General features: G+C 43.1%; 1 protein-coding gene across 3 annotated transcripts; it reads right to left on the minus strand.

Moving 5' to 3' along the window:
* Positions 1-11,142: 11,142 nt before the first annotated feature.
* On the minus strand, positions 11,143-164,303 carry PDS5A (PDS5 cohesin associated factor A). Of its 3 annotated transcripts, none has more exons than XM_075859335.1 (34): positions 163,990-164,303; positions 163,391-163,541; positions 89,424-89,627; positions 88,178-88,264; positions 82,603-82,700; positions 75,307-75,433; positions 73,267-73,347; positions 71,613-71,753; positions 70,386-70,501; positions 67,702-67,796; positions 65,438-65,583; positions 56,579-56,730; positions 56,309-56,422; positions 54,976-55,057; positions 54,719-54,767; positions 54,388-54,527; positions 53,767-53,882; positions 52,866-52,971; positions 52,453-52,613; positions 41,272-41,395; positions 39,410-39,568; positions 39,250-39,318; positions 22,446-22,582; positions 22,208-22,331; positions 20,636-20,840; positions 20,243-20,357; positions 19,940-20,072; positions 19,348-19,467; positions 18,176-18,238; positions 17,445-17,590; positions 16,117-16,222; positions 15,625-15,974; positions 12,787-12,931; positions 11,143-12,307 (listed from the first exon to the last, which is right to left on the minus strand). In XM_075859335.1, exons 2-34 carry the CDS (start codon positions 163,499-163,501, stop codon positions 12,272-12,274), a joined length of 4,158 nt encoding a protein of 1,385 aa, XP_075715450.1. In that variant the 5' UTR covers positions 163,502-163,541; positions 163,990-164,303; the 3' UTR covers positions 11,143-12,271. The 3 variants fall into 3 exon arrangements, with proteins under 3 accessions (XP_075715450.1, XP_075715443.1, XP_075715456.1); XM_075859328.1 differs by having other exon boundaries at positions 12,787-12,934; XM_075859341.1 differs by lacking the exon at positions 12,787-12,931.
* Positions 164,304-209,495: the final 45,192 nt, after the last annotated feature.

Consider the following 209,495-nt stretch of genomic DNA (forward strand, 5'->3'; position numbering starts at 1 on the left):
AAGTAGGGCCCTAGGCATCGGGACCATAACTGTCCTAAAAATATATAGTATCTTAGGCAAAATTAACATTTTATATAGGACCATACGGCCCATCCAGGAAGGCTCCGTATCTGATAGACGTTGCAGTTCCCCCTGCAATTTATAGTGTAAAGGAAGAATATTGATATGCGCCAGTCTAGAGGTTTTAGAACATAAGTTAATACCTAGATAAGGGATCGACTCCTCCTCCCACCCATACGAGAATTCTTTTTGGATGTCTTGGCGCAATCTCGTGGGTATTGACAAGCCCAATATCTGAGACTTGGACACGTTAAGTTTATAGTACGAGACCCTACTGAACCCATCCAAAATCTCCGTTACTCTTCTAAGAGAAGTCAATGGGTCTGTAAGGGTTAAAATGACATCATCTGCAAACAAGCCAATTTTATGTTGTCTATGACCCACCGAAATCCCCCGAACCTCCAGATCCATTCGAATCATCTCCGCTACAGGTTCCATAACCATCGTGAATAGTAAGGGCGAGAGGGGGCACCCCTGTCTGGTACCGTTAGTAATACCAAATGGTTTGGACATCATTCCATTAGCCAATACTCTAGCCGAGGGTGAGGAGTAGAGAGCTCCTATCGCTTTCAATATGGGGCCAGAGAAACCAAACCTCCGCATTGTTGCAAAAGCAAAGTCCCAATGAATCCTATCGAACGCCTTCTCCGCATCCAGTGTGAGGAGAAGAGATGGCGTCCGGCTAATCTCTGCCTTGGAGATCAGGTTGATTATGCGTCTGGTACCATCTGGGGCCTGCTGGCCTTGAGTAAAGCCCACCTGGTCATTGTGAATTATAGAAGGGAGGATAGTCAGCAAGCGCTGGGCCAAAATTTTTGCATAAAGTTTGGTGTCGCAGTTCAGTAGTGAGATGGGCCTAAAGTTTGCCGGCAGGGTAGGAGGCTTCCCCTGTTTGGGAATGGTCACTATTGTCGCCTGTAACATCTCCTCGGGAAGATTACCTCTATCCATTGCTGCGGTAAATACTCGCGCTAAATACGGGGCTAAGGTTCTTTCATTTATTTTATAATATTCGGATGAGAACCCATCCGGACCCGGGGCTTTATGTTGTTTACCCAACCTAATAACTTTGATCACCTCCTCTGTCAGAATAGGTGCATTCAGTTGCTCTAGCTGAGGGGGGGTTATCTTAGGCAGATGTATCTGGTCCAAGAATCTGTCTATGGTTTCCAAAGTAGGGTGAGGAGTGGCAGGGTCATCCCCTAAGTTATAAAGCTTAGAATAGAATAAGCTAAATCTGTCAGCAATGTCTTGAGGATTGGAAATCTTAGGATCCTTGTTTTCTGCCTCCAGGAATGGAATTCTGCTCTTCTGTTGTTTCAATTTAACCCTTGTCGCCATATATTTGCCCGCCTTATTATGGGAGGTGTAATATGTCATACGAAGCGAGGTTAAATGTTTATCAAAGTCCGCTATAAGCAGCCTTCTCAGTTCCTGCCTAAGTTTGGTCAGGGCTTCGTTTAGTGTGACCGAAGGGGAGGCTTTTTGCTGTGTCTCTAGAACTCTAATCTGGTCTAGGACCCTATCCGTATTGACCCGCTTTTGTTTATAATAATGCGAACTCTGTTGAATCAGGATTCCCCGCATCACTGCTTTATGAGCGTTCCACAGGGTAAAGGGGTCTACGTCTGGGGAGTCATTGAAATCAAAATACTCCTGTATCTGAGAGGAGATATGAGCTTTATATTTGGGAAGGGCCATCAGGAAGGTGTTGTTGCGCCAATTTCTGAAGGGACGAGACCAGGGAGCCAGCGCTATCTGCATGGAAATAGGGGCATGATCTGACCATGTGATCTCCCCTACCTCTGCCTTAATTACAGCCTGTAGCAACCATTTATCTACCATAAACATGTCGATCCGAGAAAAAGTGTGGTGGCAAGAAGAGTAGTAAGTAAATTCCCGGGACAACACATTATGGCATCTAAACACATCATAAAGGTCCTCTTTCTGAGCCCACGGTGAGAGTGTAGGGAGAGACCTCCTGCTCCTGCTAGTAGTGTCCATGACTCTGTCTGGAACCACATTAAAATCTCCACAAAGAATGAGCTGGCCCTTTTGAATCTTACGTATTTTCCGCATGGTTTTGTTCAGAAATCGGATCTGTGAAGTATTAGGGGCATATATATTGACTAATGTTATTAAAGAGTCATTGATAACACATACCAGAGCAAGAAATCTCCCTCCCACATCAATCAAGGAATCCACAAGCTTAAAATCCAGAGCGTCCCTGAACGCCACCAAAACCCCTGCTTTCTTCTTATCAGAATTAGCCATAAAAACATGAGGGAAATTGGTGTTAGCAAAAGGAGGGTGATGCGTCTTCTGGAAATGAGTTTCCTGTAAACACAGGATATCTGCTCTCGAGTTTCGAGCCTCTTTCCATGCGGAGGACCTCTTAAATGGGCTATTCAAGCCTTTTACATTCATCGAGACTATTTTAACCGCCATTATCACATTTCCAATTGAGCATTATACAATATGCAAAATACATTAATCTCTTTGTATCAACATCTGAAGGAGCACTGAAGAAAATATACCTGGTGAAAAAGGTGTGGAAGAAAAACAGGGGACAATTGAACCACATTAATAACCACATACGTCCGGGACGAAACAGTCCCTGTAGAAATGTAAAGACAACAGGATCTAGAAGACCTCAACGATCCTGTAAGGATTACTGGGGACGAGAGTTCGACTTGAAGAGCCTCAACCTCATGAACTCAAATCTAAGTATCTTCAGCGAGAATCAGCCTGACCCCGCCACTCCGGAGAAATTCTAGACGGGCCCCTGGGTGGGGGTTTCACAGGCAGGTCGGTCATCGGGACTCCCCATTCCTTCAGCCACTTAACTCCTTCTGCCGGTTTATGAAAAACATGTGTACGATCCTCCTTCCGAACCAAAAGCTTTGTAGGAAATCCCCATTTATACGGGATTTTGTTGTTTCGTAGCGACAGAGTAACCGGTAGGAAATTTCTTCTGGCTTGCAACGTGACTTGTGAAAGATCCGCATAGAGATGTACTCCTCCATATGGGTCTGGTAGCTTCTGCGCCCTTCGCGCCGCAAACATTAGGGCTTCCTTGACATGGAAAAAATGAATGCGGGAAAGTACGTCTCTTGGGACATCTGATGGCAGAGCTTTAGGCTTAGGTAAACGATGCGCACGATCTATGATCAGGTCCTGAGGCGTAGATTGTGGTAGGAGAGATTTAATCAGCTTTTGCAAGAACAGTGGGAGGTCAGATGGAGACACAGATTCCGGGATGCCCCGAAATTTAACGTTGTTCCTCCTATTCCTATCCTCCATATCCGCCATCTTAGATTTCATGACCTCTATCTCCTCTTCCAAAGCCTCGTGTGCGTCCACTAGGTCGTTGTGTGCCTGGGTAAAATCCCCCATTTTTGTTTCTACATGATCTACTCTGGAGCCTAGATCCTCTATATTAGAGTGTAGTGTAGCTGTGATCTTTGCCAAGTCCTTTTGCAGGGACCCTCTGAGGGCCATCACCAGTCCCTTAATAAAAGATTCCGATGCCACCTGATCTGTAGAAGGGAGGCTAGATATCGGATCACTATCAGCCAGCAAAATGTCTTCCGATATTACATTGCAGGAGGAAAGCTGGCCTCTCTGTAAATCCTGACTATCAGGGGGCAAGGTGTCCTCCTCTAGCTGACGTCTCACTGCCGCCCTATGTACATGTCCCCCTCCCTGTGACACCGGGGAGCTAGGGGAAAGTAGCAGCTGGTTGTCTCTGCACCTCGGGCCGGCCAACGTCTGACATTCAGGGGAGTTTGCGGGCTCACCGTTTGAAGCTGTCGGCGAATCCATTCCCGCCTCTGTGTCGCGCTCAGCCCCAGGGGAGCTGCTGCCGGCGCCATCTTGTGATTCGTCTTTCCTCATGCTGCGGGATGAGAAGAAGTCCGTCAGCCGCTTCGGGCCGGACTTATTCCCCCTCTTCCTCGTCATCATCCTGTACACCGGATCAGGAGCAGGAGACCAGACCAATTCCCAGCTTCAGGTATGCTTTAATGTCTCGTCGCTTGAGGTTGTTGGACGGAGCTCACCAAAAAGCGTCCGTCTCGGTCTGCATCCAAGCCACGCCCCCCTTTATTACATGTTTTTAATACACTTCTCTTTATTCACAGATCACGTATTTTCGTATCACATCACGGCATTGATCGACTCACCGATACTGGGACTGGCTCATTTATACTAATGAAATATGCTTATTGTATTTTCTGTTGAAAATCTTGACAACTATAATTAGTATTTTCAAATGCATTGAGACGCGCCAATATTTGACATGTGGTTTGAGTTAGACATGTACAACTATGCAATTATACACTATCAGGAGTTGATTTATCTTTTCAGAATACCCGTAATTTAGGGTTCTGTGTTTAATCCTCTACGTAGTAGACTGAGGTCTCTTTATATACACACATACATATTTGACATTCTAGTACATATTGTCTTCCTGTATCAAATAGGAGAGATAAAGGTTTTTTCCCCTTCACTCCTAAAATTCCATTTCTCATTGTGGATTTTCTTCGCATTTGTCTATGATTGGCATTTGCCCTCTTCGGGTATGGCTGATTGGCGTTCCCTTCGTGACTGCGCATGCGTGACATGCGCAGCACGAATACTAATGCTTCCAATGCTTCTGACAGCTCGACAATGGTGATTTCAGCACGTTTTGTGTTTACGTTGGAGCCGGATCCTTATTCTCGGTGAGTCCCTCAAGTGTAGTGATATCTACACATGTGCACGATCCTATCTAATTATATACAATTTAAAGATTGTTAGACTATATAACTTTCTGTAATGTATTATGTTATGTATTACAGTCCTGTTGTGATAGTATCTCTTTAACACATTCCTCACTCATTTAATGTTGCATATATGAATTCACTATGTACCTTTTGGCACCCTTATATATGTCTTGTTGCATTTTATTGGCACTACTTTTTTATAATATTGGTTCTCTTATAAATGTGTGGTCATGACATGAATCTGTTCACTTGAGAAAGGCTCCTGTGTGGAGCTGAAACGTCGTGTGTGTATATGGACCAATAAAGCACCTTTTTCTACCTTGCTTATACCTTGGAGTGCTGCCTGATTTTTGGATTATATATATATATATATATATATATATATATACACACACACACACACACACACACACAGTCGAGTCACATTATTATGACCACCAGCTAATATCCAGAGTAACCGCCGTGTGCAGCACGGACAGCGTAAATCCCACATTTGCTGGATGGTGCGTGGGGGAAGGATTTATAGAGCAAACAAGACAATCGAGGTGGTCCAACAGATGCTCAAATAGGTTCACGTCTGGTGAACAAGGGACCAGGGAAGCACTTGGAAGTCTCGGTCATGCTCTTCCAACCACTGTCGGACATTTCTAGCCGTGTGACATGTCGCATTGTCTTGCTGGAATATTCCATCTTCCCCAGGGAAGACAAACCGCATGTAATCTGGACGACTGATTCATACACAAAGCGATTCAGAGTGCCTTCCGCATGGATGAGTGGACACAGAGAATGCCATGAAAACATTCTCTAGACCATAACACTGCCACCACCAGATTGTGTTCTTCCAGCAATGGTTGCAGGGTGTTTGTTCCCAGATGTTTCTCACCTGACACGCCAATGTCCCTCCGTTCGATGAATCAGAAACCGTGACTCATCAGAGAAAGCAACCCTTTGCCAATCATCGGTGGTCCAATTCCGATACTGCTGTGCAAATTGAAGTTTTTTTTTGGATGCACCTTTGTTAGCATAGGAGCAGTGACCAGCGGTCTGCTTCGGAGCCCCATACGCAGAACTGTTCTAGACACTCCTCTGGTAGCCCCCCGGTTATTTTCACGGTGATCTGCTTCACTGTAGAGTGCCGTTTGGGCCTTGCACACCTTCATAGCCGACGTTCACCTCTCACATCAATGGCACGTGGTGCTCAGCAGTTTCCACGTCAGTTATTCCCAATGGTGCCATTTGTCCACTCACGATACACTTTCACCACAGCAGCACACAAACCGTTCACAAACTGCGCTGTTTGAGAAATACTGCCAGCCTCGGCCTGAAAGCCAATAATCATCCCTTTTTGCAACAGATACATAGCCCCTTTTACCCATGGCAACGAGTGATGTATTCAGACAGCCTATCACACACCTTATGGGCTAGTTATTTGACGGGGGAACCACATCGGAAACAGTGCCAAAAACAGTCAGACTTCGACTCCCATTGATATCAATGCGAGCGGAAAAAATAAATCATGCTCTTTCTTCCTGCGTTTCCATCTCTGACCTCCCATTGACATCAATGGGAGCCAGAGAAAACGGTTTTCACGACTTTTTGCCCGCAGCGCTCAATGGCCAAGGCCGAAAAACACGGCGAAGAAAGTGCAGGCAGGTCGAAACCTGCCTCAGAATTCCTGAAGGAATTTTGAGACAGATTTTTCTGACTGTAAAAAAAACAACAACAAACAACTGTGTGAACACACCCTTATATACCCACCAAGCCAGACCACAACACATCACATCCTTCATAGGCTACGCGCTTCCGACATCGAAAGTAGGAGGTTGGGAGAGTGAGTGTGTTACTCTGCTATGTTGGTGTACCTGCTGCTATATAACCATCCTTATGGCGCATTGAAAAATCTGCTGCATGTATGTTATTGAATTGTACCCATTTTTTTACTTTAGAATTGTTGCAGGATATGGAACAGTAATAGAAGTATATAAAATTAAGAGCTTTAGTGCAATGTCCTAAAAGAGATATAATAATCAGAATTCTGATGGGGTAACAGTCCCCTCCCTCTGAAACCACTCAGATGAAGTAGTCGTTATGAATACTGATAGTTGTGTGAAGTAAATACACACAACTCTTTCCAGGTGATTCTCGAGAAAAAGCAGTTTGTGAAAAATGTGAAACCCACCAGTAAGTCCAGAAAGCTTAAAATAATAATCCAAAATCAATGTTACGAAGAGAGCAGACTTTATTAAATAGCTGTATGTACACTTTGGAGGGAAAAGAGAAATGGCTATTTTCCCTGCAGGAACCTGGATTAATTAGGAAGTGTGTACGATGGCCAGAAAACAATAAATGAGAGAATATTAAGAGACAGATACAAAGTTTGACAGTGTAAATCGTATTCACTAAAGAGCAGTTAAAAATATTACTGTAAGTTTTAAAGAAGACAAATAAGAAATAAGAAACAGGGCACACATGGAGATGGTGCTGTACAGAGCCAAGTATACATGGGGCTATCTACAGTCATTTATAATCAGTTCACGTATTTTCTGCATGGTCCAATGTAAAATATGAAGATTCCCAAATATAATGTAAAAAATAAAAAACACACTGTAGACGCCAATTGACCTCATTGGTCGGACACTAGACAGGACTGCAAGAGAAAGGGTAAGATGGCAGAACAAAGGGGACAAGCAGATTCCTTTTTTTTTTGGTTGTGCATTTTGTGCTCTTTCAAGTAAATTGAATAAGAGCAAAGGTAGGAATTCCCTAAATACATTCCCCCACCACCATCAGGGACATTGCTTCAGAACATTTCATGAGATAAGGCACAAGGAAAAAAGGAAAAGCAACACACAAATGCAATGCACCATCCTATTCAGCTAGTGCAATTCCATTTAAGAAGATGAGCAGGAAACCGGACAACTCCTTATGCATCAAACAGGTGGAGTGGGATGGTAGCAAACGTCTATGCTAGCTATACATAATGGTAATGGTTCTGCAAACATAAGATGTCGTCCTAACATAAAGGATATTAATTCAAAACCAGAAATCTTGGCAAGCCAACACGGTTTCCTAGTCTGCTCACCATCACATCACCGACATAACTCGAGAGCATAAAAAGGTGCAATACCACAAGCATATAAGTGCTATTTTACGTTACACAGACGTAGCTTGATATCGACACTTCTAAAGGCCCTTTTACACCGGCCAATGATCGGGCAAACGAGAGTTCATATGAACACTTGTTCCTGATGGTTAGGCCTCATGCACACGACCGTAGCCGTGTGCACGGCCGTGATTTTCGGGTCGGCCGGCTGCGGACTGTCAGCCGCAGGCCACCCGCACATGCACATGGCCGCGGCCATTGCTTTCAATGAGCCCGGACCGCAGAACCGGGCCGTAATAAGACATGACCGTTCTTTCTGCGGTCCGGGCTCCCGGGCCGTGCACGGACCGCAAAAACTACGGTCGTGTGCACGGCCCCATAGAAAAGAAAGGGGCCGCAATTCTCCCGTGGATTTTCGGGGGAATTGCGGCCGCAAAAACACGGTCGTGTGCATGAGGCCTTACCCTGTTTACACAGGGCAATGATCAGCCAACGAACCAGCAAATGCTTGTAAATCGACTGATCGGATCGTTTATGCAGCACTAAATATGATCAAACGGGGAGATGTGCTGCCGACGTGATGGAAATGTATGGGAACTAACTATCATAGTAATGAGCGTTCGGCCCAATATATAGCGCTTTGTGAAAGGAGCAAACGAGCGGCGTTCAATGAGCTGTCTCGTTGATCAGCTCTAATTTCACAGTCCATATCGGGACGTATAAAAAGACCCTAACAGTGGAGGTGGGTGGAACGCGTGAAATAACAGAGGATTAGTTAGGGTTTTTGTGTGTGTGTGTGTTTTAAGAAAGTCAGGTTTTATTCATTTAAACCCACTAGATCGTATTACATATTTTATAGGTGCTGATTGAGATATCAGATATTTAATTTTTTTTACACCTAAATATAGATATTTGATAATCTCCTCGCAGTGGTGAGACCTTCATTTTTCTGATGGAGCTCTGTTTTCTCAGAGTTCCAGATCCTAGACACGGTTAAAAGGCCAGAATTGTACAGGAGATTTGGAGCTCTAAGGGAGGATATACACGAGCGTGTGCAAAAGACACTTAACAGCTCCGTGTGTCATCACATAGGATGCGCGGCTGCGTGATTTTCGCGCAGCCGCCATCATTATGACACGCTGTATGTTTGTAAACAGAAAAGCACATGGTGCTTTTCTGTTTTCATTCATACTTTTGACTGCTGGTGCGCGAATCACGCGCGTCCCACGGAAGTGCTTCCGTGTGCTGCGCGTGATTTTCACGCACCCATTGACTTCAATGGGTGCGTGATGTGCGAAAAGCGCACAAATATAGGACCTGTCGTGAGTTTTACGCAACGGACTCACGCTGAACAAAAATCACGGACTGTCTGCATGCCCCCATAGACTTATAGGTCCGTACGACACGCGTGAAAATCACGCGCGTTGCACGGACGTATATCACGTTCGTGTAAATAAGCCCTAACTCTTATAAAAGAAATAATCCGCACAGAATGAAGAACCTAAAAACGACACCGTGGTAAGAACAGGATATTCACTGAGTTTACAGGCGACTTTAGGGTTTCATCTCCCTGGGATCCCTTACCACTTCAAGGTTGGACGCACACAGCATTTTGCATTGTTACTTTAAAGTCTATAGTGAAATATAGAAAACACTACATACAAAGCGTTTTGATTTGTGTTGTTTTCACAGTCTTTTTTTTCCTTTTAACGCTGCATGCTCTGGGTATGGTGTTTTCTCTGGAGTTTTTCCTCTATACTTCTCTAGGGTTTTGAAAATACCTGCAAAAACGCATGTCGAAAATGTTACAAAATAAAAACGCCTCCAAAATAAACAAACAGAAACCCTGCAACGAAAACCATGGCGTTTTTTGTAAGTTGTGTGCATAAATAAGGCCTAAAAAAGGAAATAGTCAATTAACATCTGAAAATGTCAATAGTCCATTTCAGAAGAACAAACCTAAACCTAAGCAAGATTACAATGTTACAGTCTAAGGGTATGTTCACACTGCTTATTTTAGGCTGTTTTTCAGGCCGTAAACGGCCGAAAAATCAGAGGCAGAATGCCTCCAGAAATCTGCCCATTGATTTAAAATGGGAAAAACGGCGTTCTGTTCCGAGAGGGCGTTTTTTTTTACACGGCCGTTTTGAAAAAAGGAGTAAAAAAACGCCCGCGAAAAAGTATGTCACTTCTTGAGCCGTTTTTAGAGGCGTTTTTCATTGACTATTAGAAAAACAGCCGTAAAACACACCACGAAAAACGCAACTTGCTTAAAAAAAGTCTCACAATCATGAGCTGTTTTCCCTTGAAAACAGCTCCGTATTTTCAGACGTTTTTTAGTACCCTAAACGTTTACTCTACCTTCATAGCTTGCAATATACTGAATGGAAAGGTCAAGTTCTTTCATTGGTTTTCATACTTGTAACAAGCCACAATCATTTTGTGAATATGGGCTAAGATTATTATGAATATTTAAGTGAAACTTTGACAACTATTATATTTTTAAGATCCACACGAGAGCCATTTAACATATCACACCTCAATTACGTATTTGACTGTTCTTCTCCAAATGTATTTGCAAAGGTGTTTTCTTATATCTAAATAGCCATGACACTACAATTAATAACCAGTGCTGCCCAGGAATATGCGTATACTAGTGGTTGTTAAAACCACTCCCCCTTTGTTACATCACGAAGTGCTCTGCAGCTATTGGCTGAAACTGTAGAGCAGTGGCGACATCACTGACTGCCCCATTGCTGCACTAGCCAATTCTAATGTTAGTAATAGCGCTCAGTTCTCGGCTCGCGGATGGGCTCTTCCTAGCACTTGAAAAAGCAGGTGAAGCATATGTAAGTCAATGAACTGGAGAAGTGAGAAATAAAATGGTAACCATAGGAGTGGAGACTTCATATGGAAGGATACTACTGTCAGACTCCCTACAGAAGATAAGCAGCAGCCCATCAATCCCCCTCCCCTTCATAACTACGATCCTGCCGTATTCTTTCATAGCTCCTTTTGGCCAAAGGGCACAATATTTTTTGGGCTTGTTTGGGATAATAGGAGAATTAGTTTATGCTCATCCTATGCTGCCGTGTTAATATTCATTTCTACTAATAATGTTAGCAAATCTTTATAATGAATATAGACATGACTAGGATGAAAATGGAAAGTAAAAAAAATAAAAATAAATATATATAATCAATGGACACAAAGTGACACCTAGAAGCGTTTATTGTATGCAACAAAACTTAAATATGATCATGTGTACATACAAGGTGCACAGGCAGCATTAGGGAAGCACTTTTAAGTGTCCCCTAATTATTTGACAAAATGCAGAGTGCACACTTATGAGTCTAAAATAGAAACTTGGAAAAATTAATCTGAGACAAACAAGAAACATGGACTTAACAGCAAAACACCTAAAAATCAGAGCCATCACGTCCAAGTTTCCTGTAAGCGGCCTAATACCACAATTTTCTTAAAAACAAAACCGGGGAAACTTTTTTTTTTAAAAAGTTTTAAATTGTTATTAAAAATCTGGCAACCAACATTATAAAATCCAATGCCGGACTGTCTTGCTTATCCAGTACAGTATTCCAACATGAGCATCAAAACGGCTTTTACGAGAAGTGATATATGGTTTAAAAAAAGAAAACAAAAATATGTACATTTAGCTAAATCTTAACCCAGAACAGAGGGGTGAAAAATGGTGTTTAATGAAATGTCTGCTTTAAAAATAAATGGTGAATCCCTCTCCTACTTGGTGCAGAGAGATAAGCGGAGCAGAACAACTTATGGGGTGGGGTAGGGCGGGGGCTGTACATTTCATTCTATTTAAAAAGTAGATGCAGCACAAATTTATTTTTTTATACATAAAACCATTACTAATTGATTAATTCGACACGTTCCTTCAACAAGCATTTCCCTTGTCCCTGGTTGTGCCTTGCCTCTATGTACACCAGCAGAAAACAGTACAATTTGTTTACACAGCGAGTCCTATGTGCAGGGTCAAAACTCATGAGATTGATGCCTGTTCAAGAGTCAAATGGGCACCTTCTGGCTTTGTCTTGTAAAGCAGAATACGTCAGACACTTTGTGTCAAGGAGACCCAATACAACCATAACTTGATTTCAATGGATGAAACAAACAAACAAACAAAAAAAACAAAGTCTTAAAAATTCAGTGGGCTTGTTGAAGACTTTACATTTCAGAAATTTTCTCTCCATTTTTTTTTTTTGTATTTGTTAAAAGTAGAAAGCAGTTAACGTTTGAGCAAGTTTATCTTCTCAATAAAAAAATGGAATTCAATCTTGAAGTGTGGAACATGCCTGGTTATGGACAGTCACTTCTGCCTCGTTTTCAAGACCTTTCTTTTTACCTGTTCAGAAAGAAAAAAAATATACAAATAAATAAAAAGGACAACAAAAATCCCAATGCAATATAAATGCAAAATAGACCTGTATCATACTTACTATTTCCATTTCAAAACATATACATGTCTATTACTCCAAGCAATCTATACAAGACAGCGCCACACAAAATGTATTACATTTCCTAAAACAAACGTATACAAATATTTCAAGCACAGCCCTATTTCCTATTATTAAAATTGGTTTCCACTTTGAGATCTGATCGGTTTGCGATTAATGATCGTTAGCCGGACTTAAATGCATGCAGTATTACACGTAAATGTTGTACATTTATAATGGCGTGGTACATTTACAGAACAGTTTAAAAATACAAGCATAACAATCTTCGAATTCTAGCTACAGATATATTTTAATTGGTAATATCTGCAGTACATACTATATTTTTATAACTCAATACACTTCTAGTCTCTTCACTATTAAGCTGCACCTTCAAGAAACTGCTCTCTTCTATCTGCGTGTCTTCTGTTTCCTGGCTGTTTTCACAAGCACTAAACAGTTCTGTATCACTAGCTGTATATCCTGGACTGGATTCTATCTCCCATAGGAAATCTCCTTCACTGCCCAGACAAACGCTGCTGGAAGAATGGACAGGTTACTGGATTGTACAACGTGGCTTACATAGTGTACAGATGGAATAAGACACTCATACTCTATGGGAGACGTGCTTTTTATATAGTTTGCATAGATAATACTCAGTAATAGATCACCTTTATTTATGTTTCATACCTGTCTACATTTAGTGGAGTTATAAGAATGGTTAGAATATCATATTCTCTTTGCAACATTTTTCAGTAAATTATACTCTTAATGAATATGGGGGTTTACCTGCTCTCTAAATGGGCCTTAAAGGGAAGGTGTCACAAATGTTTTTTTTTTATATATAGGTTATTGCTTTTATTATGCCATTAAAGTAAAATTGATTTGAGTTTTTGTGTTGTACTTTTTTCTTTCTTTTACTTCACTGTGGGGGCTGCCATTTTTTTTTTCATCTCTGTATGTGTCGATTAACGACACATACAGAGATGGAATACGGCACATACATCCCCATAGAGAATGCGAACAGGAGTCGTTCCATTCACTATAGTGTACGCCGTCTGTGTGGGAACGGCGCATGCGCCGCTCCCACACAGACCAAAAGGAAGGTCTTTGGCAGAGCGACATCCGGCGCCATTTTCATGTGGTCCGGAAGCCGCTGCCGGACAGTAAGGTGACTACTTCCGGTCGCGGCTTCCGTCCATATATTCAGAAGCAAGGACTAGGAGCGGCGAGAGCGGCAGCAACAGGAGCAGGTAAGTTATATTTGTGTATGTGATGTGTGTGTGTATGTGATGTGTGTGTATATTCGTGTTATACTGTGTGATTACCACTGTATCTAATCCTCCTACACTGTGCATTTGCTCAAAAAATAGCAGCACACAGTGTAGGAGGTTTGAACATTCAACCCCCTCCTTTCTCCTGGCACTAGCTTTGTGTGAGGATTGTGTGAGGACACTAGAGCGTGTCTTCTCCAATTTTGCAGCATAAAGCAATGAGGTTGCTTTACCACATGCCAATGCTGCAATTTTGGGAACTGCTCCCTCTAGTGACCAGCACATGGAAATGTTATAAATTAGAATCTAATTTATAATATTTCCTGACTTGTGAAAAAAATGTAAAAATTAGAACAATGTGTAATCCTTTATATACTAACAGTTTAACAAAAAAAAAATTCCTGAAAATCGCCCAAAAAAAACAAAACTAAACACCTTCCCTGGTCCCATCTGCAGCATCTACTACAGATAACCAGGTTGTTTAACATAACATAGGCCGGGAAAAACTCCCAGTGTATACGTTAAACAGAGGTTGCGACGGATGCCTAACAGTGGCATCAGTCACCCATAGACTAATACTCTTAATTTAACGGCTGAGCTTTTTTATGACGTTACCGTACGCCTATGGGTGATGGATGACCCTATAAGGCATCCATTTACCATATCCGTTACCCACAGACTATCGAGGCATCCATTTAACAGATATATAGTGAAAAACGATTGAAAAGCCCATGACGTATATGTTAAACTAATGCCTGTGTCGGATGCCATACGTTGGCATCAGTCACACATAGGTTAATATGGTACCAGTTAAATCAATGCTTTGTTTTTTTTTTTTACAGGATACTATGGAGATGGAATAGCATAATCTACTATACTATTTCATACTTAATTTTTTTGGAGTATACGGACATATGCCGGCCAAAAGGACTCCTTTGGCCTCTAACTGATGGACACGTTTAGCAAGAATGTTAGTAAAATATTTTAACTCCTACTTTATTTGGCTGTCCAGGCATCTTGTGATTCTTAGACTGGACAACATGCCTGGAGGAAACCTTCACCAAAATGTTGTTCAAATAATAAATATGGAAACACCTCTGAAGTGAAGGCATGCCATAACCTTGAGCACATTGGGGAGCCAAAAAGATAGGGGAACAGTGGAAAAGATGTGTACCGACGGCAAATGAAATGGTGCGGGTACTGGACGATGGGAATGTGGAGCTAGACATTGCAAATGTCGATGGAGGACAAAAACTCTGCCTGCTCCCTTGAGGGGACCACTGACCGCAAGGATTAAATCAGAAACCAGCTAGTGCGCACTAAACGCTTCATCTTCATTTAGTTTCAGGATAGGCCTCGCAGAACAGTCATTTTTGGGGACTAAGAAGCAGTTTGAGTAAAACCCCTGGAAGTGTTCCACTCTTGGAATGGAATTGACCACTACCTGAAGGAGCAGTGAATTTATAGCTTGAAAGCATGCCGGAGCACATGGTGGGTGCAGAGTGATCTCAAGGTCAAGAATTCTATCTTGTACCTTAATGGTGGAAAGATTGCTGCTGAGTGGAGGAGGAGAGGAAAGAGGAGCATTTTTTCCTGGTTTTCCTATTAGAAATCTGGACATAGCTACATCACATGACTCCAATGTACAGACAAATACCAGTGGAACATGGGAGGACTACAGGGGGCATATTAAACACAAATATATCTTAAACTTATTATTATTTTTTTAAATCTTTTTTTTAAGGGGTTTATATAAGATTACAAAACATAGCAGCTTTCTCCTATAAACCACATCACTCTTGTTCATTGATGATATGTAGTAATGAATATCAGCCCCATTCACTTGAATGGGACTGATCTCATACAAGCTCTTTAACTGCAATCATTTGACTCAAAAGATAAGCCCCGTCATATTAAAATGTAAATATCCTACAGCTTATATATTTTTCTCTCACCTTTGTAAATCCATTTGTCTTTGTGCTGTTTTTTTGGCTGTTAGATCTTGTTTTGGTACCTTTGCATTGCCTGCCTCCATTCCTGCAGCACTTTCTTGACTAGCCGCTGCTCTCTTTCGTCCCCGTCCAGACGGCTTGCTTGAGTCATCATTTTTTGCTGCACTGCCCTGAGACTCTGACTTTGGCGGTCGTCCTCTCCTAGGCTTGGGTGGTGGTGTTGGCCCTACATCATCTGTCTTTTTTTCCTCAGTCTCTTTATGGATATTCTCTGTCCCTGGTGCAGCTGCTGGCCTTTTTTTTCCTCGTTCTGCACCAAGAATTGGAGTAGCTATCTGATCTGAAATTACCTCCTGCCAAACAGAATACATGTGTAAAACAAGACAGACCTTAACCAGATTTATGACAAATTGAAAAAAAATAAAACATTTAAAAAAATTCCTACTTTGTATTGCAGTTTAATATGAAAACAATACAAGTGGTAAGTTACTGTACCTTGATCTTAACAGCGTCACATTTTACTGGAGTGGCAGAGATTATTCTAACTGGATGCTCCTCATTTTCACTGACTCCAATTTCAGATACTTCGGAGATCTGATCCCTAAAGAGAAATAATTAAGTTATTTAGGAAACCGTAAGAGTAAACACATGTTGTTATGTGCAAATGCAAACTTACATGCAACCCCCTTACTTAAAGAGGCTCTGTCACCACATTATAAGTGCCCTATCTCCTACATAAGGAGATCGGCGCTATAATGTAGGTGACAGCAGTGCTTTTTATTTAGAAAAACAATCTATTTTTACCACTTTATTAGTGATTTTAGCTTTATGCTAATTAGTTTCTTAATGCCCGAGTGGGCGTGTTTTACTTTAGACCAAGTGGGCGTTGTACAGAGGAGTGTATGACGCTGACCAATCAGTGACCAATCAGCGTCATGCACTTCTCTCCATTCATTTAGTCAGCGCATAGTGACACTGGGTTATTCACTATGTGCTGTCTTATACTGACACATTAACGTTACTGAAGTGTTTAGACAGTGAATATATGTAGGCTTAGTCCCAGTTCTGGGTGTATGTGCAGTGTAGGTTCCCACCTTACAGAGGTCGCCTTGTCGTGGCAGGTGGGCTAACACTTTTTGATCAAAATGTGCACTAAGAACCTCCCTATTTGTAAGTAGATTTAGCTTTAGTGCATATTTATTTATATTTAGTGGTTTAGGTGGAATTAGTGTCGCAGGGGGCTGTCGCCATTTTTTGTCTGCTGTATATCTGCAGTCATAGGTGTTCTTGCACCTGCATACATTTTGTATCATTTAGTTGGAATGTGCTGTTCAATTTTTGTTGTGTTTATAGACAGTGAATAGACATTCCTTCCAGCCAGGACATTTTTCCAGCCAAACACTGCTGTCACCTACATTACAGCGCCGATCTCCTTATGTAGGAGATAGGACACTTATAATGTGGTGACAGAGTCTCTTTAAGACTTTATCGCACGCACGCTCAAAGGCAGAGGGCGAAAACGGAATTTTGAGGCAGATTTTGCTCCTGCAAAAAACTCTGTGTAAACTCCCCCTTAGGGACAATCACACACGACAGAAATTTCTACAACTGAAAATCAGTTACACTCATTTGAATGGTGTTGTTTCTGCAGCAGGTACATGGATTATCTGCAAGTTCCATTCAGATGAATGGAACAGATATTCAGTTTCAAAAATTTCTGCGACAAAATCTGCCGTGTGACTGCACCTTTATTAGGTACAATTTGGTTGTCTTTGCTAATAAGCATTAAATTGTGATTTACAAGTCAGTGATATTTGTTTTACCTTTGCCGTAAAAGAACAGTGGGGTCGGATTCTGAAATGACACTTGCATTGCTTACAGCGTCTGCACCAGAACTTCTATGATAAGGCCGCCTGCCAGTTGCAGAAAGAGGCTTATTTAGTGCACCAAGGACAGTGGTTGGCTTTGGCTAGGGATATAAAAATAAATAAATAAATATTTACAAAAATAATGTTGTGAAAAGCCATGAAATATTTTACATATTTGGTTGCCATTATATACCACATTCACATGCATTGCAAGCAAAATGGTGGTCAGGATTTAGGGGCAGAATGAATTTACATGTGACCCAAATGCTGTGGATTTTCCATCCGCGTTTGCACACAGAAAATCTAAAGCAAAACATAAGTAGACAAATCTCATTTACATGATGCGTAAATTACCCACTCAGAAAATAACCCATGGTACAGATTTTAAAATGAGCCGTAAGTCAGTATTTATTACTGAGCGCATGGATTTGTTGCCGCTCTCTATTTACCAGTGAGGACGTATCGAACTTGTGGTCACTGCAGCCAATCACAGGCTACAGCGGTCACATGTGTCGACACATCATTGCTGAAGCCGGGTGGGAGACAAAGGAACTGTCACATTTTAAGTAAATGGGCTGAGCTGCAATATCACACACATCCTGAGGACAGGTGTGGCGCTGTTTCTAGAAGAAACCAACCATGTTTTTATAATCCTAGCTAAGGTTCAGAAAAGGTTAAAACATTACCTTTCCTGTTAACAGATGTATCCGTGTCTCTTCAGATATGTAGCTCTTGTCATTGCAAAAATCCTGTGAGATAATCATTTGTTAGCCTCTCTCAAATGCGGAGAATGGAGATTAAAAAAATAAAAATGTAGCAAAAAAAACGAACAAGCAAAAAGTTACACAATGGAAAAACATCTGTAATTTTCAGCTCTATTTTGTATTAAAACGATAAACCCCGTAATAGCATGCGACTATTACAGCGCAGAATAGCGGCTGCCCAGCTGTTTCTGCAACAGAAAAGTGTTTGGCAGATGCTGGAAAAAAAATTGTAATAATGTTCCCCTGAAGTCTTTTTTGACCTTTTGACTGAAAAGTACAACTCCAAGAGTCGTTTAAGTACAGTAGACATTTTCAATCAAAACAAATATGGCAAGTGTGAAAACAAACAAACAGTCTGAGTCAATTCACACCGTGTTTCCTTGCACTGATTCGGACGCGGAAACCGCGTCGGAATGAGCGCTAAGGAACAGTCCAAATTGCCCCCATTAATTTCAATGGGAGGCAGAGACTTTATTTTATTTCTTATTCACCGACGGCTTTTGGCCGCTTGCGGTATACTCTAACTTCGAGCGGTTTCCGCCTCTGACCTCTCATTAAAATCAATGAAAGGCAGAAAAAACCTGCGGTGCTTGTTTGAAAAGTTTTAGGCGGCGGTTTTTGCATTCAACGGTCATGGGTAAAAAATGGCGGAAGCAAACGCTGGCAATTAAAAATCTGCCTCAAAATTCCTGAAGGAATTCGAGGAAGATTTTTTTTTGCCTGTCAAAAAACGCAGTGTGAACTAGGCCTTAACGTCAACTTTTAGAAGAACGCTTCAGCTGGGATAAACTTAATCATGATAACTTACCTAGATTTTGGAAGCTATGGTCTGTGCGGTTTTCAGGAGTACAATTATCACTCCTTTTTGTCATGTTACACCACATTTTATGTAGTTTGTTCTCCATAATCCTACACATGTGGTGATCTTTTTAGGTGCTATAAGAACAGCTACTGTTATCTGATACTTAATGTATAAAAAACTTGTTATGTCCATCTATTATTACATGCAAATGTTTTCAAATGACTTACTCCCATGTTCTAGTCAGAATTCTTTGAGGGGATAAATAAAAACTACAGGTATTAGCATCTATTACCTTGTCAGGCGGCGTAAAGAATCTACTAGGCAACATAGGTTCCTTGGGCGCTTCAGCAAGGGTGATGGCAATTTTGCTATTCATAACACAAAGAGCCACATCGCAGACAGTATACAATTTCTAAATAGAAATAAAGGTTATTGCATAGTACAACAAAATATATCTGATCACAAAACTACTTAGAATTAGAAGCACCAAGCCTCTTACATATGTGTTGAAAGTCATGTTGCCTATCCATTACAGGTCTTTCTAATGCAGATAGAAAATTTAAGGCAGGGACAATGTTTGCCATTAGCAATAGCTTCATCTTTTCGTCTACACAACTTCTAAAAAGTCCAGTAATCGTTTAAAAACATTTTATGCGCTATGATGTGCCTTAGATACCTGAGAATACCCACCTTCAAAGTGAAGACCTAGAAATACACAAGTATCTATCTATATATTGAGAGTCTGGGAGCATGCTAGTACTAAAACCAGAGGCATATGGAGATACGGTAGGGCCACATACATTTCCGAGTTGTGTAGCCGTAATACAGCTGTGTGCATGAGACCTAAGGCGGTTTTGTCCAGTGTCATATACTAGATTACTCACTTCGTTTGCTTTAGGATCATCAGGAGCTTGGGCATCTCGAGTCTGTTTGATGCTCTCACACATTTTCTTCATGAACATATGACTGTTATTTTCATTCTTGGCCATTAAAACTTCAAGCATGAACCAAAGGCACCTGCATTGGGAAAGATTCGTTTAGGATATGCAAAAAGCTCAATTACTCTTTTATATAATATTTTTTTCCTGGTCAATTATGTTGAAATGTTTAACATTTTAACAGATTCACAACTAAACTAAAAACGTAACCAAAAGCTGAGAAATTGTAAATGCTCCTTAATAACTTACTCTTTGACATCACGGAGTTGGTCAATATCCTGAGGTTTTGTAAAATCTGGATCATGAGCCAGAAGATGAATCATGTATGGTACAACATATTCCGGTAGTAAAGACAAAAGCTTTTCTGTGGAAAAACAAATCACTTCATTGTCATATTTTGGAGAGAACATCTAACGGCTTATTAAAAATAATTATCGGAGGATTAGACTGTAGTAGGATCAGCGCTGCAGAGAGCATTTCGTGGACTAGTGTGTAAATACTGGACAGCTGAGGTAGAACTAAATAACAGCCTGCATTTTCCGTCTATTACAACCTGTAGCTGTTGAACAGGTAATATAGACTGAGAATGCAGTACAGGTATACAATAAGAGGTGTAAGTAGCTTTATTATGTGCAAACTCACCATTTGCCATTGGGTTTTGTTTTATGTATTCCCTCCGTATACTTATGTTCTTCAGCAAGCATTGTCTGGCATGAGCTCGTCTTTCTTTCACTGGATCCTTGGCACAGAGGGCAAAGATTGCCATATATTCAAGTGGGAGCTGCAGCTTAACAAGTGCCTTGTGCAGCTTTTGTGCAAAAATCTGCCGCACCTGGTAGCATTCATCCTACAAGAAAAATACAAGTTAGCAACTGCCAACAGCACTGAACTTTCGGTAACATGGTGGTGGTGCTGCTGCTAAATGGTAGTAAAGATGTGTATAGGGAAATATACACCGATCAACCACAACAATAAAACCACCAACAGCGAATAACGTGATCTCCTGATCCCTGCCGAAAGCACGTACATTGGGCCCATGAGCATTAGAACTGGACCATGGAGCAATGGAAGGAAGTGGCCTGGTCTAATGAAGTTATCTCTTTTTTACATCATGTGGACGGCCAGGTGCGTCGCTTACCTAGGTAAGAAACAGCACCAGGATGCACTATGGGAAGACGACAATGTGATGCTCTGTGTAATGTTCTGCTTCACTGCAATGGTATTCCCGAATGGCAGTGGCCTCGTTTAGTAGAATAATGCACCCTGCCACATTGCAAATATTGTTCAGGAATGGTTTGAGGAAAAAGATATTGAGTTCAAGTTGATGACCTCGCCACCAAAAATTCACCAGATCTCATTTGGTAGGTTTAAAAGAGGCAGAGGTATTTGGCAGAGTGCTGTGCCCACTTTGGGCTGCACTCTGCATTTTTCAGTTTTACTTTACAGCCGTCTACAGGATATAGAATGAATATAGCCCATACACGGCTAACCCAGCCTTTCCCATGAGAGCCGTAAAATGTCAATGGGAGATGAAAGGAACGGCTTATGCAATTTTTTTAATTCTTTAAAAAAAAAAAAAGTTTTAATCCATCACTTACAGGAACTTTTGACATGTCTTGGAAATCTGAATGTTTTTTAATGAACGGTACATTCGAAGGTGGGCTAAGAGAATATATTGCATTTCATGCTTACTGTTCATAGTTGGAATGGTATAAACCCTTAAAGGGGAATTTCTAACCAAAAAGTAAAATTGCCTATTATATTACTAAATCAGAAGTTAAAGCAATAGTCAAAGTTTGGTAGCATTACTTCTATTTAGAAATATTGGAATTTTTCTATTCAGTTGGGAAGCCATAAGTGACAACCTGAAGTGCAGCATTATCAATTGTTATATTTGACTTGAAATTTATGGTAATGCAGTAATCCTTTGGTCACATAACCATTTTTATTCAATATCAATCTCCCAGAGACTACATGATCGCCAGGATCTATAAAGGCAGCACCATTGCAGCATTCTCCACTATATACACAGCACTAATGTAAGTGTTGTGTATTTAACAGTGAAGACAGAAATGGTAAAACCCAATATCCTTCTCTTCTAGGTTTCTGCAGCATCAGGTTTTTATGGCGCTCTAAAATAAGGCCCTTTAACAAGCGTCGTAAATCCGCATATCATCGGTTGTTATGGGGTTAACAAATTATTGACATACGTACATTAATAACCAGTGCACATAAGTGGAACTGCTCTGGTGTGATTATTTCATGGTAACAAGGCTCCTGTGCCAGCTTCATAATGGCACCACCAGCTGACAACCTCAGACGGGACATATCTGATTTACTGAAATAAAAAGACAACATTTTAATACTTGATCAGAATCGGATACATCGCTTTAAACCCGCTACATATTTTTCCTAACTCAGCCTTGGTAGGCTTCCAAACACAATATCTCACCTTATTTTTTTGTGTTCTGTCAGGTCTCCTTCGCTGACCAACATAGCAGAGAGCAATCGTAAAGTAGAGTTTGCAGACTTTGACTGATTGTTCTTCATACCCAGTAACCAACGCACGAGTAATTTTATTGCTTGCACCTAAAAAAGTAAAACCAAAACATTGTACTATCTGCAGTATCATATACTTAGATGCTCCTAAAAGCATGAAATAAAGTGATGAGCTGAGCAGCAACACCAGACACTTGTACATCTTAAAACTTCCCTGTAGCAGCTGCTTTACATTTAAAGGCTATGTACACCTTTGAAAGGCAATATTTTGATTTTTAACCCCTTAACGCTCCATGACCTACTATTAGGTCATGCTAACTGTAGCGTTCGCGCTCAGTGACCTAATAGTAGGTCATGGAGTAAACACGGCGCCGTTCGCGCGGGGCGCGTTCATGAGCTGTGATAGCTGCTGTTTCCGACAGCAGACTATCACTGCTCAATGTGCCGGGACCGATCGCGGAGCTCCCCCGCCGATTAACCCCTCAGAAGCCGCGTTCAATAGCGATCGCGGCTTCTTAGGGGTTAATCCGCCATCGCCGGCCTGCTACGCGATAGCGGCCGGCGATGGTGACTATGGCAACCGGACACCAAACAATGGCGTCCGGCTATGCCATAGACGGAAGCCTAGTGGGTCCTGACAACGTCAGGACCCACTATGCTTGCTGTCAGTGAGTAGCTGACAGTTCTAATACACTGCACTACGCATGTAGTGCAGTGTATTAGAATAGCGATCAGAGCCTCCTGCCCTCATGTCCCCTAGTGGGACAAAGTAATAAAGTTAAAAAAAAGTTGTGTAAAAATAAGAAAATAAGAGTTTTAAAAGTAATAAAAGTAAAAGTCCCCCTTTTTCCCTTATCAGTCCTTTATTATTAATAAAAATATATAAACAAACAAATAAACTATACATAATTGGTATCGCCGCGTCCGTAACGGCCTGAACTACAAAATTATTTTGTTATGTATCCCGCACGGTGAACGCCGTAAAAAAAAATATTAATAAACCGTACCACAATCACAATTGTTTGGTCACTTCACCTCCCAAAAAATGGAATAAAAAGAGATCAAAAAGTCGCATGTACTTAAAAATGGTACTGAACGAAACTACAGTTCGTTACGCAAAAAATAAGTCCTCGCACGGCTTTATTGATGGAAAAATAAAACAGTTCTGGCTCTTAGAATAAGGTAACACAAAAAGTGAATGATTGTTCACAAAACGTATTTTATTGTTTAAATGCCATAAGACATAAAAAAAAACTATAAAACATCTGGTATCGCCGTAATCGTATCGCCCCGCAGAATAAAGTGAATATTTTATTTATAGCGCACGGTGAACGCTGTAAAAAAAATAGAATAAAAAAACAATAGTAGAATTGCTGTTTTTTAGTCACCACGCCACCTAAAAATAGAATAAAAACTGATCAAAAAGCCGCATGCACCCCAAGAAAACTACAATGGATTCCTCAAGGGGTCTAGTTTCCAAAATGGGGTCACTTTTGGGGGGTTTCCAATGTTTTGGCACCACAAGACCTCTTCAAACCGGACATGGTGCCTAATAAAAAAGGAGGCCTCAAAATCCACTAGGTGCTCCTTTGCTTCGGAGGCCGGTGCTTCAGTCCATTACCGCCCGAGGGCCACATGTGGGATATTTCTCTAAACTGCAGTATCTGGGCAATACGTATTAAGTTGCGTTTCTCTGATAAATCCTTTTGTGTTATAGAAAAGAAATGGTATAAAGAGGATTTTCTGACAAAAAAAAAAAAGTAAATTTCACCTCTACTTTGCTCTAAATTTCTGTGAAACACCTAAAGGGTTCATAAACTTTCTAAATGCTGTTGTGAATACTTTGAGGGGTCTAGTTTCTAAAGTGGGGTGTTTGATAGGGGTTTATAATATATGGGCCCCTCAAAGCAACTTCAGAACTGAACTGGAACCTAAAAAAATAAATAAATGAGGCAATACTTCGCTTCTCACATTATACTGATAATGAGCTGTGCCCACCCCGAGATGACCCCAGTTTTGACAGTTTGTATAAACGGAGACCCCTATTAGACCGTTTCAGTGCCCGGTTTTCCCAAGCATACACCCCCGAGAAGTGTTTTTCTATTGATGAGTCCCTGGTACATTTTAAAGGGACTGTTCAATTCCGCCAGTACCTGCCGGGTAAGAGGGCAAGGTATGGCGTGAAGATGTATAAGCTGTGTGAGTGCATCAGGGTATACCTACAGATTTAGGATATATGAAGGAAAGGCCACCCCCAAACCAGACTGCATCCTGGACTACAATAGGTACATGGGAGGGATGGACTTGTCAAATCAAGTCCTGAAGCCCTACAGCGCCATGCGGTGTAGTATAAGAAGCTGGCCGGGCACATCATACAGATGGCTTTGTACAATGCGTACGTGCTACGTCGATGTGCAGGCCAGAGGGGAACTTTCCTGGAATTTCAAGATCTAATCTTTAGGGACCAGGAAGGGGGGGCACCCAGTACTTCTGGAAGCGAGGCCACACGCATCGTACCAGGGCAACACTTTCCAGGAGAAGTTCCCCAAACCGGTGGAAAGGGAAAGAGTCAAAAGAGGTGCAGAGTCTGCTATAAGAGGGGGATAAGGGAGGACACAATATACCAATGTGACACGTGTCCCGAAAAACCAGGGCTCTGTATAAAAGATTGTTTTAAAATGTATCATACATCCCTTGATTTTTAATTTACCCTGATGCACTCCGCACAGCTTACCCCCCTCATCTTTCCCTTCTGAGCCCTGCCGTATGCCCAGGCAGCTGATAACAGCCACATGTAGGGTATTGCCGTACCCAGGAGAACCCACATTACAATTTAAGGGGTGTATATCTCCGGTGGCGCATGCTGGGCACAATATATTGGACACTGAAATGGCATATATATATATAAAATTGCAAATCTCACACTGCACCATCTGCTGCGCATTATCTTTTACACAGTACCTGTGGGGTCAAATTGCTCACTACACCTCTAGATGAATGTCTTAAGGGGTGTAGTTTTTAAAATGGGGTCACTTCTCGGGGGTTTCAACTCTACTGGTACCTCAGGGGCTTCTGCATACATGACTTAGCACCAGAAAAGCTCCAGTAGGCCAAATGGTGGTCCTTTCCTTCTGAGCCCTCCCATGGGCCCAAACGGCAGTTTATCACCACAAATGGGGTATTGCCGCACTAAGGACAAATTGGGCAACAAAATTGGATATGTTGTTCCTTGTGAAAATAAGAAATTTTGATCAAAAATGACATCCTATTGGAAAAAATATCATTTTTTTCATTTCACAGCCCAATTCAAATAGGTGCTGTGAAAAAACTGTGCGGTCAAAATCATAACAAAAACCATAAATGAATTCCTTGAGGGGTGTAATTTCCAAAATGGGGTCACTTCAGGTGAGTTTCCATTGTTTTGATACCTCAACGCCTCTTCAAACCTGCCTAAAATATATTCTAATAAAAAAAGAGGACTCAAAATGCACTAGGTGCTTCTTTGCTGCTGGGGCTTGTGTTTTAGTCCACGAGCGCACTAGAGGCACATGTGGGACATTTCTAAAAACTGCAGAATCTGGAAAATACATATTTAGTAGTGTTTCTCTGGTAAAACCTTCAGTGTTACACGAAAAAAATTGAATAAAATTGAAATTCAGCCGAAAAAATGAAATTTGCAAATTTCATTTCCACTTTGCTTTAATTCCTGTGAAATGCCTGAAGGGTTAAAAAACTTTCTATATGCTGTTTTGAATACTTTGAGGGGTCTAGTTTTTAAAATGGGGTGTTTTATGGGGGTTTCTAATACATAGGCGCCTCAAATCCACTTCAGAACTGAACTGGTACCTTCAAAAAAAGGCTTTTGAAATTTTCTTAAAGAGGCTCTGTCACCAGATTTTGCAACCCCTATCTGCTATTGCAGCAGATCGGCGCTGCAATGTAGATTACAGTAACGTTTTTATTTTTAAAATACGAGCATTTTTGGCCAAGTTATGACCATTTTCGTATTTATGCAAATGAGGCTTGCAAAAGTCCAAGTGGGTGTGTTGAAAAGTAAAAGTCCAAGTGGGCGTGTATTATGTGCGTACATCGGGGCGTTTTTAATACTTTTACTAGCTGGGCGCTCTGATGAGAAGTATCATCCACTTCTCTTCAGAACGCAATAGCAGATAGGGGTTGCAAAATCTGGTGACAGAGCCTCTTTAAGAATATGAGAAATTGCTGTTTATGTTCTAAGCCTTGTAACGTCCAAGAAAAATAAAATAATGTTCAAAAAACGATGCCAATCTAAAGTAGACATATGGGAAATGTGAACTAGTAACTATTTTGGGTGGTATAACCGTCTGTTTTTCAAGCAGATGCATTTAAATTCTGAAAAATGCTATTTTTTGTAAATTTTCTCTAAATTTTGCAATTTTTCACAAATAAAGACTGAATATATCGACCAAATTTTACCACGAACATGAAGCCCAATGTGTCACGAGAAAACAATCTCAGAATCGCTTGGATAGGTTTAAGCATTCCGACGTTATTACCACATAAAGTGAAATATGTCAGATTTGAAAAATGGCCTCTGAGCCTTAAGGCCCAAACTAGGCTGCGTCCTTAAGGGGTTAAAGGGAATGTGTCGCTAGAAAATGATTATTTTCTTTTTTTACTTAAACAGTTAGTATATAAATGATTACACATTGTTCTAATTTTTTCACAAGTCAGGAAATATTATAACTTAGATTCTAATTTTTCCATATGTGGGTCACTAGGGGGAGCAATTCCCAAAATTGCAGCATTTGCATGTGGTAAAGCAACCTCATTGCTTTATGCTGCAAAATTGGAGAAGACACACTCGCTCTAGTGTCCTCACACAATCCCCCCTCCTTTATCCTGGCTAGTGCCAGGAGAAATGAGGGGGTTTAATGTTCAAACCTCCTACACTGTGTGCCGCCATTTTTTGAGCGAATGCACAGTGTAGGAGGATTAGATACAGTGGTAATCACAGTATAACACGAACATACACACACATCACCTACACAAACATAACTTACCTGCTCCTGCCGTCGCCGCTGCCTCCGCTCCTAGTCCTTGCTTCGGAACATATGGCCGGAAGCCGCGACCGGAAGTAGTCGTCTTACTGTCCGGCCGCGGCTTCCGGTCCACATGAAAATGGCGCCGGATGTCGCTCAGCCGAAGACCTTCCTTTTGGACTGTGTGGGAGCGTGCGCCGTTCCCACACAGACGGCGAGCACCATAGTGAATGGAACGGCTCCCATTCGCATTCTATATGGGGATGTATGTGCCATATTCCATCTCTGTATGTGTCGTTAATCGACACCTACAGGAGATGAAAAAAAAAATGGCAGCCCCCATAGAGAAGTAAAAGAAAGAAAAAATAAAAAAAGTACAATACAAAAACACAAATAAATAAAATAAAACTTTTTTTTTTCGTGACACCTTCCCTTTAATAAAAAAGGTCAGTCATTGTGATTGGTGCAACTTTTTAAATAGTTTAATAAAAATGTGTCTTACTTTTTGAGATACTGCTGATCTGTATACTCTATACAGAGCAGCTGTATAGTTCGCTATTACCTGAATCAGTCAATCCCCTGGACCTGACGGGTTTAGTGACAGCGGGTCCTGTGTGTCGCTGACACACAGGATTCACCTGTAAACTATCACATAAGTTCTGAACTGTGATGGATAACAGGTGGATCCTGCGTGTCAGAGACACAGGACCCGGTCACTGAACCCGTCAGGTACACGGAACTGACAGGAGCAGGATTTCGCGAAAGACACAGCTGCTCTGTATAGAGAATACAGAAGTAAAACTAATTTTTTATAAAAACTAATTAAAAAGTTGCACTAATCACACTGACTGACCTTTTTAAAAAATAAAAAAATTTCCTTTCAAAAGGTGTACATAGTCGTTAACTCAATTGGTGAGAAATGGCAGTCACATCTGGTGACATGAATATTAAAGCGGATCTGTCACTAGTTTATTAATTCCTTATCTCCAAGTTGGTCTAATAGGCGCTTTGCTGCTGGTAACTACGGTGTGATTTGTTTTAAATAACTTTTATTATTTGCAAAGTTATGTGTATTTTTCTAAATATGCTAATGTGGCTCTAATAGCCAAAAAGCAGATTACTCTTTCTTTTCACTCTGGGTGGTGTAATGTTTTCTGTATGACGCTGTCCAATCATCATACAGCTTTTCCCCCTTCCCTGCCCAGGAACACAGTGTGATCATATAGTATACAGCTTCCATTCCCGACTGTATTCTGATAGGACAGCCTGTGAAGTAGCTCCACCTCAGGAGAATTGCTGCGGTTACCTCCCATTTGTCTAATAAAGGCTCATTCACATATATAGAAAAAAAAGCTCATAACTTTTAGAATTTAAAATTTGGGTCACCAATCTTAACACTTGGTTGCATTTGCAACCAACTTACGGCCTGTTCACATCAGCGTTGGCTTTCCGTTCCGGGGTTCCGTCGGAGGTTTCCGTCGGGTGAACCCCGCAACGGAAAATCAAACTGAAACCACAGCTTCTGTTTCCGTCACCATTGATATCAATGGTGACGGAAAGATTGCTAATGTTTTCCGTTCGTCACCATTCCAGCAGGTTTCCGTTTTAACGACGGAATCAATAGCGGAGTCTAAATAGTGACGGAAACGGAAGCTGTGGTTTCAGTTTGACTTTCCGTTGCGGGGTTCACCCGACGGAAGCCTGGAACGGAAAGCCAACGCTGATGTGAACAGGCACTTAGTTGCGGTCTTGAGTGCCATAAAGGTTTTTATTATTCTCTGCACTAGTCAATGGTGTAGAGCAGGGGTCTCAAACTTGGCCGGGTAAGTGGGCCACATATAGAAAAAAAATGGCAAGTTGACGGGCCGCATTACTTTCAAATTTGATACAATACAAAATTATTAATAATCAATTAGTTATTTGAACTACAGGGTGGGCCATTTATATGGATACACCTAAATAAAATGGGAATGGTTGGTGATATTAACTTCCTGTTTGTGGCACATTAGTATATGGGAGGGGGGAAACTTTTCAAGCTGGGTGTTGACCATGGCAGCCATTTTGTATCCAACTTTAGTTTTTTTCAATGGGAAGAGGGTCATGTGACATCAAACTTATCGAGAATTTCACAAGAAAAACAATGGTGTGCTTGGTTTTAACGTTACTTTATTCTTTCTTGAGTTATTTACAAGTTTCTGACCACTTATAAAATGTGTTCAAAGTGCTGCCCATTGTGTTGGATTGTCAATGCAACCCTCTTCTCCCACTCTTCACACACTGATGGCAACACCGCAGAAGAAATGCCTCCCGATCTGACCCCCTTAGACTTTTATCTGGAAGCCTGTGCTAGCATTTCTTCTGCGGTGTTGCTATCAGTGTGAGAAGAGGGTTGCATTGACAGCTGGAGTCCCGGGGATGTCAGGAGCGCAGCTGGAGTCCCGGGGATGTCAGGAGCGCAGCTGGAGTCCCGGGGATGTCAGGAGCGCAGCTGGAGTCCCGGGGATGTCAGGAGCGCAGCTGGAGTCCCGGGGATGTCAGGAGCGCAGCTGGAGTCCCGGGGATGTCAGGAGCGCAGCTGGAGTCCCGGGGATGTCAGGAGCGCAGCTGGAGTAACGGGGATGTCAGGAGCGCAGCTGGAGTAACGGGGATGTCAGGAGCGCAGCTGGAGTAACGGGGATGTCAGGAGCGCAGCTGGAGTCCCGGGGATGTCAGGAGCGCAGCTGGAGTCCCCATATATGGACAGCTATGTCTGGGAATTCCACAGAGTCCCAGAGCAGAGCCTATACTAGCGCTCTGCACGGGACTCCGGCTCTGGGGAAGCCACAGACATTGCTGTCCACATATGGACAGCGATGTCAGGGAATCCCACAGAGTCCCAGAGCAGAGCCTGTACTAGCGGCTGTGTCCCCCGCAGGCCTCAAATGACAGCCCCACGGGACGCGTGTTTGAGACCCCTGGTGTAGAGCTTATAGACAGACTTGAGACTTTTAAAGGAACAGTGTCACCCCAAAATTTTTTTAAATATGTTAAAGATGTTTGTGCTTTATTAAAAACGTTTGGATTAATTCGTGTGTTTGTGTGTTACTTTTTTTTATTTTTACACTTTTTCTTCCCTATGGGGGCTGCCATTTTTTTTCCATTTCTGTATGTGTCGATTAACGACACATACAGACATGGAATACGGAAGCTCCAGTCCCATAGGGACTGCGAACGGGGTCCGTTCCATCCACTATCGTGTACGCCGCTGTGTGGGAACGGCGCATGCGCCGCTCCCACACAGTTCAATTTGAAATGCGCGCCGTCCGGCGCCATTTTCCTGTGGACCGGAAGTCACGGCCGGACAGTAAGATTACTACTTCCGGTCGCGGCTTCCGGACTTGTGCACATGGAGCAGCGGCAGCAGACTGAGCGGATGGACCGGAGGGAGCGGCGGCGACTGGAGCAGGTAAGTTATTTCTATGTATGTTCGTGTTTCAGTGTGTGTTTACTACTGTATGTAAACCTACTACACTGTGTGTTAGCTCAAAAAATGGCGACACACAGTGTAGGAGGTTAGACCGTTCAAACCCCTCGTTTCTCCCGGCACTAGCCAGGATAAAGGAGGGGGGGATTCTGAGAGCTCACTAGAGCGAGGGATTTTTTCCCAATTTTGCAGCATAAAGCAATGTGGTTGCTTTACCACATGCAATGCTGAAATTTTGGGAATGGCTCCATCTAGTGACCAGCAATGGGAAATATTATAAATTGAATCCAATTTATAATATTTCCTGACCCGTGAAAAAAAAATAAAATAATTAGAACAATGTTTAATCACCTACACACTAATTGTTTAACTAAAAAAAAAAAAAACATGTTTTGCTGGCAACACATTCCCTTTAAGCAGGGAGTCTCGTCCAATCCAGAAACCCACATTCAACGGTTTCTATTGTTCCTTAAATAATATATTAGAACTCATACATGCTCACCATTTAAGTATTCGCTCATCAGGAGGACTGCAGATCTGCGCGCGGGTTCAGGAACAGAGTAAGTGCAGAAAAAACCACACAGCCCTTCAATCCCCCTGATTAGCCGATACTTAAACGGGGGAAAAGAGTAGGACGACGAGACTTGTTGGGTGCGGTTTCAGCCTGTCAAATCAGTGGGATCCCGACTGTAGAAACCCCCTCAATCCCATAGAGCAGAAGTGTCTGACAGCGAAAGTCCAAAATATATAGTTCTAAAAGCATTTGTGCAAAGTTAGACACAAATAATATTTGGATAACAGACAACTTATCAACAGCTCATTTGTATTCTGATAGAAACAAGTAGCGATATAGAAATTTCTCCTTGACCAATTTAAATGAGAGATTTGTTAAAAATGCAAAATAAATTGATTATATAGTTCTCTAAATAGGTTCAAATTCAGGATTGATTAAAGAGGCTCTGTCACCACATTATAAGTGCCCTATCTCCTACATAATGTGATTGGCGCTGTAATGTAGATTACAGCAGTGTTTTTTATTTAGAAAAACGATCAATTTTAGATTGTGAATAGACATGTCCTAGCTGGAAGCGATGTCTACTCATGACACTTCAGTAACGTTAATGTGTGAGTAAGTGACAGCACGTCTAGCAAGATCACTATGTGCTGAATAAATGACTGGAGAGAAGTGTATGACGCTGATTGGTCACTGATTGATCAGCGTAATACACTTCTCTCCACAACGCCCACTTGGTCAAAAAGTAAAAACACGCCCAGTTGGGCATTAAGAAAGTCATTAGCATAAATCTAAAATAGGTCAAAATTGATAGTTTTTCTAAATAAAAAAACACTGCTGTAATCTACATTACAGCACCGATCACATTATGTACAAGATAGGCCACTTATAATGTGGTGACAGAGCCTCTTTAATTTCTTATATATCTTTATAGTGGTCAGAGCTCTGTTTTTCTGATTAAGAGATCAAAATCCCCAACATAGACAGATTAAAAACATAACATACTGGCTGCCTGCAGTCACCCCTAGAGGGAGCATGGGAGCTTACTGCAGACTTATTATTGTGTTAATTGAATAGCAGTATGCAATTAACGCCTAAGATCCATCTAGTGGTGGCTGCAGATAGTAAGGAGCTTTATATATGAAAAACTGAGCTCCAACCCCTATAAAGATAGATTTATAAATAAGAACCGAATTTTGGACCTGAAAACAATCTGATAAAAAGATAGATTTACTTTAATGCTGTGTTCACACTGAGTTTTTTTGCAGGAAGAAAATTCCTCCTGCAAAAACTGCTCCAGACGTTTTTTGCACAGTGGTTTGACAAAAACTCGTCAAGGTGTTTTTTTTTACCCTTTCTGACTGATTGAAATGGGGTTTTGGAGGCGGAAACCGCCTCAAGATGGGTCATGTCGCTTCTTTTTACCGCGACGCAGTTTTTTTTACTCGCAGTGAAAACAATGGGAGGCATTTTTGAGCGTTTTTTTACGAGTTTTTCAGAGCGGTTTCCGTGCCAAAAAACTCTGTGTGAACAGGGCCTAATATGGTCCAGCGTTCCAAACAAGTTATCTCAAAACCTATATAAAAATCAAACATCTGGTGGTGACATCATTTAGCTATTGGCACAATGACACATTTGGTTAAAAGGACAACTAACAAAAAACATTTTGAAGAAAGTCATCGTGATAACCCAAAATGCAATAACCAAGCCACTTCATGCAGAAAAATGCCCTAAGAAAATATTTATAATAAAAAGGTAGAATGACGACATCCCAAGAAGAGTCAACAAGTTTACAGAGACTCAAATCTCACTACTTCAGATGAAATTCACAAGCCAACAACTGTTAGTTATACAGGTAAATACAGCGATGGAGAAAATACGAGAGACATTGGATGACAGGACAGCTAGATCATCTTCAATGGCCCCTAATCATGGACATCAATAGAAAGCAATTGAAAAGGATAGGTGTCAGTGAATTTTCAAACACTTGCTACCTGGCTACTAGGATTTGGCCAGCGCTGAGATAAGACATAAACCTTACAAAAAAAGAAGTCAGTACCATCTAAAACTATCAACATGTTTTGAGTAAATTCGTCAATTGTGAAGCTATACAGGTTCAGAGAATATTATTTGGGGACTATTTTGTTGTCATTCTGTAAAGCATGTACACTTGAATAAGCCTGGGGCTGCATGCAACTGTTGGATACTCTTGCGGTGGCCATGGTCTCCCCTTCTTCCATCTATGTACAATAAACCAGCTGTGTACTAGAATATAACTTCACAAAACTCGGAAGGAAACTCAAATCATTATGCTCCGTTCACACAGTTTTCTATGCTCATTCTGACCGCGTGGAAACCGCTTTGGAATCAGCGGCAAAAATCGCCTCCCATTGATTTCAATCAGAGGCGTTTTTCCCAATGTGCCGGTTTTAGCCTCTCGCGGTAAAAATAAAATAAAAAGCGGCATGCTCTTTCTTGGCGCGGTTCCGCCTTCCATTGAAATCATTCAGAGGCAGTGAAAGCATTTTTCGTGACGTTTTTTCCCCGCGGCGCTCAATGGCCGTGAAAATTGGTGCAAGAATTCCTGAAGGAATTTCGAGGCAGATTTTTCTGCCTGCAAAAAAACTCAGTGTGAACAGGGCCTTAAACTCAGACCTAATTTTTCTTTTCTGGTGAACATCATTAGAAGTAGGGATGCACGATGCATCGAAACTTTGATACTGTGCATCCCCAAACGGTTTCGATACCGTTATTTCATGTATTTCGATACTTAGCTGTGCGTCCGCACAGCTCAGTATAGTAACACATGAATGTATGAGAGCGGGGCTGCAGCTGTGTGATAGTCATTGCCGCGCTCCTGAGTCCTGATAACAAGTGTGCGCGGCCAGGATGATGTGATGTGGTCGGCGCTGCACTAATGAGCGGCGGCACGGAAGACAGAACATGGCGGGCGCGTTACAAAACACCCCCATGTTCTGTCCTCAGTGCCAGAACCACCGCTCATTAGTGCAGCGCCGGCCGCATCACCTCATGCTGACCGCGCACGCACTTCCTGTCAGGAGTGGGGCAATGACTATTACACAGCCGCAGCCCCGCTGGCGGAGATCAGAGAAACCTCTCATCTCCTCTGTTATTCCCGTGAATGCTGCGATCAAAGCGGACTGCAGCATTCAGGAGAAAATGAGAAGGGGGGATGCCCCTTGGATTGCGTCACAGGGAATTCCTGTGACGCGATTGAGGGACATACCATATATGGGCAGACAGCACAGGGTCTATTGAAGGACCCCAGGGCTGTCTTACCATATTTCCGGTTAGGGCATACTTAGGTATGTCTTAACAACTGCCTGTGTACAATCCGTACATAGTCTAATGTACTGGAATATAGATATATACCAGTACATTAAAGTTTAAAAAATAAAGTAAAAACAAAAGTAATGTTAAATAAAAAAAAATACACACACCTTTTTTTACAATAAACATTAAAATAAGTCTCAATACATAAAATATGCACATTCAGTATTGGCGCGGCCGTAATAACCGTCACAACAATTTTTTTTGCATCATTTATGATGTGTACGCTGTAAAAAAATAAAATAAAAACTGCTTTCTATCACATATTGTGGGGCACGCGGTGTGATGAATTTAACCCCGATGTGCCTCACATTAATAGTAATTAACCCCATCATGTACCTCACACATCAACCCATTATGACTGAGAAACATGATGGGGTTAATTACTATTAATGTGAGAGGCACGTGGAGGTTAAATTCATCATCACACCACGCGCCTCACATGACAAAATGGAAGAACTTTTTTTATTACAGTTGGCAAAGTATTGAATTGGTATCGAAATCGCAATACTAAACGAAGTATCAGTTTCGAAGTCCAAATTCTGGTATCGTGACATCCCTATTAGAAGTACTAAAGGCAATTACAGACATTTTTGGCATATCGATAAAAACGGCAGAAAATATTTGATTGTTGGGAATCGGACAAATGGGCCCCCCATCGATACCAAGAACAAGGGTTCTGCACTCTGTTTGCAGGTGGGAAGGGGAACAGTCATTCACAATATTGATTCAGGTCATAATCACGTAGCCCTAGCCGGCACTTTACTACTGCTTCCTAACGCAGGCTTTTACTGCAGCCACCACTAGGGGAAGATCACTGCATAGAGATTTTTACAGCTCATTTATTTCAATAGTAGCTGTATAAATCTATAGGCACTAAGGTCCCCCTAGTGCTGGCTTTAGTTAGCCAGTGTTTTAAAATATTTATGCCACTTTTCTGACAAAAACACACTGAAAAATGTGTTTGGCTGAACATCATATTCAAGTCCCTGTGACACTTTTTCCAACAAGAGTCCCTGCCTCTCTGCAGGACAACTGTCCCGTACTGTAATCATGTTTTCAGTACGGGACAGTAGTTCCCCGGAGAGGCAGGGACTCCTAGCGTCGTACATAACTACGATGCTAGGAGCCCGGCTCCCTGCACAGAGTTCGGTCCGGGACTTCCGGCCGAAATACGTCCGTCCATTACGGACGTTAATGTGCTCGTGTGAACCCAGCCTTACAGAATAGTGCAGTTAGTTCAAAAACCTTCCAGGAAAGAAACCTGAGCGAATTGTCCCATAACTGAATGAAAAGACCTGAAGAGCCCCCAGTACCAAGTTAAAAGGGATGCCGAAAGGGAGTTCCGGTATCTTCAGCTGGGATCGTAGAGTCAGTTATTTGTTGAAAAAAGATTGAGGAGATCGAGAGAAAAGACATGGCCCTTTAGAGAAGCTAGGCTGAGGCCCTGGTCTAGATCAGACTGTTGAAAAGCCAGAACCCTAGGGGTGTAACACACCAATAGATGCAAACTAGGTTGCTCATTCCAGTGGAAATGGTACACCTTGGCAGAATGAGGCTTCCATGCCTTCAACATCTGCTTGAGAAAGGCCCTGTTGGGTTGAAACGTTGCATTTGTGGGTGAATAAATACCCTTTATTTTTGGCTGTGCGGTCTCGCTTCTTCTAGTTTTGGTGCCTTCAACATCATCTGGATGACAGGTTCTGAAAGAAAGTGAGATCTCCGAAACTCTGCTGCAACAGCCACGCTGCTATACGAAGATGAGGTTAAGTGCGGTGGAACAGCGGACCTTGGAATTGTAGTTGTGTTGCAGTAGAAAGCGCCATGGGGAGTCTGCGAGCAGCTTAAATAAGTTTCTGTAGCAGGCCCAGCAAAACTGGTCTGGGTTCACCAGGATACCTGGAATACCCTCTGCTTTGACAAGCTTGAGAGTTCTGGGTAGTAACAGAAGGGGCGGAAAGAGACACAGAAGAAAAACCTTCCCATGGTGTGACCAGGGCGTCGACAGCAAGAGCCTAAGGTTCCTAAGCTCTGGTCACTTAGGTTGGAACCTTGTGGTTGAGACGAGAAGCGAAGAGGACGACATATGAGATGCCCCAATTCCAGTAGATCTGGAGGAAAAATTTCCCAAAGAAGTGACCATTGCCCCGGATCCAAATTTTCCTGATAGAAAAAGTTTGCAGCCCAGTTCCCCACACCCAGCACGTAGACCACTGACCGCTGGATTCTCTGCCTAGTGGAGTATACGAGCGGACTTGGTCGCTCTGCTCCTGGAACCATCCCGAAAAGTTGGTCTAGACCCAGACCGGACGAACGTGTGAGGATTGCCATCTGGATAGGCTTCGTTTGAATTGGGCATAGGGGATGGCTACGAAGACTGACACCATCTTGCCCAGAACCCACATAAAAAAGCAAATGGGAACTGCAGCATCCTGGCAAAGGAGAGCCACCACGGCCTGGATGGCACTGATCTTGTCCTCCGGGAGAAGAACCCTGGCCGTTCTGGTATGGAATATCATACCCAGGAATTCCATGTACTCAGCTGGCAGCAGAGACAACTTCTTTCTGATGATGATCCATTTGAATCTCTTCTAGGTGTCCAGGGTCATTCCGAGACTGGAAAGATTGCACTCTCCAGAGGGAGCCTTCATCGAGAGGTTGTGCAGATAAGACATAACAGCAACTCTCCCGGCGCCGACAAGCGCCATGAGAGTCACCTGGACCTTGCTGGTGGGAAGTTATAAAGGGAACAAAACCAGAGAACAATGGGAAGGCTGCTGGAATCCAGGACAGTTCTGTACTAGGAGGAAACTCCAGTGGTCTCAGAGAGGAGTTCATCCAGACGCTTACCATGGAGCTTGCTCCAAGGAATGGGAAGACCGGCGAAAGGCTTCTTCGAAACAGGGTCGGCAACCAAGGATTTAAGCTAGACTGTATTTAGAGTATTACCACGGAATTAGCCATTGCAGTGAAACAGGCTGACTCAAGGGAGGCCTCGCATAAGAACATGGAAGCATGGACAAGCTGAGAGGCCAGGTCCTAAATGAAGCTTCTCCTGCAATGTCCTGGTGGACCTGTTTGGCCTAGGAGCAAGCAAAAGTAGATTCAGTTAGAGAATCGCTAAAAGATGCCGCAACCGACAGTGGTAACGAAGTGCCCTTAAAAAGTCTTAACACAGACGGATCCTCCAAAGGAGAGACAGCCCACTTGGAAATCACTTGTAGTCGGAGGATTTTCAAAGTGAGACAGACTAAACCTGTAGAGGCAGCTTCTACAGTGCTGGTCCTAATGGGACGCTGGCGAAATACCTGTAGAAGAGCTGGATCGTACCCGGACACTTCTGATAATGCTGCATGGCCCTACCTCGCAGAAAATGGTGCATCACCTATGAGGAAGATTCCAGCACTAATCTGGGCCTTTATCTGGGATGGCGGGCGTTCCAGAAACAAAAAGGCATGGTTTTGGAGAGTCTGGATAAGGTCACCTAAGTCCTGGGTGAAGGACAATGCTCAGTCACGGGTGGGGCTACATTCTGCTAGGGTGCATTATCCTGGGTGGTCTTGTACTGCAGTCACTGGGTGCATAGTGAGGTAGGCGGACTACAGAAAAAAACACTTATTACAGCGACCACAACTATAGTTAGTCACTAACGTCACAGGGGCTGGATGGAAATCTCCCAGGGTTCATCATACACCTCATACTCGCCCGCATGGTCACCACTTCCATAACCTCTTACATAGTGTGGATACTGCCATATCAGCTGCGGAAGCAGATGATTTAGGGTGTGGACTTGCTGGCAATAGAGGCTGAGAAACTCCCTGTAGCTGAAGGAAAAAGTGTAGCAAACCTGAGAAGCAGGCTACAAACAGATCAGATCAGTGTCTGGGAGTAGGGTATGGCTTGCCTGGGTGGAGCCAACACTTATTTCCTACCAATTTCGTCTCCTAGTGTCAAGGGTCTATACCCATAGTGCTGTGTACCCCCCCCCCCCCCCCCCAATGACATTAATGCAAACTTATCCACACACCTTATGCAGGCTAAAGATTTATTTGGACATTAGACACTTTTAAAAGTAAAACCACACATATATACACAGTATTAAATGCACATAAATTAATAGACTTTACAAAAAAAATGAATTTAATGGCTGCATTCAATATATACAAACCACAGAATATGGGAAATAATCTAATCTTACAGAAAAAGTCCATACTTACTGATACAATGGCAGGTTAATTTGTTACATTAAATTTTTTTGCATTCATTTATTAAATAAAAATAAATCTGTAAATGCAAATTACAGATCACCCTCTAAAATAACCAGAAATTAACACTTTACAAAATGACACACAAAGATTAACAGAAAACAAACAGTATAAACTGAGCACTACTACATATGTATTCTTACTTTAGCAAGAACTTCTGGTGAAACTTCTTCATCAGGTGACCAGAGTTTGCCAATCTTATCACCATTAGTCTATAGGTGGGGGGAAAAAAAATATATACAAAGATGAAGATATTTGTAAAGACAATACAAAAATAATCAAAAATGTTTTGAGGAATCTTACCCGGTCATTCATTAGCAGATCTTTGACAATAAAGTTTGCCACAACAGATTTCATAGGTGAGGCAAATTGATCAGGTGCCAACATGGAAATGTGACCCAGAGATACTAGAGGTGTTATTAATTGTTCTGGTACATCTGCATTGAGACTTCGACTGAGGGGCTGCAACAAAGCATAGATTTATTAATTTAAAGTTACTGAGAACATGAGTATTAGTACAGACAACAAATGTTTTAAACATGAAGGTGTATGAGATTTAAACATGACTTTCTGTAACGTGAATTTTAAAGACTTTGGAAAAAACAAACAAAACCCCCCCACCCCCCAAAAAAACTGTCCGGACATCACTTAAAGAGGCTCTGTCACCAGATTTTGCAACCCCTATCTGCTATTGCAGCAGACCAGCGCTGCAATGGAGATAAGAGTAACGTTTTTTTTTTAAAAAAAACGAGCATTTTTGGCCAAGTTATGACCATTTTTATATTTATGTAAATGAGGCTTTCTAAAGTCCAACTGGGCGTGTTTAAAGTAAAAGTCCAACTGGGCGTGTATTATGTGCGTACATCTGGGCGTGTATTATGTGTGTTACATCTGGGCGTGTATTATGTGTGTTACATCTGGGCGTGTATTATGTGTGTTACATCTGGGCGTGTATTATGTGTGTTACATCTGGGCGTGTATTATGTGTGTTACATCTGGGTGTGTTTACTTCTTTTACTAGCTGGGCGTTGAGAAGAGAAGTATCATCCACTTGTCTTCACAACGCCCAGCTTCTGGCAGTGCAGACACAGCGTGTTCGAGAGATCACGCTGTGACGTCACTCACTTCCTGCCCCAGGTCCTGCATCGTGTCGGACGAGGACACATCGGCACCAGAGGCTACAGTTGATTCTGCAGCAGCATCAGCGTTTGCAGGTAAGTCGATGTAGCTACTTACCTGCAAACGCCGATGCTGCTGCAGAATCAACTGTAGCCTCTGGTGCCGATGTGTCCTCGCTCGTCCGACACGATGCAGGACCTGGGGCAGGAAGTGAGTGACGTCACAGCGTGATCTCTCGAGAACCCGCTGTGTCTGCACTGCCAGAAGCTGGGCGTTGTGAAGACAAGTGGATGATACTTCTCGTCAGAACGCCCAGCTAGTAAAAGAAGTAAAAAACGCCCCGATGTACGCACATAATACACGCCCACTTGGACTTTTACTTTTAAACACACCCACTTGGACTTTTGCAAGCCTCATTTGCATAACTACAAAAATGGTCATAACTTGGCCAAAAATGCTCGTTTTTTAAAAATAAAACAGTTACTGTAATCTACATTGTAGCGCCGATCTGCTGCAATAGCAGATAGGGGTTGCAAAATCTGGTGACAGAGCCTCTTTAAATTAAAACTACATTGAATATAGAGGCGTACACCAAGAAATAATCCATGCAAAATAGACAATTTGTGTTGTAGGTTGAGTTGTTGAACAAACAAACCAAAATGATCAAGCTTTTCACTGTGTGGTCCTAGGAAGTAGTATGCAAGGTGGCGCAGAGAATGTGCTACAGCAGCTGGAAATGTGACAGAGGCAAGCACGAATAGCATTCACAGGTTACTACTACTTTACTTCCCAAAGACAACGCTAAAGCATTATGGTCATAAATTTTGGGGAATTTGTTTTAAAATTTGCCTTCAATACTACATAAATACATGTTTTCATGAGAATGAGTTATTAACATGCAGTTCAATGGCTTCTTACATGCAGATTATTATTGTTCATAATGCTGAATAAAAAAGGCATGACTATCACTAAAACCAGACAGCGGATTCTTGCACAGCTATCAGCAGTACTATTGTAAATAATTGCATAGAATAGAAATCTATTACCTCAAAGATCTGAGCCAGTTGCACTTCTTTATTAGAGAATATAGCATGGATGCAGTGTACAGCCTGCTTTGCTTGATGAGGTGTACCCCTCTTGGCCTTCTGATGCAAAACTGGAATAAGCGTCCTATTAAATTACACATTTTGCAAATATATTAAAATTTAAATATAAAAAAAACGGAAAGCACACAAATTATAGAACCATTTTTGGACATGTGTTATTGTACTTTAGACTACAATATGAGACTCCGCTATACAAATCAGTAAAGTCTACACTGCATTTTGCCATAACCCTATTGTGCAAAAGCAAATAGTGCATTTTTTTTTTTTTAAATAAACATTTGTTGACTTATTAACCCCTTAAGGACAGAACAATTTTATATTTCCCTCTTTGCATCCCGACGCTCATAACTCTTATTTTTTGTACGACCTAGTTGTATGAGACTTTGTTTTTTGCGGGACGAGTTGTACTTTATGTAGGCACCATTTTTTGGTACAAATACATTATCGTTTAATTTCTATAAATTTTTATTTTGGCGAAAATGCAGAAAAAAAACCATTCCGCAGCAGTTTTAATGGTTTTTTTTTACACCATACACCGATCATCATAAATAATGTTATGCATTTCTTGCACAGGTTGTTACGGTCGTGGCGATACCAAATATGTCTGTATTATTTCATGTTTTGGGACTTATATTTTAAAAAGTTTATTTATTATAAAAAATGTGTTTGTGTTTTTTTTACTTTTTATTTATTTATCATAAATTTTTTTTACATTCATTTAACTTTTTTTTTTTTTAATCCCATAAAGGGATTTATCATTTTGATTTTGTAACTGTAATGTACTGGCATAGATCTATATGCCAGTACATTAGCCTGTTACTGATTGTACACAGGCAGTTGTTAGGGCATACCTCAGTATGCCCTAACAGGAAATATGTTCAGACAGCCCTGGGGTCCTTCAATGGACCCTGGGCTGTCTCGCCATACGAGTTGTGGGCTTGGATCTAGTCAGTTATCTGTGAACGCCGCGATCAGCTTTCATTGCGGCGTTCAAAGGGTTAACGGCAGAGAGTAGATGTTTCTCTCCTCTCCGCTGTGAGAGCGGGGCCGTGGCTGTATATTACAGACGTTGCTCCGCTCTCGATTGCCGCACAGACCGCTGTCACACAGGACGAGAATGCTCGTCCTAATGCGCGAAGTACTCGCCGCTCAGGACGAGCATTCTCGTTCTGTGTCGGCAACCAGTTAATGTCCAGCCTATTTTAGATCTTAATGACCAGGCTATTTTTTACGTTTTTCCATCGTCTCATTCAAAGAGCTATACACTTTTTTTATTTTTGCATCGACATAGCTGTATAAGGTCTTGTTTTTTGCGGGACAAGTTGTAATTTTTAATGGCACAATTTTGGGGTACATAGAATTTATTGTGTAACTTTTTGGGGGGGGGGGGGGAATAGAAAAAAAACAACAATTTCGCCACACTTTTTTGCGTCCTAAATTTACGCCGTTTACCGTGTGGTATAAATAACACAATAACTTTATTCAGCGGGTTGTTGCGATTGCAACGATACCAAATTTATATTGATTTTTTAGGTTTTACTACGTTTACACAGTAAAAACACTTTTTTCAAAATTATTTGTTTTTGTTTCTCTATATATGAAGAGCCATAACTTTTATTTTTTCGCCGATGCAGTTTGTGGGCTTTTTTATTGTGGGACGACTTGTAGTTTTTATTGATACCATTTTAGAGTAGATGCGACTTTTTGATCACATTCTTTTTTAAGGCATGATTCAAAGAAAACTGCAATTTTTTGATTATTTTTTACGACTTTCACCGTGCGGGTTAAATGATGTAATAACTTTATAGTTGGGGTCGTTACGGACGTGGTGATATCAAATATGTGTAACTTTTTAACTTTATTTTTTAATAAAGAAGTTTGTAAGGGGAAAAAAAGTGTTTTTTTTGTTTTGTTTTTTTTACTAGTCTCACTAGGGACTTCTGTATTGCAGTGTATTACTGCCTGTCCGTGTAAAAACGGACAGGCATCTGCTAGGCCATGCCTCTGGCATGACCTTGCAGGCATTCACTACAGGCAGACCTGGGGGCCTTTATTAGGACCCCCGGCTGCCATAGAGGACACAGACACTCGGCGATCTTATCGCCGGGTGCCGGTGGGATGAGAGGGAGCTCCCTTCCTCTCTCCAAAACCACTCAGATGCGGCACTCGCTATTGAGCGCCGCATCTGAGGGGTTAAACGGGTGAGATCGATACGGATATCTATCTAACCCTTTCGAGCAGGGATAAACCCAGCAATCACTGGTAGCAGAGAGCAGGGAGATTTAACGGCTGCCTGCTCTATTTATTCCGATGCAGCGCCGCAAAAACAGAAATTACACACAGCATGACATTACGATCTGCTATATATATATATATATATATATATATATATATATACACACACACACACACACACACACAAAAGTAACAGATTATCAGCCATGTGGGGAACACATATCCAAGTAGTGCTTTACACTTCTCAGTAACGTGCGCCCTGTCGCAACAAGAACAAAATTGTGTTTTACATTAAACTTAAAGTAGACGTAACAAAAGTAAATATGAAAATAAGTCTGGCGCTCCGCTTGTATTATCTAGCCTCTCAGTTGCAACATCTCAGAGGGTGGGATATTGATGACTCAGTTGATTCCCATAGGCTGCTCTTACAGCATTTCCTGTGTTAAAGGCAATGTGTTGCCAGAAAAACATGTTTTTTTTTAAAAATTAAACATTTAGTGTGTGGGTGATTAAACATTGTTCAAATTTTTTTTATTTTTTTCACGAGTCAGGAAATATTATAAATTGGATTCAATTGGATTCAAATTTATAGTATTTACCATTTCTGGTCACTAGATGGAGCCATTCCCAAAAATATGTGGTAAAGCAACCACATAGCTTTTCTGCTGCAAAATTGGGTAAAAAGCCCTCGCTCTAGTGAGCTCTCAGCATCCCCCCCTCCTTTATCCTGGCTAGTGCCGGGATAAACGAGGGGTTTGAACGGTGTAACCTCCTACACTGTGTGTCGCCATTTTTTGAGCTAACACACAGTGTAGTAGGTTTACATACAGTAGTAAACACACACAAACACGAACATACATTGAAATCTCTTACCTGCTCCTGCCGCCGCGGCTCCCTCCGGCCCGTCCGCTCCGTTTGCTGCCGCTGGTCCAAGTGCACAAATCCGGAAGCCGCGACCGGAAGTAGTAATATTACTGTCCGGCCGCGACTTCCGGTCCACAGGAAAATGGCGCCGGACGGCGCCAATTTCGAATTGGACTGTGTGGGAGCGGCGCATGCGCAGTTCCCACACAGACGCCGTACACTGAAGTCAATGGGACGGGAGCCGTTCGCAGTCCCTATGGGACTGTGGCTGCCGTATTCCATGTCTGTATGTGTCGTTAATCGACACAGACAGAAATGGAACAAAAAATGGCAGCCCCCATAGGGAAGAAAAAGTGTAAAAATAAGAAAAAGTAAAACACAAACACACAAATGAATATAAACGTTTTTAATAAAGCACTAACAGCTTTAACATATAAAAAAATAATTGGTGATGACACTGTTCCTTTAAGACTCTTTATACGAGGCGCTAGAGGCACAGAAGTTTAAACAGCATACTAAACATTATCCAATGCTGTATTTGATACACAAGGTCTGGTGGAGTGTTCGAACTGTTCAGGGTATAACTGGTTGTACACAGTATACGGCTATTTGGGATACAGATTTTGCTCTATGGAAAGACCAAGGGGTTCGTAGAATGGGTCAGTTGTTGGATAATCAGGAATTGAAATTATTCTCATGTTTACAGACTGAGTTTGGTCTTCCTCATACCCAATTTTACAAATATCTGCAGGTTTGACTTGCGTACGGTGTGGAGCACAGGGGTAACGCTGTCACATTAATGGATAATGTCCTGATAGGCGTTATTAGTAAGACTAGTCACACTTCTGGCCTTATATCCCTTTTATACAAAAGTCTTCTGATAAGATTCCTTGATGACTCCCCTTCCATGCTGCGAAGTAAATGGGAAAGAGATCTTTGGCCCATAGAAGAGAGTCAGTTGGGAGATATATGGTCACGGATCCCTAAACTCTCTCTGAATGGGGGCGTGGCTTGGCGTGCAACGGGAGTTGTCGCATGACTTGAGAGCTCCGCTGTGGTCCCGTGCTATATTGATCCTGTGAATATCCTGATTGTTCCTTACCTTCATCATTACGTCCCGGAGATCCAGGCAGCAGTCGGGCGGTAAGAGTGGAGTTATGGGCCCCACGAGAGGTCAAATGGCCACGGAAAAGCTACAGAGCTATGCCCGGGAAGATACCAAAGATGGCGGCCGTGCTTCTCTGCAGCAGCGCTCAAAGGGCAGTGAGACGCCTGGCGGGACGACATCTTCTTCAGCGGTGGTGGAGGAGACAGAGCCGGAACCTACCCCGACGGAGGTGATGAATAAACTCCTGGCAGCCATATCAGCATGCAAGACCTGACCGGAAAGATGGAGGAGGTGAAAATTGATATAGGCCTCATCAGGCAGGATATGCAGGCCTTGAGAGAACGAGTGACGCATGTGGAGGATAGAGTGTCGGGAGTGGAAGACAGGACGGCGGCCATGCCACGTGCGATTACGGATCTGGAATCCATGACGGAGTTATTAAAACAAAAAAATGATGATTTGGAAAATAGGCTGCGCCGGAATAATATCCAGATAATAGGAATGCCTGAGAAGTCGGAGGGCCAAGATCCGGGCGAATTCATATCTAAGTGGTTGAAAGAGATACTGCCAGATGCACCTTATTCGCAGGCCTTTGTAACGACAGGGACATGATCCTACGCCAAGCCCGCCGACTGCAAGGAATTAAGTATAATGGCGTCGCTATATCCATATTCCCGGATTTCTCGGCGGATCTACAAAAGCGCAGAGCTACGTTCATGGCGGTGAAAAGGCGGCTGAGGGATCTCAATATCCCATATTCTATGGCGTATCCTGCAAGGCTGCGGGTAGTGGATAACGACCGTTCTATCTTTTTTAACTCTCCGTTGGAGGCCGACGATTGGGTGAGAGGGAAGAGATCGCCCCGCCGCGTGTGATTCCTTTGGAGGGTGAGGATGGAAAGTGCTGGAATTTAAAGATGGTGCTGGAGTTCCTCATGCGCCTGATGCAGGCTAAAAGGTTTTTTTTTGCTGGTTGGTCTCCTGTGTTTAAGGAGGGATTCCAATGTTACGGTACACCCAGCTTGAAGATTTATCCGGCGGGTGGATAGATCCGGAGGCCTTGAAAAGGGTCATTCTTATCCTCCCCATTTCATTTGGATGGGCTGCCGGGACTATCAATCCGTTACCATTCTGTTCACGGAGCTTGGCCTATACTGGGAAGGAGTGACCCGGCCGAAGTGAAGAAGGGGTCTCAGTTGAGAAATCGCAGGAGAGATCCTGGTATTTGCACAGGAAGCATATTGCGGTTAAATATTACTGATGTATTGTTTAAACTGATGATTGATTTATAGTTCTCCTGTACGAATTTATGGAAAGGGCTTAAGATGTAATGTGGTGCTTGAAGATGCAGATAGGGAAGGATACGTTAACACTGCCTAATAGCACGGGGCCTTCCCCGTTACTCTTTGGTGCCACGAGGAGGGCATGATTCGGCAATGGCCTATGTGTCATCTCGCATTGCCGATACAATTTACTGTTTATATGTTTGCTCTGTCGTTTATGTTTTCAACGCCGTATTTAGGCGAAATTATACTCATTTATGAATGCAAATGTCTAAAAAGTCATACAGTGCAAAGAAGGTGGGGAAAGGTCGCTAGGGAAAGTATATTGGTATTATGCAGGAGTCGGGAGCCATCTTCCCTCCGAGGCAGACAGTTTCCGGGCCCACTAATGGCGTCTATACCGATCGTGTCTTGGAATGTTCGGGGGCTGGGTACCCCGAGGAAAAGGGCGGCCATTTTTGCATGTATCCGTAAATTTAATCCCTCTATAATATGTCTGCAAGAGACGCATTTAATCCCAGACAAAGCGAGATTATTGCGTAGACCTTGGATCCAATGGTCTTCACACGCTTTTCATACGTCCGACTCCCGGGTGGTATCTGTATTAATCCACAAATCTCTGAGGTGGGAAGCGGTCAAAATTAAAGTGGATAAGGAAGGTAGATATGTGTTTATACATGCTTACATCGACACTATACCATTTGTATTACTGGGCCTATATGTTCCTCCTCCGGCGAATATACAGATTTTACATGAGGCTGCCGCATTTGCTGCCGTTTATCCACAAGCTACGGTACTGGGCATGGGGGACCTTAACATGGTCATGGATCCCAAATGTGATAGATTTAGAGGGGAAGTGGATTTTGGGGCTGCACCGGTGGCTCCAACAGAGTTTAATTTGCCATTTCAAGAAATGGGTTGGATAGATATATTTAGGTGCAAACATCCGAATGTAAAGGTATACTCATGTCATTCTATCGGTAGGAATTCCCTGTCCCGTATAGATGATGATATCTTTGGGAACGCTCTAATGGTTCCGATGGTAACGGATGTTTCTTATGAAGTCAGGGGAGTGTCAGATCACTCTCCGATGGTAGCGCGATTCAATCACCCAGGGCCTGTGAGGATTGGTAGCTGGAAAATTCATCCATTCTGGCTCACCCTGATAGGGCCACAAGATCGCATACCAGATCAATTGGAGGTTTTTCAAGATACCAATAACTCGTGTGATAATCTTAATATTTTATGGGATACCCTGAAGGCCTACTTGAGAGGCTGCTTGCGATCTACAATCTCCTACATAAAAAGGGAAGCGGCAAAGGAAGAGGGTCAGTTGGCACAGCAATGTGAAACATTGGAGGGCGAATATATAGAAAACCCATCGGAAGCAAATAAACATGCATGGCTGACGATGGGCCGTAAATACTTATTATTACTACAAGAAAAAGCTGATAGGAAACAGTTTTTTGCTCGGCAGACCTATTTTGAATTGGGAAACCAATCAAGTAAATTGCTGGCTCATTTAATTCACCACAGCTCTCAGAGCTCAGCAATACTAAAGATTAAGGACAGTCAGGTCCGTGAGTTGACTGATACCCCTAGTATAGCGGCCCGATTCACCCAATTCTATAGGGACTTATACTCCTCCCAGTCTACGTATGATTGGTCCGAGTGTGTATCATACTTGGAGGAATTGAAATTTCCACAGTTAGATGTGGCAGGCAGGGATATGTTAGAACTTGATATCACGGAAGACGAGGTTACACAGGCATTGAGGGATATGTCGAAGGGTAAGGCAGCGGGCCCGGACGGGGTACCATTGGAGGTATATCTTCGTTATTCTGACCAGCTCATTCCCCCATTATGCTCTATGTATTCGTATGCCCAGGGGGAGGGAAAATTTCCGGACAGTTTCCATGATGCCACAATTGTAGTGTTACTAAAACCTGACAAAGACCCTAGGGACTGTAGCTCTTACCGTCCTATTTCATTACTGAATCTAGACTACAAGATACTTGCAAAGGTACTGGCAAATAGACTGAATAAGGTGATATTACAACTCATCCACCCGGATCAGGCAGGCTTTATGCCGGGGAGGTCCACATCTGACAATATACGCAAGGTTCAAATTTTAGCTCAAATAGGAGAGGCACTGAAGGAGGACTGGGCAATGGCATCTCTTGATGCGGCCAAAGCCTTCGATTCCGTTGAGTGGGCATATTTGTTTGAAGCATTACAGAGGTTTGGTTTTGGCCCAATTTTCATTAAATGGATAAAAATCCTGTATAAGGATCCGAGGGCACAAATTTTGATTAATGGTATAATGCCCCCTTATTTTCAACTCCGTAGAGGTACTAGGCAGGGGTGCCCTCTCTCCCCGCTATTGTTTGCAATAGCTATTGAGCCTTTGGCGATACGTGTCAGAACGCACCCAGAATATCGGGGAATAGTGGTGGGAGGACGAGAGGATTAGTTTGTACGCGGATGACGTGATATTGTATATGTCATACCCGAAGGACAACTTGGGGCTAGCTATTGAAATCCTGAACCAATTCGGTAGATTTTCTGGCCTACATGTTAATTGGAACAAATCATTTTTCATGCCTTTGAAGGAAGTGGGGTGGGCGGATGCTGAGTACGGTCTGCAGGTGGTGTCGTCATTTAAATATCTGGGTATTATTATAAACCGAGACCATAGGCAGGATCGAATTACCAATATATTGCCTCTGTTCGATTATATCAAGCTCAAATTCAAGGTGTGGAGGGCACTTCCACTGGCGGGCCGCGTAAATTTAATTAAAATTGTTATTCTGCCAAAATGTCTGTATGTTCTGGAGCACGCAGCCATACCAGTATATAAGGCCTTTTTTAAATCCCTACATGCATTATTCCCGGCTTTTATATGGGGATCCAACAGATCCAAACTTAGCTTGGCTACTCTGCAGAGACCTAAACAGGAGGGAGGAATGGCACTGCCGGACTTGTTTATGTACTATCTAGCTGGGCAGTTGAGGTATCTACAGCTATGGACAGGGCCGGACCCGTTACCAATGAGGGAACAGCACCTCGCTACATATTTGCATCTAACACACCTTTGGCCAGTGCTAGAAAGCTCCCCGGGAACTTATAAAGAAATGCTCCCAATCCACAAGGTGGCAGTGCAGGCATGGACGGCTGCCAAACAAATTTATGCATATGCAGATATACAGGTGGACATGCCACTATGGGATAATCCCCTTCTTTCACATCTAATGGAGGGGCAGGCCCCCCCTTTCTGGGGTGGCTTTGAGGTATGTAGAGTCGGGGATGTGTATATGGATAATGTCATTAAATCCTTTGCGCAAATGAGGACTTCCAAATCCCTAGAAAAAGCTTCTATAGATATCTGCAGCTGCGACATGCTCTCGCAAGTCAATACCCTAGGTCAGACCACAAATTCTCACGATTCCCTCTGATTGGTGTTTTTAGATCACAGGGCCCCCGGGGGCTGATCTCGGCTGTCTACACGGCTCTTATACAAGCTAAACTGGCCAATGTCAAGTTACCAGTAAAAGATAAATGGGAGAGCCTGATACCAGATCTGACAGGGGAGGAATGGGAGGATGTACTTTCATCTCCTATGTCTGTATCGCCGGCGGCAAATAACAAAATGATTCAATTAGCTATAGTTCATCACAGTTACCTCACGCCGGTGAGACTGCATAGAATGGGCAGATATCCTAGCACTGAATGCCACAGGTGCAGTTTTCCCAGATCTGATTTCTGGCATATGATCTGGGATTGCCCAGTGGTGGCCTCCTTTTGGGGGGAGGTGTTGAAAGTGGTTGAGGAAGTGGTGAAGCAGCCGATCCCCTTTTCACCCAAGATCTGTCTATTTGGGGTGCTGCCTGAGGATCAGTGGCCATTCCACATACGTATTCTATTGCAAGAAGTATTGTTCATGGCGAGGAAAACCATCACACTTCGGTGGATGGATCAGAGACCTCCTAGGGTGACGAAATGGAAATCGTTGATCAATTCCATTATTCCATATGAGCGAGTATTATATAAGAAAAGAGAGTGTATTGGTAAATTTTATAAAATATGGCAGATTTGGTGCGATTCATCGTGTACCCTGTATACTCCGCATAGATTCACAGACCTGAGGGACCAGTTGCTGCAACCTTGAGGAGGGCGGATGTTGCACGATTGGTTACTTATAGGATTTCTATATTTTGTCTGAAATAATTCAAATTGGCCTGGAAAAGTATTTTGCCCGCTGAGATGTTATTACTGAGGGTTAACTATGTGATTTATTAAGTTATGACATGTTAAATACCACCATAGCCACTATGCCTCTGTGTTCAATATTTGTATGACTACATAAATGTGTTTATTTTCTGTTATGTACTATGGACATTTGTATTGTACAATTCTTTCAATAAAACGAGTTTAAAAAAAACCAAACTCTCTGAATGAGGCACACCGTATTTCTCATCTGTTTCTGATACATCGGGTGTACAGAACGCCGGAATTTCTGACTAAAATTTGGGGTCAGGAACTCCCCCGACTGTCCTAGGTGTGGTGGGGAACCTGGCACGTTGATACACATGATGTGGCAATATGTGCAGCTGCGACAGTTCTGGTCGGAGGTGGTGGACACTCTTCTGTATATCGGGTGTCAGTAGATTTCACTCCGTTTGTATGTGTCCCAGGGTATGTAGAGGATATTTCTATCTCTGAACATGTTAACCTGGCCGTTGCTCGTATGCTGTATGTGGCAAGGAAGCTTATTGCACAGCATTGGCTGGATGACAAACCGCCTACGTTATCGGAATTCTGTAACAAAGTCACGTGGTTAACACGCATGGAAAGATATATTTACACGGCTAGAAATGTTAAACATGCCTTCGATAAAATATGGTCTCCATGGGAGGAAAGTAGGGGCCTGAATTCATCATTGGGGGTTGCGGCTGAGTTGCAGTCTAGTGTGAGGTAGATGGGTGGATAATATACGCTGCTTAGAGGAATCTGGTCTGTCTTAGGGGGATTATGTTAAATCTTATCTGAATATGTCATAGATATATATAGATGGTATTTTGTATATTTGATACAGAGCTCGGTGCTGATTATTATGTATTCATGAGCATGCATACTTTGGAGGAAGGGGGCTGGGGGGTGATATCTGTGTCGCAAATGTCGTGTTTTTGTTGAAAAGAAAAAATTACTTGATTCAAAAAAATAAATAAATAGGAAAATAAGTTTACCTATGCCAAGATTTAATAGCTTGAAGTTACAACGCCCAAGCTCTATTACGGAGAGATTCTAAAGACATGTAAATTACTTGTTGACTCTCCATAGTAACAAGTCAGCAGTCATGATCGATCCGGATCCTGATAAACCCCCCACCATCAATCGCTGAAACAAATGGGCAGAAGCACTCGAGCAGAGTGGCACACAGAATCATATGCTTTCTAGCAGTGCGTACAACTCTCTGCTCCCATTTTCGAGAAGAGTCAAAGCTAATAATATTTTGAACAATTAATATTGATATATATATATACACACACACACACACACACACACACACACACACACACACACACACACACACACACACACACACTATATACAGTGATCACAAAATACTTACGATCGTATCTGTTGCAAATCGATTTCTATTCTATGCCCTGTGTTGCGAAATATCTGGATTGCTGCCTCCGCTACCTTGTCATCATCCATACGAAGGCACTGTAGGAAAGACTCATATGTCTCTGCCGAGTGGAATGCAGTTGGATGTGTAAAGGACAGGACCTTAAAATAAGGATACAAATGAATTTCTTTTCTTTTACAATTAAAAATAATTGCAGAAAGAATACTGCATGGAGAGAAGAAAAAAACAAAACTTAAGTTTACTATGAGTAACATGAGCTGCTTCACCTCCATCAGAAACACCTACAAAATTAGTACAAGCCCCAAAACTATCTACATAGCAAATGGCAAGTTAACGGGAGCAGCACCTGTAGTGATTATCCCCAATAGTTCCCAACTGGAGTAAAAAATTACCTTTAGAAGTTCCAACCCCGCTCTAATTGCAGAATCAGGACTGACACCTTCCTCTTCATCATCTGCGGTACCTTCAATGGATTTGTTCATCAGCTTTACTAATGCACTGGAACATAAAATAATGTTTAAAATAATAATATTCTAAATTACATACATACTTATTAACATCAAAGTTAAGCTTTATAAGAGGATCTGTGGATCATTTATATATTTAGAGATGAAGACTTTTTGATGGTCTCTAACTTATTTTCTGTCTTGGTTGGAGGTTTCCGATGACTAACTCCTGTTTTCTTATGTAGAGTAAGTCTCTTTTTTTCTGCCTGCAGTTTCTGGGATGGGAGGTACCTGTTCGACAGCGACCAATACCAGTCACATTCGATGGCCTCTGGCTAATTTCTTGATCACCTCCTGGTCCTCCCTCTCTCAGCTTCTGGTAGTCACATTCAGAAAATCTCTTCATTGTGCAGAGAAATGCTTGCTCAAATATATGTCACAGAGCTAAATCTGCAAGTCCCGCTGCATGCTACTTCAAGTGTCTTGCTAAATTGGTCTTCTAGGTGGTACAGCAGCCAGATAATCTTAAATTGATCAGCTTTATTAAGCCAGATTTTCTTTCAACAGTGCTGACTTCGGGGCAATTATGCAGCAAAAGCGTTACGCGATGTGTAAAAATAAATAATTGAAATGATAAAAAAAAAAAGGCATTTTGGGGGCTAAAACTCTGACCAACGCAGAACCGGAGATGCACAGCACCTCCTAAAAATACAGTGTTCACACTGTGCAGAGTTCAGCCATGATACTTATGTTCATGTCTTCATGTACAAATCTCCACATAATCATCAAAACTGAATAGACCAAGAGACCGTGAAGAGAAAGCACAATCACACCCACTACTACATACCTGATGGCTTCTGAATCTATATGTACAGGAGCTATTCTTTCCAGTAAGAATTTTACCATTTCCAAGAATGGATTTGTTGGTTGCTTAGGGTTAGCAAGTTTTCTGGCAATTTCTCTCTAAAAAAAATGAAAAAAAGTTTTACTTTTATGACAGGAATATAATTTTACAGAAATAAAGTTACCAATAAGGACAGACACACAGGAAAAAAAGGTAGTGGTGTGTCCAAGGAGACACGTTCACCGTGTGCAACTGATCAGTCTAGAAAATGTGGTCCTCAAGGGAATTTCCACTGCCCATTTTTACCCATGGCTAACGTTGAAAAACTAGGAACGAAAGCAAATTAAAATAATATTTAATGACTGTTCAGCTTGAATTAATTCACTCAAGTTAAGCGGCATACAGTGCTCCTTGTGAGAGGAGCCACTTCACCAGATTAGGACCGCTTTCCGAGGTTCCTAAAGTGAGGTTCTATGGTGGTCCAAACTATTATGCCATAACAGGAATAGTAAAATGCGCCCGTAATACAGCCATCTGAAGGTGGCCTTTATGTGAGTTACATATTTGTGCAAAACATTGGAAAAAAAAAATTTTTAAATAGATATATATCTAAGACATTCTTACCACACAGACATCTGCCTGTTTACAAGAGCATGTTGGGCTTATGAGCAACTCAAGCTGAGTCCGAAGCTTCTCGTCATCACCCAAAACCTGATTGAACTTTTTGACAAAATCTTGTGCTTTTCCAGGATCCGGTAAATTTTCTATGAAATGGAGGGAAATACAAGCAAGTAATCTAAATTTAGGATATTTTGATAGTACACACCCATACGGAGTGAACCACAATACTTCTAATTGAACAGCAAAACTGGAATAATAGCTGCAGCTTTAAAACCTTTCTAGACGTACCATCTGTAAATAAGAGGACACTATATTTAAGGTGGGAATTACTCACTTGCTATGGTCATTAACTTTCCAAACATGGCTGAATTGTTTGCTTCTGACTGTAAAATGAGAGAGAGAGAACACACATTAAATAATAACAAATCATTTAAAAAGTGGTTAAAACATATACTGGTCATATAAACTAGATAAGGCACCCGGATAAAACATTCAGAAGCCCCAAAAAGTAACGAAGCATTTTGTTTTTGGTGTGTGGGTGCAGCAGTTCTTTAGGATATGTATATGTAGGAAAGGATAAGACAAACTTACTGACTGCTGCTTGTGTAGATCTAGTAACTCCCGAACGTGACTTCTTAGCATATTCTGACATTTCCACATTTCATTTAGCGCCCTGTGTATAAAGGAAACCAGGAACAAAATAAGGAACAGAAATGCCGATATCAATTGGACAACAGCTGCAGCCTGGAGGAATACTGTGAGTTCAACAAGTGCAAATCTCTTGACTGCAGCAGTAGCTCGCTAGTTAAAATTAGTAAATTGCACAAAAGAAAAAAAAAAAAAGTCTAAGTATCCCCAGCCTAACATGCCACAAAATATTTGTTGATTTAAATGAGCTCTACTATCCTGATTTGCAGCTTCTTGTTTAGGCCCCCATGCACACCACAGTAAAAATTGTCCGTAATTGCGGACCCATTCAGTTCTATTGGTCGCGGACCCCTTTCCGTATCGCTACGGATGGGTGTCCGTGCCATAGAAATGTTCCAAAAATGATGGAACACGTCTGTTCTTTTGACTTTTACGGGCCATGCTCCCATACTTTGTGCAGGACCACAGCCCAAAAATGCTGGCGGCTGGCCGTGCCCGCAATCACAGGCCGCGATTACGGGTACGGCCGTGTGCATGGGGCCTTAGGCCTCATGCACACAAACATGTTTTTGCGGCTGCAATTCACCCGCAAATCTGCGGGTGAATTGCAGTCCCACTCATTTTTATGGGCCCATACACACGACCATAGTTTACATGGTCCATGCATTGCCCGGGAGCCTGGACCACAAAAAGATAAGACAAGTCTTTTTATGGCCGCATTTTGCGGTCCGGGCTCATTGAAATGAACGTTCACGCCCCGTGATTAGGGGACAGCCCGCGGAGGACACTACGCGGCCATCCGAGCCGCAAATCACGGGCCATGCACACCACAACGGTCGTGTGCATGGGCCCTTATAGAGTGCATAAACACATCTGCTATTTAACATGGGGTATCCAGGTTGGAGTCTGTTTTATCATACTGATGACCTATCCTGGAGACAGCCAGAAGCTATGCTATTGGTGACAGAAGAAGGTGGCTCTGACCGCTGTACATCGGCCATGCTGCAGTACAGCAGCTCTGCCCCTATTCAAGTGAATAGGAATGGAGCTGCAGTAACCCAGCACAGCCGCTATACAGTGTACGGAGCCTTCTGCTTCCGGCAGCGAAAAGCTATTGACAAATTCATCCTCATGTGAAACCATATCATGACTACATCACATGCTTTCTAGAGGACTTAACTGTGTGTTACTTTTTGGGTAGACACTAATAAGGCTAGACCCACAAGGTCTAATCTAAACTTCTGGTACAAACACCACTGTAACAGAATATACTTACTTCACAGCATTTGGATCCAGACTAGCATACAAATAATAGAGACATTTCATTCTTTCTTCTGTTTCAAGATTGTGAGGTACAAGAAACTGGGCAAAAATTTTCTCTACAAGTAACCTGGCAGAAAGAAAAAAGTTAAATATGACCGACCAGATATCTGGAAGAATGAATTACAAGATAGGGAAAAAGAAACACTATTCTTATAGCACAAGGACACACTCTATTTACTATGAGAACAGTTCAGTCAATGGAAAGTGGGAAAAAAATACTTACTTGTCATCAATGCTGTTTTGGTAATATATATGTAAAAGTTTATCCTTTATCCAGTTGACTTTGTCGGCAGCTTCCTTCCCAGCTTCAGCATGCAGACAATATTTTTTGTACAGCTGAGCGAGGCCCATCATAGCTTCTTTCCTGACTCTCCACTATAGGCACAGAAGGAGCAATGCACATTATTATAAATTATAGCCAAATATTGTACAGTGATCTGTAAATACTGAAATAGTCCAATAAAAATGTGTGGAGGCATGAAGGTACACAGACAATGTTTAGCATTGTGCTGGCATAACCAGTAGAAAGGGGGATATTTTGATCCCCATAAGCTCTTGTGAGACCACATTTGAAATACTGTATACAGTTCTGGAGACCTCATCTACTAAAAGATTAGCTACAAAAACAGTGGAGGTTCTTAAAGCGGTTATCCACCTTCAGGAGGAGAAAAAAAAAAAACAAAAAAAAAAAACTGTCATCATCATAATAATAAACCTCACTACACATCCCCAGTCTCGATCGATTTTTTTTTTGTCATTTCCCATGTGTTACTTCCGGTGGCCGCCTATTGATTTTGTCTAGCTCCTTGAAGACTATCCCTCCGGTCATGTCTCCACCCCGTTGCTCTAGGATTCCCTCCCACCGTAGCCCACCGGTCATCCCTCCCCTAGAAGACCAATAATTAGAAGCACTCCTTATTTGAGCAGTAGTAATAAGTAGGCAATAGTTTAAACACCGTTTAGACAACCAGATATGTAAATTGATATGTCTAAACAAAATATTGCTACCACAAATGCGTTATTGGTCTTAGAATGGTCCTGTTAACTCCTCCTGTGAAGTCACAATACGGGGGGAGTTCATTCGAGTTGCGAAAAACGTCACTTGACCGGTGACTCATCGATATGTGGAAGCGGAGAAGAAAGTGTCACATGATATGTGCCGCTTCATTATTGGGGCGTTTCAGACGGTGGATGAAAAGTCACGTCATTTGATGTTTGGTAAGGGGGCAAGTGGAATCTGGAGAATATCACCTGATGAGTGATCAATAGTTTCCTGGATGCTAGATATAAAGGGATAGTGGCACATGATTAGAATAGGATTCATCACTGAACAGCGTCGCCAAACCGAGCGATTTCGCACACATGATCATTGAGTAGATTAAGTTTGACAATGTCATTGACATATAATTTCTGTAAAGTGGATAACCCCTTTAAGAATAAGGCTGGTGATGTTAAATTAACCCCTTCCCGCTCCTTGACGTACTATTCCGTCATGCTGAGTGCGTCGTTCGCGCTCAGTGAGGTAATGGTACGTCATGGGGGAAAATACAGCTCTATTTTGCCTTGGCGTTTCCTTGAGCTGTGATCAGGGGCGTAACTAGGAAAGACTGGGCCCCATAGCAAACTTTTGACTGGGCCCCCCCCCTCCCCTGGGTGTCACACAACCCCCCCTTGTAGATAGTGCCTTTTTTACAGCCCCCCATGTAGATCACGCCATACAGCCCCCCCCCCCCCTGTAGGTCGCGCATACAGCCCCCCTGTAGATAACGCCATACAGCCCCCTTTGTACATATCTAGGGGGGGCTGTATGGCGTTATCCACAGGGGGGCTGTGTGGCGTTATCCACAGGGGGGCTGTGTGGCGTTATCCACAGGGGGGCTGTGTGGCGTTATCCACAGGGGGGCTGTGTGGCGTTATCCACAGGGGGGCTGTGTGGCGTTATCCACAGGGGGGCTGTGTGGCGTTATCCACAGGGGGGCTGTGTGGCGTTATCCACAGGGGGGCTGTGTGGCGTTATCCACGGGGGGGGGGGGTTGTATAGCGTTACATACAGGGGGGGGTTGTATAGCGTTACATACAGGGGGGGCTGTATAGCGTTACATACAGGGGGGGCTGTATAGCGTTACATACAGGGGGGCTGTATAGCGTTACATACAGGGGGGCTGTATAGCGTTACATACAGGGGGGGGCTGTATAGCGTTACATACAGGGGGGGGCTGTATAGCGTTACATACAGGGGGGGCTGTATAGCGTTACATACAGGGGGGGCTGTATAGCGTTACATACAGGGGGGGGCTGTATAGCGTTACATACAGGGGGGGCTGTATAGCGTTACATACAGGGGGGGCTGTATAGCGTTACATACAGGGGGGGCTGTATAGCGTTACATACAGGGGGGGCTGTATAGCGTTACATACAGGGGGGCTGTATAGCGTTACATACAGGGGGGGCTGTATAGCGTTACATACAGGGGGGGCTGTATAGAGTTACATACAGGGGGGGCTGTATAGCGTTACATACAGGGGGGGCTGTATAGCGTTACATACAGGGGGGACTGTATGGCGTTATCTAGAGGGGGCTGTATGGTGCTAACGCTATACAGCCCCCCTATGGGTAACGCTATACAGCCCCCCTGTAGGTAACGCTATACAGCCCCCCTGTAGGTAACGCTATACAGCCGCCCCTGTAGGTAACGCTATACAGCCCCCCCTGTAGATAACGCCATACAGCCCCCTGTAGGTAACGCTATACAGCCCCCCTGTAGGTAACGCTATACAGCCCCCCCCTGTAGGTAACGCTATACAGCCCGCCCCTGTAGGGAACGCTATACAGCCCGCCCCTGTAGGGAACGCTATACAGCCCGCCCCTGTAGGGAACGCTATACAGCCCGCCCCTGTAGGTAACGCTATACAGCCCGCCCCTGTAGGGAACGCTATACAGCCCCCTCCATTCATTTCTACGGAGCTGTTGACACAGACCCCGGAAGTCCGAGGTTTGTGATGGAGAACTTCAGGGGACTCTCGGTCCCCCGTTCTCCCCATCAATGCCAGCGATCACACATGTATCCCCTATCCTGTGGATAGGGGATACATGTCTTTTGTTTAATGGCAGAGCAGGGAGATACCGCCCTGCTCTGCCGTAGTGTTTAGTGGTGTCCCGCTGTAGCAGCCATAGCGGCTTCTAGCGGAGCCTCCCGCCATGGTGGGGGCCCGTGCCGGCGGGCGACACAGGCCCCCTCATGCTGCGGTAGTTATGCATCTGGCTGTGATAACTGACGCTTCTGATAGCAGGATAACACAGCTAAACGTGCAGGGACTGATAGTGGCTTCTAAGGGGTTAGAACGCATGTAGTGCAGAGTATAAGAATAGCATTCAGGGCTTCCGGCCTTCAAGTCCTCTATTGGGATAAAATAAAAAGTTTAAAAAAAGGTTGTTTAAAAATAAAAAAAGTTTTAAAGTAATAAAAAGTGTAAAAAATAAAAAAATAAAAAAATAGCCTTTTCCCGCAAAGTCTTTTATTATTAAAAACAATTCTAAACTATACATAATTAGCATCGCCACGTCCGTAACAGCCTGAACTATAAAAGTATTTTGTTATTTATCACGCGCGGTGAATGCCATAAAAATAATAAACCATAAATCGCTATTTTTTGGTCACCACCTCCCAAAAAAATGGAATAAAAAGAAATCAAAAAGTCGCATGCACCCCAAATTGGTACCAATGAAAACTAAAGATTGTCCCGCAAAAAAATAAATCTTCACACAGCTCGGGTGGAAAAAAATATGGCAACACAAAAGGTGCAGAATGTGTTCCAAAAGCGGATAAGATCTGGCACCATTTATCAGTGCGACACTGGCCACATATCTGCAGATTATTATTTATTTACCGCATTATTATACTCGCTAATTATACCCTGATGTACTACACACAGTTTAGATATGCCCCCACATTATAAGCGGAAACACCAGTAAAACCCCAAACGGAAATACTACCAAGCAAAATCCACGCTCCAAAAGCCAAGTTGGCACTCCCTCCCCTCTGAGCCCTACAGTGTGCCCAAACAGCAGTTTACGTCTTCATATATGGCATCGCCATACTCGGGAGAACCCGCTTAACAGCTTATGAGATATTTGTCTTCAGTGGCACGTGCATATTGTGCACTAAAATGTTATATCCGTAGAAAATCCACTGCACATTATTGTCAAGTAAAAAAACACCGTTTGGATCAAAATACTCACTGCACTGCAATGCCTTAAGGGGTGTACTTTCCAAAATGGGCCCAAAGCGCAGTTTATCACAACAAATGGGATATGGCCGCACCTCAGGAGAAATTAAAAAAAAAAAAAAGTGTGCAAAAATGCCACATTATTCAGTTTTTTTTCTTTAACAGCCCAATTCAAATACATTCTGTGAAAAAGCTGGGGGGGTCAAAATGGTCACAATAGCCACAAATTAATTCCTTGAAGGGTGCAGTTTCCAAAATTAGTTCTTTTTAGGGTTGTTTTCTACATTTTAGCACCACAGACCTTTTCAAACCTGCCATGGTGCCTAAAATATATTCTAAGAAAAAAAAAAAAAAAAAAGGGGGCCCCAAAATCCTCTAGGAGCTCCTTTGCTTGAGGCCTGTGCATCAGTCCATTATCACACTAGGGCCACATGTGGGACAATTCTAAAAACTGCAGAATCTGGGCAATAAATATGTTTAAATATTAGTTGCGTTTCTCTTTTAAAACCTTCTGTGTTGCTGAAAAAAAAATTGATTAAAATTGAATTTCTGCATGAAAAATGAAATTTGCAAATTTCACTTCTACTTTGCTTTAATTCCTGTGGAACGCCTAAAGGGTTAAGAAACATTCTAAATGCTATTTTGAATACTTTGATGGTTAGAGGTTATAAAAAGGGGTGTTTTATGGGGGTTTTATAGGCCCCTCAAAGCCACTTCAATACTGAACTGGTACCTAAAAAAAAAAAAAACTGCTTTGAAATTTTTCTTGAAAATAAGAGAAATTGCTGTGATATTGCAGTCTACGGTGTAATCGATCAAATGATCACAGGTTCAAGTCCCCTAGCGGGTCTAAATAAAAGTATATAAAAAAAAAAAATGTAAATACCCAAACTATAAAAATATTTATCCAACACGGTGAACGTCATAGCGGGAAAAAAAGTAAAAATGGCCGAAATCAGTTTTTTTTGCCACTTCAACCTCTCAAAAAAAAAAATTATAAAAAAAAGTGATCGAAATGCCACGTTCCTCAAAACGGTTAAGAAAAACTACATCTTTCCACGTACAAAGACGCCTTACACAGCAATATAAAAAAACAAGTTATGGGGGTCACTATATGGCGAGGCAAACATTGTCTAGTTTCTTTTAAACGTTTAATTATTTTTTTTTTTAAAAGGTACTAAAAACATAACACAAACTAGATAAATTTGGTATCACCATGATCGTACCGACCCGCAGTATAAAGGTAATGTGTCATTTTCACCGTAGAGTGAACACAGTAAAAACGAAACCCATAAGAAAATGGCGGAACTGCTGTTTTTTTCCAATTCCGCCCCATTCTGAATTTTTTTCCCAGCTTCCCAGTACATCACATATAGTATTAAATAATCAGAAAGTGCAATTTGTCCCGTAAAAATTAAGCCCTCATATGGCTGTGTCAAAGAAAGAGTTATGACCTTTTGAAGACGGGGAGGAAAAAACAAAAGCATAAAAATGAAAATTTGTCTGGTCCTGAAAGGGTTAAAATACCAGTAAAACTCTAAACAAAACTACTACCAAGCAAAATCCACACTCTAAAAGCCAAATGGCGCTCCCTCCCTTCTCAACCCTACAGCGTGCCCATACAGCAGTTTACTTCCACATATATGGCATCGCCATACCTGGGAGAACCCTTTTAACAATTTTTGGTGTGTCTCTCCAGTGGCATAAGCTGGGCACTACATATTTGCCACTGAATTGGCATATCTAGGGAAAAATTTTAATTTTTACTTTGCACCATCCACAGTGCATTCATTTATGGAAAAGACCTGCGGTGTGAAAATGCTCACTACACCCCTTAATACATGCCTTGAGGGGTGTGGTTTCAAAAAATGGGGTCACTTCTCAGGGGTTTCTTTTATTTCACATCAGAGACCTGCAATTGTGAACCAATACGGTGTCAGTCGCCAAATTAGGCCTCAACTTCGCATGGTACTCTTTCACTCCTGAGCCTGGTCGAATGTCCAGGCGAAAGATTATGGTCACATGTAGGGTGTTTCTAAAACCGGGACACACAGCATTATAATTAGAGAGCTGTTTTGTTATGGTGGCACAAACTGGGCACCACATATTGGCAGATCTATGGAAAAATTCACATTTTCACTCTGCAAGGCTCCAAAATGGGGTCACTTCTGGGGGATTTCCACTGTTCTGGTTCCACAGGGGCTTTACAAATGCGACATAGCGACCAGAACCCAATCTAGCAAAAATTTCCCTTCTGAGCCCTACTGTGTGCCCAAACAGCAGTTTATGACCACATATAGGGTATTTCCGTACTCGGGAGAAATTGCTTGACAAATGTTGGGATGCTTTTTCTCCTTTTATTGGTTTAGAAAATGAAAAATTTTGGAGCTAAAGCTACATCTTATTGAAGAATAAAGGATTTTATTTATTTTCACTGCCCAATTCTAATAAAATCTATGAAACACCTGTGGGGTCAAAATGCTCACTACACCCCTAGATTTATTCCTCAAGGGGGTGTAATTTAGTAAATGGAGTCGATTTTGGGTTGTTTCCACTATACTGGTACCTTAGGGGCTTTGCAAAAGCGACATGGTGCCAAGAAACCAATCTAGCAAAATCTGTCCTACAAAAGCCAAATGGCGCTCCTTCTCTTCTGATCCGCGCCATGTGCCCAAACAGCAGTTTATGACCACATATGCTTTACAAATGTTAGGGGGCTTTTTCTTTATTCCTTGGAAACATTGTTGTTTGTTTTTTATTAGCTAAAACTACATCCTTATTGGAAAAAAAAATGTAATTTTTCATTTTCACATCCAAATTCTAATAAAATCTATGAAACACCTGTGCGGTCATAATGCTCACTACACCCAGATTAATTCCTTGTGGGGTGTAGTTTCCAAAATTAGGTCTTTTTGGGGGTGTTTCCTTTGTTTTGGTATCACAAGACCCCTTCAAACCGGACATGGTGCCTAAAATATATTCTAATAAAAAGAAGGCCCCAAAATCCAGTAGGTGCTCCTTTGCTTCTGAGGCCTGTGTTTGAGTACATTAGAACACTAGGGCCACGTGGGATTAATCCGCGCAATAAATATGGAGTTGCATTTCTCTGGTAAAACCAGTGTTAGATTTTTTTTAAATTAAATATGAATTTCCTAAAGGGTTAATAAACTTTCTAAATGCTGTTTTGAATGCTTTGAGGGGTGCAGTTTATAAAATTGGGTGACTTATGGGGGTTTGTATTGTATAGGCCCCTCAAAGCCACTTCACAACTAAACTGGTCGCTGTAAAAATCGCCTTTTGAAATTTTCTTGAAAATGTGAGAAATTGCTGCTAAAGTTCTAAGTCTTGTAACGTCCTAGAAAAATAAAAAGGATGTTCAAAAAACGATGTCAATCTAAAGTAGACATACGGGGGATGTGAACTAGTCACTATTTTTGTGTGGTATTACTATCTGTCTTACAAGCAGATACATATAAAAAAAAATTGCTAATTTTTCATGTTTTTCACAATTAAATACGTCATGTATCGACCAAATTTTACCACTAATTTAACCCCTTCCCGCCACAGCCATGTTTTCAGATTTTCATTTTTGTTTTTTCCTCCCCACCTTCTAAAAGCCATAACACTTATTTTTCGGTCGATATTGTCCTATGAGGGCTTGATTTTTGCGGGACGAGTTGTAGTTTTTCGTAGGACCATTTATCGTGCCATATAATGCACTAGGAAACTGAGGAAAAATTATTTGTGCGGTAAAAATTTTTTTTAAAAAAAACAGCGATTCCTCCATTGTTTTTTGCACTTCGTTTTTACGGAATTCACTGTGCAATTAAAACAACATGTTAACTTTATTCTGTGGGTCAATACGATTACGACGATACCAAATCTATATAGTTTTTTCTATATTTTACCTATATAGTTTTTTCTATATTTTACTACTTTTACAAGTAAAAACTTAAGTGTAAAAAAGAAAATTTATTTTGTGTCGCCAAATTCTGAGAGCCATAAGTTTTTATTTTTCCGTCGATTAAGTGGTATGAGGGCTTATTTTTTGCGGGATAAGCTGTAGTTTTTAATGATACCATTTTGGGGTACATGCGACGTTATTATCCCTTTTTATGTGGGAGATGAGGTGACCAAAAAATAGATTCTAGCGTTTACAATTTATTCTTTACGGCGTGCACCGTGGGGGTTAAATAATGATATATTGTAATAGTTCAGACTTTTACGGATGTGGCGATACCAATTGTGTTTATTTTTTTATGCTCTAGGGGAAAAATGTTTTTATTTTTTTATTTTTACATAAAAAACAACTTTATTTTACTAACTTTTACTTTTTTTATTAGTCCCCCTAGGGGACTTCAACCAGCGATCGCTAGAACGCTTGCACTATATACTGCAATACTAATGTATTGCAGTATATCGTGATTCTGACAGGCAACTATTAAGCCCTGCTGGAGGCAGCACTTAATAGGAGCAGAAAGATGGCGGAACCTGGGGGCCTTCATTAGGCCCCCAGGCAGCCATAGCAACCATAGCCATCCCGCAATCTCAGAATCGCTTGGATAGGTAAAAGCATTCCAAAGTTATTACCACATAAAGTGACACGTCAGATTTGAAAAATTAGGCTGTCAGGAAGGTCAGAAGTGGCTGAAGCGGGAAGGGGTTAAAGAACCTAATTTGTAAAGCCCTGTGGAAACAAGCGAAATGGAGGACACGATCAAAACCTTTAAATATGTTGAAGGGTTAAATGTTCAGGAGGGAAGTATTTTTAATAAGAAAAGAACAAGGTGGCCAAATCTGGTATTCGTTTCTCTGCGGTCAATCTTCTAGGTTTCTACAACTGCTTTATTTCTTACCCTCTTGTCCAATGTTCTCTCACGTACAAAGCCGAGCAGCTGATCATTTACAAGACAGAGATCCTTCTTCCCAGCTGTAATAATGGTCACAATAACATCATGCCGTATTGCTTCTTCAGGATCATGTGACCTCACCTTCAGAAATTCTGCACAGAGATTTTTAACTTTGTGTCAATGTAGATAAAAGGAGGCAAAATATTATATACACACAATAAAGTTATTAACATTAATACAGGACACTTTTTTTTGAGTTTCCTCGCAGGTTAGATCATGCATATACCTGTACTAAAAAGTTAAGTTTGCAATTAGGCCATGAATTTTAATTCATATATATTCAAACACTAATTTTTGCATAAAATTGTAGGAAGCATCTTAAAAAAAACATTTCCTGTATATCATTTTAAAGGGAACGTGCCAACATAAAATTACCTATTGTTTATCCCTAGTGCACCACTACGTAACTGTACGTTGCAGTAAGGACTAACTTCCCACACCTCCAGTTATATCACAGTGATGGCACGGGCACAGAAGCTGTACTATACAGCTGACATCTCGCTGCAATGACCGGGTTCAGAGAATGCTGTTCCCAGCCGAAAACGCCTTAGATGCCACGGTCGCTATTGAAAGTAGCATCTAAGGGGATAAACAGGGAGAGTTCTCCCTCTCTGTTACACTTAATGGCATCACCAATAAGGTGACCAAGGGGTGCCAATGGTTGTCATGGCAGCCAGGTGCTTAACAGTCTATATGCCTATTAGGCTATGAAAAGGCACGGCCTAATATATTGCCTGTTAATTTTACACCAAAGCATTCTAGAAGCGATTAGAAGACTGCATTGTAAAGTCCATTAACCACTTAACGCCGAAGGACGGATATATCCGTCCTCTGCAGCTGCTAGTTCGCGCAGGAGGACGGATATATCCGTCCTGTGATGGCGCGGGTACTGACACTGTACCCACGCGATCAGCGGCAGGAGCACGGCTGTTATACACAGCCTGGCAACTGCCGGAATCGAAGCGCGCTCCGATTCCGGCAGTTTAACCCGTTAAATGCCGCTGTCAATAGTGACAGCGGCATCTAATGTGTTTGACGGAGGGAGCTTCCTCTGTCACCGCATCGGCGCCCCCGCAAAGAAATCGCGGGTCGCTGTCGGGTTTCCATGGCAGCCGGGGGTCTAACAAAGACCCCCAGGTCTGCCTTCAGCATCTGCCTTTTAGGCGATGCCGTAGGCATGACCTAATAGATTGCATGTCAGTTTTACACTGACAGGCAATAATGCTTTGGTATACTAAGTATACCATAGTATTATATATGCGATCAGCAGATCGCATAGTGAAGTCCCCTGGTGGGACGAAAAAAAAAAATGTAAATCAGTTAAATAAAGTTTGTGAAAAGAAAAAATCAAATAAAAATTACAGTGAAAAATCAAATAAAACTACTTTTTTTGCCCAAAAAGTGGTTTAATTTAGTAAAAGTGTCAAAACAAATAACACATACATGGTATCCCCGCGATCGTAACGACTTGAACAATAAAATTAACTCATTAATTAAACCGCCGGATGAACGGTGTCGAAAAAAAAACGGCAAAATTCTCTTTTCTCACATTCCCCCCATAAAAAAAATTAAATAAAAATTAATCTATAAGTCCTATGTACCCCAAAATAGTACTATTGAAAACTACACATTTCCCCGCAAAACTTCCCCATAATCATGCACAGAAAATAGAAGTTCAAAAAGCAAATTATGTTCACACACACACACACACACACCTCATCAATCCCATATGCCCTATTACGCATGGTCAGTTCTTCGGTATCTCACAACAGTGAGGTTATTGGCATGCCACCTGAGTAAGCAGAAAAGGGGTTAGGGCTGCCTGGTTTCCTAGCACCTTCAGGGGATGGACTAGATAGACTGGCAGTCCAGGATGACAACAACCCTGCTATAAAAAATTAAATAAATCGAAATAAAAAAAGAATTAAAAAAAAGAAGTGGAAGCAGACCTGAGAAGGTTCTGTCTGCTTCCTCCGGACACTGTACGATTTAGTTTTTAGCCTAGAGTCTGTGGGAAGTGAACGGCCTGCTTGGGCAGAGCCAACACTTTATTACTACCTAGCCTCAGCCTCCGAGTGTCAAGGGCCTGTACCCATTGTGCTGCATCCCTCAATGACATTAACGAGAAATTAAAATTAATGGCAGCTCACCTCCTGGCTAACAGGACATTCAAATAAGAATATAAACATATTAGCATAGTAGTGACCTACCTGTCAGATCTTTAGCCAGGTCAGGATGGTTCATTAAACAGTGACTAGCAAATTTGACACTTTCCAGTCTGACAGGAACATGAATATCATTAAAGCTAAGAAGAGAAGAAGTTATAGTTAAATCTCAGGGTTAATAGTGCTCACATTTAACAGAAATAAAGTTGAACAGATATGGTCTAAACGCAATGGAAAAAGTGAAAAGCTAAATGTATAACTAGTCGCATACAGTTAGATCCAGATTTATTTGGACAATGACAAGTTTTGGCATTTTAGATGTTTACCAAAACATTGAATATACAGTTATGTAAATCAACACGGGCTTAAAGTGCAGACTCAGCTTTAATTTGAGGGTATTCACATCCTAATTTGAGGAAGGGTTTAGGAATTACAGCTCTTTAATATGTAGCTGCCTCTTTTTCAGGGGACCAACGGTAATTGGACAATTATCTCAAAAACTATTTAATGAGCTGCATGGGCTATTCCCTCGTCAATCCATCATCAATTAAGCAGGTAAAAGGTCTGGAGTTGATTCCAGGTGTGGCATTTGCATTTGGAAGCTGTTGCTGTGAACCCAAAACATGAGGTTAAAGGAGCTCTCAATGCAAGTGAAACAGACCATCGTTAGGCTGAAAAAAAAAGAAAGAAATCCATCAAAGAGAGATAGCACAAATATTAGGAGAGGCCAAATCAACAGTTTGGCACATTCTTGAAAAAAGCGAGCGCACTGATGATCTCGTGAACTCCAAAAGGCCTGGACGTCCACGGAGGACAACAGTGGTGGATGATCGCAGAATCCTTTCCATGGTGAAGAAAAACCCCATCACAACATCTACCCAAGTGAAGAACACTCTCTTGGAAGTAGGTGTATCAGTATCTAAGGCCTGATTCACACGGGCGTTGCACATCTCGGACGTGAAAACCGTCAGTTTTTCATATCCGACGTGCCCTGCGCTGTGGGATGCCATATCACGCATCCCCCATAGACTAGTGTCCATGGAGTGATGCGTGAAAAAATAGGACATGTCCTATTTTCTCACCAACTCTTCACACGGTCCGTTGAAACAACGGCCGTGTAAACGGCCACATTGAATTATATAGTTCAGTATGACGGCCGTTGTTTCAACGGCCGTCACACAGGTGTATTACACGTTCATCTGAATAAGTCCTCAGTCTACCATAAAAAGAAGACTTCAGGAGAGCAAATACAGAGTGTTCACCACATGGTGCAAATAATTTATCAGCCTCAAAAATAGAAAGGCCAGATTAGACTTTGCCAAACATCTAAAGAAGCCGCTCAGTTCTGGAACAGCATTCTTTGGACAGATGAAACGAAGATCAACCTGTACCAGAATGATGGGATAGAGAAGGCTTGAAACAGCTCATGATCCAAAGAATACCACATCCTCTGTAAAACATGGTGGAGGCAGTCACTATTGTTTATTGATGACATGAATGAAGACAGAAGCAGCCGGATGAATTCTGAAGTGTTCAGGGATATACTTTGTGCTCAGATTCAACCAAGTGCAGCAATGTTGATTGGATGTCGCTTCGCAGTACAGATGGACAATGACCCAAAACATACTGCGAAAGCAACCCGATCGAGCATGCATTTCACTTGCTTAAAGAGGCTCTGTCACCACATTATAAGTGGCCTACACTCCTCTGTACAACGTCCACTTGGTCTAAAGTAAAAACACGCCCACTTGGGCATTAAGAAACTAATTAGCATAAAGCTAAAAATCGCTCCTAATGTGGTAAAAATAGATAATTTTTCTAAATAAAAAGCACTGCTGTCACCTACATTATAGCGCCGATCTCCTTATGTAGGAGATAGGGCACTTATAATGTGGTGACAGAGCCTTTTTAAGATAAAACTTAAGGCAGAAAAGACCCACAAACAAGCAACAACTGAAGACGCTGCAGTAAAGGCCGGGCAAAGAATCACATTTTGTGATTGCCTGAAGTCTGGAACCCATGGATGTCATTCTCTACAAAGAATTACAAAAAAAACATTTTAGTTATGGTAATGTTAATTTGTCCAATTACTTTTGAGCCCCTGAAATGAGGCGGCTGAGTAGAAAAATGCTTGCAATTCCTAAACGTTTCACAGGATATTTTTGTTCAACCCCTTGAATTAAACCTGAAAGTCTACACTTCAATTGCATTTCAGTTATTTAATTTCAAATTCAATGTGGTGGTGGCAGCGGAGCCCAAATCATGAAGATTCTGTCACTGTCCTAATAATTCTGGACCTAACTGTATGTGAAACATGAAAGTTTCTAGAAATCCATTTTATGAACTGTAGTAAGTTCAAAATCATTGAGGTTATACAATAAACCTCTCTAGGAATGTATATTTCACAGACCGCAAGGAACAATGACGTGAGCTGACTCACGACCAAGTTCATTGTAGCATGAAAGCTGTGCAGCTTGGATAGATGTCAACATTTCACAGCTCTCCTGCTGGGCACGGAGAAAATCAGACAGACACCACATGCAGTAGCAAAGCTGCCAAACTAAAATACAAAAGTAGTCTGTCATTTAGATAAATGCAATAGCAAAACTAAGGTACTAATGGCGTGGACTCCATAATTCTATATGAAATAGGACTTTACAAGATGCACATATCCTGTTCATATGGCTGCAGACAATGACCACATCTAAAAGTAGCTGACAAATGCTCACCGCCCAAGAAAGCACTGCCACAGCGGCCTGTTTTGATTTGCCAAGTCTGAATCTTTAGAACCAAATAGCTTTGCAAGGAGTCGTACAACAGCCAGTCGTTCCTCCCCATCGTTACTCTGGGAACAAAAAGTAATTACACAAAACGTTAAGTGTTTACATTCTAAATAAATACGGCTAATTAAATAAACAAAATCTGGAGATTGGGTCACCTTTTTTTTTTCCAGGTTAATATTGATGGCTTATTGTTCGGATAATGGGGGTCTGACTTTCAGTAGCCCCAATCATCAGCTGTTTGAAGAACTCGTACGAGTGAATGGCACAGTGTTACCATTCCTTGCACGGCAGCTACAAACGTTACAGCACGTGCAAGTACGGACAGAGAGGAGAACCATGTACACAAGTAAGAGGCTTGTGTACAAACAACTGATCAGCGGGGGGAGCCAACAGTCGTACTGCCATCGATCTAACATTGATGGCCTATCCGAACGATAGGTCATTCATTTCAATAACCCGGATAGCCCCTTTAAAGTAGCAGCTTATTCTAATACAGTATATGACATAAAAGGTATTAGCTAGTTTGGAAAAAACATTTTAAAATACTCCATTAAAGAATTTTGAGTCCGAGAAGGCCCCCCCATTCAGGACCCACATGTATAAGGGTTTGTTCACAAAGACGTCATTTTTTCAGTTTTTCTGTTCCGTCATAGGAACAGAAAAATTAAAATAACTTTTAAATCGGATAAAATAGTGCTGCATGCTGCACTATTTTGACCAGGATTTTTGCCCAAATCTGCGATGGAGCCTCCAACGCAGATGTACATATAGCCTTAGCCACAGTGGAGTACAGTTCAAAAGAGGAGCTCTCTCAACACGTGTGATCTACACTGACAGCCGATTGATTTAAATGGGCATTGTGTAATGCTTCAGTTCCCATGTGGTGACTCTGCAAGAAAATCGATCACATGCTGCCAGATTCCCTCACAGATTACAGATGAATGCTGGAGCTCTAAGCAGATATCTTTACTCTTTGGAGGACACTTTAAAGAGACTCTGTCACCACATTATAAGTGCCCTATCTCCTACATAAGGAGATGGGCGCTATAATGTAGGTGACAGCAGTGCTTTTTATTTAAAAAAACGATCTATTTTCACCACATTAGGAGCGATTTTAGCTTTATGCTAATTAGCTTCTTAATGCCCAACTGGGCGTGTTTTTACTTTACTTACCTTTAACTTAAATTCCAGCTGTGGCATTACAGAAACCAACAAATTTGGATCTATCGCAAACAGTTCTTGAATGAGATCAAATACATGCTCTGACAAATCACTCACAGATGACTTTCCTAATACCAAGACCTGGTTGAAAAACTATTGGGTAAAAAATAAAATATAAAAACAGAATTTCTCATTAAAAATAATGCAGCAAGTTTGTTTTTTTTAAAAATACATAAAACAAAAATAGTTGTGTGCAAAACCATGACAGGAGACAAGAATTTTTCAGATACATCAAGATCCTGAGCTAGAGATGGTTACTGCCTAAATCTACAAGTGTGAGGGGAAAGAAATCATGGTTATGTCATGCCTACATGGTGGGTACATTTTGGAAAAAAGCGTCCCTGACTGAGCTGTAGCACTCAGACTGGCCCTATAGTATATAGAGAAAGTCAGTTACACATACAACATTGTATCCACTTGTCAAAAATACTGTGTGTCTAAGAATATTATGCTGACCATCCAGAAACTCACCACTACTTCACACAGCCAATAGTATAAAAATATTGAAATTCTGTACCTAGTTAAAAATAGGATATGGTTAAAGAGAACCTTTCACCTCCCCATACAGGTGCAGCTGAGTGCAGCATGTAATGGGCAGGGCTGCACAAACCCTGGGGCACTTTACATTTTTTTTTCTACCTCCCACCGTTATTTAGATATCGGTGCCATTATATTTGACGCCCAATATTTAAATCACCCCCTGAACAGTCAACGGGCGTGTTACTATGGCTGTGACACTGTCCAATCAGATATGGACAGTGCCACAGCATGAGTGTGCGCGATTGCTGTCTTTTCATCCGAAAAGGCAAGGAGGCGTCAGTGCTACGGACAGAGCTATGGAGAAGAGAGCGAGCATACGCGCTCTTATCTCTTGAAAGAGATGAGTCTTGCATTTTGTCTGCCGAACTGGCGAGGGGGCGTGTCAGTGCTATGGACAGTATAAGCGCTCCCCAGCTCTTACTGTCCGTAGCAGTGACACGCCCCCTTGACAGTTCGTCAGACAAAGTACAAGACAGACGTCTCACAAGAGCTGAAGAGATGAGAGCGCGTATGCGCGCTCTCCTCTCCACAGCTCTGTCCGTAGCAGTGACACCCCCTTGCCAGTTCAGATGAAGACTGCAATCGCACACTCTCATGCTGTGGTACTGTCCATATCTGATTGGACAGTGTCACAGCGATAGTAACACGCCCCCTTGGCAGTACACTCCCCCTTGACTGTTCAGGGGGTTATTTAAATATCGGGCGCCAAATAGAGCAGCACCGATATCTAAATAACGGTGGGAGGTAGAAAAAAAAAAATGTAAAGAGCCCCAGGGTTTGTGCAGCCCTGCCCATTACATGCTACGCATGTATGGGGAGGTGAAAGGTTCTCTTTAAGGTCTAGGGTAAAATGTGCGTATGAATACAGGATCGCTCTGTTCAGATCTGCGTCAGAATGGGACCCCAACGCAGATGTGAACAGAGCCTTAGATACGAGAACAGTTATTCAGTAGTGAATAATAATTGTAATTATAACAAAAATAACAATATTGGCAAATATATAAACAAGACTAATAGTTATTATTAAGAAAGTGTATGTTTCAACCAACACTTAAAAAGTACCTACATTTGCAATGCAGGGCTCAATAGTTTGAACCGTCCTCTTTAAAAGCACTTTGGCCAGATCGTGTGCTTGCTTGTTTAAATTCTGGTGTAAAGACAGAGAGATTTTTTTTTGGTTAATCATTAAGGCTGGGTTCACATTTATCAGTAGTTTCATGCTGGAGCCGGACACAACTGAAGACATTTCTGCATCCATAGCGGGACAGAAAAATGCTGCATGCAACATTTTTCTGTCAAACTTCAAAGCTGATGCCACAGGACACAATACTATTCCTATAGGAAACTATGGGGTCATTTTTGTCATAAGTTTCCCTCTAGGCTTTGTTCACACAGTGCAGGTGTGCAGAAAATTTTGCATGTATTTTATTTTTTTAAGCTATAAACCAGGAACGGAACGTAAACAGAACAAATATATACAAAGGAATAAAGTGTCTTCTCTTCTGGATTCAATTCTGGCTTAAATAAAATGCATGCCAAATCTGCACTGTAAACAAGGCCTTCGTGTTTTTTATACTATGGCAGGTAGAATCATGACCGAAGGCCGGACATATGTAAAGAGGGCCTAATATGTTCACACAGAGTTTTTTGACAAGTTCTTGACGCGGAAACCGCGCCGCAAAATTCGTCAAAAATGGCCCTAAAATGCCTCCCACTGATTTCAATGGGAGGCGGGGCTGTTTTCTCCCGCGAGCGGTAAAACTGGCTCGCGGGAGAAAGAAGGGACATGCCCTATCTTCGGGCATTTACTCGAAATCAATGGGAGGCAGAGAAAGTGTATTTTGCGGCGTTTTATGCCCGCGGCCGCGGGCAAAAAACGCAGCGAAAGTCGGCGTGCAGGGAGAGGAAAATCTGCCTCAAACTTCCAAACGGAATTTTGAGGCAGAAATTCCGCCTGCAAAAAACTCTGTGTGAACATAGCCTAAGAGAGAAGAAAACATAAGGCAAAGTGAAATATGCAATGAGTGCAGGGATTTTGTTTATATATGGAGTCAACACCCATTAACTCTTTTGCTGCCTCAACAATTGAGACCTGACATACAAAAAATGAATTATATAGTAAAATTGTATTATACTGCCAAAGCCATATTCTTTATGTAAGTAGATTCCTTTACACAAAAAAACTAGCACCCAACACTTTACACTCAGGAACGTTTTGATTATGCGGTTTTGCATGAAAATGTAACAGCGTAAAAACAAAATGCATAAAAAGTCAAGAGCTTAAAGTCCTGAGGTATTACATAGTTCCTTGGCAGTGAACGTCTATGTGCACATTAGCAACACATTTTATTTTTGTTATTCCACTACATCTTGTAGGATGTAAAATAAACTTCATCTCCCAGAATGCCATGTATAATAGTGTATAAGGAGAGGTTCACATCAGGCATATAGTTGATAGGGATTACACACACACACACACACACACACGCCTATAAAGACACACACACACACACACACACACACACACACACACACACACACACACAATACAAAAATTAAATAAAGTGCAAGAGTTCCATAAGAGTCAAATAATGCATTACACCTCTACCTCTCATTGAAAACAACAGAGGGAGAATTGGTGCTTATTTAGGCACCGATTCTGAAGCGCTTTCGGAGTCAAAATCAGCACCAAAAACGGTCGTGTGAACCGGGCCATAGCTGCTATTAACTAAATGGCACAGTATTTTTTGCATCTTAACCAGGGCATCATGTTTTGCAAACTGATCCATTTAGAAGTGATGTTGTAATGCCTTCTAATATGATGAAACACAGTGGCAAAATAACAAATCTGGAGGTAGCACAATAACATTTGTCACTAATGAAAACATACATTGCCGACCCTTGTATGGGTCTGGAGAGAATAACTATTTTTTTTTGTCTATCACTTACAGAACATTATTTCACAGCAGCACGGTTTGCATTGGCTGTGCCATTTAGTTTAAATGAAAGTTGACTGACATGATGTCTAAATAAATGTTTCCAGCAAGCCATGAATGACATCATACTTTATTTTAAAATCAAACTATTTGTAGCGAGTAGAACTGACCTTATGTGCAGGGATGAGATTTATGAGGATGGAATCCAGCAATTCCTGTGTAACTCCATCGCCTTCCATAGTAATTGAACTCATTAGATCCAGCATGTGCATTTGAACCTTCTGGTTGTGGCTGTTACTGAATTTAAAAAAAAATAAAAGTTTTTGCAACACCCTAATTATGGTAGACAAATAAAAAACAAATAGAATAAATATAAAAATTATTGGGGGGGGGGCGTGGCTTGGCGCGCAACGGGAGCAGTCGCATGACTTGAGAGCTCCGCTGTGGTTCCGTGCTATATTGATCCTGTGAATATCCTGATCGTTCCTTACCTTCATCATTACGTCCCGGAGTTCCAGGCAGCAGTCGGGTGGTAAGAGTGGAGTTATGGGTCCCACGAGAGGTCAAACGGCCGCGGAAAAGCTACAGAGCTATGCCCGGGAAGATATCAAAGATGGCGGCCGTGCTTCCCTGCAGCAGCGCTCAAAGGGCAGTGAGACGCCTGGCGGGACGACATCTTCCTCAGCGGTGGTAGAGGAGACAGAGCCGGAACCTACCCCGACAGAGGTGATGAACAAACTCCTGGCAGCCATATCAGCATGCAAGACCTGACCGGTAAGATGGAGGAGGTGAAAATTGATATAGGCCTCATCAGGCAGGATATGCAGGCCTTGAGAGAGCGAGTGACACATGTGGAGGATAGAGTGTCTGGGGTGGAAGACAGGATGGCGGCCATGCCACGTGTGATTACGGATCTGGAATCCATAACGGAGTTATTAAAACAAAAAAATGATGATCTGGAAAATAGGCTGCGCCGGAATAATATTCGGATAATAGGAATGCCTGAGAAATCGGAGGGCCAAGATCCGGGCGAATTCATATCTAAGTGGTTGAAAGAGATACTGCCAGATGCACCTTATTCGCAGGCCTTTGCAGTAGAAAGGGCGCACAGAGTGCCGGCAAGACCACCTCCACCGGGGGCCCCTCCGAGGCCGATGCTGGCCCGGTTGCTTAATTGTAACGACAGGGACATGATCCTGCGTCAAGCCCGCCGACTGCAAGGAATTAAGTATAATGGCGTTGCTATATCCATATTCCCGGATTTCTCGGCTGATCTACAAAAGCGCAGAGCTACGTTTATGGCGGTGAAAAGAAGGCTGAGGGATCTCAATATCCCATATTCTATGGCGTATCCTGCAAGGCTGCGGGTAGTGGATAACGACCGTTCTATCTTTTTTAACTCTCCGCTGGAGGCCGATGATTGGGTGAGAGGGAGGAGATCGCCCCGCCGCGTGTGATCCCTTTGGAGGGTGAGGATGGAAAGTGCTGGAATTTAAGATGATGCTGCAGTTTCTCATGCGCCTGATGCAGGCTAAAAGGTTTCTTTTTACCGGTTGATCTCCTGTGTTTAAGGAGGGATTCCAATGTTATGGTACACCCAACTTGAAGTCTTATCCGGCGGGTGGATAGATCCGGAGGCCCTGAAAAGGGTCATTCTTCTCCTCCCCATTTCATTTGAATGGACTGTTGGGACTTTCAATCTGTTACCATTCTGTTCATGGAGCTTGGCCTATAGTGGGAAGGAGTGATCCGGCCGAAGTGAAGAAGGGGCCCCAGTTGAAAGACTGCAGGAGAGATCCGGGTATATGCGCAGGATGCATATTACGGTTAAATATTACTGATATATTGATTACACTGCTGATTGATTTATAGTCCTCCTGTACGAATTTATGGAAAGGGCTTAAGATGTAATATGGTGTTTGAAGATGTAGATAGGGAAGGATACGTTAATGCTGCCTAATAGCACGGGGCCTTCCCCGTTACTCTTTGGTGCCACGAGGAGGGCATGATTCGGCAATGGCCTATGTGTCATCTCGCATTGCCGATAGAACTAACATATAAACAGTAAATTGTGTCGTTTATGTTTTTAACGCCGCATTTAGGCGAAATTATACTCATTTATGAATACAAATGTCTAAAAAGTCATACAGTGCAAAGAAGGTGGGGAAAGGTCGCTAGGGAAAGTATATTGGTATTATGCAGGAGTCGGGAGCCATCTTCCCTCCGAGGCAGACATAGTTTCCGGCCTCACTAATGGCGTCTATACCGATCGTGTCTTGGAATGTACGGGGGCTGGGTACCCCGAGGAAAAGGGCAGCCATTTTTGCATGTATCCGTAAATTTAATCCCTCTATAATATGTCTGCAAGAGACGCATTTAATCCCAGACAAAGCGAGATTATTGCGTAGACCTTGGATCCAATGGTCTTCACACTCTTTCCATACGTCCGACTCCCGGGGGGTATCGGTATTAATCCACAAATCCCTGAGCTGGGAAGCGGTCAAAATTAAAGTGGATAAGGAAGGTAGATATGTGTTTATACATGCTTACATCGACACTATACCATTTGTATTACTGGGCCTATATGTTCCTCCTCCGGCGAATATACAAATTTTACATGAGGCTGCCGCATTTGCTGCCGCTTATCCACAAGCTACGGTACTGGGCATGCGGGACCTTAACATGGTCATGGATCCCAAATGTGATAGATTTAGAGGGGAAGTGGATTGTGGGGTTGCATCGGTGGCTCCAACAGAGTTGAATTTGCTATTTCAAGAAATGGGTTGGATAGATATATTTAGGTGCAAACATCCGAATGTAAAGGTATACTCATGTCATTCTATCGGTAGGAATTCCCTGTCCCGTATAGATTATATCTTTGGGAACGCTCTAATGGTTCCGATGGTAACGGATGTTTCTTATGAAGTAAGGGGAGTGTCAGACCACTCTCCGATGGTAGCACGTTTCAATCACCCAGGGCCTGTGCGGATTGGTAGCTGGAAAATTCATCCATTCTGGCTCACCCTGATAGGGCCGCAAGATCGCATACCAGATCAACTGGAGGTTTTTCAAGATACCAATAACTCGTGTGATAATCTTAATATTTTATGGGATACCCTGAAGGCATACCTTAGAGGCTGCTTGCGATCTACAATCTCCTACATAAAAAGGGAAGCGGCAAAGGAAGAGGGTCAGTTGGCACAGCAATGTAAAACATTGGAGGGCGAGTATATAGAAAATCCATCTGAAGCGAATAAACATGCATGGCTGACGATGGGCCGTAAATACTTATTATTATTACAAGAAAACGCTGATAGGAAACTGTTTTTTGCTCGGCAGACCTATTTTGAATTGGGAAACCAATCAAGTAAATTGCTGGCTCATTTAATTCACCACAGCTCTCAGAGCTCAGCAATACTAAAGATTAAGGACAGTCAGGGCCGTGAGTTGACTGATACCCCTAGTATAGCGGCCCGATTCACCCAATTCTATAGGGACTTCTACTCCTCCCAGTCTACGTATGATTGGTCCGAGTGTGTATCATACTTGGAGGACTTGAAATTTCCACAGTTAGATGTGGCAGGCAGGGATATGTTAGAACTTGATATCACGGAAGACGAGGTTACACAGGCATTGAGGGATATGTCGAAGGGTAAGGCAGTGGGCCCGGACGGGGTACCATTGGAGGTATATCTTCGTTATTCTGACCAGCTCATTCCCCCATTATGCTCTATGTATTCTTATGCCCGGAGGGAGGGGAAACTACCGGACAGTTTCTATGATGCCACAATTGTAGTGTTACTAAAACCGACAAAGACCCTAGGGACTGTAGTTCTTACCGCCCTATTTCATTACTGAATCTAGACTACAAGATACTTGCAAAGGTACTGGCAAATAGACTGAATAAGGTGATATTACAACTCATTCATCCGGATCAGGCAGGCTTTATGCCGGGGAGGTCCACATCTGACAATATACGCAAGGTTCAAATTTTGGCTCAAATAGGAGAGGCACTGAAGGAGGACTGGGCAATGGCATCTCTTGATGCGGCCAAGGCCTTCGATTCCGTTGAGTGGGCATATTTGTTTGAAGCATTACAGAGGTTTGGTTTTGGCCCGATTTTCATTAAATGGATAAAAATCTTGTATAAAGATCCGAGGGCACAAATTTTGATTAATGGTATAATGTCCCCTTATTTTCAACTCTGTAGAGGTACTAGGCAGGGGTGCCCTCTCTCCCCGCTATTGTTTGCAATAGCTATTGAGCCTTTGGCGATACGTGTAAGAACGCACTCAGAATATAGGGGAATAGTAGTGGGAGGACGAGAGGAGAGGATTAGTTTGTACGCCGATGATGTGATATTGTATATGTCATACCCGAAAGACAACTTGGGGCTAGCTATTGAAATCCTGAACCAATTCGGTAGATTTTCTGGCCTACATGTTAATTGGAACAAATCATTTTTCATGCCCTTGAAGGAAGTGGGGTGGGCGGAAGCTGAGCACGGCCTGCAGGTAGTGTCGTCCTTTAAATATCTGGGTATTATCATAAACAGAGACCATAGGCAGGATCAAATCACCAACATACTGCCTCTGTTAGACTATATTAAGCTCAAATTCAAGGTGTGGGGGGCACTTCCACTGGCAGTGACGGGTCGCGTAAATTTAATTAAAATGGTTATTCTGCCAAAATGTCTGTATGTTCTGGAGCATGCAGCCATACCAGTATATAAGGCCTTTTTTAAATCCCTACATGCATTATTCCCGGCTTTTATATGGGGATCCAACAGATCCAAACTTAGCTTGGCTACTCTGCAGAGACCTAAACAGGAGGGGGGAATGGCACTACCGGATTTGTTTATGTACTATCTAGCTGGGCAGTTGAGATATCTACAGCTATGGACAGGGTCGGACCCGTTACCGATGAGGGAACGGCACCTCGCTGCATATTTGCATCTAACACACCTTTGGCCAGTGCTAGAAAGCTCCCCGGGAACTTATAAAAGAATGCTCCCAATCCACAAGGTGGCAGTGCAGGCATGGACGGCGGCCAAACAAATTTATGCATATGCAGATATACAGGTGGACATGCCAATATGGGATAATCCCCTTCTTTCACATCTAATGGAGGGGCAGGCCCACTCTTTCTGGGATGGATTTGAGGTACGTAGAGTCGGGGATGTGTATACGGATAATGCCATTAAATCCTTTGCGCAAATGCAAGAGGACTTCCAAATTCCTAGGGAAAGTTTTTATAGATATCTGCAGCTGCGACATGCTCTCGCAAGTCAATACCCTAGGTCAGACCACGAATTCTCACGATTCCCTTTGATTGGAGTTTTTAAATCACAGGGCCCCCGGGGGCTGATCTCGGCTGTCTACACGGCCCTTATACATGCTAAATTGGCCAATGTCAAATTACCGGTAAAAGATAAATGGGAGAGCCTGATACCAGATCTGACAGGGGAGGAATGGGAGGATGTACTTTCATCTCCTGTGTCTGTGTCACCGGCGGCGAATAACAAAATGATTCAATTAGCTATAGTTCATCAGAGTTACCTCACGCCGGTGAGACTGCATAGAATGGGCAGATATCCTAGCACTGAATGCCACAGGTGCCGTTTTCCCAGATCTGATTTCTGGCATATGGTCTGGGATTGTCCAATGGTGGCCTCCTTTTGGGGGGAGGTGTTGAAAGTGGTTGAGGAAGTGGTGAAGCAGCCGATCCCCTTTTCACCCAAGATCTGTCTATTTGGGGTGCTGCCTGAAGATCAGTGGCCATTCCACATGCGTATTTTATTGCAAGAAGTATTGTTCATGGCAAGGAAAACCATCGCACTTCGGTGGATGGATCAGAGACCTCCTAGGGTGACGAAATGGAAATCGCTGATCAATTCCATTATTCCATATGAGCGAGTATTATACAAGAAAAGAGGGTGTGTTGGTAAATTTTATAAAATATGGCAGATTTGGTGTGATTCATCGTGTACCCTGTATACTCCGCATAGATTCACAGACCTGAGGGACCAGTTGCTGCAACCTTGAGGAGGACGGATGTTGCATGATTGGTTACTTATAGGATTTATATATTTTGTATGGAATAACTCAAATTGGCCTGGGAAAGTATTTTGCCCGCTGGGATGTTATTATGTTATTATTGAGGGTTAACTATGTGATCTATTAGGTTATGACATGTTAAATACCACCATAGCCACTATGCCTCTGTGTTCAAAATTTGTATGAATACATAAATGTGTTTATTTTCTGTTATGTACTAAGGACATTTGTATTGTACAATTCTTTCAATAAAACGAGTTTAAAAAAATATAAAAATTATTGGAAGATTTTATGGAGCTATAACATCCAGTAGGAACTGCCTTGATCTGCAAATTAAAGGGGTTTTCCAGTCCTTCAGGATAGGCCATCAATAGCTGATCGGTCGGGGTCCAACTCCCGGGACCCCTGCCAATCAGCTGTCTTGAAGGGGGTGCAGTCCACGTAAGAGTGTTGCTTCCCCATCATTTCTAGTTGCTCACTGTGAATCGTTGACACAGATGTAGCGGCGGATCACAGGCATTGCAGCCTTCTTCTCCCACTGAAGCGAGCCGGACCCCGACCAATCAGCTATTGATGGCCTATCCGGAGGGTAAAATCATCATCATATGCAGAAACAAATGCCAAAATAATCACTAAATTTGGAAAAAGTTTAATCTTCCCATTATCCTTTGTGTGCTATAGGTTACCAGCTGCTGTTCCTAAAGAGAGCGAAGGAATCACTGAAGTAAAACGTTTTCTGAAGCGGAGGGCAGGATATACTCCAAAACACACACTATACGCATAAAAGGCGCAGAACCATAACAATGCTTAAACAAAGTTAAATCCATTTAACCAATCTGTTAAAAATCATAATTAAAACCTGGGGTAAGAATGAGGGTTTGACTCTAACAGCCACTAGGTGGCAATCTCAGTCATTCTAGTGTCACAGGGAATTGCCTTTCATGAACTAAATTTTGAGAAGTCACAAAACATTTTAATGGGTAACTCAACTTTTGATAGGTCATAAGTTTTGATCGGTGGGGTTTCAAGCACTGAGACCCCCACCAATCGCTAAAGCAAAAGCATCAGAAGCGTTCGAGCGCTGTGCTGCTTAGTTTCCGATTGGCTTTCCTCTGAAAGCCAAGTGAGGACTGTACAGACTCAAACTTTCTATCGAGCCCGTACACCACTTGCTCAGCTTTCCGAGAAATGCTCATAAGAAACTAAGCAGCACAGCGCTCACCCGAAATGCTTCTGCCACTTCGTTTAAGCAATCGGTGGGGGTCTCAGTGCTCAGACCTCCGACGATCAAAACTTCTGACATGTTACTATGACGCGTCAAAAGTTTTTTGAAAGCTTAGTTACCCTTTCAATTTATCTATGCTTAAACAAACTGAACAAGAAAAAGCCAAAAATTGAAGTTTAACTTACTTTATAACAGAGAAGAGCGTCTTAAAGAGCTGAATAAAAATTTCATTGCAGTCTTCCAACTCAAAACAAATGTTGTAAGATTTGACCCATGCTAAATTCTGAAAATGAGAAGTGGAAAGCACAAATAAAAAACAGGAATGAGTCAGTGGTAAGAAAGGAATCCAAATACTCCGTTGCACACGACAGAGATTGGGCCGTGAAAAAACGGTCCGAGTGTCGGCTGGAATTCCCGGACCGACCATGGTAGAGGTGAACGGGACTCCTGGCATCATAGACATTTTATGATGCTAGGAGTCCCTGCCATCCCGCAGAACTGCTATTCTGTACTGTATCATTTTGTTTAGTACGGAACTGCAGTTCCATGGGGAGGCAGGGACTCCTAGCATCATAAAATGTCTATAATGCCAGGAGTCCCGTTCACCAACACTCGGACTGCTTTTAACGGCCCCGATCGTGTGAAACTGCACGAAGGCTCATTAAGACGAGCGTGTATCTCGTCCGTGTGATGGCTGTTAAAACAATGGCCGTCACTCGGACTCATGCATTGCAATGGGGCTGTTCACACGACCGTTGTTTCAACGGAGCGTGTAAAGGGTCCGTAAAAAATAGGACATGTCCTATTTTACTGTGTGTCACGCATCCCTCCATAGACTCTAGTCTATGGGGGATCTGCGACAATGCGCCACCCACGGGTGCACCTCGGACGTCAAAATCGGCAGTTTTTCACGTCCGAGGTTAGCTACGCTTGTCTGAATGTTGCCTCAGGCGGTGTTCACATCTGTGCTGGTAGCTTCTGTAGCAGACTCTACTTCCTGGACACAAATGCTGCACCATTGTGTCCAGGATTTTTACCAGACACCATGACAGATACCCAACAAAATTCATTGAAGTGAAGGAGTTCCATTGGTCGCGGTTGGTGCTTTCGGATCTGTTACGGACCGTTTTTTCATTCTTCTGCAACTTTGACAAGAGCAGAGAAAATGAAATGACAATCGTAGATTCCAGCAAGGCAAGCGTAATCTCGTTTGAAATGACAGGTTACATCGTAATCTCGCGAGATTACGCTTGCCTTGCTGGAATCTCACAGAAAAGACTCAGAAGTGTCAGGCTTCTGAATAAACATCACGTCCAGGCTGTTAGTGATGTATATTCATTATCAGGACACTGCAGTAATGTTCGTGTGTGTATGTGGCTGCACATAGTGATATAACTATATCGCTAGTGCAGTGTAAATGAATGGAGAGAAGTGCATGATGCTGATTGGTCAGCGTCATACACTCCTCTGTACAACGCCAACTTGGTCCAAAGTAAAACACGCCCACTTGGTTTAAAATAGATCTTTTTCTAAATAAAAAGCATCACTGTCACCTACATTATAGCGCCGATCTTCTTATATAGGAGACAGGGCACTTATGATGTGGTGACAGATTCTCTTTAAATAACGTGTTAACTATTGTTCAAGCAACTACAATCGCGGCAATACCATGTGTATTCATTTTTTCCCCTTACACTTTTACAAAATAAAACGACTTTTAACCCCTTAAGGATCAAGAATTCTTTTACGTTTTTTCCTCCCCGAAATTCCAAGAGTAATAACTTTTTTATTTTTAGGTTGATCTAGCCAAAGAAGAGCTTGTATTTTTGTGCGACGAGTTGTATTTTTCAACTGCACTATTTTTGGGTGTATATGTTATATTGCTTATCTTTTATTAAATTTTTTTAGGGAAGGAGTTGAAAAAAAAAACAGGGGGGGGGGAATGGAGAAGAAAAAAAACATTTTCGCCTTTTTGTGGTTTTTATGGACCGCGTTCACCGGGCAGTTTAATTTCTTAACACTATTACTTCGGTCGTTATGATCGCGGCGATACCATATATGCGGTTTTTTTTGCACTTCTAGTAAATAAAACCACTTTTTAACCCCTTAATCAGCAGCCTATTTTAAACCTTAATGACCAAGGTATTTTTTACGTTTTTCCATCGTCGCATTCCAAGTGCTATAACGTAATTTTTGCGTCAACATAGCTGTAGAAGGTCTTGTTTTTTGCGGGACAAGTTGTTTTTTTTAACCCCTTCCCTCTTTGGCCACTTTTGACCTTCCTGACAGAGCCTCATTTTTCAAATCTGACATGTCACGTTATGTGGTACTCCGGAATGCTTGTACCTATCCAAGCAATTCAGAGATGGTTTTTGGACTTTAGGTTACTGTTAAAATTTGCTCGGTACATTTAGTATTTAATTGTGGGAAAAAAAAATAAAAAATGTAGTGAAAAATGAGCATTTTTTCTAAAATTTAAATGTATCTGCTTGTAAGACAGGCAGTTATACCACACAAAATTGTTGCTAATAAACCTCCGCCATATGTCTACTTTAGATTGGCATAGTTTCTTGAACATCCTTTTATTTTTCTAGGACGCTACAAGGCTTAGAACTTTAGCAGAAATCACATTTTCAAGGAAATTTCAAAAGGCTATTTTTGCAGGGGCCAGTTCAGTTGTGAAGTGGCTTTGAGGGCCTTATATATTAGAAACCCCCAATAAGTCACCCCATTTTAAAAACATCACCCCTCAAAGTATTTAAACCAGCATTTAGAAAGTATCTTAACCCTTAAGGCCTCATTCACACGACAGGGTTTCTCGGCCGGGTGCCGGCCGTTCATAAATCGGCCGGCACCCGGCTGCATTAGGAATGATAGACCCCTAATGGGGCTATTCACACGACCGATTTTTTGACGGCCGGGAAAACCGGCCGTCAAAAAATAGGACATGCTCTATCTTCGCCCGGGTACCTGGCCGCCCGGCTCCCATAGAAGTCTATGGGGCCGGGTATTACACGGCCATCACCGGAATGTGTTCCGAGTGATGGCCGGGTTTCCCGGCGCTTGCGCTCTATCTCCTCCTCCTCACAGCGCAGAGTGCATGTGAGGAGGAGGAGTTGATGCCATTCGGACGAATGGCATCGCTGTACACTGTGTGGCAGGGCCGGGGTGTACAGCAGGTGGAGGGAGCGCTGCGCTGGCTCCCTTCCCCTGCTTGAAAAGCACCCTGGCCCGGCGACACCTTCGATGGCGCCGCTAGCAGCTGCAGCAGCAGCTGCGGCTGCTACTACTGTAGCGACGCCACTATAGCAGAGCGGGGAGGTATCTCCCCGCACTGCTATGTGCTAGCCGCACTTTAGCTCCTTGAAGGAGCGGAATCCCCGTGTTTTCGGGGATTCCGCTCCTGGACAGAGCGCTTGATGTCTCTGTCCATATCTGGGCATTGACATCAGGGGAAACTCCTGAAGCGGAATCCCCGAACACATGGGGATTCCCCTTCAGGAGTTGCCGCTGATGTCACTGTCCGGATCTGCCCGGCCCAGCACGGATGCAAAACTTAATGCAAACCGGCCGGGCAAAATGGCCGATTTTACCGGCCGACACTCGGGCTTGGGAACGACCCGGTCGTGTGAATCCCGCCTTAGACATTTCACAGGAATTAAACCAAAGTAGAGGAGAAATTTACAAATTATTAAATTTATTTATTTTTGCAGAAATTTATTTTTATCCATTTTTTTTGTAACAGAGCTTTGCCAGAGAAATGCAACTCAATATTTATTGTCCAGTTTCTGGAAATATCCCACATGTGGCCGTAGCGTGCTACTGGACTGAATCACCGGCCTCTGAAGCAAAAGGAGCACCTAGTGGATTTTATGTCACTTTATTAGAATATATTCCTGGCTCCCTAATTTTAGGACCCGATAAATCGCCGCTTGAAACAGAAGAAATGTTCCCCTCGAGCCTGCACAACCGCATATTTTTATTTCCTGACTTACTGGAGCCTTAACTAATTTTATTTTTTCATAGACATAGTGGCATGAAGGCTGTTTTTTTGTGGGACCAGCTGTAGTTATTATTGGTACCATTTTGGGGTACATGCGACTTTTTGATTACTTTTTATACTATTTTTTTGGGTGGCAAGATGACCAAAAAACAGCAATTCTGGCATCGTTTTTTTCTACAGCGTTCACCATGCGTTATAAGTTACATGTTAACTTTATTCTGCGGGTCAGTACGATTCCGGCGATACCTAATTTATAGCACTTTATGTTTTACAACTTTTTGCACAATAAAATTACTTTTGTAAAAAGAATGTATTTTTTCTGTCGCCAAGTTGTAAGAACCGTTACTTTTTAATTCTTTTGTCGATGGAGCTGTAGGAGGGCTTGTTTTTTTGAGAGGAGCTATAGTTTTTATAGGTACCATTTTTGGATACATGCGACTTTTTGATCACTTTTTATTTACATTTTTGTAGGGCAAAGTGACAAAAAAAACAGAAATTCTGGCATTGTTTTTTATGTTGTTTATTTTACGCCGCTTACAGCGTGGAATAAATAACAATATTTTTATCGTTTAGGTCGTTAGTTACGGTGATAGCAAATATGTATGGTTTATTTATTTTTTCAATAAAGGACTTTATAAGGGAAAAAGGGCGATTGGATTTTATTTTATTACTTGAAACTTCTATTATATTTTTTACAACAGTTTTTTCCCCACTTTCCTTTAGTCCCACTAGGGGACTTGAAGGCCTAACTGTCAGATTTTTTTTCTAATACATTACACTACCTATGTACTAGGCAGAACGGGAGGCCACTATTAGGCCTACGGTTGCCATTGCAGCCACCGACACCCCGGCGATTTCATTGCTGGGGCGTCGATGAGCTGCAAACCCCTTAAACGCAGCGATCGCTTTTGACCGCTGCATTTAAGGGGTTAATGTGGGAAATCGAAGCAAACTTCGGTCACCGCCATTACAGCAGGGTGTCAGCTGTAAGATACAGCGGACATCCGGGGATGATAGCGCCGACTCCGCTTCTGAGCCTTTGCCATCCATTTGTCGTAAGAATACGACATCTTGCTGGAAGTACTGGCTTTCCATGACGTATACTTACGACAAATGTCGGGAACGGGTTAAAGGCTTAGGAAACTAAACCTTTGCAGGTGTTTTGTGTTGATTCGCTGATTAAGAGTGTGACACCATGAGTCTACAATCTTGAACTTTTAACCAATATTAAAATTCTCTGAAAGACTACATTTTGGAATTTTATTAACGGTTAGCCATAATCACCAACAATAAAGAGGAAAAAAAATGCTGGAAATAGATAACTCTGTGTGTAATGAATCTATATAAATAGGAGTTTCACTTTTTGAGTTGATTTACGGAAATAAATTAACTTTTTGATGATATTCTAATATATTGAGAAGGACTAGTATGCACGTCGGAACGTGGGAAGGGGACCCTTCCTGTGACGTGCATGTACATGAAAATGCGTTAAGGGGTTAAATAACTATGATTCGCCTAATTACCTTGATTAGCTACTGCCATTTTCCAATAAGCAAAATACACACACAAAAAAAAACCCTGACTGATTATGGCATGTTGCTGATGAAATATTACTTTACTGAGCTAGTTCCTAACTCTGGACCAGCATTATAATATATAGTTTATACTTATTTTAAACGTATTGCAGCTTTTGTAGTAATAAAGAAACATTAGATAAGTGTCACAAAAAATAACAGAAAAGTGAAAGAATTAAATACCTCAAGTAGGTAAAAATATCTGTTGAATTGTGGGCTTTTAGTGTCTTCTAGACCTTTCAACTGTCTTGTTATAAACAAGAATATGTCCTGTAGAGAAAAAAAAACCACACTAAATAGTAAAGGCTTAGCAGATTTACAGAATAACTAAGGCCCTCCTAACATCACGTTCATTCACGAGGTTTAGAATGTACGTTGGGAAAGCGCAGGGCAAACATGCAAAAAGTGTACATAGGGCTCCATTAGCCCCAACAAAGGCAACAAGAGTCCGTCACCGTCTGTGCTTAACCTAGAAGTCAGAAGCTTTTCCCGGCATATACGTCAAATGAAGTGCAATAAACTTGAAGCAAAGAAGGCCTTAAAGGATATATTAAATGCAAAGCTACATTCAAGTCTTAACCGAAATGGTCAAGGAAATAGGTCCATTTATTTGATCAGTCACAAGAATATGTTGCTGTATTTATGGGCAGCATATTATGCCCGGTATACTGGGTTATCATACCGAATGGCAGAGGCAGAGCGCCGCTCAAATAACAGCCGCTAAGAAAGGATACAGCAAGCTCATAGTTAAAGGGATTTTCCGAGATAAAATGACTATGCGTTGACGCTTATAATTTATTAATGTAAATATAATTGTAATATGCTTACATTTCCCAAAGTGTCCCGGTTTCCAGATCCTGCCATGGGGTACTTGCCGGGTGACGTCACTCTCTGGCCGCTGTGTTGATCTTCAATTATTTTCTGGGTATACGAAACGTCACTTGTGACATGCCGTGTATGGGCTGTTCTGTTGTACCACCCGTAACGCGCATGCGCGGTTCCTTCTGTTATCTCGAAAACAGCAGGGACGAGAACAGCAGGGAACGCGCATGCGCGTCACGGGCTGTACAACAGAACAGCCCATACATGGCATGTCACAAGTGACGTGTCGTATACCCAGAAAAGGATTGAAAATCAACACAGCGGCCACAGCAGGATCTGAAACGGGGCCACTTTGGAAAAGTATATTACAAATGTATTTACATTAATAAATTACACAGTCATTTTATCTCGGACAACTCCTTTAAGATTCTGCTGTATGCATGTGCCTATGTCCCCACCCCCTCATTAGTGATTGACGGCTGCTGTGAATACAGACAGATTACCCAGCATGCTCGAAGTAAGGACCTGGTGCTTTTGACTAGTCTGAATTAAATAAAATATGAAAAATAAGTCTCCCTAACCAGCCAGTAGGTTTACTACACATTACCTTTAATTTATCATGTGAGGTGTATGGGGCCTCTGGTGCATATATTCTGAAGATGTCAGCCAAACAGCAGGCCACAAGTAGGCGGACATCTTTATTTGGATTCCTGAGGAAGAATTCACATGAAAGGTGCAAGGCTAAAGGGAGATATTGCTGTTTTTCATCTTCTGAATCCTGGTCCATATCCATAAACGTTTTAACCACCATCTGAGTAAAAAACAAAATTAAGTATTTTATGTCTGTAGTAATCATCAAGGACAACTTCTTGCAACCCATTGGACATATCTGAACTAGTAGTACCATCCCCAAATTAAGGAAAAATGTAGCTTGTTCCTTAACTAGAGCAAAAACCCACCTTCCAGCAACATTACACAGGTTACATTCAGGGTTAATAAAGATATAAAGCAGATTAACCCTGTAAATGCATCCCATTACTTATGTAGTACTGATCCAGAGTTGCAGCCTATATCTGCACATGGCTGACTGTGGTGATTTGCATTCTGGGAAGTTATTTTACCAGGCACTTTACAGTAATCTGATGTAGAAGAAACAATCTTTAACACTGCATTACACGAGCCAGGCTGAACGGTTTTCGCTGTTCAGTCGTTAATGCGATCATTGCTCATTCGCCCACAACTATTATCTGAAAGGACCAGTGTCACAAAAAAATTTTTTTTAGATCAATTTGACTTTAGTGTGTTATTAAACATTTTTTTATTTGTGTGTTTGTTTTTTTTATTTTTTCCACTTTTTCTTCCCTATGGGGGCTGCCATTTTTTTTCCCATTTCTGTATGTTTCGATTAACGACACATAGACATGGAATACGGCACATACAGACCCATAGTGAATGCGAACGGGGAACGTTCCATCCACTATGCTGTACGCCGTCTGTGTGGGAACGGCGCGACGTTCGGCGCCATTTTCCTGTGGACCGGAAGTCGCGGCCGGACAGTAAGATTACTACTTCCGGTCGCGGCTTCCGGACTTGTGCACTTGGAGCGGCGATAGCAGACGGAGCGGCGGCGGCAGGAGCAGGTAAGTGATTTCTATGTAGGTTCGTTATTCAGTGTGTTTACTAGTGTATGTTAACCTACTACACTGTGTGTTAGCTCAAAAAGTGGCGACACACAGTGTAGGAGGTTAGACCGTTCAATCCCCTCGTTTCTCCCGGCACTAGCCAGGATAAAGGAGGGGGGGTTCGGAGAGCTCACTAGAGCGAGTGAGTTTTCTCAAATTTTGCAGCATAAAGCAATGTGGTTGCTTTACCACATGCAATGCTGCAATTTTGGGAATTGCTCCATCTAGTGACCAGCGCTGGGAAATATTATAAATTAGAATCTTATTTATAATATTTCCTGACTCAAGAAAAAAATAAAAAAATTAGAACAATGTCTAATCACCTATACACTAATTGTTTAACTAAAAAAAAAAAAAATGTTTTTCTAGCGACACATTACCTTGAACTACGAACGATTGGAAGACTTCGGATTAGACGAGGGGATGTGGTGGCAATGAGCGCTAATTTTTTATTCAGGTAGATCGTGGAAACCGAACAATTTATCGTTCGTTGTTCAATTGCACACTATTACACGTAGTGTTTCTCTCTCACATTCTAACGATCATACAAAAATGCATATGATAACCGCCTCGTCTAAGAGAGCATTTAGCCATAGTCTTGTCATAATCCAATATATTCTGGTATCCAAAAGCAATCTGGACTAATACAGGCTATAATTCATTCAGTATCATAAGTTATATAACGAGAGAAAAGAGGATATAGTTAGAGAACGATAGATAGATATATTTGCCATGGTATAAGGGGCGATTTATCGGAGTTGCAAAAAGGGATGATTATTGTCTTTCGGGCCAAGGCTGGCAGTATTTCTCAAACAGTGCAGTTTGTGAACGGTTTGTGTGCTGCTGTGGTGAAAGTGTATCGTAGGGTGAACTAATGGCACCATTGGGAATAACCAACGTGGAGACTGCGGAGCGCCACGTGCCATTAATGTGAGGTGAACGTCGGCTACGAAGGTGAAATAGGGCCGAACGACACACTACAGTGGAGAAGCTCACCGTAAAAATCAACCAGGGGGCTACCAGACGTGTATCTGAAACAGTTTAGCAAACCCTACTGCGTATGTGGCTCAGAAGCAGATGGATGGTCACTGCTCCTATGCTAACAAAGGTGAATCGGGGAAAAAAGGCTTCAATTTGCACGGAAGCATTGGAATTGGACCACCGATGATTGGAAAATGGCTGCTTTCCTCGATGAGTCACTTTTTCTGCTCCCTCGAACTGATGGACGTTGGCGTGTCAGGCGAGAAACAGAGAACAAACACCCAGCAACTGTTGCTGGAAGAACACAAGCTGGTGGCAGCAGCGTTATGGTCTGAGGATTTTTTTTCATGGCATTCTCTGGGCCCACTTATCCATGTGGAAGGCTCTGAACTGAGTAGGGTATGAATCCTTCATTGCACATCACGTCCACCCATACATGCTGTTTGTCTTCCCTGGGGCAGATGGAATCTTCCAGCAAGACAATGAGACATGTCATACGGCTAGAAATGTCCGGCAGTGGTTGGAAGAGCACAACCAAGACTTCCAAGTACTTCCCTGACCCCCTAATTCACCAGACGTGAACCCAATTGAGCATCTGTGGGACCACCTCGATCTTGTTCGCACTATGGATCCTCCCCCACGCGCCCTCCAGCAAATGTGGGATGCACTGCAGTCAGCATTGCCCCAGATACCGGCGACAACCTACCAGCACCTTATTGAGTCACTCCCAGCCAGTCTAGTTGGTGGTCATAATAATGTGACTCGACTGTGTGTACACACACTTTTTATATTTATTGTACATTATTATTTTAAGTTGAATTACTGCTATATTTATTATACTTATAAATGTGAGGTTCTTAGCTCTGTTTGATCAAATTGTGCAATCCCACCTGCCACGAGATTATATATATATATATATATATATATATATATATATATACATATACATACATATACATATACATACATACATACACATACACACACACACACACACACACACATAGGAGACTTACGTCTATCAATAAATGGTGCCATGAAAAAGTACAACTTGTCGTGCAAAAAAAAAAGTCCTCATACGGCTATGTCGACGAAAAAATAAACAAGTCATGGCTTTTGGAAGGCGGAGGAGGGAAAAACTAAAATGCAAAAAAAAAAAAAAAAAAGAAGGAAGATTGTACGGGAATAGTGTCACAATTTTTTATTTTTTTTAACATCAGTTTGATTTTAGTCTTTTATTAAAAACTTTTATATTTATTTGTGTGTTTGTGTTTTACTTTTTTATTTTTACACTTTTTCTTCCCTATGGGGGCTGCCATTTTTTACTCCATTTCTGTATGTGTCGATTAACGACACATACAGACATGGAGTACGGCAGCCCCAGTGTGAATGCGAACGGGGCCCGTTCCATCCGCTATGGTGTACGCCGTCTGTGTGGGAACGGCGCATGCGCCGCTCCCACACAGTCCAAGTTGAACTGCGCGCCGTCCGGCGCCATTTTCCTGTGGACCGGAAGTCGCGGCCAGACAGTAAGATTACTACTCCCGGTCGCGGCTTCCGGACTTGTGTACTTGGAGCAGCGGCAGCAGACGGAGCGGCGGCGACAGGAGCAGGTAAGTGATTTCTATGTATGTTCGTGTTTCAGTGTGTTTACTACTGTATGTAAACCTTCTAGACTGTGTGTTAGCTCAAAAAATGGCGACACACAGTGTAGGAGGTTAGACCGTTCAAACCCCTAGTTTCTCCCGGCACTAGCCAGGATAAAGGAGGGGGGGATTCTGAGAGCTCACTAGAGCGAGGGATTTTTTCCCAATTTTGCAGCATAAAGCAATGTGGTTTTTTGCTAACACATTCCCTTTAAGGGGTTGTGATCGTTTTACACACTGAGAATCAGAATAGTTCCTGTCCACAGGGTAGGTCATCAGTATATGATCGGTAGGGTCCAACACCCGGACGCCACACCGATCACCTGTTTTAGCTACCTCCGGGCACCAAAAGTCAGTGGAAGCAGATGGCTCTAGTCACTGTATAGCGGCCAAACTGCAGTTCTGCTCCTATTCAAGTGAAGAGCAGCGTTGTAGTTCTGAAGCACAGCCGCTATACAATGTACGCAACCGTCTGCTTCCAGCATCCTCCTATGGATTGGTCATCAGTATGAAAAAACTGTCCATGCACAGACAACCCCTTTAATGTCAGCAATGTAACTCTAAACTGATACAATAGACTTATCAGGAAATGGCCGAGGCTCCCTGCCCACGGCCGCAGCCGTGTACACGGCCCGTGATTACAGGAACGGCCGGGGATAGTCGCCCGCGTTTGCGGGCTGTGGTCCCATTATAAAGTATGGGAGCACGGTCCGTAAAATCAAAAAACAGAACATCCTATTTTTTACGGATGCTTTCTAGGGCCCGGACACCTTCCCGTGAATATATGGAAAGGCGACTGTTGGCCATAGAAATTAGTGGATTAGTATTTTGATCCAAAATTACGGTTGTGTGCATGGAGCCTAAATGTTTACATGTGTATATGGTTTTGGAATGAATAATAAATTGGTGCCTTGCTATAACAACGCTATGTTCATGCTTTCATCCCTTTTATTCGGGGTTCCACGAAAATTTACTTCACTTTTGACAGCAAGAACAGTGCAGTATGCAGAGATATTCCAGTCTTCAAAATAACGAAGACCTCAACAGACATTACTAGTAGTCAGTAGGGTTTGGCGCTGACCAGATCTGTCGTTAAAAGCCATTGCACAGATGTGAACTAAGCCATAAAACAATACTTCTGAAACATTAGTTTTCGTCTAAATTTGGTCTAATTTATTATACAGAGATTAAGGCCACACGGAGCGGCTCAGACATGGTTGCGACCAACAACCGCGCCGGGACCATGCTTGACACGGCTGTCAAATAACCGATTAATGGCTGCGTGTTAATGCGGGTAAAACGTCCCTTTACCTGCAAAATCGTGCGAAGATTAATTAATACACTATTTATGGCCGCGCAATTGTGCAGGTAAAAGGGCCGTTGTACCGGCAATAACGCGTGGCCATTAACAGGGTATTTGATAGCCTCGCCAAACTAGACGCCGCTGCTGTTGTTGGCCGCATCGCAACCGTGTCAGGGCCGCTCCGTGTGGCCTTACCCTTAATTGCTGTAGGAGACTGATGTCGATGATGTCCATTACCTCTGCATTGAAAAACATGAGCATCATCTCCAAAAGGGGCATGGACTTAGTGAAGCCAAGAAACAAAATAAAGCTTTTCCTTTGATGCGAGTGATGAGTAAAGAAGCCAGGCACCAGTCTAATAAGCACACGGTTTACCCGGCTTCTGGGAATCAAGATGAAGTGACCCCAGTACCTCAACATTTACAGTTCGTGGTGGCAAGCTCTGTGTCACGGACCTCATGCTGTTTTCGGTAATTGTCTGAGCTGTTCAGAACTTTATTCATTTGTGATAAAAACTTTCCATTCTTTTCCTACAAATATTGAAACTTATAATACATTAGAGCAGATTTATTAATGTATTTAAAGAGGCTCTGTCACCACATTATAAGTGGCCTATCTTGTACATGATGTGATCGACGCTGTAATGTAGAAGTGTTTTTTATTTAGAATAACGACCATTATGACCTATATTAGCTTTATGCTAATGAGTTTCTCAATGTCCAAGTGGGCGTGTTTTACTTTTTGACCAAGTGGGCGTTGTACAGAGGAGTGTATGACGCTGACCAATCAGTGACCAATCAGCGTTATACACTTCTCTCCATTTATTGACACAACACATAGCGATACAGCTATATCGCTATGTGCAGCCAAATACACAAACACTAACATTACTGCAGTGTCCTGACAATGAATATGCATTACCTCCAGCCAGGACGTGAGGTCTATTCAGAATCCTGACCACTTCTGTAGCGTCTCTGATTACAGCGTAGCAAGCGTAGTCTCGCGAGATCATTCAAAGCGAGATCTCGGGGTGCTATGCTGTAAATCACAGAGACGCTACAGAAGTGGTCAGGATTCTGAATACACATCACGTCCTGGCTGGAGGTAATGTATATTCATTATCAGGACACTGCAGTAATGTTAGTGTTTGTGTATGCGGCTGCACATAACGATATAGCTATATCGCTATCTGCAGAGTAAATTAATGCAGGAGGAAATGAACACAGCCCAATACTACAATAAAATAATTTACCACAGAAGTGTAATCTTATTTTGTTAAACACAACCAGACAAATCACTACCATGTGTGCTATTTCTAGACGAACAACTATAAACAAATGATGGATATCTAGTAAAGTACAAGACACATGCGCTAGAGGTGTGGAGGGACAAGGACTGCAATTCAGGTCTTCAATTAAAATGCAAGGACGCATAATAGGGCAAATGGGGCAATTGCCCATGAGCCACCACCCCATAGTGACCTACACTACTTCGCAGATATGCAGCATTTTTTACATGCTATGCATCAGCACGGTGGCTCAGTGGTTAGCACTATTGCCTTGCAGCGCTTCAAATCCAACCAAGGACAACATCTGCATGGAGAACCCCTCCAGGTACTCTGGTTTCCTCCCACACCCCAAAAACATACGAAGAGGAAATTTAAACCGCCGGATGAACGGCGTCCAAAAAACAACGTCAAAATTCTCATTTCTCCCATTCCCCCCATAAAAATGAAATAAAAAAGTTAATCTTCAAGTCCTATAAAATAGTACTAATGAAAACGACACATTGGCCTGCAAAAATCAAGCCCACATACGGCCAGACTGAAAAATAAAAAAATTACGTCTCTTGGAATGCGGCGATTCAAAAACAAGTCATTTTTTTCTAAAAGGCTTTTTATTGTGCAAACGTAGGAAAACATAAAACCTTTACATATTTGATATCCCCGTAATCGTGCCGACCCATAGAATAAAGTGAACATGTTATTTACGCTGCATAGTAAACGGCGTAAATTTATAACGTGAAAATTAATGCTGGAATAGCTGCTTATTTACAATTCTCTCCTAAAATAAAGTTAACAAAAGTTAATCAATATATTATAAGCATCTAAAAATGGTACAAAATACAACTCGTTCCACAAAAAACAAGCCCTTATACGGCTATGTCGACGGAATAAAAAAAAAGTTACAGTTCTTGGAATGCGACCGTGAAAAAACAAAAAATAATCCTTGGTCATTAACGTGCACATCGATATCTTTCATTTTGCTACCGTGTTTTATCAAAACACTCAGAGCAGAAGTCTAGCATATTCACGAACTGCTGCTAGTTCCACCCACCTTCCGCTGATTTAATTTGCATAGGAAGACATTGGTCAATCAAAAAGGTATTCAATAACGGTGATATTTTAATATTGGCACTACTTATTTCCCCCCACCTTTTGTTGGAAGATAGGACAAGAAAAAGTTGTTTTGTTTGCTTATTTTTTACTTTGGAGTAAATTTATTTTACCCCCTTCCCGACATTTGTCGTATGAATACATCATGGAGAGCTAGTGCTTCCCGCATTTTGTCATATCCATAAGACAAATGGTGGACACAGGCTCAGAAGCTGAGTCGGTGCCACCATCCCCGGGTGTCGGCTGCATCTTATAGCTGACACCCTGGGGTAATGGCAAGGACCGAAGTTTGCTCCGATACCAGTCATTAACCCCTTAAATGCAGCGGTCAAAAGCGATCGCTGCATTTAAGTTGTTTGCAGCTCATCGGAACCCCTGCAATGAAATTGCAGGGGTTCCGGTGGCTGCAATGGCAACCGTAGGCATAATACTGGCCTCCCAGTATGCCTAGCACAGAAGCCTTCCAGGACCCGCCCGGCGGCTGAGCCTGAAAGGCTTCCATATCAGACGGCAAGATGGCGCCGGCTCAGGGGCGCAGCCACCGTCATCAGCTGACATCCACCTGTAACGGCAGGAACCGGAGCTAGCTCTGATCCCTGCCATTAGCGCTTTAGATGCAGCGATTGGAAGCGATAGTTGCATCTTAGAGGTTGCTTGAAGATCGCCAGCCCTGCCATCAGGGTTGGCGACTGCTGCTATGGCAACAGGAGACCTAACAATTACCTCCTGCTCTGCCATTACGGAAGCCGATTAGGCCCCGCCGGGAGGCGTAGCCTAATCGGCTTGCTGTCAGTGAATGACTGACAGATCTAGTACATTGCACTACATAGGTAGTGCAATGTATTATAAAAAAAATAATCTGACAGTTGGACCTTCAAGTCCCCTAGTGGGACTTGAAAAAAAGTGTAAGGAAAAAAAAAACCAAAAAGGATAAAAAAAAAAAAAAAAAAAGGTTGTAAAAACATAATAAAAGTTTCAAGGAATAAAATAAAAAACACATATCGCCCTGTTCACTTATCAAGTCCTTTATGATTGAAAAAAATAAATAAGCCATACATATTTGGTATCGCCGTGTCCGTAACGGCCTGAAGTTTAAAAATATTATAATATTTATTCCACGCGGTGAACGGCGTAAAAAAAAAAAAAACCTGTAAAAAACTATACCAGAATTTGTTTTTTGGTCACTTTGTCCTACAAATATTGGAATAAGAAGTGATCAAGTCGCATGTATCCAAAAATGGTACCTATATAAACAACTATAGCTCGTCTCACAGACAAGCCCTCATACAGCTCAGTTGACGAAAAAATGAAAACGTTATTGTTCTCAAAACTTGGCGACAGAAAAAAATACATTATTTTCACAAAAGTAATTTTATTGTCCAAAAAGTTGTAAAACATAAAAAAGTGCTATAAATTAGGTATCGCCGGAATCGTACTGACCCTCAGAATAAAGTTAACATATAATCATAAACTACAACGTGTGGTGGACGCTGTATAAAAAAAAAAAAAAACACCTTAAAAATGATGCCAGAGTTGCAGTTTTTGGGTTATCTTGCCTCCCACAAAATAGCATAAAAAGTGATCAAAAAGTCACATGTGGTACCAACAAAAACTACAGCTCGTACCGCAAAAAACAGCCCTTATACCACCACGTCTATGAAAAACATAAAATGAATTAGTTAAAGAGGCTCTGTCACCAGATTTTGCAACCCCTATCTCCTATTGCAGCAGATCGGCGCTGCAATGGAGATAAGAGTAACGTTTTTTTTTTTTTAAAAACAAGCATTTTTGGCCAAGTTATGACCATTTTTATATTTATGTAAATGAGGCTTTCTAAAGTACAACTGGGCGTGTATTGTGTTCGTTACATCGGGCGTTTTTACTTCTTTTACTAGCTGGGCGTTGTGTATAGAAGTATCATCCACTTCTCTTCACAACGCCCAGCTTCTGGCAGTGCAGACACCGTGTTCTCGAGAGATCACGCTGTGACGTCACTCACTTCCTGCCCCAGGTCCTGCATTGTGTCGGACGAGCGAGGAAACATCGGCACCAGAGGCTACAGTTGATTCTGCAGCAGCATCGGCGTTTGCAGGTAAGTCGATGTAGCTACTTACCTGCAAACGCTGATGCTGCTGCAGAATCAACTGTAGCCTCTGGTGCCGATGTGGCCGACACGATGCAGGACCTGGGGCAGGAAGTGAGTGACGTCACAGCGTGATCTCTCGAGAACACGCTGTGTCTGCACTGCCAGAAGCTTGGCGTTGTTTAGAGAAGTGGATGATACTTCTATACACAACGCCCAGCTAGTAAAAGAAGTAAAAACGCCCCGATGTGACTAACACAATACACGCCCAGTTGTACTTTTACTGTAAACACGCCCAGTTGTACTTTAGAAAGCCTCATTTACATAAATATAAAAATGGTCATAACTTGGCCAAAAATGCTCGTTTAAAAAAACAAAAAAAAACGTTACTCTTATCTACATTGCAGTGCCGATCTGCTGCAATAGGAGATAGGGGTTGCAAAATCTGGTGACAGAGCCTCTTTAAGGCTCCAACAAGGTCAGGAAAGAAAAATATGCAGTTGTGCCGGCCCGAGGGGAACATTTCTTCCGTTTCAAGAGACGAATTATCAAGGCACTAAAATTAGGGAACCAGGAAGGGGAGGGCCCAAACATATCTGCTGGAAGCGAGGGTGCCGGCATTATACCAGGACAACACTTCCCAGCAAAATTCCCCAAACTTCAAAGGTGCGAAGTGTGGACCAAAAGAGGAATAAGTAAGGACCATTTATTAGTGCGACACCGGCCTGTGCAGAAAGTATTGCTTCACAGCGAAATACACATCTATGGATCATTTTATTGTTTTTTTTTAACCCAGTTATTATACCACCTGGCTAAACTCCTGATTTACTCTGCCCAGCTTACATATGCCCCCACATTATAAACGGAAACACCAGCAATACTCAAACAAAACTACTACCAAGCAAATCCACACTCCAAAAGCAAAATGGCGCTCCCTCCCCTCTGAACCCTACAGCGTGCCCAAACAGTAGTTTACTTCCATAAATATGGCATCGGGAGAACCCTTTCAACAATTTTTGGGATGTGTGTCTCCAGTGGCATAAGCTGGGAACGACAAATTTGCCACTGAAATAGCATATCTATGGGAAAATTTACATTTTTACTTTTCCATAAATTATTGCGCTGCAGATTGTGCAAAGTCCTGTAGGGTGAAAATGCTCACTACACCCCTTAATAAATGCCTTGAGGAGAGTGATTTCCAAAATGGGGTCACTTCTCAAGGGTTTATTTTATTATTTCACATCAGAGCCTCTGCAATTGTGAACCAATACTTTGTAGATCGCAAAATTAGGCCTCAATTTCGCATGGTACTCTTTCACTCCTGAGCCCTGTCAAATGTCCAGGCAAAAGATTAGGGCCACACGTAGGGTGTTTCTAAAACCGAGAAACAGCATAATAATTAGAGCTGTTTTGTTATGGTGGCACAAGCTGGGCACCACATATTGGCATATCTATTGAAAAAATCCCATTTTCACCCTGCAACACCAAGTGCACACTAATTTCTGTAAAACACCCGCGGGGTTAACATGCCCACTACACCCCTAGGGGTCACTGCTGGGGGGTGTTTCCACTGTTTTGGTCCCACAGGGGCTTTGCAAATGCAACATAGCAACCAGAAACCAATCCAGCAAAATCTACACGCCAAATGCCGCTCCTTCCTTCTGAGTCCTGCCGTGTGCCCAAACAGCTGTTTATGACCACATATGAGGTATTGCTGTACTCAGGAGAAGTTGCTTTACAAATGCTGGAGTTCGTTTTTCCCTTTATTTGTTGAGAAAATGAGAAACGTTGAGCTGAATTTACGTCTTATTGAAGAAAAGAGATTGTTTTTATTTTCACTGCCCAATTCTAAGAAACACCTGTGGGATCAAAATGCTCATACACCCCTAGATGACTTCCTCAAGGGGTGTAGTTTCCTAAATGGAGTAACTTTTTTGGCGTTTGCAAATGCGACATGGCCTCCGCAAACCATTCCTGCTAAATGTGATCTCCAAAAGCCAAGTAGCGCTCTTTCCCTTGTGAGCCGTGTCGTTTGTCCAAACGGCCGTTTATGACCACATGTGGGAAATTGCTCTACAAATGTTGGTGGTTTTTCTCCTTTAGTCCTTGTGGAAATGAGAAAAATTAGCTAAACCTACATTTTCTTTGAAAAAAAAAAGTAGATTCTCACGGCCTGCTTCCAATAACTTCTGCAAACAGCCTGTGGGGTCAAAATGCTCTCTATACCCCTAGATAATTTCCTTGAGGTGTGTAGTTTCCTAAATGGGGTCACTTTTGGGGGATTTCCACTCTTTTGGCACCGCAAGAGCCCTTCAAACCGGACATGGTGCCTAAAATTTATTCTAATAAAAAGAAGGCCCCAAAATCCTTTACGTGCTCCTTTGCTTCTGAGGCCGGTGCTTCAGTACATTACCCAACTAGGGCCACATGTGGGATATTTTCTAAATCTGCAAAACCTGGGCAATATATATGGAGTTGCATTTCTCTGGTAAAACCTTCAGTGTTACAGAAAAAAAAATAGATAAATTAATTTCTGCTAAATAAATAAAAAAAAAAATAATTTGTAAATTTCACCTCTAATTTGCTTGAATTCCTGTGAAACATCTAAAGGGTTAAGAAACTTTCTAAATGCTGTCTTGAATACTTAGAGGGGTGAAGTTTTTTTAAATGGGGCAATTTATGGGGGGTTTCGAATATATAAGGCCCTCAAAGCCACTTCACAACTGAACTGGTCCTTTTGAAATTTTCTTTAATGTGAGAAATTGCTGCTCAAGTTCTAAGCCTTGTAACGTCATAGAAAAATAAAAGGATGTCAACTATGTCAATCTAAAGTAGACATATGGGGGATGTTAATTAGCAAAAGTTGTGTGTGGTATAACTGCCTGTCTTACAAGCAGATACATTTAAATTTAGAAAAAATGCAAATTTTCTTAATTTTTCGCTAAATTTTTGTGTTTTTCACAATTAAATTGTAACAGCGGAAGGAGGTGAAGGGAACAAGTGAGCCCTAATCTACCCACCGCCCTGTCCCTGCCTACTTGCAACGACCCGCTCTAGGCGACGGGGTACAACTTGGCGGCGGTCCCTACGCTGACTAAATGCAAGGGGATACAAACAGGGAACAAGCAAGGGAAGGGGCAGTAGCCCACGGAACACCGTGAGGGAACGGAGTGGTGAACGAGCAGTCAGGATCAGGATGTAATGAAGTATACAAACGCAGAGCACGGAGCAGGAAGCAAGCCGGGGGCAGAGCGAAGCAGGATAAGCGGGAACTGAAGCAAGGCTGAAGCACGGCAGAAGCAGGCTGGAGCAAGGCAGCAGTGGGGCCAGGAAACCAAGAAGAATCACAAGCAATGAGGAAGAGAAAACGGCAGGTATAAATGGACAGGGGGCGGAGCTAACTCCGAACTGACCAGGCCGCGGTAGGCTCTCCCACTCCTGAGCCTGCCACCCTGATTGGTGGGAGCAGGTGTCAGTCTAAGAGGTCTGGCCTCAGGTGTCGATTGATTAGTCCTGGGAGTATCCACAGACGTAGTGCCTGGCAGATCCTTTACATAAATACTGAATGTATTGAGCAAATTTTGCCAGTAACATAAGGTCCAATGTGTCACAAGAAAACTCCCTCAGAATCACTTGGATAGGTAAAAGCATTCCGAAGTAATTACCACATAAAGTGAAACATGTCAGATTTTAAAAATGAGGCTGTCGGGAAGGTCAAAAGTGGTCAAAGAGGGAAGGGGTTAAATCAATTTATTTAAAGTTACGGTGCAAACTACTGAAACCCCCCCACCACGAAAAAAATAAATACGGTAAACACTCCTGAGTAAGAAGATTACCCAGCTTATGTTGTAACATACTGACCAGACATTTAATGGTGCCCAGAACCAAAAAGCGGTAAATTTCTACTATCAAGTGGCATTTTTTCCATTAGATACCACCATGCTGGCCTACACAGCAAAATACATTTTAACCCCTTAATGACCAGCCTATTTTGGACCTTAATGACCAAGCTATTTTTTATGTTTTTCAATCGTTACATTCCAAGAGCTATAACCTTCTTATAGCTGTAGAACGTCTTGTTTTTTGCGGGACAAGTTGTATTTTTTAATAGCACCATTTTTAGGTACATATTATTTATTGATTAACTTTTATTAACTTTTTTTGGGGGGGGGGGGAATAGAAACAAATCTGAAATTTCGCCACTCTTTTTTGCGTCCTAAAGCTACGCCGTTTACCGTGTGGTATAAATAACACAATAACTTTCAGCGGGTTGTTACGATTGCAACGATACCAAATTTGTATAGTTTTTGTATGTTTTACTACTTTTACACAGTAAAAACGCTTTTTTTTCAAAATTATTTGTTTTTGTGTCTCCATATTTGAAGAGCCGTAATGTTTTTATTTTTTCGCCGATGCGGTTGTATGAGGGCTTTTTTTTTGCGGGACGACTTGTAGTTTTTATTGGTACCATTTTGGAGTAGATGCGACTTTTTGATCACTTTTTATTACATTATTTTAAAGTCAGTATTCACAGAAAACAGCAATTTTTCCATAGTTTTTTATTATTTTTTTTGACGGCGTTCACCGTGCGGGTTAAATAATGTAATAGATTTATAGTCGGGGTCGTTACGGACGCGGCGATACCAAATATGTGTAACTTTTTAACTTTATTTTGGTTTTTTTATGGTAAAGCATTTTGTAAGGGGAAGCGCTGGGTTTTTCATTTTTTTTCACATTTTTTTTTAAAATTAACTTTATTAAACTTTTTCTTCACTTTTTTTACTAGTCCCATTAGGGGACTATAATATGTGATTCTGTATTGCAGTGTATTACTGCCTGTCCGTTTAACACGGACAGGCATCTGCTAGGTCATGCCTGTGGCATGATCTAGCAGGCATTCACTCCAGGCAGCCTGGGGGCCTTTATTAGACCCCCGGCTGCCATTAGAGACACAGACACTCGGCGATCGTATCGCCGGGTGTCGGTGGGAGAGAGAGGGAGCTCCCTCCCTCTCTCCAAAACCACTCAGATGCGGTGCTCGCTATTGAGCACCGCATCTGAGGGGTTAAACGTGTGAGATCGATACTAATATCGATCTCACACGGCAGAGCAGGGACGCTCCCAGCCCTCAGCTGCCTCTAGCAGCTGAGAGCAGGGAGATCTGACAGCTCCCTGCTCAGTTTACTTATTCCGATGCCGCGACGTAAAAAGTCTATGGCATTGGAATAAGGCCCGTTAGTGACCGACGTAGAAACACGATGGGTCGGTCACTAACGGTTTAACCTGTTGAGGATGCGTGACGTCTATGTTCGCCGTGAGCAGCTGGACGAGCATAGACGTCATGCTGATTGCACGGGCACAAGTGTGGGCGTGCGATCAGGACGTAGGGGTGCCCTAACAACTGCCTGTGTACTATCAGTACAGACTACTGTACTGGAATATAGACATATACCAGTACATTAAAAAAAAAAATCCAAATAAAAAATCCCACTATAAGATAAAAAAAAAACAAAAAAAAAACAAAAAACACACAAATGCACATTTTTTACTATTAATAAACTTTACAAAATAGAGGTCCTGAAACCTAAAATTACATTTATTTAGTATCGCCACGACTAACAATCTGCACAACAAACGTATAGAATCATTTATGATTAGTGCATGCTGTGTAAAAAATAAAAAAAAATACTGCAGCGTAACCGCTTTTCTTACTGCATTTATGCAAAAATATAAATCTATAAATTAAACGATAATGTAAATGTAACCAAAAAATGCACCTAAATAAAGTACAACTCGTCCTGCAAAAAACAGTCTCATAAGCTACGTCCGGCCCTACTCGGGGAACGTCCGGCCCTACTTACTCAGACTGCGCTGCTGCCGCCGCGCCATTCGCTGCTTGGCTCCATTGGCCCTACTCACTCACATTTAGGAGCAGGAGTATGGCGGCGGCGGTCTGAGTGAGGTCAGTGCGTGCCAGTCCAAGAGTGGACCAGTCCAGTTACCTGACCTGAGTCCGTGACATGAAGTCAGGTGACCGGACTGGTCCACTCTCATGTCAGCACAGCTGCTACTAGCAGTGAATGACAGTACTTGGCTCCATCTGCCCTCCTCCTGACCTAAAATTTAGAAACTTAGCGGAGGCCTAAATGCAGAAATGTAACTAGTGTAGACATAGGATAGGACCTGTCCTAAAAGCACGAAGTGAGGTCAGGTGACTTAAAAGGTTTTTTTTTTCCCCATCAAGGACATTATGATATATTCATAGGATGTGTCAAATGTCAAATAGATGCGGGTCTCGCCTCTGGGTCCCAGATCTATCTCTAGAACGGGGCCCCCTAAACCCCCTTCTACCTCGTTGTGTTGTGGCTGACCCGTGTGATTTCCGACCATGAAGAACAAACCAGCGTAGCTCACTGAGCTATGCTGTTCCCGTAAGTCCCATAGAACTGAATAGTAGTTACGGAAACAGCATAGCTCGCGCGCTGCTTCTGTACCTGCCATTCACTACTATGGGAGTTACGGAAACAGCGCAGTTTAGCCATCTACGTGGGTTTTTTTCTTCATGGTCGGAAATCCGCAGGAATATTTTTTTTTTTAAATTCAATTTCAAGTCACTGAAATTTTTATATGCCACATAAGACAACCTATTATGGAAATGGGATTTTCCATCTGCTTCTTAACCTTAAAAATCAGACACCTCAGGGTATTCAATGAGGAGAATACTGTAACATTTTTGCTACATTTTTTAAAGCTTTTTGGAAAATGAGGGAAAAATAAGACTAGGAATTTGTCCGCTTATGTATTAACCCCTTCCTGCTTTTGGACGTGACTGTACGTCCGAAATCAAAGTGATTTCCCGCAATAGGGCGTAGTTACGTCCAAGCTTTAACCCCTTAATGACCAAACTATTTTAAACCTTAATGACCAAGGTATTTTTTACGTTTTTCCATCGTCGCATTCCAAGAGCCATGACTTTTTATTTTTGCATCGACATAGCTGTATAAGGTCTTGTTTTTTGCGGGACAAGTTGTATTTTTTAATAGCACCATTTTGAAGTACATATTTATTAACTTGGGGGGGGGGGGGGGGGAATAGAAAAAAAACCTGACATTTCGCCACACTTTTTAGCGTCCTAAATCTACGCCGTTTACCGTGTGGTATAAATAACACAATAACTTTATTCAGCGGGTTGTTACGATTGCAAATTTGTATAGATTTTGTATGTTTTACTACTTTTACACAGTGACAAAAACGCTTTTTGGCTGGGTTCACACGAGCATGTTGGGTCCGTAATGTACGGAACGTATTTCGGGCGGAAGACCCGGACCGAACACAGTGCAGGGGGCCGGGCTCCTAGCATCATAGTTATGTACGACGCTAGGAGTCCCTGCCTCTCCGTGGAACTACTGTCCCATACTGAAAACATGATTACAGTACGGGACAGTTGTCCTGCAGCGAGGCAGGGACTCCTAGCGTCGTACATCACTATGATGCTAGGAGCCCGGCTCCCTGCAGTGTGTTCGGTCCGGGTCTTCCGGCCGAAATACGTTCCGTACATTACGGACCGAACATGCTCGTGTGAACCCAGCCTTTTTTTTCAAAATGATATGTTTTTGTGTCTCCATATTTGAAGAGCCATAAGTTTTTTATTGTTCCGCCGATGCAGTTGTATGAGGGCTTTTTTTTTTTTGCGGAACGACTTGTAGTTTTTATTGGTACCATTTTGGAGTAGATGCGACTTTTTGATCACTTGTTATCACATTTTTTTTTAACCCCTTAATGACCGGGCATGTTTGTACCTTAATGACCAAGCCAGATTTGTCAAATCTGGTATGTCTGAATTTATCAGAGAATAACTCTGTGAAAGTTTTGAATATCCAAGTAATTCTGACATTGTTTTTTCGTCACATGTTGTACTTTATTTTAGTGGTAAAAGTAGACTGATACGATTTGCGGAAACTAATAAAAAAATAGAAAAATGGAAGAAATTTTGTAAAAATTACCATTTTCCCCTATTTTTAACTGCAATATGTCACATATGTACATACATACTGCACAATTTTTTAAATTAAATATAGATTTCTATCTCTTTACTCTATTTTGGCAGCACTTTTGAAAAAATAAAATAAATTTTCAGCAATTTAGAAGACTTACAAGTTGAATAATAATTTTATAAATTTTGAAGTACATTTTGTTTTCCTGCACCAAGCCAGGTTTTCAGAGGCTCATAGGTCTCAGAGTGATGGAAACCCCCACAAATGACCCCATTTAGAAAACTAGACCCCTTAAGGTATTTACCTAAGGGTATAGTAAGTATTTTGACGCCACAGTTTTTTGCTAAATTTAATACATAGCAGGTGAAAAAAATAAAAAGTTCATTTTTTTTCATAAAAGTATCAGTTTGAAGACCAATTTCTTTGTAAAGCGACCATGAGAATGAAGAAACACACCACAAAATCTATCACCCTGTTTCTCCTGTTTTCAAAAAATACCCACATTGTGGCCCTAATGCGCTGCCTGGACACATGGCAGGACCCAAAAGGAAGGGAGCACCCGGAGGCTTTCAGGACTCATATTTTGCTTGAAAATGTTTTAGGCCCCACTGTACATTTGGAGAGGCTTTGAGCTGCCAGAACGATAGAAACTCCCCATAAACTACCCCATTTCGAAAACTAGACCCCTTAAGGTATTTATCTAGGGGTATAGTTAGCATTTTGACCACACAGGTTTTTCGCTAAATATATTGGAATTAGTCTGTAAAAATTAAAATGTACTTTTTTTCTGAAACATAGAAATTTGTATTATTTACAAGGAATAACGAAGAAAATGCACCCCAACATTTGTAAAGCAATGTCTCCCGATTACGACAATACCCCATATGTGGTAATAAACTGCTGTTTGGACCCACAGCAGGGCTCAGAAGGGAAGGAGCACCATTTGGATTTATGATTTTGCTGGAATGGTTTTCGGTGCCATGTCGCATTTGCAATGCATTGGAGGGACCAAAACAGTGGAAACCCACCAAAAGTGACCCCATTTTGGAAAAACCAAGGAATTTTTCTAGGGGTATAGTGAGCATTTACACCCCACGGGTCTTTTGCAGAGTTTATTGGAATTAGGGAGCGAAAATTAATATCAAATTTATTCTTACAGGCTTCTGTAACAGAGCGATCGCTGTACCTGTCCGTTAGTACCGAGGGGGCCTGCTGTAATACACAGCTGACACCCGCAGCGTATGGAGCAGGCTCAGCACGTTAGCCGGCTCCATACATCAACCGCCGCACCATGACGGGCAATTAAGTCATAGTGCTCAAAGGGGTTAATGCACAGCGGATGGTTCAAAGTGAAAATTGCAATTTTCCACTGATACGCCATTTTAGTGCATAATATGTTGTGCCCAGTTTGTGCCACAGAAGACAAATACCTGATAAAACGTTAAGCAGGTTCTCTCGGGTATGGCGACGCCATATTTGTGGGCGCAAACTGCTGCTTGGGCACGCTGCAGGGCTCAGAAGGGAGAGAGCGCCATTTTGCTTTTGGAGCGCAGATTTTGCTTGGTAGGTTTCTGTTTTGGGTTTCGTTGGTATTTCAGTTTATAATGTGGGGGCATATGTAATCTGTGCGGAGAACATCAGGGCATAATAAGAGGGTATAATAATGGGGTAAATAAATAGTATTTCAGAGATATGTGGCCGGTGTCGCACTGATAAATGGTGCCCAATCTTATCCACTTTTGGACATTCTGCACATTTTGCATCGCCATATTCTGAGAGACAGAACTTTATTTTTTCACCACCGGAGCCGTGCGAGGGCTTATTTGTTGCGGGATAATCTGTAGTTTTCATTGGTACCATTTTGGGGTACATGTGATTTTTTTTGATCACTTTTTATTCAATTTTTTTGCAATCCTGAGCAAAAAACAGGAATTCTGACACCGTTTTTTAGGTTTTCTTTTTGCGGCGCTCACCGTACGCTATAAATTAAATTTTTACTTTATTCTGCGGGTCGGTACGATTACGGCGATACCATATGTATATAGGTTTGGTCCTTTTTTTTAGCGTTTGCACAATAAAATGACTTATAAAAAAAAAAAATCTGTGTCACCATATTCTGAGCGCCATAATTTTTAAATTTTTTAGTCAAAAAAGCTGTGTAAGGGCTTGTTTTTTGCGGGACGGATAGAAGTTTTTATTGGTACTATTTTTGGGAACATGCGACTTTTTGATCACTTTTTATTCTTTATTTAGGGAGCAGTGGTGACCAAAAAATTGCGATTCTGTCGTCGTTTTTCATTTATTTTTTTTGCGGTGTTCACCGTGCGGGAAAAACAACATTATAGTTTTATAGTTGGGGTCGTTACGAACGCGGTGATACCAAATATGTGTACTTTTTTTAACGTGTTCATTTTTTTTCTATAATAAAAGACTTATTATAGGGAAAAAAAGCATTTAGTGTTTATAGAACTTATAACTTTTATTTTTACACTTTTTTTAAAACATTTTTATTACTTTTTTCACTTGTCCCACTAGGGGACACTTAGTCTTGCAGCTTTGATCGCTGCTAGAGTACATTACACTACACACGTAGTGTAATGTACTCTGTCATTGTGACGTGACTGTCACACTGACAGGAAGCAGAGGAGGAACGGCCAGAGGCTGTTCCTCCGAGGCTTCCGTACATGGCAACCCGATGTCATTATCTGACCTCCGATTGCCGTGACAAGCATCGGTAGCCCCCACGATCACTTCGTGGGGGCTGCCGATGTGCTTCAAACCACTTAAATGCGGCGACGGCAATCAGTCGCCGCACTTAAGGGGTTAACTGCCGAAAGCAGCGGCGATGGTCCGCTGTCCGGCGAGACTGATATGTCAGCTGTCTAGGACAGCTGTCAGCGCGCGTCTGTCACACTGTGTTTACACAGAGTGACAGTTTGAAATGCGGACGAAAATGAACGTCATGGTGCGGGAACTAGCAGCCGACCAGGACGTTCATTTTCGTCCTTGGTCGTGAAAGGGTTAAGTCCGGATTCACAGAAAACATCAATTTTTCCAGTTTTTTTATTACATTTTTTACGGCGTTCACCGTGCGGGTTAAATAATGTAATAGCTTTATAGTCGGGGTCGTTATGGACGCGGAGATACCAAATATGAGTAACTATTTTGTTTTTTTAATCGTAAAGCAGTTTGTAAGGGGAAAAGGTGGGTTTTTCATATTTTTTTTTTTCATTTTTTTTATTAACTTTATTACACTTTTTTACTAGTCCCACTAGGGGACTTTAATATGCGATTCCCTGATCGCTATTATAATACACTGCAATACTTCTGTATTACAGTGTATTACTGCCTGTCCGTTTAAAACGGACAGGCATCTGCTAGGACATGCCTCCGGCATGATCTAGCAGGCATTTACTACGGGCAGACCTGGGGGCCTTTATTAGACCCCCGGCTGCCATTAGAGACACAGACACTCTGCGATCTTATCGCCGGGTGTCAGTGGGATGAGAGGGAGCTCCCTCCCTCACTCCAAAACTCAGATGCGGCGCACGCTATTGAGCACCGCATCTGAGGGGTTCAATGTGTGAGATCGATACTTATATCGATCTCAATCTCACACGTTCGAGCAGGGACGCCCCCAGCTCTCATCTACATCTGGCAGCTGAGAGTAGGGAGATTTGACAGCTCCCTGCTCTGTTTATTTATTCTAATGCAGTGCCGTAAAAAGGCTTATGCATCAGAATAAAGCCCATTAGTGGCCAACGTCAAAAGGCGTATTGGCGGTCACTAACGGGTTAAACTGTCACCATGTCAACAGACATGGTGACAGCATCCTGATCGCAACTGTCATAGACAGTTGACGAGCAGGACTCGCGGCACAGGACCAATGAGAGTGGTCCCGTGCCGGCATGAGCGGTGATTGGCCAGTCCGTACTGACAGGCAAGTCACAGCGCAGGAGACTTGTTTTGCCAGCATCTCCGGCTCTGATAAGGTCATTTCTGTCAGAGAACTTGTCAAAGTCGGAAGCCAGTGAAAGGAAAGTGAACAATTTAAAAAAAAAAAAAAGCAGCGATCTGCCCCTGTTGTGCCCACTGACCAGTGATCACCACTGTCTCTAATACTGGGCTTTTTTATGAGACCAAAACTTAAAAATAAGCCCCAAAACTTCCGCAACTCCACTGCCTTTGTGGGGGTCCAATTTTGGCCTCTCCCATAAAGAGTCGGGGTCCTGGGCGATAAACTGTTCCGCATGTATGTTGGTCTGCTGGACCATTAAATCTAACAGGGAGTCAATTTGAATGCCTGAGGGGGCTTTCATTTCAGGCACCACCACCATTATATTACATGTCAATGTCCATACTTTGTTCCGTGATACATTCTGATATGCTCACATCTATATGGTATATGCCTGACTAATACCTCTATATTTTCCGTCTAAAATGACGACCACATCCGTATTTATGCCTTAATCAGCGCCATAGATCATCATGGGATTCTACCGTGCCATTTGTTCACAAGACTATTCATACTGGCTAAATTATGAGAACATATACGAGTTCCCTAGACACAAGTTATCTCTCCATGGTCATCTGACGCTGTCCCTGATGTGGTGAATGTTCCTGGGATCCATGTGTCTGTTTCCTCCTTTTGTTTTTAACCCTCACGTCAATTTCATAGTCCTATTTGTAGGTTATACTATGTTTGAATTGACCCAGTTATATGCTCTATTTTTGCTTGTAGAAATAATATGACATATTTTATGATGTTATGATGTAAATTGTAATGACAGTTCTCCTAACCCATGCTATGACCTAACTATTTGTACATATTTCTCTAGTGCCCGACGAAGGTCTTATCGACCGAAACGTAGACGTCGCACATGTAGCCTCTGGCATCCATCCAATAAAGATATATATTTTTGTAACACAAGCAAGGTGTGCCGACTACAAATTCTTAACCTATACCCAGGTTGGGACCCTACCTCGAGCACCCAAAAGAAACCAGTGCCATCTGAACACAACCACATGGTATAAAAAGCTGTCTGTGCATCTTACAGATTGCTTTAAACAACGCCTTTGTCCTCTGCAGATATGCCGGCAGTGGGGATATGTTCCTGCAATTTCAGGAAAAGGTCATCAAGTCCCTGATATTTGATGCCCAGGTAGGAGAGGGCAGTTCATCTGGTTCTTCCATCTGCAGGATAACTCCCAGCCAGCATTTCTCCACAGAAATCCCCCCCACTGGAAAAAAAAAAAACAGAAGCCACCCCAAAAAATGCTGTGTGTGCACCACATACCATTGTGAGACGTGTCCTACAAATCCCGGCCTGTAATGTAACAATGTTTCAAAATATACCATACCTCCTTGGATTTTTACATTTATTCTTCATTCACATTTTGTGTCTCCCATATTGGCCATGACCAATTATTATTTTTTTTTACTAACCAGACCTATTTAAAATGTGATCATTTAAAATTTGTAAAAAAAAAACACCTAAAACAAAACTAAAAATTCTCATTATACCAAGGACCCGATTGAGTGTCTCTCACCTAGGTTGCAAATCTGGGTGAGAGGAATAAGTCCAGATGAGATTGGTGGTCTCAGCAAATCTTTTTTTGCTGAGGCCTTTGATTAATTTTTTGGGCTGGATATTATGGAATGGTGGGTAGGTTGGTAGTGGGACCTGCCATCCCCTCTCCCTCCATTGCGGGTTTTCCAGGTTGCCCTCCTTAGCTACTAAAATTAAAGTATTTCTTATTATACCCCTAGATGAATACCTTGAAAGGTGTTACATTACAATCTAAATCTTCTCACTATACTGCTAGATTAATTCTTTGAGGGGTTTAGTTTCCCAAATGAGGTCACTTTTCTGGGTTTCTAATGTGTTGACACCCCAAAGCCTCAGTTTTCATGACACAGGGCAGTAAATGCCTTCGTAGTAGGCCTCAGATGTTGCATGGTGCTCTTTACCTTCGGAGCCCTGCCATGTGCTCAAACAGTAGTTTATCTCCACAAATGGGGTATTGCTGTATTCAGGAGAAATTGCGTAACAAACTGTGGGTCCTTTTTCTCCTTTAACCCCTTGTGAAAATGATTAATTTGGGGCTAAAGCAACATTTCCTTTGAAAAAAACAAATAAATAAAAAAAAAACAAAAAAAAAAAACAACAAAACAACGAAATGTTATTTTTTTTACTGCCCAGTGTATGAAACACCTGTGGGGTCAAAATGCTCACTATACCACTTGAAAAATTCCTTGAGGGGTGTAGTTTCCCAAATGGAGTCCCTTTTGGGGGGTTTCCACTGCACTGGTACCTTTACAAATGCGACATGGTGCAGAGAAATCAATCCAGCACTCCAAAAGCTAAACGGCGCTCCTTCCTTTCAGAGTCCTGCCACTTGCCCAAACAGCAGTTTATGACCACATGTTTGGTATTTCCGTACTCTGGAGAAGTTGTTTTACAAATGTTAGGGTGCTTTTCCTCATTTATTTGAAAACAGACTAGCCACACAAACGAACATTGCAAATTTGCCGTAGAAAATTCTACGAACACGGCGACAAGAGCGGCCGCATGTTGGCCAGAGCAATGAGGCCTAGATTCGAAACTCATAAACCCTGCATTAAAACTACAGCAGGCCTTTTAGCCCACACTACACCTGATATTGCTAAAAATTTCCACACTTACTACTTCAGCTTTTATAATTTATGCCCATCTCCACCCCACCCCCACACTCGGGGCCCAGGACTCTCCCTCCTCCCCTTTTCCTCGTTTGTCCACAGAAGACATAATGGACATGGAGGTTGACTTCTCCGCTCCGTAAATCCTCGCTATCATATAAGATCTCCCGGGGGGAGGAAAAGAGTCCGGGACCGAGTGGATATACTGCCAAATTCTACAAACACCTAGCTGACCAACTCTCACATCTTACTCAACTCTTTTAACGCAATTTCCCCTGAAGCCCTATTTCCCCCTGGCGAATGTCGCGGTCTCCCCTAAGCAGGGTAAAGACTCCAAGTTATAGGTCCATCACTCTACTTAATGTGGATTTTAAAACTTATGCCAAGCCCCTTGCCAATAGACTAAAAAAAACATCTACCCACCTTGGTTAACCCGGATCAGGTGGGTTTCGTGCCTGGTAGGGAGGCCTGCGACAACACGCCCAAGACACTAGACATCATTCATCATGCCCAATCCCATCACACCCCCCTCATGATTTTTTTTCATTAGATGCCGAAAAGGCGTTTGACAGAATTTCCTGGCCCGCTCTACGTTCCACCCTTCAACATATAGGATTAGGCCCCTCTTTTATTGCTAGAGATTTTGCCCTTTATCAATGTCCCTCTGCGTGGCTCAAAATTAACAGCTCTCTGTCAGAACCCTTCACCATACACATTGGCACTAGGCAGGGCTGTCCCCTCCACCCTCTTCATGTGCTGGTCATGGAACATCTTATGACTTCTATTCGAGACAATCCGGACATACAGAGTATTTCTATAGGGGGAGTAGAATATTAATGCTCTGCATTTGCTGACGACCTCCTGGTCCACCTCACGAAGCCGCATATTTCCCTTCCCTCCTTGATGACATAATAGTCTCTATTTGGAACATGGTCTATCAGAGGCCCTAAATGTCACTACCAGACCATCTGGTTGCCACCCTTAAAACTAACTTTCCATTTGCATGGCCTTCTAAAGGCATAACCTGTCTGGGAATACATATGGCCGATCTTTCATAATTTTACTCGAATAATTTCATTTCCTAATTGGCCTCATTCCATAGTGATCTCACCAATTGGGATTAGCGGGACTTTTCCTGGTTTGAGAGAATTAACATTTTGAAAATGACCCTGCTCCCTAGACTGCTGTACCTCCTGTAGACCATCCCCATCCTCATCCCTTCATCCTTTTGGCTTAGCGTTCAAAGAGGTTTCGGATCCTTTAACTGGTCCTCCGGTCACCCCAGGATACATATTGTTCTTCTCACTCGCCCTAAAGATGCGGGTGGGGTGGGTCTGCCATATTTATTATCTAGCTACACCCCACACACGCATCCTTGACCTTTTTCACAACCAAGACTCTAAACTATGGGTATGCCTGGCCCAAGCCATTCGCCCTGACACTCTCTCCACCCTCCTCTAGACACAGCACTTATTTAAAAGAGGCACACTCCAGGCCATCTCACAAACCCTGAAGGCGGATTTATAAAAGCGTGTGCGTTTTGCGCACGCAAAAAACGCAGCGTTTTGCGTGCGCAAAAGGCACTTAACAGCACCGTGTGTCATGATCATATGGTGCGCAGCTGCGTGCTTTTCGCGCAGCCGCCATCATTATGACACTCTGTTTGGATGTTTGTAAACAGAAAAGCACGTGGTGCTTTCCTGTTTGCAATCAGTTTGCCTGCTGTTGTGCGAATCCCGCACGTCCCACGGAAGTGCCTCCGTGAGGCATGCGTGATTTTCACGCACCCATTGACTTCAATGGGTGCGTGATGCGAGAAAAACGCAGAAATATAGGACCTGTCGTGAGTTTTACGCAGCGGACTCACGCTGCGCAAAAATCACTGAAAGTCTGCACTGCCCCATAGACTAGCATTGGTCCGTGCGACGCGCGTGAAAAGCACGCGCGGTGCACGGACGTATTACATGGTCGTGTAAATCCGCCCTTATGACGCTACGCTTAACGAGATCAAGTGGCTCCCTCAGATACTTTAGGCCCACGGACCCCAATCACTGATAACCCAGATTCCCCCCCCCCCGTCGAGCCCACTGCTCATTCCTTGGTGGTTCCCTCCAACATCCTCCACTTTACGCATGTCTTGACTGACGCCTCTATACTCCTATTACGAATTATGCTCAGATGCCACGCCTTCTGCTAAACAGTTTTACTAATACAACCAGTGGAAACATTTCCATACTACCGCTAAAAAACATGCAACCCTCTACTGTACATTAACTGACTGTGGCCAATTATGCATATCCTCCACTCCCCCGTCGCACACCATCTCTACACTTTACCACTTGTTTCTCACCGAAGGTTCACATCAGCACCTCATGCTGCAAAGCCTGGGAACAAGAATCGAACAAACAATTCACTGAAGCACAGTGGAAGCGCTGCTTCTACCTTTCCCCATAAGGACTCTTTGGCCACCCGTGCCCAAGAGACCAGTTTTAAGATAGTCTCTCGATGGTACAGTATCCCTACCGCACTCCATAAATGGTACCCCCTGGTCCCTGATAACTGTTGGCAATGCATTGCACCGGGTGGCTATAGGACATACATTTGGCGGAGCTGCCCTCTGCTGATGTCTTGCTGGGAACCGGTAATTAAAGTTATCCACGAAAACACTGGAATCTTGGTTCCTGATTCTCCAGAGGCAACACTATTGTTAATGTTCCCCATGCCCATGTATGCATGGGCATCATCTCTCATTATACACTTATTACAGGTAGCCAAGTCAGTCATTCCACGCAAATGGAAATCAATAGAACCCCCTACTCTAGACTATTAGTTCCAGTTAGGGCAGGGCGATTAATCGAATTAATTCGTCCTGGAGGACGGACACGATTCTTTCTTAAACAAATCGTTTAATAGATTTCATACTGGCACCGCCGTATTGGTGTCACCTGTAAATAAAATGGATTCTCATATATCAGTGTTGCTCCCTTGCGCGGACGCTGGCTGCCATTCCATCCATTCAGTGAGGAGAGAGAAGACCGTGTACAGGACGCAACAATGCAGTCTCCTCCCACCACCTCCTGTGGCTGCCCGACGTAATGCTCCGTGGTACTGGCACGGCATGCCAGTACTGCATCTGTTAATCTTCTATTGGCAGTAAGCTTATGAGGTCATATACTGCCAGCCAATAGCAGGAGGGAATTCTGAAAAGGGATGGGGGATTAGAATACGCGACAGGTTACGATACTACATGGTCCACGCAGCTTCTATCAGCACTAACAGCTGATCCTATGGTGGATGTGGGGTTAGTGAAGCCAGACCTGCGGCAGTCATCTGATTGCAGCAAGGATGATACTTCTGCACTTTAGGCTTGGGCTTTACTATGACACACCTTTGCCCACGAGTAACAGTAAAATTGCAGGATTTCGGCAATTTGACCTCAATGTTCAAAATTTGAAAAAAAGGTGCAAGCGAACTTGTGACCATCGCATTTGATCCATCATGGCTGCATTGTTTGTGATGGTTGGAAGGTCGCTTGGCACTTTTTCCCCATATGCTGGGGAATGTAAACGGAGATTGGTGGGTAGGGTTGGAGAGGGGCTGGCTATTTGTACCTTAACCCCTTAACGCTCCATGACCTACTATTAGGTCATGCTAACTGTAGCGTTCGCGCTCAGTGACCTAATAGTAGGTCATGGAGTAAACACGGCGCCGTTCGCGCGGGGCGCGTTCATGAGCTGTGATAGCTGCTGTTTCCGACAGCAGACTATCACTGCTCAATGTGCCGGGACCGATCGCGGAGCTCCCCCGCCGATTAACCCCTCAGAAGCCGCGTTCAATAGCGATCGCGGCTTCTTAGGGGTTAATCCGCCATCGCCGGCCTGCTACACGATAGCGGCCGGCGATGGTGACTATGGCAACCGGACACCAAACAATGGCGTCCGGCTATGCCATAGACGGAAGCCTAGTGGGTCCTGACAACGTCAGGACCCACTATGCTTGCTGTCAGTGAGTAGCTGACAGTTCAAATACACTGCACTACGCATGTAGTGCAGTGTATTAGAATAGCGATCAGGGCCTCCTGCCCTCAAGTCCCCTAGTGGGATAAAGTAATACAGTAAAAAAAAAGTTAAAAAAAGATGTGTAAAAATAAGAAAATAAAAGTTTTAAAAGTAATAAAAGTAAAAGTCCCACTTTATCCCTTATCAGTCCTTTATTATTAATAAAAATATATAAACAAACAAATAAACTATACATAATAGGTATCGTCGCGTCCGTAACGGCCTGAACTACAAAATTATTTTGTTATTTATTCCGCACGGTGAACGCCGTAAAAAAAAATATGAATAAACCGTACCACAATCACAATTGTTTGGTCACTTCACCTCCCAAAAAATGGAATAAAAAGAGATCAAAAAGTCGCATGTACCGAAAAATGGTACTGATGGAAACTACAGTTCGTTACGCAAAAAATAAGTCCTCGCACGGCTTTATTGATTGAAAAATAAAAACGTTATGGCTCTTAGAATAAGGTGACACAAAAAGTGAATGATTGTTTACAAAACGTATTTTATTGTGCAAACGCCATAAGACATAAAAAAAAACTATAAACATCTGGTATCGACGTAATCGTATCGCCCCGCAGAATAAAGTGAATATGTCATTTATAGCGCACGGTGAACGCAGTAAAAAAAAAAGAATAAAAAAACAATAGTAGAATTGCTGTTTATTAGTCACCACGCCACCTAAAAATAGAATAAAAACTGATCAAAAAGCCGCATGCACCCCAAGAAAACTACAATGAATTCCTCAAGGGGTCTAGTTTCCAAAATGGGGTCACTTTTGGGGGGTTTCCAATGTTTTGGCACCACAAGACCTCTTCAAACCGGACATGGTACCTAATAAAAAAGAGGGCTCAAAATCCACTAGGTGCTCCTTTGCTTCGGAGGCCGGCGCTTCAGTCCATTACCGCACTAGGGCCACATGTGGGATATTTCTCTAAACTGCAGAATCTGGGCAATACGTATTAAGTTGCGTTTCTCTGATAAAACCTTCAGTGTTATAAAAAAAATGGTATAAAGAGGATTTTCTGACAAAAAAAAAAGTAAATTTCACCTCTACTTTGCTCTAAATTTCTGTGAAAAACCTAAAGGGTTCATAAACTTTCTAAATGCTGTTGTGAATACTTTGAGGGGTCTAGTTTCTTAAATGGGGTGTTTGATGGGGGTTTCTAATATATAGTCCCCTCAAAGCAACTTCAGAACTGAACTGGAACCTAAAAAAATAAATAAATGAGGCAATACTTCGCTTCTCACATTATACTGATAATGAGCCGTGCCCACCCCGAGATTACCCCAGTTTTGACCGTTTGTATAAACGGAGACCCCTATTAGACCGTTTCAGTGCCCGGTTTTCCCAAGCATACACCCCCGAGAAGTGTTTTTCTATTGATGAGTCCCTGGTACATTTTAAAGGGAGGGTTCAATTCCGCCAGTACCTGCCGGGTAAGAGGGCAAGGTATGGCGTGAAGATGTATAAGCTGTGCGAGAGTGCATCAGGGTATACCTACAGGTTTAGGCTATATGAAGGAAAGGCCACCCCCAAACCAGACTGCATCCTGGACTACAATAGGTACATGGGAGGGGTGGACTTGTCAAATCAAGTCCTGAAGCCCTACAGCGCCATGCGGTGTGGTATAAGAAGCTGGCCGGGCACATCATGCAGATGGCTTTGTACAATGCGTACGTGCTACGTCGATGTGCAGGCCAGACGGGAACTTTCCTGGAATTTCAAGATCTAATCTTTAGGGACCAGGAAGGGGGGGCACCCAGTACTTCTGGAAGCGAGGCCACACGCATCGTACCAGGGCAACACTTTCCAGGAGAAGTTCCCCAAACCGGTGGAAAGGGAAAGAGTCAAAAGAGGTGCAGAGTCTGCTATAAGAGGGGGATAAGGAAGAACACAATATACCAATGTGACACGTGTCCCGAAAAACCAGGGCTCTGTATAAAAGATTGTTTTAAAATGTATCATACATCCCTTGATTTTTAATTTACCCTGATGCACTCCGCACAGCTTACCCCCCTCATCTTTCCCTTCTGAGCCCTGCCGTATGCCCAGGCAGCTGATAACAGCCACATGTAGGGTATTGCCGTACCCAGGAGAACCCACATTACAATTTAAGGGGTGTATATCTCCGGTGGCGCATGCTGGGTACACTATATTGGACACTGAAATGGCATATATATATATAAAATTGCAAATCTCACACTGCACCATCTGCTGCGCATTATCTTTTACACAGTACCTGTGAGGTCAAAATGCTCACTACACCTCTAGATGAATGTCTTAAGGGGTGTAGTTTTTAAAATGAAGAGAAATGTGCCTAGGCACAAAGTCCCAATTTCCCAGCCACCAGTCAATTAGTCGAAATGTCAGTAAAGGCAGTTAAAACATAGCTTTTATTAATGTATCAAACAGACAAACGACACTGAAGGGTTAAAATTGTATCAGAAGACGGCCAGTGTGTAGCAAAGGGTCAATGTGCATGCATCCAGTACAACACTGGACGCAGTGAGAGAAACTGATTCGGCAGCTGCAGACTGCCGTGCATAGAAACAGTTCCCCCGGGTAAAGGCAATAACTGGACCGTCAGTGATATATTAAAATGGCGATCGCCATTTTAATATATCACTGACGGTCCAGTTATTGCCTTTACCCGGGGGAACTGTTTCTATGCACGGCAGTCTGCAGCTGCCGAATCAGTTTCTCTCACTGCGTCCAGTGTTGTACTGGATGCATGCACATTGACCCTTTGCTACACACTGGCCGTCTTCTGATACAATTTTAACCCTTCAGTGTCGTTTGTCTGTTTGATACATTAATAAAAGCTATGTTTTAACTGCCTTTACTGACATTTCGACTAATTGACTGGTGGCTGGGAAATTGGGACTTTGTGCCTAGGCACATTTCTCTTCATTGTTTAATTATCCCTGCCAGCCACTTGGGGGTCTCCTTTCTGCTTTTTCATATTGAATTGGGTTAATCACCCGTATTTGGACCCCGCTATGTTGTACTTCGGTACTTCAGTCTTCGTTATACATCATTAGTTCATTTTGACTATCTTCTAGTTATTTTCAGCATAATTAAAGGTTTTTCTTTCTTTATTATTTCTTGCTTGCTATGGCCGGTTTCCTGTCTAGAGACCTAAACCCTGATGTTCTATCATCAGATGCGGCATTTGTTTTCTCTACTGAAAATATTCCTCTGAATAAGTGTGACGTGCAGTCGGCTTTTAGAGATTTGCAGAAAACTTATAAACAATATGTCCGCTCCTGCTGGGAGATAACCAGCCTAGAAACATACATCCAGCAGAAAATTGTTTATAGGGGACTGCGCATAAATATCATTCCAAACTCATACCGTAATGATGACACCTTTAGGAAGGGATGGGAGCAGATTTTGAGTGACTGTTCATCCCGTATGTTACATTACTTGCTGGAGTTTGAAAGAAGAGACTTTAGCAAGATAGGTGCACAATTGGAGAAAGAGATTGTAGAAATACGCACATTCAGTTCTACTCCTGAATTTGCAGTGTGAGTCTAAATTACAAAAAAATATAGAATATCTACAAAAAGAGATAAAAGAAAGAAAACACCGAAAATATATACGTGATCGCAGGGATTTTGACACGGGGCAGGTGTATACCTATCGCTCTCGCATTCCAGCTGCTTCATTCCCTAACCGCACATATAGACCAGGGGATATTTCAGAGTCTGACGTATCTGGAACAGAAGATTCGAGACCATCTTCTGATGACAACAGGTTAGGAGCAAAACGTAAAACTAGAGGCAATAAATATAATCCGTCGAAGAGAGCACCTGCCACGTCTCAGAGATTCACTGCACCATGTTCTCCTCGCAGCGGACAATATCCAGTTTCTTCTTCCTCTACACCATCAGTCTCCACTCTGGCTCGTCCCTCCTTCACAACTATGACCACAAATATTCCATCAACCCCAAATATCATGGGGACGATTTCAAGTGTAGACGTTCTGGGGAGAAACCCTATATCTACATCGTCCACCAGCTCTTTGATGAGTGGCCCCCTGAATGCTTTTCCTTTTTTAGGGACACACCACACTCCATGGAACCAACCGAAATAACATCTGTCAGTGACACTTTAGATGATTTACAGATTTACAATCTTTCCTCTGTACAGTTAAGTCTCCATCAAGAGTCGCTCTTACGGAGGGGTCTCTCTTATACTCCTACATTTGCTTTTGACGAGTTCTCCTGGGTTAAGGATATTCATCTTTTCGCCAGGAAGCTGGCATTGCATAAATATTTTAAGACCAAAACCAGTGATGAACATCAAATGGACTTTAGTGAACGTAGGACTTTACAGGCCCTTGAGGATTTGTCTGATGAAAATGAACATCGTATCAGTTCAGCCACAGGCCCTTTTTCGTCTCTAAGACCTCGATCAAAGATGACCCCTCCCTTTGCACAATATGCACATATCGACGTTTTTGTCAAATTGGTGAGCTCCGAATTGGGGAAACTTAAAGCCAACAAACATGGCACCAATCATAATTTGAATAAAATGGAACAGGCTGCACTAGACACTGTGCAATAATGATGAAATTATTATAAAATCCTCAGACAAGGGTGGCAACATCGTGGTCATGGATCGTGTTTATTACACATCCATGGTCCACAAACTACTTGATGACAGATCCACATATGTCATCCTGGAGAGGAACCCTACTAATCTCTTTACATCAGAGCTTTGCTCTCTATTGGATGATGCTAAATCTAGACAACTTATTACTCCAGATGAATTTAAATTCCTGTACAATTCCACTCCGACTATTTCAACTTTCTATGCACTTCCAAAGATTCACAAGGACACAAGACCTGTTCCTGGGAGACCCATTGTCTCTGGAAACGACAATCTGACACAGGGCATCAGTACATATGTTGATGAAATGTTGGCGCCCTTTGTTAAAGCCCTACCTTCTTTTCTGAGGGACACCAAGGACACCCTCACCAGAATCCAGGGGATCAATGTCACTGACACTACTTTAATCGCCACTGTTGACGTAGAATCACTTTACACGAATATTGAACATGATTTGGGTTTAAAGGCGGTACAGTACTTTCTGAACACTAAGGGAACACAATTTCAGGCACACAACACTTTGATACTTTCACTTCTCAAATTTCTATTAACTCACAATTATTTTTTATTTGATGGTAAATTTTACCACCAGGTAAAAGGCACAGCAATGGGCACAGTTTGTGCACCCACTTATGCAAATTTATTTCTAGGGTGGTGGGAGGACACTTTAATTTTTAATGAAGACCTACTTTTTTTCACGTGTCATATACTATTCTGGGGGAGGTATATTGATGATATACTGATCTTCTGGGATGGTGACACTACACTTTTTCATGATTTCATAGATATACTTAATCACAATGACATTGGCATGAAATTCACTCACCACATACATAAAGACACTATTGATTTTCTTGATCTTCAGATTTCTCTGGATTCTGGTGGCGGTGTCCACACTAATGTCTTCAGAGAAAAGACTGCTACCAATAGTTTCTTACAATATGGTAGCTTTCATCCACCAGCACTCAAGAGGGGGATACCTATCGGTCAGTACCTTAGGGCCAGAAGGAACTGCTCCGATGAACACACTTTCAAATTAGAATGTGATGCCCTCTTCCATAAATTCTCGGCAAGAGGCTACCCCAAAAAAATACTACACCGAGCTTATGCCAGAGCTAGGGCCACTCCCAGAGAGGAACTGCTCTTTGGCAGAAATACTAATGTTGAGGAAAGATCTGGAGGTTCCAATATTAGGTGTATTGGCAATTTTGACACTTGTTCCACTCAGATCTCTAGGATTCTAAAGAAGCATTGGGCTATTTTGCGGTCTGACCCTGATTTAGTGGACGCCATTTCGGACATTCCTAGTGTGACCTTTCGACGCGGTAAGAACCTCCGTGAATTTCTTACGCGGAGTCATTATTCTAGACCACTCATCCCTCGCGATACATGGCTCTCAGCTCCTGCGGTGGGCTCCTTTCCTTGTGGAAGGTGCTCCTTCTGCACATATATGCCCAAGACCAAATGTTTTACCAACCCCCTAAATGGTTGTCAATTTACCATCAGACACTTTATTAACTGTCAAACTACTGGTGTTGTATATGTTGCCAGATGCCCCTGCCCCAAACTGTATGTTGGCAAGACCACTCAGCAACTCAGGAGACGAATCTCCAGACATGTCAGTAGTATCAATATGAAAGAGGATACTTCCATTTCTAGACATGTGAGATCTTTTCATGGGAGCGACTCCAAGGTCCTTCAATTTTGGGGCATTACGCAATTAAAACTCGGACCTAGGGCCGGCAACTTGGACAGAAGATTACTGCAGGAGGAGGCACGATGGATACATAGGCTCAGTTCTCTGAGTCCTAATGGCCTAAATGAGGGGTTCACCTTCATGGCTTTTTTGTAGTTGGCACTGTACCCTCTTTTCTTATTATCATTAACCTTTATTGCTGAATTAATTTTCTCTGCTGAATATACTTTCCCTTATTATACCTCTGTCGTTCTGACAGTTATGTGACACACTGATCATCATTGCTGTCTTGATGTGTACTTAGCTAACCTTATTTATGCTTGGTGAGCATGTATATTATTATTGATGTTGTTATCGATCCAACAGACGACTCGCTCTGATCCCTGCTCTCTCCTACTATTCGTTTTTGTCTATTAGATTTGACTAGAATGGATGTATTGTGTTAAATCAATATATTGTTATGCACTCGCGTATGCCGACTCTGCGTGTTGTGCTGTGTGGCTGCAATTTGTTCTCCCTGCGGCTAGCATGACACGTATATTGTGCTGTATGCATTTGCTGTCATCCTGTATTGAGGCTTTTTACGGTATCCACTTGTTTGGATTTTGTTATCCCAATTGGGTGCCGTTTTGCACTCCTTATTGGCTGCCCATGCTGTCAATCTCCCCGCATACAGAATTCTCTGAATGACTATCACCCACTGTGACTGATGTGCGCTTGCGCTCAGCCTCCGTGGTGACTGGATGCCTGATTCCGGTGTTCTATTGGCTTGTTGTCATGCCATTCTTTTTGGCGTGGGGGCTTGTCTTTTGTGGCCACCTGATTGGCTTTGAGGAGAATCGTTGCCGTCACACGTCATGCAGACGTAGGCATACGAGTCTATATAGGGAGCATTTTTCAAAACGCGCGCTCATTAGCCCCGTGTTATCCCCTGAGGACGCTGCTTCTGCAGCGAAACATGTCAGGGGGGGCTATCGCCATTTTAATATATCACTGACGGTCCAGTTATTGCCTTTACCCGGGGGAACTGTTTCTATGCACGGCAGTCTGCAGCTGCCGAATCAGTTTCTCTCACTGCGTCCAGTGTTGTACTGGATGCATGCACATTGACCCTTTGCTACACACTGGCCGTCTTCTGATACAATTTTAACCCTTCAGTGTCGTTTGTCTGTTTGATACATTAATAAAAGCTATGTTTTAACTGCCTTTACTGACATTTCGACTAATTGACTGGTGGCTGGGAAATTGGGACTTTGTGCCTAGGCACATTTCTCTTCATTGTTTAATTATCCCTGCCAGCCACTTGGGGGTCTCCTTTCTGCTTTTTCATAGTTTTTAAAATGGGGTCACTTCTCGAGGGTTTCAACTGTACTGGTACCTCAGGGGCTTCTGCATACATGACTTAGCACCAGAAAAGCTCCAGTAGGCCAAATGGTGGTCCTTTCCTTCTGAGCCCTCCCATGGGCCCAAACGGCAGTTTATCACCACAAATGGGGTATTGCCGCACTAAGGACAAATTGGGCAACAAAATGGGGTATGTTGTTCCCTGTGAAAATAAGAAATTTTGATCAAAAATGACATCTTATTGGAAAAAATATCATTTTTTTCATTTCACAGCCCAATTCAAATAGGTGCTGTGAAAAAACTGTGCGGTTAAAATGATAACAAAAACCATAAATGAATTCCTTGAGGGGTGTAGTTTCCAAAATGGGGTCACTTCTGGTGGGTTTCCATTGCTTTGATACCTCTGGGGCTCTGCAAATGCGACATGGCACCCGAAAACCAATCCAGCAAAATCTGGACTCCAACAAACACATAGCGCTCCTTTCCGTCTGAGCCCTCCCATGGGCCCAAACGGCAGTTTATCACCACAAATGGGGTATTGCCGCACTAAGGACAAATTGGGCAACAAAATGGGGTATGTTGTTCCCTGTGAAAATAAGAAATTTTGATCAAAAATGACATCTTATTGGAAAAAATATCATTTTTTTCATTTCACAGCCCAATTCAAATAGGTGCTGTGAAAAAACTGTGCAGTCAAAATGATAACAAAAACCATAAATGAATTCCTTGAGGGGTGTAGTTTCCAAAATGGGGTCACTTCTGGTGGGTTTCCATTGCTTTGATACCTCTGGGGCTCTGCAAATGCGACATGGCACCCGAAAACCAATCCAGCAAAATCTGGACTCCAACAAACACATAGCGCTCCTTTCCGTCTGAGCCCTCCCATGGGCCCAAACGGCAGTTTATCACCACAAATGGGGTATTGCCGCACGAAGGACAAATTGGGCAACAAAATGGGGTATGTTGTTCACTGTGAAAATAAGAAATTTTGATCAAAAATGACATCTTATTGGAAAAAATATCATTTTTTTCATTTCACAGCCCAATTCAAATAGGTGCTGTGAAAAAACTGTGCAGTCAAAATGATAACAAAAACCATAAATTAATTCCTTGAGGGGTGTAATTTCCAAAATGGGGTCAATTCTGGTGGGTTTCCATTGTTTTGATACCTCAACACCTCTTCAAACCTGGAATGCTGCCTAAAATATATTCTAATAAAAAAGAGGCCTCAAAATGCACTAGGTGCTTCTTTGCTTCTAGGGCTTGTGTTTTAGTCCACGAGCGCAGTAGGGCACATGTGGGACATTTCTAAAAACTGCAGAATATGGACAATGCATATTTAGTAGTGTTTCTCTGGTAAAACCTTCTCTGTTACAGAAAAAAATTGAATAAAATTGAAATTCAGCAGAAAAAATGAAATTTGCAAATTTCATTTCCACTTTGCTTTAATTCCTGTGAAATGCCTGAAGGGTTAAAAAAAACTTTCTATATGCTGTTTTGAATACTTTGAGGGGTCTAGTTTTTAAAATGGGGTGTTTTATGGGGGTTTCTAATACATAGGCCCCTCAAAGCCACTTCAGAACTCAAGAGGTACCTTAAAAAAAAGGCTTTTGAAATTTTCTTAAGAATATGAGAAATTGCTGTTTATGTTCTAAGCCTTGTAACGTCCAAGAAAAATAAAATAATGTTCAAAAAACAATGCCAATCTAAAGTAGACATATGGGAAATGTGAACTAGTAACTATTTTGGGTGGTATAAGCGTCTGTTTTTCAAGCAGATGCATTTAAATTCTGAAAAATGCTATTTTTTGTAAATTTTCTCTAAATTTTGCAATTTTTCACAAATAAAGACTGAATATATCGACCAGATTTTACCACGAACATGAAGCCCAAAGTGTCACGAGAAAACAATCTCAGAATCGCTTGGATAGGTTTAAGCATTCCGACGTTATTACCACATAAAGTGAAATATGTCAGATTTGAAAAATGGGCTCTGAGCCTTAAGGCCCAAACTAGGCTGCGTCCTTAAGGGGTTAAGGAATGGGAGGCAGGGCTAACTCTGCATTTTATAGGCTAGATGAGTGAGTAGCTATATGAGCTGTTCCTCAGAACACCAGGTGAGTTAAAATGGCAAAATAAACGGAAAACTGTCAGTATCGCTATTTTTTGGTCACCACCCCTCCCAAGATATAGAATAAAAAGTGATCAAAAAGTCGCATTTACCCCAAAATGGTACCAATAAAAACTACAACCCGTCCCGCAAAAAACAAGAACTCCCACAGCTTTTTTGACGAAAAAATAAAAGTTACGGCTCAGAATAGCGTGTCTCAGAAAATAAATAATTTTATAGAAACGTAATTTTATTGTACAAACGCTGCAAAACTTAAAAAAAAACACTATACACATATGGTATCGGCGTAATCGTACCGACCGGCAGAATAAATTAAAACATAATTTATTGCGCACGGTGAACGCTAAAGAATTTAAAGCGCCAAAATCGCTGTTTTTTGGTCACCTTAGCTCTAAAAAAGATCCTGAGGGGCCAAAATGCTCACTATACCCCTAGAAAAATTCCTTGAGGGGTGTAGATTCCAAAATAGGGTCACTTTTGGGGGATTTCCACTGTTTTGGTCCCTCCGGGGCGTTTCAAACCCGACATGGCACTGAAAACCAATCCAGCAAAATCTGCGCTCCAAAATCCCAAAGGCCCTCGTGCCCTCCTGAGTCCTGCTGTGGGTCCAAACATCAGTTTACGACCACATATGGGGTATTGCCGTAATCGGGAGAAATTGCTTTACAAATGTTGGGCGGCTTTTTCTCCTTTATTCCTTGTAGAAATGAAAAAATTCTATGCTTCCACAGAAAAATAGGTGATTTTCATCTTCACAGACTAATTCCACTAAATTCTGCAAAAAAATGGGGGGGTCAAAATGCGAAGTATACCCCTAGAAAAATGCCTTGAGGGGTGTAGTTTTCAAAATGGGGTCACTTTTTGGGGGTTTCGACTGTTTAGGTACCACAAGACCTCCTCAAACCTGACATGGTGCCAAAAATATATTCCTAAAAAAAGGAGACCCCAAAATCCACTAGGTGCTCCTTTGCTTCTGCGGCCTGTGTTTCAGTCCATTAGGACACTAGGGCCACATGTTGGATATTTCTAAAATCTGCAGAATCTGGGCAATAAATATTGAGTTGCGTTTCTCTGGTAAAACCTTCTGTGTTACAGATTTTTTTTTTTTATTACAAATGAATTTTGGCAAAAAAAAAATGAAATTTGTAAATTTCACCTCTACTTTGCCTTAATTCCTGTGAAACGCCTAAAGGGTTAAAATACTTTCTGAATGTGGTTTTGAATACCTTGAGGGGTGCAGTTTTCAAAATGGGGTGATTTATGGGGACTTTCTAATATATAAGGCCCTCAAAGCCACTTCAGAACTGAACTGGTCCGTGAAAAAATGGCCTATTGACATTTTATTGAAAACATGAGAAATTGCTGCTAAAGTTCTAAGCCTCGTAACGTCCTAGAAAAATAAAAGTACGTGAAAAAAAATGATGCAAACAAAGTAGACATATAGGGGATGTTAACTAGTAACTATTTTATGTGGTATTACTTACTATCTGTTTTACAAGCAAATACATTTAAATTTAGAAAAATGCTAATTTTTGCAAATTTTTCACAAATAAATATTGAATTTATCGACCAAATTTTTTCACTAACCTAAAGTACAATATGTCACGAGAAAACAATCTCAGAATCGCTTGGATAGGTAAAAGCGTTCCGGAGTTACCACATAAAGTGTCACGTCAGATTTGAAAAAATCATCTGTGTCCACAAGGACAAAACAGGCTGTGTCCTAAAGGGGTAAATGATCTCTTCAGATTTTTTTTCCATTTATTTAATGGTAATAAGAAAATAGAGATTCAAATCGAAAAATCACCTATAGTGTTGAAAAAAAAACAAATCTAGATTTTATTTTTTGGCAAAATCGCTCATCCCTAGTTCCAGGAGGTTGCGTTGGTGCAGAGGATGGAGGATCTCATCGTTTAACCCCTTCCCGCACCTTGGCGTAAATGCACGTCCAGGTGAGCAGTAACTTCGCACACCTGGGCGTGCAGTTAAGTCTGCGCTTTAACAGTTAAAGAGGCTCTGTCACCAGATTTTGCAACCCCTATCTGCTATTGCAGCAGATAGGCGCTGCAATGTAGATTACAGTAACGTTTTTATTTTTAAAAAACGAGCATTTTTGGCCAAGTTATGACCATTTTTGTAGTTATGCAAATGAGGCTTGCAAAAGTCCAAGTGGGTGTGTTTAAAAGTAAAAGTCCAAGTGGGCGTGTATTATGTGCGTACATCGGGGCGTTTTTAATACTTTCACTAGCTGGACGCTCTGATGAGAAGTAACATCCTCTTCTCTTCAGAACGCCCAGCTTGTGACAGTGCAGATCTGTGACGTCACTCACAGGTCCTGCATCGTGTCGGCACCAGAGGCTACAGTTGATTCTGCAGCAGCATCAGCGTTTGCAGGTAAGTCGATCTTACCTGCAAACGCTGATGCTGCTGCAGAATCAACTGTAGCCTCTGGTGCCGACACGATGCAGGACCTGTGAGTGACGTCACAGATCTGCACTGTCACAAGCTGGGCGTTCTGAAGAGAAGAGGATGTTACTTCTCATCAGAGCGCCCAGCTAGTGAAAGTATTAAAAACGCCCCGATGTACGCACATAATACACGCCCACTTGGACTTTTACTTTTAAACACACCCACTTGGACTTTTGCAAGCCTCATTTGCATAACTACAAAAATGGTCATAACTTGGCCAAAAATGCTCGTTTTTTTAAAATAAAAACGTTACTGTAATCTACATTGCAGCGCCTATCTGCTGCAATAGCAGATAGGGGTTGCAAAATCTGGTGACAGAGCCTCTTTAACCGCCGCGCGGCGCTACACCGCAGCGGCGGTTAACTGTGCAGGGCGTCTGCCCTGCTCTCCCCGTTGCCTGTCGCCGCTGAAATCTGCAATTAACCCCTTCGATGCGGTGGTCGATTGCCATCACCACATCGAAGAGGTTTACAGCGGATCAGCAGCCCCCCACATGCATTTGCGGGGGCTGGCGATCCTTATCATGGCAACCAGAGGCCAGACAATGACCTCCGGGTTGCCATGTACGGAAGCCTCGGAGGAGCAGTCTTCGGCCGGTCCTCCGATGCTTCCTGTCAGTGTGACAGTTACGTCACAATGACAGTTAGAACACATTACACTACGTGTGTGGTGTAATGTGTTCCAGCAGCGATCAGAGCTGCAAGTCTAAGTGTCCCCTAGTGGGACAAGTAAAAAAAGTAAAAAATAAATAAAAATGTTTTTAAAAAGTGTAAAAATAAAAGTTAGAAGTTACATAAACAAAGAATGCTTTTTTCCTATAATAAGTCTTTTATTTTAGGAAAAAAATGAACGTCTTAAAAAAAGTACACATATTTGGTATCGCCGCGTTCGTAACGACCCCAACTATAAAACTGTAATATTTTTCCCGCACGGTGAACACCGCAAAAAAAAATAAACTGAAAACAGTGCCCAAATCACAATTTTTTGGTTACCAACCCTCCCAAAATATACAATAAAAAGTGATCAAAAAGTCGCATGTACGCCAAAATTGTACCGATACAAACTACATCCCGTCCCGCAAAAAATAAGCCCTTACACCGCTTTTTTGACTGAAAAATAAAAAAAGTTATCGCTCTCAGAATATGGTGACACAAAAGATTATTTATTTTATAAATAAGTGATTTTATTGCACAAACGCTGCAAAACATAAAAAAATTATATACATATGGTATCGCCGTAATTGTATCGACGCGCAGTATAAAATATAATGGTAATTTATAGCCCAGGGTGAACGCCATAAAAAAAACGAATAAAAAACATTGTCAGAATTGATGGTTTTTGGTCACCTTGCATGCCAAAAAAATGGAATAAAACGTGATCAGAAAAATTTTTGGTACCCCAAAATGGTACCAATGAAAACCTACAGATTGTCCCACAAAGAATAAACCCTCACACAGCTCCGGTGGAGAAAAAAATAAAACAGTTCTGGCTCCCAGAATATGGCGATGCAAAATGTGCAGTGTCCAAAAGCAGATAAGATCGGGTGCCATTTATCAGTGCGACACTGGCCACATATCTGCGGATTATTAGTTATTTACTGCATTATTATACCCTCTTATTATACCCTGATGTACCCCGCACAGATAACATATGCCCCCACATTATAAACTGAAACACCAGTAAAACCCCAAACAGAACAACTACCAACCTACATCTGCGCCCCAAAAGCCAAATGGCGCTCCCTCCCTTCTGAGCCCTGCAGCGTGCCTAAACACCAGTTTACGTCCACAGATATGGCATCGCCATACCCGGGAGAACCCGGTTAATATTTTATGAGGTATTTGTCTTCAGTGGCACAAACTGGGCATAACATGTAGTGCACTAAAACGGCATGAGTGGAAAATTGTAATTTTCACTCCGCACCATGCGCTGCGTATTAACCCCTTCGCGCACCACAACATAGCATGTCTTAGTGTGGGGGGTGATGTATGGAGCTTCTCACGTGAAAAATAAAGAATTTAAAATGGCAAAATCGCTGTTTTCTTGGTCACCTTGGCTCTACCTAATAATGTAATAAAAAGTGCTCAAAAAGTTGTATGTACCAAAAAATGGTACCAATAAAAACGACCGCTCGACCCTCAATAAATAAGCCCTCATACCGCTCTATTGACTGAAAAATAAAAAAAGTTGTGGCTCTTGGAACGCGTGGAGGAAAAAAATAAAAAAGGAAAATAAAAAAATGGATCATTCCAGAAAGGGTTAATTACTTTCTAATAAAAAACCATTTATGACCACACGTGGGGTATTGCCGTACTCGGAAGAAATTGCTTTACAAATATTGGGGTGCTTTTACCCCCTTTATCCTTTGTGAAATTGAAAAATGCAACATTTTAGAGGAAGAAATGTTATTCATTTTCACGGCCTAATTCTAATAAATCCTGCAAAAGACTTGTGGGGTCTAAAGGCTCACTATATCCCTAGATAGATTCTTTAAGTGGTTCTAATTTCCACTTTTGGGGGGTTTCCACTGTTTTGGTCCCTCAGGGGCTTTGCAAATGTGACATGGCACCCAAAAACCATTTCAGCTAAATTTGAGCTCCAAAAGCCAAATAGTGCTCCTTCCCTTCTAAGCCTTGCTGTGGGTCCAGAAAGCAGTTTATTACCACATATGGCATATTTCCGTAATCGGGAGAAATTGTTTTACAAATGTTGGGGTGCTTTTTCTCCTTTATTCCTTGTAAAAATTAAAAATGGCTACCTTTTTTCAGAAAAAAAGTCGATCTTTACCTTTACAGAATAATTCCAATGAATTCAGCAAAAACAACCGTGGGGTCAAAATGCTAACTTTACCCCTAGAAAAATTCCTTGATGAGTGTAGTTTCCAAAATGGGGTCACTTTCCGGGGGTTTCCACTATTTTGTTCCCTCCAGTGCATTTCAAACGCGACACGGCACTGAAAACTATTCCAGCAAAATCAGAATTTCAAAATCCAAATGGTGCTCCTTCCCTTCTAAGTCCTGCTGTGGGTCCAAACAGCAGTTTATTACCACATATGGGGTATTGCTATAATCAGGAGAAATTGCTTTACATATGTTGGGGTGTTTTTTCTCTTTTATTCCTTGAAAAAATTTCTACGTTTTTTCAGAAAAAAAAGTAGATTTTCATCTTCAAACTAATTCAAATAAATTTAGCAAAAAAATCTGTCGGTTCAAAATGCTAACTATACCCCTAGATAAATTCCCTGAGGGGTGTAGTTTCCAAAATGAGGTCACTTTTGGGGGTCTTTATTGTTTTGGCCCCACAAGACCTCTTCAAATCTGACATGGTACCTAAAATATATGCTAAAAAAAAGGAGGCCCCAAAATCCACTAGATGCTCCTTTGCTTCGGAGGCCTGTATTTCAGTAAATTACTGCACTAGGGCCACATGTGGGGTATTTCTAAAAACTGCAGAATCTGGGCAATAAATAATAAGTTACATTTCTCGGGTAAAACCTTCTGTGGCATAGATTTTTTTTTTATTACAAATGAATTTTGTAAAAAAAAAAAAAAAAAAAGAAATGTTTAACTTTCACCTCTACTTTGCTTTAATTCCTGTGAAACGCCTAAAAGGGTTAATACACTTTCTGAATGCTGTTTTGAATACTTTGAGGGGTGCAGTTTCCAAAATGGGGTGATTTATGGGGACTTTCTAATATATAAGGCCCTCAAAGCCACTTCAGAACTGAACTGGTCCTTGTAAAAATCGCCTTTTGAAATTTTCTTGAAAATATGAGAAATTCCTGCTAAAGTTCTAAGTCTTGTAACGTCCTAGAAAAATAAAAGGATGTTCAAAAAACGATGCCAAACTAAAGTACACATATGGGAAATGTTAACTAGTAACTATTTTGTGTGGTATTACGATCTGTTTTACAAGCAGATACATTTAAATTTAGAAAAATGCTAATTTTTGCACATTTTCTCCAAATCTTGGTGTTTTTTACAAATAAATATTGAATTTATCAACCAAATTTTTTTACTATCATAAAGTACAATATGTCACGAGAAAACCATCTCAGAATCGCTTGGATAGGTAAAAGCATTCCAGAGTTATTACCACATAAAGTGACATGTCAGATTTGAAAAATCGGCTTCGCCCTGAAGGCCAAAACAGGCTCAGTCCTGAAGGGGTTAAACCCGAGACGACCACTCGCTACACAAACACCTGGCTCCAGTGGAACACTTTCCTTTGATCCTCTATGTACCATGCATTGGTTAGCTTACGTTGTCCATGCTGTACCAAACAGGAAGTGGAACCTTCCCCAGACCATTTCTCTCCTAATGTGCCTATCCCCTGGCAACCACACCCCCATCTCCTAAGGGCATTATAGCTACAAGATGACCTTCTGCATCTTTTCTGTATTATCATCACTACTCAGGATCCAAGTTAGTCATGCCCCCCACCTTCCTTCCTCTACACTGCAGTACTTCGTATTGGCTTCCCCTCCGTCTCTCCTCTGTCCTTCCTCTAAACAGGTATGGTCCGTCTCATTTGCCAGCGACCACCATATGCCTACGTTATAGGCACTTATTTTGTCTGGGTCGCATTGAACTAGCCCGCCTCTTGCACTTCTTTCCTGCTCCAAGTCATTTCCTTGACTGACATGTTGTATACGCTGTAACAGACATGGATCTCTGCCTGTTTGCTGGATTTTATGTTCCTCTTGTATGTTTTTTGAATCTTCTGTATTTGTATTTTATTTACTTTTTGATTATATAAAATAAAAAATTTAATTTAAAAAAAAGTTTTGATTTACTTTTTGAGATACAGGTGCTCTGTATCCTGTATACAGAGCAGCTGTATCATTCGCTATGACCTTACTCTGTCAGTCCTGCGGACCTGACGGGTTCAGTGTCAGCGGCCCCGCCTGTCTCTAACACACAGGATCCTCCTGTAAATATCACATCTAAGTTATGAGCTTAGGTCTTTGATTTTGTGTTAGGGGTATAGCTGCAATAATAGTGCGTTTCTATCAATCTTGCCTCGTCTTCTTCTAATGGAAATGTTGGGAGGCAACAGAGTACATTAATATCTCAAAGATTAATTATCTTAACCCCCTTAAGGACGCAGCCTAGTTTTGGCCTTAAGGCTCAGAGCCCATTTTTCAAATCTGACATATTTCACTTTATGTGGTAACGTCGGAATGCTTAAACCTATTCAAGCGATTCTGAGATTGTTTTCTCGTGACACATTGGGCTTCATGTTCGTGGTAAAATGTGGTCGATATATTCAGTGTTTATTGGTGAAAAATCGCAAAATGTATAGAAAATTTTGAAAAAATTAGCATTTTTCCGAATTTAAATGCATCTGCTTGTAAAATAGATGGTTATACCACCCAAAATAGTTACTAGCTCACATTTCCCATATGTCTACTTTAGATTTGCATTGTTTTTTGAACATTCTTTTATTTTTCTTGGACGTTACAAGGCTTAGAACATAAACAGCAATTTCTCATATTTTTAAGAAAATTTCAAAAGCCTTTTTTTTAAGGTACCTCTTGAGTTCTGAAGTGGCTTTGAGGGGCCTATGTATTAGAAACCCTGATAAAACAAACCCCATTTTAAAAACTAGACTCGTCAAAGTATTCAAAACAGCATTTAGAAAGTTGTTTTTTTTAACCCTTCAGGCATTTCACAAGAATTAAATCAAAGTGGAGGTGAAATTTGCAAATTTCATTTTTCCTGCTGAATTTAAATTTTGTTCAATTTTTTTTCTGTAACACAGAAGGTTTTACCAGAGAAACACTACTAAATATGTATTGTCCAGATTCTGCAGTTTTTAGAAATGTCCCACATGTGGCTCTACTGTGCTCGTGGAATAAAACAAGCCCTAGAAGCAAAGAAGCACCTAGTGCATTTTGAGTCCTCTTTTTTATTAGAATATATTTTAGGCAGCATGCCAGGTTTGAAAAGGTGTTGAGGTGCCAAAACAGTAGAAATCCCCCAATAGTGACCCCATCTTGGAAACTACACCCCTCAAGGAATTCATTTATGGTTGTTGTTACCATTTTGATCGCAGTTTTTTCACAGCACGTATTTGAATTGGGCTGTGAAATTAAAAAAAATTTCATTTTTTCCAATAAAATTTCATTTGTGATCAAAATTTCTTATTTTCACAGGGAACAAAATACCCCATTTTGTTGCCCAATTTGTCCTTAGTGCGGCAATACCCCATTTGTGGTGATAAACTGCCGTTTGGGCCCATGGGAGGGCTCAGAAGGAAAGGAGCGCTATGTGTTTGTTGGAGTCCAGATTAGCTGGATTGGTTTTCGGGTGCCATGTCGCATTTGCAGAGCCCCAGAGGTATCAAAGCAATGGAAACCCACCATAAGTGACCCCATTTTGGAAACCACACCCCTCAAGGAATTCAAATATGGTTGTTGTTACAATTTTGACTGCACAGTTTTTTCACAGAACTTATTTGAATTGGGCTGGGAATTAAAACAAAATAAATTTTTCCCAATAATATGTCGTTTTGGCTGAAAATGTCTTATTTTCACAAGAAACAAAATACCCCATTCTGTTGCGCAATTTTTTCAGAGTGCCGCAATACCCCATTTGTGGTGATAAACTGCCATTTGGGCCCATGGGAGGGCTCAGAAGGAAAGGACCACCATTTGGGCTACTGGGGATTTTCTGGTGCGAAGTCATATATGCAGAAGCCCCTGAGGTACCAGTACGGTTGAAACCCTCGAGAAGTGACCCCGTTTTAAAAACTACACCCTTAAGGCATTCATCTAGAGGTGTAGTGAGCATTTTGACCGGAGACATATACACCATAAACTGTAATGTGGGTTCTCCTCGGTATGGCAATACCCTACATGTGGCTGTTATCAGCTGCCTGGGCACACAGCAGGGCCCAGAAGGGAAAGACGAGGGGGGATAAGCTGTGCGGAGTACATCAGGGTAAGTAAAATTGGGGTAAATTATAAACCAAGGGATGATAAATTTTAAAACACTCTTTCATACAGAGCTCTGGTTTTTCAGGACACGTGTCACATTGATATATTGTGTCCTCCCTTACCCCCTCTTATAGCAGACTTTGGCAAGAAGTGAAAAAGTCAAAAGAAGTGCAGTTTGGGGAACTTCTTCTGGAAAGTGTTGCCCTGGTACGATGCATGCGGCCTCGCTTCCAGAAGTACTGGGTTCCCCCCTTCTTGGTCCCTAAAGATTAGGTTCTTGATAATCACCTTTTGAAATTCCAGGAAAGTTCCTGTCGGGCCTGTACATCGACGTAGCACGTACACATTGTACAATGCCATCTGTATCATGTGCACGGCCAGCTTCTTATACCACACCGCATGGCGCTGTAGGGCTTCAGGACTTGATCTGACAAGTCCACCCCTGCCATGTACCTATTGTAGTTCAGGATGCAGTCTGGTTTGGGGGTCTCTGTACTGGTACATGGGTACTGGTGTGGCCATGTATTGTTGTCAATACAAGGACGTCTCTCTTGTCCTTGTACTTGACACACAATATGTTGCTGCTAGAATGTGCCCTGCTCTCACCCCTTCTGAGTGTTTGCCCAAGCAGAGTCTTAGGGAGGCCTCTCAGATTTCTTCTAGCAGGGCCGCATGCCGCAGGACTGGAAGCGAGGCAGTTGAAGAGTGGGACGCTGGTATAAAAATTATCCAGGTAGAGGTGGTAACCCTGGTCCAGCAGTGGGTGCACCAAATCCCACACAATTTTTGCATTAACTCCCAGTAAGGGGGGGCATTCTGGGGGCTGAATACTGCTGTCCTTCCCTTCATATATCCTAAATCTGTAGGTATACCCTGATGCACTCTCGCACAGCTTATACATCTTCACGCCATACCTTGCCTTCTTACCCGGCAGGTACTCGCGGAATTGAACCCTCCCTTTAAAATGTACCAAGGAATCATCAATAGAAATACACTTCTCGGGGGTGTATGCTTGGGAAAACCGGGCACTGGAACGGTCTAATAGGGGTCTCCGTTTATACAAACGGTCAAAACTGGGGTCATCTCGGGGTGGGCACGGCTCATTATCAGTATAATGTAAGAAGCGAAGTATTGTCTAATTTATTTATTTTTTTTAGGTTACAGCTCAGTTCTGAAGTTGCTTTGAGGGGCCTATATATTAGAAACCCCTTCAAACACCCCATTTTAGAAACTAGACCCCTCAAAGTATTCACAACAGCATTTAGAAAGTTTATGAACCCTTTAGGTGTTTCACAGGAATTTAGAGCAAAGTAGAGGTGAAATTTACATTTTTTTTTGTCAGAAAATCCTCTTTATACCATTTTTTTTTTATAACACAAAAGGTTTTATCAGAGAAACGCAACTTAATACGTATTGCCCAGATTCTGCAGTTTTGAGAAATATCCCACATGTGGCCCTCGGGCGGTAATGGACTGAAGCACCGGCCTCCGAAGCAAAGGAGCACCTAGTGGATTTTGAACCCTCCTTTTTTATTACGCACCATGTCCGGTTTGAAGAGGTCTTGTGGTGCCAAAACAGTGGAAACCCCCCAAAAGTGACCCCATTTTGGAAACTCGACCCCTTGAGGAATTCATTGCCGTTTTCATGGGGTGCATGCGACTTTTTGATCAGTTTTTATTCTATTTTTAGGTGGCGTGGTGACTAAAAAACAGCAATTCTACTATTGTTTTTTTATTCTATTTTTTTTACGGCGTGCACGGTGCGCTATAAATGACATTCACTTTATTCTGCGTGGCGATACGATTACGGCGATACCAGATGTTTATAGGGTTTTTTTTTATGTCTTATGGCATTTGCACAATAAAATACGTTTTGTAAACAATCATTCACTTTTTGTGTTCCCTTATTCTAAGAGCCAGAACTTTTTTTTTTTCCCATTAATAAAGCCGTGCGAGGACTTATTTTTTGCGTAACGAACTGTAGTTTCGTTCAGTACCATTTTTAGGTACATGCGACTTTTTGATCTCTTTTTATTCAATTTTTTGGGAGGTGAAGTGACCAAACAATTGTGATTCTGGTACGGTTTATTATTATTTTCTTTTACGGCGTTCACCGTGCGCGATAAATAACGAAATAATTTTGTAGTTCAGGGCGTTACGGACGCGGCGATACCAATTATGTATAGTTTGTTTGTTTATATATTTTTATTAATAATAAATGACTGATAAGGGAAAAAAGGGGGATTTTTACTTTTAATACTTTTAAAACTTTTATTTTCTTATTTTTACACAACTTTTTCCCACTAGGGGACTTGAGGGCAGGAGGCCCTGATCGCTATTCTAATACACTGCACTACATGCGTAGTGCAGTGTATTAGAACTGTCAGCTACTCACTGACAGCAAGCATAGTGGGTCCTGACTTTGTCAGGACCCACTAGGCTTCCGTTGATGGCATAGCCGGACGCCATTGTTTGATGTCCGGTTGCCATAGTCACCATAGCCGGCCGCTATCGTGTAGCAGGCCGGCGATGGCAGCTTAAAGAGGCTCTGTCACCATATTTTCAAACCCCTATCTCGTATTGCAGAAGATCGGCGCTGCAATGTAGATTTGGCCAAGTTGTGACTATTTTTATATTTATGCAAATGAGGCTTTCTTAAGTACAACTGGGCGTGTTTAAACTGAAGTCCAAGTGGGCGTGTATTGTGTGTGTACATCTGGGCGTTTTTACTTGTTTTACTAGCTGGGCGTTGTGAATGGAAGTGTATGATGCTGACGAATCAGCATCATCCACTTCTCTTCGTTACCACCCAGCTTCTGGCAGTGCACAGACACACAGCGTGTTCGAGAGATCACGCTGTGACGTCACTTCCTGCCCCAGGTCCTGCATCGTGTTGGACGAGCGAGGACACATCGGCACCAGGCGACAGAGGCTACATCGACTTACCTGCAAACGCCGATGCTGCTGCAGAATCAACTGTAGCCTCTGTCGCCTGGTGCCGATGTGTCCTCGCTCGTCCGACACGATGCAGGACCTGGGGCAGGAAGTGACGTCACAGCGTGATCTCTCGAGAACACGCTGTGTGTCTGCACTGCCAGAAGCTGGGCGTTGTGAAGAGAAGTGGATGATGCTGATTCGTCAGCATCATACACTTCTATTCACAACGCCCAGCTAGTAAAACAAGTAAAAACGCCCAGATGTACACACACAATACACGCCCACTTGGACTTCACTTTAAACACGCCCAGTTGTACTTAAGAAAGCCTCATTTGCATAAATATAAAAATGCTCATAACTTGGCCAAAAATGCAAGTTTAAAAAAAAACAAAAAAAAAACGTTACTGTTATCTACATTGCAGCGCCGATCTGCTGCAATACGACATAGGGGTTTGAAAATCTGGTGACAGAGCCTCTTTAACCCCTAAAAAGCAGCGATCTTTATTGAACGCGGCTTTTAAGGGGTTAATCAGCGGGGACTCAGTGATCGGTCCCCGCTGTAGGAGCTGTGACAGCTGCTGTACGAGACAGCAGCTGTCACAGCTCCTGTATGTGTCGGGAGGACGGCCAAAACGGCCGTTACTCCCGAGACGTACTATTAGCTCATGGAGCGCGAACAATACAGCTGCCATGACCTAATAGTACGTCCAAGAGCGGGAAGGGGTTAACCCTTTCAAGACCGAGCTCATTTTGGCCTTCAGGACCAGCCCCATTTCTTCAAATCGGACATGTGTTACTTTATGTGGTAATAACTCCGGAATACTTTTGCCTATCCAAGCGATTCTGAGATTGTTTTCTCGTGGCATATTGTACTTTATATTAGTGGAAAAATTTGGTCATTAAATTCATTGCTTATTTGTGAAAAACACCAAAATGTTGAGAAAATTTGCAAAAATTATGATTTTTCTAATTTTAAATGTATCTGCTTGTAAAACAGATCGTAATACCACACAAAATAGTTACTATTTCACATATTCCATATGTCTACTTTATATTTGCATAGTTTTTTGAACATTATTTTATTTTTCTAGGACGTTACAAGGCTTAGTACTTTACCAGCAATTTCTCACATTTTCAAGAAAATTTCAAAAGGCGATTTTTACAGGGATCAGTTCAGTTCTAAAGCGGCTTTGAGGGCCTTATGTACTAGATAGACCCCATAAATCACCCCTTATTAAAAACTGCACCTCCCAAAGTATTCAAAACAGCATTCAGAAAGGTTATTAACCTTTTAGGCGTTTCACAGGAATTAAAGCAAAGTAGAGGGGAAATTTACAAATTTAATTTTTTTTGCTGCAATTCATTTGTAATACATTTTTTCTGTAACACAGAAGGTTTTACCAGAGAAACACAACACAAAATTTATTGCCCAGATTCTGCAGTTTTTAGAAATATCCCACATGTGGCCCTAGTGTGAAAATGGACTGAAATACCGGCCTCAGAAGCAAAGGAGCACCTAGTGGATTTTGTGGCCTCTTTTTTTTTAGAATATATTTTAGGCACCATGTCGGGTTTGAAGAGGTCTTGTAGTGCCAAAACAGTGGAAATCCCCCAAAAGTGACACGGTTTTGGAAACTGCACCCCTCAAGGAATTTTTCTAGGGGTATAGTTAGCATCTTGACCTCACAGTTCTTCTGCTATATTTATTGGAGTTTGCCTGTGAAAGTGAAAATCTACTTTCTTTCTGAAAAAATATAATAAAAAAAAAAAAAGATATTTGCAAGGAATAAAGAATAAAAAGCACCCCAAAACTTGTAAAGCTACTTCTCCCGATTACAGCAATACCCCATATGTGGTACTAAACTGCTGTTTGGACCCACGGCGGAGCTCAGAAGGGAGGGAGCGCCATTTGGATTTTGAAGCGCAGATTTTGCTGGATTGGTTTTCAGTGCCATGTCGCGTTTGCAACGCCCTGGAGGGAGCAAAACAGTGGAAACCCCCCAAAAGTGACCCCACTTTGTAGACTACACCCCTCAAGGAATGTTTCTAGGGGTATAGTTAGCATTTTGACCCCACAGTTTTTTTGCTGAATCTAGTGGAATTAGGCCGTGAAAATGAAAATCTACTTTTTTCTGAAAAAACAGAAATGTTTAATTTTTACAATGAATAAAAGAGAAAAATCACCCCAAAATTTGTAACGCAATGTGTCCTGATTACAGCAATACGCCATATGTAGTAATAAACTGCTGTTTGGACACACGGCAGGACTCAGAAGGGAAGGAACAATATTTGGCTTTTGGAGCTCAAATTTAGCTGGAATGGTTTTCAGGTGTCATGTCGCATTTGAAAAGCCCCTGAGGTACCAAAACAGTGGAAACCTCCCAAAAGTCCCTTTAGGGGACTGGAACGAGCGATCATTAGGTCGCTGGTACAATACACTGCAGTACTAATGTATTGCAGTATAATATAATTTTTACAGGCTCCTGTAACAGCGCGATCGCTGTTCCTGTCCATTAGTCCCCGGTGTCAGCTGTAATACCCAGCGGACACCTGCAGAATATGGAGCGGGCGCAGCGCGTGAGCCCGCTCCATATATAACCCCTCGCACCACGACATGCTATTAAGTCGTGGTGCGCGAAGGCGTTAATGCGCAGCAGATGGTGCAAAGTGAAAATTACAATTTTCCACTGATATTAACGCACAATATGTTGTGCCCAGTTTGTGCCACTGAAGACAAATACCTCATACAATGTTGAGCGGGTTCTCCCGGATATAAAATATATATGTGGATGTAAACTGGTGTTTGGGCACGCTGTGGGGCTCAGAAGGGAGGGAGTGCCATTTGGCTTTTGGAGCGTAGAGTTTGCTTGGTAACGGTTCTATTTGGGGTTTTGCTGGTATTTCAGTTTATGATGTGGGGGTATGTGTAAATTGGTCAGAGTACATCAGGACATAAGAGGGTATAATAATTCGGTAAATAAATAATAATCCGCAGATATGTGGCCGATGTCGCACTGATAAATGGCGCCCGATCTTATCAGCTTTTGGACACTGCACAATTTCTGTCGCTATATTCTGAGAGCCAGAACTTTTTTTATTTTTTCTTCACCGGAGCCGTGCAAGGACTTATTTGTTGCGGGACAATCTGTAGTTTTCATGTGATTTTACATGTGATTTTTTTTATCACTTTTTATTAGATTTTTTTTGGCAAGCAAAGTGACAAAAAAACAAATTCTGACAATGTTTTTTGTCTTTTTTTTTACACTTTTCACCGTGCGCTATAAATGACATTTTACGTTATTCTGCGGGTCGATACGATTACGGCGATAGCAGATGTATATCGTTTTTTTCATGTTTTGTGGCATTTGCGCAATAAAATCACTTTGATAAAATTATTTTGTTTTTGTGTCACCATATTCTGAGAGCCACAACTTTTTTATTTTTCAGTCAAAACAGCGGTGTAAGGGCTTGCTTTTTGCGGGACGGGATGTCGTTTTTATTGGTACTATTTTAGGGTACATGCGACTTTTTGATCACTTTTTATTCTATATTTTTGGAGGGTTGATTACCAAAAAAATAGTGATTCCGACATTGTTTTTTAATTATTTTTTTTGCGCTGTTGACCGTGCGGGGAAAATAACATTATAGTTTGGGTCGTTACGAACGCGGTGATACCAAATATGTGTACTTTTTTTTAACATTTTCATTTTTTTCCTATAATAAAAGACTTATTATAGGGAAAAAAAGCATTTTTTGTTTTTATAACTTGTTTTTACACTTTTATAAAACATTTTTATTACTTTATTTTTTTACTTTTTACTTGAAGACTGGCAGCACTGATCGCTGCTATAATACATTACACTACCTAGATAGTGTAACGTATTATAAACTGTCAGTGTGAAAATGAGTCACACTGACAGGAAGCTTATGAGGACCGGCCTCCGGCTGGTTCTCATAGGCTGCTGTGCATGGCAGGCCCGGGGGCCGTTGTGTGGCCCCCGGTTCTGCCTTATAACCGACTGCTTCACCCACAATCGGTCCCCGGGAAAGTTTGTTGTAGCAACAAACTTTCCAGTTTGTTGTAGTAACAAACTTTCCCGTTCGTTGCTACAACAAGCTTTCCCTGTGATCACATGACCGGGACCTGAACCAATTAGGTCCCGGTCATGTCTCCGGGACCAGAGACAGGGGTTAACAGCGCGATCCGGGTGTCCGCGCTACTCTGAGACACCCGGATCGCGCTTTTAACACCCACCGTGAATTCACGTCGGCACTGCACAGAGCCCAGCAAGTGCCGACGTGAATATACAGTGGGCGGTCGGGAAGCGGTTAAGGACACGGCCAATTTTGACCTTGAGGACAGAACAATTTTTTTAGATTTCCATCTTTGCATCCAGACGCTCATAACGCTTATTTTTTGTACGACATAGTTGTATGAGACTTTGTTTTTTGGGGAACAAGTTGTACTTTATGTAGGTACCATTTTTTGGTATAAATAAATTATCGTTTAATTTTTATTTTGGCGAAAATGCAGAACAAAAAGCAGTTCCGCAGCAGTTTTTTTTGTTTTTTTTTTTACACCAGACTCCGATCATAATGTTATACATTTGTTGTACAGGTTGTTACGGTCGTGGAGATACCAAATAGGTCTATATTATTTCATGTTTTGGGACTTACATTTTAAAAACTTTATTTATAAAAAAATGTGATTGTGTATTTTTTGTAACTTTTTATTTATTTATCATTAATTTTTTTTACATTCATTTAACTTTTTTTTTTAATCCCATAAAGGGATTTATCATTTCAATTTTGTAACTGTAATGTACTGGCATAGATCTATATGCCATTACATTAGCCTGTGTACTGATTGTACACAGGCAGTTGTTAGGGCATACCTCAGTATGCCCTAACAGGAAATAAGTTCAGATAGCCCTGGGGTCCTACACTGTGCAGTCGCTCAGAAAATGGCGGCACACAGTGTAGGAGGTTTGAAGGGAGGGGGGATTGTGTGAGGACACTAGAGGAGAGTGTGTCCACCCCAAATTTGCAGCATAAATCAATGAGGTTACTTTACCACAGTGCCGCAATTTTGGGAACTGCTCCCTCTAGTGACCAGCACATGGAAATGTTATAAATTAGAATCTAATTTATACTCTTTCCTGACTTGTGAAAAAATATTAAAACAATGTGTAATCACACAAATACTAATTGTTTAACTGAAAAAAAAAAAAAAAAAACAATTTCTAGCGACACATTCCCTTTAATGCCCAACTGGGCGTGTTTTTACTTTTGACCAAGTGGGCGTTGTGGAGAGAAGTGTATGACGCTGACCAATCAGCTGAAGAAAGGAAGATGATCACAGCACCGGAGATAACATTTGATGTAATATAATGGGTGCAAGACTTTACAGGAACCTGATCCAAGGTTCCACAGATGGAAACAACAATTTAAGGAACAAGGCAGCACAGAATTTTATTTACCCACAAATGCGACGTTTCAGTCCAGCAGGACTGAAAGGTCCTGCTGGACTGAAACGTCGCATTTGTGGGTAAATAAAATTCTTATTTTTGGATGTGCTGCCTTGTTCCTTGGAAATTGTTGCTGACCAATCAGCGTCATACACTTCTTTCCATTCATGTAATCAGCACATAATGATACTGTGTTATTCACTATGTGCTGTCACATACACACGCATTAACGTTACTGAAGTGTCTTGACAGTGAATAGACATCACCTCCAACCAGGACGGGATGTCTATTCACAATCCCTACATTTCGGTAAAGTTTGTGTGGGACTTACAGCACAGCAAGCGTAATCTCGCTGTAAACTGTAATTCACAGTGTGATCTCGCCCAACAATGGCCTCCTGGTCTACCACGTACGATAGCCTATTAGGCCCTGCCCAGAGACGGAACCTAATAGGCTTGCTGTCAGTGAATGACTGACAGACCTAATGCATACAAATTTTGAAAAGTGTAAAACTGAAAGTTTCCAAACAAACACTGCCTTTTTTTCTATAATAAGCCTTTTATTATAGGAAAAAAATGAAAGCGTTAAAAAAAAAAAAAAAAAAGTACACATATTTGGTATTGCTGCGTCCGTAGCGACCCAATCTACAAAACTATAATATTTTTCCCGCTCGGTGAACACCGCAAAAAGAAAATAAAACAAGGCCATAATCGCTATTTTATTCATCACCACCCCTGTGATCAAAAAGTCCCATGTACCCCAAATTAGTACCAATAAAAACGACAACCCGTACCGCAATAAACAAGCTTTTTGACTGAAAAATAAAGTTCTGGCTCTCAGAATATAGCGACAAAATGTGCAGAGCGTCCAAAAGCGGATAAGATCAGGCACCATTTATCTGTGCGACACTGGCCACATATCTATGAATTATTTATTTACTGCGTTATTATACCCTCTTATTATACCCTGATGTACTCCGCACAGATTACATATGCCCCCACATTATAAACTGACATACCAGTAAAACTCCAAATAGAAAAACTGCCAAGCTAAATCTGCGCTCCAAAGGCCAAATGGCGCTCCGTCTCTTCTGAACCCTACAGTGTGCCCAAACAGCAGTTTACGTCCACGTATAGGGCATCAGCATACCCGGGTGAACCAGCTTTGCAGTTTGCGAAGTGTGTCTTTGGTGGCACAAACTGGGCACAACATATTGTGCCCTAAAATGGCATATTAGCAGAAAATTGCAATTTTCACTTTGCACCATCTGCTGTGCATTAATTACTAATGAACACCTGTGGGGTCAAAATGCTCACTACACCCCTTAAAATGCCTAAAGGGATGTAGTTTCCAAAATAGTAAAACAAACCCCCAAGTAGTGACACCTATTTGACCTCAGAGCCCTGCAATTGTGGGCCAATGCTATGAAAATCACCAAAATAGACCTCAAATACGCATGGTGCTCTTCACTTCTGAGCCCAGTCATACGTCCAGGCAAACGATAAATGCCTTGAGGGGTGTAGTTTCTAAAACGGGGTAACTTCTTGGGGGCTTCCACTGTACTCTGGTACTTTAGGGTTTTGCAAAAGCAACATGGCGAGCAAAAACCAATCCAGCAAAATCTGCATGCCAAATAGCGCTCCTGCCGTGTGTCCATGTGTTGGATGGTTTTTCTCCTTTATACCTTGTGAAAATTAAAAAACTATTTTTTAGTGGAAAAATGTTGATATTCATTTTTACGGACTAATTCCAATAAATTATGCAAAAGACCAGTGGATTCCAAATTCTAACTATACCCCTAGATAGATTCTTTAACCCCTTAAGGACGCAGCCTAGTTTTGGCCTTAAGGCTCAGAGCCCATTTTTCAAATCTGACATATTTCACTTTATGTGGTAATAACGTCGGAATGCTTAAAACTACCCAAGCGATTCTGAGATTGTTTTCTCGTGACACATTGGGCTTCATGTTCGTGGTAAAATTTGGTCGATATATTCAGTGATTATTGGTGAAAAATTGCAAAATTTAGAGAAAATTTTTACAAAATTGCATTTTTCAGAATTGAAATGCATCTGCTTGTAAAACAGACGGTTATACCACCCAAAATAGTTACTAGTTCACATTTCCCATATGTCTACTTTAGATTGACATCGTTTTTTGAACATTATTTTATTTTTCTTGGACGTTACAAGGCTTAGAACATAAACAGCAATTTCTCATTTTTAAGAAAATTTCAAGCCTTTTTTTTAAGGTACCTCTTGAGATCTGAAGTGGCTTTGTGGGGCCTATGTATTAGAAACCCTGATAAAACACCCCACTTTAAAAACTTTTTAACCCTTCAGGCATTTCACAGGAATTAAAGCAAAGTGGAGGTGAAATTTGCAAATTTCATTTTTCTTGCTGAATTTCAATTTTATTCATTTTTTTTTCTGTAACACAGTAGGTTTTACCAGAGAAACACTACTAAATATGTATTGTCCAGATTCTGCAGTTTTTAGAAATGTCCCACATGTGGCTCTACTGCGCTCGTGGAATAAAACAAGCCCTAGAAGCAAAGAAGCACCTAGTGCATTTTGAGTCCTCTTTTTTATTAGAATATATTTTAGGCAGCATGCCAGGTTTGAAGAGGTGTTGAGGTGCCAAAACAGTAGGAATCCCCCAATAGTGACCCCATTTTGGAAACTACACCCCTCAAGGAATTCATTTATGGTTGTTGTTACCATTTTGACCGCAGTTTTTTCACAGCACGTATTTGAATTGGGCTGTGAAATGAAAAAAATTTTTCCCAATAAAATGTGATTTGTGATCAAAATTTCTTATTTTCACAGGGAACAAAATACCCCATTTTGTTGCCCAATTTGTCCTTAGTGTGGCAATACCCCATTTGTGGTGATAAACTGCCGTTTGGGCCCATGGGAGGGCTCAGAAGGAAAGGAGCACTATATGTTTGTTGGAGTCCAGATTTTGCTGGATTGGTTTTCGGGTGCCATGTCGCATTTGCAGAGCCCCAGAGGTATCAAAGCAATGGAAACCCACCATAAGTGACCCCATTTTGGAAACCACACCCCTCAAGGAATTCATTTATGGGTGTTGTGACCATTTTGACCCCATAGTTTTTTCACAGAACTTATTTGAATTGGGCTGGGAATGAAAACAAAATTATTTTTTTCAAATAATATGTCGTTTTGGCTGAATTTCTTATTTTCACAAGAAACAAAATACCCCATTCTGTTGAGCAATTTGTTCTGAGTGCCGCAATACCCCATTTGTTGCGATAAACTGCCGTTTGGGCCCATGGGAGGGCTCAGAAGGAAAGGACCACCATTTGGCCTACTGGGGATTTTCTAGTGCGAAGTCATGTATGCAGAAGCCCCTGAGGTACCAGTACAGTTGAAACCCGCAAGAAGTGACCCCGTTTTAATAACTACACCCTTAAGGCATTCATCTAGAGGTGTAGTGAGCATTTTGACCAGAGACCTACACCCCATAAACTGTAATGTGGGTTCTCCCGGGTATGGCAATACCCTACATGTGGCTGTTATCAGCTGCCTGGGCACACAGCAGGGCCCAGAAGGGAAAGACGAGGGGGGATAAGCTGTGCGGAGTACATCAGGGTAAGTAAAATTGGGGTAAATTATAAACCAAGGGATGATAAATTTTAAAACACTCTTTCATACAGAGCTCTGGTTTTTCAGGACACGTGTCACATTGATATATTGTGTCCTCCCTTACCCCCTCTTATAGCAGACTTTGGCAAGAAGTGAAAAAGTCAAAAGAAGTGCAGTTTGGGGAACTTCTTCTGGAAAGTGTTGCCCTGGTACGATGCATGCGGCCTCGCTTCCAGAAGTACTGGGTGCCCCCCTTCTTGGTCCCTAAAGATTAGGTTCTTGATAATCACCTCTTGAAATTCCAGGAAAGTTCCCGTCTGGCCTGCACATCGACGTAGCACATACACATTGTACAATGCCATCTGTATGATGTGCCCGGCCAGCTTCTTATACCACACCGCATGGCGCTGTAGGGCTTCAGGATTTGATCTTACAAGTCCATCCCTCCCATGTACCTATTGTAGTCCAGGATGCAGTCTGGTTTGGGGGTGGCCTTTCCTTCATATATCCTAAACCTGTAGGTATACCCTGATGCACTCTCGCAGCTTATACATCTTCACGCCATACCTTGCCCTCTTACCCGGCAGGTACTCGCAGAATTGAACCCTCCCTTTAAAATGTACCAGGGACTCCTCAATAGAAATACACTTCTCGGGGTGTATGCTTGGGAAAACCGGGCACTGGAACGGTCTAATAGGGGTCTCCGTTTATACAAACGGTCAAAACTGGGGTCACCTCGGGGTGGGCACGGCTCATTATCAGTATAATGTAAGAAGCGAAGTATTGCCTCATTTATTTATTTTTTTAGGTTCCAGTTCAGTTCTGAAGCTGCTTTGAGGGGCCCATATATTAGAAACCCCTATCAAATACCCCATTTTAGAAACTAGACCACTCAAAGTATTCACAACAGCATTTAGAAAGTTTATGAACCCTTTAGGTGTTTCACAGAAATTTAGAGCAAAGTAGAGGTGAAATTTACATATTTTTTTTTTTGTCAGAAAATCCTCTTTATACCATTTTTTTTTTATAACACAAAAGGATTTATCAGAGAAACGCAACTTAATACGTATTGCCCAGATTCTGCAGTTTTGAGAAATATCCCACATGTGGCCCTAGTGCGGTAATGGACTGAAGCACCGGCCTCCGAAGCAAAGGAGCACCTAGTGGATTTTGAGGCCTCTTTTTTATTAGGCACCATGTCCGGTTTGAAGAGGTCTTGTGGTGCCAAAACATTGGGAACCCCCCAAAAGTGACCCCAATTTGGAAACTAGACCCCTTGAGGAATTCATTGTAGTTTTCTTGGGGTGCATGCGGCTTTTTGATCAGTTTTTATTCTATTTTTAGGTGGCGTGGTGACTAATAAACAGCAATTCTACTATTGTTTTTTTATTCTTTTTTTTTTTTACGGCGTGCACCGTGCGCTATAAATGACATTCACTTTATTCTGCGGGGCGATACGATTACGGCGATACCAGATGTTTATAGTTTATTTTTATGTCTTATGGCGTTTGCACAATAAAATACGTTTTGTAAACAATCATTCACTTTTTGTGTTCCCTTATTCTAAGAGCCATAACGTTTTTATTTTTCAATCAATAAAGCCGTGCGAGGACTTATTTTTTGCGTAACGAACTGTAGTTTCGATCAGTACCATTTTTAGGTACATGCGACTTTTTGATCTCTTTTTATTCCATTTTTGGGAGGTGAAGTGACCAAACAATTGTGATTGTGGTTCGGTTTATTATTATTTTCTTTTACGGCGTTCACCATGCGGGATAAATAACGAAATAATTTTGTAGTTCAGGCCGTTACGGACGCGGCGATACCAATTATGTATAGTTTATTTGTTTGTTTATATATTTTTATTAATAATAAAGGACTGATAAGGGAAAAAGGGGGATTTTTACTTTTAACACCATTAAAACTTTTATTTTCTTATTTTTACACATCTTTTTTTAACTTTTTTTTTACTTTATTACTTTGTCCCACTAGGGGACTTGAGGGCAGGAGGCCCTGATCGCTATTCTAATACACTGCACTACATGCGTAGTGCAGTGTATTAGAACTGTCAGCTACTCCCTGACAGCAAGCATAGTGGGTCCTGACGTTGTCAGGACCCACTAGGCTTCCGTCTATGGCATAGCCGGACGCCATTGTTTGGTGTCCGGTTGCCATAGTCACCATCGCCGGCCGCTATCGCGTAGCAGGCCGGCGATGGCAGCTTAACCCCTAAAAAGCCGCGATCTCTATAGAACGCGGCTTTAAGGGGTTAATCAGCGGGGACACAGCGATCGGTCCCCGCTGTAGGAGCTGTGACAGCTGCTGTACGAGACAGCAGCTGTCACAGCTCCTGTATGTGTCCGGAGGACGGCCGAAACGGCCGTTACTCCCGAGACGTACTATTAGGTCATGGAGCGCGAACGATACAGCTGCCATGACCTAATAGTACGTCCAGGAGTGGGAAGGGGTTAAGGGATGTAGTTTCCCAAATAGTGTCACTTTAGGGGGTTCCTACCGTTTTGGCCCCGCAGGCACTTTGTACTTGTGACATGGCACCTGAAAACCATTCCCGCTAAATTTGATCTCCAAATGGTGAGCCTTCCCTTCTGAGCCCGGCCGTGTGTCCAAACAGCAGTTTATGAAACTATAGAGTATTGCTGTAATCGGGAGAAATTGCTTTTCAAATGTTGGGGTGCCTTTTCTCCTTTATTCCTTGTAAAAATTGAAAATTTCTACGTTTCATTTGAATTTTTTTTTTTCGATTTTCATTTTCACGGCTTCATTCCACTAAATTCAGCAAAAAAACTGTGGTGTCAAAATGCCCACTATACCCCTTGATAAATTCCTCGAGGGGTGTAGTTTGTCAAATTGTGTCTTTTCGGGGGTGTTTCAACTGTTTTGGCCCCACAAGACCACTTCAAACCTGACATGGTGCCTAAAATATATTCTTCTAAAAAAAAAAAAAAGGCCCCAAAATCCTCTAGGTGCTCCTCTGCTTCTGAAGAAAAAAGGATTACAAATGAGTTTCTGCAAGAAAATATTAAATTTGTACATAGCAGTTTTGAATACTTTGAGGGGTTCAGTTTTTCAAATGGGGCGATTTATGGGGGTTTGCATTGTATGGGCCCCTCAAAACCACTTCAGAACTGAACTGGCCCCTGTAAAAATAGCCTTTTGAAATTTTCTAGAAAATGTGAGAAATTGCTGCTAAAGTTCTAAGCCTTGTAACGTCCTAGAAAAATAAAACGATGCCAATCTAAAGTAGACATACGGGAAATGTTAATTAGCAACTATTTTGTGTGGTATAAACCACCTGTCGTACAAACAGATACATTTAAATTTAGAAAAATGCTCCATTTTCGCTACATTTGGGTGTTTTTCCATAATTTAATACTGAATGTATTGACCAAATTTTACCAGTAAGAAAGCTCAAGGTCTCATGAGAAAACAAACAAACTCAGAATCACTTGGATAGGTAAAAGAATTCAAAAGTTATTACCACAAAGTGACAGATTTGAAAAATGGGGCTGCGTCCTGAACGTGCCAACTAGTCCACGTCCTTAAAAGGTTAAAAAGGGAAGCACCAGTGAAACTAGAGTTTGCCAATATTTTACATTATGAAGTCCTTCCATTCACACAGATTATAAAAAGAAACAAAAAAACTGCTACTTAGAGACACTCCAGCGATTGCATGCAAAAAAACTCAGTGTTTGACTAGGCCTAAAGGGGGTTTTCCCCATCTTGGACATTTATGGTATATGCCATAATTGTCCAATAGATGTGGGTCCCACCTCTTGGTCTAGTACAGGGCCCCCTGTACCACATTCTGCCGCTGGACTCCGGCTACTGGGTAACAAGCTGGCCGGGATTTTCAGAAACAGACTAGCGAGTTTTGCTATTCTGTTTCTCAAACAAGTGAAACGGAGTTGCGAAAACAGCGTAGCTCACTGTGCTACATGGTTTGTTATTTCCATTCACTTCTATGGGAATTCCGGAAACAGCATAGGAAAACTCACTGTATACAGAAAAACTCAGGCACCTTGTCAGTCAGTAGGCAGAGCCCAGCGACAACAGCTGGTGCATCTATCGGACATTTATGTCATATCCTATGACTATGCTATAAATGTCTGAGATGGGAATACCTCTTTAAAAGAAATAAGACGATGACGAGAAAACAATTTTCATGCAATTGACACTACAATATGAGGTCTGGTTCAATGTGGTGGGATTTAAAGGATATCTGAATTTATCCCCAGAATCTGGTCTTAAAATTATCTTTAAGGGGTTTTCCCGCGAGGGACATCTATGACATATCCACAGGACATGTCAAACGTCAGATAGATGTTGGTCCCACCTAAATCCCGTTCTACCGGTGTGTTTCAGCTGATTTCAAACCATGAAGGTGAAAAAAGCGTAGCTCGCTGAGATACGTTGCTTCCGTAACAGCTATTCACTACTATAGAAGTTACGAAAACAGCATAGCTACACTGTTTTCATAACTCCCGACCATAAAGTCAGGAAGTAGCCGAAAGTCAGCGATAGTAGACAAAGCTTAAAGAGGCTCTGTCACCAGATTTTGCAACCCCTATCTGCTATTGTAGCAGATAGGCGCTGCAATGTAGATAAGAGTAACGTTTTTTGTTTTTAAAAAACGAGAATTTTTGGCCAAGTTATGACCATTTTTGTATTTATGCAAATGAGGCTTGCAAAAGTAAAACTGGGCGTGTTGAAAAGTAAAAGTACAACTGGGCGTGTATTATGTGTGTGTTACATCTGGGCGTGTTTACTACTTCTACTAGCTGGGCGTTCTGACGAGAAGTATCATCCACTTCTCTTCAGAACGCCCAGCTTCTGGCAGTGCAGACACAGCGTGTTCTCAAGAGATCACGCTGTGACGTCACTCACTTCCTGCCCCAGGTCCTGCATCGTGTCGGCCACATCGGCACCAGAGGCTACAGTTGATTCTGCAGCAGCATCAGCGTTTGCAGGTAAGTAGCTACATCGACTTACCTGCAAACGCCGATGCTGCTGCAGAATCAACTGTAGCCTCTGGTGCCAATGTGTCCTCGCTCGTCTGACACGATGCAGGACCTGTGAGTGACGTCACAGCGTGATCTGGCAGAAGCTGGGCGTTCTGAAGAGAAGTGGATGATACTTCTCATCAGAACGCCCAGCTAGTAAAAGTAGTAAACACGCCCCGATGTACGCACATAATACACGCCCAGTTGTACTTTTACTTTTCAACACGCCCAGTTGTACTTTTGCAAGCCTCATTTGCATAACTACAAAAATGGTCATAACTTGGCCAAAAATGCTCGTTTTTTAAAAACAAAAAACGTTACTGTAATCTACATTGCAGCGCCTATCTGCTGCAATAGCAGATAGGGGTTGCAAAATCTGGTGACAGAGCCTCTTTAACCCCTTCAGGACGCAGCCTGTTTTGGCCTCGTGGACACAGATAATTGTTTCAAATCTGACATGTGTCACTTTATATGGTAATAACTCTGGAATGCTTTTACCTATCCAAGTGATTCTGAGATTGTTTTCTCGAGACATATTATACTTTGTTAGTGAAAAAATTTGGTCGATAAATTCAATATTTATTTGTGAAAAACGTCAAATTTTAGCAAAAATTTGAATTTTTCTAAATTTAAATATATCTGCTTGTAAAACAGATAGTAATACCACACAAAAGAGTTACTAGTTAACATCCCCCATAATAGTATACCTACATGAAGAACACCACGGAAAAGTTCATTTGTTATAGTCATATATCGGACTTAGTACATAGTATCTATGGGGACTCAAGCATGGTAGTAACGGTGGAACCCGCTGATTAATAGCAAAACCTAAAGTTCGGAGTCTGACACACCAAAATAGTATTAAAACAAAGTAACTTTATTGAATTCATCTAAAAGAACACATATGTTAAAAACAGAGATGATTTCCACAGTGCGGAAAGACAACCAGATTGAATATACATAATACATCCAAATACATGAGTAATAGGCGACACCGTTTAATCACAGAAATAAATTAGCAGTATATTGCAATTGTATGATGTATGTATTCTGATACATTGACCGGCAAGAGAACCTGTTCAGCAACAGAAAAATTATTATTTCAATTTAAATATAAATGAGTGTAAATCAATGCCCCTGAGTAGAGCCAGATGAGAAAGGCAATAGTACTATACACGAGCAAGATGCATAGCTCAGTTTAACCAAGTAGAAAACGCATATCATAAGGCAAAATCAGGGCAATAGCTATGTTATCAGCCACGATTTAAACACTCAGTACACAGTAAGTTTAACATAATAAAGAAACCTTTTTGCTGAAAGAAAATACATATGCTGAAAGGACCAGTGTCACAGGGAAAAAATGTTTTAGATCAATTTGCTTTTAGTGTTTTATTAACCCCTTAGTGACCAGCCCATTTTAGGCCTTAATGACCAAGCTATTTTATTCGTTTTTCTATAGTCGCATTCAAAGAGCTATAACGTTTTTATTTTTTCGTCTACATAGCTGTATGAGGACTTGTTTTTTGCGGGATTAGTTGTGCTTTTTAATAGCACCATTTTTGGGTACATATAATTTTTATATTAACTTTTATTAACCTTTTGGGGGGGGGGGGGGATTATAACAAAAACCTGAAATTCTGCCATTGTTCTATGCGTTTTTAAATTGACGCCGTTCACTGTGCGACGTAATTAACATGTTACCTTTATTCTATGGGTCGGTACGATTACGACGATACCACATATGTAGGGGTTTTTTTTTTTATGTTTTACGACTTTTGCACAATAAAAACACTTTTGAACTAAAATTATTTGCTTTTGCATCGTCGCTTTCCAAGAGCCGTAATTTTTTTATTTTTCCATCAATGTAGTGATTTTTTGGGCTTGTTTTCTGCGGGACAAGACGTAGTTTTGAATGGTACTGTTTTGGGGTGCATGGGACTTGATTCATTTTTATTATGACTTCTTTGGTGGGCAATGGAAAAAAATTGCAATTTCGCCATGGTTTTTTGCGTGTTTTTTTTACGGTGTTCACCTTGCGGTTTAAAGGACATATTAACTTTATTAATGGAGTCATTACGGTCGCGGCGATACCACATATGTGTACTTTTTTTTTTTTACACTTTTACTAAATAAAACCACTTTTTATGGAAAAAAATGGATTTATTTTTTTACTGTACTTTTTATTAATAATCTTTATTTCACTTTGATGACTTATTTTATTAGTCCCACTAGGGGACTTTACTGTGCGATGTTCCAATCGCTGCTATAATGCTTTGCTATACTTCGTATACCAGAGCATTATTGCCTGTCAGTGTAAATCTGACAGGCAATCTGTTAGGACGTGCCTCCGGTGCGTCCTAACAGGCATATGTCCAGGGCAGACCTGGGGGCTTTTATCAAGCCCCCGGCTGCCATGACACCCCATCGGAGACCCGCGATTGCATTCGCGGGCCGCCAATGGGTGACAGAGGGAGCGCACTCCCTTTGTAAACAAAGTTAAATGCCGCGGTCGCTATTGACGGCGGCATTTAACGGGTTAAACGGCCGCGATCGAAGTAAACTTCGATCGCGGGCGTTGGAGCAGGAGCTCAGCTGTCATCAGACAGCAGAGCCCCGGCTCCTGCCTGCACGGGAGACCCGTGCAGGACTTAGACTAGGCTGACGTGAAAAGGCGTCAGCCTAGCCTAAAACCCATTAGTGACTCACGTGAAAAGGCGTATTGGTGGTCACTAAGGGGTTAAAAAAAAATATATTTATTTGTGTGTTACTTTTTTTTATTTTTTCACTTTTCCTTGTCTATGAGGGCTGCCATTTTTTTTTCTATCTCTATGTGTCGATTAACGACACATACAGACATGGAATACGGCACATACATCCCCATAGAGAATGCGAACGGGGCCCGTTCCATCCACTATGCTGTACGCCGTCTGTGTCCAAATTGAACTGTGCGACGTCCGGCGCCATTTTCTTGTGGACCGGAAGTCGCAGCCGGACAGTAAGATTACTACTTCCGGTCGCGGCTTCCGGACTTGTGCACTTGGAGCGGAGGTAGCAGACGGAGCGGACGGACCGGAGGGAGCGGCAGGAGCAGGTAAGTTAGGTCTGTGTATGTACGTGTTTTACTGTGTGTTTACTACTGTATGTAAACCTACTACACTGTGTTAGCTAAAAAAATGGCGACACACAGTGTAGGAGGTTTGACCGTTCAATCCCCTCGTTTCTCCTGGCACTAGCCAAGATAAAGGAGGGGGGGATTCTGAGAGCGAGTGAGTTTTCTCACATTTTGCAGCATAAAGCAATGTGGTTTTACCACATGCAATGCTGCAATTTTGGGAATTGCTCCATCTAGTGACCAGCACTGGGAAATGTTATAAATTAGAATCTAATTTATTATATTTCCTGACTCGTGAAAAAATTAGAACAATGTTTAATCACCTACACACTAAAAAAAAATTCTAGCGACACATTCCCTTGAAGAGGAACTCTTACCCATTGTGACAGTCACCGTCTCTGGTGTCAACCCCCATATGTATTTTCTTTCAGCAAAAAGGTTTCTTTATTATGTTAAACTTACTGTGTACTGAGTGTTTAAATCGTGGCTGATAACATAGCTATTGCCCCGATTTTGCCTTATGATATGCGTTTTCTACTTGGTTAAACTGAGCTATGCATCTTGCTCGTGTATAGTACCATTGCCTTTCTCATCTGGCTCTACTCAGGGGCATTGATTTACACTCATTTATATTTAAATTATATTTGAATTGAAATAATAATTTTTCTGTTGCTGAACAGGTTCTCTTGCCGGTCAATGTATCAGAATACATACATCATACAATTGCAATATACTGCTAATTTATTTCTGTGATTAAACGGTGTCGCCTATTACTCATGTATTTGGATGTATTATATATATTCAATCTGGTTGTCTTTCTGCACTGTGGAAATCATCTGTTTTTAACATGTGTTATTTTAGATGAATTCAATAAAGTTACTTTGTTTTAATACTATTTTGGTGTGTCAGACTTCGAACATCCCCCATATGTCTACTCTATGTTTGCATCAGTTTTTTGCTATGGACAGCGCTCGGACGCCGGCGGTGTCAGTGTCCGCGGCAACCTGTTCTCTGACAGCCGAACCGATTGGTTCGGCTACAGAGAATATGATCACCGTTATTGACCGCTTCCTGACCGCCCACAGCAAATTCACGTCGGCGCTTGCTGGGCTCTGTGCAGCGCCGACGTGAATATACAGTCGGTGTTAAAAGCGCGATCCGGTGTGTCTCAGAGTAGCGCTGACACCCGGATCGCGCTGTTATCCCCTGCCTCTGGTCCCAGAGACATGACCGGGACCTGATTGGTTCAGGTCCCGATCATGTAATCGCAGGGAACGTTTGTTGTAACAACAAACTGGAAAGTTTGTTGCTACAACAAACTTTCCCAATGACCGATTGCAGGTGCTGCCGTCGGTTGCATGGCAAAAGCGGAGGCCATACAACGGCCTCCGGTCTGCCATTCACAGAAGCCTATGAGGACCAGCTGGTCCTCATAGGTTTCCGGTCAGTGTGACTGTCAGCGTCACACTGACAGTTTATAATACATTACACTACCTAGGTAGTGTAATGTATTATAGCAGTCATCAGTGCTGCAGGTCTTAAAGTAAAACAAGTAAAAAAAAAAAAATACAAATGTTTTATGAAAGTGTAAAAACAAGTTATAAGTTACAAAACCATAAAATGCTTTTTTTCCTATAAGTCTTTTATTATAGGAAAAAAAATAAAACTTTAAAAAAAGTACACATATTTGGTATCACCGCGTTTGTAACGACCCAAACTACGGTGAACCCTGCAAAAAATAATTAAAAAACAATACTAGCATCACTATTTTTTTTGGTCATCACCCCTCCCAAAATATAGAATAAAAGAAATGAAAAAAAAAAAGTGATCAAAAATTTGCATGGACCCCAAAATAATACCAATAAAAACTACACCCCGTCCCGCAAAAAACAAGCCCTTCCACAGCTTTTTTGACTGAAAAATAAAAAAATTACGGCTCGGAGAATCATTTTATAGAAAACCGATTTTATTGCGCAAACGACACAAAACAAAAAAAATATATATACATATGGTATCGCCGTAATCGTACCGACCCGCAGAATAAAGTAAAATGCCATTTATAGCGCACAGTGATTACTGTAAAAAAAAAAAAAAAAAAAAGAAGGACAAAAAAACATTGTCAAGATGTATGTTTTCTTTGTCACTTTGCTTGCCCAAAAAAAAACCCCACGATGCCGAGAATCCCTTTTTCATTATTCACGCCGTAAAAGTTAGATTATATAACTTACACCGTGAATTTTTTCTACCCCCAAACTGCGCAACAACAATATATAAAAACTACAAGCCACGTCAATGCAAAAATAAAAAAAAGTTATGGCTTTTGAAAGGCAGAGGCAAAATTTAGCTGGTCACGAAGAGGAGAGATATATATATATATATATATATATACATACATATATACATATATATACATACATATATACACACACACACACATTATATATATATATATTTCTTTTTTTCATTCTTCACAGGTCACTAGATTTTAGAAAACATTGCAAAGACAAATAGTACAATAGAGATTTGATGCAGGCCCGATCAGTCATCCATGTATAGAAATAGACCTGACCAAGCGCATTTCTCCAAACCAATCAATAAGCTATGTGTTGGCGAGTAGTTTTCCAATTCACATGTTAAAAACAAAGCAAAAATGAACAGAAAATTATTTTGCCCTGTGGCAAGATGGGCTTCCTCTTTATAGGGAGGATGCCCTCAAAGGGCAACTGTAATGCTGCTAGATACAGTTACTCTGCTGCAACACCACCGTGAAAAAGTGAACCCACAATGCATGTCAAAAGAGCCTCAAGACGCAAATGCACCAGACTGGAGATATCTTTATCTCCTCGGCTGTTGCAGCAAGTCCGGGCAACTCCAGGCTTAACCATCTGTCATGACTATAAAGAAGGCAAATCACAAAATTAAGATCTCAGGAAACGGCTGGCAGATACAGACTGTGTGGGTGCACTGCTTTGAATAGTTAAAGAGTGACTGCACTTTCAAATTTTTGATATGTCAAAAGTTTGGATCAGTGGGGGTCTGGGTTCAGAGACCCCCACTGTTGCTGAAACTAAGGTGCATAAGTGCTCAGTGCTACTCTGATCAGCGCTCCCTGTCAGGCTAGAGACGGCTCAAATACATGTTCTATGTGAGCGGTCTCCAGGCTGATGAAGAGCACGGTTTAGAGCCGAAGATGCAGGGCACCCAGCTGAGCGCTTCTTCACCTACGTTTCAGTGACGGTGGGGGAGTCTCAGAACCCAGACCACACAGGTTCAAGCTTCTGATATGTCTCTATGACATCAAAAGTTTGATCATAGTGCAGTCACTCTTTATTCTAAAGTCGACCTTTACACTTGATCAGACAAACAGATAGTTTCCATTATGAGAAAATCCATTCAAAAAGAGGCATGTATCTCTAAACCCCTTCTAAAGTTGAATATTTGCAACGTCATACACTGGGAATTCAGATGTGACTGATATTAGTAAGGTATCTAAAAACTATAAACAAAATGTGGCTACAAAAAGCCTTAAAAATCAGACTGGGTGCAACTTTCTAAAATACACCAGTTTCGGTCTCTGAGCTGATGTTCCAGGGGGAGCAATGTAACAAGTGTTATACACTCCCCTTACATCATACCCAGAAAGCCTGATCTTGTGAATGCAGCAGCTCTATATCGTAGACACATACACAGGACATGAAGACTCTAGTACTGAATTTCTACAATATATCTTTGATTTCAAACAAGCTCAAGCTGTGTATCTACAGATACACTATATGGTGTAAAGTATGTGGACACCTGCTCATCACACGTACACTATATGAGCAAGAGCATTGGGATACACCTCTTAATCATTGAATTCAGGTGTGTAATTCTGTCCCATTACCACAGGTGTATAACATCCCGCACCTAGCCCTGCGGTCTGCCTATACAAACATTTGTGAAAGAACGGGTCGTACTAAAGAGATCATCGAGTTCCAGCGTGGTACTGCAATAGGATGCCACCACTGCAGCAAGTCAGTTTGTGAAACGTCTTCCCTCCTAAATATTCCATGATCAATTGTGAGTGTTATTACTGTAAAGTGTAAATGTTTAGGAACCACAGCAAGTAAGTGGCAGACCATGTCAATTTACAGAGCGGGGTCGCCAAGTGCTGTGGTGCATAAAAGTCACCAACACTCTGCTGACAATGCCAGGGGAAGTTTGAAGCTCTGCAGGTATTAATATCAATCAGCACAAAAACCGTGCCCTGGGATCTTCATGGCCGAGCAGCTGCATGCCAGCCTTACATCACCAACCACAATGCCAAGCGTCTGATGCAGTGGTGAACAGCTGCCACTGGAGTCTGGAGCAGTAGAAATGTGTTCTGTGAAGTGATGAATCACGCTTCTCTATCTGGCAGTCTGATAGACTAGTCTGGATTTGGTGAATGTCAGGAGAACGTTACCTGCCTGACTGCATTGTGCCAATAGTGAAGTTTGGTGGAGGAGGGATAATGCTATGGGGTTGTTTTTCAGCGGTTGGCCTATGCCCCTTGGTTTCAGTGAAGAAAAATGCTAACGCTTCACCATACTGATACATTTTGGACAATTGTATACTGCCAACTTTGTGGAAACCGTTTAGGGTTCAGCCCTTTTCTGTTCCATCATGACTGTGCCCAGTGCACAAAGTAAGGTCTATAAAGACAGTTGGGTGAGTTTGGCGTGGAAGAACTTGACTGGCATGCACAGACGTCTAACCTCAACCCCATCCAACACCTTCCCAGAAAATCTTCCCAGGAGAGTGGAAGCTGTTAACTGCAGATTGGGGAACCAATGATGTATGATGGGGTTGAGGCCAGGGCTCTGTGACACTCGAATTCTTCGCCACCAAACTCACCCAACCATGCATTTATGGACCTTGCTTTGTGCGCTGGTGCAGTCATGCTGGAACAGGAAAGGCCCAAACTGTTCACACAGTCGGAAGCAAACAACTCTCTAATATGCTTGATCATAGAATTACCCTTCACTGAAAATAAGCCAATCCCTGAAAAACAGCCCCATAACATTATCCCTCCTCCACCAAATGATACAGTAGGCACTATGCATCCCAGTAAGTAGCACTCTCCGGGCATCTGCCAATTCCCGATTCCCCCATCAGACTGCCAGGTAGTAAAACTGTGATCCATCACTCCAGGGAAACACATTTCCACTGCTCCAGTCCATTGGCGGCATGCTTTGTTCCACTCCGGCCAACTCTTGGCATTGTGCACGGAGATATTAGGCTATGTTAGATGCTGCCGTCTCAGACCTGGCAAGGATTACAGGAGACAATAGCGCAGCATGCCGCGGTGTTGTGTCCGGTTAAATCACTGATACCCCAACAGAAAGCCCACGGAACATATTGCCAATGGGCTCCGTAAGCAACGGCGGTGTCCGTTGTGCAACGGAACAGTTGCTTCAGTTATTCCCTTGTTCTGCTCCTCTGACGAGGCAGAACAATGGACTAGCACAATGCAGGTGTGAACCCAGCCTTAGTTTTGTGTACAGCTGCTTGACCATGGAAACCTATTTTATGATTCTCCCTACACAGTTCACAGCCATATCTTCCGGGGGTCAGTTTGAAGCTCTGTAGAGAATGATACAACAGAGAATAGGCGCTTCAGAACTCGGCAGCCCTGCTCTGAGTTTGCGTGGTCTACTGCTTCGTGGCTCAGCAGCTTGTTACTCCTAGACGTCTCCGATTCACTATATTATTTACAGGTGACCAGGGCAGATCTAGCAGATATTTTTTTCCCCAAACTTGATATCCTATGATAGTGCCACATTTAAAGTCACTGAGCTCTTCAGTACTACCCATACTATAAGCAAAGTATGTCTATGGCGATTGCATGGCTGTGCGCTTACTCCTGTTTGCAATGAGTGCGGCTAAAAGAATAAAACCACACAAAGTGGCATTGATGTGGTCGAAAACTGCTGGTTACAAACTCCTGCAGCCAAAATAAAATAAACCCTTACAGCCGCAAATTTTTGGCAGGTAACCAGCAGTTTTTCCCGGAACACCATCAAACGGTCATTAACAAGCAATTTAACAACCGAACCAAACAGGACGGCGGCATGGTTTTCAGCCACGTTACCGTATGGCCTTACCCAAACACCTGAACTCAATCAGTGCTTTGTTGGCTACAGCCAGGTATGGCATGCAAGAAACGAATCTATGACGATTGGATGTTTGACACGAGCGCCCTATCACCTGATCGGACGAGATGCAATTATTCTTTCGATTTGCATATTGTACCATAACTTTTGCTTTCTACAATCAGAGTTGAGAAGCACCAACCAAATTCTGTATACACCCATCTGTCCCACCATCTGGAATGCAGAGACTGCCACTTCTTATACCAAAGTGACCAAAACGACATTGGCAGCACTCACCTTGAGACGTTTGACCACCTCATCGTTGGTGATCTTATCTGTGATCTCCTTCACCCCGGGCGGGTATATGATTTTGCCATCATTGGGTTTCTGCTGGGTAGGGAACTCCATTATGCCTGACTTCACTTCTTGCACAGTCCTCTAGCGGCCTCTATAGGTCAGAAAACAAAACGTCACCTACATGTTCAGAACATGAGACAAAAACAGCCCAATAAAAGCCCCACTCACCCCGTGCCCGGTACTAACACAACATTTACGGGCGGGGACCGGGAGAGCCCTGCAGGGAGGAGAGCGGCGCAGTATGTGATCGGGACAGGTAGGGGAGACGGTGGGAAGTGGTAGTTACTTTTACCCGGCAAGGATTGAATGGAAGGCCGGAAAGAGTAAATGAGCACCTCAGGGGGTTTCCCGCACAAGTACAGCGCTCCGGGAGGTATACAGGCAGCGGACGGGACGGCTGCTCTAGAGAAGTGGACGAGGCCTGCAGTGCGGGCCTCACACTTTACACGAAACTGAAGCTCTGACTCCTGTCAGCAGTATAAACCTCAGGCCCCAGAGTGCCGTATATGTACACAGAATGGCTCCGCTCCGAGTCTTACCTCCAGAGGAGGGCGAGCTCCCCCCGCATGTATCCGGCGCCCGGTGTGTCGGGGCGGTTCTCTCAGAGAAGGAGGAGTGTATGAGGGGAAGGCCTCTCGGCGTGCACCTAGCTTCCTGTCCAGAGCGCCCCGTCTCTCGCAGGCACGGATCACCGGGCACCAATCAGCAGACGGACTCGTACCCCCGCACCGGGGTTCCAGAGCTTGAACGCCGTGCTCGGTTACGGCGGACACACGCTCAGGCTCGTCGCCGCCACACTCCCTCACACGCTGCTACCGCTGTTGAAACCGGGGCTCTCACTGGCGCACAGCGACCTCTTGCGGTTGGCGCCAAAACTCTGGAGACGAAGTAGGAAACTGAGCGAACGAAACAAAATCTTGTGTGACCTCTGACCTCCCAGCAGTAGTGACCCCGAGTTCAATGCAAAGCCGTCATGTCTCAGGGAGTCATTCACAAGATCACAACATTATATGTAGCTTGGAAAGGATTAGTATGTACGGCAGCCTGTAGTGCAGTGACCTACATACAACGAGTGGAACTACAACTCCCAGCACTTGATTTTTGCAATATTTATGCAATAACCATTAACCCCTTAGTGACCAGCCCATTTTAGGCCTTAATGACCAAGCTATTTTAGTCGTTTTTCTATAGTCGCATTCAAAGAGCTATAACTTTTTTATTTTTTCGTCTACATAGCTGTATGAGGACTTTTTTTTTTGCGGGATTAGTTGTGCTTTTAATAGCACCATTTTTGGGTACATATTTTTTTATTAACTTTTTTTGGGGGGATTATATTAAAAAACTGAAATTCTGGCATTGTTCTATGCGTTTTTAAATTGACGCCGTTCACTGTGCGGCGTAAATAACACATTACCTTTATTCTATGGGTCGGTACGATTACGGCGATACCACATATGTAGAGGTTTTTTATGTTTTACGACTTTTGCACAATAAAAACACTTTTGAACTAAAATTATTTGTTTTTGCATCGTTGCTTTTCAAGAGCTGTAACTTTTTTATTTTTCATCAATCTAGTGATTTTTTTGGGCCTGTTTTCTGCGGGACGAGACGTAGTTTTGAATGGTACTGTTTTGGGGTGCATTGGACTTATTGATTCATTTTTATTATGACTTTTTTGGGGGGCAATGGAAAAAAATTGCAATTTCGCCATTGTTTTTTGCGTTTTTTTTACGGTGTTCACCTTGCGGTTTAAATTACATATTGACTTTATTAATGGAGTCATTACGGTCGCGGCGATACCACATATGTGTACTTTTATTTATTTTTTATACTTTTACTAAATAAAACCACTTTTTATGGGAAAAAATGGTTTTATTTATTTTTTTACTGTAACTTTTATTATTAATCTTTATTTCACATTTATTATTTATTTCACTAGTCCCACTAGGGGACTTTACTGTGCGATCTTCCGATCGCTGCTATAATGCTTTCCTATACTTCGTATACCAGAGCATTATTGCCTGTCAGTGTAAATCTGACAGGCAATCTGTTAGGACGTGCCTCCGGCGCGTCCTAACAGGAATATGTCCAGGGCAGACCTGGGGGCTTTTATCAAGCCCCCGGCTGCCATGACACCCCATCGGAGACCCGAGATTGCATTCGCGGGCTGCCGATGGGTGACAGAGGGAGCTCTCTCCCTCTGTAAACAAAGTTAAATGCCGTGGTCGCTATTGACGGCGGCATTTAACGGGTTAAACGGCCGAGATCGAAGTAAACTTTGATCGCGGGCGTTGGAGCAGGAGCTCAGCTGTCATCAGACAGCAGAGCCCCGGCTCCTGCCTGCACGGGAGACCCGTGCAGGACTTAGACTCGGCACACGTGAAAAGGCGTCAGCCTAGCCTAAGGCCCCTTAGTGACCAACGTAAAAAGGCGTATTGGTGGTCACTAAGGGGTTAAGAACGAGGCCAGTTTTGGCCTTCAAGATGAGAGGATTATTTTCTTTATTTTTTTGCCTCCTTGCATGCCCCAACTACAAGACAGCCCTGAGGCCCTAGTCACCCTGGGGGTGAAACACAGCAAGACCTACTCCCTCTGGTCACACTTCATGGCATGGAGGATGTGAATTATGTACAGATTTATTCTCTAGAAGCAATGCTTTAGGGAGAATACCTCTGTATTATTTCAATGGCGTCCGTCAGAAAAAACCTACAGTAAAGGCCCCATACACTACATGAGGAGCCCTGAGGTTTCAGGGGTTAAACTATCACTTTTTGTCTGATCTTGGCAGTTATAGTGAAAGTGTGACTGTCGTAGCCGCCATGGTTGATCTGTGCCTATGTGATCGCCAGGATGTACCATTAGGGTTGCCACCATTCCCACCAAAACATTCTGGCCAGGTTAACACACGTAATTAAGTAGGTGTAGTTTTGGGGACGAGGCTTCACACGGACTGATTTTTCACATTTTCATTCGTAAATTGGTGTGTTTTCATGCTGCGGTTTTCTTTAAAACTAGACAAACAATTCGCAAGCGGAAACGCAAGATAAATTGACATTGCGGATTTTAAGATATGCACCGCAGGTCAATTTACGTGCAGAGATAAAACGCTGCGTGTACATGAGATTTCTTGAAATGTAATTTACTTTGCTGGTACGGTATTATGCTGTGGATTTGCCGCACGCAAATACGCCTGGCAAAACCGTATGTAATACGGACTATGTTCATTCAGCCTAAGGGTATGTTCACATGCACTGTTTTCGGGCGTTTTACGCCTCGAATTACGCCTGAAAAAACGGCTCCATTACGCCTGCAAACATCTGCCCATTGCTTTCAATGGGTTTTACGATGTTCTGTTCCCACAAGGTGTAATTTTACGCGTTGCTGTCAAAATACGACGCGTAAAAAGACGCCCGGGAAAAAGAAGTGCATGTCACTTCTTGGGACGTTTTTGGAGCCGTTTTTCATTGACTCCATTGCAAAACAGCTCCAATAACGTCTGTAAAATACGCAGCGAAAAACGCAAGTTCCTACAAATACGTCTGAAAATCAGGAGCTGTTTTCGCCTGAAAACAGCTCCGTATTTTCAGACGTTTTTGGTCACTGCGTGTGAACATACCCTTATTGTGGTCTCCAGTGGAGAGGAGCCGTATAATCCACGGGTCATATATGCTATGTCAATAGCTCCTTTGGGAATGCTCATAGAGAATTACTGTGCTCAGTACAGGCGGCTGCTACTGTAAGGCCTGTCCACTGTAATCAATTCTGACAATTGCAGAAGTTACTGCATGAAATTAACGGTTAAAGTGGTTTTCCCATTAGAGACATTTATGGCATATTCACAGGATATGTCATAAATGTCATATAGATGCGGGTCCCACCTCTGGGAGCTGCACCTATCTCTAGAACGGGGCCCCCTTAACCCCGTTCTACTGCTCTGTGTTGTGGCTGAAGCGTGTGATTCCAGACCATGAATTACAGAAACCATGTGGCTCGCTGAGCCCATTGGAAATAGGGCTAAACCTCGTGCGGATCCATGCCACATGAAGGGTACATCCACGACAGAAATCTGAGCGTCCGCCTCGGATTTCTGCTGCGGATTGCATTTGCCATAGGCAAATCCGTGATGTGTGAGCACAGGCCTAGAAGTATTGCTGCTAGGGGAGAATCCAGTGCCTCATAAAGGCATCATACAGTGGGACACTCAATGCATATGGGTCCATAATATCAAAATTAAAAATTGGTTTGACACTTTTCAAATTTAGTTTAATTTATAGAGCTGTATTACATCTCTGTACAAGTTCAGAGTTGTTTGGAGATGTAATACAGCACCTATAGAAGGCCCCATGCACAAGAACGTGTTTATGCTGGCACAATTCATTTCAATGGGCCCATGCACACGACCGTGGTTTCCACGGTCCGTGCACTGCCGGGAGAATGGACCGCAAAAAAGATAGGACATGTCTTATTACGGCCTCATTTGCGGTCCAGGCTCGTTGAAATGAATTCACACGGAAATTTGCATGGCCCGTGTTTTGTGGGCGGCCGCGTTTGACAGTCCGCAGCCGTCCGAGATGCAAATCAGGGACCGGTGCACACCACTACGGCCGTGTGCATGAGGCCGAAGTATGTGGGCCCATATTGTAGTTATTAAATCAGAGGAATTTTGAGTTGTTTTTTTTCTCTCAAATGCAAATGGAATCGAACAGAAAAATAAATAAAACCATGTAATAATATATTATTAAAAAAAATATTAAATAGTTTGATTTCTATATTATGAGCTTTTTATCATTATACACTATATACAATATACTTAGGATAACATGAAATTAATTATAGTTCCATCCAAACTAAACATCCTCCAAGAATACAGGGGTAGTATAAACTCTATCCGATGTTCTGGTGGGGAAGAACATTACTTCTAAAACAGTATAAGGGTATGTTCACACGGCAGCGTCCGTAACGGCCGAAATTACGGGGCTGTTTCCAGGAGAAAACAGCCCCGTCATTTCAGCCGTAACGGCATGTGCAGGCGCTTGAACGCCGCGTCCATTACGGACGTAACGAGCTGGTTTTCCATGGAGTCCATGGAAAACGGCTCCATTTACGTCTGAAGAAGTGACATGACACTTCTTTGGCGCGGGCGTCTATTTACGCGCCGTCTTTTGACAGCGACGCGTAAATAAACGCCTCGTGTGAACAGACAAACGTCAGCCCATTTTAAATATAAAGACTCAGCAGGTAAAGTTACAAGCTAGGTGCCACTGGCAAGTGTCTGAGCACCTCTAATATATAATTATACTGTAGCAAGCTTCATTGCATCATTGTCAGGCTGCAGTGTGGGGCTATCTTTACTTCTCATCTCCATGGGTAAGCCTGCTTCAATGCCTATTGTGCTCTAACAGTTTCCCTCTATTTTCATGAACGTTGTTCATGTTCTACTCCTTCGTTGCTGTGCCTGCCTAACTCTGACTTTCCTTCTTTAGACCAATTGTTCACGGCATATGTGTTAACTCAACCCCTTGTGGTTGGACTATTAGGAACACATGGTTATATGCTCTAACCTGTTGTTTCTTTCTACATTGCATTTTTCATCTTCACCAATAATTTGTGTATATGCTTATGCCACATTATCTCGACATCTATCGGTGGTCCTTGTAGGGCTTGCACAGCTGTCTGGGAACCTTTCATGTAGGAAACTCTGGATCTAACCTATGTATAGCCACCACACTGTTTCTTTTAGATCCCTTTAAATTTTATATATATATGTCATTTTATGTTGTATGTCCTAATAAAATTTGCAATTATATTCTAAACTTTTGTGTGGCGCAATGGCTTCCGTTTCTTAGAGTTTTTCAAACATCAGCCCATTGCTTGCAATGGGCAGATGTTTGCCAACGCTATCGAGGCGCATTTTCGGACGTAATTCGAGGCGTAAAACGCCCGAATTACGTCCGTAAATAAGCCGTGTGAACATACCCTAACAAGTAAACCTGGCAATACACGAGATAGCTGTCTGCCGAACAGACGGCTATTACTCCCAATGCCACCATAAACATGCACGCAGGGGCGTAACTAGGAAACGCTGGGCCCCATAGAAAACTTTTGACTGGGCCCCCCTCCCATGGATGCCACACACAGCCTGGCCTTGTAAATAGTGCCATACAACCCCCTCCTTTAGACAGTGCTATATAGTCCCCTCCTTTAGACAGTGCTATACAGCCCCCTCCTTTAGACAGTGCTATACAGCCCCCTCCTTTAGACAGTGCTATACAGCCCCCTCCTTTAGACAGTTCTATACAGCCCCCTCCTTTAGACAGTGCTATACAGCCCCCTCCTTTAGACAGTGCTATACAGCCCCCTCCTTTAGACAGGGCTATACAGCCCCCTCCTTTAGACAGGGCTATACAGCCCCCTCCTTTAGACAGGGCTATACAGCCCCCTCCTTTAGACAGGGCTATACAGCCCCCCCCCTGTAGACAGTGCTATACAGCCCCCCCGTAGACAGTGCTATACAGCCCCCCCCGTAGACAGTGCTATACAGCCCCCCCCGTAGACAGTGCTATACAGCCCCCCCGTAGACAGTGCTATACAGCCCTCCCTGTAGACAGTGCTATACAGCCCTCCCTGTAGACAGTGCTATACAGCCCTCCCTGTAGACAGTGCTATACAGCCCTCCCTGTAGACAGTGCTATACAGCCCTCCCTGTAGACAGTGCTATACAGCCCTCCCTGTAGACAGTGCTATACAGCCCTCCCTGTAGACAGTGCTATACAGCCCTCCCTGTAGACAGTGCTATACAGCCCTCCCTGTAGACAGTGCTATACAGCCCCCCCCCCCCGCCCTGTAGACAGTGCTATACAGCCTCCCTGTAGACAGTGCTATACAGCCCCCCCCCCTGCCCTGTAGACAGGGCTATACAGCCCCCCCCTGCCCTGTAGACAGGGCTATACAGCCCCCCCCCCCGCCCTGTAGACAGTGCTATACAGCCCCCCCCCCCGCCGCCCTGTAGACAGGGCTATACAGCCCCCCTGTAGACTGTGCTATACAGCCCGCCTGTAGACTGTGCTATACAGCCCCCCCTGTAGACTGTGCTATACAGCCCCCCCCTGTAGACTGTGCTATACAGCCCCCCCCTGTAGACAGTGCTATACAGCCCTCCATGTAGACAGTGCTATACAGCCCCCCCCCCCGCCCTGTAGACAGTGCTATACAGCCTCCCCATACAGTGCTATACAGCCCTCCCTGTAGACTGTGATATACTTTCAAGTATCACGAAGAGGGATAATTGATGTGGCGCACAGCGGCAATCTTTTTTTATTTCTTTTAAGCCACGCTTCTAATCCCACCCAATCCCCGCTCATACACACCCGGTTCAGCCCACACAGTATAATGCCCCCATAGCTGCCACCATACAATATAATGCCCCCATCCAGTATAATGCCCACACAGATGCTCCATCCAGTATAATGCCCACACAGATGCTCCATCTGTAAAGGATCTGCCAGGCACTGCTTCGGGGTTAACTCCCAGAACTAATCAGCATCTGAGAATACATCCCTGAGACTGACTCCTGCTTCCACCATTCAGGCTGGCAGGCTTAGGAGTGGGAGAGCCTATCGTAACCTGGCCAGACTCAGCTAGCTCCCGCCCTCGGTCTATTTAAGCCTGCACTTCCTGTCCCTCGGTGCTTGTGACTCTTTCCTTGTGGTTTCCTGGCCCAGCTACAGCTCCTGCTATTTTTGATCCTGCTCCATACAGACCCTGGCTTACCGACTACTCTTCTGCTTTTCGTTTTGTACCTCGCACACTCCTGGCTTGACTCGGCTCGTTCACCACTCTGGTTGCTCACGGTGTTGCCGTGGGCAACGGCCCCTTTTCCTTGCTTGTATTCCTTTGTATGTTTGTCGTGTTTGTCGTGCACTTACTGAGCGCAGGGACCGCCGCCCAGTTGTACCCCGTCGCCTAGGGCGGGTCGTTGCAAGTAGGCAGGGACAGAGTGGCGGGTAGATTAGGGCTCACTTGTCCGTCTCCCTACCCCCTGCCATTACACCATCCAGTATAATGCCCACACAGATGCCCCATGCAGTAAAATGCCCAAACAAATTCCCACATACAGCATAGTGCCCCATGCAGCAAAATACCACCATAGCTGCCCCCACAGTATAATGCCCCCACACAGTATAATTGTCTCCATAGCTGCCCCCACACAGTATAATGCCCCCATAGCTGCCCCTACACAGTATAATGCCCCCATAGCTGTCCCCACAGTATAATGCCCCCATAGCGGTCCCCACAGTATAATGCCCCCCATAGCTGTCCCCACAGTATAATGCCCCCATAAAATAATGCCCCCATACAGTATAATGCTGCCCCATATAGTAAAATGCTCCTATAGCAGCCCATATCAGCCCCCCTTCCCTTCCCAGTATAATGCCCCATAGTGCTTAATAGAAAAATAATAATTACTTATGTGGATATTTCTTAAGCTCTTCTCTTCCGCAGAACGCAACTACTCGATTGGAGATCAGGAGTTACTGGCCATCAAGTTGGCCCTGGAGGCGTGGAGACATCTACTAGAGGTCGCAGCTCATCCCATTCTGATTTTTACGGAGCACAAGAACCTCACCTATCTCCAGACGGTCCAATGGCTGAATCCTCGTCAGGCCAGGTGGTCGCTGTTCTTTACCAGGTTCCAGTTTGAGCTCCATTATCGCCCGGTCGACAAGAATGTGACGGCCGATGCCTTGTCCAGGACACCATGGCGATGCTACAGAACATTATTATTTTTTTTTTTAATCAGTTCAATTTTATTCAACAAACTTCACATCTTTACAGGTCATTGTACTTTCTCATACAGTGTATAAGCAAATTTCCACAGACCCAATTATTTATTTCCAACCAAACATTCCCTTCCCCCCAACTCCCCCTTGTATCCCCCCAGCCGGTCTTCTCGATACCACTTTTTCAATCCTATCTCCTTCTCTTCCCCTTTTCCATTCCCCATCCTTCGCCTGCTCTCCGTATGTACCCCACCGTCAGTAGCCCTATACCTGAACGTGTGACCGTAGTGTCATTAGCTCCGCAGAAGCATACCCAGATTGATCAATCCACCTAGCCCATTGTTTTTCAAACTTGACCTTGGACCCCCTCTTGGAGTATATCCTATATTCCATCATAACCTGTGAGTTAAGTGCCCCTATGATTTCTTGTTTTGAGGGAGGCTCCGCCTCCAGCCAGTGCTTTGCTATTCCTTTCCTAACTTGGTATAGTATTTTAGCGATTGCCAAACCTGACATCCTATCCCCCTCCAAATCCCCAACATATCCTAGCAGCATTACCATAGGATCCCATGGAATCTGTACCTCAAACACTCTCCCCACTAGCTCCGATATTTCCGTCCACAGAATCCCCAACCTCCCGCATGTCCAGAACATATGGAGGATGTCTGCTTTTTCCTCCGGGCACCTAGGGCACTTGGCATCTGCTCTTAATCCCATTTGTTTCACCACCCACGGGGTCCTATACACCCTATGTATCAGAAACAACTGCGATCTTCGTTGTGCTACATTAATGGACAAAGTACATGTTGCTGCCAATACCGCCTCCCAGTGGTCTGTCGGAATAGGACCCACATCCCTCTCCCATATAGCTTTCACTGGTGCCATAGGATCCCCCAGATGTTTCACCAATAACCTGCGATAAACCAATGAAATTAATCCTTTTGACGTTACTGCTTTTGCAATATGTTCCAACACTCCCGCGGCATGTATTGTCATGTCTACACTGGCCGCTTGTGTCTGCACAGCGTGCCGAATCTGCAGGTACTGATAAAACATGCGGGAGTCCAGCTGAAACCCCTCCCTTATTTGCTGAAAGGATTTGAGTATGTCTCCCTCGTACAACTGACTCAATCGTATTATGCCTTGCTGCTCCCACCCCTGCATCCCTTCCAATTTACCCAATTCCCCCAGATAAGCATTCCTCCAGAGTGGTGTATATTTAGTGCACTCTCCTATCCCCAGCAATTGCTTGCACTGCCACCACACCTTGTGTATGAGAAGCAGAGTGGGTCTGGTACTCGCCATCCGTTTATAGCTGTGCGCTTCCAGTCCTGCCAACGGGTTCTCCCCCCCCCCCCCCCAGATATGATATGATGCGCGCACTGGACCCCCATGTCTCTTCCTGCTCCCACCCCCAGAAATGCTGACATTGGGCAGCTAAATAATACACCCAAGCATTGGGCACAGCCAGGCCCCCCTCCTCTTTAGGCAATTGTAGTTTCTCCAGTTTAATCCTGGGTACCCCCTTCTTCCATACTAGGTCCCTAAAAAGGTTGTGCAACCTCCTAAACCAATATTTGGGGATCCATACCGGGGAGTTATGTAGGACATACAGCACCTGGGGCATAAGGATCATTTTAATCAGATTCATCCTACCCAGAGCCGATAGCGGTAACTTATTCCACGCCTCTACTTTGGCTTTTATCGTTGTTAACAGTGGCATTACATTAAGGGACATATAATCCTGTGCTTTCGCTGTCACCCTAACCCCCAAATACTTAAACTCCGTGACCACCGGTATCTCCACCTCCTCCTCCCCAGTCTGAATAACCCCCGGGTCCATGAGCATTAGAGCCGATTTTGACCAATTAATGAGCAATCCCGAATATTTCCCAAACCGCTTAATTAGGGCCATCACTAACGGTAGTGTGCGCTCGGTATCCGCCATGAATAGCAGCATATCATCTGCGTATAATGCAATTCGTTCCTCCACCCCCCCCATATCTCAACCCCTGAATATGTTCATGTTGTCTCACTGCGCACGCCAATGGTTCCACCGCCTACAGAACATTATTGATTCATCTTGCATTGTCTCTGTCAATCCACTGCAAGTTGTGGACATTCCTCCAGGGAGGACCTTTGTGCGCCTGGCTGACCGAGGGAGAATCCTCCGCTGGGGACACTCCTCTAGACTGGCAGGTCACGCGGAGACCCGTAAGACCCGAGATCTGATTGCCCGTCATTTCTGGTGACCCACGCTGCCCAAGGACATTTTGGACTTTGTTTCGTCCTGCTCAGTGTGTGCAGCTAACAAGGTCGCTCACTCCAGACCTGCTGGCCTGCTCCAGCCATTGCCTGTGCCCGATGCTCCCTTGCAGCATATAGCTATGGACTTTATTACTGACCTGCCCCTCTCTGCTGGATGCAGTGCTGTCTGGGTGGTGGTGGATCGATTTTCGAAGATGGCCCACTTCGTTCCTCTGTCCGGTCTCCCTTCTGCTCCTCTACTGGCCAAGCTGTTCATCCAACACATCTGCCTGCACGGCTTACCGCAGCATATTGTGTCTGATCGGGGGGTTCAGTTCACCTCGAAGTTCTGGAGAGCCCTCTTCGGACTCCTAGGTGTAAAGTTGGACTTTTCCTCGGCCTACCATCCTCAGTCCAATGGTCAGGTCGAGAGAATCAATCAGATTTTGGGAAACTACTTACGCCACTTCATCTCCAAGCAGCATGATGACTGGGTGCAGTTGCTTCCGTGGGCTGAATTCTCTTACAACAATCACACCAATGAGTCCACACAGAAGACACCGTTCTTCATCGTCTAGGCCAACACCCACGAATTCCTCTCCTGATGCCTGATATGTCTGAGGTACCAGCTGCTGACACGGCTTTTATGGACTTTCTGCAGATCTGGCAGCAGACTCGATCCTCCATCCTTCTGGCGGTTGACCGTATGAAACGGAAGGCGGACACAAGGAGAAGAGAACCTTCTCAGTTTCTTCGTGGCACGAAGGTCTGGCTGTCCTCCAGGAATACTCGACTGAGGGTGCCGTCGTACAAATTTGCTCCCAGGTTCCTCGGACCCTTCGTGATCCTACAGCAGATCAACCCTGTCGCCTACAAGCTTCGGCTGCCTCCTACCCTCAAGATCCCCAACTCCTTCCATGTCTCCCTCCTGAAGCTGGTGGTTCTGAACTGCTTTAGTAAGACTCCTATCCCTGCGGTTGCCTCCAGTGGTCCTTCAGACACCTTCGACGTTAAGGAGATCTTGGACATTAAAAAAGTAAGAGGAAGAACCTTTTATTTAGTAGACTTGGAAGGGGTTTGGTCCAGAAGAGAGGTCCTGGGATCCAAAAGAGAATCTCAATGCTCCTACCCTCATTAAGAGGTTTCTCGCTCGTTCTGGTCCCAAGAGGAGGGGGCATAAGTGGGGGGATGCTGTAACGGCCATGGTCACTGACCACGAACTCCTTCCATCCAGAGATGTTTGCACATACAGCAGTCCTGTTCCACAGTGACCACCAGGGTATGCTCACGAGCTCAGTCCAGACTCAAGAAGCCAGAGCGCACGCATGTGGGAGATTGTGCTGATTGCTCCCTGAGCACCCTGGGCTATAAAAAGGTCTCAGCCCCTTCCTCCCATGCCTGAGCGTTGTTGTCGTATCCTAAGTTTGTTTTGCAAATGGTTCCCTAGTGTTTCCTGCTCCCAGTGTTCCCTGTTCCTGTAACCCAGGGGTCTCAAGCACGCGGCCCCTGAGGCTGTCATCTGCGGCCCGCGAGACACAGAGCCGCTAGTATCGGCTCTGCTCTGGTACTCTGTGAAATCCCTGACATCGCTATCCATGAATGGACACGCGATGTCAGGGTCTTCCCCAGAGCGGAGTCCCGGGCAGAGCGCTAGTATCGGCTCTACTCTTGGACTCTGGGGAATTCCCTGGCATCGCTGTCGATATATGGACAGTTTTTGGCAGGGTCTTCCCCAGAGTGGAGTCCTGGACAGAGCGCTAGCATAGGCTCAGCTCCGGGACTCTGTGTAGTCCCCTGACATCGCTGTCCATGAATGGACACGCGATGTCTGAGGCTTCCCCAGAGCCTGAGTCCCGGGCAGAACGCTAGTATAGGTTCTGCTCCGGGACTCTGTGGAATTCCCTGACATCGCTGTCCATATATGGACCGTTTTGTCAGGGTCTTCCCCAGAGCGGAGTCTCGGGCAGAGCGCTAGCATAGGCTCTGTGACTCTGGAATGCCCTGACATCGCTGTCCACATATGGACAGCAATGTCTAGGGCTTCCCCAGAACTGGACAGTGATGTCAGGAGCAGAGCTGGAGTCCCAGTAGGAGTGCTAGTAGCGCTCTGCCCGGGACTCCAGCTCTGGGGTTGCCCCTGACATCTCTGTTCTGGAGCAGAGCCTATACTAGTGCTCCGTTCTGGGACACCGGCTCTGGGGCTATCCCTGACGTCACATTCCGCTCCAGGAGGATCCCCTGACGTCACTGTGTATGAACAGTGACATCAGAGGCTCCTCCAGCAGAGGAATCCCTGGCCAAAGCGTCGGCAAAACGCTCTGGCTGGGGATTCCACCCTATAGGGAGCCCCAATGGAGCTATCTACTGGGATGTCTGTGGTACTATCTACAGAGGGCACTGTGGCAGCATCTACAAAGGGCACTGTGGCAGCATTTACAGAGGGCGCTGTGGCAGCATCTACAGAGGGCGCTGTGGCAGCATCTACAGAGGGCGCTGTGGCAGCATCTACAGAGGGCGCTGTGGCAGCATCTACAGAGAGCGCTGTGGCAGCATTTACAGAGGGCGCTGTGGCAGCATTTACAGAGGGCGCTGTGGCAGCATCTACAGAGGGCACTGTGGCAGCATCTACAGAGGGCACTGTGGCAGCATCTACAACTAATTAATTAACAATAATTTTGTAATGTATCAAATTTGAAAGTAATGCGGTCCGTCAACTTCCCATTTTTTCTATATGTGGCCCACTTACCCGGCCGAGTTTGAGACTCCTGCTGTAACCTGTATCCTGATCTAGTGCCGTGTTGAGCTGTTGCCGTGCTCTGCTGTATTCCACGCCTGTCCTGCTACTCCACGCCTGACATCTACCTGCTGCCTAGTCCCAGCCAAGCCTGCTTGGCTACTCTCCGAGCTGCTACAGGTTCTGACCTACGCCCTGTTGGCCAGCTGCCATACCGCCAAGGCGGTACGGCCCTGTGGGTCCACGAAACCTATGTGACATGATGTATACTCACGAGCTGAGCTCGCTCCATACAACGTGTGTATCGGCTGCATGCTACAGCCGACACTTCACTGTAATGGGCGGGATTGCGCAATCGCGTTTGTTTAACCCCTTAGATGCTGTGGTCAATAGCGACCACGGCATCTAAAGCGTCAAAAAGAAGGGGTGGCCCCCTCTGACAGCCCATTGGCCCCTGCGCGACGCAATCGCAGGGTGCCGATGGTTGTTATGGAAGCCTGGGGGCCTAATGAAGGCCCCCAGGTCTGCAAGCTTTGTACTCCTATTAAGCCTTGCAGGCTTGATAGGTTTATGTCAGAAACCCGATATACTGCAATACAGTATATAGTGCAAGCGATCCAACAGTCGCTGGGTTAAGTCCCCTAGGGGGACTAATAAAAATTAGTTAAAGAGGATTTGTCGCCAGTTTATTATTTCCTAACAAATCTAGTAGGCGCTTTGCTGCTGATAACTACAATGTGATTTTAAAAAATATATATATATATTATTTGCATAGTTATGAGCATTTTTCTAAATATGCTTATGTGGCTCTAATAGCCAAATAGAAGGTGGCTGTTTCTTTTCACTCTGGGTGGTGTAATGTTTTCTGTATGATACTGTCCAATCCGCATACAGCTTCTCCCCCTTCCCTGCCCAGCAACAGTGTGAAAGTATAGTACACAGCTTCCATTCCCGACTGTGTATTCAACTGGTGATATCTACGGTTGTGTCACAGCTAGAACTGCGATCCTGGCGTCATATAAAAGATTTGAATCTCCTCTTGTATTTGCCACCACCACTGTTCTAGGTGGTCCACAGCTGGTGATATGACTGTTTCAAGTGATCCCTCTTCCCTCCAGCCTCAGTCTATCACTGTGTGTGAAGCAGCTTTATGCTGATTGGACAGCGTCAGAGGCTGTGAGGTAGCTCCACCTCAGGAGAATTGCTGCTGTTACCTCCAATTTGTCTATGGCTAATTTACATATTTAGAAAAAAGCTCATAACTTTTAAAATAATAAACGTTTTGGGACACAATTTTCACTAGCATTATCAGTGTCACAGCCCCTATTAGATTAACTAGGAGATAGGGCATTACTAAACTAGTGACAGAGCCTCTTTGAATAAAGTTTTTTTTTTTATGCACAAAAAAGTATTAGACACTTTGCGCACCCGGACGCGCTCCATAAGCTGCGGGTGCCGGCTGTATTTTACAGCGGACACCCGGGACTAACCGCACACGGAGTTCCTGGCTGTTTAACCCCCTCAAACGCTTCGGTCAATTGCGACCGCAGCATCTGCGGCGTTGAAAAGAGGGATCGGCCCTTTCCGACAGCTCATCGTGCCCCCCCGTAATGAGATCCGGGGATGACGACGATTGTTATGGCAGCCCAGGGGCCTAATGAAGGCCTCCAGAGCTGCCTTCACTCTGCCTTTGCTAAGCCCTGCCTGTGGCAGGGCTTAACAGATGCCTGTAAAAATGACGATATACTGCAATACGTTCGTATTGCAGTATATTGTCCCAGCGATCTAACGATCGCTGGTTCAAGTCCCCTAGGGGGGCTAATAAAGTGTGTGGGAAAAAAGTTTTTAGTAGTGAAAAAAAATTATACATTTAAAGTTCAAAAAAACCCCCCCCTTTTCCTATTTTCCCCCTAAAGTAATGTAAAAAATAAAAAATTTTAACAAAATTGGTATCTCTGCGTCCGTAAAATTCTGAAATATTACAATATAGCGTTAATGCGCACGGTGAATGCCATAAAAAATAAAAATATAAAACGCCAAAATCGCTGGTTTTTGGTCAACTTAGCTCTAAAAAAATTTTTAATAAAAAGTGATCATCAAAAAAATTGTACCGATTAAAAACTACAGCTCGTCCTGCAAAAATTAAGCCCTCACACCGCTCAATAAGTGAAAAAATAAAAAAGTTATGGCTCTCAGAATGTGGCGACACAAAATATATATATTTTTTTAACAAAGAGTTTATCAATAAAAATAGTAAAATATTAAAAAAAACTATATAAATTTGCTATCAGCGTGATCGTATTGAGCCACAAAATAAAGATAAATTGGCGTTTTTACCACACGGTGAAAGATGTAAAGACGTAACCCAAAAAACAATTCAGGAATCGCAGTTTTTTCCAACTTCAGACCGCAAATAATTTTTTTTCAGTTTCCCAGTACATTATATAGAACTATCAATAGTACCAAAAGAAACTACAACTCCTCCCGCAAAAAATAAGCCCTCACACAACTCTATTGACGGAGAAATAAAAAAGTTATGGCTCTTGGAATGCGGGGAGTGAAAAACGAAAATCAAAAAAGGGGTTAATAGTTAGAAAACATAACAAAAAAAAAAAACGTACAAATCCCCCCTAAAGCATTGTAAGAAAAAAAAACCATAATAAACATAAATGGTATTGCTGCATCCGTAATAGTCTGAACTATTACAATATATCGCTATTTAAAGAGGCTCTGTCACCACATTATAAGTGCCTTATCGCCTACATAATCTGATCGGTGCTGTAATGTAGATAACAACATTGGTTTTTATTTTGAAAAACGATCATTTTTGAGCGAGTTATGAGCAATTTTAGATTTATGCTAATTCATTTCTTAATAGAGAACTGGGCATTTTTTAACTTTTGACCAAGTGGGCGTTGTACAGAGAAGTGTATGACGCTGACCAATCAGTGACCAATCAGCGTCATACACTTCTCTCCATTCATATCCATTTGTACTCAGCACAGCGTGATCTTGCAAGATCACGCTGTGCTTTCACATACACCCACATTAACTTTACTGAAGTGTCTTGAGAGTGAATAGACATCACCTCCATCAAGGATGCGATGTCTATTCACACTCCCGACACTTCGGTAAAGTTTAAGTGGGACTTAAATCACAGCACAGCGTGATCTCGCAAGATCACGCTGTGAATGACAGCACAGCGAGATTACGCTGTGCTGTGTGAGTAAGTTCCACAAAAGCTTTACCGAAGTATCGGGAGTGTGAATAGACCTCGCGTCCTGGTTGGAGGCAATGTCTATTCACTCTCAAGACACTTCAGTAAAGTTAATGTGGGTGTATGTGACAGCACAGCGTGATCTCGCGAGATCACGCTGTGCGGAGTACAAATGGACATGAATGGAGAGAAGTGTACACCGTGTTCCAAATTATTATGCACATTGGATTAACGGTCATAAACATTTAACTATTAGTTTTTCAATTAAACTCATGGATGGTATTGTGTCTTAGGGCTCTTTGGATCATTGTAATCAATCTCAGAACACCTGTTATAATTAGTTTGCCAGGTGTGCCCAATCAATAGAAAACTACTTAAGAAGGACGTTCCACATTATTAAAGAGGCTCTGTCACCAGATTTTCAAACCCCTAACTCGTATTGCAGCAGATCGGCGCTGCAATGTAGATAACAGTAAAGTTTTAGTTTTTTTTAAAAACAAGCATTTTTGGCCAAGTCATGAGCATTTTTATATTTATGCAAATGAGCCTTTCTTAAGTACAACTGGGCGTGTTTAAAGTTATGTCCAAGTGGGCGTGTATTGTGTGTGTACATCTGGGCGTTTTTACTTGTTTTACTAGCTGGGCGTTGTGAATAGAAGTGTATGATGCTGACGAATCAGCATCATCCACTTCTCTTCGTTAACACCCAGCTTCTGGCAGTGCACAGACACACAGCGTGTCCTCGAGAGATCACGCTGTGACGTCACTTCCTGCCCCAGGTCCTGCATCGTGTCGGACGAGCGAGGACACATCGGCACCAGGCAACATTGAGCACCGTAAAGAAAAAATGTAAAACACCAGAATCGCTGTTTTTTTTGGTCACCTCATCTCCCACAGAAAATGGAATAAAAAGTGATCAAAAATGTATTGCATTTATCCCAAAATAACATTAAAAACTACATCTCGTCCCACAAAAAACGAGCCCTCATACCGCTCAATCAACGGAAAAATAACAAAGTTATGGCTCTCGAAATTTGGCAACAAAAATAAATTGTATTTTTTACAGTTAGTTTTTTCCTTGTAAAATATATATTTTTTAAAACTGTAGTAGAATGAAAGGAACCAAAAGGCTTTTTTTATTTATTTTGTTTAATCCGAACACACTGTAATCTTCCTGTTTATACAGTCTGGTTACTTTCCGAACACTGCTCCATACAGCCTTTATTTCCATATCTTGTGTAACGCTGGCAGCGGAGCCCGCCACCGGGTCTCGTATCTTGCTCGGTGTCCTCTGCCTCCACGAGGCCGCCGAGGTCCTCTGTGGCTCTTGGCCAACAGATACCTAGTGCGCGCGCTTCGGCCACCCACTAAAGGGCTAGTGCACGCAAAATTCACCCCTGCTGCTTCCCAGGATTACTTAAGACACCTTCACCATCTCCAAGTGCCTGAGCAATGTAGTTCCTACCCAGTGCTAGCCTGTGAAGGATCTGTGTCCGTTACCAGTCGGTATGCTGTGTCCGTTACCAGTCTGTATGCTGTGTCCGTTACCAGTCTGTATGCTGTGTCCGTTACCAATCGTTATGCTCTGTCCGTTACCAGTCGGTATGCTGTGTGTCACGGTCACAGGGTATGTGGACCCACTAGGCCGCTCCGCCGTAGCGGAGAGGCAGCTGACCAGGTCACAGTCTATATGAAAGTCAATAGTAGATAGTAATGCTTGGGTACCTGAACTAGTCCAGACGGTGGCTGTGGCTTCAGCGTGGATGGAGACCGGTGCAGCAGGTAGCGCCAGATGTGACGGGCATTATCCGATGTGGCAGAAGACACTGGACGTGGCAGAAGACACTGAACGTGGCGGAAGACACTGGAATGTGGCAGAAGACACTGGACGTGGCAGAAGACACTGGACATGGCAAACGACAGCAGGTGCAGTAGACACGACTCCAAAACTGGTAGGCACAGGAACAAGAACAGTACGGGACACAGGAACAGGTAATAGGGCATGGGTAACAACTGGCAGTGGCAGAAGACACTGGACGTGGCAGAAGACATTGGACGTGGCAAACTACATTGGACGTGGCAAACGACACTGGACGTGGCAGAAGACACTGGAATGTGGCAAACGACAGCAGGTGCAGTAGACACGACTCCAAAACTGGTAGGCACAGGAACAAGAACAGTACGGGACACAGGAACAGGTAATAGGGCATGGGTAACAACTGGCAGTGGCAGAAGACACTGGACGTGGCAGAAGACATTGGACGTGGCAAACTACATTGGACGTGGCAAACGACACTGGACGTGGCAGAAGACACTGGAATGTGGCAAACGACAGCAGGTGCAGTAGACACAACTCCAACACTGGTGTGCACAGGAACAAGAACAGTACGGGACAGAGGAACAGGTAACAGGGCACGGATAAAAACTGGAACGGGAAACACTAAGGGGCCATTTGCAAGACAGACTGGGGTAAACTAACAACGCTCAGGCCTGGGGCTTTCTTATAGACCAGGAAATCTTGGCAGTTGATGATTATTTCCTTTGTGCGCTGGCCCTTTAAGGCTGGGCACGAGTGTGCGCGCTCACCCTACGGGACACCGCAGAACGGAGCGGAAGTGAGCGCTGGCGTCTCCTAGGAAGGAGATGGGGACCAGCGCTCACGGATCCAAGGCTGCGGGCATCGGGAGGTGAGTAAACCCGACAGCCCGTGCCCATGGACGCTACAGTATCTCCCCTCTTACGCCCCCTCTTCTTGGGGCCAGAGCGAGTGAGGAACTTTTTAATAAGAGCAGGAGCAGAGGTTCTCTTTAGGCTCCCAGGACCTTTCCTCAGGACCAAACACGCTCCAGTCCACCAAATAGAAAGTCCTTCCTCCTACCCTTTTGCAGTCCAGGATCTCCCTTACCTCGAATACATCAGAAGGACTGCTGGGAGCAACTGTGGAACTAGAAGTCTTGCTGCAGCGGTACAGGACCAGTGGTTTCAGGAGGGACACATGGAAGGAGTTGGGGATTCTGAGGGTAGGAGGCAGCCGAAGCTTATAGGAGACAGCATTGATCTGTTGCAGAATCTCGAAAGGACCAAGAAACCTGGGAGCAAACTTGTATGAGGGTACCTTCAAGCGAATATTCCAAGAGGACAGCAAGACTTTGGTACCTGGAAGATACCGAGGCGGCTCTCTTCTTGTATCTGCCTTTCGCTTCATGCGATCGACTGCCAGCAAAATAGAGGACCGGGTCTGTTGCCAGATTTGCAGGAAGTCCCCATATGCAGAGTCAGCAGCGGGTACTTGAGATGTGGTTGACACCGGAAGAGGGACTCTAGGATGTTGACCGTATACAATGTGAGTGGAAGTGGTGGACTCACTTGTGTGGTTGTTGTATGAGAACTTTGCCCATGGAATAAGCTGTACCCAGTTATCGTGCTGTGTAGAGATGAAGTGGCGGAGATAATTCTCCTTAATCTGGTTGATCCTCTCAACTTGCCCATTGGACTGGGGGTGATAGGCTGAGGAAAAGTCCAAACTCACATCCAGGAGTTTACAGATGGCTCTTCAGAACTTTGAGGTAAACTGAACCCCCCCCCCCGGTCGGACACAATGTGAAGAGGCAAGCTATGCAAGCGAAATATGTGTTGAATGAAGAGACTCGCGAGCAGAAGGTAGGCTGGTCAGCGGGATAAAATGTGCCATCTTAGAGAACTGGTCCACCACCACCCAGACAGTGTTACATCCTGCTGAGGGGGGAAGGTCTATGACAAAGTCCATTTCAATGTGCTGCCAAGGGGCATTGGGTACAAGCAGAGGTTGAAGCAGGCCGGCCGGCTTGGAGTGAGTAACTTCGTTAGAAGCACACACCGTGCAAGAAGAGACAAAGTCCAAAACATCTTTAGGTAGCGTGGGCCACCAGAAGTGACGAGAAATCAGGTCTCGGGTTTTACGGACACCAGCGTGTCCAGCTAGTTTAGTACTGTGTCCCCAGCGGAGAATTCTTCTCCTGTCTGCCAACCGAACAAAAGTCCTCCCCGGAGGGATGTCTCTAATCTGCAGAGTATTAGCAGTGACCATGCAGGACGGGTCTATGATAGTCTGTAGGGACTCCACCGTGTCTTCTGTCTCAAACAATCTGGACGGGGCATCGGCCCTCTAATTCTTGTCAGCGGGACGGTAGTGGAGCAGAGATTGGAAACAGGTGAAAAACAGCGACCACCTGGCTTGACGAGGATTCAGTCTTTGAGCGGACTGAAGGTAGGTAAGGTTCTAGTGGTCAGTGTAGATCAAGATGGGGTGAGTTGCACCCTCTAGAAGATGTCTCCACTCCTCCAGAGCCAATTTGATGGCCAGTAGCTCCCGATCTCCAATAGAGTAATTGCGCTCAGCAGAAGAAAAAGTCTGCCTTTCCTTTGGAGCGCCTCTGGAACAGAAGTGCACCTGCACCAACAGAGGAAGCATCCACCTCCAATGGGAACTGTCGAGATACATCAGGGTGATGGAGGTTTGAAGCTGAAGTGAAGGCTTTCTTGAGGCTAATGAATGCGGACTCTGCCTCTGGAGTCCATACCTTGGCGTTCACACCCTTCTAGGTAAGGGTAGAGATGGGAGCAGTCAGAGATGAAGTGTTCGGCATAAACTGCCGGTAGAAATTGGCGAATCCCAAGAACCGTTGTATGGTTCTTAGGCCCTGAGGACGTGGCCACTCCAGGACAGAATTTCGTTTCTCAGGGTCCATCTTAAGACCTTGATCCGGGATGAAGTAGCCCAGGAAGGGCAAAGACTTCTTTTCAAAGACGCACTTCTCCAACTTGGCATATAAGCGATTTTCTCTTAGTCGTTGAAGAACTTGACGGACATGCCTCCGATGGGTCATCAGATCTGGGGAGAAAATCAAAATATCATCGAGATAAACTACAACACACATATAGAGGAGATCTCGGAAAATATCATTGATGAATTCCTGAAATACTGCGGGAGCGTTACACAGTCCGAAGGGCAGTGCCCTAGGTATTCGCTGTGCCCATCGCGGGTGTTAAATGCCGTCTTCCATTCGTCACCCCGGCGAATCCGGATTAGGTTATAAGCCCCCCGCAGATCTAGCTTAGAAAAAATGTTGGGTCCTCGTATGCAATCAAACAGCTCGGATATAAGTGGCAACGGGTATTTGTTCTTGACCGTGATCTGGTTGAGACCACGGTAGTCAATGCAGGGTCGAAGAGATCCATCTCTCTTCTTAACGAAGGGGAGGAAGATTTTCGAATAAAACCCCTCTCCAAATTCTCCTTGATATAGGCTGACATAGATAAAGTCTCTGGCAAGGAGAGAGGATATACTCGTCCACGGGGAAGAGAAGCATTAGGAACCAGTTCAATGGGACAGTCATAATTTCGATGTGGAGGCAACATCTCAGCCTCTCGTTTGCAGAAGACATCTGCAAAACTGGCATACTGAGATGGTAGACCGGAGAGTGACTGATGCAGAGGGGGCATGACAGGACGGACTTGTGACAGGCTATGGCATCTGGAACCCCATTGAAGAACTTCTCCGGAACTCCAGTCAAGAACCGGGGCGTGTAAGCGGAGCCATGGCAGACCCAGCAGGATAGGATTGATAGCCTTTGGTAATACGAGGAAGGTGATCTGTTCTGAGTGAAGAGCTCCGACCTGTAGTGTCAACGGCTCCATGATGAGCATAATCGGATCGGGCAATGGTAGGCCATTCACAGAGGCAAAAGCCAGGGGTCTCTCCAGACGGACTGTGGGTAGACGTAAACTATCCACTAGATCCTGCTGGATGAAATTAGCAGCCGCTCCAGTCAAGATAGGCGGAGGAAGGATGTGACGTCTCTCCGGAGACGATGGCCACAGGAATCGATAATTTGGGAGAGGTTTTAATGTTTGGAGACGTTCCACCTAGAGTTGCCTCTCCAACCAACCCTAGGTACTGGAGTTTCCCGGTTTCTGTGGGCATTGGCGCACAAAATGACCTTTACGGCCACAATACATACATAGTCCAGAGGAGCGTCTGCGCTGCTTCTCCTGTTCAGATAACCGGACTCTGTCTACCTGCATGGGTTCTTCAGGTAGCGCACTAGGGGAAGGCAATAGTGGTCTCTGGACCGAGGGTGCTGGTCTGTGGACCCGGCTCTCCTGTTGAAAGTCTTGAGTGCGCTCCCGGATTCTCATATCAACCCGGGTGGCTAACAGGATGAGGGCATCCAAGGTAGAAGGAAGGTCGCGTGCTGCCAGTTCGTCCTTGATGTGAGAGGACAGACTCTGCCAGAAGGTCGCCACCAGTGCCTCATTAATCCATGCCAGCTCGGCTGCTAGGGTACGGAAGGAGATAGCATACTCCCCTACTGTGGAGCCCTCTTGCTTGAGGGTCAACAGAGTGCCTGCGGCAGAGGATGTTCGACCCGGCTCCTCGAACACGGCACGAAAGGACTGCAGGAACAAGGCTAGGTCCGAGGATACAGGTCCTTGTTGCTCCAAGATTGGGTTCGCCTATGCGAGGGCCTTGCCAGCAAGGAGGGAGATAATAAATGCCACTTTGGCCTCCTCGGAGCCCGTAGCCTAAAATGAACCGTGCATTGGTTAATAAATCCTCTACAGAAAGAGGCAGAGGAACTGTGGATCCGGAACAAACAGGAGGAGCAATGGGCAGTGGCACAGCAACAGCTTCAGATGGAAGAACCGGAGGTGGAACAGTGAGTAGATCCAGACGGACCAGGATAGAATTCACAGCCTGACAGTTTTTCACGTCCGAGGTGCATCCGTGCTCAGCGCTGCGGGACGCGATTTTACGCATCCACCGTAGTTGAGAGTCTATGGAGGGATGAGTGATGCGTGAAAAGATAGGACATGTCCTATTTTCCCACAGACCCTTCACACGGTCCGTTGAAACAATGGCTGTGTGAATGGCCACATTGAATTACATAGGTCCGTGGGATGGCCGCTGTTTCAATCAGCCCTAATTATAAGACGCACCCAGATTTTAGACAACAGAAAGAAACTATTGGTTAAAAAAAAAAAAAATTGTTCAGTTTCACCACATTCTGTGAGCCATAACTTATATTTATCCATCGTTTGAGTGGTGTGAGGGCTTATTTTTTGCGGGACGAGCTGTAGTTTTTATTAGCACCATTTTTTTTATACATACAATTTTTTATCACTTTTTATTTCATGCCTTTTAGCGTTATGGTGACCAAAACACAACAGATCTGTGGTTTAAAAATTTTTTTATTTTTTTTTACGCCGTTCACTGTGAGTCAAATAATGCTATATTGTAATAGTTTTGGACTTTTACGGACACAGCGATACCAATTTTTTTATTATTTTTTTATTTTTACATTGTGCTTGGGGGAAAAATGGGAAAAGGGTTTTTTTTTTAATTAACTTTTAAAAAAAATTGACACCTGAAAATGTATGTAACTTTTCTTTACACATTTTATTAGTTCCCCTTGGAGACTTGAATCAGCGATCATTAGATCACTGGTACAATACACTGCAATACATGGTTGAGTTACGGAAACAGTGTAACTCGCTGAGCTGCGCTGTTTACGTCCACATATGTGGCATCGCCATACCCGGGAGAACCCGCTTAACAGTTTGAGGTATTTGTCTTCAGTGGCACAAGCCAAGCACCATATATTGGGCACTAAAATTACATATCTGTGGAAAAAATAGCATTTTCGCTTTGCACTATCCGCTGTGCATTAATTTCTAAAAAAAATATACAAAATGCCTGTGGTGTCAAAAAGCTCTCTACACCACTTAAAAAATGCCTTGAGGGGTGTAGTTTCCAAAGTGGCGTCACTTCTGTGGGTTGTTTCACTATTTGACCTCGGAACCCTGCAATTGTGGGCCAATGCTGTGAAAATCACCAAAATAGAACTAAAATGCGCATGCTGCTCTCCACTTCTAAGCCCTGTCAGATGTCCAGGCAAATGATAAATGCCTTGAGGGGTGCAGTTTCCAAAATGGGGTCACTTCTCGGGGGTTTCCACTGTACTCTGGTACCTCAGGGGCTTTGCAAGTGTGGCATGGTGCTCATACAGCAATCCAGTGAAATCTGAGCTCCAAATGGTGCTCTTTCCTTTCTGAGCCCTGCCATGTGCCCAAACAGCAGTTTACAAAAAATTGGGAGCTAAATCTAGATATTTTTGGAAAAAATTTTTTTTTTCATTTTCACTCCCTAATTCTAATAAAATATAGGAAACACCTGTGGGGTCAAATTGCTCACTACGCCCCTAGATAAATGCCCTGGGAGTGTAGTTTTCAAGATTGAGTCACTTTTGAGGGGTTGCTACTGTACTCGTACCTCAGGGGTTCTGTAAATGCGACATGGCGCCTAAAAACCAATCCTACAAAATCTGTGTGTCCAAACAGCAGTTTAAAACCACATATGGGGTATTGCCGTACTCAGGAGAGATTGCTTTACAAACATTGTGGTTCTTTTTCTCCTTTATCCCTTGTAAAAATGAAAAAAAATGAAAAAATTCTACAAATTTAGTAAAAAAAAAAAAGTAGATTTTTATTCTCACGGCCTAATTCCAATAAATTATGCCAAAGACCTGTGGGGTCTAAATGCTCACTGTACCCCTAGATAGATTCCTTGAGGAGTGTAGTTTCCCAAATGGCGTCACTTTTGGGGGAGTTTTACTGTTTTGGTCCCTCAGGGGCCTATGCAAATTGACATGGCACCCAAAAACTACTACAGCAAAATTTGAGCTCCAAAAGCCAAATGGTGCTCCTTCCTTTCTGAGCTCTACCATGTGTCCAAGGAGCAGATAATGAAAACATATGGGGTATTTCCGTACTCGGGAGAAATTTCGTTACAAATGTTGGGGTGCTTTTTCTCCTTTTTACCTTATTTAAATGAAGAAATCTGAGCTAAAACAACATTTTATGAGAAAATAATTAATTTTGATTTTCACTGCCTAATTTCAATATATTTAGCAAAAAACTTGTAGGGTAAAATTGCTCACTATACCCATAGATAAACTCCTTTGGGGTGTAGTTTCCAAAATGATCTCTTTTTGGGGGTGTTTCCTATGTTTGGGCACTACAAGACCTCTTCAAACCTGACATGGTGCCTAAAATATAGTCTAATACAAAGGAGGCCCCAAAATCCACAGGGTGCTCCTTTGCGGAGGCCAGTATTCCAGTCATGTAGCACACTAGGGCCACATGTGGAATATTTCTAAAACCTACAGAATCTGTGCAATAAATATTGAGTTGCGTTTCTCTGGTAAAACCTTCTGTGTTACAGAAAAAATTGGATTAAAATGGATTTTCTATAAAAAAAAAAAAAATTAGTAAATTTCACCTCCACTATGCTGTAATTCCTGCGAAACACTTAAGGGGTTAAGAAACTTTCTAAATGCTGTTTTGAATACTTTGAGGGTACTGTTTTTAAAATGGGGTGACTTAGGGGGGGGGGTTCTAATATATAGGCCCCTCAAAGCCACTTCACAACTGAACTGGTCCCTAAGAAAATAGGTTTTGGACATTTTCTTAAAAATGTGAGAAATTGCTGCTAATGTTATAAGCCTTGTAACGTCCTAGAAAAATAAAAGTATGTTCAAAAAACAATGCAAACAAAGTAGACATATTGGAAATGTTAACTATTTTGTGTGGTATTACTATCTGTCTTACAAGCAGATACATTTATATTTATAAAAATTCAAATTTTTGCAAATTTCCCTAAAATGTTGGTGTTTTTTTTTGTTTTTTTTTACAAATACTATATTTATCAACCAAATTTTTCCTCTGACATAAAGTACAATGTGTCATGAGAAAACAAGCTCAGAATCGCTTGTATAAGTAAAACCATTGCAAAGCTATTACCACATAAAGTGACACCACAGATTAAAAAAAAATGGGCTGTGTCATTTCTACTTGCTCTCTGAGAATCGTCGACACAGATGTAGTGCAATTCAGAGTATTGCAGCCTCCTCACATTCACTTCATTGTGAGAAGGCTGCAATACTGTGAATCGGCGCTACATCCGTGACGACGATTCACAGTGAGCAAGTAGAAATGAAGAGGAAGCAGCGCTCGGACCGACCCATCAGCTATTGATGGCCTATCGTGAGGATGTAACTACATTGTGCTGCGCCACACTAACTTATTTCGGCCGCAAGTCCCGGACCGAACACAGTGCAGTGAGCCGGGCTCCTAGCATCATAGTTATGTACGACGCTAGGAGTCCCTGCCTCGCTGCAGGACAACTGTCCCGTACTGTAATCATGTTTTCAGTATGGGACAGTAGTTCCACGGAGAGGCAGGGACTCCTAGCGTCGTACATAACTATGATACTAGGAGCCCTGCTCCCTGCAGTGTGTTCGGTCCAGGACTGGCGGCCGAAATATGTTCCGTCCTTTACGGACCGAACATGCTCGTGTGAATCCAGCAGCCTCAAGTTTTGTATTTTTTTAAGCTGGTTCACATAAAAAAATAATTACAAATTCTACTGAACCAACTGCCTATTTAGAGACCGGCAGCAGCTCCAGGAGCGACATCATAAGGAACACACTAGGCGGATATGCTGAGTAAAACTACACAGCTTATCCGCCCCGGTAGCCGCAGGGAATTCCGCCAGCAAAACCGCACCAAATAGTGGCGCAGGTTTCGTGAGGCATGTCCGCTGCGGGAATCCTGCAGGGAAAAAAAAAGTTTAGACTTGCCCCGGCCATAGTTTAGGCGACGCGTCTCTCTCTTCTGAACGAAGCCCTGCCTCCTGGAATGACGCTGTAGACCATGTGACCGCTGCAGCAGTCACATGGGATGAAACGTCATGACAGGAGGCCGGGCTGCGCTAAGAACAGAGGATCGCGTCACCTAAACTACGGCCGGGGCAAGTCTAAACTTTTTTATATATTAAAAAAAATACCTTTTTTTTTTCTCATTTGTGATTTTTGCGGCAGAACCGCAGCATTTCCGCAACAGAGGAGCAGTGATTCTGCAGCATAAATTGACATGCTGCGGCTTAAAAAAACACACTGCAGGTCAACTTTTTTTGCAGCGTGTGTATGAGATGTGTTGCATAAAATCCGCAGTGTTCATGCCTAGTGTGTTCCTACCCTAACAATAAGGCCCAGTTCACAGAGTTTTTGGGCCTTGATATTGACTCGGACACTGCGTCGGAATCAGGGCCAAAAAACATCCAAAACCGCCTCCCATTGATTTAATCTGAAATCAATGGGAGCCAGTCGCGGAAAAAATAAAAAGCAGCACGTCCTTTCTTGCCGCGGTTCCGCCTCTGACCTCCCATCGAAATCAATGGGAGGCAGAAAATGCATTTTTCGCTGCGTTTTTTGTCTGCTGTACTCAATCGCCGCAGGCAAAAAACACAGCAAAAAACGCAGCAAGATAGTGTGGGCAGGTCAAAATCTGCCTCAAAATTCTTTAAGGAATTTGCAGGCAGATTTTTTCTGCCTGCAAAATACACTCTGTGAACAGGGCCATACATGATCAGCACTTTGAGACACTTTACTCACTGTGTCAGAAGAGCTGCTGGCTCCCACTCCAGTCCTCGTTGTCAGGCGATGTCTTCCAGGCGATGTCTTCGGTCCAGACGTCCAGTCCTTCACTGCCAGCGAGGCTCCAGAAAATGGCGTGGATTGTAGAATGCCTGCCGCCGCGCTACATTTGGACTCCTCCCCCTCGCCTTACGCAGCTACGCGGAGGAGGACGACGAGGCGGAGGAGGACGAGGCGGAGGAGGACGAGGCGGAGGAGGACGAGGCGGAGGCGGACGAGGAGGACAAGGCGGCGGAGAAGGCTTAGGAGGACGAGGCGGAGGAGGACGAGGACGAGGCTTAGGAGGTGGAGGAGGACGAGGCTTAGTAGGAGGACGAGGCTTAGGAGGAGGCCTAGGCGGACGAGGCGGCGGCGGAGGAGGAGGCGGAGGAGGACGAGGCTTAGGAGGCGGAGGAGGCTTAGGAGGACGAGGCGGAGGAGGACGAGGCTTAGGAGGCGGACGAGGCTTAGGAGGCGGAAGAGGACGAGGCGGCGGAGGAGGCCGAGGAGGCCGAGGAGGACAAGGCGGCGGAGGAGGCTTAGGAGGACGAGGCGGAGGAGGACGAGGCTTAGGAGGAGGACGAGGCTTAGGAGGCGGAGGAGGAGGACGAGGCGGAGGAGGACGACGAGGCGGAGGCGGCTTAGGAGGAGGACGATGCGGAGGAGGACGAGGCGGAGGCGGCTTAGGAGGCGGAGGAGGACGAGGCGGAGGAGGACGGGGAGGACAAGGCGGCGGAGGAGGCTTAGGAGGACGAGGTGGACGAGAAGGACAAAGCGGCGGAGAAGGCTTAGGAGGACGAGGCTGAGGAGGACGAGGCTTAGGAGGCGGACGAGGACAAGGCGGCGGAGGAGGACGAGGCGGAGGAGGACGACGAGGCGGAGCAGGACGAGGCTTAGGAGGAGGACGAGGCTTAGGAGGAGGAGGCGGAGGAGGACGAGGCTTAGGAGGCGGAGGAGGAGGCTTAGGAGGACGAGGCGGATGAGGACGAGGCTTAGGAGGATGAGGCTTAGGAGGCTTAGGAGGACGAGGCGGAGGAGGACGAGGCTTAGGAGGACGAGGCTTAGGAGGCGGAGGAGGACGAGGCTTAGGACGAGGCTTAGGAGGACGACTCCGAGGCTTAGGAGGCGGAGGACGAGGCTTAGGAGGACGAGGCTTAGGAGGCGGTGGAGGACGAGGCTTAGGAGGCGGAGGAGGAGGAGGCGGTGGAGGACGAGGCTTAGGAGGCGGAGGAGGACGAGGCGGCGGAGGAGGCCTAGGCGGAGGAGGCAGAGGCGGCGGAGGACGAGGCTTAGGAGAAGTAGGAGGCGGAGGAGGACGAGGCTTAGGAGGTGGACGAGGAGGAGGCTTAGGATGCGGAGGAGGCAAAGGAGGAGGAGGCTTAGGAGGCAGAGGAGGAGGAGGACGAGGCTTAGGAGGAGGACGAGGCAGAGGAGGAGGAGGACGAGGCTTAGGAGGAGGAAGAGGAGGACGACGAGGCTTAGGAGGCGGAGGATGAGTCGGCCCAGGTAAGCTGTTTCTGCGTCGCTGTCCTTATATGCCCGTCGGTGTCTCGTTCGCGGGCGTGCGCTCCGACGCTCGCGGTTACGCGAGCGGGCGGGCGCACGTGCAAGCGGGCGGTGTTTGACGGCCCCCACGACGAGAGGGGGGCCCGCAGCTCACGACATTACTTTGGTGAAAAGAACAGACCCCATTGCAGGGGCCTGTTTTTTCTACCAAATGCAAGTCGTGGCAGTGGCCGGGCCCCCCTTTCAATTAGGGTTGGCCGGGCCCCTTACAGAAGTACCCCTAATACCCCCCTGATGGCGGCCCTGTTCGTAGGCATTGGTGTCGTTATGTAGGTTGACTGTTATGTAGGGACTGTGTTGTGGCTAACATTATGGGGCAGTGTGGTGGTTGTTACAGGGTCACTATGGACATATGCCTTTAGTTGTTCAAACATTTGTTGTCGGGGACCCACTGTGGTACTCCATCTGTCCAGCATGGTGTCTGACGGCTTGTTCCAGAGCTGTGTTATCCTGTAGCCTAGCTAATCTCACAGCTGTTTTCTCTGCATGTGCAAGGCTCAGCCACGTGATTGAGGCCCGGCTGTGATAGATGATGTCATCGGTTAGAGACCTTAAAGACTAACTGCTCCTGGAATTCCTTGCCTGATTCTCGGCCCTAATGGTGAGTTTCCTGTTGCTCCCTGTGTTTGACCTGACTTTGTCGTCATTCCATTTGGTCCTATAATCTGTGTTACGACCTCTGCCCTGACCTTGTTTCCTGATATTGATGTCTGGACGTGACGTGGCCAGCCTGTTACTGACCCTGATCTGTTTGACCATGATACTGATTAAACCCACCATCTGCAACCTAAATCCTTTATTGGGGACCTCTACCTGGGAATCCTACCAGCAAAGTCCATTCCTCCTTGCGGGGGAAGAACAAGGATTCCTTAGACTCCGCACCCCATGTTCAATGAATAACGGTCTCTGTCATTTACTTTTCTTATCTTACCCCTCCTGAGTCATCACCCAAGCTCCGACTACACTAGTCGGGAACAGCATCCAGGTACACACTTGGGCTTATAGTCAAATACGGAGCATTACACTACTTTTGGGTTGGCATTATGTGTCCTTAAAGGGAACCTGTCACCAGCATTTCACATATTAAACCAGTAATACCTGGTGGTAGTGGGTGAAAAATCATTTCTATGTAACCTATAATTGTCTTCTTAGTCGGCTCTGTAGCTTTAGTATTCAGTTTTTTAGTGCTCCCACACCGTATGCTAATGAGCAGAAAAGAGTCAAATCTTCATTTGAAAAGAGTCAAATCTTCATTTGAAAATAGTCATAACTTCATTCCTCAAATCTTTCCGGGTTTACCCCACCTCCTTACTTTTGATTGACAGCTCCTTGCCACACAAAATCCTGAGCTTGCGCATTGATGTCCTATTCTGGTATGTGCGTACATCGGGAGACCGGATTATTACGATAAAAGGCGCAAAATGTTTGCAGACTATTATTTACAGTCGGATGAGGGGTTTAGGAGAGGGGATAACCGCAATAAACTTTTGATAGCAGCGGCCAGTGAGGGATATGTAAAGTTCAATAGGTGAAATGGAGGTGACAGGTTCCCTTTAACAATGTGTGCTTACTAGTGGCCAGATTCAAGGGCATCAATAGGTTTCTTCTTCTAGACACATTATTGTCTAACAGGTGAGGTTAGAAATTATGGAGTGTGGTCAGTCACATGACTCTACTGTTCTATGACTACTTTTTCCTTGAAGTAATTTCTTAATAGTAATTAATTACCACCAGGTATGTTGGCATTAATTCCTTCAATATACTAGACCACCAGGAATGCTGGCATAAACCCCTACTTTAGAACACCAGACAGATACTTTTTTTTTTTAGTTAAGTCTTTAACCCCTTAAGGATGCAGCCTAGTTTGGGCCTTAAGGCTCAGAGCCCATTTTTCAAATCTGACATATTTCACTTTATGTGGTAATAACTTCGGAATGCTTAAACCTATCCAAGCGATTCTGAGACTGTTTTCTCATGAGACATTGATCTTTATGTTAGTGGTAACATTTGGTCAATATATTCAGTGTTTATTTGTGAAAAATTGCAAAATGTAGAAAAAAAACTAGACTTTTTCTGAATTTAAATGAATCTGCTTGTAAAACGGATGGTTATACCACCCAAAATAGTTACCAGTACACATTTCCCATATGTCTACTTTAGATTGGCATCGTTTTTTTAACATTCTTTTATTTTTCTTGGACGCTACAAGGCTTCGAACATAAACAGCAATTTCTAATATTAAGAAATTTTCAAAAGCCTTTTTTTTAAGGTACCTGTTCAGTTCTGAAGTGGCTTTGAGGGGCCTATGTATTAGAAATCCCCATAAAACCCCCCATTTTAAAAACTAGACCCCTCAAAGTATTCAAAACAGCATTTAGAAAGTTTTTTTTAACCCCTTATGCATTTCACAGGAATTAAAGCAAAGTGGAGGTGAAATTTGCAAATGTAATTTTTCTTGCTGAATTTCAATTGTATTCCATTTTTTTCTGTAACACAGAAGGTTTTACCAGAGAAACACTACTAAATATGTATTGTCCAGATTCTGAAGTTTTCAGAAATGCCCACATGTGGCTCTAGTGTGCTCGTGGACTAAAACACAAGCCCCAAAAGCAAAGAAGCACCTAGTGCATTTTGGGGCCTCTTCTTTTTTTTTTTTTTTTTTGTAAAATATTTTTATTTGATTTTCAAGAAAACCCAAAACAAATAATACATATGCACATTATACATATTTTGTCTAGACATAGTACAAGCATCACCCAACAATAGATTTGCATACCAGAAGAAAAATAAAAAAAATACACATTACAATATATACAAAAGTATAACAATTTTGTCTGGTAAAACACAACCTAACTGTAACCAAAGGACTCCCCCCACCCCCCTATGCAAATGGATTTCAGGCATATATCATATCAGACATGTCAGAGCAAAATAATCATTTCAGAGAATAATTTCAGAGAATGATCCCCCAATCCCAACACCATGTTATTGCTTCAACCGTCCCAGTGTACCTGCAATGTTCTCCACGTGGTACCATGTAGTTTGTTTAAAAGACATCATCAGTTCCACTATGTCACGTTCATGAAAATGTTTACAAATAAATGTGTAATGACCGGGGGGTAGGGAAATGGACAAGTGAGCCCTAATCTACCCACCACTCTGTCCCTGCCTACTTGCAACGACCCGCCCTAGGCGACGGGGTACAACTGGGCGGCGGTCCCTGCACTCAGTAAGTGCACGACAAACACGACAAACATACAAGGGAATACAAGCAAGGGAAAGAGGCAGTTGCCCACGGCAACACCGTGAGCAACCAGAGTGGTGAACGAGCCGAGTCAAGCCAGGAGTGTGCGAGGTACCAAACGAAGAGCAGAAGAGTAGTCAGTAAGCCAGGGTCTGTATGGAGCAGGAACAAAATAGAAGGAGCTGTAGCTGGGCCAGGAAACCACACGAAAAAGAATAACAAGCAAGGAGGAACAGGAAATGCAGGTATAAATAGACAGAGGGCGGGAGCTAGCTGAGTCTGGCCAGGCTACGATAGGCTCTCCCACTCCTAAGCCTGCCAGCCTGAGTGGTGGAAGCTGGAGTCAGTCTCAGGGATGTAGATTCAGGTGCTGACTGATTAATTAAGGGAGTTAACCCCGAAGCTGTGTCTGGCAGATCCTTTACAGTACCCCCCCTTTTATGAGGGGCCACCGGACCCTTTCTAAGTGGACCTGGCTTACTGGGGAAACGCAGGTGGAACCTCCTGACCAATACCCCAGCGTGAACATCCCGGGCGGGTACCCAAGTCCTCTCCTCGGGCCCGTAACCTCTCCAATGGACCAGGTACTGGAGGGAGCCTTGGACCATCTTGCTGTCCACAATCCTGGCCACCTCGAATTCCACCCCCTCAGGGGTGAGGACGGGAACAGGAGGTCTCCTCGAGGGAGCCAAGGACGGGGAGCAGCGTTTAAGGAGGGAGGCATGAAACACGTCGTGTATACGAAAAGACGGGGGTAACTCCAGCCGGAAGGAGACAGGATTGAGGACCTCAATGACCTTATACGGCCCAATAAACCGGGGAGCAAACTTCTTGGACGGAACCTTGAGACGCAAGTTCCTAGACGACAACCACACCAGATCCCCGACCATAAACAGGGGGTTAGCAGAAAGTTTTCTATCAGCCTGAGTTTTTTGTACGCTCTGGGACGCCTCTAGGTTCTTCTGAACCTGGGCCCAGACTGTGCACAGTTCCCGATGAACGACCTCTACCTCGGGATTGTTGTAACTACCAGGTGAAACGGAGGAGAACCGTGGATTAAACCCAAAATTACAGAAAAAGGGGGAGACCCCTGACGAGTTACTGACCCGGTTATTAAGGGAAAATTCGGCGAGGGGAATGAATGAGACCCAATCATATTGACAGTCAGAGACAAAACACCTTAAGTATTGTTCTAGAGATTGATTAGTCCTCTCCGTTTGACCATTGGTTTCAGGATGGAAGGCAGAGGAGAAGGACAGATCAATCCCCAACTTCATACAGAAGGCTCTCCAAAACAATGAAACAAATTGTACCCCTCTGTCCGAAACAATATTGACAGGGACCCCATGGAGACGCAGGATGTGTTTGACAAACAAGGTAGCCAACGTCTTGGCGTTGGGTAGTTTCTTGAGGGGCACAAAGTGGCACATCTTACTGAAGCGGTCTACCACCACCCACACCACCGACTTGCCTTGGGATGGAGGCAAATCGGTGATAAAATCCATGGAGATATGTGTCCAAGGTCTCTGGGGAATGGGCAACGAACGCAGTAAGCCCGCTGGTCGGGACCTGGGAGTCTTGGACCTAGCACAAACCTCACAAGCGGCGACGTAGGCCTTAACGTCTTTAGGCAACCCAGGCCACCAATAATTTCTGGTAATGAGGTGTTTGGTACCCAGGATGCCTGGATGACCAGATAGTGCGGAGTCATGATTTTCCCTAAGTACCCTTAGCCGGAATTGCAGGGGAACAAACAGCTTGTTCTCAGGAAGGTTCCCGGGAGCTGAACCTTGATCAGCAGCAATTTCAGAGACTAAATCAGAATCGATCGAGGAAATGATTATACCTGGAGGCAAAATACAAGCAGGATCTTCCTCCGAAGGAGGGCTGGCCATGAAGCTACGCGACAGTGCATCAGCCTTAATATTTTTAGACCCAGCCCTATAGGTAACCAAAAAATTGAATCTGGTAAAAAATAACGCCCATCGAGCTTGTCTCGGGTTTAGCCTCCGGGCAGATTCTAGGAAAACCAGATTCTTGTGGTCGGTAAGGACCGTTACCTGGTGTCTAGCCCCCTCCAGGAAGTGGCGCCACTCTTCAAATGCCCATTTAATGGCTAAGAGTTCGCGGTTGCCAATATCATAGTTACTCTCAGTTGGCGAAAACTTCCTGGAGAAGTAGGCACAGGGGCGGAGATGGGTGAGGGACCTGGTACCCTGGGACAAGACAGCCCCCACTCCCACCTCAGATGCGTCAACTTCCACGATAAATGGCTCCTTTTGGTTGGACTGAACCAGCACCGGGGCCGAGACAAAGCACTTCTTAAGGACCTCAAAAGCCTGGACAGCCTCAGGAGGCCAGTGGAGGAGATCAGCACCTTTGCGAGTGAGGTCCGTAAGAGGCTTAGCGATGACCGAGAAGTTAGCAATAAATCTCCTGTAATAATTAGCGAACCCCAAAAAACACTGTAACGCCTTCAGGGAGGCAGGTTGGACCCATTCCGCCACAGCCTGAACCTTGGCGGGGTCCATGCGGAATTCATGAGGAGTGAGGATTTGACCCAAAAATGGTATCTCCTGTACCCCAAACACACATTTTTCGGTTTTGGCAAACAGTTTGTTTTCCCGAAGGACCTGGAGCACCTTCCTGACATGCTCAATGTGGGAGGACCAGTCCTTGGAAAACACCAGTATGTCATCAAGGTACACTACAAGAAATATCCCCAGGTAATTTCTCAAAATCTCATTTATGAAATTCTGGAAGACCGCAGGGGCATTACACAACCCAAAGGGCATGACGAGGTATTCTAAATGGCCTTCGGGCGTGTTAAACGCAGTCTTCCACTCATCCCCCTCTTTGATGCGAATAAGGTTATACGCCCCCCGTAGATCCAATTTAGAGAACCATTGGGCCCCCTGAACCTGATTAAAGAGATCAGGAATCAAAGGAAGGGGATACTGGTTCCTTACCGTGACCTTATTCAGGCTACGGTAGTCAATGCATGGCCTAAGACCACCATCCTTCTTCCCCACGAAGAAGAAGCCAGCACCTACCGGAGAAGAAGAGGGACGAATGTAACCCTTGGCCAGGGATTCCTGGATATACTCTCTCATGGCTTCACGTTCGGGACAAGAAAGATTAAATATCCTACCCTTAGGAAGCTTAGCTCCTGGTACCAATTCGATAGCGCAATCGTATTCTCTATGAGGAGGTAACACTTCGGAGGCCTCCCTAGAGAAAACATCAGCGAAGTCCTGAACAAACTCGGGTAGCGTATTCGCCTCCTCAGGGGGAGAAATAGAATTAACAGAAAAACATGACGTACAACATTCATTACCCCATTTGGTTAGCTCCCCTATATTCCAGTCAAACGTGGGATTATGCAACTGCAACCAGGGAAGGCCTAGAACCAAATCGTACGATAATCCCTGCATCAACAGTACAGAGCATTGTTCCAAATGCATGGAGCCAACAAGGAGTTCAAAAACAGGGGTATGCTGTGTAAAATAACCATTAGCAAGAGGAGTGGAGTCGATACCCACTACCGGGACAAGTTTAGGCAAATCAATCAGAGGCATAGCAAGAGACATAGCAAATTCCACAGACATAATATTAGTAGAGGACCCTGAATCCACGAAGGCACTGCCGGTAGCAGACCTACCACCAAAAGAGACCTGAAAGGGAAGCAAGATCTTAGTACATTTCCTATTTACTGGAAATACCTGTGCGCCCAAGTGACCTCCCCGATGATCACTTAGGCGCGGAAGTTCTCTGGCTGCATTCTTACGCTTAGGACAGTTGTTCACTTGATGCTTGTCATCCCCACAGTAGAAGCAGAGACCATTCTTCCTGCGGAATTCTCTACGTTGTTGGGGGGACACGGAGGCCCCGAGTTGCATAGGTATCTCTGAGTCTTTCCTGGAGGAACGAAGCAACGGAACTTCGGGAGGCATCATGGGGGAGTCGGAGGAGAAAACACAAACGTTCATGTTGTCGTTCCCTGAGACGTCGGTCAAGTCGTACCGCTAAAGCCATAGCCTGGTCTAGGGAGTCAGAAGAGGGATAGCTAACTAGCAGGTCTTTCAGGGCATTCGACAGACCCAACCTAAACTGGCACCTTAAGGCAGGGTCATTCCACCGAGAAGCTACGCACCACTTCCTAAAGTCAGAGCAATACTCCTCAACAGGTCTCTTACCCTGACGTAAGGTCACCAGCTGACTCTCGGCAAAGGCAGTCCTGTCAGTCTCGTCATAAATAAGTCCGAGAGCGGAAAAGAAACAATCAACGGAGGAAAGTTCAGGGGCGTCAGGAGCCAAGGAGAAGGCCCACTCTTGGGGCCCTTCCTGGAGCCGGGACATAATTATACCCACCCGCTGGCTCTCAGAACCTGAGGAACGAGGCTTTAAACGAAAGTAAAGCCTACAACTCTCCCGAAAGGAGAGAAAAGCCCTCCGGTCCCCTGAGAACCGGTCGGGCAACTTGAGGTGGGGTTCAAGAGGTGCGGTGAGGGGAACTACCAAGGTAGCATCAGGCTGGTTGACCCTCTGAGCCAGGGCCTGGACCTGTAGGGAGAGACCCTGTATTTGCTGAGCCAGGGTCTCACGGGGGGTCCATAGTGGTGTCAGGGACCAGGGTAGACTAGGTATGGGCTTGTTATTATGTAATGACCGGGGGGTAGGGAAACGGACAAGTGAGCCCTAATCTACCCACCACTCTGTCCCTGCCTACTTGCAACGACCCGCCCTAGGCGACGGGGTACAACTGGGCGGCGGTCCCTGCACTCAGTAAGTGCACGACAAACACGACAAACATACAAGGGAATACAAGCAAGGGAAAGAGGCAGTTGCCCACGGCAACACCGTGAGCAACCAGAGTGGTGAACGAGCCGAGTCAAGCCAGGAGTGTGCGAGGTACCAAACGAAGAGCAGAAGAGTAGTCAGTAAGCCAGGGTCTGTATGGAGCAGGAACAAAATAGAAGGAGCTGTAGCTGGGCCAGGAAACCACACGAAAAAGAATAACAAGCAAGGAGGAACAGGAAATGCAGGTATAAATAGACAGAGGGCGGGAGCTAGCTGAGTCTGGCCAGGCTACGATAGGCTCTCCCACTCCTAAGCCTGCCAGCCTGGGTGGTGGAAGCTGGAGTCAGTCTCAGGGATGTAGATTCAGGTGCTGACTGATTAATTAAGGGAGTTAACCCCGAAGCTGTGTCTGGCAGATCCTTTACAAAATGTCTTCCATTTTTTTTTTTAATTTGTGATTTCATCTATGCCACCCTCTCCATTTCCAGTCTATCCATCAAAATATATCTCTTCATTTGTACCAAAACCTCAGTCATAGATGGTATTTGTGGCGTAAGCCAATGTGTAAGGATACATCTTTTGGCCACCAATAACAGGGCATGTTGTGCCAAAGGACCATGACATACATCTGGCAGTGAATGAAACAATAATGGCACCATTCGCCAATGTGATTTCCCAGGTATCTTTTATTAACGAGAGGTTGCCCTCCTAATATGGCCTTATAAGAGGACAGGTCCACATGCCATGAAACAAGTCCGATTTCAGTAAATTACATCTAGGACGTGCTATCAACCTGTCCAAAGATTGAGGATGCCTAGGTATGTTGAATCCATATATCGCTCTATGTATACATTTGAAATGTGTTTCTCTCCACTGTTCGCAAATGACCGCCTGTTTGACTTTAGCTCAGCACACTAGTATCTTAAGTGAGAGGTCTGAATCTGGGACATCCTTGGTCCACTGTTTAAACATACCAGCTGTGGCAAATGTAGCAAGACTCTCCCTTATACTAAGATATTTGAGCGAGAGTGAGCTTTTCGTATTCGTTTGTACCATCAAACGATCCAAGACATTCCCTATATATTCCGGTGCAATGTCTCGAAGCTTGGATCACAAAAAGGAAAGTAATTGACAATATGCCAGATGGTGGTGTGTTGGTATGCCCAAGGTGGTAATAATTTCTGCGAAGGTCATATATCTCCTTTCAGACTCATGCATGAATTGACGGACAGTATTTATACCCAAGCGAAGCCATGTGCGAAAATGAATGTGGTCTCTACCTTGTGGAAACTCTGGATGACCCCAAAGATACATATGTTTAGACATGCGGAACGGTAAGTTGAGAGAAGTTCGGACTATTTTTCATGACATTATTGTGTCTCTAAATAACAATCTATGTTTAATGGAATGCGGCAGTCCAGACATAGCAGTTTGTAATAACGAGGACAGGTGCCAGGGTCGCACTATCCCCGTCTCCATAGTATAATTGGAATAAAAACTAGACTGTTGTATCCAATCTATACAATGCCGAAAGGGGCATGCCAAATTATAGCTACGGAGATCAGGTAGGTTAAGTCCCCCTACCGTCTTTTGAAGCATCAACTTTCTGAACACTATTCTGGGACGTTTGTTAGACCATATAAACTTAGAAAAAATAGATTTTAACATACGAACATCTTTATGCTTCAGCAACAGAGGAATGGTCTGCATAGGGTACAAAAGTTTTGGGAAGCTCATCATTTTAATCAAATGAGATTTGCCTAGAAACGAAAATGGTAGATATTTCCATTTGTGTAATTCAGAGGAAATTTTACGAATCAGTGGTGGGTAATTAAGCGTATAAAGGGATTCTGGAGTGCGTCCAATTTGGATCCCTAGGTATTTAATAGAGGACTTCACAATTGTTACCGAAATATCCAACGCAGACCATTTATCTGCGTGAATGCGGTTAGATAAATCCAAGAGTTCACACTTAACATTGATCTTGAAGCCTGAATGTAGTCCAAACGTTTCGATTAAATCAAAAACAAATGGAAGATCTCTCACAGGGTTAGACAAGAATAACAACACATCGTCCGCAAAACACGTTGCCTTGACCACCTCCGATCCCACTGTTATACCTTCAATACGTTGATCTCCGTCCAATGCCCTAATAAAGGCTCAACAGCAATGTTAAATAACAAGGGCGAAAGTGGACACCCCTGTCGTGTTCCTTTAACCCCTTCAGGACTGAGCCACTTTTGGACCAAATGACAGAGCCTCATTTTTTAAATCTGACGTGTGTTACTTTATGTGGTAATAACTCGGGAATGCTTTTACCTATCCAAGCGATTCTGAGATTGTTTTCTCGTGACATATTGTACTTTATGTTAGTGAAAAAATTTGGTCGATATATTCAGTATTTTTGTGTGAAAAACACCAAAATTTAGAGAAAATGTGCAAAAAATTCGCATTTTCTATATTCAAATGCATCTGCTTGTAAGACAGATAGTTATACCACACAAAATAGTTACTACCTAACATTTCCCATATGTCTACTTTAGATTGCCATCATTTTTTGAACATGCTTTTATTTTTCTAGGACGTTACAAGGCTTATAAATTTAGCAGCAATTTCTCACATTTTCAAGAAAATTTCAAAAGCCCATTTTTTTAGGGAACAGTTCAGTTGTGAAGTGGCTTTGAGGGCCTTATATATTAGAAACCCCCACAAACCACCCCACTTTAAAAACTGCACCCCTCAAAGTATTCAAAACAGCATTCAGAAAGATTTTTAACCCTTTAGGCATTTCACAGGAATTAAAGCAAAGTAGCGGGGAAATTTACAAATTTCATTTTTTTTTAAGAAATTCCATTTTAATCCATTTTTCCTGTAATACTGAAGGTTTTTACCGGAGAAGCACAACTAAATATTTATTGCCCTGATTCTGCAGTTTTTAGAAATATCCCACATGTGGCCTTAGTGCGCTACTGGACTGAAATACCGGCCTCAGAAGCAAAGGAGCACCTAGAGGATTTTAGGGCCTTCCTTTTCTTAGATTATATTTCAGGCACCATGTCAGGTTAGAAGCGGTCTTGTGGCGCCGAAACAAAGGAAACACCCCAACAAATACCCCATTTTGGAAACTACACCCCTTGAGCAATTCATCTAGGGGTGTAGTGAGCATTTTGACCCCACAGATGTTTCATAGATTTCATTAGAATTGAGCAGTGAAAATGAAAAAATACATTATTTTCCAATACCATGTAGCTTTACCTCAAAATTTTTAATTTTTTCAACAAATAAATGAAGAAAAGCACCCCAACATTTGTAAAGCAACTTCTCCAGAGTACGGAAATACCAAACATGTGGTCATAAACTGCTGTTTGGGCAAGCGGCAGGACTCGGAAGGGAAGGCACGCCATTTAGCTGGATTCATTTCTCTGCACCATATAGCATTTGTAAAGCTCCTAAGGTACCAGTACAGTGGAAACCCCCCAAAAGTGACTCCATTTTGGAAACTACACCCCTTAAGGAATTCATCTAGGGGTGTAGTGAGCATTTTGACCCCACAGGTGTTTCATAGATTTCATTAGAATTGGGCAGTGAAAATGAAAAATTGCATTATTTTCCAATAACATGTAGCGTTACCTCAAAATGTTTAATTTTTTCAACAAATAAATGGGGAAAAGCACCCCAACATTTGTAAAGCAACTTCTCCAGAGTACGGAAATACCAAACATATGGTCATAAACTGCTGTTTGGGCAAGCGGCAGGACTCGGAAGGGAAGGCACGCCATTTAGCTTTTGGAGTGCTGGATTGATTTCTCTGCACCATGTCACATTTGTAAAGGTACCAGTGCAGTGGAAACCCCCCAAAACTGACTCCATTTGGGAAACTACACCCCTCAAGGAATTTTTCAAGTGGTGTAGTGAGCATTTTGACCCCACAGGTGTTTCATACACTGGGCAGTAAAAAAATAAAATGTAGATTTTTTTCAAAGAAAATGTTGCTTTAGCCCCAAATTCATCATTTTCACAAAGGGTTAAAAGAGAAAAAGCACCCACAGTTTGTTACGCAATTTCTCCTGAATACGGCAATACCCCATTTGTGGAGATAAACTGCTGTTTGAGCACGTGGTGGGGCTCAGAAGGTAAAGAGCACCATGCAACATCTGAGGCCTAGTACCATGGCATTTACTGCCCTGTATCATGAAAACAGAGATCTGGGGTATCAAAACATTAGAAATCCAGAAAAGTGACCCCATTTAGGAAACTAAACCCCTCAAAGAATTTATCTAGCGGTATAGTGGGAAGATTTAGATTGTAATGTAACACCTTTCAAGGTATTCATCTAGGGGTATAGTGAGAATTTTTAATTTGTGAAGTGACAAACCTCTAGGTATTCATCTAGGGGTATAGTAAGAATTTTTAAATTGTGAAGTGACAACCCTCTAGGTATTCATCTAGGGGTATAATAAGAAATACTTTAATTTTAGTAAATAAGGAGGACAACCTGGAAAACCCGCTATGGAGGGAGAGGGAATGGCAGGTCCCACTACCAACCTACCCACCATTCCATAAAATCCAGCCCAAAAAATAAATCAAAGGCCTCAGCAAAAAAAGATTTGCTGAGACAACCAATCTCATTTGGATTTATTCCTCTCACCCAGATTTGCAACCTGGATGAGACAGACACTCCCTCGGGTCCTTGGTATAGTGAGAATTTTTAGTTTTGTTTTAGGTGTTTTTTGACAAATTTTAAATGATCAAATTTTAAATGGGGCTGGTCATTAAAAAAATTAATAATTGGTCATGGCCAGTATGGGAGACAAAAAAGGTGAATGAAGAAAAAATAAATTAAAAATCTAAGGAGGTATGGTATATTTTGAAACATTGTTTCATACACAGGCCGGGATTTGTGGGACACGTCTCACATTGGTATGTGGTGTCCTTACGAATGCCTCGCTTGGCGCACACACAGCATTTTTTGGGGGCTTCTGTTTTTTTTCAGTGGGGGGGATTTCTGTGGGGAAATGCTGGCCGGGAATTATCCTGCTGACGGAAGAGCCGGATGAACTGCCCTCTCCTTCCTGGTCACCAAATATCAGGGACTTTATTACCTTTTCCTGAAATTGCAGGAATGTATCCCCACTGCCGGCGTATCTGCATAGGACAAAGGCGTTGTATAAAGCCATCTGTGTAAGATGCACAGACAGCTTCTTATACCATACCTTGGTCTTGCGCATGGCGCTGTATGGATTTATGACCTGGTCAGACAGGTCAACGCCACCCATATGTTTGTTGTACTCCTGTACACAATATTGTTTTGGGACTTGGGTGGTGGATCCGCGTACAGGGACAAGGCTGCCTCTGCTGTCGTGTATGCTGGTCAGTATAAGGACGTCCTTTTTATCCTTATACTTCAGGAGGAGCAGATCGTCGCTGCAGACAGCTCTGCTCTCTCCTAATTTTAGGATCTGACCCAGCAAAGTTTTGGGGAGGCCCTTCTGATTTCTGCCGATTGTTCCGCACGCCAAGGTGGATCTGGACGAGAGAACTTTTAACAATGGGACACTGTTCTAAAAGTTGTCCAGAAATAAATGATATCCTTTGCCGAGCAAAGGATGGACAAGATCCCATACAGTCTTTCCACTAATTCCTAGGAAAGGGGGGCATTCTGGGGGATTTATTTGGGAGTCTATTCCCTCATAGACCCTAAAAGAGTACGTGTAACCGGTGGTACTTTCGCAGAGTTTGTACAGTTTTATGCCGTACCGGGCTCTTTTATTGGGTAGATACTGCCTGAAGTGCAGTCTACCCTTGAAGCTGACTAGAGATTCGTCTACCGAAATATTTTGTTGGGGGGTATAAATTTGGGAAAAACTTTGGGAGTAGTGGGCAATCAATGGTCTTATTTTGTACAGCCTATCAAAATTTGGGTCATGTGGGGGTGGGCACTGACTATTGTCATTGTAATGAAGGAATTTTACGATGGCTTCGAATCGCATCCTTGTCATTACTGTGCGGTGTTATATAAAATATCAAGGGACCAATAGTCTCTAATACTGGGCTTTTTTATATGCCCAAAACTTAAAAATAAGCCCCAAAACTTCCGCAATTCCACTGCGTTTGTGGGGGTCTAATTTTGGCCTCTCCCATAAAATGAGTCGGGATTCTGGGCGATAAATTGTTCCACATAAATGTTGGTCTCCTGGACCATTAACTCTAAAAGGGTGTCTGAAAATAAAATGTTAAAATAATCAATGGGGCTAAAATTCGTAGTGTCAATTTGAATGCCTGAGGGGGCTGTAAACTCAGGCACCTGGGGGGTATAATTGTCCGCAGCTACCCATGCCATATCAGGCAGAGCAGGACCTACGGCTCTTCTGCGCCGACTGGGGGGTGCAGACTCAGAGTCACTGCATTCAGAGGAAGATGGAAGCACGAACTGCTCTCCACCTTCACTCGCGCTGTCCGTATCAGAACACATCATTTGATACGCTTCCTCGGCTGTGTAGACTCTTTTGGCCATAATTTTGTTCAGCTACTAACTAACTAAGTTTTTTTTGTAACTTTTTTTGTAACTTTTTTTAAAATTTTTTTTTGTAAAAATTGTTTTAACAAAATATAAACAGCGCTACTCTCAACTGCGCAATGAAAACAGCAACCCTGCTGTATTCAAACAGTAAGCGTACCCTACCTACCAGGGGCAAAACTAAATGAGAAGTGGCATTGCTACCTAACAGGGAACTCGGGCAGTGGGCAATCTAGCGACACAGCAGGGTGATGGCGACCAGGTACTGCGACAGGTGATCGCTGGGCACAGATCACACGGCAGAAGGACACTGTGGGTGACTGAAATTATATAATTATATATTTTACAACCAGTGGGCACCAAAGGTGGGGTTTTTTTGTTCTATTTTTCACTCTTTGCCTGTATTTCTTCTTTTCTCCGTCTCTGACAAGCTCTCTGACAGGAATGAGCTTGTCAGAGACGGAGATGCCGGGAAACCACTGCTCCTGCGCGGTGATTGGCCTGTCAGTACTGACTGGCCAATCACAGCTCGTGCCGGCACGGGACCACTCTTATTGGTCCTGTGCCCGCGAGTCCTGCTCGGCAACTGTCTATGACAGTTGCGATCGGGACGCTGTCACCATGTCTATTGACATGGTGACAATTTGAAGCTTGGGCGTAACTGTACGTCCTATTGCGGGAAATCACTTTGATTTCGGACGTACAGTCACGCCCAATCGCGGGAAGGGGTTAAACAGCGAGATGGATGAAGAAAGAATATATATTTTGGCTTTAGGAGACGTGTATAAGGCTGTTAAGTATGTACGAAATGATCCCTTAACCTGTATAGAATCCAGTGACTTTCCCAGCCATCCCCAGTCCTCTATATCAAAAGCTTTTTCTGCGTCAATAGTGAGGAGGGCTGGGAATGGATGCGCGTTTGGATTTAATTTAATGTCATCCAAGACACCGATGAGTTTATGTATGTTAGAAACTGCAGAGCGACCCTTCACAAAACCCACCTGACTGAGATATGAATTTTGGAAGAACGGTAGCTAACCTGTCTGCCATTATTTTGGACAATCTCTTCATATCAGAATTTATTAGCGAAATGGGACAATAGGACGCTGCCAGTTCAGGGTCTTTGCCCTGTTTAGGAAGGACTTTAATATAAGCAGTATTTGAGGATTCAGGTATGGGTTTTCCTGTCAGGTAACCATTGTACAGGTAAACCAAACAAGGCGTTACCTGATCTTTCAATATTTTATAATATTCGCTAGTATATCCATCAGGGGTATCCATCAGGGCCTGGTGCCTTTTGATTTTTGAGGTGCGAAATAGTTGATCGAATTTCATCTGCAGTTATAGGGGAATTTAGCATATCATTATCAGCTGCATTTAGGTTGGGTAATTGGAGTTGATCAAAGGGGCTAACTGAAGGAGATACT

The sequence above is a fragment of the Rhinoderma darwinii genome, chromosome 1 (assembly GCF_050947455.1).
Source record: "Rhinoderma darwinii isolate aRhiDar2 chromosome 1, aRhiDar2.hap1, whole genome shotgun sequence".
Lineage (NCBI taxonomy): Eukaryota > Metazoa > Chordata > Amphibia > Anura > Rhinodermatidae > Rhinoderma > Rhinoderma darwinii.

Coding starts and splice junctions, on each gene's coding strand:
- PDS5A (XM_075859328.1), bottom strand. CDS start 163,501: ATGGAGTTCCCTACCCAGCAGAAACCCAATGATGGCAAAATCATATAC. Junction 73,348..75,306: donor ATCTCATCCCTGCACATAAG/GTCAGTTCTACT, acceptor TCTTTACACCAG/AATTTAAACAAGCAAGCACA. Junction 41,396..52,452: donor GATTTGCAACAGATACGATC/GTAAGTATTTTG, acceptor GTAATTTAATAG/GACGCTTATTCCAGTTTTGC.